Source organism: Patella vulgata, chromosome 5, assembly GCF_932274485.2.
Source record: "Patella vulgata chromosome 5, xgPatVulg1.2, whole genome shotgun sequence".
NCBI classification, from domain to species: Eukaryota; Metazoa; Mollusca; class Gastropoda; family Patellidae; genus Patella; species Patella vulgata.
The window spans coordinates 54,635,172-54,923,529 of record NC_065883.2 but is presented as its reverse complement, the minus strand read 5'-3'; the positions used below and the strand labels follow the sequence as shown (position 1 = coordinate 54,923,529).

Here is a 288,358-nt window from a genome sequence, read left to right as displayed (position 1 = left end):
TAGCACCCTTACGGATTTAATGTTAAAAATGTTTATGAGCTGTTAATTTCATAACTACTCATTACTTAGCTTCTGGTGGGCTTATGTTTCAACGATTTTATATCACAAATCCCAGAGTCGTTCCCCTTTGTTACGAAATATTGTTATGTCATATTTGAGGCTTTATTTTTAAAAATGTTTATTAGTTTTTTTAGCTCATAACTTTTGGTGGGCGTATGTTTCGTTGTGTGGCAACATATGTTATGAAATATTAATGAACAGATGTCATGAACAAAGTCGATCGCCGCTGCATAGATGTGGTGGGTGAGTGGCTTGCGAGAAGACGTGCGTTTACCTAAAAAAGAGAAATTCTTTATTCTTTATCTGTGATTGGGGTAGATATGGGAACATATTCAGACATATGGTTTTTTTGTAGACATTTACTGACATAAGGAGAAGATAAACGTCAAAAATAATCCCGATAGAAGTATAAACATGATAATATAATAGTTGTAAACCCAGTCATGATGAGAGGATTATATAGCTCATCAGTAGTATGTAGTTTAAGAAAAAGCAAGTAGCACTGGCCTAATACCAATACAATTGGTCTGAGACGGAGTTTAACTTCTCGTTGATGCCTCTCTGATGCTTGAGACTAACATGTATGTATACAGAGAGAGAGAGGGGGGGGGGTATCGACACAAACCAGGTCATTTCGGGACTAACATATGGTTAAAGTTTAATTCAATAATTCGAATGCTCGAAGGGTTGTTTAACAGTGGGAGGAATCCGGTGGTCCTGGAGAAAACTAACGAGGTTGGACTAACGACAATACTCTCTCTCTCTCTCTCTAGCCAGGAATCGGAACCATATACCTTATGATTTAAATAATTCGGCTACCCAACCCTAACATGCATACAGCATTTACTCGATTATGCATTCTGTGTATGAGGACGAGGGCTTCTAGACCATTGTTTTCTTAAAGGAGCTAAATCGCTATTCTATGGCACCTAGAAATGGACACAAGAGGGTCACAACGCATATAATAATGTAATATTATATGTATATAAACCGATTTACATTCAATCGTTTCTGTTTTTACAGTAATTTCTAATACGCGAAGTATCCAAATTCAATGACAGTCTTTGGCATCTGGTTATTCCAGTCTACACCAGTAGTATTCTCCTTTGGGATATGTTTAGCCTCGTTCATCCAGTCGCTTCATTACAAATGGCGCTAGAAAGCATTCATTGTGTCCTAAATATTGGGGGTCACGGTGGCTAAGTGGGTAAGAAACTGGCTCGCTAGCGTGGAGGACGGTGTTCGATCCTGGCATTGGCCGAGAAAGTTCATCCAGATTTTCCGGCGTGGTCCCCCCTTGTCTGTGATGCAGGACGGAGGGCCTGACAAGGACAGCTGCCTTATCGTTCGGATGGGACGAAAAACCGAGGTCTCGTGTACACACTGGCGTGCACGTAAAAGATCCCTTGGCAGTTGGAATTCGATATAAGAGTAGGCTGTAGTGCCGCTGTATGGGCAAAATTTCCCTCACAGTACACTGTATCGTACACTGTAACAAAAAAAAAAATCCGTGAAAAATCGTAAAAAATTCCGGAAACAGAAATTACCAGAAAAATTTTATCCGTATTTGTTTTTCCTGTAATTTACAGAAATTCCTTCAAATAACATAAATTCCATTTTCAAATACAGAAAAAAAAATTCCTGGTAATTTTTGTTTCTTGAGCATGAAAGTGACTAGCAGGATACCCGGCTTCGCTCGGGGGTCATTACTCCGAAACCGGAAGTGGTAGACTAACGCCACCTGGCCTATGTTACTCCCCGGTCGGAGCTACCCCTATACCCCAAACTTCAGACTCGGGGCAGACCTAGTGTAGCCGCCAACCCCGCTTCGCTCGGGGGTCATAACTCCAAAACCGGAAGTGGTAGACTAACGCCACCTGGCCTATATTACTCCCCGGTCCGAGCTACCCCTATACCCCAAATTTCAGACTCAGGGCAGACCTAGTGTAGCCGCCAACCCCGAACAGACCGGCTTCGCTCGGGGGGGGGGGGGGTCATAACTCCGAAACCGGAAGTGGTAGACTAACGCCACCTGGCCTATGTTACTCCCGAGCTACCCCTATACCCCAAATTTCAGACTCGGGGTAGACCTAGTGTAGCCGCCAACCCCGAACAGACAGACAAACAGATACCCGGCATCGCTCGGGGGTCATAACTCCGAAACCGGAAGTGGTAGACTAACGCCACCTGGCATATGCTTCTCCCCGGTCCGAGCTATCCCTATACCCCAAATTTCAGACTCGGGGCAGACCTAGTGTAGCCGCCAACCCCGAACAGACCGGCTTCGCTCGGGGGTCATAACTCCGAAACCGGAAGTGGTAGACTAACGCCACCTGGCTTATGTTACTTCCCGGTCCGAGCTACCCCTATACCCTAAATTTCAGACTCGGGGCAGACCTAGTGTAGCCGCCAACCCCGAACAGGCAGACAGACAGACAAACGACAGTCACAAATATATAGATAGATAGATAGATAGATAAACATTTCATTGACTTTATACGCATGGGTGAAATAGCTTTATTTAACGTCCGCTTCCACCGAAGCGATACTGATATCCCAGACAATCTTTATGCGCTTTCCGCTAATATAAGAAAACAGAATATTCTAATCGAGAGACGAGCGCAAGGTATTGCAAACCGCGACTCGTCAGTGATTGGACCGGTTAGAGGCTTTCAGATGTAAGCTTGCGGTACTACTAATCTTGCAGGTATGTAAACTCTGCCATAGTAGCAACCCGGCTTACACTGGCCAATCGGTTAAACTATCCGGATTCAAGCATGCTTGATTACCAGATAATACAACCTAGACATATTGAGTGTTAAAACATACTTTTATACATTTCTGAAAATACTTACAATCTGATTACCGTATGATGAATAACAATAAACTTTATAGATCTTATAAATAATGGAATTAGATACACATGACATGTAATATACCAAAGTTTACGAAATAAGATTCTTCATGATTCTTCATATTATGGTTAATAAATTGAAATGAATACTATAACATGATAATTTTTAGGAATGATTATATATGTATACGGTTACTTATCGTAAATTCCATCGTTTATCCCGTAAAATCCATGTAACCGAATTAAGTCCATTATAGAATGGAATAAAACATTTTATCCCTAAATTTCACGGAAATTCCTGGTCATTCCACCATATATTCCGTAAAATAACAGAGTTATGTCCATTATAGAAGGGAATAAAACATTTAATCACTAAATTTCACGAAAATGTCCTGTTTAATACTGAATATTTCATAGAAATACATAAAACATGTGATTTGAAGAAATAATTCATACTTTTAACCAATTTCTCCAAAAAAAGCCATCGATTAACAGAAAAAGGTGTTAAACCTACGGAATTCGCCCACATAAAAATGGATATTGTTTACAGTGTATGTTCGTCTTCATTAGCCTAGTTCGGAGCAGAACATTAGGACGTTAAACCTCGTTTCATTTCATTTCATTTGTTTAAATATTGGATATCAGAAGCCCATCTATTTACGGTAAGATAACAACATCAATGTTGATTTAAATTGACCAATAAGTGGGATAAAGGGGCAATTTTAAAAATGAATTATGTAAGATTTTAATTAAGAGCTGGCCGTTCTAGCTTTTCATTCAGGGAGCTCATGGAGGTTGGTTTAACATTTTGAGTACAGAAGGTTTAAGAACCCGAATTTGATGGGGGAGACTGGGGGGCACTGAACTATCCACAAATCCATGTTTAATTAACATAATCGAGTACATGAATGAAACCACTTGTAAAATGTTTATTTTGGTGGTCGGAATCAAGATCCATCATTCTTAAGTTTCAAATCCATTACTTAATCCAATTAAGACCGCCCGTAATAATAGTCAATACGCACTTTAATTAGCATAATTGAATACATCAATAAAACCTTTGCAAAATATATATTAGGGTACCCTATAAGGATCAGTTAGTGTGACATCCTGTACCAAGTCCACTAAAAAGGTCAAAGATCACGATCAGCGTCGCATAGGGTTCATTCAGCATAATCGAGTCCATAAGTGAAACCACAGTTAGTGAGTACATCAATAAAACTTTTTTCAAAATATATATAGGTTACCTTGTCTAAGGATCAGTCATTCTTAGGTGTCAAATCATGTACCGAGTTCGCTTAAGAATAGTTCAAAGGTGACCACTCTACACAATTTTCGTACACCGATAGGCAATAATCAAGTCCAATATGTGCCAAAATCGAGGAACATTTTAGCATTAGTTTTATTATATCTGAAAACAAAAGGCACTTATCATCCGAGCACGGGTCACAAGTGCAAATTCAGATTTCTATCTAATTTCTTTATTTGTTCCTCGAAAATGGGACTTCTAATCTTGCAATTTTTATTCTATTTCATGTTATTTCTGCTATTTATAGAATTGTGGCACCATTCTAACGTAAGAAGAATTTTGTCCGCCATAATTGAAACAAATTAGTCTTCTACCGGGATTTCGTGATGTGCAGCATGCAACCCGTTCTGGAGTATTAACCCAGGGGATTATTTGTTCTGAAGTTGTGTTTTATTTACTTTGAGACATACCCCATTAGCTGAAAATGGTATCCAAGTTGTCTATCATAATATTTGAAATAAACCTACGTAATCGGGTCACTAGGGGACCTTCTGAAGCCAGAAGCCAGGTGTTTTTTTGTTCTGAAGGGCACTTTTCAAGTTTGCCATAACTACGTAAACGTATGTCTCGAAGATTAACTTTTACGTCATCAAATCGCCTTATTGCCATCTACTGTTTTAAATGAATTAATGGGGTAAACAATGCCAAAATAGAAGGGAAAAATTTTGTGTGAATGTGTGCACCTAAATTGCAACGGTATAGTATAAAATAACCTAGTCAACTTTTCATGTTTTAAAAGAAAAATCCCTGTTATGAGTATGTTGGTCTAAGAAATTGGGAGAGCTTGTTACGGAGATTTTGTACGAATAACATTAATCGAACAGTTGGTAAGAAGTTATCGGAAGCATAGTTTGTTTCAGAAATAGGTAAAAAAATCTTTAAATTATGAAATGTTAAGGCGATCTATTGAACTTAAGAATTTTTAATTATTGCATATTCGATCCCAGTAGAAATTAAAACGTATTTTACTCACGTTGTAAGTATTTTCTGACCATCAGAATTCTGCAAAACCTTTCCCCAGATCCCAAAGTCCAGTAAATGGCATTTCAGAGAGCAAGTAAGCGCCCCCGTGAGACAAAGTCCCCTCGGGCCCAGTCCCAAAAAATTAAAAGCTCAGTTACATAATCTAATTTTTTTTCGCGCCTACGCCGCTCAATTCTATTGTGTCATTATTCTTCAACTTCTCTGTCTTATACAATCTCATCACTATCATATTCACAGTTACAGTGAATCGTCCAGTTAGTAGTACCACTAGTGAGTGGGGCGACAGACTGTAGAATTGTTATTTCTACTCTCACAAAACAGGCGAAATTGACGGGTGGGCCTCAAGATTCTCGTTCGTGTTGATGGCAACAATTTAATTACAAAATCAATAACAGTCATCATATACTATTCAAAAAAAGTAGGGGATATTTGATTTTGGGGGCATAATACTAAAATATGCAAATGACTACGAAAAAAGTCACTATAGAACCTAACAGAAGAAACATTTCCAGTTACATGTGACGCCCAAACGCACCAATAGCTACCGCATGGAATGCAGGTGATGCTTGGGATCATCATGGGGGTCCAACCCAAGATTTGCACGACTCTGACTTTGAATGTTACAGTCATTGTGGCATTGAATTCCAGGGTGGAAACATCAGTTTAATTGTTTTAGTGACCAGAAAACAAATTTTGATATGCGTCGGCTTACCCAAAATGAAAGGTTACGTGCCCTTGGCATGCTACAGATCGGCACAACACAGGCGGTTGTGGCGCGGACGATGAATGTTTCTCAGTCTGTCATAAGCAGGCTATGGTCCAGATACCGTGATACACAATCTGTACAGGACAGACCACGCTCAGGTCGACCAAGGGCGACAACTCAAGCCCAGGATCGATTTATCCGTAACTTGGCCTTGAGAAATCGTGTCATAACAGCAAATCAGATCAGCGCTCGTCTTCAAACAGACACTGGTGTGAGAGTGAGTGGCCAGACGATTCGGAATCGACTGCATAGGGGTCACCTTCGCGCCCGACGTCCTCGCGTGATCCCTTGTTTGAGAGATCATCACATTCAGGCAAGACGTCGTTGGTGTAGGGATCGTCAACACTGGGATAATGTGATGTTTTCAGATGAGTCAAGGTTCACTGTTGATTTTTTGGACAGACGTAGGAGGGTGTGGCGTCGTCGAAACGAGCGCTTCCAAGACGTTAACGTCATCAGACATGATCGATTTGGGGGTGGTTCTGTTATGGTGTGGGGAGGCATCACTGTTGCTGGAAGAACGGCTTTACATGTTGTTGCAGGGCGTGTTACAGGCCAGTACTATCGGGACAACATCTTGGCAGTCCATGTTGTGCCGTTCGCACGACGTCATGGCCACCGTTTCATCTTCCAGGATGACAACGCAAGATGTCACAGGGCCAGGATCGTTACAGGTTACCTCCAACAACAGAACATCACCACATTACCTTGGCCAGCACTGAGTCCCGACCTCTCCCCCATCGAGCATGTCTGGGACATGCTTGGACAGAGGTTACGTCAACGTCAACAACGTCCTGCTAATGTCCAAGAACTTGCTGCTGCGTTGCAACAGGAATGGGACAATCTGGACCAAAATGACCTTAGACGTCTCATTAGGAGCATGCCACGTCGGATCAATGCTTGTTTGGCAAACAGAGGAGGATTTACCCGTTACTGACTTGGTTGTGATGCTGTGGTAACTTTGCTGTTTGACCCCGGGTATCATTTACCCTTATAATGGTCAGTCTGTGCCTTACTTAGTCTAACGATCATTTGGAATAAATCGATGAATTTGAACTTCATTTCATTTTGTCATTTGTTTCTTCGTCAGTTTCATTAGGTGACTTTAATAACACTTAAAAATCAAATATCCCCTACTTTTTTTGAATAGTATATTATATGACATATACTTTATGTCAACTTGAATAAAACTTCTTTCCGACGAGATAACGATCGGCGAACAACTATAGGCAATACGATCTATGTTCTACCGGGACACCCATTGTTATAGGCAGTATTTTGTTGACATTCATTGTGGGGTGTGGTTGTGGATGGCGCTCTAGATTTGGAACCGCCCCTCTCCACCCACTATTCCCAGCTTCCAGATCAGCTACTGGCCACTAGGAAACTATCATCTGCGTCACTCGTATTAGGGACATGTGCATCAGTCGGTTGCATTTTTTGCTATACCCCCCCCCCCCCCCAACCAAATCTTTATGTACGGGCCTGACCACTCCATTCATTGGCGGTAGATATACTCTTCATCTATGTTAATCACTAAACGAAAACTAAGATATTCAATGATTTTATCGAGACGGTAATTTTTCGACAAATTAAACCTCGGATATTATGCTGTTATTTTAGCACTTGTCCAATCAACATGCAATATCCTTAAAAAATTTAAACAGGCAACTGTTTGTGCAAAAGCCTCAGGTCGTAGATCGACATCGTAATCGTTTCCCGGTATTTTAAGAGGGGGGGGGGGCTAGTTGACCGTTGTCAGAATGGGAATTCTGAAGCTGCACATCCCCTAGGTTTAGGGGCTGCACGCCCCCCAAAGCGCGGAAAAAGTCCGTTTAATCATTAGTCAAAGATTAAAGCTAGGATTTTATCGAGACGGTAATTTTTCGACAAATTAAACCTCGGATATTATGCTGTTATTTTAGCACTTGTCCAATCAACATGCAATATCCTTAAAAAATTTAAACAGGCAACTGTTTGTGCAAAAGCCTCAGGTCGTAGATCGACATCGTAATCGTTTCCACGTATTTTAAGAGGGGGGAGGGGGGGCTAGTTGACCGTTGTCAGAATGGGAATTCTGAAGCTGCACATCCCCTAGGTTTAGGGGCTGCACGCCCCCCAAAGCGCGGAAAAAGTCCGTTTAATCATTAGTCAAAGATTAAAGCTAGGACTCTAAATATAATTATTTACTAATTTTATTACATTAGATGGTGTGGGAGAATTGATTATTTGTTCTATGGGAATATTTAAGGTAGAATTGTGAGATGAACGATCGATACTGTTATTGTTGTATTGCAATAATCGTAGGATGAACGCTCGTAAAAACCGGTTAGCTTCATTCAAACATCACAAATGCTTTTCAATCACACTCGCTGCTTGAGCTGGATAAAGAGAGTTAAGTCTTTTGATAGGTAAGCAAATTAACTTTTTAAACAACGCTGTTTTATTTTTATTTCATAAATTAATTCTCAGTTAAATTTTTATTTCAATTTTCTGAAAACTTTTTTTTTTATATCAATATTTCCTCAAGTCTGACTATTTTAATAAAACGGAAACTATTGAATAGTTTTTAAAATTTGTATTAATATGCATCATTTTCTTTTGACTAATTTATATTTTTTTTAAAACGATAATTTAATATCAACACAACACAAACTAGGTCAGTTCGGGACTAATATATTTTAAAAAATCGCTTGATTCTGGAGGTCAATAGAAGTTGTCATGTACATGACTGGGATGGAAACATTTAATGTAATGATTAATTACAGACCTTATTATCTAAAACGTTGCTTTGTGAATGTTTTAGAGAGTTTGGGGAAGGTTTTCCGGGGACTTTTCACCGAGCCATTTAAAATAACCAAATTTATTTTTTTTACTAATCGCTTTGGCTTTTAAAGTTCATGTCTGCGACGATAAACACTGTCATAATTCACTTTTTATTCGATAATGAAGCACGCAATGCAAATTCTGACTTTGAAATATGTTATCATCCTGTGTACATTTTAAATTTTGAAGTTTGTGAGCAAATCTCTTAATGTTATAATTTTAAAACGTGAGATTCTTTATTAACGTTATGAAATTCTCAATTCCTAAGTTTTATTATTCTTTGCTCGAAAATCTTTACTAATTGAATAGGTATCAATAAGAAGAAACATTTAATTTAAATTTTATTGCTAGAAACATAAGAAATATCATCGCCTTATATTCGTACTTTACCTTGAATATGGAGTGGCCACTCGATAGTGCATGGTAAAACCAATGTAGCACAAAAACAGGTAGCAAACATCGAGCGTTTACACAATATAAAATGTCAAAAGGATATTATTGTTAATGAAAAAAGCAGGGTAATCTGGGTAAAAAAAGAAAGAAGAGACGTCAACCATATTCTGACATGAATTAATTTGCTTGACTTTGAACAAGGTCCTGATTTGTTGTGATTAAATATAGATTGAAGGCATTCTGATATCAGTACAAGACAAATTCAATATCTTTTCTGTAACTGCAGTGTAGTTTGTACACCGCGCTTCATTTAAAGAATATCATTTATTAGATCAAAGACAAAAAAACGTTGCTGTATAGGAATTTCCTTACAGTATGTTCATTCTAGATGGCACAAATTCCTCTATTGAAATAGTGGGTTGATATTTTAATTAAAAAGAAAGATTTTTTTATCAACTAATTTTGTTTACAAAGAAGCGTGAATTCAAGCAATTTAAGGAAAATAATAAAGAATTTTTATTATTGACAAAACCCCCCAAAAAACCCGAGATATCCCAGATTTCCACTGTTGGTATAATTCTGCTAGATTATTATCAGTCATGATGCCGAAGACATCTTGGACCGAAGAGAATCTTTAATAATTTTGAAGACGTGGGTCGCGGTTTAACTCGGTACACGCTTTGGCTTGAAACACTACGTTTATATGGAAATAAAAAAAAAGAAATTTAAGTTTGCATTATCAGACACAAAATATCAGCTTTTTAAAACTTATTGTATGCCTTTATATGCCGTGTATTGTGGGACTTAGAGCACAAGTCTATTAACAACTTTTACTGTACCTGACGTAAATGTATTCGTCGACTACTTAATCTGCCTTATCGCACTCATAATAAACTACTTCCTCATTTATGTCAAGATCGTCCTGTTGAAAATCGGCTGTACTCAAGATTTGTGAGATTCTTTAAAACATCAGTTAACAACAAGAACCTTTGCATCAGGACTTGTAGTAAACATGCTTTTTATGGAAGTGGTACTAATATTTGTAATAATATAAATTATATTTGTTTTAAATACAGTATTTCGAGATTTAACTTTTTAAAGTGCAAAAACACAATTTGTTCTAATATTGACAATGATATTGTGACTCTTCAAAGGTCAGCAACAGTGAGAGATATGAAATATTTTTTAGAATCAAATAACAAAGATATAAACCTAGAACATATACGTGAAATAATTCACCACCTATGTACTGATTGAATCGGTACATTATTGCGATTGTATAATATTGTTTTATATCTTTTGTAATTTATGTATGTATTTATAATTCAACTGTACCTGAGTACGAATAAAATATATTATTATTAAAGTAAACATCAAATAAACTAGTCCGGCGGTCGTTTATTTGAAACCTAAAATATGTTATGGTACACGAGATCTCGGATGAGTATAATTGTGGTCTGTTCCGGGGTTATGTCCCTTTTTTCAAATTTGGTTTGAAACATTGGTGTCATGACGAACCCTATCGATAATCAGCATTCCGCGAGCTTTCGGATCAGAGTTATCTGAATGCGATATAGGCTATAGTTTTAACAGACCATTTTCAAAACCTCCCAGACTGACACTGATCCAGTAGCGAAAAATGGATTTAGTGGATCCCCAGCTTTGGCCGCTAGACTAAACTGACTACTATAATCGGGTGATGTGTGTACAAAGTTATATAAAGCCATCTTGAACAGTTTATACGATAGGCTCCGTGAACAAAACCGGCGGGCTGAGCACATTTCAATATAGCTCCTTTAACTAAATTCAAACTCCCAAACAAGTTTTCAAAAAGGCCCTAACCCGTCATACAAAGTCCTAAAACGGATTGTGGTCACGTCCATCTCCTTTGTACCCTGTCCACTGTCAGTTCATATCAAGTTCAGATCGTGTAAATTTGCAATTTCTAAGCAGTCCAAGCCCGTCCGTAATAAGCTTAAACCCGTTTGTATATAACTAGTTCGACGTCCGTAACTGGTTCTAACTAGTTCTACCCCCCCCCCCCTCCCGGTTCATAGACAGTACAACTCGTCCTCATCTCGTTCTTAGCGCGTTCGAATGCGCCCCTGTTGCGTGCACACAATCCCGTCCTGGCTCGAGCGCTATAAAAACCCAGCGCGTTCTTGTCATGCCCTGTGGTTGTTCTTCGCTTCAAGTTGTGCATATCAAACATTCAATTATACTACTGCAGTTGCCTCGTGTGTTTCATCATACCTCCAAAGAGAAGTGCTGGAAGGATTGCCCGTGGGAAAGCAGCCACTAGTATTGCCCGAAGATTCCCAAGCTACAGTTCCTCTAAAGGCCAGACCAGACCCAAGTTGCCGAGCCTCCTGAGCCAGTCCTTGGACCCTGTAGATTTCCATACTCTGCCTCAGTAGATGGTGGAGAGCAGCAGAAACCCCTGAAGAAAACCACGACACACCACTGAAAAAGAAGAAGGCATGGTGGAATGGCTTAAGGCCAATGAAGTCCTCTATAACTAAAAACTTGAGGCCTGTAATTGATGTTCGACCATGTCACGTTGTAACACTTCAAGTACGGCAATTCCGTTCATAATACGGCAATCCCGTTCGTGGTACGTCCATCTCGTTTTCAGTACGTTGTCACTCTGTCTAATTGCAGGAGGGCACATTTTGAAGAGACTCAAAGTTCTAGGGCACCCTTCCCGTCCATGTTAGTCCGAGCTCGTCTATGAGGTTCTTAAACAGATCGTAAACAGTTGCTACTTCGCTCAGTCCGTTTGGGAATATTTTACAGAACATAATGAGAACTAGTTTGGTGTGATGTGGGCCTAATAAAGTGAAGCAATGCAATCAATCAGTTGTTATAACATAGTTTCCATATCGAAACATCGTACAAAATAAATGCAAACCGGGCACCTAGTCGAACCGCGACAAGGGTTTCGCCGCAGGTCCCCACATTGGTGTTTACGATAAAGGAAGTTGACAGTAGGCCCTTGCATTGAGCACGTATATAGTTAACACACCAAACGTAAGTTGATCTGATAACGAACTTGTCGACGCAGCGTAAAACACCATTACGTTCCTAGTCCTTAAGCCAAGTTAATAATTTCATCAAATCCATGGGTATCATTTTTCTTCAAACTGTATCGGGTTTTTTTTTCAATACTGATCAAAGAATAATAATTTCCCAAGTTTGCATGACAGTAAAATTCAAGTCTAAATATAGCTTATTCTGTCCAATGTAGATATTATTATGTATTTATATATAAACGTTTCTTGTCACGCCATCACGTACACAATTATTTAACATTAAACAGAGCAGTCATATATTATATACTTATATCAAACTAACCGCCAAGGGCTAATTATGAATTGAATTATTACATATACTATGTAATTGCAATACTTGAAGTTGACTAATCAAAGTATAAAATTGTAACCAGTTTGCATGACAATAAAGTCCCGGCCTAAATGGAGCTTATTCTGTCTAATATAGGTATTTATTATGTAATTACATATATATATATATATATCACACTATAGCATTCGATAATATTATACAGCGTCTCCCCATACTGTCACATGGCCATAGTATATATACTTGTTATCAAAGTTGCTGAGAACAATTTCATAACGTTGATAAAGTGGGTGTAAGTAAGGAGATCAAATGCCAAAATGTACGGAATCGGTGATGTGCTGCGGATGGCGTGAAGGACCGATATGTCTGGCTTCTCTGGTTTCCTTCTACCGCGCCTTCGCCGCGAATAAACCAATAATCACATCTCATTTAAAACAGTAGGCCATATTATGTTATCATTTATTAATAAAACAAATCATGTTTGAAAAGTCGAAATACCAGATATGTTTCAGTAAATAAAATTGTTAAATTCTGTATGAAAGGATTTTAAACTCTTCTATTAGTACAAAGCAAATATATGAACCTTTGGGATACATTTTCCAAACAACAAAAAACGTCCTGTAATGTGTCCATGTGTCAGATTGTATAACCTGTCTGACACAGTGTTTCGGGGTTTTAGAGAGTAATAGAGTGAGAGAGAAATGAGGTTTAACGTCCACTCGACACAAACTAGGTCATATCGGGACTAACACATGGTTCAATTTGTATTTCAATTATTCGCTTGCTCGTAGGGGTCTTTAGCAGTGGGAGGAAACCGGAGGCCCCGAAGAAAACCCACGAGGTTGAACAGACGACCCTACCAATGGTTACGTGCCCTTGTTTTGAAATTAATCTCGCTTAACCAGTCTACTGACGGTTTTCCGTCTGATTGACAGGCCGGGATAATCAAGACTACTTTTTTACGTAATTAAGCTGGAACAAGAAATTGAATTTAGAGACACACACGTTAGGCAACTCAACAAGTGTCTTAAGCTCGCTGTAAAAAAATAAATTGAAACTACTGCTAGTGTCATGTTCTTGCCTAAGTGTTTCAGAGATATTATTTGTACTAAAACAAAAGATGCCGCTCCTAACGCTATAGTTAATGATAAAGCAATTTAAAAAATAAAACGAACGTAATTTCTAAAGCTGCTGTAATAACCAAAAAGCTAAATATTACTGCTATTCAGAATCGCATTTTTACGGCTGTAATAGTTGATAGATGTGTAGAGAATTTCACGTGCGATGGCTATTTATAGACTCATGGACTCCTGCGCCGAGTGTTGTCGCACCGCGTGACTAGCGTGCACTGGAGCGTGCACATTCGCCGTGTCGAGTTCAACTTTCAGCAGGGAAAATTTTCTTTGCATGGGGCACCCTTTCAATGGTGATTTGTGGCGCACATTTGGACCCGAATATAACATTCAATATCACCCGTTACAACCTCGTTATACTGTAGTATAGAGTGGTAAATGTGTCGCGCACCTGGACGAGAAAATAACATTAATTTCACCAGCTATAGCCTCACTATACTGTCGTATATTATAGTAAATGTTATCAGTGAAATTTATTCAGCACAATAAAACTTCATGTTATTATTCCGGCATCCTGACGAATTCCAAGTAGATATTGAAATATAATTGTTATAAGTTAAAGGCTCAATAACACTCTTGTTGTAACTGATCAATATCTCCCAATCTTTATTCTGGTCAACAAATTGTACTATTTTACAATATTCCAATTAATTGATGATACAAAATTCATCTTAACACACCCAATTTAAAAAATTGGAAAAATTCAACTAAATGATTTGAAAAGCCTGACGTAAAGCTTTTCAAATGTGACTTGGATTTAAAAATATTTTTGAACCCTCTGGACAAGTAAAATAGGATTTAATGGATAATTTACACAACAGGTAGGACACTAACACATCTAGTACTTAGAATAAGGCTATTTTTTATTTTCTGGAACTGTCAAGCCAGCAAGAGTGTTATTGTCACTTTAAGCTTATATTATGCAAGAGCTAAATCTGCCTATCGCAGGTCTTTCTTTAAGCCTGAAATGGTATCTAAATTATTAATTAGAGTAGACATTAATTAACTTATCCCGACCATAATCAACTCTAGGTATCATCGCTAGCCTGCGATATTTACTGGATTAGGATCCGATCTGCTGCTCAGCGCTCATTCATGATTGAATCAGAAATTGGATAATCAAGACTATGTTTTTTTTTTATCGTACCGACTTTAGTAATGATGATCGAGGCTAGGCCCAAAATTCAATCGCTAAATTCTCGGTTCAGAGTGGATAAATTTGACTGACATCTTCCGCAAATCCCCTTTACAGTGCTTAACCTAAAGGGGATGGTAAATTAAGCCTACTTGTACTCTTTTTTGTTATTGTGTACTGCAGACATTTTAAAGTAATTAAACCATTCTCTGGTGCCACATCACCCATATTAAAATCTAAATATTTATGACTTAATGATGATTATCGAATTAACAATCATTTTCATATCTGAGTGGGCCTTTCTAAAGCTAGTCTTCTTTTATACAATCGATAAAAGAGGATTGAAAAAAAACTATTTAATTGAGTTTAATGGTTAGTGGCATAATGATCAACACAAATTAAGCAAGTATTACCCTTTATAATGGTATTGTAAATATATTATGCTATTTGGGATACAAGAATGTAGCTTAACTGTTATTAAGAGTTATTGTGTTTGTAATCATTTGCATTGAGTACGGAAGTAGAGATTAATATCTGCTATCATTATCTTTAAATGGCATTTAATAACTGGGTAGAGTAAAAACAAACACGCATACTTGTGGAAAACAGCTACTGGTGTATGTAAGGCGACGTTTCATGTTACATACCTTTACAATAATATTACTTGAATTTGTAGACTTTTAAGTTGAAGATAATGACAATGACACACTTACTTTTTTCAAATGATATCAAATTTCGGAAACGCTCTGATGTTTGTATGTCTTCAAATTCTAAGGTTGGAAGTGTACTTGTAAATACGTGTTACAAACCAATGAAATGTTTTTGGTAGTTTCTTTGTTTATCTGTATTTTGCCTTTAAAAAGTGTTATGACACGGTTGCGCGTAAAGGCCTTAAGCAGGGGATGAAAGCCGGGCAGGAGGACAAAACCCGCGAGGTTCGACTTATTCCATATCACATACAAACTATGCATCGAAACCACGTCACTTGTGACAGTCCTGTAGTCTAAAACGCACACAACACGTTAGACCAACCCCACCGAAACTGGTGTTTTTTAGCTGTCAATACCCAAATATATAACATGAAGCTGATTTCCCAAAAGCAGTCGGGTGTTAATCCAGGTAACTATGCGCGTGATATTATCCACAACTGTGCATGGCACGCGTAAAGATAACCCCACAATTATCCTGGCAATATCTATATTCAAACCCAATCTAATTAAAACACAGATCCTACTTCGTTTCGTTTTTTATAGTTCAAAATTTCGTTTTACTTGTCTTTACTGCACTAGGATCTGGAAGAGTTGTTATCATTGACGTGTTCTGGATGGTGTGAGGTATTAGACAATGAAATGGCGTGTCTTGCACGGAAATGTGGATAATCCACTAGTAACATCAATGCTGATTGGTTAATGAAATGTCTGACATCATAGGTCAAAAGCCGGTCGTATTTTCGAAGTGGGGGGGTCTGACAATAATAATTGAGGGACGAAGTCCCGAAAACGAAACGTCGCGTAGCGACGTGAGAGCGTATTGCTGAAGGCGCCGGAAGTTTCCGGCGTGGGGATTGATGCGATTTTTTGCATTTTTAAATAACCCAAAACCCTCCTGCTATCACGAAAGAAAAGCTGACCATGACTCACCACTCATGTTATCCATGACGAGAACAATGCCAGTTATAATTATTATAAATGTAGAATGGGACGAAATAACGAATTTTTTTTTCTCCAAAACATGGCATGGTTGCTTCAGCAATGCTTGGGGGGGTTGGATGGCTGAATGGTTAGCGTGCGCGCTGTATCATAAAGTCTGTCATTGAGTCGACTGGCATGGTTTCGAATCCGCGGTTGTACGTGGCAAGGAGTAGGGTCGCCTGTCCAACCTCGTGGGTTTTCTCCGGGGCCTCCGGTTTCCTCCCACTGCTAAAGACCCCTACGCGCAAGCGAATTATTGAAATAAAATTAAACCATATGTTAGTCCCGAAATGACCTAGTTTGTGTCGAGTGGACGTTAAACCGCATTTCTCTCTCTCTCCAAAATGCTTGCTATATGGCTAAAGAGTAATAGTTGATAACGCGTCCATTGAAGTAGAAACAAACTATTGCCAAGCAGGTTACGATCAAATTTTGCAACAGATGAACACAGAACAAAATAAAAAAGGGTTGTTTTTTTCAGATAATCAGGAACCATAATCCAGGAGGGTTACGGTCCGATACGCGCAAGTATCGAAAGGAACCTAGATGTTTGGGATGTAAACATATTTTTAAGTTTCATCAAAATCGGATAAAATAGTATTACATACGGGGAGCGGCCATTCTGTCGGGCAGTTTTGGTTCAATTTTCACGATATTCGAACTCATCTGTCATAATGGTGTAACAGTTAAACGATTTTTTAAAATCGGATAAAAATTGTGCTCTCTAGATTGTCCACAACCGTGGACTTACATACTTTCACATTTTTTGCGTACGTGGAGCGGCCATTTTGTCGAACAGTTTCGGTCCAATTTTCACGAAATTCAAACTTGTCCTTCATTGTGGTGGAAGGTGATATATTTAAACGTTTATTTTAAATCGGTTAAAAATCGTGAGATCTCGAGTGTCCACAAACTAAATATGTGATTTTTTGTACAATCAGGGACCATAATCCAAAAAGTTACGATCCGATATGCATGAATATCGACAGGAATCGAGATATATAGTTTAAGTTTTATCAAAATCGAATAAAAATTGTGACTTCTAGAGGGTCCACAAACTTGGTATTACATACTTTTACACTATTTGCGTACGGGTAGAGGCCATTTTATCGGTCCAGTTACGGTCCAATTATCACGAACTCAACCGCCATTATGGTGTAACGGTGATATATTAGAAAGGTTTTTTTTAAAAACCTAAAAAAGTTGAGTGTCCACAAACAAATAAAAGTCATGAACATTATCATACTCAACAACGTTATTATTAATATTATAATTTGTTCCCCCACAAATACAAATCTGTGTAGTTGTTGTACGTTTGCGTAGTACGACTGTCTATAATTTTATGTTATAATAATACTAACAACAGTAACAATTACACCCTTATTTATACACATAATTGGCTACGGTTTTCTTTACTTCTTACCAATATTTCGTGCGACTGGCACTTAAAATGTGTATTCGTAGTAATCTTGCGAAATTTTCTTTGATCAAAATAAAATGAAAACATACAAGTCCCACGTTTTATGCCGCTAACTAAAGATGGACTTGATTATGGCATGTTTTGAAACGCCTACACCGAAGAGCGTAGTGTGTTGTATAGTCTATATTAGTCACCAAAGACCATAGCTGAGCTTTGATTTCGAAGACTGATCAGTCTGATCGCCTGACAACAACTTATACAGCGATCAACCCGTCAATCAATCGCCTTACGCATATTTTCGATGCTTTTGCTTATAAATGAATCTTTTTTTTTTGATTTTCAGAACAGTTATTATACAAGTGGAATGGCCAATTGGCAATCTCAGACGTTGATCATTTTGTGTGGACTAACATGTGTTTGCTCTTTCTTCCTGGTGCCAGATAACATCAAATGGTTACAGATTCCAGTCAGACGACATCAGTTTCGTAAACCAACGAGAAAACCGGTGCTAAATTCTAAGCCATTCAACGGAGCAATAAGTTCAAGAAAAATATCAACATTTGTCGAGTCTCACAAATCTTTTTCTCCTTGGCGCGGGAAACGGATGTCCAGCGTAAAAGATAACGAACTACCGGCGCCACAGGGGGAATCAACAATCTCTCCCCAAGACATCGAAAAACTGAAAACCTTGATTATTGCATATAGCTTCCGTTTGCCTAGTAGGACTGAATTAACTCCCCTAGCTAAAACAACCTGATTTGTAAATAATTTCAATAATGTCTACATTTTGTTTAGAAATCAATTTAAAGCCTATTGTATGAACATATACAATTCTCAAGCTCTCTGTCAGGAAACAATCGTACTAGGGCTAATCAATTATGTACGTATTAAGTGCGGTAAATTTTACGATGAAGAAGACTACAATTCTCAATAATAATTGATTCTCTAGCCATATGAAACTCCATTTTTCGTTTTTTTCCCTAGATGATCGCAAAATTTTGGTGCCGACGTGTGTAATACATGGACATGATTATTGCGAAGTAAATGACATTCCGACCTGGAGTGATCGTACGCAGACATTTGCAATAATAATGCCCGATTGTATGGACATTACAAGTGGCCAGAATGGTGATAAATAAAATCTGAACTTATTCAGTGATAAAACCTCCACACTTTCGTAGAATAAACTAAAGGCCCTTTAAGTGTAAACCGGTGCCGATAAAAGCTAATGGATTCACAACCACAGTTTATTTCCAAGCTTTCTCTTTAATAAAAAAAAGGTTGATGGCGACAATTAAAAGGAAATATCGTCGAACAAAGGAGTGTTAGAATATGTTCAGTGTTCGATTATTTTTATTAAACGATAACGTTTTATAATCGTTTCTTTCTTAGAAATATATTTTGCTCTTGTTTTGCTCGAGGTAATTAATCATTCTATTCTGAAATCTTTATTATTGTATAAATCAACAAGATAACAAAGAAAGATATATATATATCTATGTATAAAGTTGTTGTTTCTTAATACACTGTATAATGAGTTTACTTTTTATTTATATCGAAAATAATCATTATTAAATTTACGTGGTATGTCTTATACTTGCCATCAGCAAGGTCATAACTAGACTATCGCATGTTGCATTATTATTCAATGATTCTCTTGCGCGCAGGGGCCTATGTTAAAGGGAGGGAACTGGAGTACCCGGAGAAAACCCACGAAGCCAGACAGACCACATATCTTGTCAGTGGGGGAGTGGGGTGTGGGTGGCCGAATGGTTAGCACGTGCGCGCTGTATCATAAGGTCTGTCGATGAGTCTACTGGCGTGGTTTCGATTCCCCGGTTGTACGTGACAAGGAGTAGGGTTGCCTGTCCAACCTCCGGTTTCCCCCATTGCTAAAAAACACTACGCGCAAGCCAATTATTGAAATAAAATTGAACCATGTGTTAGTCCCGAAATGACCTAGTTTGTGTCGAGTGGACATTTTAGTAAAAGTTGACCATATCTTTGAGATCGTGGCCATCTGTATGTATTGTTAAAACGTATTTTCGTGTAAAAACTACACAGCTAGAAATTTATTAGACAAAACAATTAATCGATCTTAAGTTGCTAGGTCACGTGATTATTCATTTTCAGGCAGGGTTAGATCTATTTGACAAGGCCAAATGCATAATTACCCAAACTGTAACCCAAAATCTAGCTCTACGCCTTACCCAACCCACTATCCTTACGTGCCCTAACCCTGTTTACATCTCGTGACCTTGGGGAAATATGCACATGCATTTGGCCTTGTCAAATAGATCTGACCTTCGGGCATGAAATAAATTGGCCGCGATGAAAAGGTCATTCATCTGGTAGCAGGCGGGGCCATATCTGTTTTACAAACAAGGACACCTAGCGACCTAATAGACAACCAGGGCCCTGTGCCCGGTAGCTCAAAACTAAGTTATTTTAACGATCCGTTAATCTCTAACGGATCGTTATCTTGGTAACTTGTCGTTTGTTAACGGTCCGTTAAATTTCTGTTGCTGGAAAGTCAATTTCATTATCCGTTAGCTAACGGATTCATTAAAGTTAATCCAAGAGAATACTGTTTGTTCATTGGCTGAATTTTAAATTCAATGTACATGTATAATAACTTCATAGAAGTTAGTATTAACAAGAAACTGAAGACAGTGAGACAACTGTGCAGTCTGTTCACAAAACTTGATTAAAGACAAAAACATAACTGTAGAATTTACTACAAAAAAAAGACTATAAAAAAAACTGTAGAATACTTTATTTTTTCCTTTAGAAATTTTAGCATAAATCTGTAGGAAAAATTATGGGATTTGCACTACAGAATTATGGGGCCATTTTTTCCTACAGGCCACCAAAATTCTGTAAAATAGTATAGAATTTCACCCTGTAGAAAATGGAATTGGCCCGCATCGCCCAACCCTCTAGAATATTCTATAGAAAATTACATAGGTAATCTATGACTTTTTGCTACAGCCAACTAATGCCATCATTGGCGCAATATAGCCCAGTTGGAGCTGACGTGCCATTAAACAACATTTCATTTCATTTCATTTCTAATGCCATCATTAAACAGATAACGGAGCCCAACACCTCCGTTAAATATAACGCCAAGTTAACATCACGTTAAAGTTAACGGGGCTTCCAGCAACAACCTTTCTCTCCGTTAAAGTTAACGATCCGTTAACTCCATGTTAACTGATCGTTAAAAGATAACGGAGCTTTGAGCAACCGGCCCCAGATCGTTATACGAATAGCCAAGTGATAACGCTTCAAGTTTGATTTGTAATTAATAACGCGGTAAAATGACCAATTTTTTTTTACATTGGAAGGTGTATAATGATCAAATAAAGTCTCGTTGGCAATAAAAATGACGGAGAGTGTTAGAACTAGTGAGTTTTGTGAGATGATAGTAGACGAAATATCTTAATGATTCAAAACAATATGGGGAGTGATTGACCTTGTATTATTAGTAACTCTAGTCAAACAGTAGTAAGAAGTTTTATTCTAATCCCCCCAAGTGCCTGTGAATTCAATGTATATGTGTACAACAACTTCATAGAAGTTAGTATTAACAAGAAACTCAAGAAAGTGGGACAACTGTGCAGTCTGTTCACAAAACTTGACTACAGACAAAAAGATGACTGTAGGATTTCCTAAGAAAACAATATAACCAGCTGCTGTCAGGCAGGATACGCCCACATTTTGCAACAGATGGATAGAGAACAAGCTAAAAACAAACATGATTTTTTGTACAATCAGGGGCCATAATCTAGAAAGTTATGGTCTGAAATGTGCAAATATCAAAAGGGACTGACATTTTTGGAATATAAAAATGTTTTAAGTTTCATTAAAATTGGATAAAAATTGTGACCCCTAGAGGGTCCATGGCCTTTGTATTATACTTATACACAATTTGCGCACAAAGAGCGGGCAGTTTCATTTCGATTTTCCCGAAATTCGAATTCAACCTTCATTATGGTGGAATGGTGATATATCTAAACGGTTTTTAAGAGAGAGGGAGAAATGGGGTTTAACGTTCACTCGACACAAACTAGGTCATCTTGGGACCAACATATGGTTTAATTTTATTTCAATAATTCGCTTGCGCATAGGGGTCTTTAGCAGTGGGAGGAAACCGGAGAACCCGGAGGAAACCCACGAGGTTGGACAGGCGACCCTACTCCTTGTCACGTACAACCGGGGATTCGAAACCACGCCAGTCGACTTAAAGACAGACTTTATGATACAGCGCGCGCACGCTAATTATTCAGCCACCCCCCCCCCCCCCTAAATGGTTTTTAAAATCGGAAACAAAGAATGTGACCTCTAGAGAATCCACAAGCTAAAAATGCGATTTTTCGACTAATCAGGTGCCATAATCCAGGTAGTTACGTTCGGATATATGTGATTAACAAAAGGAATCAAGATCTTCATGATAAAAACATATATTTAAAGTTTCATTCAAATCGGATAAAAACTGTGGCTTCTAGAGGGTCCACAACCTTGATACACCATATTTTTACCTATTTGCGTACAATTTTTGTCCGATTTTCACCAAATTCGAACTCAAACATCATTAGTGTATATCTGTGATATATTCACACATTTTTTTAATCGGATAACAATTGTGACCTCTATAGGGACCACAAGCTCGTACAATCAAGGGCCATAATTCCGGAAGTTACGATCCGAAATACGCGAATATCGAAAGGAACCGAGACCTTTGGGTTATAAACATGCATTTCAAGTTTCATCAAAATCGAATCAAAATTGTTACCTCTAGGAGGTCCACAACCTTGATAAACCTGATGTTCACACTATGTGCGTACAAGGGGCGGCCATTTTGTCGACAGTTTTGGTCCGATTTTCACGAAATTCAAACTCAATCATCATTATGGTTTAACGGTGATATACTGAAACGATTTTTTTTTAATAGGATAAAAATTGTGACCTCTAGAGGGACCACATGCTATAAGCGTGATTTTTCGTACAATCAGGGACCATAATTCAGGAAGTTACGATCCGATATGCGCGAATATCTAAAGGAATCAAGATCTTTAGAATATAAACATGCATTGCAAGTTTCATCAAAATCGGATGAAATTGTGACTTCTAGAGGGTCCACAACCTTGATATACCATATCACACTATTTGCGTATAAGGGGCGGCCATTTTCGCCGGCAGTTTTGGCCCGATTTTCACGAAATTCGAACTCCGGTGGTATACTATAATGTTTTTTTTTTAATTCGGATAAAAATTGTGACCTCTAGAGGGACCACATGCTAAAAACGCGATTTTTCGTACAACCAAGGGCCATAAGTCAGGAAGTTACGATCCGATATGCGCGAATATCGAAAGCAACCAAGATATTTGGGTTATAAATATGCATTTCAGGTTTCATCAAAATCGGATCAAAATTGTGATCTCTAGAGTGTCCACAAGCTAAATACAGGATTTTTCGTACAATCAGGGGCCATAATCCATGAAGTTATGGTCCGATACATGCCAATATCGAACGAAACCGAGATCTTTGGGAGATAGACCTATATTTCAAGTTTTGTCAAAATCGGATAAAAATTGTGACCTGTACAGTGTCCATAAACAAATTGTAGACGGACGGACGTCCGGACGGACAGGGGCGACGACATATACTTCCACATGAAAATGTGGGCGCATAAAACATCTATAGAATACTTTAATATGTTCCTATAGAAATTTTACCATATATCTGTAGGGAAAACTATAGGATTTGCAGTACAGAAAGTGAAGACTATTTGAGTCCGTTATGTCCTATGGGCCCCCCAAATCCTGTAGAATACTATAGAATTTCATCCTATAGAAAATGAGATAGCCCCCCCCCCCCCAACTCTCTAGAATGTTCTATTGAATTCTATAGAAAACTAGACTGGTATTCTATAGGACTTTTGGCTTAGGGTATACTTCGACTGACATCCGACTAATGCCAAAGTTAAACCGATAAGGAGATCAACACCTTCTTTAAATGTAACGGCAACTTAGCGACATGTTAAAGTTAAGGCCTCCAGCAAAATACTTTTCTCTCCTCTGTTAAAGCTAACGATTTGTTAACTCCATGTTAACGACTCGTTATAAGTTAACGGAGCTTTGAACAACCAACCCCAGTTCTCATTTTAGGAGATCTTGATGTCCCCAAAAAATTACAAACTTGAAAAAAGTCGCGTGCGACCTGTGCGATTATACCACGTTCTCATGGCGCGCTCGTCACGACCTCTCGACGGTTATGGCGTTTCTATTGAGATCTATTGGCTTGGCAACAGCGATCATCGGCGAACCCGCGTCGCTCTAACCACGCTCATTTCTTACCACACGACTTCTACGCGTATCGCGACTGCAAGTACTTCTACCCAGGTAATCACGGCGGCTATATATAAGCTGGTCAGATTTTTGGAAATTTCAAGATGACGACATGCACATTGAAGTATGAACTTTCAATCGCATGTTTTTATAGCAAGTCGCACATAAAAAGTATGGTCGCCATAGGAGCGTAATTCAAGCTTGTTAACCGCGCCATGGTCGTATTAAGAACTCCATAACGCAGTGGGAGCCCCATAAGATCGCACAGGGAGTCCCATTTGGACAAGGTGCAATCGCGTAACAGTGGTTAAATCACCGTAAGCACGCCGTGACAACGCCCTAAGGACCCCGAATGCTTGGTGGGGTTGTGGCAGACACGCGAGGGTCGTGGTGAAGACGCCATGAAGTCGCTGTTGCAAATGTTACAATTTTCGCAGCGTCTTTGCCACGTGTGTACGGCGCGTATACTGCGTTCATGGAGATGTTACCACGCTTTTCTCGCGAGCTTCGCGACCCCACCACGTTCTCACATCTTTCCAGGCCAGATCGCAGAAACCTGGAGTTTCTTTTGAACATGCTCAAAACAAACGCCGTGACTCGGCGATCATTGGCGACCATGGAGACCACAGCACGATATCTGGCGTTTCCATCACGCTTTTACCACGCTTATGACGACCTCAATGTCGTAGCAGCGCAGTAAGGACGCCACCCCGGTCTGACAGGGGTATTATATAACTAACAACTCTTCCAGATCCTAGTGTTGTGAGGACAAGTAAAACGAAATTTTGAACTATAAAAAACGAAACGAAATAGAATCTGTGTTTTAATCAGATTGAACGAAAAAGCTAACGACAAAACAATTTTGCAGGTCTATTTTACAGCAGGTGATTTCTGTCCCCAAAATTACATGGGGAATAAAAAGGTAATGTTTTTGCCAACCTTTAAGAAAATCATCATTTAAATCACTTCCCCACGTGTACTGATTATAAAATGTTCAATGTGTCTTAAATAAGTGATATTGGGATACAAATTATTTTCACGGCAAGATGACGTCACCAATATTGATTGAAATGCACCAATATTGAATTGTTATTCGCGTTTTTAATTTCGAATTATGAAATATATTGAGTTAGAGGTATAGCTCCTTTAATGATCAATTGACAGTATCATTTACGCCCTTAATGTTCTCAAAGATAAGAATGAAACCCAACATAACGGCTATAAATGCAGACATTTTCGATCACTTTCCTAACTGCTCGGCTACCACGGCATCCATATGTTCCTAGAGTAACGACTGCGAGCTTGATAAGATGTACGTAGTTAAAGCGGGATCAAGCCTTCTATTGAAGATACGGCATCCAATGATGAATGGACGATGGAGAATCTGTCGATGATTATAGTTACTGGGAAAATTGTTCAGTGGCATATTATGTGGCATTACTATCTGAACTACAGATTATTAATATGCAAACCAGGGGCGGATTGGGGTCGGAAACCGACCCGGGCTCCCGTGTCGGAGCGGCCCCTTTTACTGACCACAGAGCCCGGACGGCTTTCCGCCGGGAAAATTTTGAAAAATGAACCCCAAATATGCGATTTGGTGGCATATCTGATTATAATCTTTGTCAAATAGTATATCTCATAAATCGATTAATTTAGGCCAAAACTTCGACCTGCGAGTAATTAACAACCATCAACCTGTGAAATTATCATATCGTCTTATTATGCAGGATTCCGAATTCCGGCCCACACCCAGCACACCCGACCCATTCCAGACTCCAGTGATGGCGTGGCGGTCCGTTAAAGCCATCGGCGACATACAACATGATCACCGCTCCATGGCCGGGCCAATACCCCCCCCCCCCCGCCATATAATGTTCAGCAGAAAAGGGTTTTTTAGACGAATTGGACAAAATTATTTTTTTCAGTTTTTTGTCCCACTGGCCATGGCCCAATCCGCCCCTAGTGCAAACCCAAATTAATCTATAAGAATCTTAACCCCAAAAGATTAAGTTGTTGATATTAATCAGTTGCCAGATATATAATCTCTTTCAAATATTCACAACCTGGATAAGATCTTACTTAAATATTTTGACGTGATTCGCGGTTATTCATGAGTAGAATCTCACGATTTGTGAGGGATAGTATCAACATTTACAAATACCACCAACATACACAATAAACTGTTATTGTGTAAGCCGGAGTTAATAGTTTGATCATAACGATAACATTAATAAATAGGTTGTCGTGTTCATATAGCGAACTTTTCTAGTTTTATTGCCTATATACATTGTAGCTTTTACTCCGTGAAATCAATATATTTCTTAAATATGTTTATATAATTCAACAGAGAGAGAGAGAGAAATGGCGTTTAACGACAAACTATAGGCCATTTCGGGATAACCATATGGTGTAATTTTACTTCAATAATTCGCTTGGCGCTCAAAAGAAAAAAGTTGTGATATTAGGGTTATGTTATATACACATCTTTCATTCTTTTGCTTTTTAAACCAAATTGATTCATTAAAAGTATTTCTTAAGAAAAAAAATCTCTCAATATGTCTCATTAAATATTAGAAACAATTTTTTGATACCTGTTGAGCGTATTGATTCATTCTATTTGTTGATTAGCATCAAATATCATAATTTTATACATATAATGAATAACATTCTTTTAAAGAAATTATTTGTTTTGAATGCTAAAAATGCAGTTATAAGGAAAATGGTAAATTGGTTTTAAAAAAACAAAGATGGAAAAAGGCATCAAATGTCAAACATTATATGAAAATTGAATGATAATTGGCACATGTATGGACAAAAAACCTTGAAACGTCACTTGTGGAAAATCGTCTATTTCTCCGCAAATGTACAAGTACTAGTTTGTGATAAACGTCAAAATTGTCAAAAAGGCCAGTTTTGGACAACATGATGTCACTTCTGATAATTTATTTTTAAATTGCAACCAACCAAGAGGTTCGATCATGGTTTGGCTGAGAAAGTTCAGCATTTTCCGGTTAGGTGCCCCCTTATCAGTGGTATAGGGCCGAGAGCCTGTCTAGTCGATCGGATGGGACATTGGTGTGCGCATAAAAGAACCGCTGAAAGCTGGAATTCGATATAAGAGTTTCTGACTGTACAGGTAAGCCTCTGTGGACGATTCTAACGTATGATTATTTTGCCACATTTGTTTTTAGTCTGTGATGCAGGACGGGGGGGGGGGCTGACAAGGACAGCTTCTAGTCATTCGGATGGGACGAAAAACCAAGGTCCCGTGTATACATTGGCAGTTGGAATTCGATATAAGAGTAAGCCGTAGTGCCGCTGTCCGGGCAAATTTTCCATCATAGTACACTGTATGCCATGGCGTATGCCCGTCTTCATTAGCCTATCAAGCAGAACAATACATTTGCTTTTATCATTTCACTTTGTCAATAGTGAGGACCCAACCTCTTGGGTTTTCTCCAGCTTCTCCGCTTTCCACCCAGTGCTAAAGACCCCTACGCACAAGCGAATTATTGAAATAAAACCGAACCATGTGTTAGTCCCGAAATGAACTAGTATAATTATGCCGAATGGACGTTAAAACCATTTCTATGACGTCAGACATTTGACTAACCCATCAGCGTTGCTGTTTTTAGTTGAATACTCACAGTTACGTGCTTCGCACGCCAAGAACTTGCCGCAACAGACCGTTTAATTGGCTAATCCATCACATCAACCAGAACGTAGTATTAGTAAAGACAAGTAAAACGAAATTCTGAACTACCAAAAACGAAACGAAATAAGATCTGTGTTTTAATCAGAATGGGATTGGCGTCTACGTTTTCAGAATCATTTATACTATATTTACATATTCAATATTCATAGAAATGTAAACTCTGAATGGTCATAATTTAAGTTAGAATAATAGTTGGATGTTTTTAAATAAACATAATGTTTGATTGCATGGTTTTAAACTTTGTATTCTTATGGCATATTGGAGCTTTACATGGTAAGAAAACGGCTTTATTTTAGAATCTATCTGTTAGCATTCTTTAATACACGGGCTTTTATTAGGATTACTTTAGTATATCGTTGTCTAAACCATATATCAATGTCACTAAAACATAGCATATCAATTAATAAGATCGACGGAGGATGATGTTGGAAAAGGCCAATGGATTGTGTCTCTCAGATAAATTGTTTCTATCCACCAATATTCACTATAGGTTAAAAATCATTTTCTATACAGATTGGTTGAAAGGTCAATAATGATAAATGATATGTTATTAATGTTATTTTAAACCTATGTGCAGACCCTACAGCACACATCTATAGTATCAACTACCGGTAAATTCCAAGGTCAGATTCGATTTCCCTGGTAAATTCTGTCAGTAATTAGGGGTAAATCAACAAAGATATGAATATGTTAACTCTCATGAATAACTGCGTGGTTGAACACTTTGATATAGACACCCACGTGAAACAAATAGATGTATGTTACATACAATAACATTAGGCATTTATCAAATACAAAGGTGGAACTCCCTCAGCTGAACCAATTGAGCTCTTGCATTCACGCAATTAACCCAATAATTCTTTTTTTTAAAATAGAAAGAGATACGAAAAATCTATGTCATACCTTATCTCTTTAAACAGGCATTACGCCAAAGCTTAATCTGTCAGCATAGTGCAGGTCTTTTAGGGGGCTTAAATGTAATATAAATTATTAAAGAGGCATAAGTTAAGATTAAATAAAGAGCTGGCAGTTCTCGCTATAATAGTTTAAAAATAGACGATGAAAAGAGAATATGCTGAAAATTTCAGTCAAAATACTTCACTCTGAGTCTAGATATAGTCTAGCCTCGATTATTATTACTACCGTTGTTACGATAATAAACAAAGTCTCAATTACCGGTATCCAGTTTTACGGTCACCGCATCGACCACAAAACGTATTTGAATCTACTTATATCACAGCTATCCGATGGCATCGAGAGTTGAGTATGGTTTTTGTAAGTTAATAATGTCTAATTAATAATTTATATAATATTTTAGGTCTAAAGAAAGAAAGACCTTCAATAGGCAGATTTAGTTCCACTATAATGCCTATTTAATTAAACATTAATTCTCGAAGTATTAAGTAGATGGATCGCTGCGTGCAGTATGGCAGTGTCTATGACAATACAATAAGCGTATTGGTTTGAATACGAAACATTTGCTAGCTTCGTTCAGTGAGAAAACGTTATAAAATATTCTACTAACCAAGGGAATGGTTAAAGATGTATTTTGTAACTGCTAAATCTGCCCATTGCAGGTCTTTCTTTTGGCTTCAAATGTTATATAAATTATATTATTTAGACATTTATTAACATGACAAGCCTATAATAAACTCTCTAGACCATCGAATGGTCGAGATTTAAATTGATTTAAACATCTGTTGTTACGATGATCTTTAGTCATTACTTAGCTCAGAATAAAGTAATTTGGATGAAATCGTCAATAAATGTATATTCATTTTTCATTATCTACTTCCGAATTATTATAGCAAGAACATTCAGCGCTTATCTAAATCTTACATAAGGCATTTTTAAGTTAATAAAAAAGATCAACTTTTAAGAATAAAGGCATAATATATGTGCCAGAATATAAGGTTTTTCAAGCAAATTGGACAACCTTTCTAGTTATAGGATTAAAGAGTTTATTTTTCTTTCAACTTTCAACAATAGTTTGGTATTGATTTACGCAACCAAGCAAACCAGAACTGGGAACTGTTTGTTTGTTTCTTTTTACTTAGTCTATAAACAGGAAGATTGGCGCCTTAGCTGTAGCTTCTGTCTTTCACCATGATGGTTTGTCTGCCATTTCGGTTCTTCAACACGACAGTGCATTTTTAAATGTATTTTCTGTGCTGACATACTGTTGACCATATATACACTCCTACCCCCAGTCTACACATTGAACAATGCACAACAACCCACATAATGCTTAAACAATTTTCATAAATGGCGGATATTAATCGTGAAGGTGACTACTTGATTGAGTACTTGTAAAACTGATTTCCGCCCTAAAGCCATGTGTAGTAATGTATCGTTGATAATGGCTTGTATAATTACCGTACTAATGCACTAGTTGATGTGAAAGAGCACTTGGTATTATATTAGATAACTAAAATAAAATCTAGCAAGATAGCTATGTGAGATTGTGTAATGTTCTATTATCCATAGACACCCTCTGTAAGTCATTTGGTGATATCGAATAAATATAAACCCTTTTCAAAGACAGAGGTTAACTCCCTAAAAAGAAAGCCTTATTTTCGGGAGACGTCTGTAGATGCACCCGTCAAAGGCACCGCGAAATAACCTCGTTCAACATACCATCCGAATGAATATACGTTCCTATTACTTCTGTTTTATTTTACAAGAGAAATTCCCGCATAAGATGCAATTTGGGGATCCGTAGATTTCGACAGGGTTCTGTCTTTCTTTCTTATTCCACCGTGAACAACATCACAAAGTTTATTTTAAAACAAGACCTCTAAGAAAGACTACTGTAATGGTTTTATAAATGCGAATGTAAGCAGCGGGAGGGGGCGGTCATCCTTATGACCCAAAGTGGGAGGAAATCATCCTAGAAGCTACATATCTAAACATCAAATATGGGCATTTAAGGTCAGTTAAAATACGCACCTCTTGACGGCACAAAGATTAAGTTTCGAAGGCAGATCACTGTAACCGACTGTGTATAGCAAACGCTCAAAGATTGTTGTTGTTGTCTCAGGTTAGATGTAACTTTGTGTCTATGTTAATGTGGTTGAGAGTCCTTTAAAGCTGATACTCATGGTGCGATAGATAAATTAGTTTTCACAAGGACAATCATTAAGAAGACAATTTATTATATAGTGGGAAATATATCTCAGTTCGTCCTCACAATAATGTATTTTATGAATATGGTGAAATAAGAACTTCAGAAAGAAACTAGTTGAAAGGAAAATGTTTTCATATTCGCTCGCATTGTAATGCCACCTGAATGCCGAAAAGCAGAAGCATGTCATTATATTATACCTATAACAGTCTCTATCGCTCTTCGCTTGTAGTATGGCGGGTTACCGGGTTCAAAATGCGATTAACAAGTAGAAATTCAAAAATAAAAGGTAAAATTCTTATCGTAAAGAGTAGTTTTATGGTGGAAAACTATAACGTTATGCGTTTTATCTGAAAAACCATCAAGCTTTTCAACTTTAAATCGTCAGAATTCTATTTTCATTGACACAATTTCTACTTTCTATTATCCACATTCGACTTTCTGCTTTCTACTGTCAACATTTGACTTTATACTTTCTACTCCAGACTTTCTATTCACGATTTCCCAACGCAGATTTTCTCCCATAGTATGTTGGCTGATAGTGGCCAAGTAATTTTCGCGTTTTTTACAACCCGACAACACGACATCGAAATGAAATGAAAGGAAATGGGGTTTAACGTCCTACTGTTCTGCTCCGACTGGGCTAATGAAGACGAGCATATAAAAACATTTAAATTGTTGCCTCTGGAAGGTTCATAAACTCCAGTCATATTTCACATTTTGCGTGAAAGGCAGTGGCATAACTCTCCAGAACGGACTTGAACTCATCCATGAACTAGTGATAGTTAACGCATGTTTTAAGTTTCATATTGCATACTTTTACACGTAAAGGGTAGCGGCCATTCGACGGGAAGTTTCGATCCGATTTTCATAATTATGTTGTAACGGTTAATTATTTGGACGATTTTTACAATCATTAAAAATTGTGACCTCTAGAAGGCCCACAAGCTAAAAATGTGTTTTTTCGTATACTCAGGGGCCATAATCCAAGAAGTTACGGTCCGATATGCGCCAATATCGAGATCTTTGGGTCATCAACATACATTGTAAGTTTAGTCAAAATCGATAAAAATTGTGACCTCTAGAGCGTCCACAAACTTGGTATTATTATGCATATATTTGTCCAGTGCTTTAATAATAATAATAATAATAATAATAAAAACTTTACTTAATGAGGCAACGTATTTAGTTTGCAAAAAAAAAACAATCTTCCATAAGTCCCTCCAAAGCTACAAAGACATATATACATGTAAGGGATTTAAAAAAAAGAATTAAAACTTCACTTCATTGCTGAATAATTTTACTAACCAGAAATCGCTTAGAAAGCGTCTTCGACGATATAGACCACCGGGAGGTCCCGGGGACTAACCAGCCCCTGGCCTAACGTCCTAGGATGGTAGCCCCCCCCCTCCCCCACCAAGAGTTGCTTATGCCACTTATGGTGGATCATGTGACATCATGCATGAATGAAGGAATGAACGAGTGCAGACGGAATCAAACAGGAAGCATTTTGAACCCGATGCTCCGCCATGTAGAGGCTGTGATAATTTTTTGATATAGAGAAATTCATATCACTTTGCCCGGTGCCAGTACAGTTTGTTCTGCTGTACTTGGCTTGTGTTCTTTTACCTGTCTGGAGAAATATATTATTGTCGTACTATGGACCAGGAACTGTTCGTCACCATGCAGCCATCAAAGGTCCGTCAATCGACAAAGACACAAGAAGGTCAAATTCCATGTCGACCATACATGAATTAGTGGAGTCTTAGGCTTTTTCGAAGAGTAGCGTCGACCCTCTAGAACTACAAGATGAGTACAGTCGGGACCTGGGCCCGAGTTCACAAAGCATTGTAAGATATAGCCGCTTATAAAACTGCTTTAATGTAGCAAATACATCAATAAGAAATTGTGTGCAAAGTGTTGTGTTTCTGGACCAAAGCCGCATTTCTCATAAACAGTGATTGAAACTGAGTAAATTCTTAACTGTTTAGTGAGCTCGGGGCCTGTTCATCGATGTTGACATTATAAGCTCGTTATTTTTCAATAGTTGACTGGCATTCTAAGGTTGACGTCGTGAAATCAATCGAAAGCAGTTGGAAGTTTAAACGATAGGACGCGTCGTTTTTCCAGTTGTCGACGTTTTGAAACGGACATTCATCCCTATAGGGCGTTCCACTATTGTGTTGATTCCAACCTTTAGTTTCTTCTATTTATCTTTTAATTCCCCCAACAAATATTTAACCTATTCCATTTTGCTGACGCAGATTATAACCCTACTACCATAGGCAATGCTACTTTATTGTTTGAACTTAGAGATTTAAAAAAAAAAACACACACACGCTGCAGGGTCCCAGTTACCTCAAGGACATGCCGTTTAATCACTAACAGGCAGACTTTATTATTGTAACTGTTTGCCTCTAATTAGAAATAACTGGTTTAATAACATTAATCAATTTTCTACAAGTAATACCCTTGAGGAACAGATGTAACATCCAATTCTGATTTTAAGATTCAGATGTCCATTACACTTCTTTTCACTTTTAAAGATAAATTAAAAGAGTTGACCATTCTTGATATAACAGTTCAAAAATAGATGATAAAAAAAAGAAAATTTTGAAAATTTCAGTCAAATTACTCTATTCTGAACGAAGTTATCACTGTTGGAAGTTTGCACTAGAAATAGCCATCAACTGTCTCCGCACCGTCGCCGAGAATTTCCGATCGTTTGATTGACAGATGATAACTCCGCCCACATATTCTGGATTATCACGTAACATTCACAATGCCTACGGTACCCTCGATTATCAGTCCTTTCATCGGCAGTTTCCGGGAGTGAGGTCAGTGTTTAATAGTATATGTTAGCTTGGTCAGCCATTTAATGATTTAATTATTAAATGGGCGAATGTTAAAATCCAAACTGTTTCCAAGCCATCCGAGGGTCTACAGAGTTGATTAATAATTAATAATTTCTATAACATTTAAAGCCTATAGAAAGACTTGTAATAGGCATATTTAGCAGTTAAACATGCATTATGCAAGAGCTAAATCAGCCTATTGCAGGTCTTCCTTTAGGTCTGAAATGTTATATAAACTATTAATTAGACATTTATTAACAAAACAAGACCACAATCAGCTCGCGATGGCATCGAATACTCGAGATTTTAACTAGATTAGGTTCGCCATTTAGTAATATACCAGTGCTCTGGTTACCACAATGCACACATCTTGTCAAATCTACATACAGTGATAATTTGGCCGAGAACGAAGTAATTTGAATGAAATTTTCAATATTTTCATTTTACATTATCTATTCTTGAGCTATTATAGCAAGAACGGTCAGCTCTTTATCTAAATCTTACATAATGTATCTTTAACTAATGTATCTTTAATAACATCTGAATTATTTTTAATAAGGCCGGTGTTCAGATCTCACTTGTGGTCAGTTTATTAGTATAGATGCCTGTGGCGTTTTGTGAATTAGGAAAATGAAATGGGGTTTAACGTACTGCTCCGAACTGGGCTAATGAAGACGGGCATACGCCATACAGTGTGCTATGAGGGAAATTTTCCCCGGACAGCGGCACTACGGTCTACTCTTATATCAAATCCAACTGTCAAGGGATCTTTTACGTGCACGCCAATGTGTACACGGGACCTCGGTTTTTCGTACCATCCGAACGACTAGGCAGCTGTCCTTGTCAGGGCCTCCGTCCTGCATAACTGACAAGGGGGAACCACGCCGGAAAATCTGGATGAACTTTCTCGGCCAATGCAGGGATCGAACACCCGACCTCCAGGCTAGCGAGCCAGCGTCTTACCCACTTAGCCACGTGATCCCCTTATGAATTAGGAGAATGGTTCTGGGAGGGTTGAACTCCATATAGACTGAGTTCTAGATATAATTTTTAAAACTTTTGATTTGTGTAGGGGCCTACAAGGATTTAAATTTCTAATGCATAATGCGGAATTGTTTAGTGGGGACATAGGAGGATCGCTGTCGACATTCGTTACTAGTCTACATATTTATGAATGTTGTGAGCTTTAGATTGAATTTATTTAAAACACGACCATATTGTCCACATGTTTCCTCCCACTGCTAAAGACCCCTACACGGAAGCAAATTATTGAAATACAATAGAACCATTTGAGGTACTACGAACGAGTTAGCATTCTCAGTTCAGACATCGCAAGTGATAAATGAAATTATCTTTTATTGTTCGGTCGATTACATACAAATACAAAGCATACCGACTGAAATCGTTAATATCGCAAATTGAGCTACATAAACCAAACTCTTGTACACTTATTTACCAATTCATGGTGACCGGTCTAAACCCAAATCAAACCAACCCTCATCCAATATTAATAACATTCTCATTAATGCTAGTACGGCCTGTGTTAAATTAGTAACCATAAAAGAATCGATGAATGAAAAAGAAAAGGTTTGGCCGTGATGACTGCACAAATTAAACTAAACGATAATCCAACTGACAATCTACTAAGAACGATTTACTATAGTAGGAAAAAACTGTACAAGAGAATTACCAAATACTGGAAGATCGTATTAAACTCATTAATCAAAGCAACTCCCGGGGATGATAAGAATGAGGTCATATCCATTGATAATTGAGAAAAACACTGTAAAACTCTATTTGCAGATAAAACCACGCCCAAAAATAATGTTAAGAAACAGACGATGCTTTCAATTTACTTCTTAAATCAAATAAAACTAACGAAGAACTAAACTCAAAGATAACTGCTATAATTTAAGCTAGAAATAAGTCTTGTGGACCTGATCTAATATTAAATTAGATGTTTCTTGCATCATGCGCAACAAGTTTCAAACTTGTTTCACTTCCTTGCATCATGCGAGTACATGTTTGATGTGTGTTTATAAAACATTTTTAATCTACTGATAGTTTTCCTGATCAATGGCGTGATTCGTTCATACTTCCAATACACAAGAAGGCGAGCATAGAGGACGTTAGTAACTACCGCGGAAGTGTGATAGCAAGCTGTTTGTGCCAATGCTTTTTATCTGTAATAAATAAAAGTATTTCTAAATATATCGAATCAAATAACCTGTTTGACTTTAATTAACAAATACAAGAAATCAAGAAACGTCTGTTTTTGTACTTTGTCGATTTCTCACAATCATTTGATTCAGTTTCGCGTAAAGATCCCCTTCTTAAATTACTGAAACATGTCATTAATGGACATTTGTTAATATTAATATCAATGATCTAAACCAGTACTTAGATAATTCTACAGACAATAATAGTTTTCCTATATTAAATACTACCGGTCTATCCCATTTGGCCACAGATCGCCAATGATTTTCCCCATTGACTTTAATGTTAATTCTCGTCTCTTAGACCGGCTATAACTTTTCCACAAAATTTTCGTTTTAACGCTTTCTACCACAGATGTGACCAAAAGCACGTACGAGGTTCATAATGAAAAACTCGAGATGCACAAGCGGGAATTAGACTAGAGACAAGTAAACATGCAATTTTCCGCCCTACACTTCAACCTATTATACTTCTTGTATCCTTCCGCCTCAAAATCATGAATATTCACCACAACCGGGAAGAATATGTGTAGCGGGTTATAATTTGCTACTTTTCAATTTGTCCGTTTGGTCTTGTTATTTAATAAATGGGATTTCGAGTTTTATTTTACATAGTAAAAAAAAAAGAAAAAAAAGGGTGTTATGAGTTGTGGTGTACATGTATATACGTTTCTATTGTAGTTATACTTTTGAAGTTTTGGTCTTAGTTTTGTGGGAACTAGGATTTGATTCTTATGTTTGGTGGAAATATTGAGGAGTCACTTTTGTTCTAGAAGGTTTTGATGTACATTTCACTTGGAGGTTGTTTATCAGGTGATATGATTTGTTGTATTCTGATTGGTTATTTGGGTGGCTCATTTTAATAAAAGATATGAATCGGTATCTTTTCTCACTCTTTATTTTTCTGGTTGGATGACTGGTTCATTGTTTCCGATTTAAACAGCTCATTTCCACAAATTGGTAAGAAACATTTATATTACAATTAACTTTAAAATACATTAATGTTTGGTTATGTGACTTGGTTGTGTGAAATCAAGGGTGTAGAATGAATGATTCTATATTATGCTTTTATGAAATAATTCCAAAGATGGAAGTCAATCATTGAGTTTACTTCGACATGATCGAAATTATGTAACATTGAATTATAGTTTAATATGGAATGTAATTTTGTTATTTCAGGGCATGTTGTTTTGCTCCTGATGCTTATGTTGTTCATGTGATGTCATTATTACTATGGTGTTTCATCATTAAGCTGTAACCGCGTACGCGGGATGTTCATTATAATTTATATAACAATGTGATGAATTTGTGATCTATATAAACTTTTAAAACCATCTTGAGTTATCATTTCTCCTCACCCTATCTTGAACACTTAAAGCAGCGAGTCTAAATTAAATTTCTTAGGCGCCGCATATAACTGCGATATATGTATATTCAAACCCTTTTCTTCAATTCTACACCAAAAGGTCAACAAAGATCGCCAAGAGGGAAGGGAAGAGAGAAAGGGGGGGATGCTAAAAATATCTTTGGCCCTTGTTTCGTAGAAAGAATTGATGAGTTCTGTTCATCTGCTCTTTGTTGGCGACCTTGTGCTGATGTCGGCTACCGAAATAGGATTACAAAACAATCTTGATAAATTAAACGTTTCTGTGATGACTGGAAACTGGACCTCAAAATATAGATAAAAGCACAGTTATGATCTTTAAAAACAATAAAAAAAAAATAACAAAAAAAAATTGTCTTTGGCCACGTCAATTTAGATATTGTCACGTCATATCTGTACCTAAGCATTTTCATTAATGATAACGGATCTTTTATATCGGCTATAGTGAACTTGGAAAGGCTAGAAGAGGCTGGTTTAGCTTAAGGCATAAAGTATGTAGGCTACATCTAACCGCCTTCTGTCTGATCAAACTCTGAATCTGTTGTGAACCAAATAGCTTTAAGTAAAATCTGTGAGATAGCAAAGGCTGCTTTGCTGAATTAAGAATTTTTCCTGTTTATATTGATATACATGTATTTCAAAGAATGGCTATGTACTATAAAAGACTAAATGGAAATAGCAATACCTTAAATATTTTTTTATTGAATTCTGCATACCAAACCCACAACTCTCCTGATTCGGCTATCCAAAATATCTTTGAAAAATATGACATTTAATTTCTTCAACAATTTCGAGACAGAATATTAGATGTTCAATAGAAAGTAAGTTTAACGATCTCCTTGCTGAACCTCGCGGACCGAACCATAAACTCAGAACCTTCGGATTATTTAAGAAATTTAATCACACTTCAAAATAAAAAAGTATACTTAAGATACCACCCCAGGATCGCCTCTGTAAACAAGCAATACAAACAAAACGGAATCCGAACAACATTTTCTTACCGAATGCCAAAAATATGAAGATATGAGAAAACAACATTATATATCCAATCCTTGACAATACTGGTCTAACCTTTTCTTCTGGAAATCTCTTCAACTTACCGAGTATTATAGCCACAAGGGTCTCAGCCTTTGTTTACTACTCAGTTTTGTGGAGGGACAACTGATATGTTAATAAATATGCATGATATTGAATTTTCATATATCATGTAACCTGTATGTGGGTTTTATATGGTGGCTGATTGGTATCATGTCGTGATGTCGTGTTGTCGCCCTTCGTAAGGCGACAACCCGACTTCACGACATTTTTAACCCGACACTACATTTTTACCCGACACCACATTAAAAATGTCGTAATGTCGCGTAAAAATGTCGTATTGTCTGGTTAAAATGTCGTGTTGTCGGGTTGTGGTGGTGTCGGGTTATCGGCCATATTCCTCTCAATACCATGATTATCTATATAAATCCTGGTGTAGGCCAAGAAAGTTCCCCGGGATCTTGCAGCGTGGTTTCTCCCTGTCGGTAGTGCAGGACAAAGGGTCTGGCAAAGTACAGTGTCTAGTTGTGTAGATGGGACAAAAAACAAGCTCCTGTGTACACATTTGCGAGCACAAAAAAGAATCCTTCACAGTTGAATTTGGATGAAGAAATACCACGGTCCATTGAAAATTTCCGTCATAGCACTCTGCATAGCGTATGCCTATCTTCAATAGCCCGATTGGTGCAGAAAAGTAGGAAAATTGAATGAAATGAAATTGCGTTTAACGTCCTACTGTTTTGCTTTGGGCTAATGAAAACAGTGTACTCACTGCGTCACCGTGACTACCAGAAAAGGAGGACATTAAACCTCATTTCCGGAGTGATTCCTCTTTGGCAGTGGTGAAGGACGGGGGGGGGGGGCTGGCAAGGGATATAGTCGTTTGGATGGAACGAAAAACCGAAGCCCCATTTACATATTGGCGTGCACGTAAAAGACCCCCTGACAGTTGGAATTCAATATAATAGTAGTCCGTAGCGCCGCTATCCGGTTAAAGTATCACCGTTACACCATATATAAGGGTTGAGTTCGAATTTCGTGAAAATCTGACTGAAACTGCCGGACAATATGGCCGCTCCTCAAACGCAAATAATGTAAAAGGTTAAGTTGGAATTTAAAAAAAATCCGACAGAATCTGCCGGACAAAATGGCCACTCCTTGTACGCAAATAGTGTAATAGTATGTAAAACCAAAGTTGTGGACCCTCTAGAAGTCGCGTCGCCGATTTTATCTGATCTTGATGAAACTTAAAATGTATATTCATATTCAAAAAATCTCGGTTACTTTTGATATTCATGCATATCGGACCGTAACTTGATTATGGCCCCTAATTATACCAAAAAAATCGCGTTTTTGTTTACCTTGTTCTCTGTCCACCTCTTGCAAAATGTGGTCGTATCTTGCCTGGAAACTGTTGGTTTGTACTTGTATTTATATTAATACTTTGTATATTGTAGGCTGTCCTCTATTCTATTCTATTCTATTCAAGGGGAACTGAGAATTACAGACTTTGCCTTTGGCATCTTTCCCGTGTCGCGAAGATGATCCAGCTTCTCCAGCCAATGTTCTACTCAACACTGCCCCAACATAGCGTTAATAAATATAATAATAACACGGGTATTGATCCTCGAACACAATGGCATGACAACCGGGGCCAACACGTGTTATCTCCCCTTTATTGAATTCTTCGTCAAAAGACAGTACAAGAAATATAATTGCCTTTTCCGTAAGGTTAAGAAAGAGAAACATAGCGTTGTCAGACAACGAATATTAGAGCGGGAGCGAAGGGGGTCAACCTAGCTAAAACGTGTACCAATTTTCACCTATATGGTATCGCATGTATATCTGGTATCATCAGAATGTAAGTCTGTCGAGTATCTGGTGGTGGGTGTGGCTGTGAGGGTTGTGATTCTGGGCGTGAATTCCTGGGCTAGATTAGCTCAAAAGTGTACCACATGAAATGGTACAGCAGTGTACCTTACATCTTCAGGTATTACGAAAACACTCTGACAGACATTTCTAGTGGTGGTGTACCCCTGACAGAGCTATGTAATTGCCAGACAGTTGTAGTTGTGGAGTATCCCCGACAAGAGTTATCTAATTTCCAGACCACAGCTAGGCTAGATTTGCTGAAATATGTACCACCTGAAACTGCTTTGAAGATGTTCAGCACCACCACAGAAATCATGAATGACTACTGCCAGGTAGTTTGTGCGGTGGATTACCCCTACCAGACACGTCCCAAAATGCCACGCCACCAACTAGACTAGCGAGCACTGTTCCCGTGGTCCAAAAAATTAAATATTGTGCCAGGAAGCGTAGAATACTATTACTTAGCAGGTATGGAAGACGCGATAAACTGCGGTTGCATAAAAAAAAGTTTTATGGGGCTAAAAATGCGTTTTTGAAAAATGTGACTGCAATATCGCACCAATAAAATGCGGGCTTATATAAACCCTTGTTTACCCATACATAAGCCACAGTATGATTCAGAAATGGCCTATAATCTGATAATAGTGATTGTCGTTGGGATGGTCAAAACCTTTGCTATGGGAAATTTTTACTTTTCACCAAAAACACATACAAATAAAATGACTTCTGATAAATGTCAGATACGCCCACATTTTGCAAGAGATGGACAGAGAACAAGATAAAAAAAAAGTATTTTTCGTACAATCAGGGGTCATAATCCAGTTAGTTATGGTCTGAAATGCGCGAATATTTAAATGGGATATTTTTGGGATATAAAGATATATTTTCAGTTTCATCAAAATCAGATAAAAATTGTGACTTCTAGAGAGTCAACAACCTTGGTATTAAATACATTTACTCTTTTTGCGTACAAGGAGCGGTCATTTTGTCGGGCAGTTTCGGTCCGATTTTCACGAAATTTAAGCTCAATCATCATTAGGGTGTAACGGTGATATACTATAACGTATTTTAAAATCGGATAAAAATTGTGACCTCTAGAGGATCCACATGCTAAAAACGTCATTTTTGGTACAATCAGGGTCATAATCCACGAAGTTTCAATCCGATACATGCCAATATCGAAAGGAACCGAGATCTTTTGGAGATAAACCTATATTTTAATATTTTAAGAATTGTGACCTGTAGACAGTGGCGACTAAATCTAGTCTGCTGTCTATTTGCCCCCCCCCCTCCCAATAGTTTTAGAAAATAAAACGAAGTATTTGTGATACGTTTCGGTAATCAATACCTTCTACGGTGATTAAATCCCACATCCCCACTCAGTCATAGACTTGCATGTTGTAAAGTCTGAGTGATGTCTTACCGAGCCCACCTTGCTGTAAACCTAGTATAAAGAATAACACGTGAACCAATTGAGAAATTCGTTTTACGATCCTCGAAGTTTTCGGGTATCGGTTCAACCCGGCGAGAATATGCATTCACTTGATACACTCACTCCGTTCGTTTGACACCTCCCTCTCTGTTTGGATAAGCTGGTGATTTGGCGACGAACAGTGTCTGGTCAGCTCTATTTATCTCGACGACAACCATTGTCTGAAATACTGTGAGGCTGCATTTCTGGCAGTCTATTTCTTTCTCAAAATGTCGTGGCGAAAATATTCATTCACTTTGATTCACTCACTCCGTTCGTTTGACACTTTCCTCTCTGGTCGGATAAACTAGTGATTTGACGACAGGCGGTATCTGGTAAGCTCTATTTATCTCGACGCAGGGGCGTAAATGTGGGGGAGGTGTGAGGGGGGGGGGGTACACCCCCCAGGAAAAAAATAGTCGGTCGCAAAATCAGTGCAGTCGGTCGCAACATCAGTGCAGTCGGTCGCAAAATAAGAGCAGTCGGTATCAAAATAAGTGCTGACTGCACACGTCACGCTACTCACGCAAAACTTTAATATAAAATAACCTTGTCAACTTAATGTGTTTCACTCTTATTATTCTGTTGTGAGTATGTAGGTCTAAGAACAAAATTTCCCCCAGGGAGAAAAATAGTCGGTCTCAAAATAAGTGCAGTCACTGCAGTCGGTCTCAAAATTATGCATCGCCGTCTTAATGAATTAATGAGGTAAACAAATAATGCCAGAATAGATCCCAAATACTAGTCGGTCGCAAAATCAGTGCAGTCGGTCGTAAGATATCAGCAGTCGGTATCAAAAAAGGTGCTCACTGCACACGTCACTCTACTCACACAAAACTTTAGTATAAAATAATCTTGTCGACTTATCATGTTTGAAAAAAATGTTTTTTACCCCATGGCAAAAAAAAAGTCGGTCCCAAAAAAAAGTGCTCACCGCACTCAAAAATTAAAAGCTCAGTTACATATCGGCGCTCAATTCCATTATGCCATCATTCTTCAACTCCTTCTCTGACTTTTACAATCTCATCACTATCATATTCACAGTTACAGTGAATCGCCCAGTAAGTAGTACCACTAGTGAGTGAGTCGTGGGTCAAAAGACTGTAGAATTGTTAGTTCTACTCTCACAAAACAGGCGACATTGACAGATAGGCCTCAAGATTCTGTCCCATTTCTTATCCTCTCGTTAACGAGAATTTGGATCCATTTGCCATGACATTGACTAATTTTGTCAGGCCCATCCCCAAAAATTAAAAGCTCGGTTACACATCTCAAATTTTTTCGCGCCTGCGGCGCTCGATTCCATTATAACATCATTTTCCCACTCTTCTGTTGTCTTATACTGTCTCAGCACTATCATATTCACGGTTATACTGAACTGCCTAGTTATGTTAGTAGTGTGTGGGTCGTGGGGCGTCAGAATATACAAAAGTTCTGTCAACTCTTGCAAAACAGGCGGAATTGACAGGGGGCAGATCTTGTCTAATTGACTCACATTTCTGGCCCCCTCGTCCACAATAATTTCTCCCAGCAATGACCTCAAATGCCAAGATATTGACTCAATTTTTCAAAATTTTCTCAGGTTGCTCAGTGTTATAGGCACAATCATCATATGACATAAACATTATGTTAACTTAAATAAAACTGCTTTCCAGCCAGACAACGATCGGCAAACAACTATATAATTATACAATACCATCTATGTTCTACCGGGACGCTTAATGTTATAGCCAGTATTTTGTTGACATTCATTGTGGGGTGGGATTGTGGCTGAGGCGCCCTAGATTTGGACCCCCCCCCCTATCTAGGTCCGCTACTTCACATGGCCCCTACAAAACTCGCACCTGTGGTGCTCGGTTCCTGACTGCGTCACTCGCACTAGGGGTATGGGCATCAGTTGGTCGCATTTTCGCTAACCCCCCCCCCCCCCAACAAAATCGTTATGTACGCCCCTGTCTCGACGATAAGTGCCTGAAAGACTGTCAGACTGCATTTCCGGCAGACTACTTTTTAAATTTTTGGGGGCTTCGTTAAGGTTCGCAAGTCCGTTCATTTGACACTTTCTAGGGTCGGATAAACTAGTGATCAGGCGACAGACGGTATCTGATCAGCTCTATTTATCTCGACAATCGGTGCCTGAATACTGTCAGACAGCATTTCCGGCAGTCTATTTTTCAAAGTTTTCTTCGGGAGATCCCCAATAAGGACTCGCTACTTTGGCGCTCATGAGGGGACTTCGTTGAGGTTTGCAAGTCCATTCGTTCAACACTCTGTTCTCTGGCCGGATAAACTAGTAATCAGGCGATGGGCGGTATTTGGTCAGCTCTATTTATCTGGAAGATCGGTGCCCGAATGAATACTGTCAGACAGCATATCCGGTAGTCTATTTTTCAAAAATTTCTGGGGGAGGCCCCCTAGCCCTAGTCGAAGCTCGTGTCATTGCCCCCTTAATTTTGGACTTTGCCCCAGCTTTACCCCTCCAACCACCGGCGGCTGGCGCCGCCACTGCCTGTAGAGTGTCCACAAACAAATTGCGGACAGACGGACGTCCGGACGGACAGGGACGACGACAATATACGTCCACATGAAAATGTGGGCGTATAAAAACAAATAATTAAAGTGAAACTACAACTGTTCCAAACATTTAACTATAGTTAGCGCTGACTTCAACCTCAACCCGTGTGTAATACAGAGATAAATCAGGTTAAAAACTAAAATATGACACCAGGTGAATTAGGGCCCTTGGCAGGAAAAACAAATGTGCTGGGGCGGGACCCTTTTTTTGCTACCCCTCCCCCGCCCTCCTTTCCAACACTAGATCCACTCGACACAAACCAGGTTATTTTGGGACTAGTAGGGGTCTTTAGCAGTTTGAGGAAACCGGAAGACCTGGAGAAAACCCACGAGGTTCGACAGGTGACCCTACTCCCTGTCTCATACAACCACGGAATCGAAACCACGCCAGCTGATTCAATGACCGACCTTATGATACAACGCGCACGCGCTAACCATTCGGGCCTCCACCCCACCCCCAACAAAGTAACGACTCTTATTTAAAGTAAAAGGTTTTATTAACGACCATAGTGAACGTTTAGTACGTTAATCGCTAATGCGACATCAAATGTTTAAAAGCAACTCCTATGATTTTTTTGATTATATCCCAGATATCAATGCTAAAGAGACGATTCTACGACGAATGTTACGTTTTAAGTTAAGCTGAAATGTCTCCACATGGGTTCTATCTGAGAACCTAAACTTTAAAAGTTTGCAGATAACAATTTCGCAAAATAAACCAACTTATCAAGTTTAAATTTACTCATACCACAGAAGTTGTATTATTGTATTATTTTTTTAAAAGGAGGGAAGGGGTATATAATTATAAATCAGACATTTACAAAATTATTATATTGAAGGAGGTGTGTTTATTAATGACATATTTGCTCAACAATGATGTCAAGTTCTAATGACTGACAGGAAGTGGAATATCCTAATCGGATGCCATCAATTATATACCCAAGGTTCATTCAAACTGAGAAAACATTTACATAGAAGTACCCTGTATTAATAAGATTTTGTTTGCTGAATATTTTTAATATTTTACTTAAATAATGAGCACGACGACATTAAATCGAACGCAGCACATAAAATGAATCTATACAATTTGGTGGGATTGTTTACTGGGACATTCAAGAACTTGATCAAATTTGAAGTTTGTGTATCCCTTTTAAGGCAATGCTCTAATTGCATTTTTAAAGATATTGGATGGATCATTGGAAGACCCAATGATCAACGGTTCAGAAAATATAACATATTTTGAGGGACATTATTTTGTCTAGGTATGGGAATTGAATGACTTCAATCTGATTAATTTTCGTTCTTGGGGTTCTTGTTTTCGTCTGGAACTAGTTGATTGTAAAGGGCTTTACCCTAAACCTTAAACCCTGCAACCATTCAGGACATTCTCAAACGTTGTGTTGATAACTAATATTAAATTTATGATAATTCGTACAGGGTAAATTTTAGATATAGTTCCCACAAACCTCATATATGGCTTAAATTATTGTCTGATCTGGATAATACCCTCAGAATATAAAAAAGAAATCCAATTGCATTTAAAAGGCATTCTCAATTATTTTTTGCTTTGACTGCAGTTAAATCGTGTTAGGTTGCGTTCAAATTGTGAGACCAACCTGTCAATCCATTACGCTTTCATTTACGATTCATGTGCATTTTGCATTCGTTTTTAAGGGGTCCAGCGAACTGGTGAAATGAAATGGGGTTTAATGTTCTACTCTGACGGACGGACATACGCCATGCAGTGCATACGCCAGGCAGTGCTATGAGGGAAATTTTGCCCAGACAGCGGCGCTGCGGTCTACTCTTATATCGAATTCCAATTGTCAAGGGTTCTTTTACGTGCACGCCAATGTCCCATCCGAACGAATATACGTTGCCCCTTGCCAAGCCCTATGCCCTGCATCACTGACAAGTTGGGGGGATACTGGAACATCGCTATGAACTTTCTTCGCCAACATAATCGCACACGGGACCTACAGGTTAACGAGCCAACTTTTACTCACAACGCCACCACGCGGTGACCCCCCCCCCCCCCCCCAGCGAACTGGATATAATAACATTGCCCCTTTAATGATTTTCCAAACATCATCAAGTATGTTTATAACAGATTTAGATGTTGGCAAAGAAATCATTTCTGTTAATCTGATACATTCCAGAATTTACAAACTTGAAATAGAGATAAAAGTTATCAATGTCATTAATTCCTGTAATTGACGTTAATGGCTTTTGTATAAAACCTGGCCGTATTATGTTACGTCTTGAAAATTGTACAAGTAGATTCAACGTCTTGTGAAGAACTATTGTAGTTTGTCTCAATTTGAAATAGAGGAAATCACAATAGATAAGTAGTTATCATTTAGCATCCTGTTAATCTGGTAGTGCAACAAAGCTTCCCACTGCGCATTAACTCAAACCTAAGAAATGGGCTTAAATAGGAGTTAGGGGCATTTATGATCTGAGGTCTTTTGTATTGATTTTAGAAAATAGCCGCTGTCCGGACAGAATTTCCCTCAAGGCACACTGCATGACGTATAAATTCCCGTTTTTATTCGCCCGGGTGGAGCAGAAAAGTAGGACGTTAAACCCCATTTAGTTTATTCGGCGATATACTGGGCTTTAATGTCCACTTCCACACCAGTCAGAGTAATAGCCTCGAACAAAGTCCACCTACACTATTTTACATGATATATCGACGACTGATGAAAACAGAAATAGATGTGATGGAGTTTAGAATTTGGATTTCGTGCCAAACGATGATCCGTGTTTCTGCGCCTGCCATTCAAACTTTGTAAACGTGCTTTGGTGAGTGTGAGAAAAACTGACGTAATATGTGAACTGTGTGGGCTGTAATTTACAGTAAGTAGTGTGAATTGTTATGGATGAGAGTGGAAACGACAATATAAGTTATTAAGTTACGCAGTTAGTCAAATAAAAATGCCAGGAGGACACATGAAACGGTTTGGGAACTGAGACCAGAGTTAATATAATAACAAAGAATTTGGTTGTTAGTCGGGTAAGTATATAATTTATAGTTTAGCATACTTGCAAGCCATTATTTATTTAAATTTGCTAAAATGATGAATTACTACTGATATTTATTCAAATATATAATAGGCATTAAATGGATTACTTTGATATTTTTGAAATATACAGTGCGTCACCGCATATATATATTCGCGCTTTTTGTGTTGAGATTGGGTGTCGATCAATGTATAGGGGTTATTAAGACATAAAAAAAAATTCTCTCCACTGAATCAACGCTAAATATACCCAAATTGATTTAACTAAGAAAACAAAATGAAAATACCAACCCCAGATAAACCTCACGACATGGATTCAATCGGATTGAAAAGGGTCACCTCGGAAGTTTTAGCGAGGTTATACGTGACACTGGTTTGGTTTGGACATGCTTGTTTATTTGTCTGCAGAGTATACCGAATGTTGACAAATTTTTAATTAATCACATATGTGTAAATACTGACCGAGAATGAACAATTTTTGGATTGATATTCCTTTCAGAGATTCAACATTCACAATATTATAGCTTGCAATGTTATTCACGGGGCATTAATTAATTAAATGTTTATTTTAACGGTTTTTGTCAATAGAAAACATTTTCTATCATTTGAACCTCAATAAACCAATCCAAACAGTTCGCTTTATAAGTGTTATATTTGATGTAGGGGATTTTTACTTTATGTGCTTAAGTTTAAAATTTTCAAAATATAGTCGTTTTCAACAAAACATATATTATAGCGATTGCTAGAAACATATTTTCGAAATTTGAAAAGAAAACCATTCGTATTTAACCGTGTAGTGTTCGGTACAGAAATATAATTTTCAATCATTTTGAATAAATCTAAGTATCTCATCACCACAAGAAAGATTTCTGGCTTAAAGCTCATCGGAGTGTGCTTCAGGTGTGCTTCATTTCACCTAACAGTCGATAAATTTACTTGATATACTTAAACAATTTATCTTTGTAATAAATAGATTCTCTATATATACCACGTTCGTTTCCAGCTTGTTTACATTAAATCACACATTCCTAGCAGATAATAAGTTGATTGTAAGAGTGCCCCGTTCATTCCTTTTATAATATTATTATTACTATAATATGTTCTGCTATAGCCGGGTTAATTAGACAATTGATTTAACTGTACTTTATATTATTATATTAGTTTTATATCATTTGGTAAAAACTAAATATGGAGAATTTCAATAAATATAAATAACAGGCGCGAAATCGAGGGCATTTATTGTACGAGGGACAAATTAGAAAGGGCCGATCAGGGTGATGTGAATTATATTTTAGGGGGCTATGCTCCGCTATAGACCACAAAAATCCTGAAAGGGCCATATATATATCCCTTTTTCGGCAGATTTAAAAAAAAATTATACTTGCCCATATCAATATGTTCGGCATTTGTCGTCACCCTGTCCTTCGGTCCGTCTAGAGGTCCGAGTATTTTTAGATTTTTTTTTCAAACTTGCGGATCAATTAGTTGCAGAGTTATTACCCTTATCATCAAGTTTTTGAGATTGTTTGACTAGCATGAATCATATCAAAATGGATCCTATGCAAATTCAATGTGGAATATTAATTATTTTTGCGGTGCATGCTAGTGTTATTGAAATTTGTTATTTAGGTCATTGTTTTTATATTAATTTTTCCAATTTATTGGATTATTTTTCAAAACACTAAAAACAGCTAGGTTGATTTTTCTGCTGGTGTGAGAGAGGGGGGGGGGTAACGTCCACTCGACACAAACTAGGTCATTTGAGTAGGGGGAAAACCCACGAGGTTGGACAGGTGACCCTACTCCTTCTCACGTACAGCCGAGGAATCGAAACCACGCCAGTTGACTCAATGACAGACCTTATGATACAGCGATAGGATTTTCCACAATGCTTCATTTTGTTTTCTTGAGGTTGGGTGGCCTAATGGTCTAACGAAATGAAATGAAATTGGGTTTAACTTCCTACTGTTCTGCCCCAACTGGGATAATGAAGACGTAATGGTCTAACGCAGTGGTTCTCAACCTTTTTTTGCCAACGACACACCTTGGAGCACATGTAAAAATAGCGGCACACCTGGCTAAATATAATTACATGAAAAATATTTTGAATTCGAAAAATAAAAAACATGGCAAGTCATAGACGGCATACAACCGTAGACACAGACTAGTCATAGAGACATACTATGGCTCAAACTAAATAAAGTAGACACATAGAATGACTCAAGCTACATAAAGTAAAACAGAGCTATGAACTTACCAGTAGACACCAGTGAATCCTCTATTGGGATCACGTGGTTTTTCACATTTTCTTAGTGGGTCGTTCAAAATGTCGCGGCACACTTAAAAATATCTCGCGGCACACTGGTTGAGAATCACCGGTCATCGATTCAATATGTCGTCACCTGCCTAACCCTGTTGGTTTTATCTGGGTTGTCTGACTTCCCCCACGAATAATTAAAATAAAGAAAATAATATTTATGTTAATCCCTATAATTTCCAAGTGTGTGTGGAATCGACGTTATTTCTTTACAATTAGTATTAGGGATACTTTATTCGTGTTTTGATTACCGGTACCTTTCATTTTGCAAGTCTTGGATTCCTTTTCTACTATTTTTTTATATAATGCCTATGAAAATCTATATTGAGTATGCTATACCATTTCGAATAGACTGCAAAAGTCTATTGGGGTCTGTATTTAATGTACTTTCGACTCGATACTACATATATAGGTGGAGTTTACTACTTAAATATTTGACATCTTGTTTTTGCTATTTCAGACAATATGCTTCTTCAAGCGTATCTCTTATTTGGAGCTTTATTGCTTGTAGAAACCAAAGATAGACGCCGAAAACCTCCAACCCGAACCCTTGGTACGTCACCCGAACCTCATATTGATGAAAGGAACGAAACTGAAATTTTCTTTGCTAAAGTCATTTATAACCATTCCAGATATTGTTCTTCGGACAGTGTCTGCGAAAATGCAGTTTTTGCATCTGATAGTTGTCCAAAGTGCAATAAATGCCAATGTGATGAGGCGTGTTCCTATTACGGCGACTGCTGTCCCGACATCGCTTTACGTCAACCCAAAAAAGTAACCAAGAGATTTGATTGTGTGAGTTCATTAGTTCAAAGTGTGTATCCTGTTGAAATCTTTGAATTGCGGGTGAACGAAAACGAAAAATATTATATGACAGCTACATGCCCTAGCAACGACCTTGGCCTGAGAGTGAAGTGCTTTAATTCAACGGCGTCAGAACCGGTGACAACCATGGACAACACCACTACATACAAAAACAAATATTGTGCTTTATGCCATAACGTGACCAACACAAGAAAATGGAAGATGTCAATAGAATGTCACTTAGACACGTACTCAAATGAGGCGTATTCGACCTTGATGGAGCTTGTCAATAATTCAATTCACCACCCGAACTGTACTGTCAAATTTAAAGCTCCGCATGGCGTTACAACAAGAACGTGTTTTAATGGCAAAGGAACAATAGCAAAGTGTAACGCCACTGGTTTATGGTCACAGTATGATGAATTTGTGGAAAAGGCGTGTCATAGTTACAGAACAATACAAGAAGTCGATGGTATTTTCTATAACAACCCTTTTTGTTTCATCTGCAACACAGAAAATCCCGAACGAGTTCTAAAGATAAAATGCAAAAGACATCGTCCCTTGAACACGCCATCATTTACAGCGCTACTTGACTTTAGTGATGTTATTTATGGAAGTGATGAGGTCACAAAGTCTCAGTGTCCTAAAGCAACTGTTTATGACCAAGAAAAGGTAAATATTGAAGTGTGTTTTCTGCTTTTTGTTTAATTGAAGTTGCACCAATATACCCCATCCAACCTTAACCGCTTTGTACAAGTTAGAACGTCCTCATACTACGAGGATTATCTAGCAAGTAGGCGACTACCAACTTCTAAATTACCATAATACTAACCTGATTAAAATCTGCATTTCAGAAATTATGCGGTCGTCGCCATATTTCCAATAGGTATAATATGTCATCATCAAATATTTATTTAGATAATCCTCCAGTCTGATTAAAACACAGATCATATTTCGTTTCGTTTTTTATAGTTCAAAATTTCGTTTTACTTGTCTTCACTACACTAGGATCTGGAAGAGTTGTTATATTACCGGCGTTTTGGTTGAAGTGAGGGATAAGCCAATGAAACGATCTGTTACGGCCGGAACTGTGGGTAAACCACTAGAAACATCCACTCTGATTGATTAATCAATGGCTGGCGTCATAAAGTCAAAAGCCGCTCGTGCGACCCCTGAAACGACCTTATAGTACCACTTGTCAGATCTTCATGTAGTGTAGACCATCGAAAGTATAAAAAAAAACGAAACGAAATATAGATCTGTATTTTTATCAAATTGATAATCCTCGTACTTTTAGTTTTTATACGACTTGTTTTGTTTGAATCTAATAGTAGTGGTAGGGTTCTTGCACGCGGCAGGTTGTGTTGCCAATATGGAAAGCCCACCTATTATTGCACATAGGATTTTGTTAGCAATGGCCAACATCGAATTTTGTCTGCCGACATATGTTAATAGACAACTTACTGTCAGTAATTGCACAAAGATCACACGTGAAGCTGTCACACGTACAGCAAAATGATGGTTAATTTTCACAGCATCTGTGGTTTCTAGATATTTAAGTCACTTATCTAGATGCTACCATAAAGGTCGTCAATTGGTTTGTACTGGTAACCTACTATTTGAGGTATAATTTTGAATAAGGTTGATATAGGGAAACGGGGTCAGACGACATGTATTTTTTATACTTATTATGGGCTTGAAATAACAGTTTGGTGACCTTTAGAATAGTGTGTTCTTTTCCTTAATGTTGGGGCCATGCTAGGTCTTCCGATCAGGAATTATGGTCTTTACAATTTACGACTATACATGTTATCCCAGGATCTATTACGGTATGTGTCGACGACTGACAGGCCCGTAGCTAGCCCGGGGGGGGGGGGGGCGTAATACCATTGGACGTAATAGGAACCCAACGACCATGTGCCCCATTAAGCCGAGTGACATTGGTTGGGGGTCCGTGGCGAGATTGGCGGGGCGCCCAACCAATGTCACTTGGTTTTATGGGCGCCTCGCCAATCATGTCGTTATATATGAGCCCCCCCCCCTCCAAATGGTGAGGCGCCTCATAATGGATCACACGATTAACACCACAACTTGATTGATGGAACGTTCAAAACAGTGTGATCTGTGAGCTGTCTTATCTCTGGCGCCCATAATGACATTATGGGTGGGGCGCCTTAAATTTGACAATATATGATTGTCGGGCCGCACATAATGCATAATGCCGAGTGAGATTGATGGGGCGCCCACGACTTGATCAATGAGGCGCCTTAAAACGGCTTTATCCCGGAGGGGCGCCCATAATTGGTGGGCCACCCACGACGAAATCTACCATAAGAAAGTCATCTGGAGATTGTAGGACATTTTCCAAGTCAAATTCACGACGGGGATGAGATTAATTCAAGCCCGCGCCAGGCTTGATAATCTTCAAAATTCAAACAAGTCGCACCCTAATCCGATTCCGAACTTTTCGTTTTTCTCATAAATTATTATAGATACGCTAAAGTCGTATTCCTTCCTTCAAATTTTTATAATGTTCATATCAAAATATCATAATACGGCAATATCGCAAAATTCAGACTCACAATTGAAATTTTCCCACAATTTAATACTTCCTCTCCTCAGGTGCAAATCCTATTTTCCAATCTGGTGATTAATTTTTTTTTTTTGGGGGGGGGGGGGCGGGGGGGAGAGTACCGTCAATTGTAGGTACATCGGTGCACCCAGACAACATACCCCCCCCCACCCAACATTTTTGGGCTACCTGTGGGCCTGGCCAAGAGGAGTCATTGTCACGTGTGGCGATTACAGTTTAATTTATACATGTGCGAGACAAGGGCAAGTATACACAAGGTTGGCAGTGCTTAAGAGATCTTCTGACAGTTGGAAATTGGATAAGAACTGACGGCCTGGGCAAATTATATTTCAATGCAGAAGTATAAGAAACAAAATATCCGTACGGTATATACTTAGCAAATCAATTTGCTTTCAGTACTAACAGTAAATTGTGTATAGTCGACCCCATGCAAGCTTCCTGTCCATTTTTTGCCATTTTCTATAAAATTGTATTGACATTCGGCTACTACATCTGATTCCGTAAACTAATTTACAGTTTCAACTTCGCGCCGAGTTAATACCAGAATGTTTAATCGGGGACGTCTATTGTCTAAATATTGTCTGGCAATATAAAACTATTTATTTCTAAAAATATATTTTTCAGAAGGAGTGTAGAAAAATAAGCTGTTCCCCGGGGCGTGAACTCAGAAACCAAACCTGTAAATCCATATTAGGAGAATCAAGCGGCAATGCTTACTCAGTATATTTCAGTCTGACCTTAGACAATGAAATTTCACTAAAAGAAAATGATGGCGTCCTCAGCGATCTACCAGTCGTCTTGGAACAATATATCCGTGCAGTCTTATTGGGCAATCAAGTTAATATTCACGAGAGGGTTGTAGCGTTTAATACAACTGGTGCCTATGGAAATTGTTCCCATTATACATCCCAAATGTTCTTTTCGGCTAACTTGGTTACCAGCGAGGCTGTTTTTCAGAATGACTTTGAACAAAAGTTGTTGTCTCTAAGAAATACGACATTTGTAATCCAGACGGAGTCCCAAAACTTTACTTTTACTACCTCCGCCAGTGAAGAAGCTCGTCAGTTGCAAACGTTCAATAAACAGTCGAAGTCTACATCATGTATGACGGTATCTGCGGTGTCATATAATGAAAAAAATATCGAAAGTTTGGAATATACGGCTGTAAATGGGTTGTTGATGTGTCCACAAATAATTTTGAAACAAGATGAATATCACATGGAGAAATATGGTCTCTATGTAAAATGGGCAAATGAAATAGTTTCGTCGGATCAATACGAACAAGAAGAAGATGGTAGTGTTAAAATTTGTTTGGATAACTTTAAAGCCGTTGACCAAGAAATCCTAGATGGAAGCTTGGGAAGGGAGGCATCCACAGCTGAAGCCTGGGTTTCTAGAATTTGTACGATATTGTCTCTGGTATGTCTCCTAGTTGCCTTCATTGTCTACTGCGTCTTTAAATCATTGAGGAGCATGCCCGGTCGAAACAACATGAATCTCATAGTCTCTCTCTTCCTAGCTCAGCTGTTATATTTGGTGGGAGCAGGACGTACAGAAATCAAAGGTGTTTGTGAAGCAATGGCTATGTTTATCCATTATTTCTGGTTGGCAGCTTTTTGCGCAATGAACGTTTGCTCTTTTCATATGTTCAGAGTTTTTACCACCATGAGTCGTGACGATTCTGCCGACCGACGGCGTCGTTTTCTTCAATACAGTATTTACATTTACGGGTTACCTGCGGTTTTAGTAGCAGCAACTCTGGTGGTGCACATTGTTGCAACAGACAGCGGCACTACCGGTTATGGCGGAGCAAATGTGTGTTACTTGTCGTCTGCTCTGGCTATTCTAATTGCATTTGGACTTCCAGTTGCTATAACTGTCGTTTCAAATTCTATTTTTTTTATTATAACTCTTCGTGCAATTAAAAATCGCCCCAAAATTGAGAAAAACAAGCAAGACGAACACCACTCGGCTGTCTACATAAAGTTATCCACATTAACTGGAATGACTTGGACGATTGGGTTTATAGCAATAATAACGAGGATAGCGGCCCTGTCCTACATATTCATCTTAATTAATGCCAGCCAAGGAGTGTTTTTGTTTATCTCCTTTGTGTGCAATGATCGTGTTAAAAAACTTATCATGGAAGGAGGTAAAAGTAGTTCCAGTGCGGGCTACACCCGGAGCACCACAAAAACCAACACCACGGTCTCAGCTGTTGCCGGCAATATGCAAGTTCGACCAGGAAAAGAATGCAAAATATAATTCAAAAATAGGTCCGGTTTTCAGCATGACTTAGCATAAAATAGTCGTATTCTGTAATTGAATATTTATTATTTAAACAAAAGCGACAGTACTTACCAAACTACCGCAAAATATTGTTTTTAATTTCTGTCATTTGTTGTTGTATTAATTTCTGTCATCTGTTGTTGTATTGAGCATTGTGGAATATTATGTTCTTGTGTTCTTTGTCATTTCCGGCAAAAATTGAAAATAGCCTTTTCATTGTCATTTATCATTCGATGCGTCACAATATTGATGTCACAATATTTGTAGTAGGAAATAAAATCATTCAGTGAAACACAGATATTTCGTTATTTTATGGTACTTTCCCACTAATTGTCGTCTCTGTGAATGTATACTTAACTGTTATATGTTTTCCCGTACTTGGGGGGGGGGGGGGGCGGGGGCGAATGGTTAGCACGTGCGCGCTGTATCATAAGTTCTGTCATTAAGTCAACTGGCGTGGTTTCGAATCTCCGGTTATACGTCTCATGGAACTGGGTCGCATGTCCGACCGTGTGGGTTTTCTCAGAGTCCTCCGGTTTCCTCCCACTGCTAACGACCCCTACGCGCAAGCGAACTATTGAAATAAAATTGAACATGTGTTAGTCCCGAAATGACCTAGTTTGTTTCGAGTGGGCCCCCTTCCCCCTCTTTGACACGCGCTTGTTTTTGGTGACATCACCAATTTTGATGAACTTTTATCTGCTATCAAACGGGAACTTGAAGCTAGGGAAAGGTGTTTTTACATGAAATCTAAAGAATCAAGTGCTACTAGTACTAGGCCAAATCGGTCAGAAGACTTTCAGAGATTCAGACCTAAACCAACAACCACATCTACATTACTGACTGGTAATAAGCCTGATTATAATAATGCTAAAACTCCATATTGTAGCTTTTGTGCTAATCCGCATGCATCTATAAACTGTAAAACTGTTATTGATCCATCAACCCGGAAATAAATTTTAAGAAAGAAGGGGAAATGTTTCCGTTGTTTACGATCAGGACATCTAATCAGAAACTGCCCAGCTAAATTCAAATGTTTCATTTGTGTAGGTGATCATAATGCTGCTATCTGTGATAGTAGTTGTAAATCTAATTCAAGGGATGAGACAACTGTAGGGTTTACTGATCCTAAATCATCAAGTACTAATACTATGTGTATTAACAGTGACACTGCTGTGTTATTGCAAACTGCTGTGACAAATGTAGGTTGCCCGGCAAGTCAGACAAAAGTTAAAGCCAGATTAGTTTTTGACAGCTGCAGTCAAAGGACTTACGCGGTTAACAGAGTCTGTAACAAACTTCAAGCGCCATCAATCAGGGAGGACAATTTACTTATAAAAACTTTTGGAGACGATTCTCCAAGACTGAAACCCTGTGAACTTGTTCAGTTGTCAGTGACAACACGTGACGGAATGGAAATCTATATCAACGCCTATAAGGTGCCGACTATACCAAGCCATTAAAATCGCTCTACAGAAATACCCTCATCTGTCTGATCTGGAACTTGCAGATAACCCACAACAATCTGACGTCAATGATTTGGAAGTTGACATTCTAATTGGGGCTGATTATTATTGGTCATTTTTCAATGGTGTTACCCGACGGGGGGAGGGTACAGGGCCAGTAGCTTTGTATTCAAATCTAGGGTGGGTTTTATCCGGGCCTGTCGTCGAAGCCTGTAGAAATCAACAAGAGTGTACTGTCAATATCAGTTCTACGCATGTTCTCAAACTCGATACATCAATTCTAGTTGACGACGATGTATGTGATGTCAAACAGCAGTTATATAAGTTTTGGGATCTTGAAACAATTGAGATCAAGGAAAACGAAACTTCTGTATATGATAAATTTATCGAAGACATTGAATTTAATCAAGAAAGGTACGAAGTAAAATTGCCTTTTAAAGAGGACCACGCTCATTTACCGGACAATTATGATATCTGTCAAACTAGGCTTCAAAGACTTTTAAAAAGGTTACAGTCGCAACCGGAAGTTCTAAGCGAATACAACAGAATTATTTCAGATCAACTCAAAGAAGGAATCATTGAAGCTGTTCCAAGCGAAGGGTTATCTACACCATCAGTGAGAGACTGTCATTATCTTCCGCATCGCGAAGTAGTGCGAACTGACAAGGACACTACAAAGGTTCGCGTTGTGTATGACGCATCAGCCAGGTCGAAAAAATTTAGCCCTAGTCTTAACGACTGTTTATACGCAGGTCCATCACTCATACCCTTGATATTTGACATTCTGCTTAGGTTTCGGTTGAATAAGATAGCAGTTACCGCAGATATCGAAAAAGCATTTTTAAATATTTGAATTGTACCAGAACATCGTGATTATTTACGATTTCTTTGGGTATCTAATCCTACCAATCAAAATTCACCAATTCAAGTTTATCGATTTGCAAGAGTTGTATTCGGCGTAACATCAAGTCCGTTTTTGTTAAACGCAACCTTACGTCATCATTTGAGTTTTTATGAAAGTGAAAATCCAGATTTTATACGCGATGTATCAGAATCACTTTACGTTGACGATTTTGCTTCGGGATCAGACTCTGTGGATTTATCTTTCGAAATGTGTAAGCAAGTACATAGTATCTTTCAAGACGGTGGATTTAATATGAGGAAATGGGTATCAAATTCTACAGAACTTTTGAATCGAATTCAAAGTGACTCTAATTTTCAGAATTCTAACACTCAAATAGACAATCAAACTTCAGTGAAGGAAGAAGATGAAGGTTATTCGAAATATAGTTTTTCGCAACAATCTACAGGAAATCCTAAAATTCTTGGACTTATCTAGGACAATCAATCAGACAATCTAATTTTTGATTTTTCGAAAATATGTAGTGCTATTCAATCTGATTCAGTAACCAAACGGTTGGTATTGAGTGTTGCTTCTAGGTTTTATGATCCTTTGGGTTTGAATTCGCCGATTGTTTTGAGTTTCAAATTGTTGTTTCAGAAACTATGTACTTTCAGTTTAGACTGGGATAACGAGTTGAGTGAAAACTTTGTATCATACTGGAAGAATTTGTTACTAAAATTAGAAAAGACACATATTATTCAAATACCAAGGTGCTATTGTATCAAACTTTATTGTGATCAATCTGAAATCGAACTCCATGTGTTTGGTGACGCATCCGAACAGGCTTATGGTACTTGTATTTACCTATTGTGTAAACATGAGTCATCTACCCATTGTAACCTTTTGGCATCAAAGACACGAGTAGCGCCATTATCTAAACAAACAATGCCGAGATTGGAACTCTTAGCATGCTTAATATCTACACGGCTTGCTGTTAGTGTCGTGAACGCTTTAAATCATTTGACAATCAACCAAGTATATTATTGGTCCGATTCTCAGGTCGCTTTAAGCTGGATCAGAAATACCAATAAGGAATACAAGCAATTCGTACAGAATCGGGTTGCAGAAATCAGGCGAATTTCGCCAATAGAGAATTGGAATTACTGTCCAACGTCAGAAAATCCTGCGGACATCTCGTCACGAGGAAGTACATCAACCGAACTAGCTGATAATCTAAAATGGTGGAATGGTCCTCATTTTTTGTGTCTATCTAAAGAGGAATGGCCTCATCAATCAACTGAATCTTGTGATCCAAACGATATCGAACTTACAAATAATAAATCTAAGAGTGTAGTCTCTTGTGTTACCTCTTCTAAGAACAATCAACCAAACCTGAATTTAGAAGTTATCATATCTGGACCGAAGTTCAGTCGGTTATCAACTCTTTTGAGAGTGTCGGCATATGTATTGAGGTTTGTACATAATGTGAAATGTCGTGTCAATCAATTTAATCCTAATCAAGGAGAACTCAGTTTCGAAGAACTGAAATCGGCTGAAAATCTGTGGATTAAAACTGTTCAATCAAACATCAAACGGGATGATAAATTCAATCAACGATCTGTCTCACTCAATCTAAAGAAAGACAACAACGGTATTCTTCGTGGTTATGGAAGAATTGAACATTCAAATCTAGATTATGACGCGAAATATCCAGCATTCCTACTAGACCATGTGATAGACCTCAGATTTTGGAGTATCATTACCAACTTGATGAATAGATTCAACTATGATTTTCAGTTAGCCTAGTGTCTAAAGTGTCCAAATTTGGTTGATGGACTTCCGGGTCACTTTGCCAAATGTCAATTTGGCGGCCATCTTTAAAAATAACCGCCATTTTTTGTTTGAAATGGTGCAAGTCAGGGAAATCCTCATAACTCCACAACCGATTGGCCTATTGATATGGAATATGGCTCAAAATGTTCATAAAACAATTCTACATCTGCTGGTATATGATACATGTTGTTGAATAAATCATATTGTTTTCCAAATCAACAGATTATTCTAAAAATACAGCGTTTTTGATATTTTTTTTTCAATATTTATTTTATAAGTTAACTACCGAATCATGCTCAGAGCAATTTTAGCCAAATTATGTATTTAGTCTCCTTAAGGTATAAATGTGACATCAATGTATGCTCAGTAGCGCTCTCTGTACAGCGGTGGCCGCAAACTCAACACAAGTCTTGAGTAGACTTTCAATCAATGATGAACGTCCCAATCTGTGAATTTCCACTATATTTACTTTCTCTCATGGAGAATTCAAGTAAAGTTGAGATTTTCATGCAGATGCTGCGTTCCTAGGGTAAGTTTCTATGTAGTCATAGTCACCTGAAGCAAACTATGACATCATAATCTATTATGACATCACACCTAGCAACGCACTAACTAGAAACGAACCAGTTGAATATTCCAATTTGCTGTGACAAGATCCTGCTCTGGATTACAAACTCTCGTCACCATGGCTGATTTTCCTAAACGGCGGAAACTTGACCAGGTCTCATGTTTGATCTGTGGTGAGCAGGCTTCATCAGATGAACTTGTTAAAATAAAAGATGCAGATTCCTGGCATACACTCTGTGACGCTGCAAAGACTAGGTTATTCGACCCGATCCAACTAATAATATACCAAATGTGTTTTACCACCGTGAATGCAGATCAAGGTTCACTCACAAGAAAGAACTGTTAAGATTCAAGAAGCTCGCTGATGACGAGGGGAAAGAATCTGTAACACAAAGGAAATCATCACGTCAAGGCACATCAGAAACCACTCGTATATATGATAGAGTATGTGTCTTCTGTGAATGCAGGAACAAATGTTTAAAAGGTACATCAACTCGAGAATCGTTGATTCAAGCAATAGAACTCCGGGCTGACATGACACTTCGAGCTGTCGCAACCGAAAAAAATGACAAAAAGATGTTAGCAATTACCTCGAGAGATATAGTAGCAGCTGAAGCTTGTTACCATGCATCATGCTACAAAAAATACACCAGTGTGCGAACGCAAAACACCTCAAATGATTCTGCGGTGAATGAGAAAAACAAGGACTATAAAATTGCAGAGGCTAACGCTTTGCAAATGTTGTACAGGTATATCCGCCTCAATCTGTTTTTAAACCCCCGTATTGTCCCACTGGGAGACCTTACTTCAAAGCTAGTTTCCCTGTTACAGGATGAAGGCATAGATGAAATTAAACCATCAACTAAAACGCATATCCGTAGAAACATTGAGTCTGAATTTGGTGACACTTTGCACTTCTTCTCCGCTGGTACTAGTAACCATGTTTACATTATACCAAACAACCTTTCAGCAGATGCCATTGCTTGTGACTATATAAATGTGAAGGACAAACTTGAAACATACAAACACAGTCAAAAATTTGGAAAAACTTATTGTTCAGGTTGCTCAAATAATACGAGATAAAATTTCAGAATGTGTAAAAGATCATGCCTGGCCGCCTTGTCCACAGGAGTTGACTGAAGACTATGTTCAACTTCCTGATTGTCTTGAACTGTTCTTAAACATGCTTATTGGTGGTAATCAGTCTGTTACCTCTGATAAAGTCCACCGGTTGACACTCTCTTTCGGCCAGGACATCGTTAGTGCAGTTACAAATGCTCGTGTGCTAACTCCGAAGCATATCCTCCTTCCATGGGCTATCAAGGCATTGACCGGAAATGTTGAACTCATTAAGATATTGAACCGCCTTGGTCACACATGTTCTTATACACGATTACAGAGGATAGATACAGCCTTATGTGTGGAAAAGATTAACAGTATAGATGAAAACAAACCCGCACTTCCCTCATGGGCACACACATGCATCCCAACTGTCCTCGCCTTTGACAACATTGACAGGCAGGAAGAAACACTAAGTGGTGGAGGCACATCGCATCGAGTTAATGGGGTTCTTATTCAACCACAAACTCTCTCATGTGCACCAGAGAGAAAATCAACTGTCAACAAAAAGAAGAAACGGTATTCTTTGGGACTATCTGAGCAACAACTACCCATTTATATCTCAACCAAAAGGACAGGTCCTCCAGTGCTGAAGTCTGCTAACCTGTCAGTACGCCTGTCTAATGCATCCAAGAGGGCGACGCAGAAAAATTTCCTATGGATAATCACCAGACTGCAAAACACTGTAAACCAAACAATCAGCTCTTGGACTGGATTCAATATCAAAACGAGAGACAATGTAGCAGTAAAGCCTGACAAGGTTGGGTACTTGCCCACAATCAATTCGCCAGCGACAGAACTAAAGACTGTTCAAGAGATCCTTTCGCAGTCTGTTTCCATTCAGGCCTGAACAAGATTGCTGTTGTTATGGACCAGGCTCTGTATGCTAAGGCAATGGAGGTCGCCTTTAAACAACAAATTAAATATGAGAATATACTCCTGATGATGGGTAATTTCCATGTTATTTGTAATATGATGTCAATTATTGGGAAATTATTCAGAGATGCCGGACTTCGGGACCTAGCGGTCGAAGCTGGGGTAATAGCCGAGGGTTCAATAGATAAAGTTTTAGATGGAAAGCAGTATAATAGAGGTGTTCGTCTGCACAAACTAACTTACGAAGCGCTGATGAGACTTGTATGGAAGGGATTTGTTGAATGGTTAGAAAAATACGACCTGCCACATCTAGACGTAACAATGTGTGTTGTGATGGCTATGCATGAAGATACTAGTGCAGCCACTCTGAAATGTACTACAAATGACGACTCTTGCCAGAAGATACTCCATCTACTAGGTTGCTACCTGGATGTTTTGCGGCATGACAGTGGACATTTGGCAGCCTTTTGGATGATGTATCTTGACATGGTTGATATACTGCTGGGGCTCATTCGCGCAGATCGTGAAGGTGACTGGTACCTACATTTATCCAGTATTAGAAACATGATTCCTTGGTGCTTTGCATTAGACAAGACGAACTACGCTCGTTACTTACCAGTATAATATGCACAGATGACAAGATTAGAGGAGACATGCCCAGACCTCCATGCTCACTTTCTAAATGGTGGGTTCTTCGTTCAGCTTGGGAAAGCAAACCCTTTTGCGAAGATTGCCGTTGACCAGACTGTCGAGGAAACGGTTAACAAAGATACCCAAACTGCTGGTGGGACGAAAGGCTTCAGCTTAAAACCTAGTGCTCTGGCACGCTTTTACCTGACAGCTGAACACAGAGCTGAAGCTTTGAGGCAGCTTCGAGGCTTTGTATCATCGACGAACCAGAATCAGCAAGGACTTGGTCATACCGACTTACAGCCATCAAGGGTAAAGAGGGATGAGATTGATGTGATGTCTATTGTCGATATGCTTGAAAACAACTGGACAAACCCCTTTTCCAATCAACAATCAGATCTTATTAGCCTGTCTACTGGTGCAGCAGCTACATCAGCAATGATAAATGATATGTTGAAGGCTAACAGTAAAGGTGAAGAGGCTCTAAACAATCACATGGAAATGCTGGAGACAGGGTCAGGATTTCATGATCCAATCACGAAATTGAAATTAAAAACATTTAGTGCCTTGCAGAAAACGTCTGTCGTCAAAACTGGTGCCAACAGAGAGATCATCCTGAAAGCAGACAATCGTGCCTTTGGACAAATGTTACTGATCGCTCAAAACAGAAAGTTGGATATAAAAGAAGTACTTCAGTATCCACTGGGTCCAAAACCATGGGCATTAGCAAATCCTGATGGAACATTGAAAAAGACAGCAAAAGCAAAATTAGCAATACACCTTGAAAAGTCAGTTGCAAATGTTGAGTTATCACCTGGTTCTCGGGCATCTGTAGTTGATGCCATGACAATAGTGCTGGCGATTCAGGGAGAGAATCTTACGTTTGACGAATTATCCGATACGATCCTGAAGAAGGTACTCAATGAAGGTTGGGGGAGTGCACGAATTGATGTCGTTTTCGACCTCTACAAAGAACATTCCATCAAAAACGCTGAGAGAGTGAACCGTGGTTCACATAGTGGAATTCTGTTCAGTCAAATAAAACCTGGACATAGAATCAAGAACTGGAGAAGGATTTTAGCTAGTACAGAAAGCAAAGCCAAACTGACCCTTTTCCTAGCAGAAAATTGGAAACAGCAGCACAGTAGGGACAAACTTGGCAAGATAATACTGATGGTACCGTCGGGTGAAAAATGTTTCAAAATAACAAAGGATGTTGTGTTGGAGATTGAAAAGCTCAGATCAACACAGGAAGAGGCGGACACAAGGATGATGATCCACGTGCAACATGCAGCAGCAAACTATAACAAAGTTGTAGTGATTTCTGAAGACACCGATGTGTTCATAATTCTCCTTTCTCTCCACGCACAGATGGGTGCCAGAATCCTATTGAGAAGGGGTAAGAAGAATGCAGTGAGACTTATAGACATATCGCGGCTAGGCACAATTCTTGGGAAAAATGTATGCGCTGCGTTAATTGGTGTTCATGCCTATATTGCTTGTGATTCCATTAGTTCCTTTTCTGGGCAAGGCAAGGTAAAAGCTGTAAATTTGATCTGCAGGAACCAAGTGTACAGAGAAATGTTCACAGATTTTGGACAGGAATGGCACATAACGGAGGATATGTTCCAAGTCATACAGGCATTCACTTGTAGTATGTACTGTTTAAATACAAACATCAAAGAGGTCAACACACTCAGGTACGAAATGGTCCGGTCAAGAACAGGTGACATATCATCAGGACTGCTGCCTCCGTGTGAAGATGCACTAAGACAGCATACCAATCGTGCAAATTACCAGGCGGCGATCTGGAGAAGAAGTCTAGATTGTTCACCACAGATACCCAGTCCAACTGATGGACATGGATGGAATCTAATAGACATAGAACTTGGGATAAGCTGGCTGACAGGACCACCAGCACCGGATATTGTTCTTGAGTTGATGGCCTGTAAATGCCCTAGACGTTGCGATGAAAACTGTCCATGTGTAATGAATGGATTTCCCTGCACACCAGTATGCAAATTACAGGACTGTAGGAACATGCAGGATGAGAATGAGGTGCAGTCAGATGACATTGGTGACAGTGACGAAGGCTAAATTTTGTGTAAAGTAGGATAAATACACAAGCCGCAAAATTGAATCAAATAAAATCAATTATTTCAATGTAATGGTTGTTTCTGGTGTCTAGTAAATCACTTTAGTTGACCAAATAGATAATTCGGCTAATATGGGTCAGAACATGATTTTGTAGTTAACCCATACAATAAATATTGATAAAACATACCAAAAACGCTGTATTTTTTAGAATAATCTGTTGATTTGGAAAAAATATGATTTATTCAACAACATGTATCATATACCAGCAGATGTAGAATTGTTTTATGAACATTTTGAGCGATACTCCATATCAATAGGCCAATCGGTTGCGGAGTTATGAGGATTTCCCTGACTTGCACCATTTCAAACAAAAAATGGCGGCCATTTTTAAAGATGGCCGCCAAACTGACATTTGGCAAAGTGACCCGGAAGTCCATCAACCAATTTTAAACACTTTGGACACCAGGCTAACTGAAAATCATGGTTAAATGTATTCATCAAATTGGTAATGAAAATCTGTCTGTAACATGGACTATACCAGAAAATCATCATCTTACGTCATTGATCATTTGGAAATGTCATGAAGATGTCATGCATAATGGTGTACAAGAAACTCTATCTCAATTCAGAACCAAGTATTGGGTAGTTCGTGGTCGGCAAATCATTAAAAGTGTCATATCGAAATGTGTGATCTGTAGGAAATTAGAAGCTTAAGCATATGGAACTCCTATCGAACCTCCTTTACCATCGTTTCGATTAAGTGATGACTTTGCTTTTTCTCACATTGGAGTAGACTATGCAGGTCCTTTATTCGTGAAAGACATCTATTCAAAATCTGAGGACATGCATAAGGTTTATATCTCTCTCTATACGTGTGCTAGTAGTCGTGCTTTGCATCTAGATCTGGTTCCCGACGCTAGCTCAACCACATTTATTCGTAGTTTCCAGAGATTCATAGGGCGTCGAGGTATTCCCACTTCAGTAATATCAGACAATGGGAAAACCTTTAAAGGTGTTGAACTGAAATCATTTCTACAATCAAAAGGAGTCAAGTGGAGATATAACGTGGAACGCTCGCCATGGTGGGGAGGATTCTTTGAACGCATGGTTCGGTCAGTCAAAAGGTGTTTGAAGAAATCATTGGGGACGTCGCGCTTGACGTACGAAGAGCTACTAACTCTGATTATTCAAATTGAAGGTGTTCTAAACTCGAGACCGTTGACATATTTGTGTGATGATGGTGGTGAACCATTAACTCCATCGCAATTAGTGATCGGAAGGAGATTGTTATCAGAACCTACTCATACTGTAAAGTCAGAAGTTATTAATCAAAATTCGTATGCTCGTAGTAAATATTTGAAAACTGTATTAGATCATTTCTGGAATAGATGGAGACGCGAGTATGTAACTGATTTACGTGAACATCATAAATTCAATCAAACAAAAGGACAATCTGTACACGTTGGTGATGTCGTTATCGTATACGAGGATAAAGTACCGAGACATAATTGGAACATTGCGCGTATCGAACGAACTCTAGAAGGTCGCGATGGAAATATTCGTTCAGCTGTTGTTAGAGTGCTTAACAAATCTCGAAAACCTATTCTGATGAATAGACCTCTTCAGAAATTGTATCCTATCGAACAATGAGAATTAACTGGAGTTTGTGTTATCAATCATTCACTTTCGTTATAAATCAACCTGTTAAGTCAATCTTTAATTGCATCAATATGTTATTATGTTTTCAATTATTCAATTTTCATGTTCTATTATTGACTTACGTCAATAAGGGGGGAGTGTGTTATGAAAATCTTGTAATCTTTCATTGATTAGTTAATGGGAGATAACTACATTTAAGCTGTAATCAACTCTTTTGGGTTGGAGGTTTTGTAACCAGGAAAATTTGAGCTGTAAAAAGCATGCCATGTAAGCAATAAATGTGATCTATCTAACAACCTAATGTCTTCATAATCAATCCATCTATCTCTCTGGGAAATCGACGGGGCATCAAATGAAAAACTAAAATAGAACACATTACCATCTCAGAAGTCAGGTTGCGTTTTTGAGAACATTTCCTAGGTTCAATTCTGTGTTTGGGAAGGAGCCTTATTGATCAGGTTAAGTTGGAGATATGGTCACAAATTTTCAATAAAAACATTTGGCAAGTTTTAGGCAATGTGTCTATTTAAAGTAACATACCAACCTGACGTTTCTTTGCTGCTTAATATTAGTTCCATCTCCTTCCATTTATATGACACGACAGCTGCAAACAGCAATATTTTGTGTAAATTATCGTGACTGAGAACTAAACAACTGGAAAGGATTTATACATTTTAGATATTGGTGAAATCGGCTGATGGCCTTAATATTTTGATCTGACCCCTAATTAACAGGTTTTCTGGTGTGGTCTGCTACCTACCGAATATCGGAGTAATGAGAGTTATCCCCCCTTTTTCGTTTTCAGTTTCCTGCAGAGATATAAAACCAGAAGGTAACGATGAAATTGTTAAAAAGAACTTTTCGATTTATTTTAAACAGTTATATTAACGTTTCTGAACGTCATTTGTGGGATTGTTATTCGTTTGCATACTAAAATATCATGACCGTTTATGTAGGGAAACTACATCTAGCCGTCACTGACTAAAGTTCATGATATGGAATGGATTGGTCATTGGATGGAAAAAACTTGTTGTGTTGTTGCTTACAGTTATTATGTAGGGCCTAGTCCATGGTCCTATGCCTTAAGTGTAAAAATTGACCCAATTCAAAACTTTTCCATAAAATCAAACACTCTAAATGGTCTTTCATTGAAGCTAATTAGAAGAATTTTTTAAATATACAGGAGAAATATGGAAGAAGTTGTTGATGGTATGGAAAGAGTTGTTGACGCTGAACCAAATGTGACAGGAAGATTTGAATGTAATATCTGCCATAAAATTATTTTCTCAACTAAAGCTGTCACCTTACACAAACAGAAATACCATTCTACAAAAATAAAGAGAAAGAGGGGTGTTTCTTCTAAACAATGTGAACTTTGTTCAGCCAAGATTAGAGTATTAAATAATGAATTAAGTCAAGACAATTTCAACTTTCCAACAATCTGTTTGAGATGTAAGAAAATGTTACATGGGAAAGACAATGATGAAATGAATGAGATAATTGTCCAGAAAAGGGAAAGCCAAATTCCTGGTTTTGCCTGTGTAGAATGTGGTCGATGTTTCGACAAAAGTGTTGGGTTACAGTGCCATATCAGAAAAGCTCATTTAGACCCACAGTTAGTTTTTTATTGTGAGGCTTGTAAAGTAACTTGTGCAACAATTGATGGACTGGTACACCACTTGCAGGTACAGACACACAAGAAAACCAAAAGGAAAAAAGCTCTTCAATGTGAAGAGTGTGAAGCGTTCTTCTCCCGGGTGAGAAAATACAAGGAACACATTGCGGATGTCCACAAAGATAGAGAAAGTGTGGAAGGAAATAACAAGAATGATAATGGAAAGGATAGTACAGAAAGTAAATCATTGTTAAAGCTAACATGTTCTCTACCAAAATGTGGAGCAATATTTTATGAAGAAGACAAATTTAATAATCATCAACTTGTTCATATATATCAATATTATGTATGTAGGACTTGTCCGCAGCGTTTTAAATATGCTAAATCACTTCATAAACATGAAGAATCTGCACATTCAGATGATAAATAAAAATTATGATCTAGTTTAATTGGGATTTAAATGGCTTGTTCCCTGTATACTTAGGAACAATGTTTCAAACTTGAGTTATAGAAGCCAAAGTTTCACAAATTTTAAAAAATTAGAAAAGGAAAAAAACATAAGTGATTTTTCATTTTTTTTTTTGTGCCTCTTAGAGTAGTGTAGAGGGGCCTTTTCCCTGAAGGCGAATATTTTGCTCAATCCATTGGCAGATGGAGCCAGTCAGGCCCTGTATATACAAAATATCCAGGAAAGGGTAATTCCAGTTTTACTTGAATAGCATCGGTAAGATACAATGGTAAGATTAAATGAAATTTGACATTATGGAAGATCGGGGTGTATCGGCCCGAAAATTTCCTGATCTGAACTCTACGTTCCTACATACATATACATTTTGAGCAAATCAGTTATAATCATGGATTACATCAGAAGTCTACTTTCATTTGGTCACATATGCAATGGATGAAACTATTACAGTTATTGTAAATAATCAAGATAACCTGCAATGGGTTTTATCTTTTGGGATTATCTCTTCATGCTATAAGGTATTATGGCCCTTATAGCATTGGGTCATTCCATGTCAAGTGGACCAAATTTTGGCCAATAGGGTAATGATCACATCAAACGGATGTTTGTGTGAAGGTCGACAATCTGATGTATCATTCAAGACCAAAAACAAAACTATGGGTTTCCCGAGTTTTTGTAAACTAACAGTGAAGTTGGAGCAAAATTATACGCAAATTTGGGCTTTTTGGGAATAAAATGATCATTTTCTGTTTCTCTGCTCGTGGGCGGTCAGGGAAGAAATCACTTAAGCATAAAACTTCTAACCACCAGAGGGTTGCATACCATGATTTTGATTGAAAACTTCCAACTCCCACCTTAACATGTTTTATGATATATTTTGAAGATTGTATTGTTAATGATGACAATGGTCATCTTTTTGACTGCATAGGTTCCACCCACCCCCACCACACATTTTATGCACATATGAGAATTAATATCTTAGTCCCAAAGTGACATAGTTTTGTTGAGTGGAAAAAAAAACCTCTTTGAAATCTTTGACCTGTATAACATTCACAAGATTATACAAATTTGAAAGTAAATGGGACAACTCTGAACCATTAAATTATTATGAATTTCAAAATAAATCATCATTATTCCCCTATGAACAATCACATAAAGTTTTAAATCAATACAAGCTTTATCAGTCGAAATGTATACTGAAAGATAACCCTGCAATTTTATCAGGAATTTATTCCTGTATCTGATTCACTAATTTCACAAGGTCAAACAGGTTGACCATAATTTTGGGCGTAAAAAAATGGTTGTTTTAGTGATTACTCAACACTAACCAGGTCATTTCAGGACTAACATGGTATATTTTCATTTCAATAATTCAGTTTCACCCTGGATCTTTATTAGTGCCTTCACCACCTAACTTTCTCACCATATTATTATAAAGAAAACAAGTACCAAGCATTGATATATTTTGAATGTATATATTCAGGTGAAAAAAAACATTAATATATAAAATATAAATCTGTATATTTTTACAGATATCTGACCAACAAAAATGAAATACCATATAAACTTATGGTTTGATAGATTTGTAAATACTTTCAGTAACAAAACCTATTATATGTACATGAGAAGATGATACTATATGACCCTGCATGGAAATATGATAGCCTACATATTAGTTCAGTTCAGACAAAATACTGTATGCTATTTAGATAACATACAATTAAAAGTAGCATTTTTCATTAATTTCACTACAAAAATGAGTAACTGTAACTGGCCTCTTAACCATCATATGTTCAGGTTTAAATTTACCAAAATATTATGGTTATATCGAGAATGAATGATATAAATTAAATGTACGTCTATGAAATTATATATATATGTCTCTGTATACAGCACTTGCATGTATATAATATATATGAATATAAATGATATAAAGTTGAATAAATGTTTATGAATGACTAGAAAACATGATTCCCTGAAAAGGAATGAGGGACTACTCAGGTGTTTACGAAAAACAACCCAAAACAATTATAACTCAAATATTCCAAAACAACATTTTATGTCTTTAATTATTCTGAAGAAATTATAGCAGATTTGGAACTGTGATCAAAGTAAGTATTCATTAACATTATTACAACAAAGTGAAAACATTTACAAACATAACTATATTTCAATGGAATAACAACTAAATTTTACAAAAAAAAATAAACATGATTTATGATAATCATAAACAAAAGATCATATCTTCCAATGGTGAGTTTGTGAGGTAAATAAAGCAATATCTTATACCAATGTATTATATATGTACTCAACATGTAGTATCACACCAACCAGTAATCTTGTGTAGATACATTAACAAGCCACCACAGTACTCCAAACATAGTCTGTATTTAATTTGAAAACAGAGAACCATAGTTTGAATCTGACAAACACTCTTTGTTTAATATTTGGTTGGTAAACTTTTAGTTTGATAAAGTTATCACAGTTATTGGCGTTAAAGATGATCAATTACTGTACATACTAAATAAAGTATGTTCTTTATCGGTATGATTACGTGTCTGTAAATGTAAAGCTAATAATTGTGGTGTCTGACAGACTACATTACATAATAAACATTTCATACTTTCTCTCCGATGACTGAAATATAGAAAAAAAAATTACCATTATATAATTTATAAATAGCTACCTCTATCAATATCCAATGTGGGTCATTTTTCTTTCAAATATTTGATCAAAACTGGAAATGACCTCTTTATAAAACCATCCTCACCTTTTAGAGAATTCATGTAATTTTTCAACATGTTTTTTCAGTTCATCTGATTTTCTAGATTCTTCTTCAACTAAAGCTATAGCACAATGTGGATTTAACATAGAATAATCTTCATCTAATGGTAGAGCATGATCTAATACATAAAATGGATCCACCTGTGAATAATCGAAGAAAATATTTAAAAAAACACCAAAAATATATATTTTAACTGGCGACATGACAGAATGGCAATAACATATTTTCAGTTTAGCTGTCACGTTTCATTACCTCTCTCAATTAGAATTTACTGAAAATCGACAGGCTTCTTTGTTTCATGAACATTAACACTGTGTATAAATTCCAAATCAATCGGATTTATATCTTTATCACAAGTAGAACATAAACTAGCAATGGTGGATGATAGATGGGGTAACAATGGGAGCAGAACAGTTAATGGCGGACAACTGCCAGCAGGACAAAATAGGATCATGTGGGCAAATAAAAATTGAAAACAAATAGAGTAAATAAAGGTTTTTCAAGATATAACATGTAACACTACTAACCATATTCCAAGAGAATGCCCTGTTATAGTTACAGGGTTCGATTGGTTCTCTTCTTCTCTGTATTAATCTGAAATAAAAATTAAATATATATATACTACAGATTTTATGTTCAGAGCATTGGTTCCATATATGCCAGTGAAGACAGATTGTCTTAAAAATGGACAGTTTGTGTGATCCATCAGTCAGTTTAAATGCCAATTTGGCACAGCATCATCAAAGATACAGATGGAAATTGATACAGATTGTCCTAGAAATAGACAGAAAGTCCCTGTGACCCATTAGTCAGTTTTAATACCAATATGGCACATCATTAAAGGTACAGATGAAAATCCTTCCAAGAATGTGAACAACTTGATCTGCTGTATGACCTTGCAGTTCTTTCAATGTAGTGGGTTATAAGACCTGTGCACATTGATGATTATTTATTGCTGAAAACTTGCTTTCTCGCCAGTGTATTTTATTCGGATTGTATAAAAGTGCTAAATTATTGTATATGGAGGCCTACTCACTGTATGAGATTTTCTCTGGCTCTTTTTTGTAGTTTATAAACAGCATCAGGTCCCCAACCAGCTACAGTATTCTGACTACCAATAGCTATATTTATAGCCATTCTAATACCATTTATCTACAAACAAATATTACACATCTTTATATTATCATTCAATTTACAAATTAAATTTTTCTTAAAACTGCTGCTCTAAAATTGCCTAGGTGACTGTCACTTAAGACTAAAATCAAAATACTTGCAGTAGATAATCTCCTTTCTTATATTCCATCGTATTAAAAATAGGCCCATCACGTTCCGAAACAACCAAACAAATATTTTCTATAGGATGAGAAAACCATAGAAAGCTAATGAAGCAGTCGTTATACTGCCTGACTGACATGTTCAACTGCAATCTCCAAAATAGCTCTGTTAAACATGCATTATGCAAGAGCTAAATCTGCCTATTACATGTCCTTCTTTAGGCCTGAAATGTTATATAAACTATTGATTAGACAAGACCATAATCAACTCTCAATGGCATCGGATACTCGAGATCTTAACTAGATTAGAACGGTTCACCATTTAAAAATTTAATTTATAAATGGGAAAACGAGGCTAAGTCTCAAATATACCAGTGCCCTGGTTACCACAACGCACACATCTTGCCAAAACTACAAACAGTGATAACTTGGCTCAATATGAAGTAATTTGAATGAAAATTTTCATTTTACATAATCTATTTTTGCGCTATTATAGCAAGAATGGTCAGTGCTTTATCTAAATCTTACATAATGTATCTTTAACAAAGAAGTAAAACTAAACAAATAGGTGAACTCTAAATAAATTTTAGAGAATGGAAATTTTTATAATGATCAGCTTATTTCTGCTAAAAAAGGTGGAAACGATAAGATATATTCTCTAACATACACAGGCATGTGACATCTGTGTGGTGTAATCAGTTGTTAGAAGTAACTCCATATTTCACAACAAGTTCATTTCAAAGGAATTTGCTTAGCATCATATAGCCCTTTTAATGATCATATTTACTGAATATTTACAGGTAAGCCCCTGTGGACAATCATATCTAAGTATACCTTGACAATATCTTCATCATCTATTTTAGTGTCAAAGGTCAGTTCAATGTCATGGTCTGGTAATATAGCTTGACCAGTATGAGGGTCAAAACCCAGACCACAGATAGCACCAATATACCTCTCTCTTTTGCGATCTGTCCTGTAAGTAAGAAACGAGAGACATTCTAATTTGTATAAAAACCATTACAGAAAATCATTAAAATAGGAAATATAATCATTAAAATAGGAAATTTAATATCTCAGAAAATATGTGGGTGTAAATTTGGAAATAATAGTACAGTACTAATATGGTAAAATGCTGTAGCCTTTAAAAGGCTAATGGATTCATTTTTCATGTGAAAGTAATACTTCGATGTTATCGTTCCTGATATAAAATAAATATTACCTGAATTCAGCAACAGGAGTAAATAATAATGTTAATAATGACGGTAAGCCATTTATAAGAGGCATGATAGTTGTATCTCTAGCTATCATTGATTGTCCAGTTGGATTTAATCCAACAAATGAAGCCACCATCATTCTACCTTGTTTATTCTGAGGTTCATCATCAATAGCTACAGAGTTCACACTGTCTTGATCTATACGGGCTATTCTATAATTATATAGAAATATAATATATTTTAGTAAAAATAAATTAAGCCACGTAACCCAGTCTTAAGTTGAGACATAGAGCATACCGTGATGTTTTTAACTGAACTCCCTTGGGGTTTCATTTTCTGTAAAGCCCCCATCAGACCGGGGCTGCGTCCTTACTGCGCTGTTGCGACCATATGACAGCCAGATAAGGCACAAGGTCGCCGGCAGCAAACGTGAACACAATGCGGGAAAATGTCCCATAAAATTACAAACTTGAAAAAAGTCGCCTTCTCACAGCTTCCAAGGTCAGATCGCAGAACCTTGGCGTTTGTTTTGAACATGCTCAAAACAAACACAGTGACTTGGCGACCATTGGCAACCACAGCACGACATCTGGCGTTTCCATCACGCTTTTACCACGCTAATGACGATCTTGACGCGCTCTGGAACCATTTTCCGTTGCCGTAGCAGCGCAGTAAGGACGCCACCCCGGTCTGATGGGGGTATAACATACAGTAGTGATTGGTGTTAGCATGAAGCAAGCTGCACCTTCTAGAACACCTAATATCTCATTATCAGAGTTCATATGGCTGACAAACTGTTGTACTTTTGTATCCATATCTTTACTATTATTTTTAAGCCATGTACTTAATTTACAGTGATCACTTGTTTTATTCCAAGACACAAGAATGCAACAAACTGAAATGAATAATTGTTTAAAGAAGAGATATAACAACTTATATATAAACCTTGTTCCCAAGCGTGAAGTTCTTATATATTTTATAAGAGAAATCGTCATATACTAACCTTAATCTACCTAATGCTGTCATACTGTAGAATGAGATTTCTAGAGGACTAGTAGGGCCAACTAACTTCATCTATCAATAGAAATACATGTATTTAGCTTGCATAAGGCCAGGTATACCTACTCCTTCACAAACACTTGATATCACTTATCATTTAGCTTGTACAAGGCAGGGTATACCTACTCCTACAACACATGATACCATTTATCGTATGATTAGGAAGTCCGTTGATGCTATTTCGCCCGTATATTCCGGACATGTCCTATGGTATGTTCCAAATGTCCGACAAGGAATATGCCCAATCAGACATCAGGATATGGTGAATGATATTCAAAATTCCAAAATTAATTGACTGTACTGAGTTTTGTAACTACTACTCATCTTGATTATCGTTGATAATATGCTGGATTGATTAGGTAAATAAGTGATCAACATATTTATCGTGTTATACACCTACCTTGATTAACTACTTAATTCTGAAGTACATATTTTTTGTAATATTTAAATCCTAATAATTATTAGTTCTAAGGAAAGAAACATCAATCTCAAATAAAAAAGAATTAAGTCTAAAAATAATTCAATAGTTACATAGCCTTGACTTACTTTTTTACCACGCTTACGAACAACTTTATCTGGTGCCAGATGAACTGAGAGAAAACCTTGTTTAGCTGCTATATCTTTATCTAATGTAGTATTAGATGCTAAAGTTATACTTTCTAATTCACGTTGGTCATGGCTTTGCTATTAATAATAGACAATATCAGAGGGATAATGTAGGTTTCATCTAAGTCAACTTTTAAAGAGAACAATATTTCACTAATATTGAAATTAAAATATAACATATATGGAAGAACAATCACTTATTTACTTGGGCAACATTTCAAGGAGTATTCTCTCAATGTTTTCAAGCAAGTACAGTTACAAATATGTAGAGCAAATCTGTATAGGCAAGGACTAACAACATAACAGAAACCACAAAAGATCAAAAATAGGGAAATTAGACCTTTGGAGATGATGTGGTCTCTTTGTGCAAGAAAGTTTGTAATCTTTATACCTATCCATATTTTCTTCTACTGAAGTCAGACAAGTGAATATGCATTTGTAAATTTCCTACCTTTGATAAAAACGGTTCTTCTGCATGATCAGCAAATCCTCTTCTAATTAAATCTTGATTAATACTGTATTCCAAGCCATTTTGTTGTTTCTCTAAAAGTTCCACTCTAATCGTATCTCTAACTACTGAATAAATCTATAAATATTTCTTAATACATTATTTGTAAGTAATAATAGCTCTGCACTACATTTACAGTGAATATACATGGTGAAATAAAAACAATTAACTCATTTTCAAGACGATTATTAAAGGGGCATTATGTAAGATTTAGATAAAGAGCTGGCCCTTCTCACTTTAATATTTCAAAAAAAGATAATGCAAAATGAATATATTGAAAATTTCATTCAAATTACTTTGTTTTGAGGAAGTTATCAATGGTTGTAGTTTTTACAAGATGTGTGCATTGATCATAACCACTGTACTGGTCATTCAAATTTTAGCCTCGCTTCTCCATTTTTAAATTAAATCATTAAATGGCATCGAAAGTTGATTATGGTCTTGTCATGTTAATAAATGTCTAATTAATAATTTATATAACATTTCTGGTCTAAACAAAAACCTGCAATAGGCAGATTTAGCTTTTACACATTGCCTGTTTAATGGCACATTTATCAACCTATCAAATTGCTTTCAATTGTAACAAGTATGAATGTTTATTTTTCCGCAATGCTATCTTGATATGTGTGATTCATATCACCAAATTGAATGTCATTGCATTATGATCATTTGCTCATAATTGTTTACCATTTGGGTTGGATAAAAATCATTTAATTTGAAATAATTTCATAAACTGGTGCTTATAAAATGTTCACTTTCAGGATCTGCCAATTGGATTACCCAAATTGATTGATCTTTATCACATTGCTAAACCACTGACCTGAATAAACAGATTTTTGCCAAGAACCTTGTCTCTAAACTTTGAATTTGCTTCTCGACTCCACACTCCATCTGGACATTTAACAGTAGACGGACGGATACCACTCAAAAAACATTCAACAGCCTGAAATCATATATAAAACAGTTATTATTTAGCAGCACAATTTGAGGTAGCCAACGAAATTTGAAGCTTAACCTGTGGGAGACATGTGGGTCATCAACATTATAGAAATATTTTGTGTTGTATATAGCGTTCTGCACTATAAAGCATATAAAGTCATGTAAACAAAAGTTGTCCCTATATAGCTGTCTTTAAAATTTGTCACAAGCCATTGTTTTACCTGGAATGGAATACTAGCAAAATCATCCGGTAGAGCTCTTAATGAAGATCTAGGTGTCCACTCTGAATTACCATAATCCACAAAAAATACCTGAAATGTTTAATAAAAGCTAAAATATCTTTAAAGAAATCATTCCAGTTATATTTGACATACTGTCAATTAAAACAAGATTAGTCATCAACATCCCACGCCCTTGCACTTGTTTGGAAGGCATAAGGAAAAACAACTTATTAAATCAGAGAAATTCCAATAATAATTCTATACCATAAACTAATTCAAAACACAAAAATTATTTAATCTGAGAAATTCCAAATTAGCATAAGGCACAAATACTATCACAGGTTAATGTTTATACAAAGTTTCATGAAGATATCTTGAATGGTTTAAGAGATATGCTCCGAAAATAAAATTGTACACATTATAACATTCTACAGCCCAACTAAATAGGATATATTTGTTCTATACTGTGTTTTCAATTCTTGAATTAAGCTGTCGATATTTCTTTACCACCGAATAATATCTGGGAGATGGTGATTGTTCTTGTTTGATCAAGTTGATGAATATGTAAATATGATGGCATGCTGTCATTTTGTTTAACTTAGAATATTAACCTTAATATGGAGAATTGAATTCATGTTTGAAGGCATAAAGCTGGCATAAACTGTGTTCAGACTGTCATTAATTATATTAAGCTTTATTAAAAAGGATCAAGCTCATTAAAACTGAACAGTCCTCACTATACCTGAGTGATAAGTTTTAAAGAGAGTATAGATTTCTGATTAACTAACGAATTTACAGACTGCCGCCATTCCGGGAACAAATGAACTAGTCCTGTGCAAATGTCTTCCAGCTTCTTTCAACAAAAAAACCCTACTTTTTAACAATATGTTAGATAATCAACTATAAAACACACCATAATACAGTGAGTCTGATTCGAAAAAGGTTTTCGTGTCATTGTGAATTAATTGATTGCTATCAACTTACATGAACTTTTTGAGTCCTTGGATCAGAATCATTTGTGATACCTTCTATTCTTCCTCTATAAAAAGCAACACTATCATTTTCCTTAAAGGCAGCAGCACAATATGTTCCTAGGCGTAGCTGTCCAGAAAGAGGCTGCAAACATACAGAATACAAATTATGATACTATTTAGATGTTCTTTTTAAATTCTATTTACCTAATCATGAATGTCTCAGGATGAATTACACAAACTCCTAAAATATATTTAATCCAAAATTAAGTTTGAAACTTTTGAAGTGAAATGTAAACAAAAGTAGGACAAAACCCCTTCACAGTATTCCAGCCCTGTGCAAAAGACACTCTAGAAAGAGCAATCACAACCCAGTCCTATGCACTATGAATAGCAAACCGAATCAGATCATACTAACATCATGTTATTTGTATCATTTAATAGGCAATTGACTCAAAATCAACATCTGTTAAATGAACACCTATTAGTATTCGGCTACATAAGTATTTATTAGTTACCGATAGTCGAGAGCCTTGATTATAATTTAGATTATCTTGAATGAACTTCAGTTCCTGGAATCTTTCAGCATTTACATATTGAGACCAAAAATGCCCACACTCAACAACCTGGAAATGTTTTAACAATACAGAAATTTAAGCATCAAAGTAAATTCTTTTCGAGTATGACAATACATTCAATCTATTATCTTACTTTGTATTGGGGGTGGGGGGGGGGGGTGGGGGTGGGGGTAACTTCCATTCAACACAAACTAGGTCATTTCTTGTCTAACATATGGTACAATTTTATTTCAATGATTCGCTTGCCCATAGGGTTCTTTTGCGGTGGAAGGAAACATGGGAAAACCCACGAGGTTGGGCAGATAGATATACTCCTTTTCACATATAAACGTGGGATTTAAACCCCTCGTGTTGACTCAATGACAGACCTTATAATACAAAGCACACACATTAAACCATTTAGCAACCAACCCACTCCAGATTAATGAAGACTATATTTTCTAATACTGACCTCAGTAACACAGATTATGGAGAAGGGACTTTCTGGACCAGGTGCAGGTACTACCATTGATTCTGTTACTACTTGTTCTCCCATAGTTGTTTCTGTAGCCATTACTCTACAGGAAAAAACATAATATTTAACACATTTAAAATAACATCATTGTCTACGATATCACCCTTGGTGGAAGTGGACGTAAAACTCCAGGAATAAATCAACAATAATAACATCACAATTATATCATTCTTACTTATTGCAACATATGGTAAGGATTAAATAACTATAATGATAACTGTAAGTACCTGTTAGTTCTTAATCTACCACTTTCTATAGCACTATCTTTAGCTTTCTGTAACTGATTCATCAGTTGGCTGGCATCTTCACGACTATAAACTTCTATCTCCAGGGGAATACGAAGATACCTGTAGAAGATGTGTACAAAACACAGTTTTTTGTCATCTTTGTAAGTCTCATATACACAGTGGGTCTTTTCAAGTTTCAGGTTGGCCACAATTGAATTTGTTTCAGCTAGGTGTTGTAACGAGTAGAAACCAGTTAACAGTGTCTTTTGCAAACTTTTACGAAATTGAAAGTCATTTTCCCTATTAACCAATTGTAATCCAAACTTCTTTATGACTGACAGTGTGTAATAAGCATTCAGAACTATTTTGTCCATACCAACATTTTTTGCAGTCAAAAGAAAAACACTTGAGACCAGGCAAAACTCTAAATGGAATTGGGTTTCTTAATGATAAAAATATCAATTGAAGTATTCTCTGTTTCTTAAGAAAGGCATAATAAAATAATAATCAAAGACTGGATGAAAGACCTTGATATTACTCATCACTATAAGGCTACACAAAATAAATGTCTTGTTTCTTGGGCAACTGACAGCTGAAAATGTAGGAGGAGAGGGTGGCTTCTTTTTTTTTTTACCCCATTGCTGGAGAGGATAGTGCAAAATAAAATTAGGCTATTGCAGAAAATTTTACGGGTGGAGAGAACATTACAGAAAGTCATCCCCCAAAATCAAGTCTAGTCAAGCACTGAACACTGACTGAAGGGGAATAATTTTCCATATTTAATTCACGTATTGGCTTCAAGTTCACGTCAGTAATATTCCTAAATAAAGTACTGATTTAATCTACTATGGCCAGTATTAGAAAATGCCATAGCCAAAATAAGCTGATACGGCACCATGGCATTGCTTCATATTTAACATTGTAACACAAATTGTTGTTTTTGTCTATCATGTAACTTGCAAAAGTTTTTATTCATTTGCAGATGATAGTATTCTAATTTCTATAAACAAACGCTGGTTTATATTGGCCTAATTCCAACCAATTAAATGCAGGTCATGTGTCATCGGTCCATAGATTGTCTGAAATATATTATTATGACTGTTTCTTGGGATATTCAGTGTTCTATCAGGGGATTATTTAATAATTATTTAAATTTAACTAACAACTGGTCAGTATTATTTTAATATCTACCTGGAATTGGTACGGAGCGTCGCAGACAACGCGATTCACAATTCATGCCGGTGTCTTCTTCTGCTCTTCATTTCATTCGCCATGTGGCTTATTGTCACGAAGGCAACTTATCGGACCTGTCATGTAGGCCTGTAATCAGCGAGCTTGTTTTGGTTTTTTTTTACCGGATTATCAAAACTAAGGTTAAAGACTCAGATTATAAATGAACCAAATCGCCAATTCTCACTTAGGTATAACTATTATTGTAGCCGCAAGAAAGTTGATTAACTTCTTAATCAACAAGTAATAATTAACCTGTTCTAATTTAGCCGAAAGTAGATTGATTTATGATACCATAGTGGCCGGTTCATTGTTTTAATCAAAAGGATTCAAATATTGTTGTCAACGAGTTTCTGTTTAAACAATCTGATTAAAATACAGATCAATATTTCTATGGCCTACACTACATGAAGATTCTGACCAGTTGTACAGGAAGGTCATGTCAAGGGTCGTACGAGTGGCTTTTGACCCTATGTCAGACATTGATTAAACATACATTATGCAAGAGTTAAATCTGCCTATTGCAAATCTTTATTTAGGCTTCAGATGTTATAGAAATTATTAATTAGACCTTTATTTACACTACAAGCTTAAGATCAACTCTGTAGACCCACGGATGGCTTGGATACGGTTTGGATTTAAACAGCCTCGTCCATTTAAAATTAAATCAATAAATGGCGGACCGAGCTAACGTTAACGGTTACTCGCTGATGTCACAATCGGAAACTGGTGATGAAAAGCCTGCCAAGCGAGGCTACCATAGCCTTTGAGCATGTTACTTGATAATCGAGAATTTGTGGGTGGAGTTATCGCTTGTCAATCAAATGATCGTCAATTCTCAGAGACGGTGAAGACAGAATTGATGCCAATTTCTAGTCCAAACTTCTAACAGTGACAATTCCGTTCAGAACAAAGTAATTTGACTGAAATTTTCAACATTTTCTTTTTTTATCATCTATTTTTGAATTATTATAGAAAGAATGGCCAACTCTTTATAAAACTCTTAACTAATGTATCTTTAATCAATCAGCATTGACGTTTTTAGTGGTTTATCCAAAGTTCCCAGCATCGCACAAAGAGACATTACGTATTTTTTTTTTTTCATTAAGACCAATAAAAAGATTGCACACGCAACCATTTTTGCGTGCGGCCTGTGCCCGAGAAACAACTTATTTTATTTGTGTTGCCTAATTGTTAAATTGTTTACCTTAACTTGATAGCTGTATAAACACCTTGATGAACTTTATGGTCATATGTGGTGTTATTCTTCCAAGGGAAACTAATAAAAGCTCTGTAGAAAAAAAAAATAGTTAAATTCTTATAGTAAACAAAATGGTAGATAAGGGGGTTTTTTTTGGTGGTTACATGTGCCATATTCTTTGGATTTCAAAAAAATGAATTTAAACAGAATTAATCATGGCCATAATAGAAAACTAAGAGTGACAGCTACAACTAAATATGTCATCACAAATGATTTAATAGAAAGATGGAAAACCCATATGAATGAAGAAGCTGTTTGATTGTTCAATAAACTGTGCGCAGACTAGTTATACACAATCCCTCCTTTGGTACAGAAGAGAATATATTAATTAAAGGAAATACAACAAAGCGTATGCTAAAATACATGAGTCATTCACACAAATTAATGCTAACATTTAGTCATCAAAATTATGATTTGTGTAAAAAAGATCCTTATTTACATGCAAGTTTCCTACTTACTTAGTTTCTTCAAAGCTTATAACGGGTGTTTCAGTAGCATAACATTTACGAAACATGGTCTCTAATGTCTCTCTATATAACATTCCTTGATTAGCTGGAAGACCTTTAACCTAAAAAATATATACATGTTTGTACGATTAATAAGGTAAATAAGTGTCAAGTGGATTTCAACTGCATATTATTGCAATTTAAATGATTTTGAGATTTTAGTTAAATACTGATATAAGTTTTATCAATCAGATCCTCAACTTGATACTAAAAAGTTCAACTATTAAAAATGTAGAAGCTGGACATTCAGTCCTTAATCTCTCACAACTGAAAAAGAACATACAATACGTAGAATTAACTTATTATGTTGTAATAGCATTTAGTGTTAAAGTAAATTTCTGACTACTAACCATGACAGTATTCATAGCATCATTGTTGGATAGTTGTTTAATGGCTTCAGTTTCATCACTTTCTGTTTTCATGAAATAATTAGGATAGAAAGCTCCGGCTATAACAATCTGTAATTAAACAAGTATACAACAATACGATACTATGATTTGACTCGGGAGTCAAACTAGTGTTCAAACAAATTTGGTTGTAGCTACAATGATCACTTCTTTCTGTAAAATGTTTTTTGAGATAAACCGAGTTAGTTTAAGTCAAGTAAATCTTTATGAACCTCCTTTAAACAGACAAAGGGTCTGACAACGAAGAACCCCAAAATAAAATAAAATTGACAACATCTACATTTTCCATATTTAACATGGTACTTGGGAATTACAAGTCTTCAAACCAAACAACAAAAACAATCCACCTTCAATAATAGTCTCTCTTGTGGATCTTTGATATCTTTCTTAAAATTAGGTCGTTGTCTAGATTTTTCAATACTGAATCTCTGAAGTCTCTGTTCTATTTCTTTGACAAGTTCGGACACCTATAAATAAAAAATACAATCTTCTGACGTAAAACTAGTAAGATTAACAATACTATAGAAAAATCAATATTAAACACACAGACCTCTAGTATATTGCAGAACATAAGGATAGGTTGTCAAGCAATGAAACATACATTCTCAAGACTGTCCACAAGCGTTGTCAGATATTTGTTCTTAGTAGGGAATGGGGACATTTACAGGACACTAAAAACGGATCAAGAGTAATAATCCACGAATTAATTATCATAAATTAAAATTTGATTGGGTTTTAGTGTTTCCTAGTGCTTATTACAGTATTATTATTCAAAATATGTACCAGTAATCAGATGGTAACTTTAGCTGTAGAGTTATTTGTCTCATGAATAAAAGTATAAAAGTAAATTCAATTTGATGATAACTTTAGCCTCCTATAGTCCACAAGAAATTTTGAGAACGCGGTCAGTCGGACGAACAGGGTGACAACAATGTGAGCATATCAAAGTCAAAACCACTATAAATAAATAAGACTTAATTATGATAAAATAACAACTTACCTCATTCATCCGTCTAATCTGAATAAAATTCAATTCTCCCCACTTTCTTTCACCTTGACCTGCACGCTTGAATTCATGCATTTTTCTTTTTTCATCCCAAACCTATATTTCCATTTGAGTAAGAAACAAAGCAAAATATGGTTCAACACGTCAATGTTTAATATATCCTGAGTAGTATCTGTATATTTTAAACTAACTAAATCTAAATCTATCATGATAAAAATTATAAGCATTATGTAATATATTTGTGAACCGCGGAATTCTTAACATAAATTGTTATCATGGTACAGACCAGTACATAAAAAATATGCGACATTCAAAGTGATGCTTACCTTGTAGGCATTTAATATTGCAAGACAGTCACTTAATGATGAATCGGACCAACCTTGCTTGTGTCTGAAATTATCAATCATGATAAATAAATAAATATATTTATCAAGTAAACCTCACAAATATCTCAGAAATGAGTGAGAGAAATAAGTTTAATATCAACTCAACACAAACTAGGTTATTGTGGGACTAACATGATTTATTGCAATAATATGCTCATGTGTAGTATAAGTATTAGGAGGACCTGCAGAAAACTCATTAGATTAGTGTTAGCAACCCTACTCCTTGTTACAATCAAGCCTGTGATCGAACCTATGATTGACTCAATAGTAGTCTGTAAGATCTATAAATTTAAACATAGTTTATTGATCATAAATCATCAAAGGGATGAGAGACCAGTGAATTCACTTACAGTTTATATTATTCAATTATATTCATAACTATATTTTATATTCTAACTATACTTCTATAATTATAGCTACAAACTTGATAATTATAGCTACAATTTTATATTTATAACTGCAATTTTATTATTTATAACTACAACTTCAATAATATCAACTATGGTTTACCCCATAGTTGTGTTTATTTTAGGAACGGGATCCCGTTTGGTCATGTGATCGATCACGTGATCATACCGGAGGTAAATTGACTATGTTTGGGCAATAGTACGTTACGTGACATGACCGTATTTGGAAAATAAATGACGTAGTTCACACGTTGACTGGGACGTAATACAGACGACGTCTGCCCAGCCCCACTTTCACTGTTATCGTTTTTAAGAAGACCCAGTCAAATTTTTGCTTGATTTAACTCATCAATTTTTCATTGTAATTTAATCATCGATTGATTAAAATCATCCGACAGAAATCTGTATTTCAAGATGTCGAAGAGACCTACTTTGCGAGATGTTCAGCTAAATAGGCCGATCGGGAAAAACGGAAAAGTTGGAAAAAATTCGGATGTTTTAGGCCTATCGAAGAAAGGGAAAAGACCTGTCGGCAGACCGTCTAGGGCCAAGTCATCAACGACAACTATACCGAGGCCTGAAACTGCTTCAGATAGGCCTATTGAATATGTACAATTATGCCCTCCGCTCCCCGAAGATGCCTTAGAGTCCGGTGATAGGCCTACAGATATGGACGTGTCACAAGAATTGCCATCCTGTTCTGGATATCAAGCCACCGGAGGCAGGCTTACAAACAATGAGACGCATACTCCGGGTGAGTACGGTTTTGTAGATTTTGAGCAGGCATTAAGATCAACAAATTTCTTTCAAAATCAACGCGCTACTGCGAGTACTGTAGCTTCAAACTCAAACGGGCCTAGGCCTAATTACCAGGCCCAGAATCAGTCAAATCTTGCTCCAACTCAAAAACAGGGCCTTACAGTTTTAAACAATGACACTTATCATTATGTTGCTAGGCCTAATAATCCTAGGACTATTGATTTGTCTAATGACTGTCCAATAGTAGCCGAGTCAGCAGAGCAGGCTAACGTAGTTGGCACAGAGTTTAACGCCTATGATTTGGAAGAGCCGCCACGTGTAATATCTGCGGCGGACGATTCGCTCTATTTACACGTACCCGTTGCAATAAGAAATAAAATTTGGTCGTGTCAATACATAAATTTAGCACATTTACTTAAGGTGGGTACTGAGTATCAAGATAACTTGACAACGGTCCTACATTTGGAAAAAGGAGCCATCGTAACTAAGCCGAAGCCTACGGAGAAGATTTTGGACATCGATCGATGGACAAATGCGTTCATAATTTTTGCCAGAATATATTGGGAGAAATTTCCTGAAAGAATAGGGGATTTATTGCAGTATATGTCCGTAATAAGAGAAGCTTCCACGAGGTATCCTGTTGCGGCGTGGCGCTCGTATGATGAGCAATTTCGATTGAGGCAACAGAGGCATACATGTGAGTCTTGGGCAAGAGTAAACCCAGATCTCTGGATGCGCCTCATGGTAACTAGGCCAAAGAATCATTCGGAGTACGGTGCACAAATTAGCTATAAACAGAAAGAAGGCATTAAACCTTTTCTCTGTTTTGATTTCAATAAACAAGGTTATTGTTCATATAATCCATGTAAATATCAGCATTCTTGTGGGAATTGCGGGTCCCATGGTCATGGTAAGAGCAGTTGCTTGAAGCAAACCACAGCTGTTGATAATCGTGGAACTGGATCTGATTTTCAGGATCCCAGGTCAACAAATAAACAATTCAATCAAACAGCAAATAGGGGTTTTCAGCGGGGTTCATTTCGTAGGGGAAAGTCGTCCAGATATTAGTTCTTCTGGTGGTTTCGTTCGTTCAAGTTCTTGCTATAATGTGTTTCAAAGTTCTGTTGATTCGTTAGATAATTCCAGTTGGTTTTCTTTTTCACTTGCTAAGTCTCCAATCAACATTGATCATCTGCGGTTTAAGTTGAATAATTATCCGAATAGGCTAGAGGCGGAGGAAATATTGCAGGGGTTTTCTGATGGTTTTCCGCTCCATTATACTGGGCCACGTGAACCTTCAGATGTTAAGAATTTGAAATCAGCTTTAAAAAATTCTGAAGTGGTTCAGGAGAAAATAAAAGCTGAGTTAGCTGCCGGGAGAATCGAAGGGCCTTTTAGTGAGCGACCTATTCCTACTTTAAGATTATCGCCCATTGGATTAGTCCCAAAAAAGGAAGCTGGTCAATTTCGTCTGATTCACCATCTTTCGTATCCAGCTGGTCAGTCAGTTAATGATTTTATTAGCCCGGAAATGGCTTCTGTACAATATACGCCTTTCGATACAGCACTAGGCATGGTGCAATCATTAGGGAAGGGTTGTCTTTTGGGTAAATCTGACATTAAAAGTGCATTTAGACTACTTCCAGTTCGTAGGCAAGATTTTGATCAGCTAGGTTTTACTTTCAACAATTTGTATTATTTTGACAAATGTATGCCATTTGGTTGTTCTATAAGTTGTTCAACATTTGAAAAATTTGCTAGATTTTTAGAATATTGTGTTCGTTCGGAAGCTGGCAGTGATCAATTGCTACATTATCTTGACGACTTTATGTTTGGGGGTTCTCCACATTCTAATGAATGCTCATTATTGATGAACACTTTCAAGGATTGTCTAACAAGCTTAGGTGTTCCGATTGCCGAGGAAAAAACTGTTGGTCCGGTAACAGCTTTAACTTTTTTGGGCATTCATATTGATACGCTTAATATGACACTAAGCATTCCACATGATAAGATTCAGGATATTTTGGACAAAATCGAATCAATGCTAAGGTGTAATAAGTGCACTCTTAAACAGGTACAGTCGTTGATAGGCTCGCTTAATTTTGTGTGTCGAGTAATTGTCCCTGGCCGTCCATTTTGTCGGAGATTGATCGACTCGACATGCGGATTATCAAAGCCTCATCATCACATTCGACTAAAAACTGGTATAAAAAGCAACCTAAGGATGTGGCAAACGTTCTTGTCGGGATATAATGGTATTTCCTTGTTTCATGATCGTTTCTGGTCGACGGACGCACAATTGCATCTATTTACTGATAGTTCGGCACAGAAAAATTTAGGTTGCGGTGCATACTTTAACAGACAGTGGTTTAACCTTGCATGGCCACGAACGTGGGAAGCGATTGGTCTGTTAGATGACATAACGCTACTTGAATTATTCCCAATTTTTGTATCATTTTTCATTTGGACTCCTAATTTTAGAAATAAAAAGATTCTTTTGCATTCAGATAACAAAGCAGTTGTACAAATTCTCAATTCCATGACATCAAAATCTGAACATGTTATGAAACTTGTGCGCGAAATAACCTTAATTTGTTTTTCAAATAATATAATCATCAGAGCTGAGCACGTTGAGGGCATTCATAACGGTATTGCAGACAGTCTCTCTCGTTTTCAGATGGATCGATTTCGTGTGTTGGCACCAGACGCACAGCTAGAACCCAGTCCAGTACCCAACCATGTCTTGCAGATATTCAGCGAACCACATTAAAGTTACTTGAATCAAGCTTGGCTCCTAACACCAGAATATTATATGTGCAAGCTATCACACATTTTAATAAATTCCGTAAAGGAAACTCATTGTCTGAGGCGTCATTGCAGGATTTAATATGTTATATCTCCTCATGCTTCCATCAGGGTTATGCTCCTGCAACAATCACGTCTTACTTGTCGGCAATCAGTTTTTTCAACAAAATTCAGAACTTTAATGATTATACATCACATTTTTTGGTTAAAAAGATTTTGGTTGGTTATAGAAGACAACGAGTCACTAAGGATATAAGGGCACCGTTAACTCTAAATATTTTAGGAGCTGTTTGTTCGATTTTACCTTCTATTTGTTATACTTCCTTTGAGGCAACTTTGTTTGAATCTGCATTTAAGTTGGCTTATTATGGTTTGATGCGTATTGGTGAGTTGGTGTATTCTGATCCGACATATGCTGATCGCCCTCTTCGTCAAGGCGATGTCACTATCGAGGGAATTGGTAGCGAACGTAGTTTGCTGATCAGAATAACATCATCAAAAACCAATCAGTCAGGGCCACCGACTACTTTACGTATACCAGCGTTGAATCACTCTACGTGCCCCGTTAGAGCTATCATCTCTTTTGATCGAATGAGACCCCAAGACGCTCAATATTACTTTTCTCATGCTGATCAGAAACCATTAACAAGAAGTCAATTTTGTGCAATTCTATTCAAAGCAACTAAATCTTTGGATCTCCCAGCATGTCGATTCAAATCGCATTCATTCAGGATAGGTAGGGCAACGGACCTTGCTAGCCGCGGTTACAAGGAGGAGGATATCATGAGAATGGGCAGGTGGAAATCCAGCGCGTATAAAAATTATATTCGCTTGTAATTGTACTCTATAGTGTAGGTATAACACGCCATATTTCTAATTGTAGATACATGTAACACTGTTTGGTTTGTGGGAAGTTCCATTATTTTCTGGGCTAAACACAGAGCTGAAGCTACTGGTGTGCTGCAGGAAACATGGCAGATGAAGGGAGAAAGAGGTGGGGTCTGGGCTGGGTTATTACCAAACATACAGTTTTTGATGCTACAAGCTAAGCGACCTCCTGATATGCTTATATTACATTTAGGAGGGAACGACTTAACTGATAAGTCTATTTTTGATTTGACCAAGTCAATAGCAAAGGATGTGGCTTACTTGAGGGAGATATTTCCTCAAACTTCTTTAATATGGTCGGATATACTCCCTCGTTTCACGTGGCGGGGAGTTAACGATAAAACTTGTAATTTAAGTGAGGGAGAGGTAAATCATGCTCTTAGAGCTTTGGACATTAAACGAAAGAGGATTAATCGTGAAGGCCGTAGGGCCGTAGTTAATAATCCCCCTGGTCATATTATATCTCACAGTATCACACGTTTCACTCCACATTTTTTTTCGAGGCGATGGTGTTCACTTGACGAATTCTGGCAAGGATCGCTTGATTGCAAGTTTCATACAGGCTATAAATGCTTTTACAGCCCACCCCACCTCTGTAAAATTTGATGCCGCTGTCGATCTCAAAGAAGATTAAACAGCAGGTTGGTAATTTTAAATCGTGTTGACGTTTAGGTTTGCTATGTCCGTGGTACGGTGGGCTGTCTTAAACTTATGTTCATACGCTGCGTGCTCGGGGTACGATGCGCACGCACGGTGTTATGCCCGTGGTTTGGTGGGCTTTATGTATGTATTGTTGAGCACGTGGTATGGTGTGCTCACGTTTTTATGCCCGTGGTTCGGTGGGCTATGTTTTAACTAAGCTGTGTGCACGTGGTACGGTGTGCACTCTGTGTTATGCCCGTGGTTCGGTGGGCTTTATGAACGTTAAGTTCGTATAGTTGAGCACGTGGTATGGTGTGCTCTCGGTTTTCATGCCCGTGGTACGGTGGGCTATGTTTTAACCAAGCGGTGTGCTCGTGGTACGATGTGCACACAGTGTTATGCCCGTGGTACGGTGGGCTTTTTGAACTTTTAGTTCGTATTGTTTAGCACGTGGTATGGCGTGCTCACGGTTTCATGCCCGTGGTACTGTGGGCTTTATGAACTTTTAGTTCGTATATTTGAGCACGTGGTATGGTGTGTTCACGGTTTCATGCCCGTGGTGGGTTGCACGAATTTCGATAGAATTGGGGGACAAATTCACTGTGGTTAATTTGCTTGTGGCGGAATTCTATATTCTCTGAAGAGGTCGTAGAGATTTGGTTCATTTCTTAACTTGGTTTAACCAGTGAGAATTCATGAACATTTTCTACAATTTGGGTACTCTGGTTATACTATGGTTAAACCTAGATAATCTTATACATTTTACCCTCAAACCTCATGAAGATAGACCGCGGCCACAAAATTCCACATTAATTGATACTATCTATATTAATAAACTAAATTTCTGTCATATCATTAAGACTTGTGATTTGAATAGATCTCGTTCTCTTTAAATAATATCAACTATGGTTTACCCCATAGTTGTGTTTATTTTAGGAACGGGATCCCGTTTGGTCATGTGATCGATCACGTGATCATACCGGAGGTAAATTGACTATGTTTGGGCAATAGTACGTTACGTGACATGACCGTATTTGGAAAATAAATGACGTAGTTCACACGTTGACTGGGACGTAATACAGACGACGTCTGCCCAGCCCCACTTTCACTGTTATCGTTTTTAAGAAGACCCAGTCAAATTTTTGCTTGATTTAACTCATCAATTTTCCCGCCCAAATCCCGCCCTCTTTTTGCCTTGCGATACTTTGTCGGGTTTTATTTTTCTCTTTTCAGGCTTGGTATGTTTAATGGTTATGAAAGCTTAATTGGTTATGTTCCTGTTTGATTCCTGATTGGTTATATGTTCATTATCTTTTCATCATTAGTATTGTTGGTCATTAGTATTTATGCTGTTATTTTAATGTTCAATTTGTAGCTGTTATTATTATTTTATTCTTTTCTTCAAATTATTATGTCGGCGGAATTCTATATTCTCTGAAGAGGTCGTAGAGATTTGGTTCATTTCTTAACTTGGTTTAACCAGTGAGAATTCATGAACATTTTCTACAATTTGGGTACTCTGGTTATACTATGGTTAAACCTAGATAATCTTATACATTTTACCCTCAAACCTCATGAAGATAGACCGCGGCCACAAAATTCCACATTAATTGATACTATCTATATTAATAAACTAAATTTCTGTCATATCATTAAGACTTGTGATTTGAATAGATCTCGTTCTCTTTAAATAACCATAATTACAATATTAATAATTATATCTACAATTTAAATAATTCTAATTGCAATTTTAATAATTCTAATTGCAATTTTAATAATTCTAATTGCAATTTTGCAATTTTAATAATTATAATTGCAATTTTAATAATTATAATTGCAATTTTAATAATTATAATTGCAATTTTAATAATTATAATTGCAATTTTAATAATTATAATTGCAATTTTAATAATTATAATTGCAATTTAATCATAATTAAATTCATATTTATAAAATTACAATTTTTTTTTATAATTTACTTGTGCATGGATACTTATATTTATGTTTTATTTTTGATTATTATAATGCCTGTTTATTTTCTACATTTCAAATATACTATTTACAGTAGGGTGGGTTTTCTCTGGGTCCTCTGGTTTCCTCCCACTGCTAAAGACCCCCACGCACAAGCGAATTATTGAAATAAAATTGAACCATGTGTTAGTCCTGAAATGACTTAGTTCGGGTCGAGTGGACGTTAAACCCCATTTCTCCCCATTTCTCTCTCTCTCACAATATAATTGTTACAATATGCTATTTACAATCTAAACTATATACAAATGCTGCTACCTCTTTCTATTTAATATATAGCAATATTAGTATTAGATAAATCTGTTGCTTAATTTTATTTAAATATGGAGACGTTTGCGTTTTCCGAAATATTCGTATCCCCATTTAAAATTGTTTTCAAATCTACTTTTCCTCCATATTTTTTAACATCCTTAAACAGATGTTCACATTCATGGAAATAATAAAAATTATTTTTACATGGGTTACCACATTGACATTCAAAACCGTTTGATAAATAAGCTCTTGCAAGATCCGAATTAAAGTTACTGCTCTCATGATGAAGTCTTGTATGGAGAATACCCAGTTTTCTGTCGTGTACATGATAATAGCCAGATGCATTGCACGTTGTGAGATCTATATTTTGACCATTCTGTCACTCAACACCTTAATTCAAAAACACTATAAATTATTACAAAGAAAATTTCCTTAAAATGTTTCATTTATCTTATTTGATGTATACCAGTCAAATCTTATTACTTACTTGTAGGCTTCTAATTTAGCTTTAAAGGGTTTGGCAAAAATACTCTTCAATGATAAAGCAGCTCCTGAGAATAGACAATTATATTCATTCATCATTAATCTAAATGCACAAGTTTTATATATTGAAACAGGGATTGAAAAATGAAATGGGGTTTAACGTCCTACTGTTCTTCTCCAACTGGGTTTATGAAGACGGACATATGCTATACATTGAGGAAAATTTTATATCGAATTCCAAATGCCAAGGGATCTTTTACGTGCAGGCTAATATGTACACAGGACCTCGGTTTTTGTTCCATCCAAACGGCTAGACAACTGTCCTTGTCAGGCCCTCCGTCCTGCACCACTGACAAGGGGGAACTATGCCAGAAAATCTTGATGAACTTTCTCGGCCAACACCGATACAGGGATTGAATTATCTAAGATACGTAAATAGGAAGTATGTAGCTTGATGGATTTTTACTAGTCATTATTTACTATAACAGTAACTTGGTGAAGACTTAAATGTGTCAAGTTAGCAACAAATGAACAGGATGAATTGTTTGTGTTTTAATATTAAATAAGTATATCAACACAGATTGTTGGTAAAATGTTCCTGATACAGATAGATCAGAACTGGAGATATAACTACACTAACCTATAACAAGAAAATAATAACTGCAATTTATCAATTCAAGATATTTGTATACTTTTTGATAAATTAAAACAACTATATATATTTACCTATAATGATACATTCTTCTAATAAACCAAAAACATGACCCAATACCAGTAATTTACCAATTCTGATATCTAATGGTAAATCAGCTAGTACTCTACCAATATAAGTTAAATCACCATCATGTTTACTTGTTATACCATGTACACCGGTAGCAAGGGCACCAGCCTATACAAATATATAATATTCAATTATACAATATCTTTTAAAAAAATCTGAATTAGCAAGAAACAAACCTACCAAATTTTGTTCAAATCCATTCCGCATTTCAGAAAACATTACAGGTTATATTAGATCTTTGAATTTGGACACATGTTATGATTGCTAAACTCATTTAATCGAAAGCCTACTGCTGGAAATGGGATTTGGGGCTGAAATATTTTACGACTTGACAATCCATATTCTACAATCAGGTGAAATTCTAGTGAAACCATATCCATTTACTCACAGAATTAACGGTTTTAAAAATAGACTCAGAACAATCCCTGAACATTGAAAACAGAAACATCAACAGATAACAGATAGAATGATTAAATGGCACCAACCTCTTTCAGATTCAGTACAGTCCTTTCTATTTCATCTAGTCTAGGTGGAGAAAGTGCCAGACCTAATAGAGCTTTAGGTTCACCCATATCAAATATCTTTGTCTTCAACACAAGAGACTCTAATGGACAGCGCTGAAAAAGTAAAACAAAATCCATCAATTCAATATATAACCTATACTTACTTCAACTACCTGATTCATTTAGAAGAGATTATTTGTAACCACAGTGTTCAGAGTTGGGGTAACTTTTTATTGGGACACACTAGCTATATACCAAACAAGCACAAGATTTACAGCTAGGGTTAGCTCAATAATTGTCATTCTTTACAATGATTCTTCAATGTTTTCAAAGTATTTACGAGATTATTGTAATTCATAAATACAGTATTTATCTACACTGGTTATGAATAACCTCTTCCATTTCTCTAAATAATTATAAATCCCCAACAGGACAAGTTAAATAGAGTTTCTCATCACACACACTCGAATGAGTCAATTCTAACTTACGGCCATTTAAATTTACATTGGTTTCTAATGCTTTCACAATGACATCTTTGTGTGTCTTAAAGTTATAACAATTCTATCTTTTTCGTACAACCTAGTCAATTCTTCATGAAGGATTTTTTATATTATATTTGGTATTTACCTGCATTTCAGGTACACCATGATCTGGCAAAAAGTCCTCAAAAAATTTCTGTGTAACCATAAAATAAGCCCTACCATTTGATACACGACCAGCACGACCTAGAAAAAATAAAACAAATGTCTTAGTGTTCAAAAATAAGTATATATGCTGAAGAGCAGGGATGCTATTTCAGAAGTTATTTGTCAGCTTCAGGAAATCGGGTCAATAAGCTTCCATTCCTTGTAATAGACTTCAATTATAAATATTTTTATGTTACGTAGCATAGGTTATCATGTTCTGAATACTTGAGTACAGCATTGAAATTCATGTCAGTAATATTCCTACATAATTACATAATACGATTGAATGAAAGGCTGAAAAGGTATAGACTTTTACCTGCTCCAAATTCCTGCAGTAATATTCTTCCAAAATTACGTGTTTTTGTTTTATATGGCAGAAAATGAAAGCAAAACGTCTGTGATAAGAATAGTTTGTGATGTCGGAACATCATTTGTCTTCTTTATAAAAAACGTATTTTAAAGTTACAACAACCAGCGACTGCCAGGCAGGATACGCCCACATTTTCGAGAGATGGATAGAGAACAAGCAAAAAAGAAAGTGATTTTTCGTACAATCAAGGGCCATAATTCAGAAAATTACAATGCGCAAATATGGAAAGGAACCAAGATCTTTTGGTTATAAACTTACATTTCAAGTTTCAACAAAATCGGATAAAAAATTGTGACCTCTATAGGGTACATAACCTTGATATACCATATTTTTTACCTTATTTGAGAACGAGGGGCGGCCATTTTGTCTGTCAGTTTTAGGCTGATTTTCACGAAATTCAAACACAGCCGGCCTTAGGGTGTAACGGTGATATAATAATACGTTTTTTTAAATCGGATAAAAATTATGACCTCTATAGGGCCCACAAGCTAAAAACGCGATATTTTGTACAATCAGGGGCCATAATTCAGGAAGTTATGGTCCGATATGCGCCAATATCGAAAGGAACCGAGATCTTTGGGTTATAAACTTACATTTCAAGTTTCAACAAAATCGAATAAAAAATATGACCTCTATAGGGTCCACAACCTTGATATACCATATTTTTACGCTATTTGAGAACGAAGGGCGGCCATTTTGTCTGTCAATTTTAAGCTGATTTTCACAAAATTCAAACTCAGTCATCCTTAGTGTGTAATGATGATATAATAATACGTTTTTTTAAATCGGATAAAAATTAAGACCTCTATAGGGTCCACAAGCTAAAAACGTGATTTTTCGTACAATCAGGGGCCATAATTCAGGAAGTTACGTTCCGATATGTGCGAATATCGAAAGGAACCGAGATCTTTGGGTTATAAACTCACATTTCAAGGATCAACAAAATTGGATAAAAATTATGACCTCTATAGGGTCCACAACCTTGATATACCACATTTTTACGCTATTTGAGAATGAGGGGCGGACATTTTGTCTGTCAGTTTTGGGCCGATTTTCACGAAATTCGATCTCAGCCGTCCTTAGGGTGTAACGGTGATATAAAAATACATTTTTTTAAATCGGATAAAAATTATGACCTCTAGTGTGTAATGGTGATATAATAATACGTTTTTTTAAATCGGATAAAAATTAAGACCTCTATAGGGTCCACAAGCTAAAAACGCGATTTTTCGTACAATCAGGGGCCATAATTCAGGAAGTTACAGTCCGATATGCGCTAATATCGAAAGGAACCAAGATCTTTGGGTTATAAACTTACATTTCAAGTTTCAACAAAATCAGATAAAAATTGTGACCTCTATAGGGTCCACAACCATGATATACTATATTTTAACCCTATTTGAGAACGAAGGGCGGCCATTTTGTCTGTCAGTTTTGGGCAGTTATACACTAAGCAGTCAATATATCTTGGAATTTTGAATATTATTCCCCAAATCTTGATATCCGAAGGGCCATAATCCTGGTCGGATGTTTGGAAAATCGCAGACATTTCCAGAACTGGTATATGTAGGCAAAGTAGCATCCCTGCTGAAGGGTATTGTTCAAATGATTGCAATGTATCTAATATAAAGACGTTACCTTTTCTCTGTGTACAGTTTGATTTAGAAGCCCATTCCATCTGTAAATGTGTATAGTTAGTATCTTGATCACAAACAAGATTCTTAGTTAAACAGAAATCAATTACTGAAAATATTACAATAGTTTATTTGATTAGTACACGTACACAAAAATTCATTACATAATCTTACAACCGTGAAATGGAGTCGTCATACTTTTCTGCAACGACTGGGCTACTGAAAACATGATTTTACAACCAACTAAATCACAAGATACATGCATGACATATATTCCTATCCCCCACCCCCTCGAAATAACAATCTTACCATATTTAATATCAGTAACTGTGATAGAACTTTCTGCTATATTCGTTGACAAGATGATCTATAAGAAAAATTATACATTATTAATAAGGCCTCAAACAATATTGTGGCACCCCCCCCCCCCAAAAAAAAATAGGGTGTCGGAAATGCTGGAAGCAGGGTTTCCTAGCATAATCACTGTTATAATACCAAAATTTCAGTGTCTGTAGAAAGCCACGGCAAGACTGATTTATAGGCCCTCAGAAATGAGAAATAAACTTTAGGTCCATTTTCCATATACACATTTTCACTGGTTACATGAAAACGGTCCCATTACATTTGCATTAGCCCAACTTTTTTGCCGACGAAAACACGTACAATCAGGGGTCATATGCTTGAATATCGAAAGGAAACAAGATCTTTGGGTTATAAACATACATACACAAGCTAAAAACATTTTCCGTACAATCAGGGGCCATAATCTATGAAGTTACGGTCTGATACATGCCAATTTCAAAAGGAAACAAGATCTTTGAGAGATAAACCTATTAATAAAGTTTTGTCAAAATCTGATAAAAATTGTGACCTGTAGATTGTCCACAAACAAATTGTGGATGGAAGGGACTCACGGACGTCCACACGGACAGGGGTGATGACAATATACGTCCACATCAAAATGTGGGTGTATAAAAATTCAGAGATTGATTACAGTAGAGCACAAAATAAGTTTATTGTTGTCCTGTAACATCCAATACCACTTTGATTTTTATAACAAATACCTTTTGTTGTCTATTTTAAGAAATGAATATTGATCTTGTTTTGATAGTGTGACCCCCCCCCCCCCAAAAAAAACCCCAATTAACTGTATGCATAACAAAATATTTTGATTTACCGGGCTAATATAAATTTTAAAGCTATCAATACAAATATATGTATTTAGGATTCACAATTACTAATAGACAATACAAATCAGTAATAATTACAGAGAATATTTTCTTTTTCAGTTGGTGCGTGCTTTGTAGTTATACAATACAAATCAGTAATAATTACAGAGAATATTTTCTTTTTCAGTTGGTGCATGCTTTGTAGTTATTTGATTGTTATAGTCCATGAGATCATGAAAATTCAATTCTAGAATGTTCACTGAATGTTTAAAGCCATTATATTATAAATCTAGGAGTAAATACTACATGTACATACCTTTCTGTAACCTTTATGCGGTGGTTCAAACACTCTATTTTGTTCTTCACTAGTTATTGAAGAATGAAGAGGTATTATCTTTAAACTACAAAACAAGATTTTGATTTATATGTAATAACTTATAATAACTGATAATATACAGTTCATCTATAGACTAAAGGTTCTGTTTACCTTTAGGCTCCCAGTATACATAAGGCAGGGAGTTGACACTGTTTTCTGTATCAATTATTGCTTAATAATCCCATGCATTCAGCAAGATATATTAGCATTAAATGTTCAATATATAACAGTGTATCTGCTTTTCTATTTGAAATCCATGTGAATAATTTGAAAGATAATTGCTAATCGAGATCAGTCAGGCATCAACTTCAGCAGATCATGCACTGAATATAAGGCATGTAGAAGTGATTACCGGTATACTATGCTAGCATTTAGGTATTTGTTGTATATAAGCACCTCGGCGGCCAACCACCTCAGCCTTTTGTTAGCTATTATTATTGTATTGGGAGTCAAGACCAAACTGGACTGGAAGAAATATTGGAGATTGTTATGAAGCTGTTGATACACAGTAATACACTAGTCATAGGCTGATTATTACAAAACGAAGTTAACTATTGACAAGATGTATGTTCTTTAATCATTTTCAAATCAAAACTCTTTCATTCTTTAACAGTATTTTATATTTATCCTCATCAATATTTGTGTTAAAATTAACATCTTACCAATGTTTGGATTCAAATGGACATAATTTATCAAAAACATCTGTTATTTCACCATAACCTGAAACAAAACATCTTTTACATATTTATCTTGAGATGAAAGTGAAAATTCGAATTTTACTTGGCCCATAGCATACATATAGCTCAGACGTATAAAGATAGTGTATTGCATGTTGACTATACAATGCCAGATTTAGATGACAAGAGGCTATTCTACTTATGAGGCCCCTTCCAATCAAACACCATCACAACTAGATGAAGATGAAAGTGATTTTAAAACACAATTGAACAAGGCCTTACGACAGTGTCAACAAACAGTTGTGGTGCAAGAATCAGGGGCCATTAATCGAGGATGTTACGATCCGATATGCGTCAATATTTTAAGCAGTGGGCACACCAGATGAATCCTCCACCAAATTCACCAGGCGATTGCATCTCTTTTCATATCACATGATTAAACATGGCAGCAACCATGTCTTCAAACAATCACTTGACTTCTAGATATCAGTGGCGATTGGCTAATTAATTCTACAATAGGGCGAATGCTTAATCAAAGCAGATACATTAGGCAAATTTCGATGGCAACTGATTCAGCTGAACAATTCAGCAGGTGTATCCAGTGCTGAAAGGAATCAAAATTTTGGGCTATCAATTTATATTTTATGTTTCATCAAAATCTGATAAAAATTGTGACTTCTAGAGGGTCCACAACCTTGGTATTGAGTCATTCTATATCAACTGGAACAATAGTGGGAACATGACCCCCTCCCAAAAAACTATAAAAAATATATACTCTTCAAAAAAAGTAGGGGATATTGAAATGCAAATACCTATGCAGGTTGTGATATGATAAATAGTCATGGACACTTGACTTGCTTTGAACCACTGAGCTGCATGTGCGACACGCAATAGTGCCATACACGTAGGAGGGGTTCAAATTTGCTACTTGCTGGTTTATCCTATCCATATATCCATATGAAAATGTGGGTGTATAAAAACTAAAAACTTTAATATTGTGAACGGCCGCCTGGACGGACAGGGGCGACGACAATATACATCCACATGAAAATGGGGGCGTATAAAAATATCATGCACATTGGTAATTGGTGGAGGCCCCCTGATCTTCGGGCCATAGGTAAATCTGCAATGACTGTATGAAAGCAGTCCAAGATTTATAGCAGAAATATTTATGGGATGTCACGATAGTAGATGATAAATAGGACAGCAGTGAACAATATATAGTAGCAGAGAAGCAGATATTTTACCTGGTAGAAAAACTAAAACTGATCCACGTACAGGAGCAAAACCAGTTAAATTATCTTTCCTGTAGTAAAAATAAATAAATATGACATTCAGTTTATATAAATATAGATATATATAACTTGGATGGCATTTTGATTCCACAAATACATGTATTACATTTGTAAGCAGGGTTGGTTTCTACAGCAATGTAACAAAATAAATAAATTTAAATGAAGTATTAAAATTGACTAGACAGGCTACAATAATGGAATTATGATAACTAATCAATACTAACCCAAGTTCTTTAATCTCCAAAACGTCAAGTTCTTGTATAAGTTTCACAGCCATATCTAAAGCTTCATCTGTTAAACAGGCTTTTCTATCATCTAGGTCTGGTAACTAAATTTAACAAAAAATATATATGCAAAAAGCGGCTGCAATGCAAGATACGCCCACATTTTGCAAGAGATGGTCCAAGAACAAGTTTGGGTCTCTCAATCCGTTTTTTAAAAATACAATGTCTGCGCGTCCGCAAACAGTCCGCTCAAAAAAACATGGCGCCATTAACTGGGGTTCGTTGAAAAATTGACTTAGATCGTTCTTCCCCGGGGCTCTTCATATTTTTACAGTGTTTGTGTACAAAGCGCGGCCATTTTGTCCGGCAGTTTTGGTACGATTTTCACGAAATTCGAACTCAACCTTCATTAAGGTGTAACAGTGATATATTCACACATTTTTTTAAATCTGAATAAAATTGTGACCTCCATAGGGCCCACAAGCTAAAAGAACGTGATTTTTCGTACAATCAGGGGCCATAATTCCGGAAGTTGCGAATATCTAAAGGAACCAAGATCTTTGGGTTATAAACTTACATTTCAAATTTCAACAAAATCAGACAAAAATTGTGATCTCTACAGGGTCCACAAGCTAAAAACGCGATTTTTCGTACAATCAGGGGCCATAATCCATGAAGTTACCGTCCGATACATGCCAATACCGAAAGAAACTGAGATCTTTGTTTCCCCGAGGTAAAATAGTACCAGGCATTTCCTGATTAACAAATGACATGTCACTACATCGATTATCATGACATTCGAGACATTTTAATGTGTAATAGTTTTATATCCACCACTATCGTTAATTGTATCTGTATCGGCTGATATATTTCGCTGTCAATATCTGATATTGTTAAAACTGATAGTAGCCACATCGGACCATCACTATTCTAAATCTTGTATTCTCCTTATTTACTGAATCCCTCACATTGTTCAAATAGGGAGACCTCTTTCAAGAGAGTGATTCCTGACTTTTTTCAGCTCACCAGCCAAATATAGAAAAGAATGATAGATTTCTTTACTCTAGTCCATCTAACTCTATATGGATACCAACTACCAATAGGCCTACTATACAAAAGAAAAATCCCAGATAGATTTCAGAAGCTCTTTGATACTTTTGATATTAATCTAGCCAAAAATAATAGATGCCATAATGAAATGACTTCCCAAAAATACCACGTAAGATCTGCTGGTACATACTTTAAAGCCAGGTTACGATGCTCAGAGAGATTAGGTTTAGCTCCATAATTGAGAATACTATACTGTACTATACTAAATTGTAATCTCATCGAAACTTGAAAACTATTAAATGTCAAAAATACAATAGCTTACTGGTCCAAGAGCTGGAGACAGATCATTGGCATAAAACTCTGATACACGGAACACACGACCCTCCACATTAATCACTGGTGCTGGTTCAAGACGATCACGTATTGGTAAGGCAAAATACTCAGCGAACTGTTTCGAATCTAAGGTAGCAGACATTAGCACAACCTGTTTAAAATAAATATCATAATGATACATAACCAACTTACTAAATTCATCAGCACCTTTTAGAAACACAATCGATAATTGTGTGATTGTTAACTGATATTTCAGAAAAACTATGGTGAATGTACGATAAGTATCCATAGTAAAAAATAAATAATGAAATGGCAATATAGACTTCACCATAATTAATGTACCGTACTTGATCATTTTATGTGTAATGGGGAGAATTTGCATAAAAATTTCAATTTTAGTCCTCTAAAAAAGATTGGACAGACAATAATAGTCTAATTAACAACATTGGAGTAAAACAAAATAAACTATAGGGTTATCTTACCTTGACATTTCTAGAATTCGTTCTCAGAAGTTTACGAACCATCAGAAGTGCAAAATCAGATTCTTGATCTCGTTCATGTATCTACAAATAATATGTAGAATCATGATTTCAATATTACTATTCTAACAGTAGGGATAAAGGGGATTAATTTCAGAATTAATGACAGAACAACAAATTAATCATGTACCTTAATAGATCTCAGTTTATCTTCAGAAGACTGGTCACTTTTGTATATCCACTCCACATATATTACTACAAGCACTATAAACAAGATACCACTACCAGGCAATGATATGTTTTAAACTTTTTAATATAAGTGTATTTATACCTACCTCATCTAGTATAACATGTGTAAACTGAGCCATACTCTTCTCTCCTACTATCTTTTCTCTTAATACACCAGTAGTACAATACAATATACGGGTATCTTCTGATGCTTTACGATCTAATCCCACCTATACACATAAAATTGGTTACATTTCTAACATTTTAAATTTATAAAGCTTTGTCAGATTATTATTAATCCTGATCTGTGTGACACAATAATAATACAAACAACACTGAGATAATATATGTATGACAGAATATTCACAATTTTAACATGTTTTAATCATGTAGTAAAAGATTTATTATTATTTAAATAGTAAGTAAAGTGGGTCCACATTGAGAACATTCCACATTTCCAAATATATATTGATTGAGGTTCTGCCAGTTCCAAATTTATTTGGTAAAAACAAAGGAAAATACCTGATATCCACAAACAGTACCAAGAGCCCAGCTTCTTTCATTACAGACACGCTTAGCAATGCTCATAGCAGCAATTCGTCTTGGTTGTGTTACTACTATATTACAGTACCGGTTCTCTTTAGCATAATGATCTAATAAATATTGTGGTACTTGAGTTGTTTTACCAGAACCTGTGGAACCTTGTATAACTGTTACTTGATTACTTTCTATTGTAGCTATGATCTAAAATAAAGTACAAGAGATGAAACAGATAAAAGGGTGTTCCAGGAAGTAAAAACCAAATCTATCAGGTTGATGACTTTACAACAAATATCTATGTTATTTATTTGTATTTGCTTGTGGCTGCAAAGTGCACATGGCTTGTAAAGCCATGAGAAGAAACTAGAGAATCCTAAGAAAACTGCTTCAATACTAATGTTGCCACCATTTTTAATTTTAGCATTAGTACAGGTAATCATTTTTGGGTATTTCTTTTCCTTAATCAAGTGGCTTAACAATAGAAGCCAAAAGATCAGTATTTTCCTCTATAATTCAATAAAATAGTTCTAAATGGCTGGAAAGACTGGTTAAGAAGAAATGGGATTTCTGATGTAGTTACATGACCTAGTTTTTTAGTCATCAATGTCAATTCAATGCAGCATTCTCAAACATGGTCTATATATAAGTTTGATTATTAGACTTATATACCTCATCTCTATGATTTGATATAGGTAAATCTATCTTAGTTTGTTGTGTAAACTGGTAGTTTCTATATACATCTGTAGCATTTGCTGGAATCAAATCATCTGGCATAGCTACTGAACCAGATACAGATCCTGCTATTGTGCTGTCTAATTCCAGTTGTTCCATTATTCCAGTGACACTTTCAACATTCTCCTGTCTAGTAGGCTAAAATATATAATCAACTAGTTTATCACCTACAAAACATCGGTACTGAAAGAACTGATATAATTCTACCGAAGTTTAAAATTTAATTGACATTGATAAAAGGTTTCGGTTGTGAAAGTTGGGTGTTGATCTGAGATCAAAAGGATTTCACGCAGTATATTCTATATTATGTGTCATACTTACCATTGTATGTCTGAGTAGATTTTGTTCTTCTTCTTCTTGGTAAACTTTGGCATAATCTCTTTGATTAATATACGCAGTTCTAGATAAATATAGAAATGCAAAATATTTTTATAAGTTTATCAATGATCTCATTGTTTTATAAAAATTATATAGTTTTTATTTATTGTTATTAATTGAGAGAATGACATTTTCCCCCATGGTACATTTAAATGCAAGAAGGATTAATACTATTAACAGGGGATATTCGTAAATGTACGCTAATATCATTATGAAGTAAAAGCAAGTTGCTGTTATTTTTAATACAACTGGGATATCTTGACCACTACTAGCTTTAAGAGCTCCAAATTGCGAAGTTTGTCATTTAAGGGAAAAGAATTGACTGGAATTTTTCTTACCCATGCAATAAGCCAAGGTGACTCAAGGAAGGGTAAGACGTTGGCTCACTAACCTGGAGGTCCTGTGTTTGATCCTTGCATTGGCCGAGAAAGGTCATAAGGATTTTCCAGCATGCTTCCCCCTTGTCAGATATGCAGGACAGAGGGCCTGACATGGGACGACATATAGTAGTTTGGATGGGCAGGAAAACCAAGGTTGCGTGTACACATCGGCCTGCATGTAAAAGATCCCTTGGCATTTGGAATTCGACATAAGAGAAGGCCGTAGCGTTGCTGTCCAGGCCAAATTTTCCTTGTAGCACGCTCTTCATTAGCCCAGTAGCGGAGCAGATCGAAAAGTAGGATGTTAAACCCCATACAATTTCATTTCTAATTCATGCTGAGCCATTGTTGGAGAACAAGTTATTTTGTCCAAGGTAGTTCGGAATTTAGAAAGAGAAAGAAATGAATGTTTGACGTTAACTTTACACAAGCTACATGTAGGTCATTTCGAGAGTATCATATGGTTCAATTTCATTTAAATATTTCGCTTTTAATAGTTAGCAGTGGGAGAAAGCACACAGGGTTGGACACGCAACCCTCCTCCTTGTCCAGTACAAGACCTTCTGATTTCACACGCACTAGACCCCACCCCCATAGCCCAAGCTCGGGATTTCCATTGCCGATGGGCTAACTTAGGGTTAGGGTTATGGATGATAGTTTAAAAAGAGTTGTTATATTAATGATAAGAATGTAAAGTTTTATTAGATGATATATACACCTTTTATCAGGATACAGAACGGCGTAACCTGGTGCTTTGGCGACACGCGCTTCACCGGTTTTTCCATCAAAAATCCGGCCACCTGTTTTGCTTTTAGGTACTGATTTTACTGGAGCTGACGGTTTCTTTCCTACGACAAACCAGTCGTCAATCTGATCAAGGGTAACTTCTGCTATGCTACTCATTCTGTATCATTATACAGAAATAACTGTCAAACCTCTTTCATAACTCTCTTTTCTAGTAGAAATGATTTTTTTAGTGGATTACTGAAGACGAAAGTGAAAGATGTGATAACTACAAATAACGGATTGCATAAATATACGAAACGAAGTAGGAAAAAAAAAAAGAACGAAACGAAAATAAATTTCTTTGGCACTACTTTAAGTACATTTTTGATTTATTTTTCTATAGCCGTACGTTACTGTTTGTATTAGCTACAGGCATCCAATCGTAGCTAATACAAACACATCACAGTATCTCAACGTTTTTTAGCTACTTTCTCGTAGCTAAGTAACGTACGGCTATAGAAAAATAAATCAAAAATGTACTCGTAGTGCCAAAGAAATTTATTTTCGTTTCGTTCTTTTATTTTTTCATACTTCGTTTCGTATATTTATATATATGGACACAGATCACTAAAGATTTCCCCATTGACTCCAATGTTAATTCTCGTATCTTAAACCGGCTCTAACTTTTTCCCACATTTTCGTTGGGTAGAACGCTTTCTACCACAGATGGAGCAACATGTGGCAACCACTTGCCCAAAAGCACGTATGAGGTTCTTCATGAAAAACTTGAGATACACAAGCTGGAAGTAGAGACAAGTAAACATGCAATTTCAGGCCCTACATTTCAACGTAACCAACCTCTCAACTCTTGTATCCTTCCGCATCAAAATTATGAATATTCACCAAAACCTGGCAGAAAATGTATTTTCAAACCCTTTTCCTCAATTCTACACCAAAACGTCAACAAAAATCGCCATGCAAAAGGGGGAAAAAGGAAAAGGGAGAGGAAGACTAAATAGCTTTGGCCCTACGGCGTAGGAATATTTGGGGGTGACGGCGTAGGAATATTTGGTGATCCGTGTCTTATATAGTTTCACCTGGCAAACTTATTCATCTAGTATTAAAGGACAATATTGGTGCCAGTCATTATCACATGTGATAGAACTGGTTAAACACATTCCAAATGTTATTTTATCACAGAGATCATTGCTACGACAGAGGCGTAAACAATGCTTCAACAATCGGAAATGACGAACGCAAAAGGAAAACACGAGTTATCCCTCTATATAACTGACTGAAGTGACGAGTGATAACAGACACATGGGCGCATTTCTTCTGCTCTCTAATAATTCCTTCGAAGACCAAAAGTTGTTATATGAGACTGTAAGAGTATATCTGACAATTCAAAAAAGTAATTGAATGTCATTAGATAAGAGAACACGAGAAAAATAGAAACAGTCCGTACATTCGCGGGTGTTTATTCATTCTATACTTATAAAGTGTTTAACCAGTTTTATCACATATGTGATAATGTCTGGCACCAATATTGTCCTTTAAGACTAATTAAACAGGAGTAGATTAATCACCGGAATCACCGAAATTCACTTACAAACATCGGAATTCACTTACACACACCGGAATTCACCAGAATTTATATTGAAGATATCAGAATTCGCCCGCAAGACTTCCTATTTATTTATATTTTGCATAAATGTTAATACTGAATTCCTTAAAAACACCTAAAATCACCGAAATTTACTTTGAAATATAAACACCGAAATTCACTTACATTTAATATCGGAATTCGCACTCAAGACCTTAATAATAATACTAATAATAATCTATTTATAAAGCGCTGAATATCCAATAATTTATAATTCCTGCTCACCAATATTTTGCATTAAAAATAAATTACTTTAAAACTTCTAAAATCACCGGAATTCACACCGAAAACGTATGAACACTGGAATTCACTTTCATAATATCGGAATTCGCACTTCAGACCTCCCTAATTATTAATATTTCACATTAATAATAAATTGCTTTAAAACACCGAAAAGCACCGGGCTTCAATATTAAAACATATAAGCATCGGAATTCACTTTTAAAATATCGGAATTCACACTTAAGACCTTCCTATTTACTAATAGTTTGCATTAATAATAAATTACTTTAAACACCGGAATTCACTTTGAGAAAATCGGAATTCGGCCCCAAGACAATTGTAATTACTTATATTTTGCATTAATATTAATACTATAATACTTGAATGTGTCTATTGTAACAAATAGAACGAAATAAAAAAAATCCCATAAAAACAATTCAAGAACTCGATCATTAATACGTCTAGCGAGGCGGTTAAAAAGATATTTCCTGGTGGTCAACTGGGTAAAACAATATGATTAGAACACAGCGGTATTCTATGTAAAATGTCAAACCAAACATTTCTCGAATGCGGAGCAAAACTTCCCCAGTGTAGATGACCTAAGTTTACTCGAAAATTAACTCGATAAACGATTTTTAAAATCGGATAAAAATTTTGACCACTACAGGGTCCACAAGCTAAATAACGTGATTTTTCGTACAATCAGAGCCACAATCCTGGAAGTTACGGTCCGATATGCGCGAATATCGAATGGAACCAAGATCGTTGGGATATAAACACATGTTTTAAGTTTCGTCAAAATCGAATAACAATTGTGACATGTAGAGCGTCCCTTGATATTACATATTATACTTTAACACTAATTATTTGCGTAAAGAGCGGCAGTTTCACGAAATTCGAACTCAACCCTCATTATAGTGTAACATGGTGATTATATTCGAACATTTTTTTTTTTTTTTAAATCTGATAAAAAAAAAATTGTGATCTCTAGAGGGGCCACAAGCTAATAATCATCTTCAAAAGCTAAACACGTGATTTTTAGTACAATCAGAGGCCATTATCCAGGAAGTTTATACAGTCCGATATGCGCAAATGAAATATCAAAAGGAACCGAGATCTTTCATCAAAACCGGATAAAAATTGTGACCTCTAGAGTGTCCATAAACTACATTAAAAACGTACAATCAGGCGGGTCAATTTCGAAAGGAAGCTAGATATCCTTGGAATATAAACCTATGCACTATATTTCAAGTTTCGTCAAAATCAAATAAAAATTGAGACCCGTAACGTGTGCCAACCTTGATATTACATACATGTACCTTAACACTACATGTATATACTTATTTGAAACAAAGATGTAGATATGAGTCGTCAGTATTTCAGCCGCTTTGAAATAAAGTGTTTATTATTATTATTATACATCAGCCGTAACTTAGATGTTTAATTAGGCGTGTCCCCCGCCGCCGAGATCTTTCTTCACAAATTGAAACTAAATAACAAATTATCTTCGGTCTACACTAAGTCAGGATAGGCTCGTCTTGGTGTAGTTGGTCTCTGAGAGTGATATAAATTTCGAAGAAACCATTGCAAATAGGCTGCAGTAGAAGAACTTCGGATTCACGTGAGCTATGAAAGGTCATTCCGAGTACCACCTCAGGAAAAAAAATCCAACAAAATCGGCTTTGGGCAAAAACGTTACATACCAGGGGCGGATCTAGGATTTTCAGAAAGCCCCCCCCCCCCCTTGGGAGAGCGAAGCACGACCCTCGGTGGGCGAACTGACGGGCAATCAACCAAGTTATCAACCGGCTCGTTTCGGACTAAATGGGGATCACTACCATTTTAAGTATATTTGTTCTCCTTTCCCGCGAGAATATATGGGGCAAAAAATTGTCCGCCACCACAAAAAATGGGGGGGGGGGGGCGTGCGGCGGGTGTGCCCCCCCCCCCTTGGATCCGCGCGCACAGCATACGTTTTGATTTACGTACCCATTCGACACCTAAATTCCATCCTTTTCTCACTTGGCACATTTTTCGGCATGCTGAGAATGTATTTGTGCATTATCGTCAGATTTGAGTAAATTCCCATGTTGGAAAATTCAATTGTCGAGACGCCCCACCACAACCCCAAAAGCTAAGCTATATCAGCGCATTTATAACTGCATGAAATTTATTGCACAATCTTAACATGTATCGACAGTGACAACTGCCAGAAATTTTCAGTGGTGGAGTAAACTTGTCAGGCGTCCCTAATTACCCGCTCGGAGTATTGGGTTAATATTCTGAAATACTAACATAATACTTCAATTATGTTGGGTAGTATTGAGTGATTCTTCCTGCCGTCCCATCCAGATCCCACACCAAGGTGAGCCCATTTTACTGACCGTACGAGACTTGATACCCCAACCAGATACCCCCACCCTCCCTGCTGGCGCAGAGAATATTTTTTCTCTCCAACATCCATTGAAACAACCCCATTTTGGCTCACTAAACTCTAATCCTATACATGTATACACCTAAATGAGCAGAAATATTGTCACAAAGCTTCTGATTTTATCAAATTCGCATGTATTTCCCCCGACCTAACGCCAAACTTGACTTTGTCTCCACCTTGAACCCCGCTGCTCAAATTCCTGGACACGCCGCTGCATTACAAACTAACCACACTTCCAACCGTTCCCTCAATATCTGTGAACATGATTTCCTCCATAATGGAATTTGAAACAAGTCTTTTCAATTAACATTTAACCCCAAACTGCTTATCTTCCCCACAAAGTCAAAATGGCGTTCATCCTACTAAGTCTCACAAGTATGGTGAATCTTAATAGTCAAAGCCCGTCAGCTCAGACCCATGCCTAAGCTGGGCTTTGTTAATAGTTGGGCTAATAATATCATGCATTAAATATATTAATTATGGTGTTCAGTGTGTTTATAGTTACTTGCAAATTGATAATGCATTTTGAGTGCGTAAAGTTGAGGATAACTTAAATAATGCGATTTTACAAGCATCATTCATATTGAGGTCAGATACCAAAACTAATTCGTCCATAAAAGGGTGCCCAAGGAGGAATGCGGTGGATTTTTTTCTTCAAGTACTATGTACACACATCCTTACAAATACAAAGATAGGTTACCAGGCAATGAAACATACGCCCACAGCAGCTAAGTCGTCCGTGCAGTCAACAAGAGTTGTAGCATATTTTTTTCTATTGTCGGTAATGAAACATTTTATAGTACACTAAAATCTGATTAAGAGTAACAACTGGGTTTGTTCCACTCAAAGAACGACGAAATCGACACGAAGTAAAATTGCTATACAAAATTATAAATAACCTTACTCCTCCCTATCTTAAGAATCTCATTAATCTGGAACCAACAAGTACATATTCATTTCGAAATACAGATAAAATAAAAGAAATTCGATGTCGTACTGAATTTTTTTCTAAATCATTTATCCCATCCAGTATAAGAGAGTGGAATAAACTCAGCCCCCATGTAAAAAACAATATTTTTAACCAAGTCAACAAGTTTATTGATATGTCAAACAGATTTTAATCTTGCTTACTAGTTGTTTAAAATACAATATTAATTTTAAATTTACGTAACAATGTAACATATAGTATATATTGTACATTCCCATCCATCTCATATGTATTTACACTTATAATATGTATGTGTTTGTCATTTTAACTGTGTGTATACACCCATTTTGTTCCTTTGTTTTAATACTGTGTAGGCCTATGTATATTATCTTGGGAAAGGGGTTTTACTTAGGCAAAGCCTGTTCCCAGATCCCATTCAGACATCCTGAATGAAAAAATATAGTTTATAAAAAAAAAAAAAAAATCATTAAGTAATTATCCGAAAATCATTAACCCCTAACAGACACGCCCAAAAATGCCACTCCCCCCATCTAGGATAGATTAGCGGGCACTGTTCCCGTGGTCCAAAAAATTAAAAATTGTGCCAGGATGCATAGAATACTAATACCTAGCACGTATGGGAGAGGCGATAAACTGCGGTTGCAGGAACCATTGTCAGGGGTAACCCACCACTAGACATGTCTGTCAGAGTGTTTTTGTAATACCTGAAGATGTACGGCACACAGCTGTACGATTTTCATGTGGTACACTTTTGAGTTAATCTAGCCTAGTTGGGGGGCATTGCATTTTGGGCGTGGAATACCACACCCACCACCAGAAACCTGGCTGACTTACATTCTGATGATACCAGATATACATGCATTAATATGATATAGGAGAAAATTGGTACACTTTTCAGCTAGGTTACCCCCCTGGGCTCCCGCTCTAATACGGCCTTCGCCGATACGACTCTCGGTATCAAGGGAGGGAAGGAAATGGGGTTTAAGGTCATTTCGGGAATAACACACGGTCGATTCTTTATTTCAATAATTCGCTTGCGCGTATGGGTCTTTAGTGGGAGGAAACCCACGAGGTTGGACAGGCGACCCTACTCCTTGCCACGTACAACCGGGGAATTGAGGGAATAACTCGCTTGTGCGTAGGAGTCTTTAGCATGGGAGGAAACCAGAGGACCCGTTATTTATCACTGACCGACTTTAAATTACGTTTGATATAGTTACATTCATATGTATGGATAATACTGCCCAAATCCTGGTCACTTGTGTTAGGTTGGGGGTCCACACATACTCATGGTCCCGCCCCATCATGGTTAATCCGACACTGTGAACCCATGTGGACCTATTGCAGCACCCGAACGGGATGCTGGCAGTGTGCGATCCCTTGGATGTTACCGGCTAATGTGCAGGGCTTGTCATACCTTGCCCACTTCAAGGTGTCAACCGTGGCATATTTCTGAGTCTTCCTAGATTTTTAGAAGCTACATTTTATAACCCATGTTTCCATTCTGTCAAACTCGATTTTTTGTGTTTGAGAGAATAGATCTGGGTGCGTTAACTCGATTGTGAAAACATCATTCTCAGTCTCACGTACGTGCCATCGTCGTGACCTGATGTTTTTACGTTTAGAATTGCAAGATTACCTTTTTATGAACAATATCTTTGTTCGGGATATCTGAATAGGAAAAGGCTTAGCCTATGTAAATTCCATCTCCCTAAGTTTATATAATACAAAGATTGAACAAACATTGCAAGATTCAAGTGTATCTCTTAAGTGAGATTTAAAATCATCATTTTCTAAACATAGCTTGCGTCACCTCGTATCATGTGATGGACGTTTTCATGGTTTCAATTAGATCAGATCGCCGTTTTCATAGTTTTATTTGTGTTGCATCATACAGTGTTTTCTAGGTGTTTGTGTTTCATCGTACAGACATTTTTATTGTTTGTGTTGCATCATACAGACGTTTTAATAGTTTGTGTTAATCATGCAGACGTCTTCATTGTTTGTGTTGCATAGTTATTTTATATCGAACGTATTCATTATTTATATTTTCATTGTTAGTTTTATTCAATACCAATGTACATTATATAAATCGCTCAATGACATAAGATTAATAAATTACATTTTCGCCCTAAGCTTACCAAGAACAAGCATTACAATTTAAAAATTCTAATACTCGTATTTACGGAATTTGTTTCATAGCCATTTTCCGGCAAAAAACGCCCCTAACCCTACACCTTAATTAAAGTAAGTACATTTTATAGTTTTCTATTTTTACAACTGTTACAATTATAATATACTTGTTCATAATTATATACAAGAAAGGAGGTAGGTATATTTTATTTCAATAATTCGGTGGTGGGCTAGGGTTTTTAGCATTGCGATGAAACCAAATAAACCCCACTAGGTTTACCAGCCGAGCCTAGAGAGAGAGAAATAGGGTACAAATACAAATCAAGTCATTTCATAACTAACATAATGGTATAATTTTATTTCAATAATTCGTGGGGGGGGGGGGAAGGGGTCTACAGCAGTAGAGGACAGCAGACGCCCATTCCGTTAAGTTTTAGGATTTATGATTCTAATTTTCAAATATTTAATTTCAGATCAATCCAGCTGGTCAGAGTGTTCTTGACCTATTTGAGAACCAATGGATGACCAAAGAATCTAAACTTGTCACTGAAGCTGGACAACCATTCACTGTTAGGGGTTTCCATGGTGACTATGAGGTCAAGGTTATATATAATGAAAAAGAAAGACCTAAAACAGACGACCTTCACCCTTGATCCCAATGATCAAACCATTAATATGTAGAATAAATGTATTCAGTATTTGACAGTAAATTAAATATATTCCCAAAGACACAATATAAAAATATAAGGCCAAACTTTCATATCCACATTACGACAGATGTCCAATTCTAGCAACAAAATATATCTATTGTACCCGTATCTTTTATCTTCCACTAATTATGTACAAGGGCTTTGTACATGCATTTTGGTTATAAACAAAATTATAGACCATATAAATTCCGGCAAAGGGTTTAAATCCCTATAATATTATCCCAAAAAGGACTTAAGGGAGTATACACAATGCCACTTTCCATTTACGGTAGATCATCTGGAGGAGATGGAGGGTTGGGGTCAGATCAACTTTAACCTGTTACTTTACTGTTTGTTTTACACTTTTTTACAGTATATAAAGATTTCATACCCATTCAAATTTCACACAATGAAGAGGCTCTGTAATCTTAATCAGCCAAAAAAGAAAAAAAAGACATATATTCCTTGAGATATTTTATACAAAGATGATTATGATGTGTAATTTATACAAAGATGATTCTGTGATGTATTTACAATGAATTTATTTTGATTTATATACAATGGCAGTTTGGCAATGATCCCCAAGGTGACAACATGATACAACTTAAATGCATGAAGAAGACATGAGATAGTTTATTGCATGTTTGATTGATTGAAATGAACAGCGACAAAAGACCCTGCAACGTATTCTCGAACTCAATCAACCTAAAGGCTATCATGACATAGATGTTAGTTTCGCCATCACCATATCAACTTTCTGTGAAAATGTTTTTCCATGTAATTTTTCTACATCTACAGCTTGAAATGTACCAATTATTTTCTGCCATTTAGGGTTTGTTACTGCTGGTGATGTGTCAACAACCTCGGAAGGATCTATCTCTTTTAAATACATCTGGATTTTGTTATAGGCTCCACTTCGAAATGCTAGAATTCTGTGAAAATAAGTTATTTTTTCTATCAATGACAGCACAGAATAAAGGAGAGAACCTTACAACATACTATTACCGGTACATCTGACCATAGTAGGATGGTCATTTAAAAACCTATGTGAGAAAATTATTGATTTCTTTTAAAACTGTTTGGAACATGATTAATGTGATGTCAAATTATATATAAATTTACACTACATATACTCAGATTGTATAAATAGCGGAATATTAATATTAATTGGAGGGGGGGGGGGGGTCTATAAAGGTATTATTTCAATTATATCAAAATGTTTCTTTACTGTTCACCATTAATTTTTCATGAGTTTGACAAATTAAGGAAGTCAACTAACAACTGCTTCAAATTTACATTTTTGCCCATTAGGTATAGTGGTAATATCAAATGCTGATTTACTATTCAAATATTCTGAAAAAAGCTGTTTGAATATTCATTACAGTTCAAAAATATTCAAATTAAAGTATTTATAAGAAGACTACTTTGGAAAGAAAGTTTATTTTTACTTACTTATCACCTTTAGGTGAAGCCATCATTAAGGAAGCAGCTGTACCATATAAATCTATATCACCAACACCTACGTTAAAATTAGTTGATACTACTGTCCATGCATGGAACTTGGCTAACTGCTGTACAACTTGTATATGATGCTGAGATATCTGTTAAACATTCAAATATAAACACAATTACATAACTAGATCAGATCATTGACATCATCAATGTGTTAATGTAATGCGAGAGGGTCAAATAAAGTTTTATAGCTCATTTCTGGACTAATAAATGGTAAATGTTTCTTTCAATATTTCATTTGGTGCACAGTGGTCTATAAAAGTGGGAAAACCTACAAAGTTAGACACTCCTTGTCATGTAGAAACTTGGGAGAGAATATGTGACTGGCAGAGATAACATGTATTAAGAATTAGTGTACTCCGACCACCGTTTCGTTCTTTACGGTTTAACATCCGCTTCCACCTTGAATTAGACCACCTGCCACCCACCCACCTGTAACCGTACAACAGAACTTTAAACAAATACTACACTAATCAAGCAAAAACAATCAAAACACTGTGTATTTTAAGGCATCGACTTGTCAGAATAAAGCTTAAATATAGAATTTAAGACAATACACAAGTACCGATTCTCATTCTATACATTGTAACATTCAAACATACAATTATAATTCAGTGAAATATATGACATGTAATTGTGGTTCTATACCTACCTGCCATAATATTAAATCTTGTAAAGCTTTATCTTCAAATGATAGAGTTATAGTACGACTATCTTTTAATATAGCTTGTATCGTATCAACTTCTATAATCAATACTAATGATGATCTGTAATTTGAAATAAAAAGAAATGAGTTCGGTTGCAGCAAACTTTGAATCCACATGCTAGGGGTATTTAATGTATATTTTTACCCCATACCCTGTTTTCTGACTATTTCCAGGGAACACTGGAACACATTCATTTTCAGGTCCACAGGTCTTACTCCTTTTAAGTCTAAACCATGAAATGCACATTTGGAAACACCCCTTTATTTAAAATCCAAGCCAGGACATGTATGTCTACAGCAATAGCTGTACACTCTAGCCAAATAAAGAGTATGTAAATCGTCCAAAGCAAATAAGAATTTTACCTTACAGCCTCATAGCCATATGCAGTTATATTGATACGAACACTGCATTCTAATGAACTATTTAAACAACTCCAATGTGCTGTTATCTGAGGATCTTGAATACATAAAGCCAATTCATCCAATACATGCATTGTCCTGTAATATACATTGTTCTTAAATGAAAAATTCTGATATTTTCAGTAAATTGTAATATCAATAATCCATAGATGAGATTCTAGATAACCTTTAGTTTTAATGAAAGGCTGATACAAAAATAGTCTTTCTATAATAGACAAACAACACACACACCCACAAAATTATTTGTTGATACCCAGGTGTACAACTAAATACTGTCAAAGATTCTCCCCCCTATTAGGTATAAATGATATTTTCTTACCTTAATCTAAGAACAGCATGTTTTGTCTGTTTAATAATCTGTTCTAATAATGTATCCCTGATAAAATAACAAACAACCATATCTCTATTAATTTTATAATTTAATGATAATTGGTTTGGAAGTAGAACCAGCAGTTGCCATGCAAGATACGCCCAAATTTTGCAAGAGATGGATATAGAGTACAAGCTAAAAAAATAAACCATGATTTTTCGTACAATCAGGGGCCATAGTCTAGGAAGTTATGGTCTGATATGCACAAATATCAAAAAGAACCAAGATCTTTGGGATATTTTAAGTTTCATCAAAACTTCACAACCTTGGTATAAAATACTTTTACACTATTTGCGTTCAAGGAGCGGCCATTTTCTCCGGCAGTTTCGATTAGATTCTTCTGACATTCGAACTCAACCATCATCAGTGTGTAACAATGATATATTTATTTAAGTTGGATGAAAATTGTGACCCCTGGAGGGTCCACATACTAAAATCGCGATTTGTTTGTACAATCAGGGGTCATAATCCAGGAAGTACAGGTCCAATATGCACGAAAATCAAAAGGAACAGTGATCTTTGTGATATAAACACGTTTCAAGTTTCATCAAAATTGGATAAAAATTGTGACCTCTGGACATTGAGGGGATTTCGCACGTATATTCCAGATATGTCCGACGCTATTTTCCAAATGTCCTAAGTTGTCCGACCAGGAATATGCCCAATTGGACATCAAGGTATGGTGAATAATATTCAAAATTCCAAAATTAATATAGTGGACTGAGTGTATATCTACCACTCAACCCGATTATCGTTGATAATAGGGTGGATTGATTAGGTAATTAAGTGATCAACATACTTATCGTACACCTACCTTGATAAACTAGTTAATCTGCTTTGGTTGGCTGACTTAATCCTTTATCGGACAATTCATCAATCAGAAGTCATTTCAAGTTTCGTCAAAATTGGATAAAAATTGTGACCTGTTGAGTGTCCATAAACAAATTGTGGGTGGACGGACGGACAGGGGCGACAACAATATACGTGGGCATATAAAAACATATTTCACCTATCAATCACTAAGTATTTACTCTTCTTTACATTTTGGAAAAAAGCATACCAACTAAAAGAATTTATTATGGATGTGATGTAATTTTTACAGCCGTATAAGATATAATAAATACTTTATATTTTATAGGTCTGCTTTGTTGACAAATCATGTGTAAAAGTATGCTAATGTATTCATCTGAATACAATAGTGGCACTTTTTGAGTGGAACAGGAGTTGCGGTAACAATGGCTATGAAATGAGAATAACCAACATATTCAGAAGAATATTTCACAACAAATTTACTAACCTGACATTCATTTCTACTAGTTCCCTCCGTGAGGTTCCTTGGGGTCCTGCAAGTCTGCGTCTTTTACTCATACCTAACATGGCATTGACTGGATGTGGTGCTACATAGTTGATGTTTTTAAAATGAACTTCGCGTAATAATTGGTGTAAGGAATGTTCTAATACATGATTATGTTCTAATTTCTGAGGTGCTTGTGGTATCTAAAAGAGGAAACAAAGTATGAAAAGCAAACTGTTATGAGTTAACCTATAAAAACTACCCTTAAAGATACGTTCCCACAAAAGTATTTATTGGGTGGTTATTTCCAATTAAAGTATGGCAATTTTGGTATATATGGAAAGTAGAAATATCCAATCTTACTAGAAAAATACTGGATTCCCTGGAAAACACTCATGGAGAGCATACAGGTAAAAAATGTAAGGGTTTCCCTAATCGACAGCCCGACGATTAGGAATGTCTGCTCGCATGACGTCAAAGGTTGCACACGGAGATTGAGCACTAGATGTACATGTTGATAAACTTTATGAAGAGTTAGACGTACAACACTTTCTGAGATAAAAATCACGGAAAAAGACGAGGGCAGTGGATAATCTGAGAATTTAATTAGGCTTCGATATTTATGATAAATGGATAGTGATTAAAGACAACCTCGTCTTGTGTATGCAATGAATTCTCCTCTGACTTTGCACTCGTTGCTAAGTAGTTCGTCAACGAAGTCATGTGACACAAACATGACCTCTTTTAATAGATTTTTTAATAGCTGGGTATTCCCTCGCATAATCAGTGATTTGAGAAGGATTTGATGCAAAATTTTGATAGATTAATTAGTTTGAATATCATCAAATCACCCAGTTTGTACACAGGAACAAATTTTTATTCAATTTTTAAATGCTATGAAAATGTATGTTAAAATAAGCTATATGTACCCAATATCCTCAAAACAAATAAACAATTGAGCCATAAGGTAAATACATGTATTTACTAAGCATAAAACCTACTTTTTTTTCTTTTCCTGTATAATGACAAAGAACAATGGACAGTTGAATACCAGGAAAAGCCTGAAAGTAAAGAACACAGATATTAGACTAAAAATGTACATAATGCTCCCTATGCATAACCTTGTATGCTATAAGTTTATTGCAAGTAGAGAGAGAGAGAGAAATGGGGTTTAACATCCACTCGACCCAAACAAGGTCATTTCGGGACTAACATCTGGTTTAATTTTATTTCAATAATTTGCTTGCGCGTAGGGGTCTTTAGCAGTGCGAGGAAACCGGAGGACTTGGAGAAAACCCACAAGGCTGGACAGGCGACCCTACTCCTTGTTACGTACAACCAGGGATTCGAAACCACACCAGTTGACTCAATGACAGGCCTTTTGATACAGAGCGCACATACTAACAACTCGACCATCCAACCCCCCTTATTGCAAGTAAACATTGCTATTATCCTATATCTCAATATATACATGGACATAAATATTATATTACTTACATTTGTTATGATTTGATTACCAACCACAATATGTGGTGTGGAACTTTTGATCTGGACTGCTTCTCTAGCAAGCTAAATAATAAAATCATTATTTCAAATATGGAATGACAACTAGTTAAAAATTTTGTTTAACATTTTCAAGTCTACATTAAAACAAAATTGATTACTGGTAGCAAGATACTATTCTAATTTAAGTTTCAATTATAACAAGATGACTAGTCATCACCATCCCATGCCCTTGCACGTGTTTGGAAGGCATAAGAAAAAACAACTTCTTGAAATATCGATGGGACTAGTCCGAAGACGAAGATTCATACTCTGTTCACAGTAGCTCGGCAAGGGATGGTTGCTACTCCCTGTAAGGTTTGCACAACAACCTCTGCCTACAGCAATCAGCCGCTGTATGTTAAACATTAAGCTTATACATCAGAAAATGAAATACTATAATAGGTTGATGTTTGTACAAAGTTTCAAAAAGATTTCTTGAACAGATAATGAAATATGCTCCGGAAACAAAATCAAGACAGAAGGGCAGTCATCAGAAATTAAAATAATAGGTTGATAAATGTAGAAGGGTTATAAAGGTATCTTGTTTCCATGGAAACACAAAAATTATCAAATCCAAGAAGTTTCTAATTAGCAAAAAGCTCAAATACTAAGTCAATTTTGTTTCCATGGACACACAAAAAATATGAATTCCAGAAATTTCTAAATAGCAAAAGGCACAACTACTGTAATAGGTTGATTTGATACAAAGTTTCAAAAAGATATCTTGAACGGTTTATGAGATATGCTCCGGAAACTAAATCGGGACAGACGGGCGGTCCCCATTTCAATATCCCTCCCCAACTTTGTTCGGCGCAGGATAATAATCAATTATCGATATGGAAATGTTGATTTAAAATATTGAAGGTAGAGGGTATATTTCCATTAGCCTACCTGTGCAAACAATTCTTTACAAAAGAGAACATTTTGAGCTACTTCTAATTTATTCTGCCAATAAGCATCAGATCTGATAACTCCTAACCCTGCTGGCATCTTTAATGTTACACTTGTCAAATCCATCATTTCTATATGAAAAGTTAAAAATAAATAAATTTTATTAGAAAATTCAATATATAAATGAACTTTATTCAGTGCATTCACCTACTTTCTTATGTTCACTTTCATATATTGAAAAGGCTAAGAACTTGGCCAATTAGATGTTTCATATTTGTTAAAGGTGAATTATGTAAGAGTTAAATCTGCACATTGCATGTCTTTAAATTATCATTTAGCCATTTACTCACATGACAAGCCCATAATCAACTCTCTAGACCATAGGATGCCGATGGCTAAGACACTGAGTGGATTAGAGATTGTCTGCGTTATCTTTGTTCAAACATACATTATGTAAGAGCTAAATCTGCCTATTGCAGGTCTTTCTTTAGGCCTGAATTGTTATCTAAATTATCAATTAGACATTAATTAACTTATCCAGCTAAATCTGCCTAATGCAGGTCTTTCTTTAGGCCTGGAATGTTATCTAAATTATTAATTAGACATTAATTAACTTATCCAGACCATAATCAACTCTCAATGTCAATGCTAGCCTGTGATGTTTACTGAATTAGGATACCATTTGCTGCTCCACTTTCATTCTTGATTAAATCATGAAATGGATAATCAAGAGTCAAGACTATGTTATTTATCGTACTGACTTTAGTAATGATGATCGAGGCTAGACAGAAAATTCAATCGCTAAAATCTTGGTTCAGAGTGGTTCAATCTGACTGAAATTTTCAGCACATTCCCTTTACATTATCTAGTTTTTAACTATTATAGTGAGAACTACCAGCTCTTTATCAAATCTAGCATAATGCATCTTTAATGTTTAAGTAATTTGAATTAAATTTTCAAAATATTCATTTTTCTTTATTTCAATATTTTGAAATTATTATTTATTTAAATCTTGCATAATGCATCTTTCTGATTGTCATTTGAGGGATTGTGAAACCATTGCAAACTACAATATTCTATTGTGAATGATGGTCTATCAGAAGAATAGCAGTCTAAAAATAGTTCAATTGTTTTCAGTATTTACAAATGATGAACTGAAACTTACACAACATTGGGCATCCGCTGAAGACGATATAAATGAAATATGGTTAAAACAAGCCAGCACCACCTATAATTGTCACTAAAATCTTTTTAATGTGACTGAATCCAAGCTAAGCGACTATCTATTACTAATATTTTGTTTTCTTAGTTAAATATCAAATAATCAATTTTAGCACATTTTAGCATGGATTAAGCTAGAAAAAAATAGAAATTGTCCAAAATTATGCAAATGATGAACACTGTCAAATGATTTGTAATATACAAGTACAGTAATTGATTTAGGTATTGAAATATTACCTGGTACAGATTTAACTTCAACTTGTATATAAGCTACCCCCTCTAATTCACTAGGTATAATAACTTCTAAAGAACCTCGCGAATGACTAGTACTTGTATCTGTCTTATCATCTACAATCTTAGTCACTTCAAATGTACCTCCTTGAAAAAATCTAGATCCAGCTGAAAAGAAAAGATATGCATTTGGTTACTTGCGTCCAAGTAACAAATTGTTTTATTTAAAGTCTTACACGTTGAAAACACGAATTATTTGTCAATTCAAATCAACATTGATGTTATCTTACTGGGAAAAGGTAGGCTTCTGATATCCAATATTTAAGACAAAATAAACATTTTACCATTGGCACACGAATCGTGTACCATAGTTCGTTTCATCGTCATTTGTAACAAGTGACCAGAAAGAGCGAGGCTTGACATATTCCACAACTCATGTCATACAGCGACGCCATAACTTATCTGGAGAGCATGCTTAATAGACTGGAATAACCAGGTGCAAGAAATTTCTATTCGGTTGAGACTCATGCCATATTTCGCTCGATCTAACTGATTTGAAATTAGAGTCAAATCGGAAACAATTGACTGTAAATCAGTTTATATACAATCAGATTACATTATTATATGTGTTGCGACCCATTTGGGTCAATTTCTAGGTCCCAAATATTAGTGATTTAGCTCCTTTAAATCAACCCTGGAAAGCTTGGCTGATAATTTAAGTCCAATGCATAGATTAGTGTTTAGCCAATAATATTAGTTTCCTTAAAATAATTAAGCTCAAATGAGGTATTAGTAAACAAGATCTGAATACTTACCAGTTTTATATGTAAGATCCCCAAGAATAGAGGCCCCTACTTTCTTTAACCTCCAATTTTGACGTATTTTTAACAGCTCAATAAAATAATCATCTTGTGCTCTATTTGAGTGTTCTGAATGGGATCGTTTTAATCTTTCAGCACCACTGATGAGTACTGACCCTGCCGACACCAAGCCCTAGCAAGATAAGAATAGTTGAAAAAGGTAAATTAAGTATCTATGAGAAAAAAAACCTGTTACAGATTTTCACCTTATTGTCGAACATTTAATAACAGGTACAGAAATGGAGGCCTTAGGAACCACCATAACTTTAAAGCTTATGCCAACTAGACATGACAGTGACAAGTTCAACACAATATAATTCATAGTTATAACCAGGGAACAAAATAACTGGGTTTGCATCACATTTTGCGATCCATTTCCAACGTTACTGCGAGTCAATGGAAAAATTGATTAGCAAAATTTTAGTTGGGAATTTATAAAGTTACGAATCATTTTTATCAGATATAGTACCGTTTATTTCAACATTTAGAACCTCAAAATTAAATTGGCAATAATAAATCCTTTCACGGTTACTCTAAAAGGGGAACCTGTCTTTTTTATTACATTTTACAACACAACGTTCATTTCAGGAGTCTGTCTGTTTTCGATTGCACTTATCCAGACATAATAAATGCATGGAAATATTGGTCATGCATCTGGAAAACGTGACTACAATGCCACATGTCTTCACTCTACTCTCTAATGCTTAGTCTGATTGTAATGTTAAATAACTTTTTTACAATGCTCACAGTTTGAGATATATTGCGTAATTATATTTTCCAAAATGACAATAACCATCAAAATTTAATAATCATAGCTGGTAACCATAATTAATATTGAGTATTCATAATAGATTTTAACTGCACCTCAAATGACCAAAACGGCTAATCAAAAGTTGAATTGATTAGCAAAATCCCTGGTTATAACACAGACTTGAATGGCCGTTGCATTGTCCCATTTCTACAATTAGGGTACAATATAATAAAGAATTAAATAGACTACGATGCAAAGCAAAATATCAAAATTATCATTTGTCAATCTAAACATCTTTTCCAGGCAGATTAATAGGCTTTGCAAGATGATATCCTGCAATTTTGATGTCATATGGGAAGTTGTCTCTCCTGGTGGACATACCTGGATGGGTGTGAATAATGCCACTGTTAAAATTAACTGCATTATGTACAGTATAGCCATAAATTATATATGGTTACCGTATTTTTCGGTGTATAAGGCGCACTTTTTTTACCAGGTATTTTATTTTCTAGAAGGGGTGCGCCTAATACATAGTATTAAGCAAATCTTGGCTTTTCTGTGTGTCAACATCGAGGTCTGAAGTTGATCATATCGACAACAGCAATAAAGATGGCGGCCATTTCCCATACCGATATCCCGTATACCGTTAGTCATAGACGACAGTGGCAACAATATGGGTCAATAGCGGTTTAGTGTTATTAAAATATCTGCAAAGATATCGTAAATAATTAGATGACATATTTTTCTGCTATTCCGACATTCCGATGTCGTCATTTTTCGTCCAATAAATATGGCGGCCATTTAAGATACGGTATCGGCTTTTCCGTATACCGTTAGTCATATTTCTATTATTCCGGCTTTTCCGTATACCGTTAGTCATAAACGACAGTGCTAACAATATCTGCAAAATTATCGTTAATATTTCTATTATTCCTGCGTATTTGATGACATATATTTCTGCTAATCCGTTTACCGGTACAGTTAGCCACTGTCGGCAATCCAAACAGTGTGTCGTCAACGGTGATATCAGTCAAGTTGACGAAAAGGCGGGGCTTACGACAGACAAAGAGTTTTCATTGGCTATTAGAAGGGTAATTTCCATTGAGCACACGCTCATTATACCATAGGCTATGGGTATTGTCTGTTACAATGACAGCGTTAATGGGCGGGATTACAGTTAAACTGACAGAATACCAATTTTCTCTCAATTTGAGGATAACGTGCGGCGCTCCACCTATTAGCTTCTTTACTAGGTTTCATGTCGGTAAGTTTCCCCTTCATCGCCCTCCAACGTCTCACGTTTGACTCCCCCAAACTAAATTCACGACCCGCGGCCCTATTACCGTGTGCTTCAGCGTAACTAATTACCCTCAACTTCTCCTTAGCGGTATAAGCGGTTCGTCTCGTAGCCATTCTGAATAAATAATTTTTAAGAATGATGGAATGTTCACTGGTGTTTTATATACATCGGGGTGTTTTCTTTGAGCAAGACTGTCTTTTAGTAACCGTTTTAAGTTACCGACGGTTTTCATTCAACATGGATTCAGTGATTGGCCCATTGTTATAATTTACCAGTATAGTTAATTATCTACCAGTGAGTTGTTATCGTTTTCTTTATGAAGTCGTTTGTAGTTGACAAAATCATTGTTTCTTTGATTGGTATTAAAAATGCTATTGTATTATTTTACCGGTATAGTTAATTATCTACCAGTGAGTTGTTTCCGTTTTCTTTATGAAGTTGTTTGTAGTTGACAAAATCATTGTTTTTTTGATTGGTATTAAAAATGCTATTGTATTATTTTACTGATAGATCTAAATGGCTACAATCTGGGTATTGTCATGACGCGTGGAGTGGGCGGGGCAACAGACGCTATCGTTTGTCAGTTGTTTGCATAACTTGGAGTAAACTGGAATTGTTGTTTCTCTTTTACCGGTAGTCAGGATTTAATTTGTGAGTAGCTGATCATGATATATTATTTCTACAGGTATTATTTAATTTGTTTATCATCAAAACCGATTCATTTATCACAGACAATTACTCACGAATTTAACACGATGTAATAGACGGCCATGTTTGTTGTGGGCGGGACTTGAATGACAATTTCACTACCGTACGAGCAACAGAATTACAGCTGAAAGTTATGCAATAATGCAATTGCGTGTTATAATTAATATAAACAAATGTAACAAAAGCAATTTATTTCATAAAGAAATATAATTATATAAAGCTTGATACGGCTAAATATCGGTAATTATTATAACTGTAAACAATAGAGTTTGACCTAGTTACTGGAGATCGCAGGTGGATTTGTGTCAAATATGTTATGGCACGAGTTTCACACGCGCTGGGAAAGGGTGCGCCTAAGCCACGCATATTTTTTTTTTCCTGAAACACCTCTGCCAAAGTCGCCCTGCGCCTTATCTACGCATGCGCCTTATACACTGAAAAATACGGTAACTAATTATCAGAAGTACTTTTCACACGACCATAACCACTGACATAACCTTCTTTTCAAAATATTTGCATCTATTTGAATGTTTTAACACATACATAATACTTACCCTTTTCTTAGCTAATAAAAGAACGGATGGTTTATTGTCCGGTTGATCTTGTGAAACTGGGTCAGCTACCATGTAGCGTTTCTCTTTAATAATATTCAACACATCAGTTAATACAGCCATTTCTGTAAAAGCAGCTCTGAAAAATAGAGAACAAAAGCCACAGACAGTTGAATAGAATGTGGTCTGACAGTCCATTAACACTTTACTTTGGTCATTTTGAGACTAACATATGGTAATATGAGGAGAGAATTATGTGCAATCGGTAACTCCCACAAGCCGCAAGAGAGAGAGAGATAGAGAGAGAGAGAGAGAGAGAGAGAGAGGTCCACAAGACACAAACTAGGTCATTTCAGGACTAACATATGGTTCAATTTTATTTCAATAATTCGCTTGAGCATTGGGGTTTTTAGCAGTGGGAGGAAACCGGAGGACCCATGGATAACCCACGAGGTTGGACAGGCGACCCTACTTCTTGTCACCTACAACCGGGGAATTCATCCACAACCAATTGGAACCTTGTTGTTTTCATAACATTCAAACAAGACAGATAAATGGAACTTGATTTGATAAATCAGAACTACTGAATGTTGATCTACATGTATTTAAATTTATGATGTGTGGCCATTCATCAAGACAACATATGGACATGGGGGTAATTCTCAAAATTACATTATTAGTTACTTTTTAATGTTAAGAAGTTATTTCTAAAATATATTTATGTGCAACTAAATTTTATACATACTTTAACTTGTTTCGAACTGAATCCCATACCCATGACGGCTGTTCGAATGATGTCAGCACCTTCTCCTCAGCTTCATCTTTTTCACCTTCTGAAGTAGGTTTACCCTTTTCATCACTTTCATCTTTGTAAAAATCTATTTTATGAGCAAGTTTGGTCAGGTTTTCTGACATAGACAAGGGGCTGAAGATAGAAAGCATGTTGATAGTATAGCATTAAACTTGGGCTTTTTAATGTTTCAGAACAGTTCAGTTAGGTTTGTCATTCACTAAGTGGAAAACATCTGTGGCAAAGTCACAGTGTACACTATCTTAATGAATTTTAGTCATTTAAATGAAAGAGAGTAATGTAACTTAATGTCCAGTTGTATACTCAACACAAAATTTGTCATTTTTGGACTAAAATATTTCACAATCCAAAAGATTAGGTAGGCAATCCTTCTCTTTGTCAGGTAATAGCCTGGGATGGAAACCATGTCACTTGACTAAATGACAGATCTTATGATCTAATATGCATGCATTTGACCACCAGGCCACCCAAACCTCTCTGTGAAATTTGTTGTAAGTTGTATGTAGTAATGATTTGAACACCACGTAAAATCAACTGCAATGCTCTTGTTGTGGCAAAAGGAAACACGTAGCAAAACTATTTTATGCCTATTTTGCAAGGGAACTTGGAAGGAATGAAAAGTGTAGGTAGTAGTAGTAGGCTAGTTCCTTTTAAAAAAAGAATAATATGCTGTAGAATTTATTTCAAAATGACCTACACAAAAAACAAAAGTAAATATTTGCTTAACATGCACTGCTTTTACAAGCCCCTAGAATGTTTTAACGATAATCTGGAAGCTACACGTTGACATGCGTTCCTCAAAAGCTTGCCATAGGTAGCAGTACCAATCGATAAATTAGTGCATACAAAGAAAACTATTTTTGGAAAATATTAGAAATGGCAACTATCATCCCTATGTTATTGTAGTATGCGCAAAGAAACCTTACAGTTCTTTAGTGAACGAGGAAAATTGTGAGTTGTCATTGTCAATCAGCGATAATGGCGGCTGTGTGTTGATTCGATTATTCCGACTCACGTAAAAGACATTTAGGCTTTCACAATTACAAAAAAATTTGCAGTATTATATACACAAATTTTCAACAATATTGTATTGTCAAGTTCAATACTCGCCGATGAAACAAAACAAAATAGAACAAGCAGTGTAAAATCAGTGTTATCTTTTTATTAGCAGTCTCAACAATCGCTGATCAATTAATAAAACAAAACAACTATCAGACTCACATAAAACGAAAAAGAAAAACCAGCTGTTACAAATATATCACACAAATGTTCAACAGTCGCCAGACCAAGTCCGAAAAGTCGTCAAGTAAAGTCCGAACCGTCGTCAAACTGAGTCCAAAAGGTTGTCTGTGTTGATTACGAAATGACGCGGAACTGAAATGACGTGCTACACTCAAGTAGACTCTAGAGAATATTTTGAGAGGATCGAGGATCTTTAAACAATATAACTCTTGATTATAGAGCAAAGTGTGGTGCTTGAGCAAAGCTCTTTTCCTGTAACACAGGAGTGTAACTGAAACTGTCACAGACTGTTGGTTTTAAAAAAATTCATACTGAGCACAATGGGCAAAACAGGCAATGTGCATGTCAACAGTTGGAGTTATCTCCCCTCTGTCAAATCTCACCCATCCGAGATTTACGCGTCTTACCAAATTAATCAATGACGTCACATATATGACATCAATGAAAATAATTCTCACATTTCAGTAATTTCAGTAATTTATCCAATAAAATCAATTTGGAAAAACAAAATTATTTAACATTTTTGCATCACTATTTTACTTTTAGAAGTTGATAAAAATTGTGCACTAAAGGTCTTATACATGTTTTAGACAACAATCAGCTTTGCTCTACTCAGGGGCAATGCCTTTAACACATTATATCTTATCTGGTCCTTTATGTAGTAGAGCAATGAATATAAATGTACACTTAAGAAGTTTTGTATTTTAATTGTTGAGCTTTTTTGTTACTTTTCACATAAAATTTCGGTTCAAAATAGGCGTACTTGCGGGTATAAGAGCTAACCCTGCATGACCAGAGCAACCAAATGAGATAAATTAAGAAAATGTATATTTACGGGACATATATTTCCTGTCCATCAAGCTTTACTTCTTGAATTTTACTTTCTAACACTGGCTCGACGCTAACAGTGACTGAAGAAACGGCCATTTTGAGGACGTTTGCGTCTTGATAATCAAATGTAAACTAGATGTTTTGTTTTCGAATTTCTTGAAACTCGTGTTTACGTTTTGATCTACTGTTCGAAATTATTCCAGATTTATACATTATGTTTCAGTTAATAATACACTTCCGTATCACTATAGAATTCCATAGCGGAAAGCTACGAAAAATAATTCGAAACCAAAACCACTAGCTCTGAAAATGCCATTAATGGTACCAAAATTGTAATCATTGTTTAGACACAAACAATGAAAACCAAAATATTTTTTTATTGGGTATGATTTTATCGGTGTAATTATGTTTCTAGATTGAATTATTATTTGCTAGGTATGATTTCATAATCTACAACGTGTTAAAGACCGATCAATATGTTAAAATACGAAGTAAACATATGCGACAATTTGGATTATATTGTTGTGAAGATGAAAATTGGAATGGTTCATCATGCATAGTCCTTAGTTATTATACCCACTAGCTACCACTCAGTGGACTGTCAGAATGATGATAAAGTTACATTTTTCTTTTAACCTTTGGCTTTAGCTTACTCCTTAATTATACCCTACATTTTTGACTGTCAAAAATTCATCATTTGCCTTTTTTAGAGAAAAATCCCACATTTTTATGACAATAATTGCTGTTGGAAGTTATGCTGAAAATAGTACTGGCCTATCAATATGTACATGATGGAATTTTATAACCTTAAGCCTTACAATTACATGTAAATGTCACATCTTAAGTGTACGGCCATTACTCTCTAATGTAAATCTACACAACAACACTAACTACATGCAGTACTAGTACTACATCTGACATCTATTTAACTGACATCTATTCCTTTTCAGATATCAGTACCATCTATGGAGTAAATCCACTAGTTAAGACTTATGATTAACTTCTGTTTTTTCTGGATTTGAGATTTACAACAATAGAATCAAAATATGGGGAGTGGAGTGCCACTCCTAAATGAATACAAGCAGGAATTTTTATGGAAAAGATTTCCCCAAACGGTGTTGGGAGGTCCCAAGCTGCGTTTAGGCTATGATGCTCCTGCCTATGTGTACTTGAATCAAATTTTCTTATGGATTATGCCATGGCTGATAGGTGGTATTTTTACATTAACAATAGAACTATCCTATAGTGATGACATGGTGAAGAATAATCTTGTCTTGTTCTGTAGTGTTTATGGAGCTTGCATGTCAATATTTGTTCTTTTGATACAGATCTTCAGCTCAATTCAGCATGCAAAACAGAAAACTGATGTCAAATTTATGAAGAAACATAATCTATTATCAGAAGAAGATGAAGTAGAATTTGATTCATGCTGTGGTTCAGAAACAGTTCATTTTGTAATTCCACCCAAAAGTTTTAAGATAAATATTTTGGTACATGCTCTGATATCAGGGACATTATGTGGACTATCATTGTGGTATTTGCTGCCATGGAGTTTAAACATACTCTTCTTTTATAACTATGGCGCGACTGCTGTTTTACACATGTTGGGTTGGTTAACTGTTTGTGTAGCTCAGTACCCATTGACAACTGGTTCACCACCAGAACCAGCTATGTATAGAACTATGGATGTATGGGAGTTATCTCCAATAACAAGACCCTTTTATGCACTTCTATGTATTGCATTTCATATTGTACATCTATATGGGTATGTATATATACTGGAATACAACAATCTAATTAAAATCTAATGCAGAATCATACTACTATGAAAAAAACATTACAGACTTATAAGATAAGGTACTGTACCAGTACTTTAGAAGTAAAAGCTTTAAGCTTATACATTATGGTTTGGTTTTATGCTTATACCAAATAGGTCTAGTATTTTAAACTACAAACTGTATATTATTTATTCATATTAACGATTGTGACTTACTGTTATTTCAAGACATTTTCAAGTGTTATTTCAAGACATATTCAAGTATGTTTAAATTGATAATTTTTATTTCAGGAATTACTCTGAGTTTTTGCTGACTAATCAGATATTACATGTTGTGTTTGTGTGTTTACCAGTATTGTGGATATGTGGAGTTTTACCACCAGTAGACTGTTTATTTCTATGGTTATTAGAACAAGTTCATATATTTCTATTAGGAGGATCTCCCATGGCTTCAGATGCAAGGTAGGACTACATGTACACGCAATCACAATTATGAAGTAGGCAGTTTTATTTCTGACCAAATGCACAAAATATGTTGAGGCCATTGACTTTTTTATTTTTAAAAAAATTTGAAAGCAATACTGGTCCTATAAAATTGTATATCTAAACAATAATGATAATATATTTTACTATTTATTTATTACAGACTACTATGTATGCTGGTATTATCTACTGGTGTGTATTTGGCAGCCTATTTTATTCCTGTCACTGTAGGAAACGTAGTTGTGTGTGCAAGCATGGGATACATTTTAAGTACTGATCTAGGTGGACTTGGTAGTCAGCTGTGGATATTCTATCAAACTCATACCAAGAACAAAGTTTCTATCAGCTCACAGAATAAAGCCATTAATTCTACTCCAAGTATTAAGGGTTTCTTATGGTCATGGAATTTATCTACAGTGTTCTATCACTTTATCATGATAGTAATCGTAGGTGTGGAAGCTGGTCTTTTAACCTATGATACTACTATTTTAAACAGTGATTTAAAAGGTGTTCTGGGTTATATTATCGTAGGACTTTGTATAGTAGAGAAGATATTTCGTGAATCTCAATCAGTCTATATATTTTTTGGTTTAGTTCGTAATTTTATATTTCCACCAACAGTTCAAAGAGGTAGAATTTTTGCTTATAGAAAGAAACAGTTAATTCCCCTTGGTTTGATAAGACGGCTTGTTGTGAATTGGGGTAAGTACATGTAGATCGCTTAATTTTGCTTTTGAAACTAAATTACTGACTGCACAAAACCTTGCTTAGACAATTGACAAAAAACATCCCTTTTATTGTGGGTTTTTTTTTCAGTTTAATTATCAAACGCCTTTCCAAGAAAGCAGTGGACTATTAAAATGGGTTTGTCTGTCTGCCGTCCGTCACACTTTTTGGGACACAATAACTCTCCTTCTAATTGAGCTAGAATGTTCAAACTTGGTGTAGAAGTTTATTAGGTCAATACCTTGATGGAGTTCGAAGATGAACATTTTCTGCTTAGGGTAAGCAGAGATAAGCAATTTGATTGGTTGATGCTTTGGGACATGATAACTTATTTGATTGGTCGAGACTTTGGAACACAATAACTCTCCTTCTAGTTGAGGTAGAATGTTCAAACTTGGTGTAGGTGTTCATTAGGTGAATGCCTTGATGGAGTTTGATGATGAACATTGTCTGCTTACGGTAAGCAGAGATAAGCAATCTGATTGGTTGATGCTTTGGGGAACGATAACTTTGGTTATAATGAAGTGACAGCGATGAAACTCTGAATATAGATTCATTATATCATTACTTTGACTAAGTTACATGGTGCGAATTTTCTGCTTAGGCTAAGGAGCGATAACCAATTTGATTGGTCAGCGGAGACTTTGATTCTATCTGATAGAGAGTGATGAAACTTGGTGTATAGTTTGATTACTTGATACTTTTGAAAAAGATAAATGTGCGATTAATTAATATGTGTTATCTATTTATTTGCGATTAATTAATATGTGTTATCTATTTATTTTGGGATTTCGGCGGGGGAAATCAGCCTCACTGTTGGCTTGTTTTACTTGAAACCAAATTGATTTACGTCTTCGAAAAAGATTACTGAATATTTGCTCTGTTGAAATAAATAAAACTTTAAATATGTTTATTTTTCAAGTTGGTCCATTTGTGATGGTGGCTTATTTGTCATTGACAGTAATACAAACTGATGTAAAAGGGTTACAGCTTTCTACTTCAATATGGTATATATTTGGAGTAGTTCGAGCATTTAGAGCGGTAAGTTTTCTAATTTGAGAATACTATATGCTTACTATAATATTGAAATAATAAAATTGTTATTATAAAATGTGTGTAAGAAATTTAACATTTATGAGTGAGATTTATTAATGAAATTATCTGTATCCGTAGAATCAATTAATAATACACTAAAACTTCACTATGGCTCTGTTTGCTGTAAAACAGGTTGTGTATAAGATGCAGTTGACTATAAGGCAGGTTTCTTATTGTGGAATCCACATGCCCTAAAAAGCATTACATTGAGTGTCTGTATTGGGTTTATTTTTCAGGTATGGCAGAGTACAGTTAATGCTTTATTAGAGATGTCTGCAGTTCATCTTATTGTGATAATGTTGCCAAATGACAGTACTATTATGTCACTTCACCCACCAATACTGTTACTAATAATAGGCATGAGCAGAGATCGCTGTTTTCAACTTCTCAATAAACTTTATTTCTTTTTCACACTCCTGCTTTCCTCTTGGCTTGATAAAAAGCAACGCCGTAAATCAACTGCTGTTGTTATTTTTCTCTCTTTTCTTTTCTTTCCCGTTGTCATGGTGATCCTATCTGCAGCAGCCATATTGTCTTCTCCTCTACTGCCTTTATTTACTTTGCCTCTGTTTTTCATTGCTTTTCCTCGGCCATCCAGATTTTGGCCTGAGTCAGTTGGTGCCTCAGCTAATGCCTGCTCTGATTCTGTCTATTATAAACAGTTTGCTCCTGTCTTCGCCAAAGCTCTAAGGAAAATGTTTGCAGATGGTAGTCTAGGTGAGAAATAAATTAATTTTTATACCCCCACATTTCTCAGCTTGCACTAAGCAGGAAGAATTGAGTGCTCCATAGGTGTTACATGTACTGCTATCTCTGAACACTTGTAAATACTCTACAAGTTAGAGTAATTGAGATTTGTTTTTCAAACTTACTAGGATTTTTTGGCTAAGGAGAAACCCTCTTCTGAATTATGCAATGTTAAGAGTAGGGTTTGGCGATATACCGGTTTTTTTTGGTATATGGTGATAAAATCATCAGCGATTTTATCATATCAGACTTATTTCAAAATATTGAAAAATCAGTATATCGTGATAACCAAAATTATCGCGTCCCAATATTGATGTTAATATATATGCTATATCACCATCTTATCGCGACAAGTGATGTACGAAGTTGAAATGGCAATGCGAGAGATCACGATTGATGCAAGGACTCGTAATCGAGGAACATTTGTTTGGTAAGGTCAAGGTTGGACAGTATTTACCCCAGTCGCAATTGTCACTGTCTTGTAAATATCAAAAAGTAGATTTTAGAACCCTACCAGTTCTGGTTACATACATGTATTATCGTTATATTAAAACTTAATATTTTACTTCAACTAACTTGTATGACATTCTATTGATAGAATTAAATTAATCAGTAATAATAGCATTATTAAGTACCAGCAGGTCTAGGGTAAATCTCCATCATGCATGGCATCTACCAACGTTAGCAACAATAAATTAACATGAAGCGACGATTTAGACACACATATAAATTATCACGGTAATATAATTTATTGTGATATTTGATAAATTATTATCACGATATTTTTGGGGATTATTGCCCAACCCTAGTTATTGCCTTACCAAAACATTGTGCATATAAATGTTCTACTGGTTGGGGGTTTTCAGATTTTTGTTTCCCATCATTATTCAGTGTTTCACATCATATTTTTGTAGAGTTACATCTACATGTACTGTCACTTATCCAAGGGTCTTTAAGGTTTTTAAAAGCTTGTCTGGTTATTTTAAAATTTTGAGCTTGATTCACCATGTCACCATTACCATAAGCAGAATAAAGTATTGTGTTAATGAGACATTTCATTCCTAAAAAATTGCAGAGATGAGAAAAATTATGAGTTTAATATAGGGTAATAATGACCAAATTAATTTAATAATGTATAATTTGATACTTTCAGGAGAGGCTAAACCTGGGAATCATTATATGGTACGATTTCAAGATCGCCTGGCATGGTTTACAGTATTAGAAAGAGGTGCCACGTATTGTACTGTAAACGTGAAAGGTCTAGAACTTCAAGAGACGTCATGTCATACAGCAGAGGCAGCGCGAATGGACGATATCTTTGAACTGGCCTTCGAGAGAGATAACATAGGATCATGTGGTCTTAATGCATATCCATTGCATTCTTTGACACCTGTTGATGCTATAGGTGTACAGACATATTCTGATGCCAGGAATGTACTTACAGGAATCATAGACTCCCCTGACAGTCTCGCAATAACAATGTCGTATTTTGTTAAAAGTTTAACTTGGATAATACTCCATCATGTTAATAAGCAAAAGATTAAAGAGAACAAAGAAACTGAAAGACAAAAGGAAAAGGCGGTGGCCAGGAAAGAGAAAGAATATTTAGGTATTGAAAAAAGAAGTTCTGCCAGGAAATCAAAGGGAGAAATAAATCATAATAATCAAAAATCTGATTTAAACAACCACAAGAGTCGACATACTTCTATCACTCAGATGCAAGAAGTAAAATCCACTATTAAAAATGATTTGACAATGGTTGACACAGATTCTAGACCCGTCTCTGCAGTTTCTGCTAAAAAGAAGCGTAAACCATCTCAAACCTCCTCTATTCACAGCTTTACAGACAGTATTTGGTCAGATGATTTTGAGGTAGAGAAAATAGAAAAAAAGAAAATAAATGTTATCAATTCGTCCAGAAATCTGAACACCCCAAACACAAGGAGCAAGATGTCTGCTACTTCTGTAACAGAAACACCCCGTCAAAAATCTAAGACAGTTTTTGATGATGAAATTGATGATTTGTTAGACGATAGGACTTTTGGAATGCCTGTCGTGGATGCACACAGATCAAGCAAAATGGCTGAACCCTTGTTTTCTAAGCCTGTCTCAAATAAGAGAACTCAATCTAACAACCATATCTATAAGCCAGTTACAAACTTAGCTGGATCACCTGATTTTAAATGTCAGTATTCTGCTCATATCAGTTTACCTATTAAATGGAGGGAATTACCTATAGAATACTCACAGTTATCTCGTCATATCAGTCAATTTCCTACAGATTGGTATAAACATGTTCTATCACAACTTGATTGGTCTGTTATAAGTTGTCCAGCAGAAAAAGTAGCACTAGAGGTGGCTGCCGATGATGCTTTAACTAATTGTTATTCTCAGTTAATTATGGCATGTTTTTCTGGATTTGATTTTCAAAGTAAGTAATGGATTGTGTTCTTGTCTGTTTGTTAAAATACCCATTCACCAAGATTATTAGATTGTGTTAAAGGAGGGGGTCCTTCAGTTTCTATATTCTAAAAATTCTATGAGCTGCCGTTCCAAGTGCTACCCTTGATTAAAGAATTCTTTAGTGCTGTCACCAATACTACAATTGCTTTCAGTATAGCTTAAAGCTATGTTCCCAGAAAATTATTTATCGTGTGGTTATTTCCAATAAAAGTATAGCAATTTTGGTATATATGGAAAGTAGAAATATCCAATCTTACTAGAAAAATACTGGATTCCCTAAAAAACACTCATGGAGCGCATACAGGACAAAAATGTACGGGTTTCCCTAATCGACAGCCCGACGATTAGGAGTGTCTGCATGCGTGACGTCAAAGGTTGCACGCGGAGATTGAGCGCGTGATGTACATGTTGATAAACTTTATGAAGAGTTAGACGTACAACACTTTCTGAGATAAAAATCACAGAAAAAAAATGCAGGCATTGGATAATCCGAGAATTTAATTACTCTTCGATATTTGTAATAAATAGTCAGCGATACTGACTTTACATGTACTTTACATGTATTTTGTTTATTTTATTAGTGTCTGCAGAAGACATAATTATTGGTTATGTTGGCATACTGTTTGTGGTTAATTAAACTCACTGTATCAATGACTAATGTTGTTCTTGAAAACACCCAAACAATTAGCTATTTACTGAGGCAGAACTACACGAATAAGACTAATATTATAGTTATAATTTTTGTCCAGAATGAAAATCTCTATTAATCATCCAACTAATATCATAAATGTCTTGTTTACTATCAGGTAAATATGGAGGAGCTAATAGTCTGTATAAAACATATATTGGTGATGTGCCGTGGAATGCTATGGTAGATTGGCTAGCCGAGGAAAAGGAACTTTATGGCTTAGTTATCAAGGCATTTAGGTACTAATTTTGTATATTTAAATTCCCGGTAAAAATGCAATGATGTAAAATGTAAACGAACTGTTCACAGAGAATTTACTGAAAAAGCACCTTTAGTCTTAAACCTTTCGCTGCGGCAATCAAAATGGGTTAATTATTGAACAGTGCAAAATGGCTGTTTTAATTAGAAATGCATTAATATGTTCAGGGCAAAAAAAAAAACCCAAAAAGAAATGGTTTTAGACCTTTTATGTAATAGGAAAAGTTGATAAACTCCGCTTCAGAATCATTGTCAGCAAATATGTCTTGCAGAACATACTCCAAAGTTCTTTCCACACAATTGTACATAGGAGGGAATATACTTAACTCAGTCAGCCAGCTTTCGTTGATAGTATAAAGTCGTATAAATGTGATGTTTCGCATGGAATGAAATATGAAGTCTGTCAAATTTTTGCGACTTGTCGCAGCGAAAACATAAACACCTCAGAAGAACTAATAGTAATAATTATAATGTAACAATAAATGAAAGAGAAATACATCACCAAATCAAGGATTTTAGATTAACAAAAAAAGTCAAACCCAGTCACACAAGTGAGTTGCAATTCGATTTTTCTGGTAAAATTTATTAATACATGTACCACTAGTATTAGAAATACCTTGATTTGATACATTTATTACATGTTGTAATTGTATTTTAAGATATGGGTTTAAGTTGATGATTGATCATATGATAATGGGCGACATTAGTAGTCATGAGGAATTAACTGAATATTTACAAGATTATGATGATAATTGGTACATTGGTTTAGAGACAGAAGATGATTGGAGAAATGGCATTGTTGATAACAAACATAATTTATTCTCACTTGGACATAACTCCATCCAGGTTAGAACTTATTTACATTCTCAATATTTTGTTATATATATTCTGATGGTATGCCGAACATCTATGAGGAACCATTAATCATTTGCTCTGTTTTACTTACATGTATGGGTGATACTCAACTTTATGTTCCATAATTGAGTTTCTCAATCCTGCAAATTGAGACAATTGCTTTAAAAATGTGATATTGGGCTATCAAGCCTGTTCTGACTGAATAAAATAATGTCAATCACCCACAACAGCTAAAACATTGTCGCCGTGTTTGATTACATCACAATTCTATTCAAACCAGGTCTTGGAACTAACAGAAATGAATAACATGTCAATTGATCGAATGCCATTCTGTCAGTGCAAAATGTCCCTGACTCACAGTCAAGTTCCCCCTGTCTGATATTTAAAACAGTATTATACATATGATGTAGTGGCTAACACATGTTACAAAGTTGAGCTTAGTGACTAACTACATGTATGTACAGGTCATTATATAAAGAATTTTGACTTGATGATCTACAGCTTACGTAACGAGAATCAGGCATGTAGTCTGAAATTAGACAAGGGGATCTCAGACATTATTGAATTTGAAAGACAATACATTGGTATTCTAAACTAAAATAAAACATACTGCATATTGACGGAACAACAAATTGACAGTTGACAAATCCAAGCAATGTTTTTTAGGCATCTTTAAGATTGCTGTACATTTTCCAGTTATTATGGGAGATTAGATAAAGAGCTGGTAGTTCTCACTATAATAGTTAAAAACTGGATAATGTAAAGGGAATTTGCTGAAAATTTCAATCAAATTGTCCCTGAACTGAGTATTGAGCGGTTGAATTTTGGGCCTAGCTTCGATCATCAGTACTAAAGTCGGTACGATAAAAAAACATAGTCTTGATTATCCAGTTTTTTATTTAATCAGAAGCGGCAGACTGGGTTCTAATCCAGTAAATATCGGAGGCTAGCGATGGCATCGAGAGATGATTATGGTCTAGATAAGTTAATTAATGTCTAATTAATAATTTAGATAACATTTCAGGCGTAAAGAAAGACCTGCAATTGGCAGATTTAGCTCTTGCATAATGTATGTTTAACTATTTAATGATAACATCTATTTTTGTAGGGAACATACAACAGTAGAGTGCTGTCACTTCAAGAAGTAATGGTTCACATTGGTCGTTTAAATGAAGAAGTAGTAAAAGGACAGTGGGCTAATCTCAGTATGGAACTATTATATCTTACCAATGATGATGAAGAACGTTACAGTATTCAAGCTCATCCAACCATATTAAGAAATCTGACAGTTCAAGCGGCTGATCCACCATTAGGTTATCCGATATTCTCTTCACGCCCAATCTCAGTTCCAACATTGTAACCATATTAAAGGTGAAAACAACAATATATTGGCCAGTTTAAGAAAAAATTAGTAGTATACCATACTGAATTCCACTAATATTGTATCTAAATTACATATATATGCTCAGAATTGGTACAGTGGTAAAAAAAGATTTTTACTGAACAACCGATTTAAATATTCATTAAATTTATCATAGAAAAAGAGCAAGAAAACAAAAATTCTGGCAAAAAACAATTGAAAATACAATGAATCAGCCTCTGTTGTATCATTAATCCATCTAGTTTTGCATTTATGCCTTTAACCATGATAATCTCGTAAATATACAAACTTGTTGATTATTCATATATCTAGTAAATAGATGAATAGTTTTCCCCCTAAATCACGTTGGTGACCTCTGTCATTCAATATATTAAACATATGCTATACATATGAAAATATGCAATCTATAAGCCATTATTAGCAATAGTAATCACTATTTAATTCAATACATAGCAATGAACACTCAGAACATTCTTGCAATACCCTGGATGTGTCAGTGGATGAGGGGTAAAGTTATCAATGTCGTACTTTTTAGAAAGACGATAAACAGTTTAGGCTTTGTGTATGGTCTGTATTCAGCACCGACATTAAAGCTTTTAATTTTTTATTGAACAAACAAAACAGATAATAATAGAATTATTACTGACTCAAGATGATATTGAAGCGGTGCATGTGGATATTATTGAGCGCATTATTCCCGATTGTATTGCCACTATCACAAAAATTATTTTAAAAATTTAAAATGACAATGTAGGATTATTTATTCTTTAAATAACTGTATTTGAATTCCCTGTTTGAATTTTCTCTTCATTAACAATGCAAAGATGTCTTACTGTAAAATCAATTTATGTAATTGCCTTAGTTTACAGTATAGTTATGAAATTGCTATTCATCCGCAAATTATTTCACTTTTCTATTTATTTATTTATGCTCAATTTATTTTTTACCGTCCATGTCAATTGTATGACAACAACTGCTGCTATTTATTCCCACCTGAAAACAATCAAAGAACAAATATTTATAAGCTAGAAAATGTTAAAGGAGAAGTCCCACATTTCACAGGGTCCTCTGGGATGAAAAGGGTTAGGGGGAAGAGGAAGTATGCAAATCAAAGGCCAAAAGGTAAAGAAATAGCCTTTTTACCTTTTCTTAGAGTTTGATCTTAAAATATGGTTGGAAATGATCTCCAAAACAGTTTATAGGAATTATGTAACCCTTTTTAGAGCACTATCTTCCAATTTTTATTTTGATACTATTAGTAGGCTTTGCCAAGGGTGAATGGTTAGCGTGCGCGCTGTATCATAAAGTCTATCATTGAGTCGACTGGCGTTTCGAATCCCCGGTTGTATGTGACAAGGAGTAGGGTTGCCTGTCCAACCTCGTGGGTTTTCTCCGGGTCCTCCGGTTTCCTCCCACTGCTAAAGACCCCTATGCGCAAGCGAATTATTGAAATAAAAATGAAAAACCATGTTAGTCCCAAAATGACCTAGTTTGTGTCGAGTGGACGTTAAACCCCATTTCTCTCTCTCTCTCTTTGCCAAGGGGTATTTAAGACACAATAATAACTTTAAAATTTAAAAAGTTTGTAACAACAGGAAGTTTGTGTTTATTTAAAAACTTATCATAAAACTTGAGGTTATAGCTTAGGACTGGGTTTTTAAGAACATTTCACACATAATTCGCCAGTTTCATTTATATATCTGGGATTTCTCCTTTAAACTTGAGCATCAACAACACCTTCTATGTAACATATAGAAGTCAACAATGAACAATGATCACATACATCATATCATCACATCTCATATTATTTAAATGAAAGTGCTTTGTTACATTTTTTTTTGTCATCCATCAGAAAGTTTCAGCCTGTGTACTTATTTTGTATTTATTTAAGTGTGAACTGTATATTTATATTGTTATATTACACAGAAGTTTTGAAGTGAATATGAATGTCTTAACACTTCTTTATTTGCTATTGGTAAATAGGTGATTTTATTTAAAATTTGGTATTTCACGTACTAAAAATAGACTGAAAAATTACTGTATGCATAAATTTTTGTGATGTTAAATCCAGTAATAAATTGATTATTATGTCATTTGTCTGCATGTTTGTAAATTGATTGTATACATTTCTATTAAGACCATAGATTAATTAAATAGTTATTGATTGAATACTTATAAATTGTACATATTGTGTACTTTAATTAATGCTGTCAGATAAAATACAATATATTATCTACAGTTAGAGAATAGAAATGGTTTATTTATGAAATGAAAGCTGTGAGGTTGTATTAGTAATTTTATGATCGTGCATAATTCTGAACAAGCATTATTTATTCAATTGAACAGCCTTTTTATAAAATGCATAGGCTACATGTTAGATTTCCAATAAAATTAGGTAGTTTATTTTAATAAGTAATTTCTAGCTGGATAAGACAATTTTAGACTGGAAAAGCCTCAATTCGCATTTTGGAAAAGATCTCTTCAGTTATTCTCTAGAAGTATTCAGAAGTTTTTTTGTGTAATTACTACTGTAAAAGAATTCATGTTGAACTACAAATCAACAAAGTTTTATATTATGCATATAACATATAATTTGATTAGGATGACTGGATTTAGGTTCAACATGTTTCAATAAAAATTGTACATTATATTGTGCATGTATCTGCATAGGACAAACAGCCTTCTTTCAAATTGTGCTTTTTAAATTTTGAGGTCAATTAAAGATAAGGGCATTCAGTAGTTAGTCTGTAATGTAGACATACCTTCAAGAAGATTATTCATTTGATATGTTCTATTGTGCACTTCATTATAAACTGTTTGTTTGAATTTAATAATCGAATGGAGGATTCCATTTAATGATCTGAAATAATATACTGAATATTGTCATTAAAGTACAATGTAATTGCAAATATTTTTGAAATATTGGTTTGGTTTGGCTTAATTTTAAAATGTGCCAAATTGTTAGATTTATAAGAAGCTGATTTCCAATTATTCTTGTCCTTGAACATTGTATTTGAATGTTAATATTCACTATAATAACTTGACTGTGATATAAATGTTTGTGTGTCTTCTATTTATTGTATTATAATATTGTAAAGACCGATTCCAACTGGCATTAATTGAAAGGAATATCACAACATTAGGTGACGCCTGTTAGATCCCTCAAACTATAGCATTTCTGCTTGTTTCGTCATATTTGAATGCTCATTCTTGATTGCAATTGTTAATTCAACTGAATGATTTATATGGGAACACTGAAAATGTTGATTGAAAGTTCTTTCGATTGAAAATTAATTTGATACGATTGATACCAGTAGGAATCGTGCTTAAATTTTTGTTCCTTTAAAACATAAGCTTACTTGTACATATATTTGTAATGTAAAACAATATTTAAGTCTATGTTGCTAATGGATTAAGATGGAGAAAAGTTTAACTATTCCATTGATCAATAATTAAAGAGATTTTGTTTAGTTTGTAAACTAATTAGTCCATTCAATCAATGGTTCAACGAAGAAATGGATGCAAATATTTGAGCCCTGAGTATATCACACCCGAAGAAAAAAAGTAGCCATTCTTTGACAGTGGTTGGGTTTTTGGAATTCTATGTATCCACTGTTAATTTATGCGGAAGTTGCATTGACCAGTGGGTCAATAATATTTCATATAAGTTAAGTAAGAACTGAGACAGTGTTGAAGAATGACAAATTTATATATTTGTTTTCCAGTTTGCTCCTTTTAAAGAAAAGGGATAATATCCATTTATTCGTTGATATACATGTACATGTATACAAACGCAAATAAATAGAGAAAATGTACCTTAGTCCCCCAAAAAAATAATAATAATTATGGTAATAAAATGTGTTGAATTCAGTTGATATTTTCGTTTTATAATTTTGTGTTTACTTGTAATTGATCTCTTAAGCCATGGACCTTATAATATTATAAGGTCCATGCTTAAGCTTGCATTGGGCCCCCCCCCCTCCCCGGCTAAAAATTCCATGGGGGCCCTTGCATCATCAACAGTGAAACGGTAAAACGGGATATATTCCGGCACAGACCCTAGGGCCTAGACTGGATAACCTGCTCTAATTAGTCTGATACGTCAGACTCGCTCCTACGTCACTCCTTTTCTGACTTGCACAGACCCCTGGCTGCCTTACTGTCCCCCTTGGCGGAGTGGGGGGGGGGGCTTTAGCCCCCCCCCCCCCAATCAAGAATTGCTTCCGTCGGCCCTGTTTTACCGTAACGTAACATGAAATATTTATTTATGTTCGAAAAGAAATAAATAGATATGGTAACACATTTATCGTTTTATAAAGCATCAATCAATCAGACTTATCCTAAGCAGTAAAATGCACGCGATTAAAACTAGACAAAGTAGTAAACAAATTAAAAGATGAAAAGGGGAAATCACTCTGATTATTTTCGTAGCAGACAAATACTTCCGGGTGAAGCAATTTTGCTGAAAGTGACAACATGGTCGGTCCGTTTCCCATCGTTAAACTTGGCTATTTAGCATTAAAACAAATTAGTAAGCCACTTGCCAATGCTTTAAAAAGTAGGGCCAAATCAAGCCCTTTCTTTAGAAACTATGTGTGTATGCCACCTGCCCAGAGTAAGTATTATACTGGCCATTAATGTTATAGTATTTTATATCATGTCGGTTGGTTTAGATTGAAAATGAAAGTCATCAACAAATGAAGAGGGACTCTTTACCCTTATGACAGTGTAGATGATCTAACGTACAGATAGATCTATCTAAAGTCTGGGTTTTATTTTTAAAATAATTTTTTATTTAGCTAATAATAAGTGGTGGGTGTTTTGCACCAGATTAGGCCTGGTTACTTATGGACGTTATTATAAGGTCCATGCTTAAGTTGAAGTAGCTAAATCTCTGACTCATTATCATCCAAAGTTTAAGACATTGAAAACACAAATTATTTGTCAATTTAAATCAACATTTGTGATGTGATCTTACCGCGGTAAAAGATGGGGCTTGATATCCAATTTTTAAGACAAAATAAACATATTACCATTGGTACACGAATCGTGTACCATACTGCGTTTCAGCGCCATTTGTAACGAGGGACTTGAAAAACGAGGCTAGACATAATCCATGAGTTATGTCATTCGGTGACGCCATTTTCTTATCTGGAGAGCATACCCAATAAATACTATCGGTGTAGACTGGAATGACCGGACGTTAGAGATTGCCACTCAATTGAGACTTCTTGCGAATTTCATCGAACATAATTGATTTGACAATAGAGTAAAAATGGAAACGATTGAATGTAAATCAGTTCATATACATTCATATTACATTATTATATGTGTTGCGACCCATTTGTGTTAATTTCTAGGAACCAAATATTAGCAATTTAGCTCCTTTAAGCCTTAACTCTTAAGCCCACTGAAGGGCGTACTATGCAACTTCAAACCAGTAACCATAAAGCCAAGTTCATACCCAAGCTTAAAGGAGGGAATCAGAACAGTGACAGAATCTACAACTAGACAATCCCAGTCAAATTATATCCTGAATAAATTGAATAAATGAAATGGGGTTTAACTTTAACATCCTACAGTTTGGCTTTTCTGCTCCAACTTGGCTAATGAAGACGGGCGTATGCCATACAGTGTGCTATGAAGGAAATTTTGCCCAGACATTGGAAAAACTGTGACACATGAAACACGGTTTTCGACAGAACAAAGGTGATGACAATGTAGGCCCATATCAGGTTTTAAGTCTCTGAACGTCATTTTAGAGATTGATGAATCCCTTGCAAGTTGCAAACTACAATATTGTGAAAGGTAAATCTCTAAAATGAATATCAGTCAAAAAAGCTCCAATTCTGTTCAATATTACAAAGATATGATGAACTGAAAATTTGCCAACATTTGACATTCTCTGCAAACAATATAAAAGGATATAGTCAAAACAAGCTGGCATGACATATAATCTTTGCTAGAATTTGTTGCTGAGCCATTCTGATTTTGTTTTTTGTTTTTATTAGATGTTAAATAATCAATTTTCAGTACATTTAGCATGGATTATAACCTTTGGAAAATGTGATATTTTGGGAAAAATGGAAATGACACACAGAGACTTTAGGTATTAAGGCATTAAAATGATAATATTAGTATAACGACTTGCTAATCAGAATTATGTGTCTATATATCAAACAATAGTTCTGTATTGCATATTTTATTTTTCATTTTCAGTATACCATTGGATGGATGTCAATGTAAGACTTAAATTAATGGGAATGGGTAAAGCAACACATGTTGATAAACTCAGTGACTCCATGGCAATAGAACTAGGAGCAGAGATGTTAGGAGAATTCATCTTATTTACTTCAGCATCAATAATACTTTATATGGAATATTCACGTTCTGCGGCAAAAGAAGAACTAAAAGAACAGGCAATGTTACAAAAAGACTTAGAATTAGAAAGACGTTTACAGGAATTAGGTTTAATAAGTGAAATGCAGGATGCTAAAATAAGGGAATTAGAAAGAACTGTTGGAGATTTAGATAGTAGAAATCTTAGTTTAGCCAGCAAATTATTTGGTAAATGAAAATATCGATAGTTTACAAGTGTGTATGTGTTGTAAGTATATAGATGATACTGCATTTATAAGTATTTTGAAATGGTTATGTGATTATTTTTTTTAAATAAAATACCCAAACAATCTCTTTTTTAATAAAATACCCAAACAATCTCTTTTTTAATAAAATACCCAAACAATCTCTTTTTTAAATCAAATAAAATGTGTTGTATAGACCATTGATAATTTATTAGTGAAACTGTCAATATAACATGGGCTGAAAATAACTTGCTACTAACTCTAGAAGCCATTTAGTCCTTTTACTAAACTCAAATTTTATCTTAACTCTTGTTTGGACAGGATTGATTGACATTGTATATATTTTAGATGGTTGGATGAGGAATTGAAATTTGAGCAAAAATGCAACTGAGTAAAAATTAATATGGCCCCAAATAAGTCATTGTAAAGTCTCAAAGGGCCCATTTCAAGAAGTACACATAAATCAAGTATTTTACTCTACAACTCCTTTATTGAACTTACATGTATGTAACTATGAAATAACAGATCAATGGCAAATAGATATTACAAGATCATGCATAATAAAAAAAAAAACTATATTGTTATGCTTAACCATGCAATAACTAGACATGTTCAATGTTATTGCACACTAGTTTTAGTAGAAATCATATAGAGAAGTGGGGTGGGTTTTCTGTGCAATAACAATAAGCATGTTGAGCAGTTGTCAATGTTACAAGTCATTTATAGCACGCTATAAATATAACTTGTAGGCATTTTATGTTTCTATTGAGTTTGTTTATAGAAATGTAAAACTTTATGCCATGTATAATACATTATATGGAATAACCTCTAGTTCCTAGATAAAAATTACTTCATACCAGTCTGTACAACTTGAAATTACTGCACCTGAGACTGCCTCAAACTACTGAATCAGACGATCTGGGGCAGTATATGGAACACTAGTAAATGATGGATTTTTTAATGGCTGTCATGTTTGGATTGATGATCATAGCCCTTCATTGACCACAGTCATGACTCTCAAGTATTATGCCATTTCCATTAATGCCTTTATCTAGTTCACTGCAAATGCTACTTGGGTTGGAAAATACTATATTTTCGAAAAGCTTCATAAATGCCTATTTGTAGCACATTTATGAGTTTATTATATACAGTAGTTAGTTTTTATATGCCCACATTTTCATGTGGAGGTATATTGTTGTCGCCCTTGTCCGTCTGTCCCTCCACAATTTGTTTGTGGACACTCTACAGGTAACAATTTTTATCCGATTTGACGAAACTTGAAACATAGGTCTATCTCCCAAAGATCTCGCTTCCTTTCGATATTGCCATGTATCAGACCTTAACTTCATGGATTATGACCCCTGATTGTACGAAAAATCACATTTTTAGCTTCTGGACACTCTAGAGGTCACAATTTGAACTAATTTTGATGAAACTTGAAATGCATGTTTATAACCCAAATATTGTGTTTCCTTTTGAAATTCGCGCACATCGGATCGTAACTTCTTGAATTATGGCCCCTGATTGTACGAAAAATTGTGTTTTTAGATTGTGGTCCCTTTAGAGGTCACAGTTTTTATCTGATTTAAAAAAACCTTTTAGTATATCACTGTTACACCCTAATGATGGTTGAGTTTGAATTTCGTGAAAATCAGACCAAAACTGCCGGACAAAATGGCCACCCCTCGTATGCAAACGGTGTAAATATATGGTATATTAAGGTTGTGGGGTATTGTTGACCCTCTAGAGGACACAATTTTGATCCGATTTTGAGAAAACTTGAAATATATCTTTATATTATAAAGTTTATAACCCAAAGATCTTGGTCCCTTTCTATATTCTCGCACATATCGGATCTTAACTTCTTGAATTATGGCCCTTGATTGTACAAAAAATCACTATCCATCTCTTGCTAAATGTGGTCGTATCCTGCCTGGCAGCCGCTGGTTATGAACTGGAATAAAAACACCAAAACATTTACCTGATATATTATACATGAAAGTAAACCATGTCACTAGACATGATGGTTATATTTTTTGAAAATTGTACGCCTCCATTAGCTTTCGTCTTAATTTTTACTTACCTATAAATAGATTTATTAACTGATGGAATATGTGCAAATGACAAAATATTTCTGCAGAATTTTCGTAACTCTTGGTTTTGATTACTGGTCAGCAAGTGTACTTAGTAGAAGAATAGACAAATCACCCAATCTATTAAATTAGAGTCCATAATGGCCACTTTATATGAATGAGTATTTTGGGAAATAATAACCCTAAGGGGTAAAAGGTAAATTGGATCCAAGGGTTAGGGTTATTATTCCCCAAAATACTCATTTATATAAAGCAGATATTTTGGGCTCCAGAAATTCCCGAACCTCCCTGGTACTGACCTACAATTTCCATCTTCCAATGGTCGGAAGGAATGCAAAATTGGATTTGTATTCACTTTTGTTAACAGTCCACCCAGAAAAGCTGCTTCACAATGTAACATATATATGCCCACCAGCAGCAGCTGACAAAACTACTGACCAATAGAGACAGTAACCCTTTGAAAAATCTTAGCGCAAGTCTGCATTTCCAAAAAACTCCTGAGCAGGTAATCTGACCTGTAGGGTGTATGCAAGATTTATAGACATATGGATGGACAACACTATATACTCCCACATAGAATGTGGGTGTATGTGGGGACAAAATAAAATGGGCCAACTGCATCTTTGTAGGCTACTAACGGTATTTGAGTTAAACATATATTATGCAAGAGCTAAATCTGCCTATTGCAGTCTTTCTTTAGGCCTGAAGTGTTATATAAATTATTAATTAGACATTAATTAACTTACCAAGACCATAATAAGCTCTTGATGTCATCGGATGGCTCCTATATTTAGTAGATTTGAAAATGTTTTGTGGTTGATGAAATAACTGTAAAATGGATAGTCGAGACTTTATTATCGTAACAGCGGTAGTAATCACAATCGATGCTAGACAATAATTTATATCCCCGATAGCTTGGCTCAGAGTGAAGTAATTTGACTGAAATTTTCAGCATATTCTCATTTCATTATCTTTTTTTTAACTATTATAGCGAGAACTGTCAGCTCTTTATCTAATCTTACAGCTTTAATAAAGCAAAAGCATAATAACTCAATCATTTATGACAGATAACGGATAAAACCTAGTGATGGAGAATTTCCAGAATCATAGTACCATACTAAACTACAACATATTTATCTATTTAAATTTATTTTGGCAGCTTATAGAATTTTATTTTGTAAGTACCTTGAAACAAATTTTGACATTCATAATATATAATTAAATATGTTTATGGATGATGTGACTGTGATTTATTATGTAGTTATATAAAATTATGTAATGTAGTATGGACTTTGTAAATAAATGAGACAGTTTAAAATTATTGTTGACTTACTTGTCATTGTTAAACAGGGATTAATCAGTGATCTATTGTATTCTGCCCCCCCATCACCATGGCAGGATGAAGCCTAGGGCCTCGAGATCTAGGTGTATACATGTACCAGGTAAAAGTTTTGACATTGTCATAAGCTTTTCTTACATGCACTGTAGTCTTAAACATCCATCATCATCCTCGGCTTTGTTCAAATGTGTTTAAACTTTCTCTAGTCATGGGGGTGGGGGATTGATATCAGTTGGGAAGGGGTCTGTTTTATTATGATTTAATGTCCATCAGAAAAGACAAATCACCCAATCTATTAAATTAGACAGTCATTACCTTCTGGTAATGTATATTATAATAGTATTTGATTTACATGTGTGTGCCAACTGACATTTATGGACCATATTAAAACATGTAGCAATCTCAACCATTAAATTTACAGACAGTATCTAGTGTTTCCAATATATATATCATGGGTTCCATGTCGGCAATATATACTGGTCATGACTGAGGGCTATGGCAAATGACCAAAATTAGATCTGATTGTTGTAAATTTTAATTTCACCCCTTCCAAGTACCCATGCCCTTTTTCACTGATTAGTGACTACATTTCTGCACTAACCGGGCTAATAAAGATCACCATGCAGTGTGCTTTAAGGGGGATTTTTTCCTAGCAGTGGCTTTTGCACCTAAAAATTTGAACTGTCAAGGGTTTTATGTGTATGCAAGACAATGTAAATGGTTGGATTTTTTTTTTCCGTACCATCCCAACGACTAGATCCTTTTTTCATGCCAGCCCTCTGCCTTTCAACACAGACAAGGGGAAACTAGGATGGAAAATTCTGAGTCATGTGCTTGGTCAATACAGAGCCACTGTTGCTCCCCAATGGTTCCCAATAGATTGTGTCAAGGTTCAGATAACATTTTGAAGTTTCTAAGGATATGGAAAAGTAAGTTATGTCTTAAATTGTATAACATTAGTGTCACAATGGGTTGTCTTGAAGAAAATAGATCAACTAGTCTGGTATCTGAGATAGCAACCATGGAATTCAGAGGAAAATTTCACAGGGTAAATCCATTTGTTAAAACCCACTACACTCAGTGACACCACCAGGTTAGAAACTTCAACCAGATCCTTTACGAGATTGTGAAATGGAGTTTGATGAGTTGTTTATGATTAATCAGGTGATTTCAGGACAAACATTTGTTATAGTTCCTTTTCAATTATCCATTTACACAAGGTGTCTTTAAAAGTTTGCCAGGCAACCCTTCTTCTTTTCACATACAAAGCCCTTATCGAACCCATGATTTGCATAGATAACTGGTGATCATTTTAAATCACTTGGTGATCCACAACCCACAAGTTACTAATGTAAAACGATATACATAAATTTCATCTTTAAATGCAATAATTACCTCATACATTCCTGCTGAAGAGAAAAACAAACATTGTTCATGTTGGAAAAAAATGTTTATTTTAATGCTCAAATAATTAAATATTGGATTTTAATAATATAAAAGCTGAACATTACCATATAATAATGACTAGTCCTTTAACACAAATAACAACCTTACAATAAAAGCAATATAACAGATTAAATAAAACCATTCCTAAATATTACATAATGTACTTCAATAGCTGTTTTAATCACATACAATCTGGGTTCTACTATTCTAATTCAGTTACCCTTTAACCTCAAATAAGATTTCTGATTTAATAATAGAATAACAGCATAGGATTCTACTTTTGATTACCTTCATGTGTCTTTTATAAAGCCTACATAATTACCTCTATCTATGCATGCTTTATTAAACCAACTATACTCTATAACTATAATATTGTATCAACACACATAAAACCAGTGGCATATTCAGGAGTGGGAGCATGAGGGCATGCCAAGCCACACCCCTCTTTGGAACATCACATGAAAATAATGCTTCTTTGGGGGTACACGGACCACCTGTTTATGGCAATATAAGTACTCAAAAAGATGTTGTGCCTCTTGTCTCCTTCCTTTTAAACACTCTGAATATACATCACTATATGGAACTGAAATAAAGCTTCAATACTCTATCCAGTTTTCTAATGTGAGATTTTGCTAATTTAGCAAGTATGCACATGTAAATATGTATATGAAATATTGTATGCTTTCTACTGACTTTGTTAGAGTGTAGTATCGTCATCACACTATTATTAATGTATTCAGCTATACAATATATAACCTTGGTATTAAATTACTTCATCTACATATCACATAAGATTAAATAGTTGGAGTATTTGGTTTATATAGTTTAATTCTTGTACAATAAAATAAATCTAATTTACATTAATTAAAACACTGTTACAATACAATTACAATAATTCACACTGATACTTGACAACAGTTACGCTAACTCTGTAAATTTTATGGTATAATGACAGATTTAAATATTTACAACAACATAACTATGGAAGACACATTAATACTGAATATATTATACAACTTATTACAATCACATAAAATTAAAATCTAGCAATATAATGCTATTTTGGCAAGAGGGATAGAATAATAAAGAAATATTTCAATTTTAAATATATTAAATAGACTATAAATGTAAGTACATGCACTCACTATATTATTTGGTTTATTCTGTTGATTATTTTGCCATAATTAATTTGGATTACAGGGGTTTAAAGATTATCACCATGAAGGCCCACATGCCTGAATTGGGATGAGAAAATAAATAATCTAAAATAAGAAATTTAGATTTGTTTAAAAAGTTGTTGTTTTGAGCTTTGATTACCGTATATAGTATATTTTTGAGTAACTTAAAACATTATTACCTGTATCGCCGGTATATATTCACAAATAAAATATTCTGAGCTTCAGTGGGTCTTTAGTTAGGCATACATTTTCATTAGAATGACAATATAAATACAACGATGAAATAAATATTCAATGAAAATCAATATACAGAGAATGTAATTGACCGAGGAAATTATATTTTTGATTTGATATTACGGAACAACATTGGAATATGGAATATAATTCACCATCATGGGTTTGGCTTTGACAATCATTACAAACTATATACAAATAAAATCAGACAGCATATATTTATAGATTTAAGCATGTAAAATGATTTATAAAATATCAATATCAATGGAAGCACATTGTGTATTTTCATTTATAATCTGGAAGTCCTATTCATTAAAATAATATTGAATAATTAAAAAAAATTCTTTAAAAATATTTATATAAACATAAATAACTGAAAGGTTGAGAAATAACAATGGGTCAAATGCTATTTCATTTTTTGTTTCTTATTGCACATAATCTAAATTCATTGCTGGATATGGATTTGGGAACAAGCAAAACCTGTTAGTCAATCTAAAACCACTTCCCATAGAAACTATGTGTATCTAATGGAATAAACACTGTAAAATGGCACAGACACTTTCTTAATCTCATCCTTTCAATTTGAATATTTATAATTGGAAAATATTTATAACATTAAAAAAAATTTTGATCAAGACATAAAAATTATTTTATAAAAATCATGATAAAAATAATGCTAAAGCTGATGAACATGATCCATTATTGTAAAAAAGATTTTGTTTTGATGTTATTTTAAATTTACTTTATGTTTTTTCTAAAGTAAATGAAAATTTCTGTGACTGCAAAGTAGTATCACAATCTTTTGCTATAATTCCACTTGAATCAACTTTTGAACTGTCTATACAGAAAGAAAATTCAGCATGTTTTATCATTGTGTTGTCATTATATCTTTCCCATTTCTGAAAGAGAACAGAAAAAAAGTGGTCATTATGGAAATGAAAATGATCAGTAGTATGATGAAAGAGGTCTGAAGAAACAGAAGCCTTACGATAAACCAATCATTTAGCCAAGCACCTTTAACCCTTGTCGGTTCACGTGGGGTCTCCGTGGACCCCATGCACATGTTTTATAGTGTTTTTTAACAACTACTGGGTACAACTTTCTGAAATTTAATGACTTTGTATCCAATACATTTTTACACATAGCAAGTACCCCTAACTTATAACTCACAGTAGTGATTTTGCTTATGTGTTTGCTGCCTGAAACCATATTGCGTATGCCAGAGTATTCCCTCTTTTAGCATCTGCATGTTACAAATACCAAAAATTAAATGATGAATTCCAAATATTGAATTGTTTTTGTATAAAGCGTGAATTGCCATTTAACCTCTTTATCACATAGTACACAAAGTAGCAATTTGGTGAGAATTATTAAATCTTTTCCATATGTCACTAAAATGTTTTTGGATAATAATTTACTTGTTTTTCAGATGTCAAATATGAATGCAAATAAAAACCAAAACGCTGCCTTTTAATTCAAATATATCTGTACGTAAAAACTTGAATTATAACTGGCGTTCATATGGACCCCATGATACCTGCTACGTGATTCTCACAACGTGAACCCACAAGGGTTAATAAACCAAATAACCATGTTTGTTCTGGTTTTTTAATTACTCATATATACTCTTCAAAAAAAAGTAGGGGATATTGAAATGCAAATACCTATGCAGGTTGGAATATGATAAATAGTCATGGACATTTGACAAGCTTTGAGAGTATGTTCACAGATGAAGAATTTATCGCCCCAACAGAACCACTGAGCTGCACATGCGAAACGCAATAGCGCCATACACGTGGGAGGGGTTCATTGTCAAATTTAACACTTCAAGGAAGAGTTGATGAAAACTGCCACGTGCTGGTTTATCTATTCATGTTTGCTTTCCTATCGGTTCTTGCATAAGATTTACAGTTTAGCGTATCTTTGCTTTAGTGTGTTACGTTTAATTTGATCGGGAGATGTGTTTGTCAACGTCAACTGACAACACTGCAAGAATTGGCCGTGGCACTGCAAGAGGAGTGGGTCAGATTGCCCCAAATCGTGATTGGACGGTTGATTAGGAGCATCACGACGAATTGCTGATTGTCTGAGGATTGGTGGAGCAATTACTCATTATTAAGACAAAAATCAAAAACGTCCATTTTTACTTTTGACGGTGTCTCTCTTTACGAGTGAAATGGGGCCGTCAGATAAGCCGCCCATATGAACTGTTTATGTTCATGTGTAGGCAATTGGCCTGTTATTAACATACACTGGTTACCTCTAATAAAAACAGCAGTGCATTTTCGAAGTTTTGTTTTGTTTCTGAATATCCCCTACTTTTTTTGAAGAGTATATATTGGCATTCATGGAATTAAAAATTGTATTTTAAAATATTTCTTCCTAACTTTCATAAACTTGTAGCATCAATCCATACAAAGACAATCTTTTTCAAAATCAGTTTGTAATATAAGCAGTTGCTGAAAAATAGGCAATTTTGCATGAGTCACTTTCCACGTTATTTTGTGTGCAAAAGAGTCAATTATAATATGATTTTCAATTTGTCTTCATCATTTGATGCCTAGTGCAATATCTGACTAGGCCAAACCAATTTCACAGTCACCAGAAATGGCGTAATTTTAACAAAAAGTATATTTTTAGCCTGCAATACAAATATTTTATTCAAAGTAGTCGTATTTGTTATGTGTTTAAAATCATGACATTTGATTCCGTTCAACAAATAAAATGAAATAATGCAGTCATATAGATATCACAAAATGATTCCTTACTTGTTCAGTTGTTGAGAAATAGCGGATTTGAATAGAAGTGAATAGAAATAGTCACTTTTCAAGGTTTTTGGTCAATAAGTGTAAATAATTATTTGATTTTCATAAATTTTTCATGATGTGATGCTTTATGCCATTTACAATTTCATAAAACTAATTTAAAACATTTTCATTATCACTGGAAGTAATGTCAATTTGGCAAAAACTGTATTTTAAGCTTCCAATACAAATATTTGTTTGAAGTAAAAGATGTTCATTATTCGTATAAAATTATGATATTTGATTTCAATGGACAAATAGTATGAATCAATACAATCATATAGATATCAAAAAAGTGTTTCTAGTGTCTTCCTTTGCCGAGATATAACCAATTTTGTCAGTATATAGTGACGTCAGTTCAAGAGTAACATCATCACTGCATCACAGTTCTAGTTAGAAATTGGAACTGTCCTACACTGTATGTCTTGTAACACAGTCTATTACATATAATGCAATTAAAGAGGGGCATAAAAAGTAAACATGTGTTTAAAATGTATGATATAAGGGTAATTGTATACATGTAAATGTCAGATATGTGATTACCTGTAGTGAATTGTTGGACTGACATTGAAACAGTTTTATAATATTACCAGATGTTATCCCTGTCATAGTTAAACAAAGGTCAAGGTGTTTTATACTTCCATCTTTAGTTAAAGAGAATTCCTAAAGAAAAAAATAATAAATATGTTACACATGTACATATAAATAATATGGTACTATCTTTACAAATACATGTATTTTACATGTAAAATATAATGATCTGGTTCTTTAAATGATGAAAATATGTCAAGTTGGGTCATATTATCATTAGTAAGGGAATATAAATTCTTTATAATAAAAAAAATTTCTATGAAAATCTTCTTGACACACTGATACATGAATATTCAATTTGTAAAAGAGTAAGATAAATGGGGCTTCAAGTTCACTTGACACAAACTAGACTAAGCTATTTCAATTTTATTTCAATTATTCACTTGCATTCTAAGGGGTTTTAGCAGTGGGCTGAAACCGGGGCAGTGGGATGAAACAGTGGGGGGGGGGGGGGCCTTGAAGAAAATTCTTGTGGCTGGGCAAGTGACCCTACTCCTTGTCACGTACAAGGATCGAAATCACACCACTTGTCTCAATGACCTTAAGCGCACACAATAGACCACTCCCCCCCAAAATATTTTCGATTTGAAATTATTCTTTAAAAGTATTACAGATTAATCTTTACCAGTATGTGTATAGGTGCATCACACTAGTCAACATGCAGTGCGTCAAGTGCGTGTATACACAAACTGGTGCTGGTCATGTAGAGTAAATAAAACATCAGGCCTAAATATTGATTGATTTTGACAAGAATCAACTTGGATTCTCCGTGACATAAAGGATCTTCTACTCGTCTTTTTTGATAAAAAAAATATGAACACTCGATAAAATAAAAAAATAATACGTCCACATGAAAATGTGGGCGTATAAAAACAACGCGGCTCTGTCGAGTTTTTTTTATACTTTATCGACGAGTGTTGATATATAGAGAATCTCCTACTCATCTTTTTTGATATCAAAAAAGATGAGCAGTAGATTTTATTTATCACCCAACCCTCTTTTACGTGCACAAATAAATAAATACAACTCTTTGGTATAGATTTATTTTACTGAACCTGATTATTTCCTTAATTAAATAAACAAACTAATCAGTTTCACTGTCTATAATTCTTGTACGTTTATAGGGAGTATTGTAATTGTTTATGGTAATTGAGAATTTTTCTCCAACAACATTACTGGATCCAAAAAGTAGTTCCTATTTAATAAAAAAGTAGTTCCTTTTTAATTGACCAATCAAATTCATGTAAAGCGGTATCTCCTTAGCGCTCAGTAGATTATGAAAGTTATCACACAAGTGATATCTACTGTAGAATGTGTTAGTTAATGTAATTGGATGATTTTGTTCCAGTTGTAGGGAACTGGGATTTTTTATTACCATAACTTATTGTGGAAAAAACTTCTGTTTATTTACTAAATATTGGTACAAATTCTTTCCAACTGTTAACAAATTTATACAGAATTATTGAATGAAAATTCTACATAAGTATTTAAAGATACATTATGGGAGATAAGATAATGAGATGGCAGTTCTCGCTATAATAGTTAAAAACTAGATAGTGTAAAGGTAATTTGCTGAAAATTTCAGTCCAATTGATCCACTATGAGCCGAGAAAGAAGCATGTGAAATTTTGGCATAGTCTTGGTCATCATTACTAAAATCATTAATATAAACAGCAAGTCTCGATTATCCACTTTTTTTGATTTAATTATCAACGGCCGTTAGCCGCATATAGGAATCTAATCCAGCCAAAATCGAAGGCTAGCCTTGACATCGAGAGTTTATTATGGTCTGGATAAGTTAATAAATGTCTAATTGATAATTAAGATAACATTTCAGGCCTAAAGAAAGACTTGTAATAAGCAGATTTTGCTCTTGCATAATGCATGTTTAAGCACGATGAGGTTGAAGTCTATGATAATCTGGCAGAATTCTAGGCCTGAACATAGCTGTTTTAAATACCTGATTTCCTCCTGAATGATGACATGGATAAAGACCTAGAACACCATCAGCAAAATGTCCCATAGTATCAATACATTTAGATTGTTGTTGTATACTACCAAATGATACATCTTGTCTATCTGGTACTCTGTATTAACAAACACATACCTTTTAGCAATCTTCCACAACAGTTTAAACCAGGCTATAGTATTCGAGACTTACCACTATATCTAAAGCATTTTGATCTTTAACACATCTAGATAAATGTTAAGCTAATTACCGTTCATATACAGTTAATATTCCTTTAAACAATATACAATGACCTACCTATACATGATCTACAAAAAATCATGATCAGATGACATAGATCAACTTTATTTAGATACATTGTTCTCAGTTTCAATTTTGAGTTAGAAACACTATTCTCATTGGCAAATTTTATTCATAATACACTATTCTCAGTGGCAAATTTTATTTAGAAGCACTATTCTCAGTGGCAAATTTTATAATAAACTGTTCTGAATGGCAAAATTTATTTAACTATAATTTCATTTAAGATACACTAGAAGCAATCTTTATAATTTCATTTAAGATACACTAGAAGCAAATTTCATTTAAGATACACTGTTCTCGGTGACAAATTTCATTTAGATACACAAGAGGCAAATTTTATTTAGATACCCTAGGGGCGAGGGGTATTGGGTATGTTATTTGTTTACAATCCCCTTTCAGAACCCCAGTGAATAATCTTTAGTTCATACAAACTACATTGGCCCAAACTAATGTTTGTTTCCATAAAAATTTGTTCCTTTTTTCAAATATTATGTCTTCTACATTGTGTCACTAAGCATTACTTCACATTTAACGTTTTTATGCATAACTATACAGGATCAATATTGTTCTAAACTCTGTTTTTACAAGTTTGAAAGGTATAAATGCAAGAAAATGTTTTGTCTCATACATGTACTTCAAATAAGGATTAAGTATGGTATTTTGCAGGGCCTTACATAGTATTTTTTGTACTTGAAAAGAACCTAGTTACACAGAGTATTTATGAATCATGGCATGTGCAGAAGAGAGTGCAACTCAGCTGTGAAAATAGGCCTATTACACAACACGTACATAGCAAAACAAATTGTGAATGTAAACTTACTTTAATTCTGGATAGACATTTTCAAGAAGCCATTTAAACGGTCTACAATTCAGTTGTTTTCTTAATTCTAATCTTTTGGTAATACTGAAAACAAAACAAAAATTGAATAGTCTAAAGCACACATAATGGTGACTATTATCTGTTCTAAGCTTATCTTCTGATACAAATACAAATTTGCTAATCTCACAATTTTTGTTTGTACTTTGTATACAGTAAATGAAATGCAAGTATACTCCAGTTTTGTTTGCACTTTTCATACGTAGTAAACAAAATGCAGATATGCTCAAGCTTTGTTTGTAGTTTTGTATACACAGTAAATAAAAAAATGTATATATATATACTCAAGAAAAATACCATAAAGTGATACAACTAAAATGATAACTCACTCTCCAAAATCGACATGTCTGGCCGACGGAACTGCTGCATAGTAAAACTGTTTATAATCATCCATCCATACTTCTGCTGCTCTACGCGTATTTCTAAAATACCAAAATAAAAACATGTTAAAGAGGCTTGTTTTCATAGTTATTTCTCTAAAGCAACATTAAGGGAAAACTAAGTCCAGTAGCTAATCCTTCAGGGACAATGTAACCAAACTTCTTAACAGAACACACACACAAGACAGCAGTACAAGGTGCCATATTGAATGAAGCAGGTAGTTACCAGTTACGGACACACCACATTACAACACTACACTCACAGATCAGCCACGTGGAAAATGTGACACAACTATGCATCCATTTAAATACTGTATTCAAAGGCCTTTAAATTTGTATATGATATAAGCATTCATCTTTTAAAACTGGTTGAGATATTTAGAGTGGAAGCTAGTATATCCCATAACATTACTTTAAATTTATATTAGTTTACAAAGGCAATATAACAATACAAGTTTACTTACCGTGTAAATATATTACCACTACCCCCAGGGAAAGTATATGGGTGTTGTTTACGGAAAACATGACCTACTCTACTACAAGGAATTATTTCTAAAGATCCATGACACTGCCACACACGGAATGATATCTCTACAAAAATGAAAATCACCAATCAAAGATTTACTGATATTTGTTTGCAGCAAAATTGCCTTTATATACTGTATACTACTAGGCTAAAACTATAGTGTTTGTGGCAGGTTTGGTATATTGCAGTAATGGCATTGCTGTATACTGTGGGTATAGTTAATGGACAAGTGTAATTTTCTCATTTTTAAGATAATAAATAGCATTTAAAATAAGAAAGGTCAATTCATTCATTCCTAAATGACTCTTCCCACAAAACACCTGAAAACTTACCAAGATTTTCTCCTCCCCAAACATCCATGGCAGGATCATATTGTCCTAATTTATTAAACCAGGATTTATCTATTACAAACAAACCTCCAGCTATCATAGGAGTTCTGTGGAATTAAAACATAATAAAACCTAAAGTTTTAAACATCAAACCATCAAAGCTTATCATTCTTAAAAGTGAGAGGCTTGGCTACAATGTTACTAGTAAGGCATTAAGTTCCAATATGTGCACTATACTAATGTCAAGACATAGATCCTTAAAAGGCCATTAAGGGTTTATCATGGCATAAATACAGATATTTAAATTTAAAGAAAACCTCACAGACATTTGATGAAAGTTTTACAATACCTTATTGGTGATACTGGATTAGATGATCTTTTATTTCTTTCTTCAGATGTCATATAATCCCATTTAAATACTAGATTCCAATCAAATCCTGTTAAATATAGTTGCATTAATTTAACATGTACCTTATGATTCTATATATTAACAACATAGCACAACAATTCATTGTTTTAAATGAAGTCAAATAATTTTAACTATACACTAAGAAGTAATTTAAATCACAAAAGTTCAGTCTGATAGTACATATTTATGGCACACTCCTGCAGTTGTGATATCGTCCTACATATTCATATATTTAAATCTACAGTGTTTTAATTTTTCATAGATGTGACCAACAAAATATTGGTTCACAATTGTTATTCACAGGACTTACCCCCCTTTAAATCCGCTGACGCTCCAATGTAGTCAAAGTTATCCATACTAATAACATCTATAATGGGACTAACAACACGAGTCTTATCCTATAATAATAATAATATACCTTTTTATAATAATTTATACATAATATCAACACTATAAACTGGGTGTTTTGTAGTTATGAGTATATGTACTAATGTAGGCTCTTTTAAATGTGCACGTATTATGTAAACCGGTTAAAGCATATTACAATATAAATCAGCCAAATTAAAGACTAAATTTCGCCACGCAATAATTCAAATTCTATTGGAGAAAGAATGTTTAAACTTGGCGTATGTGTTAATTAGGTGAATGTCTTGACTGCCTTCTATGATGAATATTTTCTGCTTTGCCTAAGTAGCAATAATCAATTTCAAGACTTTCAGAAGCAATAAGTTGAGTCTATTGGCCTAATTTAAATGTTATAAATTATTAATTATATTTTTTAAAAGATCAGGAGCATGCACATATCTCTAAACAATATGTACCACATTGTCAAGTTACGTGTAGTTAAATGTGATTACAAATTTGTATTGCTATGTTAAAGATATCACAGTTCGACATTTTACTCATCTAGAATTAACACTTTTTAAACAATAAATTTCCAATGAAATACTTGGCATGCAAAGGGTTAATGACAGTTGATTGGTTACATTCATCAAATGGCATATATGTCACCTTCCCAGTAAGGAGGTGACATCAATATTTTACATCAGGTAAGATGATTTATAGATTTAAATATGACCATAGCTTGGGATATATTGTAGCTATATAATGTTAAACCCACCTCGGCTACTCTTTCTAATAATGGTTCTAACCAATGTTTATTACATTCACAATGACTATCTAAAAATGTAAGAACATCTGCTTCTGCAGCATTGGCACCTTTAACTCGAGATCGTATAAGCCCTGAAATACATTATATGTTTTACGTTTACTTAAGTATTTATAGGGTAGTTATTTTTAATATAAGTATGGCATATTTTGTATATGTATATGGAAAGTAGAGAGATACCCCATTTTACTAGAAAAATACTGGGTTCCCTGAAATACAACCATGGGACACCTACAGGATAAAAGTGTAAAGCTGTCACTAACTGGCAGCTTGTCTGGTGGAATGACAGAAGTGTGCTTCTTATGTGTTGATGTTAAGGCTAATAGTTGTGAAAATATTACAACTCTGCAATTAAAGGGCAAAAAAAATAAGATAGTAGAGAATGATCTAAGAATTTACTTAGGCTTTGATATTTATTGTAAATGGTCAGCGATTAACAAATACAACCTAAAAATGAATTCTCTATCAAGTCAGGTGACAAACGTTTACAAGGCTCCTTAAAATAGATTCTTGTGGCATTGGGGTAGTTTCTTTTACGATTAAAGCAAACTTTGGATAAATTAGATTGAATATGTTTTTAGTCTAAATATATCATCACATCACACAGTGCTATCATCTTGATAATTAAAGTCAATCAGTAAAACAATTTCTAATTTTATGTGAATTTCATATCAGATTGGGCTGACCTTAAAAATATCTTTGTTTCGCCTAACGCGACCGACTAACTAAAACCACCCCCGACTTAAATTATTTTATTGCACTTTTCCGCGATCTTTTTATTTTATTTTGTGTGTCAACTTGAAATATATCACGAGAGTTATTTCCCTTTACTATGGCTATGGTTTGATTCATTATTGAAACTGGTTGATCAAGACGAAAGCGTCATAGGTGTCGCTTCTCAACAAAATGGTTGCAGACGAAAGCACAGCCATTCCCACGAAATGATTCTGCCTCTATGTCTGTGGGGCGTCGTTTTAAACATGACGATGATATTTTCAATATCTGTTTTCGAGAAAAATGAAGGCACAACCCGCACGATCGTTAAAAACGTGTTGAGGGAGTTTCAAACGTGAGTTTGTGGCAATTCGTGTGCGAGTCGTGCATCACGAAAAATCCCGACATCATTGATTTGTTTGCCAATAAAAGAAGACGAATGTTTGCACCCGGAAAATTATCAAGCTATCAAATTAGCTCTTAAAAAAAAAAATCTGAAAAAAACCCGACCTACCGACCCTTCTCCTCGATTGTGGGTCGGGTTTGGTGAAACAAAGATATTTTTAAGGTCAGCCTTGTGTGCAAAATTTAATTCACACATCCATTACTAAAGCTTTTCGAATAGGCTAGTGCATGGATTTTGGATAATTTTAGATCAGTCTACATAAGTATACTATAAAATTAATGCAACTGATCTTCTCGTTTGTTTTAGCTTCCTAAAATATGTCTGACAGAACTGACTGACATTAATGTCAAGTATTGGTCCATGCCCCCTATAATATTGTTGATTCAAATACATGTACCATGAAAAGTCAAGTACAGCAAATAGGTTAAATGCATGGTGTAGAATATAATTATAAATGTTTATAGAAACCTTCAATCATAATTTTACTGAAATTGTAAGTGTTTTTGTGTCATGTGCAACACAATGTGAGCCATTAACAATCAACCCAGGTAATATATGGCATAAGAAATACATGGAAAGTGGAAAGATTATATCCAACTATACTCTTTCCCTTTTGATTTTGCTGTTTCAACTTTCTAAATTAGGTAACATATTTTGTTTCATTTTATGACAGTGATGTTTAACTACAATTGTTGATGATTTGGATCATGTCTGACTACTGAAATCTGTTTTTAACATTTCTATTTATTATCTATACAACAATCAACATTCTTCTGGTTTCAAATAGCAGACTTTCAAATTACTTTTAATACTCTTTCTGATTGAAAATAAAAGACAAATATGCATATAAGGTTACTAATATGTACTCATGTGTGAAACTGATGATGGATAAGTCTACTGATAACACACGTGTTTACTCGCCTAATAATATGTGAAGATGGTAATTAGAGTTTGAGCTGTCTTATCAAAGTTATCTTTATTGTTGGTAAAGTCTGTGGGTACACATTTTCTAACAAACACTCTAGAGATTATAGAGTTTTAGAGATTTAAACTGGCTGTCATCCTTTAGTCAGGCATATGGAGAAATGGAAAGCCTAATGAAGTCTGGGTTTGTAGGGTGGACTGTGGACACCTGTGTTTTCCATACTCAACGTATATATATATTTTTATGTGATTTAATTGTCACTGTTCCTCTCTAAGAATGAGGAAATATCGGAATAACCTATCAATATTACTGGTAACTAGACAATTCACACAATGTTATTGTCCCTGCCTTCGAAAGTTTATGAACACTTTACAGGCTGTATCCCTTACTTGCAGGGATTGTTCAGCTACAATGTATGTAATGACATAATGTTAGCATTTACAGGACATTTAATACTTAGTTTCTGGCAGCTGAAAATTTGATGACAAAATGGTAGTTGGACATGTCTCTCTGCTGGGCAACCTACATGTTTACTAGTCAATATACTATCTAAGCAATAAATTAAGTGATGAAACTTTGAAATGTTCCAATGAAAATATGAAAAGTTAAACAGGTTTACATTGGTTATGTTTACTCAATCTAGAACACCTGATACCACTTCTCTTTTACTTGGGAAATTTGTGTTATTTTGGTTCTACATGTACTTAATGCAAAACAATTAATCAAATAAGATTCTGATCTTTTCAACAAATCTTTGTATGTCTTCATTAGCCCGGTTGGAGCAGGACAGTAGGATGTTAAACCCCATTCAATTTTTACATCTCTCTTTGCATGATTAAATAATGCCATTTAAATGTTTTACATTAAAGGAGCTAAATCACTATTTTTTGGCACCTAGAAATGGACACAAATCGGTCACAACGCATATAATATGAATGTATATAAACTGATTTACATTTAATCGTTTCTGTTTTTACTGTAATTTCTAATCAGTTATGTTCGGCGAAATACGCAAAGAGTTTGAATTGAATGGCAGTCTTTGGTGTCTGGTTATTCCAGTCTACACCAGTAGTATTCTCCTACATAGGTTATGTTTAGCCTCGTTCTTCGAGTCGCTTCATATAAATGGCGCTCGAAAGCATTCTGGCATGCGCTTCGTGTGCCAATTTAAAATTTTCATTTTGTCTTAAATATTGGATATCAGAAGCCCAACTTTTCACGGTAAGATAACAACATCAATGTTGATTTAAATTGACCAATAAGTTGTGTTTACAATGTAGAAGACAACTTGGCTCCTTTAAACCATACTGTTATTGTACATAAATGTTTAACATCGCAACGTTATTTTACATTTCTCTTCTTGTAAAATCTGCAGAGAATGTCATTTGGAAATAACTATTTTATCTATGTTTAAAGAACATCCACTTCAATCTTTATGAAAACAGGTTAAACTTGAAAAGCTTTCATTCCATATGTAATTTATTACATGTATAGACCTAGATTGTTTCTGTCTGTCTATCTCACTTTCATCATTCATAATTTTAGTTGTTTATGTAAACAGACTTCCGACACACCAGAAATACATTTTGTAAGGAAGACTTTAAATATAGTCACTATTCATGAGGTGAAAACTGTTCTCAATAACTGATGACTTCCTAGGCACATTTCCAAGTTTTTTAACAAGCAGACTCGAGTAAACATAACAAAACCTAAAATTAAAGTCAGGTGTGTTCTTAAAACAATTTTAAATTTTGGCACAGAACTTGTCAACAAAAAGTGCTAAACAGCATATTCTTAAATTTGATGGTTAAAGTCATGATATTAAATAGATGTTGTGGTTAATGAAGGTGTCTATTTAATTTATTCAGTATTTATTATAATTCTATTAATAACATATACCAGTACATTTCTTACTACTACTATAAATGACAATCTCTTTCTTAACTATATAACAATGATATATTTTTTACTAAAGATAAAAAGAAAAGTGTCTGATAATAAGTATTGACTTTTATTATAGACCTACCTGTAGAACCAGTTTTTAAATAAATATTATTTTCTATGAGAAATACCATATTCTCTCTTGGAAGAAATCTTCTTCATACTCTGAGTATGTCACTTTAATTCTGAGGACAAATAAATTTGCCCCTAATTCAAATTGGCAGCTTTAATCTAATGGGATTTTTGATGAATCAGTTATTTCAGTTATTTGAACTACAGGCAGTTGAATAAACTCATTAAATAATCATGCCATTTCCATCTATTAAAGTTTTCAAATTCCATACTGAACATTTCATTTCAATGCGTGTACAAAATAACTTCTATCAGAACATGATCACACGTTTTATAATTTACATTAAGCTTAATCATATTGACTACAAAGATTTAAAAACAAAATTCTAAATTGTTTTTGTTAGTGTTCTCTGATTGATATTGGCTTTGTGTAATGAACTCTAGGCAGCAAGCTACAATAAACAAACTGGTATATTTAGCCAACAGGCTAATATTGGTTCGTAAATTTCACTGCTTAGTTTTTTCATTAGTATTAGTGTGGAAAGACATTCATTCAGCTTAAGTTTTGTTGAAGTTATTTACTCTAGTCAGATAAAGATGTGCCTAAAGTGAGCCTCAAACCAAAGAACAAGTTGCTTTTCCTGTGGTTCTAACCAACATTAAAGAAAAAACATTTGTAGAATCCAATTGCAACAAATTACACATAATGGTGATAAAAACAACGCTCCTCAATTAAAGAATACGGAAATTTTTCAAATAGATCACTATTTGGATTAAATGGAATATCATTTATTACAATCAGTTATGATAAGCCATATCCTTATCTTCAATAAATAAATAAGATATCTTAGTAACCAAATCTGCAAGAGGCACTGACAATGTTGGGCACAAATTCAGGCTTTGACAGGGACAATCCCTCTAGAGCCTGTCTTTATGTCTTTTTTCTGGGGGATTTTTTAGGTTTTTTTTAGGAATTTTATACATTTTTAGGACAAAGTTTGTCAGATATCTAGGGCCTGTTATTTTGTCAGGTATAACTAAAATCATTATTTTCATGCAAAATACTGTGATATATACGAACAGGAATAACTTCTCCAAATATATATGTACGTAGTAGTACCGGGAACAACAACAAACATATCAACGTTATTCCTTGATCAATAGATTGTAATTTGTAACAACCCAAGGACAGCATCACACACCATAAAGAAGATAATATAATTAACAGAAAACAAAGAAATAACCACAATTTTTTTGTTTTTTTTGTTGGAATAATCCTAGTGATAAAGTATGAAGTGAAATGATTTTTGTCAATGGTATAAAAATGTTGTGTAACTTGTAGTGGATGTGATGTTAAATCAATAGACTAATATTTAACTTGTTAGAGGACGATATTGACTCTTTTACCAACATCAAACAACAAATATACCACATCAATATACTATGTATATATATTGGTCTAGTAGCTTTACCTCCTACCTTTTTATTTAACTTGAACATTTTCCCCCAAAATACTTTCAACATGTATGTGCTGACATCCCATATAAGGCACAAACATTTTATGATCTCCAAATACTTACAAAGAAATGATAAAGTGTCATGTTAGCAATGTTGAAACAAAACAGAATGGAAGTTATTTTGGCAATAACCCTTGTTGTTAAGCCATCAACCAATACATTTTTTTTGTTGAATTGTATTTTGATTTTGAGCTTTAGAACAAGACACTATATAGATTTTTCCTGGTGTCAATTCAATTAATGCAAACTTGTAAATTCTTAACAATATGCACACTGCCATTGACCAATAAAATATTTCTTATCTGGGTCTGAGCCAGTATCCAGAATCTTGAACAATGTTTTATCAAGAAATTGTACTCTGTGACCTATATGGAATACCTTTTTCACTTCAGTAAATCTCATAAAATCGTCACTTACCCACATTGCGGCTTGACTATGTGGCATTTGCATGGGACCTGGGTGAAATTGTATAGGTTACGTATTCGTTTCATACGAAACTAACAGCAGAGAAATGATTTATCATGTTGTTTCTCTTTTATTTTCGTTATCTTTCTGAAACACTCTGCTAGATAGCTTTTCAATAACCCAACAGTTTACTATTGGCCCAAACCTTTGATTTGATGTTGACATACATTTCTTTTTTACTTATTTACTTGAGTATGGTATTGTATATCATGTATGCAATTTCTTAACTTGTAAAAATGTCATGACCAAGGTTTAATTTATTTTTGGAACTATAAAAACTAATAAATTACCTCATCAAACTGTGTACCAACTCAAACTGCAACACCAAGTTAGGTGAGTGTCAATAAAGATTCTCTTTTTATTATTAAAACTGAGGACAACTACATGGCACTCAATAGTTCAAACATTATTTGTAATAGTTCTACCTACCTTCTCTTTTATCATTACGTATAAGTCTAACTCTTTCTATTTTAGTTAATTCTATTCCATCCAATTCTGAAATGTAAACAAAGAAAAATAGCTTAAAATCAAAAGTGCTGTAATTATTGTTGGGTCCAAAATGAAACTACATTCTTGACAACATGTGAATGCCTAGAATGAAAGTATATTACAGAAACAACCCAATACAATCACTAATGGGTGTTGTAATGTTATGTTTTTGTCAGTTATGCCGATGCTCTAGCTGAATACAACCATGAATGAGCAGTAGGTCCTGTAAGATATATTCTTGTTGTTATCAATTAATCCACTTATATATTATATTATTTATTTGATGTAAAAAGCAAACAACCAAATTCAGAAATAGGCCTACACTATGAATGATGATGTATCAAGATTATTACATGCAGTGTCCTCAATGCATTAGACTACACTAAAATATATAGTTAGTTTAATAATTGATATCATTCTTATTTCATTTCATTTTTAACTTTTTTTATGTTCTGAAAGCCAGAGAAAGCAATATTATGAGATTGCCCTTATAGTACAAGTACAATCTCATGCAGTATCATGTCAGAACACAATCAGCTTGGAATGTCGCATTGGTACCGCATAGAAAACATCTGTGTCTATAAAAACATTTTCAATATAATTATTTATGAATTTTGATTAATATATCGACAACTGGCGTGGATAAGATAAAATTTACAATCCTGTTATCTCATGGTATGGTAATGAATAATTATTACAAAGTTTTAGAACTGTTGACAACAATTTCCCACTATTTGTTTCAATTATAAACAAGTATAAATGTTTTACTTACGGTCATCACTAAAATCATCTACTAATATAATTTCTTCTATTAAATGATCAGGACTTCGTTGAAATACACTGCAAAATGAACAGTAAAATATGTGGTGAATGTTGATTAACCTTATTATTTAAAGAAAATAAGACTATAACAAAGACATGGTTGCCATGTAAGATAAGCCTACATTTTTCAAGAGATGGACAGAGAACAAGGTAAACAAGTCATCAGTGAGGCTGATGTCCACCGCTGAAATTCCAAAATAAATAGATGACACATATCAATTAATTGCACATTTATTTTTCACAAAAGTATTGAGCAATCAAACGGATTATCTATACTTAGTCTAGGCATAAAATGTTCACGATGAAACTCAGTCAATGTTTGGAAGTACCTGGTAAAACAAAGTTATCGACCAATGAAATTGCTTGGATCTGCTTGGCTTTAGAGGGAATTTTTTTTACACTCTACCGGGGTTGATCATCAAATTACACAGAATATTCTTTTTTCTTTTTTTTTTAAAAATGACCTAATTATATTCTTCTTTATGTATAAAATGCAGATCAGAGTATACATGTGCTGTACTTTGTTTGGAGAGGGGGGGGGGGGGGGTTGCTTTGTGTTGTGCCTTTATAATTAAATTTTATATTTCCATTTGTCTACGATTGTCTTGTTGCCAATAAACAAATCCAACTCTGTCTTTTACACAGTTCTCAGAAAGTTGAGGTACTGATCTTTATTTGGGAATTTATTTTTAATTTTACATTCATAGATGTAATATTTTGTAAGGAGGATGAGGTGATTTGCAAATAACTATTCATGTTTGTTGTTAAACATTTCTATATTATATACAGTACTCCTATATGTATTGATTCTTGACAGATTATGGTGTTAATATTGTTTATTTAATAAGATTTCAGACAAATTGGTTAATATTGTTTGTGTTACAGGACACAAGTAGAATAAGTGTTCCTGGGTTTCAAGGCATGAGTTACAGAGAGCACAAAGAGAACTCTCAGTAAATTTGAGTTTACATAGCTTTGTATTGGTGTATATTATTCTATGTATATACTTATAATGAAAGCACGCATTTTTGTGTTAAAGCATACAGTTTATGCTAACTTAAATATTTTTTAGGTTTCTATATTATTAATAGTGGTATTTAGAATGGTTTTCCACTGGTTTATGCATTTTGGTGTAACAAATGATTTTCCTACTCTTACATTATAGATATCCTTCGATTTTATGTCAAATAATGTTTTGCCATATATATATCCTTTAGATTATTGCTAATATCATCTGTTATTGTATTCCTTGTGAATCGTGTTATATTTTCATAGTTCACATTAGATTGCCTCTTTAATCATTTAACTCAGTCAAAACATTCACCTAATGAACATCTACATCAAGTTTAATTACTCTACCTCAATTAAAAGCAGAGTTATGTTCCAAAATCTTGACTAACAAATTAGTTTAGTTTAAACAATATTTTATTCAATAAACTGAAATGGATTGAACAACAGGCAAATGCCTATATAAGTTCTCTCCAAGTTGACTAACAAATTGCTTATCATTACTTAGCCAAAGCGGAAAATTTTCATTGTTGAACTTAGTCAAGATATTGATATAATGAATCTATCAAATTGCTTATCTCCTATCAGCTTTAGTGGAAAATGTACAAGATCAAACTCTGTCAAGGCATTCACGTAATAGACATCTACACCAAGTTTGAACATTCTACCTCAATTAGGAGAGTTAGTGTGTTTTAAAGTCTCGACCAATCAGACTGAAGTCTCTACATTACCTAAGCAGAAAATGCTCAGCATCGAACTTTGTTATGGTATTGAAGTAATGAAACTATACACAAAGTTTCACCACTATCACACAATTAGAATTAAAGTTGTCAAGCTCCAAAGTCTCGACCAATCAAATTGCTCCTTATCGAACTTAGTCAAGGTATTGATATTGATGTGATGAAACTATACTCAAAGTTTCATCACCTTAATTAGAACTAAAGTTATTATGTCCCAAAGCATCAACCAATCAAATTGCTTATCTCTGCTTACCCTAAGCAGAAAATGCTCATCTTCAAACTCCATCAAGACATTCCCCTAATAAATACCTACACCAAGTTTGAACATTCTAGCTCAATTAGAAGCAGAGTTATTGTATTCCAAAAAATGTGACAGACAGACGGGCCCATTATAATAGTCCACTGCTTTCTTCGAAAGGTGGAGGACAAAAAGCAATTTTTCGTACAATCAGGAGCTATAATCCAGGATGCTACAATTCGACATGCGTCAATATTGAAAGAAACCGATGTCGTAGGGATGTACATATATCTTAAGTTTCATCAAAATCAAATCAAAATATTTTTTCTATTGTCGGTAATGAAACATTTATAATACACTAAAATCTGATTAAGAGTAACAACTCATTAAGTAATTATATGAAACATTTAATATCATGGATTTAGCAGCACAAGTTATCAAAATTTTATTGGAAATCAATATTCTTGTTCGTCTCAAGACCTTAAACTATGTTTATCAATCTAAAGTCAATCGGATGATAACTTTGGTCTCTAGAGCATCCAGAAGGTTTTTTTTAAAGTGATCAAGGGCCATTACTCTGGTAGTAATTATTGGTAATCATTGAAAATCACTGGGCTTCTTCGTCTCACGACCTTAAACACTGTGTATAAATTTAAAGAGCGTCCACAAGATTTTTCAAAATGATCAAGGGCCATAACTCTGGCAGTAATTATCAGAAATCGTTGAAAATCAATAGGCTTCTTCGTCTAATGACCTTAAACACCGTGTATAAATTTAAAGTCAATCGGATATTAACTTTAGCCTCTAGAGCGCCCACAAGATTTTTCAAGGTGATCAAGGGCCATAACTCTGGTAGTAGTTATTAGGAATCATTAAAAATCACTGGGCTTTTTCGTCTCACAACCTTAAACACCGTGTAGAAATTTAAAGTCAATCGGATACTAACTTTAGCCTCTAGAGCGTCCACAAGATTTTTCAAAGTGATCAAGGGCCATAACTCTGGCAGTAATTATCGGAAATTGTTGAAAATCAATAGGCTTCTTCGTCTAATGACGTTAAATACTGTGTATAAATCTAAAGTCAATCGGATAATAACTTTAGCCTCTAGAGCATCCACAAGATATTTCAAAGTGATCAAGTACCATAACTCTGGCAGTAATTATCGCATATCGTTGAAAATCAATAGGATTCTTTGTCTCATGACCTTAAATTCTGTGTATAAATTTAAAGTCAATTGGATATTAACTTTAGCCTCTAGAGCGTCCACAAGATTTTTCAAATTGATCAAGGGCCATAACTCTGGCAGTAAATATCGGAATTCATTGACAATCAATAGGCTTCTTCGTCTCATGACCTTAAACACTGTGTATAAACTTAAAGTTAATCGGATATTACCTTTAGCCTCTAGAGTGCCCACAAGCAATTGTGGACGGCTGACCGACGGACGGACGGACGAACGGACGAACAGAGGCGATGATAAATACAGCCACATTTCAATGTGGTTGTATAAAAATCGTATAACAATTGTGACCTCTAGCTAGACTGTCCACAAGCTAAAAACGTTATTTTTCGTACAATCAGTGGCCATAATCCATGCAGTTACAGTCCGATACATACTAATATCTTAAGGAACTGAGATCTTTGGGATATAAACCTATATTTCAATTTCGTCAAAACTGGATAATTTGTTCATGCTCTAGTTCATACACTAATGTTTTCTATTAATATTTATAAAGATCAGAACATGGAAGGCAAGTAGACATACAATAATATTTTGAGACTGAATCTAAAGGTATCAACAACATTAAAAGGCTGTTCTCTGAATCATGGCAGTGGTAGTGGATCTCGAATTTATCTTTGCTAGCCTTATACATGTACATCTAATTGTGTTTAATATATATAGTAGATCTACACCTAGCCTATTATTATGTACTGGTACCAATAACCTAATACCATAAATGGTACATGTACTGATCCAGGTTATAAACTAATATAATACCGATAACTTAGTAATGTTTCTTGATGAAGTACATTGCTTACTACAACTTGATAACTGTTCTATATGAACTTCATCGCTTACACAACCTAGTAATTGTTTATGACAAGTAGATTTTGCTTACATGTACATGTATACTAACCTAATAACTGTTCTTAATAAAGTAGATCTAGCTTCATTGTGAAATGTTATAATAACACTTGTTGATGGTAAATTGGTTTGCCATGCTTTTTGACGACATCTGAAAATTAAAAGACAAAAGATTATGATACATGTAGTATTAGTAGTTGAGGTGGAACTGATCGATCCTGCAAATATGTACACAGACTTCCCTGTGTTTTCAAGCACAGAATGCATGTTGTTTAGTCATACATGTATTTGTAGATTACATGACAGGTAACATTAAATACTCATTTAGCCGTTAACTGTGTTAAACTAAACTTATTTTATCTTAAAATGAAACATAGCTATATTTAATTTGGAAAAAGTTATCAAGAATCTATTAACAATGTTTAAATTGGTTTTATTTTAACATCATTTCCAAGATAATTTAAGTTTCTGTAATTGAGTGAAATATTTTGTCAAGATTCTGTATAGCTACATGTACATGTATGAAGCATAAATTATACTTACAAATGATGCCTTGTATCTGGCACTGAGCGGTCCGATTTAATATTATCACTAGCAAGTTGATTAAATTTATTTTTTATATAACTATCCTCTCCTTTTTTCACACGCTTTTTATCAACATATCTTTTTTCATCAAATTCTGTCCATGAAACTTGATTAGCATTTTTCAGTTTATTAAAAGCAATTTTTGGTTTGCTAATAATCACTTTGTCTATAAGTTTTGGCACTTTTGGTTTTAATACTATGTCATTTGGTGGAATGGCTATGTCTTGAAATTCGTTGTTTTTATGTAAATATTCAACCCCCCCAGGCTTTTCGTTTTCTTGGCTGTTTCCATGGTCGATGACAATTCCATCATTTGGAAAAACATGCAAGTTCTTAACAACTGGTTCTTTGTTTTTCTGAAGAATATTAAAAAAAAAAAATGAGGAACATTAGTTTACAGTTCAGACAGGGGCATACATATCGATTTTGTTTGGGGTGATTTCAAATTGATCAAGGGACATACATGTAACTCTGACAGCAATTATCGGAAATCATAGAAAACCAATCCTAAAAGTAAATTTAATGTATTATTGCAAGTCAATTTGATCATAAATTTAGCCTATAGAGCGTCCACAAGCAATTATGGGCTTTGACAGGCATACTGCAACAGCTAAATATTTAACCTAGCTACCATTGTATTTAGTTCAATGAGATTAACTTTATCTCAAACTGTTGTTTATATAGATTTATTTATCTTTAATATGAAATTAATAACACAAGAAACAAACAAACTAAACAGACTTTATCCAACATATTAAATAGGTTTTGGTAAAATTTGACGGACATTTCTTATCAGACACATCTTGGTCGCACAACCAGAATTTGTAATCCAATTTATTAAATTATTTGAGATTTAAAATTGCTTTTTCTGTTTATAAATCATTGAATCTGAATTATTTGGATTGATATATGATAGTATGAATGAACAATATGGTCTAATGGCTGTTTCTCTATTATTGTCTATTGAGTATCATGAAATTCAATCAGATGATAATAGAGACAAGAAAATTATTGCCACCTGTTTAAGATAATTTAGCTAATATCTATAACACTGTTGGACATTTCGGGAATGTTGTTCATGGATGGATGTTCTTCTTACAGATTCTTGTAATGGATCTTCAACACTTTTATTCAGGAGAAAATAACCTCAACAATAATTAGACAATTTTTAATTTCCTAACAATCGGATCTTCAACTAAGTAATATACTTGATCTCTCAGTTTGTCTCTCCAACTAATAATTCATCATACATATTACATCTGTCTGTTTATCTCCCAATTACTTAATGTACTAAAGAAAGTGTGGCCATAAACATAAAATTATTGGGAGATTAAGTCTTAAGATATTTAAAAGAATAGTAAAAAAAAAAAACATTTAAAAGATGATCAGTTACTGGACAATTTGTCTTTAAGTTAATTACCTTCTGTCACTAATGGTTAATTAAGAATCAACATAGAATCTTTTAATGCAATGGAAAGGACATATTTTACTAATAGATGAATATTAAAAGGTATATTGAAAATAAAAACAGAATTTAAAGTAAGAAAATAAAATATGACCTAAACATCGGCCATATTTACTATTGTATTTAATACAGATAGTAGATCAAAGTATCAAGTAGATACATGTACATGCTTGAATTACAATACCACTAGCTACAAAGTGTTGATTACAATAGCATTCAGTCAAAGTTTAGTTTATATTGTTATAATAATGCAAACTCTATCTTGGATATACATGTATCTAAAAACATTGATGGGAAGTTACTACCTGTCTGTAATAGTTTGACACTTTTGAAAGGATCATGATTTCATTATAACAATGACAAAGCTTTAAGCAGTGTATTAAATTGATTGCCCTTTATTAGTCTGTCATTCTATGAACATATTAATACAATGGACTTTTTATTATAATTTCAATTCAACCTTAATATTAGATGAAATTAAGTGGTAACAAACAGCTACCATTGGTTGATAGACATTAAGTGGTAACAAACAGCTACCATTGGTTAATAAACTTGCAATAATACCAAGTTTAATCAAATTTGATGAAAGAATATTGCTGCAGGGTACAACACAAATTCATTATCTAAGATAGATAGATTTTCGGGCAGCATGTCAATTATACATTACAGTCAGCATGCTAAATACATTATAAAGTGGATGAAAAATATATAAAAAAGCAGATGAGAGATACATAAAAGTGGATGAAATGTACATTTATATACATTGAGGCAGTATGTGCAAAATATAAACCAAAGTTTTGAATATATGTCATAGTCGCTTAAACTAAACTGAAGAGGTCTTTGAATTGTTGATTGGTGTTTTTTTTGTTTTTTTTTATATAGAAGTGGGTGCCACATCCCTTATTTTGAAAGCCTGATGCACAAAGTTGCACACTGCTTTTGCCAGAGCATAAATAATTGACAATAAACACTACATGTATAACATATAATATAGATAACATAGCACTGCCAGGCAACAAATACATGTATATGCCCACCCGCAGTATTTTGAAAGGTACCTATCAAACTTCCCGGATTACAGTCAATAAATCTACAAAAATTTGTAGTGCAATTCTGAACTCTGGTAGGGTTCCATCTTGATAAATTAATCTAGGACTTTGCCCTGTATTGCTTTATAAATAAATATATGACAAAAATGTACAGTCCATTGCAACTTCAACTAGTAGTAGATTAGTAGTAGTATTCCGGCCAATAATTAATGAAACTTTGAAAGTCATCAGATGTCAAGTTTAGTAAATACATGATCATAAACATACATATTTCCATTCAAATTGGATGAAACTTGTAAATGAGTTTGTACATATAACAGAGTACAAACCTTTATATTACATATTATACATTTAGAAGCTTACTGGAACCAACCAATTATTCAAATGTCAATAATGATATAATTACATGACTTTAACAATTGATATAACAATTAACATATAATAATGCTTATAATATGTAATACAATGGTGGTTGAACATAAATATAAGTGTAGTTAAATATAACATTCATATTCCATTTCGTTTTCTGTTGTTTAATCCATTTCATATGGGTTTGAAGACAGATTGTGAAGGGTCGACTTAAGGATTAAACTGGTAGTTGAACAAAAATATAAGTGTAGTTAAATAAAACATTCATATTCCATTTCTTTTTCAGTTGTTTAATCCATTTCATATGGGTTTGAAGACAGAATGTGAATGGCTGACTTAAGATTAAACTACTTTGAAAGGCTCTGATTATCAAGACATTTCATTGGCTGTTTAATAAAGGTCACTGGACCAAAATGCTCTTTTAAAAACTGAAACAAGTCCTTTGAAATTAATGGAGATAGAAATAAAATGAAATGAAATGGGTTTAACGTCCTACTGTTCTGCTCCTAAAATGGGCTAATGAAGACGGTAATGGAGAGAGAGAGAAATGGGGTTTAACATTCACTCGACATAAACAATGTCATTTCCGGACTATTATAGCATTGAATTTTATTTCTAATTCACTTGTACTTTGGTTTTTAGCTGTGGGAGGCAACCTGAGGACCTGGAGAAACTTCACGATGTTGGACATGACCCCCCCCCCCTCCTTGTCATGTACCAGAGGGGAATCGAAACCATGCCAGATCTTATGATCTAACGCACATATATGTTAAACTACTCGGCCCCGATATTAATGGATTGATTAACTTACCCAAAACAAAAATAACAATTACTGGTTATCTTAATTAGACTGCAAATATACATTATCTTCATTGATGTAAATATTTAGAATTCCTTTCAGTACTAAAGAATACTGTAAATGCGTATTCACCAAGAAGGAATAACTTACAGGTCACTTTGGGATTAAAAATGTTTTAAAACTTCAGTAGAAACTAAATGTCCTAAGATCAAGTGCTTTCGAGATCTTTGCAGATCAGCAAAAGAAAACATTTTTCACTTCCCAATTACTTAAGGAGTATACAAAATTGAAACAAATCTGCCCATCTACTGCTGAAAAATGACAGTTTTATGGTTCATCAGGAGTTGTAAGACACTATACCTACATGTATAGTGGCTTTCAAACTGTTTAGCAGATGCCTGAGCAAAATGATTTGTTTTAAATAGGTCAGTGGTTGAATTTTCTTTACCTTATTGAGTCTCTAGTATTAGTTGGAACACATCATTTAAACTTTACCACCGGTACATTTATTTCCTTGCTGAAAGTAATACAACCTCTTTAAACTGAAGGAAACCAGTATATCTCTTACAGAAGCAGGCCTTCCACTTCGAAAATTTTGACTGTCGGCCATTTTTGATAACTCATACAAATTAAATTCCTATTACATGTAACCTTTACATGAAGCCTTTGTGGTTAATATGGATCATTACTTACCATATAAGGCATTGCTTACGGCACTAGTTAAATGGTTGATTTTGGCACAAATCAAGAAGGCCAATAACAGACGAAATGAAATGAAATGAAATGGGGTTTAACGTCCTACTGTTCTGCTTCGAACTTGGCTAATGAAGACGGGCAAACGCCATACAGTGTACTATGAGGGCACTACGGCCTACTCTTACATCGAATTCCAACTATCAAGGGATCTTTAAGGTGCACGGCAATTTGTACATGGGACCTGGTTTTTTCGTACCATCCAAACGACTAGACAGCAGTCCTTGTCAGGCTCTCAGTGCTGCATCACTGACAAGTGAGAACCACACTGGAAAATCTGGATGAACTTTCTCAGCCAATGCAGGGATCGAACACCAGACCTCCATGCCAGCGAGCCAGCGCCTTACCCACTTAGCCACCCCAATAACAGACATGATAATACGCGGAAGCTGGCTATGTCTTTTTATGAGTGATTAAACTACCAATGTAATTTCAAAATACCATTTTATATAGAAGAAAATGATGAATAGTTATCATGAACTATTCTTATCACAAACGTTTTGATTTCGTTTTCTATTGCAGTAGGAATGTTAATTATTGAGGAATATTACTGACATAATAAAGTTGAAGCCAGTACGGGAATTAAATATGAAAAATAGTGAGGATCACCTGTTTTTTTGTAATAAGCATAAACACCATTTAGAACAAATTAGAACAGATATGCTACATAACATAAGAAATATCTCTAGTTGAAATCCATAAGAGGGAATGGAAGCTTTACTGACCTTATTTCCTGAAGCGGATAATGACTTCTGGTGACCTACGAATTGTCTGTCCTGCAAAATTTTGAAATAGCAACCCTGATGCAAGGGTATACTATTGAACCCTGTATGACGGTCATGGTGACCTGGCTCTTGTCAATACTAATATTTAGTGAGTTACCATATTTAGCACTCAAATAATGTATCCAATATCTATTAGCTGATACATGTACCTAAAGACAGATATCATTATGAGTTTACAATATTGCAATACCAAATTTGTTTTCAGATTTTAGATATTGCCAGATCATAAGCTTATATATGATGTTTTATTTCTTCTGAAACCCATCATATATAAAGAAATGCTATGTTTATAATAAACCAGATGCTATATTTGTATCAGACAGTTAAACGGATGTTAAATACACATTTTCTTTTTATATCATCAATTAACAGTAAAACCTGGCACAAAGTACAGTGTATAAAAGAAATCCCATTAAAACAAACAGGATCCGCTAATGCCAAAAACAAAATTCTTTTTATATAAACTCCCAATAACATCCTTCACTCGGATTAAAAACTTGAAATGCTGTACCTATAAATATGTGCAATCACTCCATATATCATTTTGAAGTTAAATATGTAGAAGTTCTAATAAATGCATTTAGTTACAATATATCTTTAAAATTAGAACACAGATGACACTAATTACTGTAGTGTACATTTGAAAATAAAAATCCATTAATAATTCAAATACTGTCTCTACAGTTTGTGTAAGCTTATATCCACTGTATATAAATGTATGGTAAAATCATTAACAAAAAGAACCCCAACCTTTTCTAGGATTAAATTTCAACATATTTCAACACAAATAGACTAAATACCCTTCAACTGCACTATTGGTTATACATTTACTTGTCCTATAATGCATCTATACTTGTCAATCTATGCCATGATTCAACATTAAACAGGATACAAACATAGACTACTTTTAGAACAAATGATATACAATTTCTGTTCATTTCATAAGTTGTCATTACATATAGTATATTAAAGCACCAACATGACAGGAAAGCAAAATTAAATACAGATATAGAACATATTTTATTAAAAGACATGATTCAAATCGATCAATTCTAACTGAAATTTTGGCGATTTAAGGTTTACATACTTGGTCTCTTTCGATTTCATACAGCAATCTTGGGCAAATATAGTTACATAATACCAACAACCTTCACATTAAAATAGTAGATACATGTACATGTATATAGATTTGACTTCTGAGATGTTAATGATCTGGCCTGTTGATTATTTGTAACATGTGCATTTCAAAGTCTGGTTCATGATGGACAGCTTCCTTTCTCAGTTAGTCTAATCAGAAAGTATGGGTTTTTTCTTCTGTATTAGCAATCATACAAAAATTACTGACAAATAAAAAGAAGTTTTTTGATATTCTAGTCTATTAATTATTGTACATGTATCTCGACTTGTCTGGATATCAAATGCATCATTTTGACTTGGTCAACAGTGATCTCACAAGACGTCTGTCATTAATTAGTTTGTGTTGCTTGTTTCTATGGATTGGAATGGAAGTCTTTCATATTTTAATGTGGACGTACAAAAATCAGATTTTTGATACTGTTGCCAAATTGTGCTGTGCTGTATATATTGACATTCAGACAAGCGTTTTGGGGTTTGTTTTATTTTAGATGTTCCACTGTTCTGGCACTGAGCCTCTCCCATGGCGTTTATTAGTAATAATGCACACTCTTAGATCCGTATAATGTACATTTAGCAATCTATACAACAGTATTATCAGAAACTGAGGGTTATGACTTATCTAATCTCAAAAACAATAAAAATAGCTTCCAAACAAAGTATGCAGATTACAATATTATCAAAATTCAGCCCTTCAAAGACTTGGTCTTTATTTTTGCAAATCGCGTTTTAACATTTACATTTGTATGCCACCTTTGTATGCTTAAACGAGTTAGCATTAATGTAAACTACTTATTATGGTTTATCCAGAAGAAATCTTTTTTACAAAATACATGTAGACAATTATAATTGCTAAAAATAATTAAATGTGGTACTGCAGGTTATATGGTTGTGTTTGTATTTGAGGGTTTATTCATGTTAAGATTAATAAGAGGTTTATTTGGTACCCGGTTTGGCACAGGTGAAACAGCATCAGTCATCTAAATGTTTCCTATTTCAATACTGTGCTTATTTTCAACAGCCGAAAATTGATTTATCCTGTTACCGGTACTTTATTTTTGTTCATTGTGTTTATGTTACTCTCTGCTTGAGAGACGCCAACTATATTTTTAATAGTATGAATCTTTGGTGTAGTATTTTTCAGTTATTTCTTTGGGGTTTATTTTTATACTAATAATTATTACCGTAGTGGGCCCACTGCAGAAATGTCAAGGGTTTAACCCTCATATTTTGTAAGCATAAAAAGAGAAAACACACAGCCAAACCATGACACTAGTATTTCAAGAAGATAGCTATTTGATTTCCATAACACTAACAGGAATCAATATCAGAGTTAATTTGTGTACATGGAATTTACATATAATACATGATGTCAAATTCGATTTGTCTGAGTCTTTAAGATGGTCTTTGAATTAAAGCAATAAGCAAAGTTAATAGGCAAATATTATTTATGCATGTTGGCCAATTTTGATAAGTTTCCCAGTGGAATTGGATTATTAAGCTTTACTAATGGACCATATATATTGCTCTATGCAGTGGTTCCCAACCTTTTGTGGGTTGGGACCCCTTTCCAGAAACCATCGTCTGATTGCGACCCCTGGAAGAACAAAGTCACCTTTTACTATGAAACATCATCATTATTTACAGATCAAAATGTTGCAATGAGAGGCTGAGGAAACAAATTGTGAGTGTGAGAGAGGAAAGACAATTGGCAATGTGGTAAGAGGTGTGTGGATCAGAGATTTATGAGGGCTGGTTGAAAAATTCAAAGCCTATCTGTGACAGACCTGTACAAAGGCAATGGTTTCCATTTTTTTCTAAATAGTCTCCTTCCAGGTTTACACACTTAGGCTCACAATGTTGCAAGGCTTGGACGCCTGTCAGGAACAAATTTTTTTCAGCCACCCTAAAAAAGTCGTTCACTGCTGACATGGCGTCATTATTACTAGGAAAATGACGAACTGCTAGTTTCTTTTTCATTTTTGGAAACAGGTCTCATCCATGGTTACAAATCTGGCCAAAAATACTATCAGGATCTGCATCAAAATGGTGCAGATGGTGATGGGGTGTCAGGAGCTGGACACGTTTCTGATCCGCAGTCAAGAGCTTTGGCACCCATCTCGCAGAAACTTTTGTCATTCCTATCTCGTTGGCGATAATGTGCTCAACTCTCCAATTAGAGATGCCCACAACATTGGCAATATTATGTCAAATCGAGGGGTCAATCATCCATCAATATGTCATGCACCCAGGTAATGTTTTGTTGAATGGTTGCCGTTGATTGTCTTCCAGAACTCTGCTCATTGTCAAGGCTCTCTTTGCCATACTTAAATTCCACAGCCCACTTCTTTACTGTGGAAAGGGAAGGGATATCATTCCCTCGCTGGCGATAATGTACTCAATCCTCTTATGAGAGACGCCCACAACACTGGCAATATGTCATGCACCCGGGTAATGTTTCTTGAATGACTGCTGTTGATGGTCTTTTCCCTGACGCGGGTCTTCATCAAGGCTCACGCTTAAATTCTACAGCCAACTTCTTTACGGTGGAAAAGGAAGGGGCACCATCCCCTTGAATGGAGACCATGTCGGCATGTATTTGTGTTGGGGTTAGTCAGTTCAGTTGCAGGTACTTGATGGATGCCCTATAGCCAGTTTGTCTGGCAATAATAACACTACAGTTGCAGTTCTTATGTCTATGAAACATCCAATGATTGTACTTGTTGGTGGCAAAAGTTTGTCTCAACCCAATCGATCTATCCATTTCAGGCTTAGAACTTTTTAGCCAGCTCTTGTATATATGATTTTCATGAAAACATAGCATTTATTCAAACGTTTCAGAGAGAGAGGGGGGAAATGGGGTTTAACGTCCACTCGACACAAACTAGGTCATTTCGGGACTAACACATGGTTCAATTTTATTTCAATAATTCGCTTTCGCATAGGAGTCATTAGCAGTGGGAGGGAACTGGAGGACCCAGAGAAAACCCACAAGGTTAGACAGGCGACCCTACTCCTTGTCACAAACGTTTCAGAGTAGTCTACTGCATCTGCAACCCCACAAAAAGTGCTCTACAACCCCAGGTGGGGTCATGACCCAGACATTGGGAACCCAGGCTGTATAATGTGATATAATTCAGAAACAGTCTGATGGCTAGTTCCATATTTACCATTCACAATATTTTAAAAATATAAGTAACTAAACTAAAAAATAATGAAATATTTCAAACAGCCTTCTTATTCTGGAATTCATAAGGGTGTTGAGGGTGTGTGTGTGTGTGTATGGTGGTGTTTGAGGGAAAGGTGATTCTGCACTTTCCATGATGTGTGTATAAAGATATTAAACCCCTGTTCATTTGAATTTTATAGTGAGCTATATTTTTTTTTTATAAAAGCTTATACATGTATTAACTAGCAAACACCAGACTGGTTGATGACAATGATTGAGTCGCTTTCAAAAAAGCTGATTAGAATTAACCTTGTATAACAAAGGTAGATATTTGATCGAGGTTTAAATCAAAGAAATACTTTGTTAAAAGTGTTACACCCAACTTGAAGAGCAGGATTAGGTAATTCCACCGAAAGATAAACATTTGACTAGTTGCAAGATTTGTATCTTTTCGGTGCTTGTAAGCCGCATGTCAGTAAAATAACACAAAACAAATAAATACTATCAAACACAATGATTTGAATGAAGGTGTTATGTAAATTTCAACAGTTGGATATAATTTCTACATGTATGTAAAGTCAGACTTTATTGGTATAACTTTTGTCTATTTCAGTGCACTGTAGTGACTGTACATCTAAACTTTAGCCCAAAAATAAATCACCATTTTCTGATGTGGAGTAATGTCTTGGCATTTCTACAATTAACTATCGGTTTAATATAATAAGTGGCAAAACTGCTGAATTAAAGAAAATTTTAAGTCACACAAAAAGAAAAAAAATTTGGAAATAAAATCTGAAATTAATTTAATCTGAACCATCAGGCCTCAGATAGGTGTGACATTATTCGACTTACATGTACATGTATATTTGTCATGTGAAATTAGATAGATTAGAGGTGTAAATTCTCTTTTCTGATTTAACAGACTTCGAATGATTCTTCAATTCTTTAATATACCGGAACATAAATATACATATATCGTCATACAGTACTGACAGGCCAGTTACTGCTCTTAGTAAGGGATCATAACTGGTGACTCCTTCAATGTACAAATTTTTGTTACATTTAATTTAAGGATAATCAGATAATAGGATAAAAACAAATCTTGTAATTAAAACTGACATGTCGATAGATGAACAATGCATAAACTGTTAAACAATATGATAAATCAACAAAAACAATAGATGGGATTAAGGTCGTTACCCAATGACGGCTTGAAAAGTGGTGACAGGTTAACGACTTGCTAGCCAGTTGATCTTAAACTACTTAAAGTGGTTAATTTAAAAAACATTAATTATCTTAGCGATTGGCAGATTATCACACCATTATAATAGTATGCAAAATCTGTCAATTGATCCAAATGTACATGTTTTAGTCCAGCTGACATGTAAAATCATTTATGCTAATATTCTTTACAATGGTTCATGCTTATACAGTTAGGGCTATATATCTGAAGATCATCAATAACCAGTTAAAATTCAAACAAAGGAGGAGTTCCTGATTTCATAGGCTATCTGATTATAAATGTTAGTTTGTGTACAGACCAGACAATCAGCCAGACACTTGGCAATAGCCTGGACTTACTGCCAACCATGTATAGAAACTGAAAGTTTGTATTTCTTTGAAATTCTTTCAAAAAGAATGACTGATGGTCAGATAGTTGTACAGGACAAGGATAAAAGCTGTTTTATTCACCATCAAAATGGGACTTCATATAACTGTTCCTTTAAGTTTGTGTATTTTATCCTGGAATTTCCATTTTTCTGGAACAGATCAAACAGCATGACTCTTCAAACTATTAGTAAATTGCAAACATGCGGGAAATTACTGAAATTGAATGAGGAATACCAAGTGATTTTGCACAAGTCAAAAAAATAAAATGTGCATACTATCATTTTAATACATGTGCCAAGAAGCCCAAGATGTTTGTAATATTCTTACGATTTGCATAATTTTCTTCACAACGAAAACTGATTTTCTTTTTTCATTGTCAGGTGTAGCAGCAAGTAATATAATAATACACATTAGTTCATTCATGCTGGTTCTTATTGTAACAGAGAAACTCACTAAAGAGTTACAGTGTGCTTATGTTTTTGAATTACCCTCCAAAAGACTCAAAACCATATGCCAAAACAGCATTCTCATTTTGTACACAATCAAGTAAACCAGAGCATATAACACCAGCAAAGACATTATCCAGTTTCCTATACAAGTACATATAACAATCCAATGATTTCCTTCATGCTTAGTAACAAGAAAAATTTAAAGAGAATTTTAGGGGGTAGTGGAACTAATTTTTGATTTTAATACAAATCAACCAGCATTGAGTATAGAGTGTTTGATGTTTTAACAATAAAAAGTGAAAGGGTTCTGAGAGGAATTACTCCAGCCCCTAATTTTAAGGGCACTAATGATTTAGGTCAAATAAAGCATTGAATTGGGTTGATCCGGCATGCTTTTCAGGTTGGGACAAAATTTATAGTATTAAAGTTTTGTTTCAAAGTACTATGTGCCAATCAGTTTGTATACATTTTGTTAATCCCCCCTCTTCCTCAGACCACACCCCACCCTCAAGCCAAAGCCACAACCACACTTTCTAGAAATTCATGATACACCACTGGTGAAACATCTGAGAGCATATTTACTACATTGTATATTGTACAGTAACTGTTATAAACATGGGTGCAAGAAAAGTTCAATAAACACAGATAATTAATACACTATCAGTATCAGACATGTACCCATCTCAAACAACACAGGCATGTAATAAACAAAATAATTATATGTGTACATAGTTTGCTGTACATAGAAGTCATTTTGTGATCAATTTATAGCCAGCCTATAATAATACTATCCACTATGTGTATTACCAAGGACAACAGGTACAAATCTGTTAATTAGAAGTATATCTTTGAAAGATGTTCTTAATCAAATCTTGGATACTTGTGGGCACTCAAAAACAAAGAATATTTTTTATCATCATATCAAATCAACATATATATATTACACTGTATGTATAATGTTTGGTTTTGTCTTATAATATTTATATTTATTCAAACCCTTCCTACACTGTACTTGAAGCCTGGGTGCACCTGAAAGTTATGTACATGTATACATTTGTAGTCATTTTCTGTATTTAAATTTAACATACATAAGGGCTGAAACATGTTCTTATATAGAAGTCTAGACAATTAACTCAAAAGGGTTACATATGTACATGCCATTTAGAAACAAGATATTCTTCAGTAGCTGACTGACATTCTAAATAAGATTTCAATAATTTTTTGACAAATAATATGCTTTTTGATAATACCACTTTTTTAAAGTCTATACCGTCTTTTAGTCTGGAGTATTGTGCCATGAAACTCCAAGAATGCAATAATTCCAAAGATCAGCACAGTTAAAAACGGTGTCAAAATATCTACCCAAAGAAATAAGCTGGTTGTTTTTCTTAAATGTTTGATGATTCATCTATTGTCAATATGTACCAGATGATAAATGTCAAACTGAAAACTCTTTAAGTTTAATTTTCCAATTTTCTGTATGTTTTCATATCCCCCCAGAGTGTAATTATCTACTATAGAAAACAGCACGCCCCTCATGTAAAAGTTTATGGTTGAAATACATTAACAATTTAAAGCTGCCATACACTTGTCAAACAGACAAGCTGATTGACAGCTTCAATACAGGCTATCCCCCTCCAGCTGTTTTACTTGCCTGCAGTTTTACTGTTGGTTAAAAGGGTCAGTATCTCCACCCAAGTTCTGTAGTCATTCTTTCCTATGGAGATTCGATCCACTCTTTTAGTGACTTTGCTTTTAATAAAGTTCACCAAAGAAAGGACGCATAACTTTTTGTAACCTATTTAAATAGGTAAAGAGTACATATTTAAAGTTCCTGAGCTATAATGAACATGTTTGATTTAGAAATAGGGTATTGGATTGGATAAATCTAATATTTCCATTAGTGATGGAGCAAGCTCTATGTCAATGTGATTGAATTTTTATTTTGAAAGATTATACAGGAGTAATACTAATAGCAGTGTTTATTAATTTAGTTTTCTCTTTAGCTTACAGTGTCAAAAGTGTAACACACAATCCCGAATCTGTGGTATCTCAATGCTGACTTTATATAATAAATGCAATTTCATGAATACCTGGTCAGTTTGGAAATAACTCATAATATGGTAACTTTGACTATACAACCAGTGATGTACAGAGAGAGGCACCATATGGTGGGGACCGGGGCAAACGCCTTGGTTGTATGCCTCTGAAGACTCAAGTACAAAGACTAACACAGAAATGTGACATGTTAAAAGAGATTTAAATATAAATCAGCGAAATTAATTTTAAGTTACGAAAAAGCTACAACACTCATAGATTTATCACTACTTTATATTTAATCTTAATCAGCATTACCCACAGCATTTACATGTAACAGGTTCTCTACTCTGGTTTTGATTATAAAATAAAAACATGGATCCACATTCAGGTTCTGGGGCTGCAGGACAGCTTCTACAACAAAATTAACAGCAGTAACTTCAAATTTAAGAAAACTTAATTTCAATTTTACTCTTTGATTGTGGAGAAAAGTTTAATTATTTAAGAGATATATCAAACAGCTCTATACAAATACATCATTTATTGAAAAACAATTTACTCTGAAGAAATTATGGCAATCTCAATTTCACAAATTTGAAAGTGAATTGTACTTGGAAAATAGCCCATTTCAACAAGATAATGTAAGTTAGTTGACTGTAATATGATAGTTTTAAAATCTTTTTGAAAAGAAAAGGAACTCATAAAAATAAAATCATGCCAAGATCCAAATGCCAAGTCCACTTCTTACAGTCAAATAAAATCAACAGTTTTCTTTTTTGGACTCAAATAAAAAAAAGTCTAGTTTTGAGAAAAAAAAATTCATGGCACTGTTGCTGAATACTGTATACATGTCTATGCTCAAAATAAACTCACTGACCACCTAGAAGTCTAAAGCCAACACACTGTCAAAAAAACCACAATTAGTGAATGGATGCACAGTCTACTGATTTAATCAATGTTTAAAATATCAAGATTTTTTTTTTTTATATCAATTTCAGAGCCAGAACAAAACTGGTCACCTTGGGACTACAACCATGCTTAAATGTTTGAAGTATGGTATTATATATCTTTATACATAAAAATAAAAGTCCTTTGTTTATGAAGGGTTTGTTAAATTACATGAATCAACACACTTCTTAGATACGGTACAACTTGATTTTATGTCAAGAAAGTGATACTGTACCATGCCATATGGCATGACTTTAGAAATGTATAACATTGTTTATTCTGTTTAAATCCACCTTTAGTACTAGGGCTGGCTGAAAAGTTCTAAGCCTACATGTATATGTGAAAGAACTGTACAAAGTCAATGGTTTCCATTTCTACATAGTCCCCATTGAGGTGTACACACTTTTGCCAATGATATTGCAAAGCCTGGAACTGGAAGCCGGCCAGGAACAAATTTTCTTCAGCAAGCCTAAAAAAGTCATTCATAGCCGACAGCACGTCATTATTACTACTAATATAGACCAGCTACTTCCTTTTTCATTTTAGGAAACAGGTCTCATCCATGGTTACCAATTTGGTCAAAATTTATCAGGATCTGCCTCAAAACTATGCAAATTGTGACGGGATGTCAAGAATCTTGACACGTTTCTGATCCTCAGTCAAGAGCTTTGGCATCCATCTTTCAGAAACTTTTGTTATTCCCAACTGGTTGGCTCAACCCTCTCATGAGAGATGCCTGCAACACTCGCAATATGTCGAGTGGTCGATAGTTGATCAACCATCTATATGTCATGCACCTGGGTAATGTTTTGTTGAATGGTTGCCATTGATGGCCTTCCAGGACGCGGATCATTGTCCAGACTCTCCCTGCCATGCTTAAATTCAGCAGCCCATTTCTTTACTGTGAAAAAGGAAGGGGCATCATCCCCTAAAGTGGAGACCATGTTGGCATGTATCGGTGTTGGGATTAATCCTTTCAGTTGCAGTTACCTGATGACTGCCCTATAGCCAGTTTTGTCCATTTCTGGTGATTTCAATGGGTAGGTTCACAAGATGGTCTGGTGCGAAGACAATAACGCTAGTTACAGTTCTTATATGTATTCCAACCTTGTGGGTTTTCTCCGGGTCCTCCGGTTTCCTCCCACTGCTAAAGACCCCTTACGCGCAAGTGAATTATTGAAATAAAATTAAACCATATGTTAGTCCCAAAATGACCTAGTTTGTGTCGAGTGGATGTTAAACCCCATTTCTCTCTCTCTCTCTTATATGTATGTCTATGGTTCATTCAATGATTGTACTTGTTGGTGGCAAAAGTTTCTTTCTATCCATCTGATCTATCCTTTTCTGGTTTAGAACTTTTCAGCACAAGCCCACATATAATATTTAATAATCACCCTGGTTGCACACATGTATATTACATACATGTACAGTATGTCATACATGTGTCAATTTATTCAGCTAAAATGATACCCTGGCTAGATATGCATTTAGTGTAATGTCAGTGTTATAATTATAATACTTATATACTTTCAAATTTTAAAGGCTTACAGTTTAAATTGAACAAATGCTTTTTTTTTTTTAATACCACACAGTATATAAAATTTAAACATTCACTGATCAATACAGTTTATTTATTTGTGTATAATAAATCATAGTAATTGTTATCCATAATTAGTGTTTTAATTCTATAGTTTTCCTGTATTTTTATTTAAATTAGACAAATTTATGTACTGGCACTGCATGTATGTACACTCAAAAAGTAAACCCAAAAACAAGAGACCATGGGCAGTTGGGCATTGACCATCCCAGTGACGGATTACCTATTATTGGTCTTTTAATAGTATGACATTGTTCATTTAGGACTATGGAGCAATATGACTACAGGGTACATTTGTAATGATTTGATGTAACAGGTTGTTCAACCAAAAAACCTTTTAAGACTGAACTGCTTATAGCTCAAAGATATTCAAACCACATTTATTTAACAACATACTTGAAATTGGAGACAGCATGATGAAACATAAATAAATTATCTTCCATTGGGTTGAGAAGTGAAAGCAATAAACCAAATGTAGGGTTCCAATGTATTCATGTCTACTTGTACAAGCCAGCCCAAGTAAAGTATAAAATAAACTTTATGAAGAATTGACTGGCTTGTACAAAAAGTATAGCAATTTATAAAAAGGAATGGGCCAGAATATCATATCAGAATTGATCTGATTTGACTAATTAAGGATATTAGGAAAATATCATTCTTTTATTTTGTTTGCAAACTATTTGCAAACCAGATCACTGTCATTTCCAAACAAATGGCATGGACAAAGAAATATTTTTGCTGCATGTATAAGTGTAGTTGTCTTTGAGAACAGTAATAAATAATAATGTATATAATCAATAAATCCCCTTTCCACAAAAAAAAAACCAAATTACTTCATTACAACATAAAAAAAAAAATCTCCTGAATAATTCTGTAAGAAATATTCTTTATCGGATTACTTGAACATCAAGTTTAAGGAATTAACTATTTAGTAGAGCAAAGTATTTTGCACCAGCCTATCTACATATATAACTACAGATTATGCCATGCATGACTTGTAACAAATCTTAACATTAACAGGCAAGTATGTCTCAAATTGAAAATGATTTTGAATCTTTAAATATAACAACTTCATGATTATTTACAATTACTTGGCCTGTGTGCTTTGTAAAATAATAACCTTATGACCCAATGTCATGTTCATAACTTAAACAAACCCATATCTTCAAAATCTACCAGCGGTTACCTTTGTTATCTTTAATTTATTAATGTGAATATCTATAGCATTTGTAGGTAATACATGATAAGCAAGTTGGTCAGTTCACAACCGAATAAAACTGCTCAAAACAATTAAATCTATATATTTCATTGAAAACAATATATTTGATTATGGATGATATACTGACATATAATATGTCACCATTGGCATATCATTCAATGGGCTGTTGTTACAGTACTCAGTAGACAGAGGTAAATTTATACTGATATTAGAGATATTTGATCCTAAAAAAAGGTTTGAAAAGACGTGGCTCCTAAAATATTATGCCACTGCATGATTTATGAGAAATATATTCTTCTTAGTATAAGTTCTTAAGTTTTCGCTGAAATACATCAGTATACCCATATCTAAAAAAAAAGTTTGAAAAGACATGGGCTATGGCTCCTAAAATATTATGCCATTGCATTATTTATGAGAAAGATTCTAAATTAAATATAAGTTCTTTAGTGACTTTACTCTAATAGTGTTCGCTGAAACCCATTAGTATACCCATATTTCACGGCTTGAAGTGGTCATAATGATAACGTTAGATTAGAACGTAAATGATTTGTATATAACTCGTACTAAACTGGACCTTTCGTTTACTTTCACAAGCGGATAATGGATGAATCATATTAGTCTACTTCTGGTTAATGGCTTTGCCAAAAGCAGTGCTAGTTTTTTTCGGTTACCCTGGCTCGCCATAATTCCATGCCATTTAGTTTTCTATCGCGCGCCGTGACGGTTAGCTTGATCTATAAACATGCCTAATTCGCACTGTGTCGCCGACGTTATCATTATCATTCATTGTTACTGGGAAGTGCTTAACGAAATGAGATTTTTCTAAATGGATGCGTTGCAATTATGTGATTACTGAAAATATTTAAATACTAATGCCACTTACTTGGTCTTCACTAGCTTTGTAGACATAATAAACTATCCCTAATAACCAAAGGCTAGCTAGCCCTAGCAGCAGACGAAATTTCCGTCGTACCATGAGACTGTCGCGCGCTCATCTGCCATCTACATCTTACACCATTATTAACCAATGAAAGCCGAGAAGAATGTTTACTCCGCACAATGAAAATAACGTCAGATTGTATCACCGTTATCCAGTATTTTTTTCTTAACGCATGATTATCAAGCGTGACATACAAGTCTATTCTATGCCGGCTGGGGTTTGATCACTGATCTATAGATCAGTGATTTGACAGACTTGGTCGCCAGCAATGACGATATGCATTACATACGAAAGTCTGGCTAATGTTATCTACACTTGAACCGGCCAGCTTGATAATGATTATTAACTTTTTTCTGGAAATAAAAAAAAGTGGCGGGCCATTCGACGAGCTGGGAAATAAGGGTCGCCCCTATTGACAATTAATGATTATGCTAACTTTCTAAAAATAAAATGATTTTGACATTGATCCAGCAGGCCCTGTGAAAAAAAATTCAACAATAAAAAAAATAGATATACATTACCAGTTAATATTAAAGCCCCCCCCCCCCCCCCCGAGGACACTTCCCGCCCCCCTCTTTGCTCCGAGCTAGCAGGCCCGTAGCCAGAGGGGGGGGCAATGCCCCCCCCCCCCCCGAAAAAATGTTTTACCCCCCTCCCCGAAAATAATTTGCCGACTATAGCTCTAAAATACCTACTGTAGACTGTGCCGGGTGTGCCCCCCCCCTAAAAACTTCACTGCTCCTCCGAAGCTAGCAAGCTGGCTACGGGCCTGGTTACGGCCCTGTGATCCGGTCAGTTCATGGCTTATTAATGATAAATGCTGCCAAGTGTTCACGAAAGAGTAACATCAGTATATCTTGCCCCGCGAATATGACGGCTCCCGTATTAATCTATTCCTTTAGGAACGGTCTCTGCATAGGCGTACGAGTCAGGGGGGGGGGGCAGCTGGCCCCCTAACTTTCGGGCAAGCCGACTTTTCGGGCAGAAGGGTAAAGTGAAAAAAAAAATAAAGAGCCCGAATAGCAGTAAAACGCGTTTGCGGCCGTCAAATATTCCAAAATTTTCTTCGGGGGTCCATACAAGGTCAGTTCTGCTTCTTCACCTCTCGAAGAAAACCGGCACCGCTGTCTGTAAACCTGACATTTTTTCGGGCATTTCTAGTTTTTCTTCCCTAATGTCATTGAGCCCTAATAAAACACTAATTTTACTTTTCTTTTAATTGAATACCACAAGTTGACTATGGATTAAAACATTTTATCTGGAGCCACTCTACTTTGTGCGACATTTTTCGAGCATCGATTATTATTTGTGAATGCAGCTGCATCGGTCTGATTGGATGGTTGGAATTCAGAATGGGATTTCGGTTCGGGCCCGTATCTAGACACCATTAAGCGGGGGGGGGGGGGCATTACCTTTCGGTAGGGGGGGCGAACATTTTGAGGAAATTTTCGGAAAGGTCATTCTAACAGACTGTTGTAATCATCATGCTATGTAGTTACCTAGGCGTCTAATAAGCATTTTAAAATAAGTATTCAAACAAAAAAAAAATCGTGATTTTTTAAATTTATTTAAAACTATTTTAGATTAGTACAAAAAAAATGGTTTATAAGTAATGAGATACCGTGGGATTAATATGCGCATAGTCGCCTGAATTATACCTCCTCCTGCTTAGGGAAGCGTTGTAATCATCATGCTATGTAGTTACCTAGGCGTCTAATAAGCATTTTAAAATAAGTATTCAAACAAAAAAAAAATCGTGATTTTTTAAATTTATTTAAAACTATTTTAGATTAGTACAAAAAAAATGGTTTATAAGTAATGAGATACTGTGGGATTAATATGCGCATAGTCGCCTGAATTATACCTCCTCCTGCTCAGGGAAGCGTAGTTTTTTTAGGTTAATATAAGGAACTGTGTATTCTTTAATGATTGTTAGCAATTTCTGAGCGGGGGGGTGGGGGGCTGTAGATACGGGCCCGTTTCGGTTACAAAACCATTGGATCCTTTTGGAGCTGCTTACACGGGCTAAAATAGCAGAAAACGCATTTGCGGTGGTTAGATTTTCAAAATTTTCTCCGGGAGGGTGAGGCCCCACATACCCCGCGATGTTTGGAATTCGGGTCAGCCAGGTAGGCTATATTGGACCAAATTGAAGTTGCTGTATTCACAGACTGGAATAGCATGAAAACGCGTATGCGGCTGTTAAATTTTCTCCAAACGGCCCCGTCTCCGTGGACTGTAAACGATTGATCTTTTGATTGGAATTCGAGTCAGCCATCTTACACTGTTAAAAATATTTTGGTTATTTTACCCTAAAATTACGGGCAGCAAAAGTTGCCCCTAAATCATAGGTAAAATTACACCATTGGTTATTTAACATTTTACTGTAAAAGGACATATATGTTAATTTACATTTCTTTTAAAAATACATCACAATGTTAATTTACATTTCTTGTAAAAATACATCACTATGTTAATTTACATTTCTTGTAAAAATACATCACACTGTTAATTTACACTTTTGTCAAAAATACTAAATATTGGTAATTTTACAGGCAGGATTCTTGCAACGTTTGCTGAGAGTTAGCAAGCAGTAGCCCCGGTGTAAAATTTTGTATTAACATTACTCTATTATATATTGAATATCAATAATCCTGTTTGGTAGACGAGAGCATGGTTCCAGGCTTCCAGATGTAAGCTTGCGGTACTATCTATTTGCAGGCATTTTAACACTGGCCAATCGGTTTAATTAACCGTCTTCAAGCTAACTTGATAACGAGTTGAAAGTCAAAACATTGTTGTTATACATTTAAGAAAAAACTTACAAACTGATTAACGTACAATAAATAACAATACAATTTATAGATCGTATAAATTACGGAAATTAGATATACATGAGATGCAATATACCAAAATTTACAAAATGTGATTGTCCATATTATGGTTAACAGATTTAAATGAATACTATAAGAAGATAATTATTAGGAATGTTTCGTTGCTATGGAATAATACAATAAAATAAGAGATAGTAAATTTACCGATTACGATAACTACCAATAAGTAAATTTACAAAATAACGTGAATAAACGTAAATCTGTAAAATTACATGCTGGCTATGTTATTTTACGTTCAATATTGAAATATTACATAATAAACATTATTTTTACCGAATTTTGAATGTGCCCTTTGAATATTGGTAAATATTCTTAACATTTTAAGGTAAAAACAAATACTTTAACTGCTGTACTTTTACTCATATTTCTTACCTAAAAGTAAATTACATAATAATGTGAATAAACGTAAATCTGTAAAGTTAACGCTTGCTTCGTTACTTTCAGTTCAATTTTATTACATAATATGTAAGAATGTATTTTTTACCCGACTTTGATTATGTCTTTGATTTCATCGCCGTTTTTTGTCAAAACGACATGAAACTCGATAAACATACACGAAATTCGGTAAAAATACACCAGACTTGGTAAAAGTAGTATATGTTGTAAAATATACCGACTATTGAGGTACAAAAACCACTTGTACTACTGTAATTTTACATAAATGTCTGACAGTGTACATGATAGTTATCGTAACATCATTTGCTATTTGGTTGTGGACTTCAATGATTACTGTTAATTGGTTGTGTGCTGAGAAATGCTAACAAAAATATTTCAATTTTTGATTTCATTACTATTGAATAAAATATTTCTGTGATATCAACTTTTTACGACAACACATTTGGGCTACGGTACATCTTACTATAATAGGAATACAATGTAAATTACTGTATTTTGACGTTACGTTTGTAAAATGAATTATTTCAGGGTAAAATCACCTGTATAATATTTGGTTTTTACGACTATTTGTACTATCACTCCTAATTTGGTTTAATAAAACATACATGTGTAAAATAACATACAACTACGTAAATATTTTACCATATTCTTACGGTAAATTAACATTTATTTCTAACAGTGTAATTAGGCTATATTAGACCACTTTGAAGTTGCTTTGTTCACGGGCTGAAATAGCAGGAAATTATGTTTCCAGCCGTCAAATATTTAAAATTTTTGTTGGGGGGGGGACGGGGGGTACAATACAAGGGGAGCTCTGCTTCTTCGCCTCTCGAGGAAGATCGACGCCGCTGTCTGTACACCCGAAATTTTTTCGGGCATTTCGGGTTCTGCCCCCTAACTGTCATCGAGCCCGTACGTACGCCTATGGGTCTCTGATCGGACGCCTGTCCACTGACTGCAATTTGAAAATACCGCCCTTCCCCACCTATGTTCTAATATAAGACTATTTTGGAATCCTTACCTTCTATATTTCTTGTGATTCTTTATTTTTCGCCAAAAGGAACCATTTCTCGTCATATCTGACACAAATTCATAATAATTCAACTCTATTTTCATGTAGAATTATGCGATTAAAAACTACTAGATTGAAAATAGTGGTGAATTATTGTAAATTTGTGTCAGATGTGGCGACAAGTGATTCCTTTTGGCGAACAAAGAAGAATCACGGGGAAAAACAGTTGATAAGGATTCCAAAATAGCCTTAGAACACAGACGGGGAAGAATGGTATATATTGCTAGGGACGGGTAGGAACGGTCAGCAGACAGGCGTCCGATCAGACGTATGTGACGTCATAGCAGGTGCGCGTTGCGATTAATTTATTAAGTAATTATCAAGAGAATTTTGGGGAATACAGACCAAATTTTAATGGAAAGACGACCAAAGTGCCATTCAGCATTCACTGTTAATGTTTTTTCTGAGAAAAACGGGCGTGTCAGTTAAACAGGCTGGAATGGGTACTTGCCACCCCCCCCCCCCCCTAATTGGCCTGCAATTGACAGCGACACTTGGGGCAAACTCCATTAAGGCTTTATTCCCTCGTAACTTAGGATAGATCAGCGATCCCCAACCGGTTACGTTTACAGATTTTAAAAATTCTAGATGATACATCCCTGTCTGAAATAATATTACTTAACGTCCGCTTCCACAATGAAGTGATATGGAGAAGAACGGTATTTTCATATTGCAGCTATAGAGGGGTGGATACTCAATTATATATTTCATTTACACCTGATTGTCCATCTTCTTTCAATTTATCAAAATTGCAACTTCAGAACTGTATTAGTGAAATTAGAAAATGGATGTCAAAGAACTTTCTCAAATTGAATGATAATAAAACCGAATATTTGTTATTAGGCTCAAGGCATCAATTAAGTAAATCTGCACATGATAACCCCCCTGTTGTAATTGGTAATTGTGATATATTTTCATCTTATTCTGCTCGTAATATTGGCGCAATCTTTAATAGTTTTATGCTTATGGGAGCTCAAGTAAATAATATTTGTAAATTGTGCTATTTTAATATCAGAAATATAGGTAAAATACGTAAATGTGTAACTGTAGCGGCCACTAAGTCACTTGTTAATTCTCTGGTCACTTCTCGATTAGATAACTTTAATTCACTTTTAGTTGGTTTACCTTTAAAGCTTATAGATAAATTACAAAAAGTACAGAATACTGCGGCTAGACTTGTTACTTTAACTAAGAAATGTGACCACATAACTCCTGTTTTATATAATTTACACTGGTTACCTGTTAAATATCGAATTGATTTTAAGATTGTATTACTTACTTTTAAATGTTTAAATAATTTAGCTCCTGTTTACCTCTCAGATCTTTTAGAACTTTATACACCTGGTCGAACATTACGTACATCAGATAAACTACTTTTAAAGCCCAAAACTGTTCAACTAGTCTCTTATGGTCAGCGCTTTTTTAGTTATCAAGCACCTGTTTTATGGAATAATCTACCATTTAGTTTAAGATGTTGTACATCTCTATATTCTTTTAAAAAACAACTTAAAACACATTTATTTAATCAACCTTTTAACTGACTCTGTATACAATCGTTAACATGTCCATAATCTTGTTGTTTATGTATGATTTACATTGTCACTTTGTAAAGTGCTCCTGAACATGTTATATGAAAGGGTGCACTATAAATATGCTGTAATAATAATAATAATAATTACATTTTTGTTACGTCATAACTGTGCCTATGTGACGTCATAGCAGGTGCGCGTTGCGATAAATTTAGGTTATTGTTGTCATCACGGATGTACAAGCTGGCGATTGTATTTTGTTTATGGTCGAGGGAGTTGAATGACCCGCACCCCCCTCTTAAACATTGGAGCAATCATGTTTTTTTTTTCGGCAGACGAGTAAAGTGAAAAAATAAAATGATTACAATGTATAATAATTAATTGGGATAACATAAAGTGCCAGAAGTCCAACGACTTTTTGGTCTGGAGCCGCTCTGCATTGCGACAGTTTTCGGGGAACGATCTTTATTTATTTCAACAATTTTTTGGGAATCGAAATTTCTTTAAATTGTCTAAATGTATAAAAATTAATTAAATAATTTAAAATCAATTTAATAAAAGTGTCTAGTGCTAGTCTAGGGTAGGCACTATGCTTTAAACGTGACATTACTTTTGGGCATTATTTTTTCATCAATTTTCCGGGAAGTGAAATTTCTGATGTCTGGTGAATGCAATAGTCTGATTGATCGATTGATTGGAATTCAGGTGGACACTTGAGTCGAATTTCGGTTTCAAAACCATATACACAAGACAATATTGGACCACTTTCAAGCTGGTCTACTCGCGGGCTGAAATAGCAATAAAACGCATTTGCGACCGTCTAAGTTACATAAATCTTCTGGAGGTGGCATCAACTCACTGGTACTTGGCGAGTTAAAATAATATATGCGATGACAATATAGCACCACGACGACGATTTACTCAATTTTAAAAAAAAAATTCAAGCTACAACTTCGGGAATAGATCTTTGTATGGCCACCATATTAAAAATAGTATACTATTTTATAATGCGGTACTAATCTGTTTTATTAAATGCAAGCAGATTAAATACTCTTCAAAATTCTTGAAGTATAATTAGTGTTTTCGACTAAAATGCGAAATTTTAAACGGCACACCAAGAAAATGTGAAAAACCCCACGTGATCCCAATTGAGTCTTCACTGGTGTCTACTGATAAGCTGTGGTTTTCTTTATTTAGTTTGAGTCATTCTATGTGACTGTGACTATACTACGATTGTATTCCGTCTGACTTACCATGTTTTTATTTTGCAAAATTCAAATATTTTTCATATATATTTAGTCAGGTGTGCCGCTATTTTTTCATGTGTTTCATGGTGTGCCGTTGGCAAAAAAAGGTTGAGAACGACTGTCCTAACTTCACGACCCGTACCCGGTTACACGCCTATACATATAAAGAAGATTAATACAAGTACGTCTAACGTTTAGACAGAACATAATCAATAAATTGTAAAAAGCATATTTCTTTTATATAACTTTCAGACAAAACATAATCAATAAAATATACGTAAAAAAATATTTCTTTAATATAACTTTCAGACAAAAAAAAATCAATAAAAAAGATATATGTAAAAAGCATAATTCTGTTATGGGAAATGTCGCCTTGGATCCCCTTCGGAGTAATATGGACCTCATAATACATTATAATACGTTATAATCTGTCATTATTGTTTTTAGATACCCTGAGATCATTAATCTCTGAATGTCCGTACCAATAAATATCATCGCTTCTTTTATTATGGAATAGAAATCGGGCGGCACCTATTGGATACTCCAGAATATTATATATGTAAAAACTGTTGCGCTTGTTTTTTCACTTTGGTAGTTGAATATGAATCGCGTACATTTAAATTATGCCTTGTCCGTGCATTACCATCAAGGGAATGTATGGACTATTTCTATTTTTCTCGTTTTCCCTTATCTAGTCACATTCAATTATCAGATATCCTCTCACAGCCCCGCATAACAACTTTTGGTCTTCGAAGGAATTATTAGTGAGCAGAAATTTGCCCGTGTATCTGTTATCAATCGTCACTTTGGTCAGTTATATAGAAGGATAACTCGTATTTTCCTTTTGCGTTCGTCACTTCCCGTTCTTGAAATCTTCCTAACGCATCTATCGTAGCAATGATCTCTGTGTTAGAATTATATTTGGAACGTAGGGCGAAAGTTATTTTTATCTTTCTCTCCTTTCCCCTTTTCCCCCTTTTGCATGGTGATTTGTGTTGACTTTTTGGTGTAGAATCGAAGAAAAGTGTTTGAAAATACATTTTCTGCCAGGTTTTGGTGAATATTCATGATTCTAAGACGGAAGGATGCAAGAGTTGAGAGGTTGGTTAGGTTGAAATGTAGGGCCGAAAATTGCATGTTTACTTGTCTCTAGTAAACTTCCAGCTTGTGTACCTCAAGTTTTTCATGGTGAACCTCATACATGCTTTTGGGCAAGAGTTTGCCACATGTTGCTCCATCTGTGGTAGAAAGCGTTCTACCCAACGAAAATTTGGCAAAAACTTAGAGCCGGTCTAAGAGACGAGAATTAACATTAAAGTCAATGGGGAAATCATTAGTGATCTGTGGCCGTATGTCTCTCTCATAATAGTTTCGCTCGAGTTATTTCCCTTTAACTACCACAGTGCCATTCCTCATTGATCATCTGTGAATATTCGCTATTGGAAAGGTGGATCAACGAAGAGTGGCACCAATCTGTTTCACCGAGGTATAGCTTTATAAGATAACTGACCTATATGTAAGTTCAAATTCCGTCTAGATTTGACGTCACATCACGCGGCTTTAATTTAATTTGCAGAAGAGAAAAAGTTAATATTGCGAACTCATTAACCCACACTGGTGTCATTCCTCACAGTGATATTAGCGGCCTAGCCATTGGCACCTGGAACCACACTTTCAGAAAAGCCTGGCGCAATCCATCGGTTGTGTTTGGTCTCGGTACGACGTTATTAAGTCTCCCCTTAATATCGATAGGGTTCTTCCTCTCATCGTCACATTTGAAAAAAATACGGACAAAGAGGGTAACTCTCAAACAGAAGTTTGCGAAGTACTGAAAATCGAAAGGTCCTAGTGCTTCACACCACATTTGAAAAACAAAATCAGTTAAAAACTTTAGTCTCTAATGGGTTAACAATTTTTTCGGAAAAGGTGGACAACTCCAGAACGACAAGGTGCGCTAGAAGCGACAGGGACCAATACTTTACACTAAATTAAGGTTTTGGGAAAGGTGTTGTGGGGGGGGGGGGGTAAACTACGAAACGACTGGTTGTGGGGCGCTGAGAATACGTTAAATCTACGCACACGCATAAAAACACGCGAGATCTCGAGAAAATTTACATAGGATGGCAAGATTCCGAGAAAGTTAACTCGAATTCTCGAGATCGTTAACACAGGATGGGAGATTCTCGAGAACATTATTAGGGGATTTCGAGAACATTAAGTTGAGATCTCGAGAAAGTATCACAGGATCGCAGGATCTCGAGGTCTTCTACAAAATTTTGCGTGACCCGTATACGCTTCCGTAAAATACATGTACAGCAAAAAGAATCCTGGAAATATGGCAACAGATTTACTAGATTTTTTTTCTGTAATTATTCAGATAAATATCCTTACAATGACTGGTGCTGATATTCCTCAAAGATGAAATGAATGTACTTGATTGCCTATGGACTGGACTTTAAACATTTCCACGGACGATTTATACACACCTCATAATCCAGCATCTGACTATGGATATATGGGGAAGTTTGAGTAGGGAGAATTTTTTTGAAGAAATGTTTAGTGGGTGCCGGAGTAAGTATTTTGAACTTGGGTGGACACTCACCACGTGGTAGGTTATTCCACAATGACGTCATCAAATATGGCCGCCGACATTATAGGCTGTCAATTTTATCCTACCCGCTCTAGTTTTTCTATGAAATAAAGGCCAGAATGAAGCTGTTTATTTGAATTTATTTGAAGAATATATTTTTGGTAATTTTTTAAATTAATTTTCAAGAAAACACATACCACAGTTTTGAGCGAAAACGTTTAAAATGTTCAATAATATAAGAAAATTAACACAGTGCTACAACAATAAGAATACTTTAATAACACTCAAAAAAGAAGTTTTGTCTTTTTATATAAACAACTATTTGTGCATACTAATTAATGATGTCAAGGATAGTTACCGCAAGATGTGATATCAAAATACATAGTTACCACAAGATGTAGTTAAAATATCGCAAACTGGGCACGCAGAATTCAAACAGTATTCAAACCAGCTGTGGTGGCAAAATGTTTTTTATTTCACAGAATCAAGGGATGAACAAACTACTAGACTGCAAAATTTCATAAGCCGCCTGTGTTGTATTGTATTCAGGACGCCTATTTCACACAAAATATTATGATTGTTATATTCAAGTGGACCTTCCATATAAACATCTATCTGCATAATACGTTTATGAAAATATGCATTTAAACAACATTTAGATATTATCTACCACCTGTAGCACTTTCCCCTCAAACTAACAATAAATTGTTTATTGGAATTTTCTATTAAACGGAAACGTTCTTGTCGCTGTAAAATACTCGATCAATATACCAATTGTTAATTTATAAGATAATTTAAGGCATACATCATTTAACACCATATCTTTCTGCATGAACTGACAATAAATTGCTTTTTGGATAGAACGGAAACATACTTTTCTTTCGTTATTGTAGCTGTAAAATAATATACGAATTATTATTTCATATAGCGTATTTCTACTGATGATTAAAGTAATCAAGTACTGCAGAAATTTGCAACACGTTTTAATTTCCCTTCTTTCCCCTCCCTTTTTCAGGGCTCCCAAAACTAGTTAATGTTCTTGCGTAATTTGGTGTCCCCTTTTAATTATGAATTTATGTCGTTTTTGATGAATGGCTAAGGTTGTCGCAAGTTAGATGTGCAAAGGCTAGAAAGACCAAGATATACTCTATAAAGCACAATTTACAGTCAATTTCTCAAAAGAAATTTTGTGCCTATTCGAAGAGAACACCACCGGAACCCCACCCCTAGGGGGTAACATTAGGACCGACATTAACCACAGGTTCATCATTTCTGCCTGTTTTTTGTCTACCTGTGGTTACTATCGGTCTAGATGATACCACGGACGGACCGGGGGCCCAAGTTCCATGGGTTCCGATGGGAATCTCTTCTCACAGGCGCAAAATTTCTTTTGAAAAACTGACTGAAAATGATGCTTTCTATGATATGTCGTGATGTTTTCAGCCTATGCACAAATTCTATGTCTGACAATCTTATCGGAAATTATAATTTGAAACCCGTATTGAACTCAGTAACTCTGACATCTTTATTTTTCAAGGGAGATCCAAATGAACAAAAATCGCCATATTCGATTCGATTTTCATAGTTTTAAATTTACTTCATCTGGGCTATTAATAATTAGTTTTGTGGATAGAAATTGAACTCTGCACCCTTAAAACCCTTAACCTATAGGCTATAAGAATTGTACATGTCATATCTAACGGAAGTAAAAAATTTAATGACGATTAATTAAAATTCCGACGTTTGTGATTTCATTTCTGTCATCATGGATTCTTAAATTTTATTTTTGAGATCGGAATTGAACACACCGAAAACCATATAAATGACATATCCAATAGGAAAAAAACTATCTTTAAATTCAGAGACGTCGAAAACCTTATAGCTAAAAGTCATCTTACGAAATAGCTGTCATGAAAATACATTTTTTGTGGGGGGTTTCTTTTGGTCTAAATCGTTATTTCAGCACATTTCGCCTCTTATCGCCTGTTTGAAGAATTTAAAAAAAAAAGAGTTATTCTCCCACCACTAAAACACACCGAACCTTGTTGAAGATCACCATATTGAATTTTGTTAATTACGTCATTTCGCCATGGCCGAATTTGAGTATGATGTTGTCTGATATATGTATCATTGAACCAAACTTTATTGGTTTCTTTTGAAATTCGTTTTGGGGTAAAGTCTATCCCTCCCATCCTACGCATAGGCGACGTCATAGGTTGCACGCGATGGTGCCGCGAACAGAGTAATAAGTCACGTGACACAAACTGACAAACATGACTTCTTTTAATACATTTTTTATTACGTGGGGTATTTCCTCGCGAATACAATGTTTTGAAAAGGATTTGAAGAAAAATTTAGTTTGATTATGCTTTTAGTCCAAATATATCATCAGATCGCCTAGTTTGTACCGTGGAAGGTATATTTAATGTGTCTTAAAATGTTATTTTCTAATATCAAGGTAACAATTACTGTCGTGATAAATATAACACATGTAGATAGGTTTTTATTGGTCCTAGGAATATGTTTGCTAACTTCATTTCGAATCCGGGTGCTGCAATACGGGTGAGAGATACCGCTCGGTTGTAAAGATCATATTTTTATACTATCTACCTACATGTACATCATTGTCTTGATTATGTAATCATTCATTTAGAACCATGTCAATTTGGCTTTGAAATATCCAACCAGCGGCTGTCAGGCAGGATACGCCCACATTTTGCAAGATATGGATAGAGAACAAGTTAAAAACAAACGGGTTTTTTTGTACAAATAGAGGCAATAATCCAGAAAGTTATGGTTTGAAATGCGCAAATATCAAAAGGGACTGAGCTCTTTGGGATATAGGCCCTAAATTGGGATATCAAAATCGGATAAAAATTGTGACCTCTAGATAGTCCACAACGTTCGTATTGCATACTTTACACAATTTGCGCACAGAGAGCGGCCATTTTGTCGGGCAGTTTCATTTCGATTTTTCCCGAAATTCGAATTCAACCTTCATTATGGTGGAATAGTGATATATTTAAACGGTTTTTAAAATCCGAACTCAATCAAAAATACTGTGTAACGGTGATATATTCGAAGGTTTTTTTTAAATTGGATAATAATCACAAGTTAAAAACGCGATTTTTCGTACAATCAGGGACCATAATTCAGAAAGTTATGATCCACAGGAACCAATATCTTTGGGTTATAAACATGCATTTCAAGTTTAATCGAAATCCGATCAAAATTTTGACCACTAGAGGGTTCACAACTTTGATATACCAGATGTTATACACTATTTGCGTAGGAGAGGCGGCCATTTTGTCCTCCAGTTTTAGTCCGATTTTCACGAAATTCTAACTCAGCCAAAATTACGGTGTAACGGTGATTTAATTGAACATTTTTTTTTAAATCGGATAATAATTGTGACCTCTAGAGGGACCTTTAGCTAAAACGCGATTTTTACTACAATCAGGGGCCATAATTCAGGAAGTTACGATCTGATATGCGCGAATATCAACAGGAACCGAGATCTTTGGGTTATAAACGTACATTTCAAATTTCATCAAAATCAGAAGAAAATTGTGCATTGATATACCATATTTTTTACGTTATTTGAGTACGAGGGGCGGCCATTTTGTCGGCCAGTTTTGGTCCGATTTTTACGAAATTCGAACTCAACCACTCTTAGGGTGTAAAGGTGATATATTCAAACGTTTTTTTTTTTAAATCGGATAAAATTATGACCTCTATAGGGACAAAATGCTAAAAACAACGCGATTTTTCGTACAATCAGGAGCCATAATTCAGGAAGTTACCGCCCGATATGCGCGAATATCGAAAGGAACCGAGATCTTTGGGGTTATAAACTTACATTTCAAGTTTCATCAAAATCAGAAGAAAATTGTGACCTCTAGAGAGTCCACAACCTTGATATACCATATTTTTTACACTATTTGAGTACGAGGGGTGGCCATTCGGTCAGTTTTGGTCCGATTTTTACGAAATTCGAACTCAACTACCCTTAGGGTGTAACGGTGATATATTCAAATGTTTTTTTTTAAATCGGATAAAAAATTATGACCTCTATAGGGTCTACAAGCTAAAAACGCGTAATTCAGCAAATTAAAGTCCGATGCATGCCAATATCGAAAGGAACCGAGATCTTAGGGATATAAACCTATATTTCAAGTTTCGTTTAAATCAGATAAAAATTGTGACCTGTAGGGTGTCCACAAACAATTGTGCACGGACGGACCGACGGACCGTCGTCCGGACGAACAGGGGCGACGACAATATACGTCCACATGAACATGTTGGCGTAAAAAAATGGTCTGGCTCCGCAATTCAATGTTCAAAAGTATCTCAGTGACTTTATTGGTGCTTGTGTCTGTGTAGGCATTATATGCAAAGTCTTTCTGTATTTGCAGAGCCAATGGGTTATCCTGCTGTTCATTTTGTAATTGTATGATTGTCAAAGACTCTGATGGAACTTGTAAAAATCCCTTTTGAATGCTGTCAACGAATTTTTTATTGTTATACCATTGTAATTAATTTTGAAGTGGTATTTGTTTTACATTTTAGAGCTTTTTTTCGTGTTGTCGCTTATACATTGGGTATTGAGTTTTCGTGAAAAATTAATAAAAGTTTAATAAATATGTTTTCCACTTTAAATCACACAGCCAGCTTCATTCTGACTTTTATTTCATAGATATTGAAAGAAAACTATAGCAGGTAGGGTAAAATTGAAATAACGTCGGTGGCCATCTTTGATGACGTCATAGGGAATAACCTACCACATGGTGAGTGTCCACCCAAGTCCAAAATAATGACTAAACTACCTACTAAACATTTCTTCAAAGAAATTCTCCCTACTCAAACTTTCCTACAGAACCAAGGTCAGATCCAGGACTAATATGGATCAGTTGAATTGACGTTTTACACTTGTGATCCGGAATCTAGGAAAGTAAAATGCCAAGTACATCGGTGAAACACGCGGTGTTACAGACACGAAATATATGAACCCCCCAAATAAGGCAAATAAAGATAGTCGAGTTTGAAGCTGTAATAAATGTGGATGGGGTCATGGTGATAAGAAGGGGTACGTGCCCAAGATAAGCAGAGGACGGGATCATGGTTCAAGTCTGTAAATTGTGGGTCATGAAATACTTGGCGATGGGAACCAATTTAGTTGCAGTGGCTGCTTATAAATCGGTTTTCCGATATCGGTATCGAACTATTTTGATTTTAGATTAACTTTTATCACAACTAAAAATAAACTTTTCACTCGACTTTATCAAAATGAAGCGTAATTGTTAAAATCTATTTATCGAAAATAAACGTTTGTTAAACTGTTAATTTGCGTTGATTTTTATCTCGGTGGGGCCTGTTTCACGAAATTTTAACTAAAATAAAATCCAAATTTTAGTAATTGGATTGGATAATATTAGATTGATTTTAGTGCTTAGCCAATCAAAATTGAAGTATCTACTAAAATTTGAATTTTATCTTTAGTTAAGATTTCGAGAAACAGGGCCCTGGTGATCAGTTATATTCAGCGTGACGGAATTTCTGTACTGTAATTCCTTCACAATGTGAAAGGTAATTCCGTCACGCATGTTTTGCGCAACGAAGTTCAAATCTTTGGGATGATTTGTTTATTAAAAATTGTTTTTTCTATTAAAAATCTGTGATTCGCAGATTTAATGAAACATGTATAATTTTTTTGGGGGGTAATGCCAAATTGGGTAATTCCGTCACATGTTGTAGACCTTATTTCATAAAATCCAACTGGATTTTTAATCATTCCTCAGATATCCCCCATCTTATACCCCCCCCCCCCCCATTGGAATATACTATTACTGTATTATTTCGCCACTGTACATTTAAGACTGCACAATAAGGGGTACATGTAATTCCGTCACGGTGGAATCCATGATATGCGTCACACATAAAACATTAATATCAGGCGGTGGGAATGCCACGTCAATACTGGGCTACAGAGCCCCAAACTTCACCCAGATGTGTCCCGGGAATTAACATTTCTGGCATTAATCAGAGTATTTTCTGTCAATATTTATCGATGTATTCGGGTAAAAATGCTGCAGCAATCCTTGTCATATGGGAACCCGCACACCCCTTGAGCAATGGGAAGGTATGCAGAAATTATTCACCATGTAAACTGTAAGAAAGGATAAGAGGCTTCTGTCCCTACATAGCTTAATCGATTGATAGTTTGAACTTGGATTTCCGGGGACAAAGTTATTTAATAGCCGATAACCTGTAGAAGTCACCAGCATTAAATACGAAAGTACAACAATCATTAGGGATTGGCAAGGAAAATCTAACCGTGTACGTAAAAAACACTTTACAGTTCGAATTCTACTGAGCTACAACACTTAAATAATGTCTCCCCCCCCCTCCCACCTCCCCAACTACGTTATGAAAATCCTGGATCCGCCCCTGAACAATGCCACCAAGGACTATGAAACGAAATGACTCCCTGCCCCGAAAACGCGATTCTATGTCGTCTAACGGTCTAACGTGAAAATATTAGATCGATAGATCCAAGAGGCAGTCGATCAATAATCTAATTATTGTACACACATTTGATATACAAAGTTTGATTCTAGGCGTCTGTATTTTTACCGTCATTGAACTCATGTGATATACATTTATTGTTTGATATCATGTAGTATCATTTTGGGAGCAGTGGTGGCTAACCAGGTGGTCCCGGGTTCGCTCCCAGCGGTAGATGAGAAGTTCCTTTGGCAGTTGGAATTTGATATAAGAGTAGGCCCTATCGCCGGTGTCCGGGCAAAAATTTCACCTGGTTTTACAGGTTATATCGTCAGTTGGCCTGCTAAAGTTCAAATCTCAACAAATTAAAACCAATTAAAACAATAGTAAAATTTAATGAAATAATAGGTAAATATGAATGAAACAATAATACACTTTTTGTATTTCATGGTAATCTAATAATCATATCTTCCGCCTTCGTATCCGCCAAATTCTCCTCTATAATTATTGGTTAACATTGGTCGAAAAGATCTGAATAAGCCCATATAAGGGAACCTATTCAAATATCTATTATATTGGTTCCGGAAACCGTAATTCTGGAAACCGTATTCATAATTATCTGCGTAATCTTCTACATATGTATTAAACCCACCTGTAACACAGTAAATATATTTATTAATAAGTTCTGAATAAAAGAAAACCCATACAGGTAACCACCATGATTCATTTTTTGCTTGTTTAAAAAAGCCCGCCGTCTTGCCAAAGCGCAGTGGACATTAGTGTGGTATTTAAGATCAAATGCTTACCGTGAAGATTGGAAAATGGGCAATATTTTCAGAATGTACATTGTACATTTACTTCACTTTGGAATGTGGTTTAACGTCTCGTCAACACAGTATTTCGGTCATTTTGAGAGTAAAATGCGATTCATATTCATGCAATGCTTGAAATGGGAATTGTGGTGTACAGCTGCATTTCCGCTTACTCTTCATTGAAGTCCAACTGCCTAGGGTTCCTTTACACGTAAAGGTCAATGTGTACGCGGGTGAACTTTCATTTTTCGTCCCATATAGAAACAAATAGGCAGCACTTGACCTGTCAGCTTCAACGGATGCGCTACCCATGACAAATGGGATTACCGGGTTCGAAAAATCCCAAGATTCTAGTCTTGTCTTCAAACTCATTTTATAATAATAATTATAATATCTATAAATATATATAAATACTGACCATTGTTGCCAAAGTAATACTGAGACCAAGTTGATGATATTGCAGATACAATGATCAGCATAAACAACAAATGGTAAGCGTTCATCTTGTTTGCTATACCCTCTGAAAAAATAAATTCAAACATCTATTAATAATGCATAAACATTTCATAAAATAGTTACACAAGACATATTTTAAAAAAAAAGTTTTTTACATTTAATATATTCAGTTTTTAAATGAATTTTTTTTTGTTATCCGAGTCGAGAGAGAGAGAGAGAGAGAGAGAGAGATAGACAGAGAGATAGGTCATTTCGGGACTAACATGGTTCAAATTTATTTCAATAATTCGCTTGCGCGGAGAGGTCTTTAGAAGTGGGAGGAAACCGGAAAACCCACGAGGTTGGACAGGCGACCCTACTCCCTGTCACGTACAATCGGGGAATCGAAACCACGCCAGTTGACAGACCGTATGATACAACGCGCACGCGCTAAGCACTCGGCCATCCACCACCCCTCCCCCCGGTGTGAATGAAGGTGTGACTGATATACTAGAGCCTAATATTACCATTTCAGTTAAACTTCTTGTAAAACTTCATCGCGTAATTTAAATCGGTATTATCAAATACCGTCGAAATAGTGCCATGTGGTGTCCGACTGTTGGGTAAAGGACGAAAATAAGTGAGACATAACATCGTTTCGCGATAGAAATCTTATTTTGATCTAAGTGGTCTTATTAGGGTATGCAACTACATAACACTACGTTTGTAAAGAATTTAAATGTTTTCTTCATATTCGATAAAGATCGCCGATTCATTGTAGAACGAAACTTTACCTATTTGCTTTAACACCTTCAACAAAGAACTGTCCCGTCTATCGGAATTTTCCTTCCGTCAATACGTTGGATACTTTTATGCTCAGGAGATCAGCTCAGCTCGCCGTTACCAGTTGATGTCTACACTAATAAGCCATCCGCTCTTTTATATATATATATTTTATAAAATAAATCAGTCTGTTTGGACACTTTAACTTTTGCCTTTATCTAAAATTTGTCAAATAATGAGTGAGTATGAATGATGATAGATAATGAGAATTGTTATAATAATCCGGATTTTATTTTATCATAACGTGACATATAGAGCTAGACTGTTCTCTGATTGTGGATGAGCTACTTGTATGTTTCAGGCCAATATAGTAATTAATTGACACAATGAACTAGTGACCCGATCTTAGTTTTCGTTTAATGGTCGACGTGAACTACAACTCGTCAAAAAAATGAGGAACATTTTGATGTATCCTGGTAGGTCAGCCCGGTCCACTATCGTCGTTGGGTCACCAAAAATATATATATTTACAGGGGAAACAAACAATTATTTTAAAAAGTTAAATAAGGGAATGCAATGCTTCTAATCACGTTTATATTAAAGATTTATTATGTAAGATTTAGATAAAGAGCTTGTGGTTCTTGCTATAAAAGTTGCTGTCATTATATATTAACTATCATGGGTTCTTTTACGAGCAATTTCAAATTAATCCTACCTCTTTTTACAGCCCATTCATTCGAGGTGAGGTGGAGTGTACTACGAATGTTCATAGGACTTTTGCGTAAGATTTTGCCAATAAAATATAATATATATATTTGTAATTAACTATTCACCAGAAAATGAATAACAACACACGGATGCTTGTTAGACCCTTCTCCACACTCGTTGCTGCTAGTGGCTCTTGCACCCGTTCGTTCTTGAATTAACGTTATAGCGTTCTGCTGTCAACCATGGTATATCGTCGAGGCTTCCTAAGTTTTTTAAAAGCCACATTTTATACCCAATGCCTGCACCATAAAATCGTGATTTTCAACATTCACTTTCAATTCTGTGGGATTAATTTTTTGTGTTTGAAATTTAGAATTATTCATTTATAAAAGTGGTATACTTTCACTCCGTCTTAGTTAAGTTAGTTTTACCCCTACCTGAGTTTATCATATCAAATATTAGTTTCATTCCAGAAACTCAAATTGTAATTATACCTCTTTATTTTATTAGTCGATTGTTCCAAGAAACTCGTGTATGTAAATATAAAACATATCTATAATAAAAGTCATTTGTCAAAAGCCATGTGGCATGGTTTAAAGCTGGGTGCCAGCCAAATTATGTCTGGTTTAAAGTTAATTAAGGACGATTTTGACACACTGCTTTGTCGCTCTAGCAAACACATAAGTTAAGCGATTATATTTAATTTGAGTCGCCTATCGCTATGTGTTTAAAAAACATAATTATGACAAAAATCAGTATAGGGGATGGTAAAAGTTACGAATTTTGTTTCCGTTTTCCTGCAATTTTCGTTAACATAAGGAGACCTTTGGGTACTTGAACTCTTATTCAAGAAGTCAAGATTTGTCACTCCGTGACGTAATATTACCTTGACAACCATCTGCCAATGACTAGAGTTTGTTTGAAAACGTGGAATTTGTGTTACATGATTCTAACAAATTACAACTCACACCAATGACTCTATTGACTTCTTAGACATTAAAATGACAATGGCGTGATGCCTGGCGTGTGTCCACTTCTAATGGACACTGGGCAAACATAATAGAAGATCAACGATTTTTTTGTTGATCGGGGTAAAGGTTGTGACAGCCGTGTCCATACACCCACAGGCAATATGCTTAAACACCGGGTTCAACGTCTACACGTTTCTGTCAAGTTCTCTGACGTAACAATTATTCAAATAGGAGGAGAAGGAAATGGCTCAAGTCGACTATAAAACTACACCAATGCTTGTAATATTTAAAAATTGAAATAGAAAAAAAACCCAAAGCCACGGGGTGTTTTACATTGTTGCGAACTCAGAAATGTACGAATGCCGAAATACTCTCGTCAAATCGACTGTTTGCAACCTTTTTCAGGTCTGTAAACGTTGAATTATGTTAGACCCTATTTTGAATTTCGAAATTTCGGCAACCAACTAATTCAAAAACGATGTACACCTAAAAACTTTCGTGGGATTTAGTGTTCGCGTTCAGAAGAATATTTAGGATTTCGTTAATAATATTAAATCAGTATAGAAACAGTGGTTGGTGCAATATCGAACCTTGTGAAATCCCAATAGGCAGATATATATATATTTGTCCATATTCAATGCTTACTAAAGTCAGTAATTTGCCATATTGATGTAATCAGTTAAGCCAATTCTGAGCACTGCAATATGAAAAATGGTTAAGAAAATCCCCTTGCGAAATCATAATAATTAAAAGTACATGAACAAATGTTTCTGAAATGTCATGACAGCTAGCTAGCTATAAAAACATTCTTTTAGATGTCTAAATGATAATATATAGCCTAAAGCCATCAACTAATTGACATATTAGGCCACCATAATCTGTCAAAACGGAAGATAAGGTGTCTTTTTTTTCTTTAAAACGATTTAATGTGGTGCTTGACATGATGTTCTTTCAGTGACTATCATTAAGAGACAGGTGTGATGGAGAAATTCGCGTACAGTCATCCCTTTCTCTTTCTTCAAACCAGGTATAATTCAGCCAGTCTGACTCTATAGGTGGTAGTTATAGTGAGACGGTGGACAGGGGTGGAGTAAGCGGGGGGTCAATTGGAGAATAATACCAGCTATTCTAATTGTATCAGATGATACAAAATCTTTAACTAAGATCACATAAGTTGCATTTTAACATTACGCCAAGTATTTAATAAAATGACAACCTTTGTACTTTGGCTATTGGAACAGCAGGGTTTTTGTTTTGCTTTGCATTTATCAATATTAAGAAATATAGAAAATGGAACTGGACTTTTCTTCTTAAACTGGGGGAAATGAAACGGGCGTATGCCATGGAGTGTGCTATAAAGGAAATTTTGTCCAGACAGCGATTAAAATCCAACTTTCAAGGTTTTTTTTTACGTGCACGAGTCATGGGGACCGGGCATACGTCACGCAGTGTGCTTTGGGGAAAATTTAGCCCTCACAGCAATAGATTTATGACATGCTACCAGTGAACAAATCCATGCGAAACTGACATGCGTTTTCATGCCAACGTAGTAGGTAATAGACCTTCTATTATTCTTCTGGTAGTTGAGTGGTAAGGGCCGGGATATCTCGATTAGAATGTTCTGGGTTCGAATCCCAGCGCAGGCCGACAACGTAACCTGGTTTCCACTAGTCATGGTAGAACATACGGGACGAAAAACAGAACTCCACACGTGTATATACAGGTCGGATGCACGTATATAACCCCTTTACATTTGGAATTATATTAAGAGAAGGCGACGGAAACCCATCTCCCCAGCAAAATTATGTCATGGTGGAATGGAAAATTGTTATTATTTTTGGTAATTTTAATATATTTTAATATATTTTAATATATTTTCCCGATATGTTAAAAAAATATGAAGATAATAACTTGGGTGTCCATAAATAGCTGCGAAAATTAGTTGCTGTGAGATATTAGTTTTCTTCCTAAAATAAAAGTCATTGAACCTTACTTGTTACGTTATGTAATACAGAATGGACAGTAGTATCACGCAACCATTTTACGAAGTGTCTTAGTACTAATTACACAAGACAATCGTGTTTCATAAACCCTCCCATCTCAGACCATCTGAGTCCGGTGTGAACAAGGAAATGCCAAATGATAATTTGTTAGAAAATAAAACAAAAGTATTATCTTATATTATTTTTGAAGTATGTACGTATAATTAATTCAAATTAGTTCTTAGAAATGACTTTTTAATTTTAGACTATAATATTTTCAAATTTTCCAGTTCCACAACTTTTATTAATACGATCTGTACTTTGTTAGTCTATGATAATAATTTAAATATTCTACTTCATCAACTTTTATTAATTAGAAAATAATTCCACGTTAGTACATGTTATCAATATACAGGTTTATTGAAAGCGACACGGTCCCAATTTCTGTTCGGCCAACACACAGTTTAGAAAATAACCCACTTTATTATTATTTTGTGTATCAGTTATGATCTATATATTTCATTTAATTTTCAGTAAATTCTTGAATTATTCTAAACTGTTATATATATGCCTCTTAAAGATTACTGTTATATATAGTTAAAAACAAAAACCCTGTAAGCTCGACATTGGTCATTATTTGAAACGAAAAAATATCAAATTTCGATACGCAACTTTGATAAGGGTTTTATGCAATAAACCAAAAGTTATGTCCATTTTCACGTCTTCGGCGATATCACTGGTTCGATGTATGACCATCTTTATTTTCGGCGGTTCAAGGCGGCGCGCGTGTGCCTGATTTGATTATGCAAGGTTTTCTAATGAGCTTTTGGTGTTAACGAGAGTGTTAAATTTACGGCAGAGTCCCCGTGGATTTGTTTATCGAGCACTGTCTTTGTTCTCGTTCCATCTGCACACTGATTTCTCCAACTTGTGGTGTTAGATAACATGTACAAAGACAATCTTCATCAATAACGTATACATTTTCTTTACTACCGATGCTTAAGATAAATGTTTAGAGATAGCATTAAGATAGGGGAATTATCCTCTAGATATCTTACAAGTATTTAGTGAGTACCGTTCCCAAGAGTGCCGAGCCTTACGGTTGAGTTTACTTTATTTTGTCATTGAGTAATGTTTTTACGTTTCTAGCATTACGGACTATTTGTCGGAGGAGAAATATTATATGGGTACTTTCACTATATCATTTTACACCATCCTGTCCTTTCTATTGCCCGGTAATACGTCATATGACGCAATCACTGGGAAACGCCCTTCCGAACGTTGGTCATGTTACTAAACCTTTTAAAACTCCGACACTCTTATTTGACTTCGTTTTGAATAATAATCTTTAAAACTTTCGGTAATGCATATACATGAATTTATGTGTGAAAATGCTCACCATAAACTGATATAATACATTACTTCATTCACTGAAACTTACATGAAATATTTAATAACACAACAATGAGAGAAAGAGAGAGAGAGAAATGGATTTAACGTCCAATGTTATTTCAATAATTCGCTTGCGCGTAGGGGTCTTTAGCAGTGGGAGGAAACCGGGGGACCCGGAGAAAACCCACGAGGTTGGACAGGCGACCCTACTCCTTATCACGTACAACCGGGAATCGAAACCCTGCTAGTTGACTCAATGACAGACCGTATGATACAGCGCGCGCGTGCTAACCATTCGCCCCCCCCCCCTCACACACACCACAACAATAAGATTTATGAAATACAGTTCTGATTTCACAGACGTAATAGTACACCTTGCCCTATACCGCATTCGATTGATAAAACTATAAATTGATGATAAAGCGATTAGAGAGAGCTACAGATAGCGTAATATAATACTCATAGTCATTATTATAGTCATTTGGTAAGTGGAGAAATATGTTGATATAAGATTAATTACCCAGTGCATGTCCTATACAGATTGAGTCGACCCTCCTACTGAGAACACAAAATCTGCAAAATCTTTATTTATGCTTCTGTGGTCTAGGTTTAGATATTATGTAAATAATTTAATCAAAGACTACGTATCCTACTGTGTTACCAAATCCTTTAATTAAAAAGCGATAGCATCCCAAGGATCGATCTTAGAACCCGTTCTATTCTCGGAATATATAAACGAATTTGTGTTTGTTAAGAAAAATGAAGTAAACTCTCAACACTCTTTGAAACTAGTCCTAAGATTGTATAATAGATACAGATCAAAATAATTTAGACAAATTTGAAACATCAATTGATTTTGATAATAAATTGGACTTTGCGATTGAACCATTGAGGGATTTTACACTTTTAATTATTTTCTCTGTAATTTTAAAGTCTGTTTCAAGATGTTTTAAAATGATAATGTAGATGTGCAGTAAGGTGTTAAACAGGAAATTATATACTTACATTTCTTGAGGGGCGGGTATTGTTTCGTTTACCTTTGATCTACAATCCATTCTTAACAACAGAATTACAGGACGAAAATCTTGATAGACGCATGGAAATTACAACATTTATCTCTCTCTGTTTAATTCAAACGAAGCTTCTATATATATTTATATTATACAATAAGCTCTGCGTTACAAGAAAATCGGATCAAGATAATATCACATCCCGTGGTATTATTGCGGTGTCGGTTGCCCACAGGTTAAAGCAAATCCTTTGATCATCTGTAACCGAATCATCTATTGTCAAAATGCAGCCATTCAGATGGCACTAATATAGCATGAAATTCACCACCATCAACAAATAAACATTTTAAACATAGAAGTGCGACATTTAGTGGAGTGATAAATTGTTAAATAAAACCCCGTAAACAATCCATAAACGTTTATGCTAGGGACGGCACTGAACATATTTGGTATTCTATAGTAATTTCTTGTTTTAATTAAACAGTAGATTATTAATTAACGACAAACATTCTCGGTCGAAGATATGTGCCAAAACTTGGAAATAGTAAGATTTTATTTTAGTCTTTAGTAACCATAATATCGTTATAGTGGATTTTGGATCTATGAACTTTCATTAAAATGAAATCCAAAAAGATATTTCGGAATTTTATTGGATTTAAGATGCAGAACTTTTGCTAGACTGACAATAATACTGATACATGCACAGGGTAGGGTATGCGTAATCCGTTCATAATCAGTAACAATTTTCGTTATGTTAATTAATTTCTATGATATTAAATATAACAACATTCCAAATTAAACTTGGAGGATTTATATCATGACGGGACTAATAATAAATAATATAATTATCTGCCATTTTCGACACAATTTCGGATGTGGTTTACAATAGTTCATTTCACTTCACTTCTGGAAATATACAAATGTTTTCTAATTATCAATTTAAATAATTGAATAAGTAAGTATTTATCTATGAGCATATAAGTATCTTTCTACAAGTGGTATTAAATGCTTTTTATTGACATAGACTTAACGAATGATTAGCACCACTTTACGTATTGTTCAGGGTTTAAACGGATTTTGCTTGATATCGTGTTTCCTTTGGCCATATTTGTTGTTATATCATTAAGTTGTATCGCCATATACAGTATGGTGTTATGAACGACGTACAGGGCAAATTCTTTATGCCAGTAATTAATGGATATTATTATGTATGTAAATCGGATCTGATACTTGAAAGATAACGAAAATTATTGATACATCCCATAACCAACAATTAGGGATTTAATTTCCGTTCATCATGCAAAAAATTAGGACCCGGGGTACGAATAAGCATCAGTATTTAACATCAAATTTCCATGTAATAACCGAGTCCCCTAGTATAATGTTGCTACTTAAATTTGATTTCAATAAATGAAATGAAATGAAATGTGGTTTAACGTCCTACTGTTCTGCTCCGAACTGGGCTAATGAAGACGGGCATACCCCATACAGTGTGCTATGAGGGGAAATTTTGCCTGGACAGCGGCACTACGGCCTACTCTTATATCGAATTCCAACTGTCAAGGGATCTTTTACGTGCACGCCAATGTGTACACGGGACCTCGGTTTTTCGTATCATCCGAATGACTAGACAGCTGTCCTTGTCAGGCCCTCCATCCTGCATCACTGACAAGGGGGAACCACGCCGGGAAACCCGAATGAACTTTCTCGGCCAATGCAGGGATCGAACACCCGACCTCCAAGCTAGCGAGCCAGCGTCTTACCCACGTATGATTTCAATAAAGTTTGACTTTAGCCTTCATAAAACATAAATGACAACCGTTTAAATTATTCTACTCTGTGCTTTACCATACCTTGAATAGGTGGTATTTGACGATCGAATTTCAACTCGTTTAGGTGTATATATTTACAGCTACAATTTTATTTTATCTATCACAAATTTACAATTTCTACATTTAAACTGTTTGCATAGGCAACAATTTGACCAAATAACTTAACATTGTCAAAAACACAATTTTTAAACTTCGAATAGAGGTACAAACATTATTATTTACATGTTCATATTGTTTTTACATTGGTCAATTTGGTGATCGTTTAAAAATGTATAAGAATTATATAAGAAATTTGTCCGCAACAATTACGACACATATAACATGTATGATTGACCAATGGAATACGAGATGAAGATGCTGGCTACATAGGGGGCAGTGGCTAGGAGTTCAGTCCACCAATAGCCTTTCTCGGATCATGGACACGGCCCATTTCTTTACAATGACCGCAAATCTCTTAAAACCAAAATGACAAAAGTTGTCTAAGATTTCAATTGAAAACTAATCTTATCAGGACTGTATGGTTTAACAAACTTCCAATAACTCTCTGTGTACTTATGTGATTTGCCAATTCTTGTTACGTATTGCCAATATCAGAGTTTCTTCCTTGTGATTCCCTAAAAACGGGCAATATGGATGCCTGTATTTTAGTGCCAAAACAATTTAGTCTTGTATTAACTCTTCATCCAAATCCCAAAAATATATTAGAAATGTGTGTAGCCGTTTGGAGTAACTGTTTTTTGAATGCTGGAACATCTTTATGTCCTGACGAAGGTGAAATAAGATATGAACGTCTTGAAGTTTTTACCACGTTGAAAGAAAGTAACGTAAGTATTTACTTGTGACTGCAATATTAACTGTAAGTTCCATAAACTTCTCGAGTAAGTTATATTATGTTATGATCCAGAGTATTAATTGTACCTTGGTCGTTTTCGGCTGCTTCTACAATAGTGATATCGCAGACAAATGTTCCAGAGAAAGTCAACATATTGATAGAAGGAAATACAATGACAAACTTCTGCAATAAAGTTTGAATCTACGGCCATTTTCACGTAAAAATTGGTAGCGGATGCTCCAGAGCATATATTATTATGCAATTAATGAAAGTTTCAGAAGTTTTGTTTTCTTCAAACAGAAAATTCTGCCAAGAGATGATTATATGCATTCACTGCTCAAGCATAACTACAAGTGTCAAAACTTAATGATAAGTTTAAGAACTAGATTAACTGATATAGAAAAGCTTTTTTTCTAGAGATTTTAGCTGTGATTTATCGTAATGAAAGCCCACAAAATATGATCGTTGAATACTTTGTTGATTATTCTTAGACAGCAGATAGAGATTATTAGATGTGCAAATTAAAAGCGTCATTGTCGCTTCTGTCATTATTAAAACATTTTTTGTTAAAAAATATGAAATATGATAAAAATGAATATTCTTTGGTTCTGAAATATAACCAGTCCTTTGGGGATTATATGGTTACTGGATGATTTTTAATAAGCAAAAGAAAATTAATATTTCGAAAACAGTTTTTAAGTGTATGTTTAATACAAATGTAATTCTCAAATTTGTTAGTAGCTTTGTAGACTGTGGTAAAGAAACATTTTTTTTTTATGATGTGTCATTGAGAACATAACTAATTGATGGCTAACGACCTTCCTAAATCTCTAGTAATACATTAACGGGGTACAAAACTATTCACTGCAACATTACGAAATATTGACGTCCAATCCAGAAGGACAAGATTTTGACACATTCATTACCAAGGTTTTTACTGAACTATCAAGATGTTCAGGATATCGGTTTCAAGTACGTTCTTTAACGGCGCTAATATATATGTTTAGATGTAATGTTACGTCACATTTCATTGATTTAAGCTGAAACCCAACAGGGAACAGTTTGTAAAGCGTCTGACATGTGGCTAATGTGAAAAGTGTTTGTTCTAAATCGTACTATTGTAATGTTATTTATTGGTTTGTTATTTACACATTTTTAACAATAGTACACGAGGGATTATAAAGGGAAATGATGCTAGGTCGATGTAAACTAGTAAGATCCCACTAATTTATAGTAAAAATAAGTTGATTGCTGTATTTTTATATTAAAACCTGGAAGGTAGAATCTTTTCAAAGTCCAAAGAATAAAGTTTTATGTCGAAAGTCACACTTCGTAAACCATACAGTGTACTATGGGGGGAATTTTTGCACGCACAGCAATTGAATTCCAAATATCAAGGGTTCTTTTGCGTGCACGGAACCTGTTTTTGTTCGTCCAATTTCAATGACTAGCCGCTGTTCCTTGTCATGACCTCCGTCCTGCACCACTGAAAAGGGGAAGCTGTGTCGAGGAATCCCAAGGTATTTTCTGCGTCAATACCGGGACCGAACCTGGTACCCCCAGATCATCCTTTCTCACTGAGCCCCCGTGACTCCGTTTTAAACAGAGGTATACACAAAGAAAAACGTCTTTTTATATTAAAATCCTACTTATTTTTCCGAAGTTTCACAAATTCAAACCCAATACCGGAGTGTATAAAAGAATAAGGATAAAGTTACCTACCCTCGCATCCCAACCATAGCTAAAATTTGAATTATTAGAATTTATTCCATATCTAAGTTGCTAAGCACTTGAAAGTGGTAACCATTCGGGATGTTTGTTTTACTTTGATAAAAACCGACGAATTATCTAATTTCAAGAATATTTTCGCTAGTCAATGATTACAATTAATTTCTTAAGTGCAAATCCTTTATCATATAAATGAATATTGCTGACCACTATTAATATAGAAATATTACGTAACACATCTCATAGACAGGACATCAAAGCGATAAAACCACCCCCTTTTCCTATAATTATTGGACATTATGTCAATCTAACAAGCGGCGCGTGCTGTCATCAGAACAATACAGGGGATAATGATATATTTAAACCTAATCAAATTGTTACGAGTCCTTATAAGGTATGATTACACACCCCTGAATTGCTTCTAAAAGTAGTTATCCTAACTGTGGCAACCAGTCAAAAGTTCAGTTTAATAAGAGTTATTACTTCACATTTAACACTGTTGTGTTGTTAATTTGGACAGGTTCTGCGAGCTGCATTGTAGCAGTAAATGTGTTAATTATTAACTTGAACGCCTTTACCAGAAATACTAGAACAATTACATTACCCCTTCATATTGAGATAAATTATTTCCCCCCAAAAGTTTCATATGTTATTATTATGACATCATTATTACTTATTAACCATAAACGATTATATATCTCACTTCTAACACCAATAATATTAATTAACATTTTAAAATAATGACATGGATTTCCAAAATTAAGCGTTTTATGTCAAAAATATGTAACATGATCTTCATGAATTTATAAACACCCAATGATTTTCAACAATTACACACCACAGCTCTTTGAGAACACTATATTCCAAGCAAAAATGAAAATGCAGACTTTCAGGAATGGAATGGGGTTAAGTGTCCTAACGAAGTCGAGCAGAAAATTATTAAATTTGATCAATTCAAACATGATTTATTACCACTACTTCTTTTTGATTAAAAGAATGGCTCGTCTATATCGACCAAGAGTCATTTTGAAATTAACAATTTCGTTTTAACTTTAATACGAGTTTATAAAACCGAGAGAGTTTGTGGAGTACTGGACACATATATAACATCGATTAAAAAATATATATTTTTTGAAAGTTCGTGTACACGTATATACTTATAAGGTATTGATAAGGATGGTGGCTGCAGGGGCGGATCCAGGAATTTTTGCAGGAGGGGGTTTGCCAGGTTCCTGAGAAAATGTATCCCACCCCCCTCCCTCGGCTTGAAATTTTTTGAGATATACATGGTCTCTATCGTCATTTTGACGGTATATACATACACATTGAGCTTTATAAACAGAGAAATCCAACATCCTGTTTGACGTAAATTTTTATTATGAATTAATACGATGACATTGTGATTCAATTTTATTCATGCAAAGCATTAATTGTGATATCACATACTGTCTATATTATTATCGCGTGCTTTGAGTGCCCATCTGACGATAAAGGATAAAGCACAATTATGACATTTTTCTTTAAAAAAAAGGTTGTTTTACAATTTTTTTATGTAGCTGAGCAGGGGGGGGGGGGGAACCCCCCCTCTGGATCCGCCCCTGGGCTGGAGAAAGAACAATAAACTATTTTATATTCATTTTTTGTTTCACAGATTCGATATAAATTTGGTTGCTACGATGAAATCACAGAAGTGGACGATAGGGAAGTGCGACATTGTAATTGGGTTCGATTTGTGAAATCGTCCAACAATCCAGAAGAAGTAAATATGGTTGGGCTGGTTTCAGACGGGCAGACAGTGTTCCGACTCGTCAAAGATCTCAAACCAAACGACGAGATAGTTGTCTACTTCCAAAGTTCTTTTATTCCCAATTCACCTGTAAAGGAGAAGGTCGTTGATAAAAGAGTTTATGACGAATTGGAAGATAAAATTCTAACAGGTAATTTATGATGGTGGATCATATAGAGTCCGGATCAACCACCAAAAATCAAGACATGAAATATTCTTTGAATTTTTGAAACATTTAGCAATTACTCTACGGCTCAATCGGTTCCACGTGCCCAAATACGGATTCGATATTTCTCAGTTGCCTATATACGCCAAGGCGGCCAAGTAAGACGCAGTTTATTGTCACCCAAAGTCTAAGGTGGATATTAAGCTCCCAAAATCCCCACCCAAAAAAGGACAAAAGGTGCAGTCTATATTGTATCGTATCGGTTACAGATTTGACTATTTTTTTTTCTTTTTTGTTACCACTGTTTTCATTATTTTACAGAATGTACAACCAACAATTTGTTAATACCCTCACCAACTTTACGTTTAGATGAGTGTCTGTCTGGCGGTAATAGTGTAACATCTAGTTCTGACGATTCACTTCCACCCACTGTAAGTAGTCCCAGGAGTACTTCACCTAAAAGACATGAAGTTAAAGTAGTATTCTTACATTTATGTGATTGTTATGTTTTCTAAGTCAGTTTTATTCATGAATTTTCTCCAAAACGCCCTTTAATACAATGGAGCTTTTTGCCGATATATAAAAATTACTTCACAGAAGGGTTAAATGCCTTCTTTATTAAACATGCATTATGCAAGAGCAAAATCTGCTTATTACAAGTTCTTCATTAGCCCAGGTTAGGAGCAGAACAGTAGGACGTTAAACTCCATTTCATTTCATTTCATTTCGCTTATTACAAGTCTTTCTTTAGGCCTGAAATGTTATCTAAATTATCAATTAGACATTAATTAACTTATCCAGTCCATAATAAACTCTCGATGTCAAGGCTAGCCTTTGATGTTGGCTGGATTAGATTCCTATATGCCGCTAACGGCTATTGATAATTAAATCAGAAAAAGTGGATAATCGAGACTATGCTGTTTATGTAAATGATTTTAGTAATGATGACCGAGACTATGCAAAAATTTCACCCGCTTCTTTCTCGGCTCATAGTGGATCAATTTGACTGAAATTTTCAGCAAATTACCTTTACACTATCTAGTTTTTAACTATTATAGCGAGAACTGCCATCTCTTTATCTTATCTCCCATAATGTATCTTTAAATAGTGCCGAGATTTACATTTAATATTATACTAAATTGCAATCGAAAGTGCCAGGATCAGATATTAATAGGATCCTGGAATACTGTTGTATATTGTTTTACACGTTCTTTTTTTCAGAATATTGAAGTAAACAAGACGTCATCACCATCATCGTGCAACCCACACCCGCCAAAAAGAGCCCGCGAAAGAACATGGCTGCCATGTGAATTTTGTCAGAAGAAGTTTGATCGCCCATCTTTACTAAAGCGCCACATGCGAACTCACACAGGTAAACATATAAAGATGAACATATAAATATAAACATATTATAACACCGTATATATAATTGTGGAAATAAGGCCCGCAAGTATCAATAGTGTGTGCTACGAAAGGGTATCATAGAGTATCTCTAGTGTTTGGGTTCCGAATGATATAGTTAATTCTCGAAACCTCCAGAACAAGGTCAGGTGTTTCCGACTTCGGAGCGGTATATGCAAATTCTACGTCTGTTTCTTGTCTAAGGTCACTATTAACACTGATGTTCTGTTTCTTATTTTTTACAGGGGAAAAACCCCACGTGTGTGACATTTGCAAGAAGGCATTCTCGACTTCCAGTTCGCTCAACACTCACCGTCGTATTCATTCTGGAGAAAAACCACACGAATGTCACATTTGCGGTAAAAAGTTTACCGCTAGTTCTAATCTATATTATCATCGCATGACGCATAATAAGGTAAATATTGTATTATATACTCTTAATTATTCTAAACATTCACCAATAGTAATATCATTTTTTTAATAAATAATCAATATATAGTACCATCGTTGTTTTGGGAGCAAACCACCTTATCCTATGCGAGGTAGTAATCATCTCGCAATGTGCGAAGCAAACGTATGTAAACCCCAAAGAGATTGCTTATTGGATACACAAATTGATTAATTATGTCTCAACTAAGTAATTTCGTTCATGGATCGTTTGTGTGACCTTGTTGGCAGTGTCTCACCATACTAATATTAGGTTTACACTGTCGACATTTTGCTAGACGGGGAACTGGTCTCTATGATGGCTGATTGGTATCATGTCGTGATGTCGTGGTGTCGCCCTTCATAAGGCGACAACCTGACATCACGACATTTTATCGGCCATATTCCTCTCAATACTATGATTATGTACACTGATCCTGGTGATGGTCAAGAAAGTTTCCCGGGATTTTGCAGCTTGGTTTCTCCATGTCGGTAGTGCAGGAGATGCCTCCCCCCCCCAAAAAAAAAAGACAAGCACTAGTGCACACATTGATTTGCACACAAAGAATCCTTCACAGTTGAAATTCGATGAAAATTTCCATCATACCACTCTGCATAGCGTATGCCTCATCTTCAATAGTCCGATTGGTGCAGAACAGTAGGAAAATGTAATGAAATGTATGGAAGCCTATAACTACCATTCATAATTTCTACTTTTCGCCTCTTCAGAACACGAAAGTCGAAAAGTCGAAAAGTAGAAGTTACGACAAAATGTGAGGCGACAAGACGGTATACAAGCCAAAATCAACTCGAAAATAGGAAATTAAGAAATAACACACCGCGATAATAGCGCCCCCCGTTTTTTCTTAATTTCTACTTTTCGACTTGCATTTTGGCTTGTATACCGTCTTGTCGACTTTCGACTTAGTCATATTTTTGTATTTATTGATGTCAGTAAGAAGGCGCCAACACGCTATACAAGCCAAAATGTAACTCGAAAAGTAGAAATTAGGAAATTAACACACTGCGCTATTAGCGACTTATGATCTGTCGTACTGTCGACTTTTCTACTTTTCGCCTAGGAAGTTGTTGTAGTCTCTGCCTTCCAGGTCACATTTGAATACGCGCAATTCCCGTTAACAAAAATGTCTGTATGCGCGTATTCAAATGTGAGTAAGTGGCTGGCTTGCTAGCCTGAAATCCGCGGATTCGGTCGAGATTTTCCGGCGTGGTTTCCCCATGTCAGGGATGCAGGAAGGAGAGGGCCTGACAAGGACAGCTGTCTAGTCGTCGGGATGGGACGAAGAACTGAGGTCCTGTGTATACATTGGCGTTCACGTAAAACATCCCTTGGCAGTTGGAATTCGATATAAGAGTAGGCCGGGAAAATGTCCCTCATAACATACAGTGTGGCGTAAGGCCGTCTTCATTATCCCAGTTGGAGCAGAACAGTAGGACGTTAAACTCCATTTCATTTCATTTCGTTCTGCTCCGACTGGGCTAATGAAGACGGACATAGGCTATACAGTGTACTATGAGGGAAATCTTGCCTGGATAACGGCGCTACGGCCTATTCTTATATTGAATTTCAACTGTCGGTTTTTTTTACGTGCACGCCAATACGTAAATGGGGCCTAGGTTTTTCGTCCCATTTGAACGACTATACGTTATCCCTTGCCAGCCCCCCCCCCCTCTCGCCCTCTCAAAGAGGAATCACTCCAGAAATGGGTTTTAATTCCTACCTTTCTCTTAGTCACGGTGACTAAGTGAGTAAGACGCTGGCTCGCTAACGTTGAGGTCTCGTGTTCTAACACTGCGTTGGCCGAGAAAGCTCATTGGGAATTTTCCGGTGTGATTCCTCTTTACAGTGGTACAGGACAGAGGGCCTGGCGGGGGATAACATATAGTCTTTTAGATGGGACGAAAAATCGAGGTTCCGTGTACATATTAGCGAGCACGTAAAAGACCCCTCCGACAGTTGGAATTCAATATAAGAGTAGGCCGTAGCGCCACTATCCGGCAAAGTTTGCCTCACAGTACACTGTATAGCGGATGCCCATCTTCATTAGCCCAGTTAGAGCAGAACAGTAGGACGTTAAACACAATTTCATTTCATTCAATTTTCCTACTTTTCTGTACCAATCGGGCTATGGAAGATACAAGGCATATGCTATGCAGAGTGCTATGACGGACATTTTCAATGGACCGTGGCATTTCTTCATCGGAATTCAACTGTTAAGGATTATTTTATGTGCAGGCCAATGTGTACACAGGAGCTTGTCTTTTTGTCCCATCTACACAACCAGACACTGTACTTTGCCAGGTCCTTTGTTCTGCACTACTGACAGGGAGAAACCACGCTGCAAAATCCCGGGGAACTTTCTTGAACCACACCAGGATCATTGTACATAATCATAGTATTGAGAAGAATATGGCCGATAACCCGACACCACGACAACCCGACATCACGGCAACACGACATTTTAACCCGACAATACGACATTTTTAATGGCGTGGTGTCGGGTGAAAATGTCGTGACGTCGGGTTAAAATGTCGTGATGCCGGGTTGTCGGGTTGTCGTTTGTGTCGGATTAAAATGACGTGATGTCGGGTTGTCGCCTTATGAAGGGCGACACCACGACATCATCACGACATGATACCAATAGGTCCCCAAGCGCTATCCAAATTGTTGTTGGTAGCGACGCTTTTCGAAACACGGCTAAGATTCCGCCAATTCATGTACGGCCGACATTAAATTTGCTATGCTTGTTCCTTGGACAAGTCATTGCTCATCGATAGACGCAACCATTCAAAAATGTCAGTGATCATATCATACCCGGGTTCTGGTTCATATAGTAGACTCGTGCTTGTTATCGTTGGAATTCTGCCCAGTTTCTCAATTTGATATGTTTGCAGTGTGTAATGTTGTTGGCGACTCCCAGTGGGACAAGTTTAATATCGTTAAATTTTTACTGACGAAACCTCGCCAGTGTAAACACAGCGCACTATTAGGATTAAAGAATTATATTTCAGGACAAACCACACAAGTGTACGATGTGTTCTAAATCCTTTCCTACACCTGGCGATTTAAGAAGTCATATGTATGTACATAATGGTTCCTGGCCTTTCAAGTGTGATTTATGTGATCGCGGATTTAGTAAACAAACTAACTTAAAGAATCACATGCTGCTTCATTCAGGTAGGATTTTTTGCTTTCATGAATGTTGGGAACACTCGCTAGTTTGCATGCTAGTCCCAGTAGAATGGAAACCCGAGGCCTAGTTTAATATTGGTAGTGCATGTGATAATCTATTGGCGAGGGCGGTAGTATTATATGTTCGGTTTACAATAATTTGGATGTTCAAAGGGAGATAAATCAGCATGAATCTGGAGACACGCCACCATTAAATAAGTTCTCCATTGACTTCAATGATAATTATCTTCTTTTAGCCCGGCTCCAAACATTTTTCAAATTGTCGTTGGACTGAACGCTTTTCACTACAGAGCCACAAAGTCATGACTTCGCTTCAAATTTCACTGAAAATTTCAGATACACACGTTTGAAGTAGCATACTAAAACAAGTCACTACCCCACTTACATATCACCGTAACCAACAATGTTATCCTTCCGCCTCTAAACCATGAATATTTACCCAAACCTGTCTGAAAATGTTAATTCAAATCATCTTCTTTGATTCTAGACCAAAAAATCAACAAAAATGAACATGAAAAAAGGGGGAGAAACGGGAGAGGGAGAGAATTGCTATACATTCATTTTTGGGCGGAAGAATCAGGAAGTAAATAGACATGAATTAGGGTGATCAGTTACTAAAATGACGTCACTGCCTTTAAATTACGTTGACTATGCCAAGCAAAACATCGAACTGGTCTACCCCTTTCAATATATTTATCAGATGATTGTGACATGTTGAACTCTGTGTGGTTATAACGCTTAAGATCATGAAAATGATGAAAAATGTAACATGCCAAGAAATGCATGGATTTAACATTAAAGTCAATGGGGATAGAGTTACTGGTCTGAGACCATCTATGTGATGTCAAGTCATGAATAGCATAATATTAATTACCATGTAAAATATATTATATCTATCAAGGCAGTATATCGATAATCAATCTTATTTATCGTCAACAGTGACGTCTGGTAGGTCAACAACATGTACGGGCAAGTCTAAACTTGGATGGATGGTACTTGCATCAGTCTGTAATCAGTATTGCAATTGAAAATACAATAAAGTTTATCATTGTTTTATAGGCGATAAACCACACGTGTGTCAAGTCTGTGAAAAAAGATTTGCTCTACAGTGCAATTTGAAGACTCACATGAAAACGCATGAAGGTATGTAGTGTAGATCGATTGATTGATATCTTCAAGATATAGCCATTCATTCTCATATCAAGTCGGGAATTATTTATGCACCTAACAGTACAATCATAAATAAGGTTCTACATATTGCTGTTACTGAAACTTCTCATCGATTTCATCTAGAGTTTTACGTTTTTGTGGAAAGGCCAAAGTTGTAGCATTAACGTTTATAAGCAGAATTTTTTCCAACTTGACCTTAAATATTCCAATACTTAAAAATTAAGATCGGAACATTTATTCTTAATCTACGTTATTTCGCACCACCCGCTATCTATTTGGAGTGTTTATACAGTTATTATGTCGTACTTTTATCCACAAAATTACTTTTGGCCAATGACCCGTGACCATCTTCTAAAATATAGCCCCAAGCTTGAAATCCCAGTGAAAAATACTCAAACTTATCACTCATATTACCTATACGACACAATCTAGATACTATTTCTCAGTTTTTTGTTTTACTTTTGCATTTGAAACTATTGACATTCAATAATTGTTTTCTTTTTTATTAGATAATCGGAACTCTTTACCAGCTGATGACAAGCCTACACCCAATCAAAATGATATAAAATTGAAGGCCGATGGAAGTGATAATCACGACAGTATCCATATACCAATGGAATACAAAACTAAATTAACAGACACCAACGTAAAGAGACATATACCGGAGTCGAATCTTTACTATCATGATAAAAGTTCATCTTTTCTGTCCTCCCCGTACTCACAATATCCTTATTATTGTAGTACACCCAAAGAAAAGGAACATTTTTCATATTCGTTTTCCTGTTTTCCTGTAATGCCACCCATTCAGTCCCCTTCTGCCAACCCTAACCATTTTCTGACGGCTAACATGATGTTTCCACGACACCCTTCTCAACACTTACCTTCATCGTTTCCAGGCATGGTCTTATAACGGCGGCCATCGTGAAATACTTCTGAAGAACATAACAATTGTAATAACATTATAAAATATTGTCAGGTGATATTGAAAATCTATTTTACAAAACAACTTCTTACAAAGATAACAGTTCGTTAAATACGACAATTTAGAGCCTGAGTGCATAGAAATTGGTGGGCTAATTGTCAATACTTTTATTTTTCTTGGTCATCAAATATAAATGGTCCAATATAGCATTAATTTTGTACATATACATCTATTTATATTAAGGAAAGAATAATATATTAATGTATAACATAATATATGTAAATAGAATTTGTTAGTGTTTTTGGTCTTTGGTTTAATAATTGAAATGATACTGAATTCAACCTTAAATAAGGATGTATATTGAAAACACATCTAAATGTATGTGTTTAATTTGATTATCCGATTAAAGTAAAAAAATAATAAAAACATAACATCAACAATTTTGTGTTTCACAATAAGTATTTTGAAAACTAATATGGGTATTCACTGTTCAGTTATCTTGGATTGGATGAAACATATACCATTTAAGACTGAAAATGGAGATGAAATGGTCTTCTAGGGAGAACGAGACAATCAAAAGTTTTCAGACTGTCTAGGACTAGCAGCAGTTTTCATATTCATTTTCTGATTTATGATGTTCTGAAATTGAGTCAATCTAATGTTAGAAGGAAGAACTAGCAATAATGCCAGAGGGGCGTAAATGGGGTGTGGCATACGACAGGCGTCCATCTTTTAAGTTATTTCAAATACAGTTTGAGCACGTGTTGTAAACTGGCACAGCTTGCATCGCCACATTTCGTTAAAAAGGACAGTAATTAAGTACAATTATGAAATCTTGTCAATATTCCCTTCATATACGCTCCAAGGAATAAATGAATAGTTTTATCAGAAAATATAGAACAGACTGTGGAATTCATTTAAAGAATGCATAAATAAGAATCGGAATAACATGTAACCTGTTGTGCATATAAAATTGTATGCGAGAGACGGGTCCTAGTACTTAAGTGCAGTGACTTTTAAATACAAAATTATTTGTTGAAATGAACCAACTTGGCTAACGATGACGGGCATACGTGCATACAATGTACGATGAGGAAAACTTTGCCAACACAGCAGCTTTTCCAGCTAATCTCGATCGAATACTAAATAGAGATGCTAGCTATATATGATATCCTCAAACCGGATTTCTCATCGATTGATCTAGAGTAAAATTCCCAGAGTCGTGATCGATTCCCGACACTACTTATCACTAATTCGAGAAACTGGTCCCAGCGAGAGACATGCGGGTTCCAACAATACCAACCAACCACAAGCCTTCGCTCAGAGAACCAGAACCTATTAGTTGTACCAAAAGTAAAAAGTAATCTTAGTCTCCGAAGCTTCGAAGTGGTTGCTCCCACACTATGGAATGGGCTTCCACTTGAACTGAAATGTGTAGACAGCATAAACATTTTCAAACAGAAACTCATTTTTTAACGAAGCTTTCGTGATACCCCGGTGCGATTTTTAAACTTTTTCCCCCACCGTTATGAGAATTGTAACAGCGCCCCAGAGCAGGTAATCTTGCTGGATGTTAGCGCTCTATAAATGTCCATTATTAATGTCTGCAGTATGGGCCCCAAACCACTTGGTCAAAATAGGCTTCAAATGGTATTCAACATATTTAAAAGATAATACACGTCTTATGGATGTTTATTACTTTAAAGGATAGGGCAACACACGTCATAAGGATGTTTATTACTTTGAAGGATAGGGCAATCGACAGCCTGCTCGATAATTCTTTTTTTTTACAAAAAGGGAATTAAGAATAAGCATTGGCCAGTGTTAATTCTATTTAAAACAGTTTTAGTTTAAAATCCAAATTATGATTCATCCCATGCCTTATGTCTTCAAGCATTGTAATGTTCAAGGTTTAATACACTCTCATGTTCAGATGCGCACTGTCGACATAAGTATTCAAATCGACTTTATTACACGTCTTATGGATGTTTATTACTTTAAAGGATAGGGCAACACACGTCATAAGGATGTTTATTACTTTGAAGGATAGGGCAATCGACAGCCTGCTCGATAATTCTTTTTTTTTACAAAAAGGGAATTAAGAATAAGCATTGGCCAGTGTTTATTCTATTTAAAACAGTTTTAGTTTAAAATCCAAATTATGCTTCATCCCATGCCTTATGTCTTCAAGCATTGTAATGTTCAAGGTTTAATACACTCTCATGTTCAGATGCGCACTGTCGACATAAGTATTCAAATCGACTTTATTACGCAATAAAATTTCACCAAGCGTCAACGCGCACAACAAACGTACAAAATAAAATTTTAGTTTCTCAGAGAGCTATCCGCGCATTGTAATATCAATATTAATGTGTGTGCTAATTAGCTTTATTTAACGTCCGCTTCCACCGACGTGATATCGCAGACAACTACATCTTATATGTACATTGTGAAATTATTTACAAAGTGATTAGCAAAAAAGGATTAAAGGGATAATTAAATATTTATATATATGTACAGAAAACAATAAGTGATGGGACAAGTTCAAATAAAGAAATGCGAATAGTGACAATCAAAGAATATTTGACAAGACAGACATGAATGTGGAAGAACATTTAGACAAAGAGACATAGTATGTACATATAAAGTTAAGCCATATAGAGTGGATACCTAGAACAAATTGTAACAAAATTTTTCTCGATGGAATCTAGTAGATGGACCCCTGAAGGTCTCCCACGCAAAGATTCCCCAAAATAAAAAAGAGAGGTTTTCGAGTAATTAGCATAAATCCAATATGGCCGCCATTGGCACCTTAAAACTCCAATATCTCGGGAATGGTTGAGTTTGGAGGGTGTAAATGTATTACTTGTATCATCTTGTCAAACAATTCATATATTTCATCAGTTTGTAAAGGTTTTAACAGGAATATTTTACTTGGTTTCTGATAGACCCGGATTTCAATTATGGACTGTACAATTCTTCTGCTAACAACTCTTCTTTATTGACGATTTCAGGGACTGTAGTGTCAAGTATGCAATTGGTTCAGGTTCAAGCGAATCGTTGACTATGAATTTTAATCTTTAAGTTGGCGTCGGGTGAATTAGTTAACAAACTTGGCGGGTCTAGTTCTGGAGCTTCTGTCCATGTGTCTCTATCTGTTTATGACATGTGGTTGATAGACCAAATAAGGTTTGATTGTGCCTATAACACTGAGCAACCTGAGAAAATTTTGAAAACTTGAGTCAATATCTTGGCATTTGAGGTCATTGCTGGGAGAAATTCTTGTGGACGAGAGGACCAGAAATGTGAGTCAATTAGACAAAATCTCGAGATCCGCCCCTGTCAATTCCGCCTGTTTTGCAAGAGTTGACAGAACTTTTGTATAGTCTGACGCCCCAAGACCCACACACCAGTGCCAGTGGTACTACTAACATAACTAGGCAGTTCAGTATAACCGTGACTATGATAGTGCTGAGACAGTGTAAGACAACAGAGGAGTGGAAGAATGATGTTATAATGGAATCGAGCGCCGGAGGCGCGAAAAAATTTCAGATGTGTAACCGAGCTTTTAATTTTTGGGACTGGGCCTGACAATTTTAGTCAATGTCATGGCAAATGGATCCAAATTCTCGTTAACGAGAGGATAAGAAATGGGACAGAATCTTCAGGCCTATCTGTCAATGTCGCCTGTTTTGTGAGAGTAGAACTAACAATTCTACCGTCTTTTGACCCACGACTCACTCACTAGTGGTACTACTTACTGGGCGATTCACTGTAACTATGAATATGATAGTGATGAGATAGTATAAGACAGAGAAGGAGTTGAAGAATGATGGCATAATGGAATTGAGCGCCGATATGTAACTGAGCTTTTAATTTTTGAGGACTGGGCCTGAGAGCACTTTACCTCAATGGGGCGCTTACTTGGTCTCTGAAATGCCCTGGACTTTGGGGAGAGATTTTGCAGAGTTCTGATGGTCAGAAAACACCCCATTAATTCATTTAGTCTGAGACCGACTGCGGTGAGCACTTTTTTTTTTGAGACCGACTATTTTTTTGCCCTGGGGTGAATAACATTTTTTTCAAACATGATAAGTCGACAAGGTTATTTTATACTAAAGTTTTGCGTGAGTAGAGTGACGTGTGCAGTGAGCACTTATTTTGATACCGACTGCTCATATCCTAAGACCGACTGCTCATATCCTAAGACCGACTGCACTGATTTTGCGACCGACTATTTTTTTCCCCCACACCCAGATTTACGCCCCTGGTCGTTCTGGACAAAATACCTCGTTCCAAAAACATGGCAATTTAAAAATAATACGTGGCAATTTGTTTTTACCACGTTACAACTTGGCAAAATTATGGCAAAAATTTTAATAGTTTTTGCCACGTTTATACAAAAATGCCGAACGAGGCATTCTGAGGTTTATAGTGCAATGGTTTATTGAGAACGTGGAACATAGAAGCCTTGCAAGCAGTTTAATAGGAAAGCTGTAGAAACGAACTAACCTGTAGTTTTTTTTACGATCACAAAGGAAACACAACAAGGAAGTCCGGTATTACTACATCGTTGCTGCTTTAATTTCAAATAAGAGGTACAGAAGCCGTATGCATTCAAAGAGCCGATTAGAAATCCTGGCCCATAAATATGATGTAGCTGTATCGCGAACGCTGAATGAAATAGGTCTAAAATTGCTTGGGGTCTCCCGCTTTTACCAAACATAATAATAATAATAATAATAATAATCGTTTTCTATAGCGCTGAACATTCAGTCAGTCTGACTGCTCTGTGTTGCTTTACAACGTAGATATGATTATAAAATAACTTACATGTATATACAAATAAACAAAAGAATACAAAGGAATAGTCAAGTTACAATATACAAATGGAAAGTGAAGCATTTAAATTATAGGTCAAAAGTTTGGGTAAAAAACGGGCTTTTAGACTTCGTTTAAATATAGTCAAGTTTGGACTATTTTGGACTTCCAGAGGCAATTTGTTCCATTCGTTTGGTGCTGCATACGCAAAAGCTCTCTCACCAAACTTTGACTTCTGTACTGGACATAAGGAACGTAAGGAAGGAGAAGGCACATATTGTTTAATCAAATCGGATAAATAGGGTGATGCCAAAGGATCGTTTAAACAGTTCAAAGTGATTGTGTATTCTTTAGCAAAATTGATGCAAATTTTGTCAATGCACTCAAAAACTTTATTGTTTCTGGTCCAGGGAATACTTTTCTGGATGTGTGATGGATTTTGTTTAATAATCTTGCTGCAGATTAGTGTGGTTGCTGTTTTGATAAATCTCTTCTGGTCGAATTCCAAATCCCCTTTTCGTGAATTATCATAACATTGTCGATGAATTGTTCCACTTCTTCGTTTAATCATTACGTCTTTTCACATTGTCTGCCCATAATACATAAGATATTAGAGTTTTAAGATTTCCAAAGGCGGCCATATTGGATTTATACTAATGATTGGACTATGGCGTTATGACGTCACATGGACGTAATTTAGCAACGTTTTTTCTGATTCTTTGGTAGCACTTTCCTATCTACCCGCAACACATTTATACCCCCTGAACTCAACCATTCCCGATATATTGCAGTTTCAAGGTTCCGACGGCAGCCATATTGGATTTATGCCGATTGTTGGACGTGTTATGACGTCACAGGGACGTCATGGATTATGCTTTTTTTTAATTCTTTGGTACCACTTTTATATCTACCTCTAATACATTTACACCCTAAAAAAACCAATCACTCCCGAGATATTGGAGTTTTAAGGTACCAATGGTGACCATATTGGATTTATGATAATTACTCGAAAACCTATCTTTTTATTTTGGAATCATGCTAATTGTTGGCCGTATGACTTATGACGTCACGAGGACGCCACATGGCATTGTTTTTCTAGTTCTTCGGCAGCTCTTTCCTATCTACTCGTAATACATTTACATCCTCCAAACTCAACCATTCCCGAGATGTTGGAGTTTTAAGTTTCAATGGCGGCCATATTGGATTTATGCTAATTTTTGACCGTATGACGTCACAGGAACGTCTTTTAGCTACTAGTATGTTCTTTGGTAGCACTTTCCTATCTACTCGTAATACATTTACATCCTCCAAACTCAACCATTCCCGAGATGTTGGAGTTTTAAGTTTCAATGGCGGCCATATTGGATTTATGCTAATTTTTGGCCGTATGACGGTATGACGTCACAGGAACGTCTTTTAGCTATGTTTTTTCTGAGTCATCATTCTGTACCACTTTCCTATCTACCCGTAATCCATTTACACCCTCCAAACTCAACCATTCCCGAGATATTGAAGTTTTAAGGTGCCAGTGGCGGCCATATTGGATTTATGCTAATTATTCGAAAACCTATATTTTTATTTTGGGCGATTTTTTTGTTTGGGAGAACTTCAGGGACCCCTCTACCAGATTCCGTCGAGAAAAATTCTGTTGTAATTTGTTCTAGGTCATTTATTATTTTAACCGGGCTAATATTTAAATGAGTCGTTTCTGTCGGTCTGGTCGATTTGTCCGGTTGAATGGCAGGGCTGCAATTCTTCCTCGGGGCTTGTTGGTGAATGCTGGGCCTGGTCCACTTTTCCTTCCATTTCTTCTTCTAGTCTGGTGTGAAGTTCACCTCTCCGCCAAGAACGAAAGCTAAGCGAGAAACATTTATAAATCAGGTATAAAATATGTGAAAATTAATATCAAGAAAATCTTTGGAGTTAGTTATAGTCTTTCAACTGAAAGTCTTGTCGACAATCTGTATGCAAACCCATTCAAAAACAGTAACCCTGTTGGTTTGTTACCTATGTTTAATAGTGTGCAACAGGTTGTTGTATTTCGGTTGGTCTGTCAGTCGAATAGATTCGATAATACTTCGTTGTTATTGGGAGTTACATAAATAGCATCAAACTTCGCGCAATGAAAAATTCGACGACCTTTTTTTCTATTAACGTTTAGGGAAAAAATATAACTAACTTATTTTTATGAGATCCACACTGCCCGAAAAGTATTTTCTCGTCATTTTCTTGTCCACTGCATGCCCGAAAATATGCCCGAAGCTCTCTTATGATATGTATGCCCGAAAAAACGGTATTGATTTCGGGCAATTTTCTCTTATGCCCCCCTGAATTACTTTGAGCTCCTACGCCTATGTCTTAATCGTGTTTTTTTTTATTTTTAAACAATATTTTTATTCATTAAATCTGAATTTGGATTGGGGAACAGGCTATGCCTATGTGTAACCCCTCTCTCTGATTTCGGTACATGTACACATTATAAATATTTACATGCATACATACATACATAATTACATAATTATAGAGCATATATGATACATCATGGATAATATAGAGACTTAGATGATTATACAGAGTGCAGGGCTTGGAATGACTTAAGAGTTGATTATGGAGATTTAAATCTTTTTGATAAGGAAATAAATTGTTTGACTTCTTGGAAAATAAGTGTGTTTATCTCTGGACTAAGTTTTGTTGACCCATACAACAGACAACTGATTGTTTTATGATTATGTTGAAGGTTATGGATTGTCCGTTTTCTTGCATCTGAATATAAGTGGCATACGAGTAAATAGTGTTCGGTATCTTCGAATTTGTGACCACAGAGGCAAGCAGGGCTATCATCGACGTGTCTGAGGAATTTATGGCCTTGTAGGTTCGAGCAGCATAATCTTAGTTTACAGTGGATTATTTGTAATTTTCGTATCCCAGTATAGTAATATGATGGCACGATGGTGTCTAATTTATTTAGTGAATTTCCAAAGATAGCAAGGGATCGAGAGTTTCTAATTTCAACGTTAAGTTTGTTCCATTCTCGTATACTGGAAGGGATGAAGGACTCTGAGAAAATTTCGGTTCTGCATCTGGTTTCCTTTAGTTTATCTTTGTTTCTAAGGGTATAATTGATAGGGGTAGAGGACAGTTCTAATAGGTCAGAGAGATATGATGGAACGAGGTTGTTAGTTATTTTGTACATTAATTTTAATTTATGACGTCGACGTCTTTCCGAGAGTGGAACAAACCCAGTCTCTTTATAGAGTAAGGCATGGCTAGTACCTCTTACCGCCCCACAGATAGTGCGCAGTGCATCTAATTGTAGGGATTCTAGTTTGTTAGCTAAATAATCACTGCACCCATCCCAGATAATGTCGGCATAATCAAAGTGTGGAAGGATAAAAGAATTACTTTGAGCTCCTACGCCTATGTCTTAATCGTGTTGATATGGTATAACATAGAATTAATGGTGGAGTGCTATAAAATAAAATTCGAGGTGAAGTGTTATAATATAGAATTAGGGGTGGGTGGTATAATATAGAATTTTAGTTGTCAGGGTAATGTAGTATATAATATATAATGATATAGGGTTATCAGGGTAATAAAGAAATTAGTATTATCGGGGTAATGTAATATAGAATTAGGCGTATCGCATAGTCACATACATATTCCTGAAGCAATGGCCCGGAACACTGCGAGGAGTATGAGTCACATATAATATAGAATTAGAGTTTTCGGGGTAATGTGGTATAATATAGAATTAGAGTTTTCGGGGTAATGTGGTATAATATAGAAGAAGGATTATCGTAGTCACATATAATATATAGAATTAGGGTTATCGGGGTAATTTGGTATAATATCGAATTAGGGTTTTTGTGGTCACTTGGTCATGTGGCATAATATCGAATTAGGGTTATCGTGGTTATCGTGGTGAAGTGGTATAAGATAGAATTAGCGTTATCGTGGTCATGCGGTATACTATAGGTTTTGGGTTATCAGTGGAGCCGCCCTCCCCCTGTTTTGTAATAGCGACGTGGCGGGTCACAATTTTTCATACCTAAATGTTATAAGATAGCTAAAATAAACCCCAAGAACATACATTAATGTTCTCAACTTAGACTGGATGACTAAATCTTGTAGACTTATACATTGTACTAAATATATATTACTACATAGGTGAAATGTATAACACTATTATTTTCGAACAGAATAAAAATGAAAAGAATCATAACAAACACCGTAAACTATTGTTTCTCTATATTTCCAGGTCACCGAGAAATAAAGGCTAACTGCATTCAAGTATAGCCTTATGATACTATTCAGCCTTTGGAAGGTAGTTCACATGTCTAGTATATTGATAAACTGTGTATACGTACATATAAATATACATTCAAAGTGTACACACAGTCAGCCACGAACTGTGGCTCTAATTAGCATATACTGACGGAGAATGCATTTATAGGCCTTTCATTCTAATTCATAGGACATATTTCTTGATTGTGATTTTATATAGATTGTGTACCTGAATTCATATCGATTTGATCCCCGGAGGGAGACCTTATTAATTCATATAGTGGAAAACTATCCACTATGTGGTGCTGTATGCATTTTGGTAATGTGTTGTGTATGTGCAAAGTATTGACTTTACGAAGGTGCAATAAAAAAGATCATGGATGCGCAAGTGTGTAAAAATGGACTTGAGTTAGGTTCAATTCGCAGTGGCGAGAATTTCCAGGATTCCAAGCTTATTTCAGTAATAGAAGAAAATGAAAGTAGAAACGACAATGATTTACAAGATTCCGAGCGTGAAAATGAAAATAGACACGATGGTGATTTACAGGACTCCGAGCTCATTTCGGTAATAGAAGAACGTGAAAATGCAAGTAGACACGATGATGATTTACAGGATTCCGAGCTTATTTCGGTAATAGAAGAACGTGAAAATGAAATTAGAAACGATGATGAATTACTGGGTAAAGAGATGGCTGAAGAAGAGACAACGAAACATGAGAAACCATTTTGGTTTTGTCGTTTCGTGACAACTTATCCCATCATGTCTTTTAGTAAGTGTTACTGCAGAATTTTTAGCTTATAAACATTAGATAAATAATTTCAAATATGAAGCCCACAGTCCGGGTCGTTTGACATTATAGAGAAAAAGGGTAATTAGATTGTTATGAGCCATCATATAAATAATTTCAAATACGAACCACACAGTCACGGCCGTGTGACATTATAGAGAAAGGGGTAATTATTTTTGATAAAGGACTCTGAATGTCATGATGCAAAGTTGAAGGAAATTCAAGTACGATCAGCATGCGACTTGTCATGTTTGTTCCTTGAACAATTGCGCATCGATTGTCCAGGATGCGGCCAATCCCGGGTGCTGGTCCATAACTATTGTACTTGTTTTCGGTTTTTTTTATTATGACAGTTTTTGTGTGTGTCTAGTAAAGAAGAAGTATGTCCAATTAAGGTTATCTGTTCATCTTTTTGTATTATTTATATTTATTTACAGTTCTGGGTGTTTCTGGTCACCTATTTATTGGAGCAGTAACTATCATTCTACTTCTAGTTGGTTTTGACGTTTTCCCAACGAATTTTGAAACCTTACCAATGGAATTACGTGATAGCCCATGGCTTGCTCGGTATCGAGCTTACCAAAATCGATTTAATTTCAAACACCCTGTGCACAGATACGTAAAAGGCGATTATATACCCACGTGGATACGGGGTAATGAAGGAATGAGAATTGAATTAATATATGACACACATGGTAAAAACATTTTTACAAAGGAGCACTTACAAACAATTGCATCAATAGAAAAGAAAGTCGACTCAATTCCCGAGTATTCTGATATTTGTCAATTAACAAAGAAAGGCGAACAAGTTTTACCGAACTCTGTCATTCTTTTTTTCGATGGATCAAGGGCTCATATTAATCCAATATTTAATGACTCTAAGTTTGATAATATTATAAATGTACTATACACAGCTTATAATACAAATGAGACAAAAGTTGAGTTGAATTATTTACTCGCAAAGGATTTTAAAATATCACCTTCTTTCGTAAGCTCATCTTTGACTAGAAGTGAATTTCCATTGGGGTGGCCAATTTCAAACGATTTCAACGAAGACATTGCCGCAAAAATAGTACGAAGCAAACAAGTTAAATATTTAAAACCCGTTTTTGAAGAAATTATAAAAACTAAAGATTTTGATGTGACGTATTTCAGTCTTTCTTTGTTTGAACATGACGTGGCTGAACAAGCCATAAAAGATTTATATTTAGCAGGGGGGAGTGTGATATTTATATTTTGTTATATGTGGTTTCATACATCTTCATTATGGATTACAGTATGGTCGGTTATCAGCATTCTCTCAAGTTTCCTGGCAACTAATTTGTTCTACAGAGTCATCCTTGACTTTCGTTATTTTGGATTTTTTCACGTGTTGTCGCTTTTTATTATTCTAGGAATAGGTGCAGACGATTTATTTGTTTTCTATGATTTTTGGAGAGCAACTGGCCTGACGTCATACCCGTCTCTTGCACATCGTCTATCTTCTGCCTACCGGAAATCAACTCTCAGTATGTTTGTGACATCAGTAACAACGATGGCAGCTTTTGCATCTACCGCCCTTACGCCACTTCTAGCCACTAAATCGTTCGGGATTTTTTCAGCCGTCTTAATTATTATTGACTATATTTCCGTGATAATTTTCTTTCCTACTATTGTGATTTTTTATCACGTTAAAATAAAGAAATGTTGTACAAACTTCTGCTCGTGTTGCTTAAAGAATACAAAGGAATCAACCCAGATTACAGACAACTTAATAGATAATGATTTTTGTCAAAATGAAGTCACAGAGACTGTTGTTAAAAAACAGCCTGGTATGTTGGTTCGATTTTTCAGAGATAAATATTTTAAATTTGTCACCCATGGTAAAATAAGATGGATATTAATAAGTGGATTTGCTGTATTGGTCTTATTTATGTTAATAAGCTGTTCAAGATTAAAACCAGACAATGAACAGGTAATTGTTACTGTAAATTATATACATGTATTTGTATTAAAGAACAACTTGTTGACTTTGAAATTTTTGAATGGTTTTGCGGGATCAGAATCACCTATAGTGCAACGGCTAACTGCACTCTTCAAGGAAATCTGTCAAATGTGGATACAAGTATCCAAATTGGCAAAAATACTTCTTTGGGGCTACATTTTTGGAAAAACAAATTACCCATTCGGAAATCCAAGATGACGCCCAATTTTAAGATGGTCACCTTTTCCGGCAACAAATATCATTTTGTGCAAAAAAATTACATAAAATTTAAAAGTTAAACGAGCCTTACCTGTAAGGTGAAGTTTGACTGTAATTCTATAGAGTTGAAGGTTTAGGTAGAGATCAAATGAGATATGCTTCACGCATGCGCAATCAGAATTTAAAGGTCTGTTTGGTTGCCTTCTAAAGGGCAGGGTTATTGTTTCACAATGTTCGAATTTTAATAAATTATCCCCAAAACTCAGCTCTACCTAAACCTTCAACTCTATAGAATTACAGTCAAACTTCACCTTACAGGTAAGGCTCGTTTAACTTTTAAATTCTATTTCGTTTCGGTTTATCTGTAGAGATCCAATGAGACTTTAAAGTGGCAACTAAATAGAACAACAACAAAAATGTGTTAACATTTTAATTTTTTTCCATAATACAGTTATGACAATAGTACAGTAGAAAATTCACTTTTTCCTGCATTATAAATTAAAGGCTTATCATAGAACCGGGCAAATGTAGACACTCTTGCCCAACCAGCAGTACTTTTCAATTGGTATATCACTCCGTTTCGCTTTTGACACAGCAGCGGACCTAACACTATGTGCCTTAAACTTTGTTGTATCAATTCCTGACAAAGCTAATCCAGTTTTAATCCATCGACTTAAAGTATTCCTAGTCACCACTTTATACGGTTTTACAAAACTTATAAATAATTTAGTCTCACTGCCCCTCAGTTTCTCGGTTTTATTTAAGTATTCCTTTAAAGTGATATAAGGACAAATATTTGAATTCTCATGAAAAGCAGAAATGACAGCATTTGGTGGTTTATAACCAGGTCTAGATTGTTTCAAGGAATTCGGCGAAAATTCAAACACAATAGAATCTTCATTTTGGGTCATAAGATCTAAATCTAATAAACTTAAAGACTGGCATCTTGCCGCTAAAATTAATCCCAACAAAACAACAGTTTTTAAAGTTAAATCCTTTAAACTTATTGATTCAACTGGTGAAAGCTTTTCTATCCAGCCTAAAACAACTTTGACATTCCAAACATAATCATATTTCGGCGTTGGAGGTCTCATATTGTATACCCCTTTCATGAATCGAACAATCAAAGGATGTTTCCCTGTGACTTCAGTGTCATTTGAACTAAAAATTAACTGTGAAACTGCCGATCTCGCAGTATTTATGGCACTGTAACTCAGTCCGTCATTAAACAACATAGTTAAAAATCTTATTACAAACTGTACAGTTGTTTGAAATGGATTAATTTTCCATTTATCAAAAAACATGTTCCATCTTTTAATATGTGTCATATTGTTTATGTGTACTTTGTTTCCATGAATTCCAGAGGATGGTTGTAGCTTGCTCTGAAACATTGTGTTTTCTGATTGAATTCCTGAAACTTTGCATGCTAACAGAGTCAGTTTCCTTCTGAGTGGATGTAACTTTTCGGTCTGTGGCATGATGAGTAGTCTCTCCGTCTTTGGAAGAATTAGTGGAAAATCGGTTAACAGTTTTAACAACAGGGTAAACCAAGGCTGTGTTACCCAGAGTGGCACCATTATTATTCCAGTAGACTGGTCTTCTCTTATCTTTTTTAAACATCTGGTTAATAGGCTGAAAGGAGGAAATAAATATATTTTATTAGACCAAGTCAGAGAAAAAGCATCTACATACTTAGCATATGGGTCTTCCATGACACATACACTGGGAGCTGTGAATTAAGTCTTGAGACAAAACGACCAATACAAGGTCTACCAAAAATGTCCACAATGTCATCAAAGACATCTTTACGGAGCATCCATTCTGTATCATCCTTGAAATGTCTACTTTCAAAATCTGCATCAACATTTAGTGCCCCAGGTATATAAGAAGCCGTAACCCAGATATCCCTTGCTATGCACCACTCCCATAATTGTTTAGCCAACTGATTACAGTGTAACGATTTTGTTCCACTGTAGTAACATTTTAGGGCAAAAAATGCAGCTAATAATTCTAATTCATTTATTGATTTATTTTCAGTCAAATCAACTGAGCTCCATCCCCCCCCCCCCTGCTCGTTTTCCTTCAAATTCAGACCCATAATAACCTTCCAAAGAGGCATCACTATAAATTATCATGGAAAAATCCTTATGAATAATATTTTTATATAAATGTTTAGCATTTTCTATCCACCAAAGAAGACCATTCTTACTTCCCTCATCTATTACATTTATTTCATCAAAATTACCATTTCTTACTTTTAAACCTTCAATTTTATTTTTCTCTAAGCTTCTATAATGAAGTTGTCCATATTCAGATGCAGGTAGTGCAGATACAATTAGTCCTATTACATGAGACATTTCTCTTATTGTACAGTACTGTTTTTCATGTAAAAGTTTACACTGATCAAACAAATAATTACTTTTACTTTCAGGTAATTCTTTTATCATCTTTACAGAATCTATTATAAAGCCTAAAATTGTACTCTTTGTGTTGGTATAAGAGAAGATTTATCATAATTTATTAAGAAACCTAATTGTTTAAGTAGATTAACAGAACTATTAACTGCCTGTAAAGATTCTTCCTTCGAATCAGAGACAATCAGAGACAATCAGAGAATCATCAATATATCCCATTATTGTAATGCCCATTTTTCTTAAAGTAGAATAATAAACCGGTTTAGAAAGTTTAGTGTATTTCCTTGGAGCAGAGGCAAGTCTATTAGGGTGACATGTAAATTGATATAGTTCATTGTCAAAATAAAACCTAAGGTATTTTCGGTCCGAAGTAGAAATATTAACTCCATAATATTCATCTCTAATATCTATTGATGTCATAAAACCATTCTTCGTTATTAAATTAACTGCAGTATTAAAGGTATCCATTTTAAAATGGTGATAAACAATACTTTCATTTAATTTTTTCAAATTCAAAATTACCCTGTAAGAATTCAATTCCCTTTTTGGTCTGATAAATATATTTGAAATAAATTCTCCATAAGAGTGCTTAGTTTTTTCAATAATGCCTTTTTTAATGAATTTGTCTAGTTCTTGTGGAACTATATCCTTGTCCTTATCTGAAAATTGTATGGGAGATGGAACAAAGTATTGGTGTGGAGCTTTACCCTCAATAAATTCTAATTTCAGTCCCGGAATATCATTTAATATGGTTTTATCTGAAGTTAATTCTTTCCAATTATCAATAAACTTAGACAAATTACCAGCTGTTTTCAAAATTTCAGATTCATAAACGCTCACCTGTGTATCTAGTCTCTTCTTGACTTCATTTTTGATGCAGGCTTTTGCTTGTTGTAGGTACTTGCGTCTCCATAAGGTTGACGGCCTCTTCCGTAACCTAAAAAACTGAATCCACTCCTATTGCTTGCAAAACTTCCACGTCCCCTTCCACTTTTCCATGAAGGAGTAAAACCAAATCTGCCTCTAGAATTGAGTTAAAGTTTCTGAGACGACTTCCAACTCTGTTTACATCTCTAATATCTTTAACTTTCTTTTCAGTATCATCCCCAAATAACTTATCAGTGTATTTAATTGAGGGGGAACATAAATGGAGGTATTCAGAACGAAATTCATGTTTAATAAGCTCTCTCCTTCTCATACATAAGTGGTGGAAGCCATGTCCCAATAAACCAATGGCACTAGTAATATCTTCAATGTGGGATTCATCTGAGTTGGGGTCCTTGTTAAATTTATCTGCTAACTGAGTTAAAATTACACCTGCTTTAACGAGACATGTCTGTGTCATTTGAAATTTTATATCCATATTCTGGGTTTTTGGTGTAGTTATGTCCCATATCAATTGATTTACTTTGATATTTGTCAATGTTTCACAATTTTCTGGCTTATTATATTTCTTTAGCAAATCTTTATAAAATTCATCAGTTAGACCATCTGTAAATAGTCCATTTACAATTTTTGCAAGTTCATCATCAACGGGAGAGTATGTGATTTCTTGATTTTGCATGCCAAGTTTTTTGCCAATTGAAATGAATTTGGCACTCTGCTGACTATCATCTAATTTTAGTTTCTTTGAGTTTGAGGCTTCCATGCCATCTTCATTAACATTATTTTCTCCTGGCATTTCATTATCAGAGACCACGCTACAGGCATAGTTGCCCTCCTCACTCTCTACTTGAAAAGGGCTATTCCACATGATTTGAACTTTTTCATTCATTTCATTCTGATTAGTCAAAATTTGCTCCAGAAGATTCTTCATTTCTAAATCACAACCGGCAGAATTGCTGCCTGCTTTTGACGTCTGTTTACGTTTTGAGCCATCAGAAATTCTTTTCAAATTCTTCTCAGGCGATAAACCTTTCGGTGGTGGTTGGGTCAATTCACCGGTCGCCATATTTAAATTATCATTAACAGCCTTCGACAGCTCGGTCAAAGTGCTCATTTTATCAGTCTTAACTGACATGTCAGTCGTAGTCTCGCTACGAGTCGGTTCTCTTGTTGAAGATTTCTTCATATTTGTTAAAACTGCGACCAAGTTCGTCGAACTTGTCATAAATAAACAGGATTTTATTAGAAAAATCCTCAAGTATGTCTTTTCGTCTGCAAAACGTGAATGCAACTGATTGCGCATGCATGAAGCATATCTCATTGGATCTCTACAGATAAACCGAAACGAAAAAGAATTGTCCTATATGATACATTTTGGAGTCAATACAATTATATTGTGGCACCTTTAAATCACCTTGAATACATCTTTTTCGTTATTTAAGCCGTTTACATTGCCCGCTTACGCAAATAGCGGCAAAGAATATGGAGGCAACAATTTTGATGAAACTTTGGATTTTGTTAATAAATGACCCTAAACGGACACCCATGCAAATTTTAGTGCTTGTATCCAGATTTAGTTCTAATTAAGTGAGAGTGATGGAACTTGGTGTATAGTTTCATCACATCAATACCTTGAATAACTTCGACAATGAACATTTTCTGCTGACAGTAAGCAGAGCGATAAGCACTTTGATTGGTCGAGACTTTGAAATACAATAACGCTCCTTCTAATTGGATTTGTGAGTGCTTTTGGGCACGATAACTTTGGTTATAATTGAGTGAGAGCTATGAAACTCAGTCGAGTATAGATCCATTATATTATTACCTTGACTACGTTTGATGAGAATTTTCTGCGTAGGCTGAGGAGCCATAAGCAATTTGACTGGCCAAGACTTTGGAACATAACAACTCTGCTTTTAATTGAGGTATAATTTTTAAACTTGATGTGGATCTTCATTAGGTGAATGTCTTGACTGAGTTTAATGATTAACATTTCCCGCTAAAGCTAAGCAGAGCAAAGCAATTTCTTGGACTTTGATTATATCTGATAGAGAGAATAAACTTAATGTATAGTTGATAATCAGTTTGATTGCTCGATTCTTTTGAAAAAGATAAACGTGCAATTAATTAATATGTGTCATCTATTTATTTCGGGATTTCGGCGGGGGGCATCAGCCCCACTGTTGGATTGTTTTTTATTTTGTGTAAAGAAATCTTCCCAATCTAGACTAAAATATAAGAAAGTTTTGACCTAAATGCCCTTCGGTAACTGTATGGTTATCCCTTGAAATCGACATATAATTCACACTGAAATGCCTACTGGTTTCTAGAGGTAATTTGAATTTGAATAAGATATCTACGGTTTCGGTCGTTTCGCTTAGGAAAAGAATACATGGCCTGGGTTAATTCACTACAGAGAAATTTTAAAAAAAACCTACCCCCCCCCCCCGCAAAAAAAAAAACGGTGCACCTCCAGTCAAAACAGTTTTGTTATTAATTTAGGACTATTAGAATCTGACGTTACTTGGTAACTAATGCCCAATTGCATAATGAAGCTATGCACAGTGACTCAGTGAGTAATAGGGCTGTGTACAGTGGCACATTGAGTAATTGAATAATGGGCAAGAAATTTTCCCAAGATAAACCGAGTTCCCGTGTACACGTTGACGTGCGCGTAAGAGAACCCGATAGGAAGTTAAACCTCATCCCATTTCATTCCATTTCCAATATATAACCCTCTTGGCATCACCGTTTCGTCTACTCCGTGTGGTATTTATTTAAGTTTAAAATGCAATTTTTTAATTTTTTGTAATATATATTATATTGACGGGTAAAACTTTTAATTGATGAATAATTTTGTATATTGACAGCTACAGTTTTTTTTAAAAAAAAGAATCATAACTATGGTAAAGCGGTGAATTATCGTGCGAACAGTTTTTTTACCAGATGCGATAGACTATCCCGTAAGCCTGACTTTATTGTGGGGACTTAAGGAACAAGATCTATCAAGTTGCCATTTCTTGACGTGTAAAACTTTTAATTGATGAATATTTTTGTATATTGACAGATACAGTTTTTTAAAAAGAATCATAACTATGGTAAAGCGGCGAATTATCGTGCGAACAGTTTTTTACCAGATGCGATAGACTATCCCTTAAGCCTGACTTTATTGTGGGGACTTAAGGAACAAGATCTATCAAGTTGCCATTTCAGCGATGTTAAATGTAAGGGCACGGTTCATTTTGATGACAACTTTGACCCAAACTCAGTTGAAGCACAGAAATCTTATCAGGTACAGTAAAGTATGTTCACAACGTTTGTCAAGGTTATCGACATAATTTGTTGATATATTTTTAGAGCGATGTTACTATGAATCATTTCTGTACGGGAGACCATAATATATATAATTATTTCATTTTATTGACCCTAATGGTCTTCCGTACTTCTGCCCTTTCCTGAATTGTGGCTCGACTTCCTAGTTATTTGCACCGACTAGGTTTAAATAGCCGTATTATTTTACGACCCACATCATGTCCCACAGTGTAATGGACAATCACGAATAATAATTATGATTTATATATATATATATGTGTGTGTGTGGGGGGGGGGGCGGCTTCCCGGTGATGAAGACATACTATAGCCCCGTCCGTATATATAGAGAATCTCCTACGAGTCTTTTTTGATATAAAAAAAATATCAACACAAGTCGATAAAGTAAAAAAAAACCCAAAAAAACCGAGGCTCTGAGTGTTGATATTTTTTGATATTAAAAAATATGAGTAGGAGATTTTATTTATCACGCAATCCTTTTTACATGCACAAATAAATAAATATAATTCTTTGCTATAGATTTCACTGTTACTGAATCCGATTACATAATACGGCGTAGTGATACATATTTTTTTTGACAGCGATTCAACCATTGCAAAGTACTTTGTATTAACCCAATGTTTCCATGAAGGTCAATTAAATAAAAAATAGTTAATTTTTAATAAATAAGAAGTTACTTTTAATAAAAAAGAATGAACTGTTCTTTGAAAATAAAAAAAGTAGTTCCTTTTTAACTGACCAGTAGATTATGAAATTTATCACACAAGCGATTGGTGATAATACTGTAAACTGTTTATTCATTCGCGACGGAGCACAATTTTATAGGTGTATGGGTATCATATGGGTTGCCTCGCCATGGTCCTTTGATAACGTTAGTGAGTTTCTAAATGATGATATTGATTATTTGTTTGTTGTAGAAGTTATGTGACAAACTCTATAATATGTCAGAAGAAGAATCAAGAAGATTGAAAGTTAAACGCCATCTTCTAACCAATAAGCCCGTGATGCACTGTTTTGCTAAAAATTTGAACGAATTTTTAAAGGTAATGTCCCACACACCAATTTTAGTTTAATCTAGATCCACAACGGGTTGCTGGCTATTTACATGATTATGGTATTGAAGGGGATGTTATACCTAAAGCGAGTTTAAATACGTTTTTTTATAAATAAAACCTGCTTGGTTTAGACGACAATTAGGTGGGTGACCAAATTATTGGAATTTAAAAAATGTTCTATGCATGTATATCGTGACGATTATAGCGTTAAAAGCCGGGGGGGGGGGGGGGTACTCAGTTAATAACGGTTACCGAAAATTAGCAATAGTCCCTCAATTTTAATGGTTTGAAGAAAATATTAAATTTTTGGAAAGTTTTGTGGGAAAAGTTAGGACCCCTAAAGTATTAACAAGGTTTCATAAATCGACGTTCACAGCTTTCTCTCAATAAAGTAAAAATCATGTTAAACAACATACCATGATTATTGAGGGATTTACCGTGTAGCTGAGGTAAGGAATGTTGAGAAGGAATGTCTTTTTATCAGTGAAACAAGTACAACCCCTCTCTGTCGGTTAGCTATCGACTATTATTTCTAATATACGACCGGGAACAAAACGAAATTCTATACAGGGAAGGCCCACGGGGATATTATTCATTTACGCCTTGTATCCTTGTATTACAGTTGGATACACAGGTAACAGGCCTCGATACATCGTTACCTTGGGATTACAATAAAACTCGAGACTTTGTAAAGATGAGGTCACCATTGATATACAATATAACGGGCATGGATTTAACTTCTGTTCCTGTCTTAGATGTAAGTTTCGAACATTTTATTTTATACATTTCTCCATGTTAGGGTATAATACGTGTTCATGTATGTGCCGTGTACCAAACTCGTGTTCCAATTACGATATGTTATGGACTCGGTTATGTTTGCTCTTTCTATATATACTGAGCGCCATGGAAAACGCATCACTTAGTTTTTCGTATAACAAAATGATCCTGTAAACATATTTTATTTATTTTGCTTCTTATTGTGAACAATATTCAAATGGGAACACATCAATAACAACACATTTGTACACTTATGGATGTTTAATCTGTAATCAACTGTACAAAGTCAGAGGGGTCAAAACCAAAAGTACGACACAGATGTCAGTAGCGCGTGTGTCCTCCACGGGCTCTTACGCACGCTGTGGAGCGACGTCGCATGGAATTTACCAATGTTTGAAAGAAGGCCTGGGGCAAATTGTTCCATTCTTGGACAAAAGCAGCTTCTAAAGCAGCAATGGTGTGCATCTGTGGTCTCCGATACAGACGGCGTCCAATCTCATCCCAGACATGTTCTATCGGTGCCATGTCCGGAGACATGGCTGGCCAGTCCAAGACATTGATGTTGGTAGCAGCCAGGTAGTCCATACTAAAACGGGCGGTATGCGGACGTGCATTATCCTGTTGGAAGTGCTGAAGTTGTGGGTGCGCTCGAAACATCGGAACAACAATTGGTTGCAAGACATCATCACGGTAGGCTACAGCATTAACGCGACCCCTGCAAATGTGTTTCGAAGACGCAGCAGTCTGCAAGACGTCTCCAAACACGTTGCCAGTCTACTCTTCTCCATGTCTGGTGTCCTTGAACCCATATCGAACGCCGCTGACGGTGATGATCCCTGAGGATAGCTCCAACATAAGGTCGTCGTGCACGGAGTCCTACTTCTCTTAGACGACGTCTTACGGTGTAGGCACTTACTGGTCCTTGTCTTCCGATGACTGCTGCACCTGTTCGAGTCGCTGGGCGGAATTTGTCACGCAGATGAGTGACCCGGATGTAGCGGTCTTGAGCCTGGGTTGTAACGCGTTGTGGACCAGGACGTTGACGGTCACGTGTTGATCCAGTAACTCGAACACGTTCCACCAACCTTACAATAGTGAACTGGTGACAATTGAAGTGTTTGTCAATAGCACGTGTAGACATGCCAGCCCTGGACATTCCCATAGCTTCATTCCGTTGATTTTCAGTAAGTCTCGGCATCTCTAGCTCGATTCCTTCACACGTCCAACAACAAATTACGACAGATTGACGTTTCACAGTTCATGTACTGCACATTAAGTTGAAAACATGCTTTTAAAGGGCTCACACACAATGCTGCACGTGAATATTGGGGTTTTCATGTGCATCTCGTGCATTTTTTTTTTGTGCCCACGGGCCGATATTTTTTGCGTTTGGAAGCATTGTGTGAAACAATAGTTCATAGTATTGCATAATATTATACATACAAAACCACCTAGTAATAAAATATTTGGGGAAAATAGTGATGCGTTTTCCATGGCGCTCAGTATATATAAAATTGCATAAAACAAATCTGTATACATACCGAAAAGTTTATTAAGGAACCAATTAGTCTAGCTGACCTCTATTTACTTTCATACTTGATCAGATACAATCTTTCACAGCAGATATTTACTCACGAATTCTCATTAATTTTATTGTACCTTCACATTATGTGGTAGTATATTACTGTTCTTGCTTGTTGATATCAAATATATAAATCAATTAAATTGTCATCACAGGTGGGCCTATATTTCGTTTTCATAGTCTACATGTTACAACGAAACATCTGTGTTTTTTTAATTTCAGATAGCGATAAGTTTTTGGTTATATAATAGATTTCTGATGAACCAAACAAAAGATTATAAATTTTTCAATGGTTTAATAGGAGAACAAGAAGGGCCATATTCTACCAGTATTATACCAGTTCCTAGTAAGTAAATCAATATATATAAGGATTGTACAAATCAGCAGGAGGGCGACTGTCTAACTAACACTTTAAGGCATGACTGCTTCTTGGTAAATCCGTAGTTTGTCAGTATGGACAACTGTCGTTGGGTTATTGTATACAAATTAATTACAAGGAATACTTACAGATGAGGAGATGGATAGTTAAACAAAACTTATACATTTAAATCCATTTAGCATCTCCAATACAATATCCCTAAATCCAAGGATTGGGGTATCCCAAAATCTGCATATCCTTAAAACTGAAAAATATATTAAACATATTAAAATAGACATTATAATCTTTGTTTAACATGTTACTTTAGGAATACTGAATTTCATAGCAAATGGACAGGAATATCCAATCTACACCGTCTATGAAACTACTGAACAGGCGGACTAAATTCGATAGACCGCATAAAATAAAATACACGAAAAAAATAAAAGTCACCGTTGCTTGAAAATTACATGGACAGTATGCTTTATTGACTTTAAATAGTAAGATCCGTGAATAATAAAGTTAATGCACCACAACTCATGGCGGTCCACGTTTCATGGCCGAAAATTGTACACTCTAATCCAAAACTAGAACTTGGAATTAACGAGGGTATTATTAAATAAAGACTTGGACTGACATTAAGGACCACTAGAAATAATAATGGCACAAGTAAAACGTCCCTACAGCAGCAGACGTCATGTTTCATATTTCTGTTTATCTTATATTGTTTAGATGTTAAAGTCGGCAATAAGATCAAAAGTCTAAGTATTGAATTGATATTAACTATTAACCCTTTAACAACGGGATTTAAAGATGGAATAACACTGGTAGAAGCTTGGGAGGATTTTATGATTGAACAGGTATTAGTCTTTATACATTTCTATCTCTCAATACTACAGGATTCACGTACAGTTCGTAACACCATTTTTTTTTTTACCGTAGAACCATATCAAAGTTTTATTGAAATCTACATTATAGCACATTAAACGGTGTAGGTTCGTTCGGGAAAGTTTATAGAAAAAAGAAACGATTTAGTCTTGCACTATTAAAATAAATCCAGATAATACAAGTGACTAATTAGATTATGACTAAAACCAACGTTATCCAGGAATTGTCACAACAACTAACTTTATTGCATTAGAAAATGTATAAAACAGATGCACACCGATCATTGAATAAAGTGGGCCCTAAAATAACAGTCGTCAATGAAGCCAGCTGCTCTGTTGCCGAAACGCCTTGCTCTCAGTCGTATGGTTGCCAGAAGCTCTGCTTGAAACAACAGTACTCAATATTTTTTACATATCATTCAAGGAATATTTACTGGTATTACTAATAATATTTTGTTTTAGAAATCAACCATGCCTGCATCCTTACAAGGTGGTTTCCAGGTGGGGTGGAAGGTTTGGCATTGGTTTTATGTTCAAAGGGTATGGAGTTTTAATTAGTTGTAACACTATCTTAGTGATAACAGAGATCAGTTTAGTAAATATAGGAACTAGACTACGACAGGAACACATATAACTGTATTAAATCCACCATTCTGCCTCTCTGCCAAGGCAGCGGCTGAACTCGGGTGAGTCCATACGCCGGTCTCCCCGTCTCCGCTCGTCTTTAGTCGTCTTCAGTCGTCTACCTAACTATCAGTAAACTCCGGATTATATAGCGCGGAGAATAGATAAGACACATTATCATACATGCAATTGTCTCTTTATCACGTCATGGTATGCTTACTGACCAGTGCATATTCCTTTGATGTCATGTGGAGCTTGTACACAGAGTATATTATTATGTAGTTTGGAAATGACTAGGGATTAATTACATGTTTAATTAGATCATACCCAGTTCGTGCCTTAACAGAAGTTTATACAGAGTTGAAAAGTCAATATCATATATTATCAAAAACCAGCTGAGGTCATACAGTTCTAAGCACCTAAATGACGGTTTAATTTGATGAAAGTTATAGAGTACTTTGTTACATAATATCTATTTTGTTTATTTGTGCCGAATTCATACTTTCATATCAAAATAAAAACTGATATATTATTTAGTGTTGCCCCTGTCTATCTGTTGGTCCGGCCATTCAACAATGCTGGCGTCACACTGTCCCGAAATTGACACCAGGTGGCCATACGAATATGGAATCTTGAATTTCGCACGAAGATAGCCCCGAAGCTGGTCAAAAACCAAAGCAAGCAAGTGCAAGTGCGATGCTTACAGAAAATCACACGATGGCACGCACAAAGATAATACGAAGATGTAAATTTTGTATAGTAGTTTATACCCACAGGACACACGAAGGCCACACGATGGCTCTGTAGAGTTTCTCGGGACTGACTCAGGAAGATGCTTTATCTGCCGTCCTGATCTCTCGAAATTGACACCAGATAGTCACACGATAAAGTGAATTCGTCTCTCGTTAAAACATCGTGCCATTTGCGAGGGCATCTTAAGCCATCGTATGACCGAATGTGAAGATTTCCAAGCTTCAGCAGCAACTTTGTGGGCCCTGGCAAAATCCTTGGCATGCCAAAAAATTCCAGAAGGAACTTGCGAAAGTTCATTTTCGTGTTGAATTCGTGTGTTCATTTTGCCCGTCATAAGGCCATCGTATTTGGGCATTAGAGACTTTTGGCAAGCGTAAATTCCTGGTCCGCATTGCGTCTCCGTATCGACTTTGCGTGTGATGTCATCAATGTGTGTGTATTTCTCATACGTGATACGGCAGACGGATACGGCAGCACGTATCCAACAGCTTTCATACGGAAAAGGTCCGTATAACATCGCTGTCGTCTTTTAACCGTCTGCTTTGCTACTTTTAGATCTTGAAATGTGCCACAGTGTTTTTGATGAGTATTTCTCGGAATTTTCATATTTTTCCTGTCTGTCAGCCCGCATGCTAGTTAATCTACGCCCTAAATTTAGGGAGGCGGGACAAATTCAAAACAAAAATGAATTTTTGCCAGCGCTCAAGACGTTGCTGCCGGAGCCATACGATGGCTTAAGATGCCCTTACGAATTGCCCGATGTTTTTACGATCAGAGCCGAATTTGAACATTTACTCTATCGTGTCAATTTCGGGACAATGTGACGCCCGCTCCAAGGGCTTGTCAATGTGATATTATTGTCAGCTTCGGTATCCCTGTCCGTCTGTTGGTCAAAGTGTTTGATATTTTTTAAAGTGTTATACGTAAATGCTATAACGGGTATTTTACTCATTATTTTAACTAGTAAATGTATAAGATTTTGATGGTATTATATAAAACATGTGTCCTACTAGGATTATTTCAAATAGTAAATGTATTGTATTCTATAAAATACGATGCTATAACGTGTATTTTACTTGAGTTATTTTATTAAGTAAATGTATAATATTATTATGGTATAGAATTATATATATCGTATGTAATATTTTTCAGGTATTATATGAAAATGCAATAATGGGTATTTTACTGGGGTTAGGTTTAACCACTATAATATTACTGATATCTATACAGAATATCATAACAAGTCTTTTGGCGTCAGTTACTATCGTCATGGTAACGATTTGTGTTATTGGAGTTATCCCTCTTCTAGGATGGAAACTAGGGGTAAGTAAGAGACGAAAACAACCTCCACGAAGTATACACCTGCTCTGATTTATATTAAGCACTATGCTATACACTGATATGCACTGTACATGTATTAGGAATACTACGAAATCCCAGAAGGCTCATTCCAAATTGCAAATGCGAAATTCCAAATTCATGTCTTACCAATGAAATAGCAAATTGGCATCACCCACCCCCCTCAATTAAACAAATTAGAATTTAAATAAATTGTAATTTTACACAACTAATTAGTGCTAGTTTACCTATCTGATTCCTGGGCCGGATAAACACCCGTTCCAAATTACAAGATTCGAAATTCGAAATTTCAAATTCGAAGTTCCAAATTCGACATAATCACGTGACATTACAATCATCATGGCAACTACAGAGAAGATAAGTGTCGCATAAGTTGTTTAATTGAGGGGGTGGGGGGGGGGGCTATTGTATTGGTAAGACATGAATTTGGAATTCGGAATTTCGCATTTGGAATTTGGAATTTGGAATGAGTCTTCTGGGCTTTCGTAGAATACTATACAATTTTTGACGTTGAATGAGTTTGCTTCCACGATGTCTTTTATTATATTCTGAAAAATATAATCGCAATTAATTGCTTGAACGTGCATTATGCCGCCCAATTATATAAAACCTCTACTTAAATGTTCAAAGTTTTGTGTCATGTACGTAAATTGTTTTAAATACACGTCACACCAATTTATACTGTAATGTACCAATATTAATTGTTTGGGATATTTGTTCTTTTTGTGATTTTGTTACTAATTGTACATTACGTGTAAATGAAGTATCCCCTTATGATACCGTTAATGTTGCTAGGAAGCTATTTTCAATCAGGTACTTATATTTTTAGACAAAAGAGGTCCTCATTATATTTATCTCTAAATATATAGGTCTATTCATGAACTTGCTATCACCGTTCTTTTCTTTTTTAGGTTCTCGTTTCCCTTAATATGTGTCTTGTAGTGGGTTTATCAGTGGATTATGTTGTTCATCTGGCGGAAGGATACACGATGTCAAAACATAAGGACCGGAAGTCACGAGTTCAAGATTCTTTGGAAACCATGGCAACGTCTGTGTATTCTGGTGCATGTACAACGCTCGGAGCTTCAGTTTTTATGTTATTTTCGCAAATAATTTTCTTTTTTCAATTTGGAATATTTAGGTTTTTTACCATTGGTTTTTCTATTTTGTTTTCATTAGGACTATTTATTACTTTAATGGGTACAATAGGACCGGAGAATGATACTGGTGATATCAAAGCTATATTCAGGAAAGTACGCAATTTTGTCTTAAACCGTGGCACCCACTGTGTTGAAACATGACACTATAAAGTATCCCAGCAGTTTGTATAAAATGAAGCCATTTTTTTTATTTCCGGGTGATTATTTAGTATTTAAACATAGATTTGAAAATGTGGTAGATCTGCTTATCAATAGTATGTATTTGACTAGCTGTTCATTTTATATATTTCGTTGAATTTATATCTTATGCAAGGTACACGATATAAAACTAGAGCTTCGCTAACGCTGCAATATACGTCAACATTTCTGATTTCATTGATATGGTACTTTTTATACGCCCACATTGGAAATGTGATCGTATATTGCCGTCGTATATTATGGCCCTGGAGCACTTTGAAATATCTTGTGGACGCTCTAGAGGCTAAAGTTAATATCCGATTGACTGCAGATTTATACACAGTGTTTAAGGTCGTGAGACGCAGAGACCTAGTGATTGTCAGTGATTTCAGATGATTACTTCCAGAGTTATGGCCCTTGATCCCTTTGAAAAATCTTGTGGATTGACTTTAGATTGATAAACAGAGTTTAAGGGTCTTGAGACGAACAGGTATATTGATTTTCAATGAATGTTGATAACTGGAACAGGTAAATCCATGGGTTGAATTTGGAACAATATAAATTATTGTTATTGAAATGATTAATATGCTGAATTTGAACAAAATCTGTTAATTATAGCAACATGTAGACTATTTACAGACAAAAACCCCTAGGGGTCAGGATATGCACCAAAATCAATAGTTGCCGTCCTCATGGTATACGGTATAAGTATACCAAGTTCCAAGATAATTCATTCAGAATTGTGGCCTTCGGACGCTAAACACATAAATTGGGCGTGGCTCTGACCAAAATCAATAGTTACCACCCTTAGGCTATAAGGAATACATATGATCCATTCAGAATTGCGGCCTGTATACGATAAACATAAAAACGAATTGGGCTTGGCTTTGCCCCCCCCCCCCTGGGGTCGGGACATGCACCAAAATCAATAGTTGCCGCCCTTAGGCTATACGGAATATTTATGTCAAGTTCCAAGACGATCCATTAAGAATTGTGGCCTGTACACAGACACACAAAGAAACATGGGTGTGGCCTTGTCCCCGGGGTCCAGGCATTCACCAAAAACATTAGGGATCATCTTTAGGGTATACGGAATAGGTATGCAAAGTTTCAAAAGGATCTGTTAAGAATTTCGGCATGTAGCCCAAACATAGACACACACAAAAATTGGGCGTGGCTCTGTTCCAGGGGGTCGAGCATGAACCAAAAATAATAGAGGCCAGTCATCCTTAGGGCATAAGGAATAAGTATGACAAGTTTTCAAGACAATCGACCTAGAATTGCGGCCTGTAGGCGACACGCAGACACACAAAGAAAATGGTTCGTGGCTCTGACCCTGGGGGTTGGGCATGCACTACAAACAATAGGGATGTTCCTTGGGGCATAAGTATGGAAGCCTATAACTACCATTCATAATTTCTACTTTTCGCCTCTTCAGAACACGAAAGTCGAAAAGTCGAAAAGTAGAAGTTACGACAAAATGTGAGGCGACAAGACGGTATACAAGCCAAAATCAACTCGAAAATAGGGAATTTAGAAATAACACACATTGTCCGCTGCCAGCCTTCACCTTCGAAATATCAAGGGGAATAATTTGAACAATTGGGGGCAGACCACATTGACTACTACATAAATGTTAAAACCCGTTTACCTGCTATTCCAGGCCAGGAGTTTAAAGTAGAAAAATAAACTAATATAGCCTTATTTATATCGCTAACTTTGACAATCTGTCACCCATAACGCCATTAATCCCGCCCCCAATATACACAAAAAAGTGACGAAAGAAATAAATATTCTATACACCCCCCCACCCACCACCCACAAACACCGTATTTATATCGGAGATTGGCTCTCACAGCAGCAGGATTTTTCTGTACTCATTTATGTTAGTTCAGATTGGCCTTCACAGCAGGATGTTCTATAGGTTGGTCCCAACAGTAATATTTTCTATAGATTACTATCACAGCATATTTATTACTATTACAGCATATTTATTAATATAACAGCATATTTATTACTATTATTTATTACTTCTACAGCATATTTATTACTATTACAGCATATTTATTACTATTACAGCATATTTATAGTGGACCCTTTCATATTGTAATAGCCACATGGCTATTTTATCACTATTTATAATATATTTACACCGTAGTAAACAACGTCTACTCCCAATGAAGCCTGTCTTGTGTTATCATTCTATTTTTAGATTAGTGACCTCTTTCTACAAGTGTCAGACCTGGTACGTTCCTGTGACAGAATCACAAACCCTTTTTTTGTGATTACTTTGAATGAAACGAGGTGCCCTATGTTATCATGTCCATACAACTAGTCATCTCACGATCGTGCCGTGGGTGTAGAGTGTGGCGACGACGCTAATGTGTCGGACGAGAGATAGGCCTAGTACAAAGTTTCATTGACTGGTAGGGACCAACGCGAGTGGCATCTTTCCTTCTTACATTACCGTTAGAACAAGTATGATAATCGGATCTGCGTATAACTATAACAGATTATAAAACCTTACCTGAATTTAGCCCCGTCTAGTTATCGCCATCCATTTATAATAGTTCAAAAATTACTTATGTAATGCACTTGTTTTATACCCGCTAACGAGCGGCCATGTTCGTTAGTTTAGTTATAAACTACAGTAGACCAGAAACCTGTTGTTTGATTGTAATAGTCACTTGCTTCGGTCCTGCCACTCGCACTTTGTCCTAGTCCTATTTATGACACACATGGAAATAAACACTGCAACTACTAATTGGGGTCGTACTTGATTGTCCCGCACATATAAACAAGATTGAAGATGCAGCATTGATACACAACTATAGCCTAGTACTACGAAGCACGGCAACGAAACACGGAGCATGGTGTGGCGAGATGACGTCTAGATTACTACGCCGTGTTGACGGCGGTTTCGCTCATAAATAAACGCTTAGTGTGGACTATTAAGCATGTTTCCAAGTCCATACTGAGTAATTTTGTGTACATTATTTCTGGGGGACTGAACTCCTAATGATTTGTTGTGCCCCAATGTTATCCCTCCTCTTTATAATTATAATCGAATTTTTCAAGCGGGGCAAGCACCTTGATAGGTTGCACCTTCGATGGCAACAGGTTAGCAACGGGTTGCAAGCGGTTGCATTGGCTTAACGTATCATCTTGAAACTTTGCATACTTATTCCGTATGCCCCAAGGAACACCCCTATTGTTTGTAGTACATGCCCAACCCCTAGGGTCAGAGCCACGTCCATTCTCTTTTTGTGTGTCTGTGTGTCGCCTACAGGCCGGAATTCTTAGTCAATTGTTTTGAAAACTTTTCATACTTATTCCTTATTCCCTAAGGATGACAAATCTCTATTATTTATTGTGCATGTCTGACCCCCTGCAACAGAGCCACGCTCAATTTTTGTGTGTGTCCGTGTATGGACTACAGGCCGAAATTCTTTTGAAACTTTGCATACCTATTCCTTATACCATACAATCTGATTAAACCACAGATCCAATTTCGTTTCGTTTTTATAGTTCAAAATTTCGATTTTACTTGTCTTTACTACACTTGGATCTGGAAGCGTTGTTTTTTAACTCGTGTTCTGCTTGAAGTAAGGGGTCAGCCAATCAAATGGTCTGTTGAATCGAGCGTTTGACCTTTTTTGCGCGGAACTGTGGGTAGACATTAGCGGCAATAGAAATCAAAACAAAGCAAAAGTAGATAAAAAAAATACATGGCGGTCGCTAATTTGTTAATCGAAAGTCGCTTGCTTGGTACCTGACGTCATAGAACGTGAACTCCCACTATAACTTGCTAGATCTACATGTAGTGTAGGCCATCGAAAGTATAAAAAACAAAACGAAATATATAGATCTATATTTTAATTAGATTGTATACCATAATGATGATCCCTATTTGGTGAATGCCTGTCTGTGTATTGCCTACAGGCCACAATTCTTAATGGATCGTCTTGGAACTTGACATAAATATTCCTTATAGCCTAAGGGCGGCAACTATTGATTTTGGTGCATGTCCCGACCCCCAGGGGCAGAGCCAAGACCAAGTTTTTTTATGTTTATCTTATACAGACCGCAATTCTGAATGGATCATACGTATTCCTTATAGCCTAAGTATGGTAACTATTGATTTTGGTGAATGTCACGACCCTCAGGGTTAGAGCCACGCCCAATTTATGTGTTTAGCGTCCAAAGGTCACAATTCTGAATGAATTATCTTGAAACTTTGTATACTTATTCCTTATACCCTAAGGACGGCAACTATTGATGTTGATGCATGTTCTGACCCCTAGGGGTTTTTGTCTATAAATAGTCTACATGTTGCTATAATTAACAGATTTTGTTCAAATTTAGCATATTAATCATTTCAATAACAATAATTTATATTGTTCCAAACCCAACCCCCATGGGCAGAGCCACGCCCAAGTTTTGTGTTTATCATCTACAGGCTGCAATTCTGAAGGGATCAACTTGGAACTTTGCATATCTATTCCTTATACCATAAAGACAACAACTATTCATTTTGGTGCACACTCGCCTTTTTGTTAATATTTTGTCTCCAAATTTGGCAAAACAAACTCAACGCCTATCCTCCTCTGCCTCTTGTCATATTTCATTCTCTTCATTTTAAAAGATAGGTTGCCAGGCAACGAAACATACGCCCACAGCAGCTAAGTCGTCCGGAAAGTCAACAAGAGTTGTCGCATATTTGTTCTATTGTCGGTAATGAAACATTTATAATACACTAAAATCTGATTAAGAGTAATAACTCATTAAGTAATTATCATTACTTAATCATTAGAATCTGTTTGGCTTTTAGTTCTGCCCCATGCTAACGTTTAATATACGAAACATTTAATATCATGGATTTAGCTGTTCTAGTTATATCAAAATTCGTTGAAAATCAATATACTTGTTCGTCTCAAGACCCTTAAACTCTGTCTATCAATCTAAAGTCAATCGGATGATAGCTTTGGTCTCTAGAGCATCCACAAGATAATCAAAGTGGTCAAGGGCCATAACTCTGGAAGTAATTAACTGAAATCACTGAAAATCACTAGGCTTCTGCGTCTCACGACCTTAAACACTCGGATATTAACTTTAGCCTCTAGAGCGTCCACAAGATATTTCAAAGTGACCAAGGACCATAACTCTGGCAGTAATTATCGGATATAGTTGAAATCAATAGGTTTCTTCATCTCATGATCTTAAACACTGTGCATAAATTTAAAGTGAATCGGATATTAACTTTAGCCTCTAGATCGTCCACACGATTTTTCAAAGTGATCAAGGGCCATAACTTTGGAAGTAATTATCGGAAATCGCTGAAAATGAATAGGTGTCTTCATCTCACTAATGTAAACAACATATACTATTCAAAAAAAGTAGGGGATATTTGATTTTTAAGTGTTATTAAAGTCACCTAATGAAACTGACGAAGAAACAAATGACAAAATGAAATGAAGTTCACATTCATCGATTTATTCCAAATGATCGTTAGACTAAGTAAGGCACAGACTGACCATTATAAGGGTAAAATGATACCCGGGGTCAAACAGCAAAGTTACCACAGCATCACAACCAAGTCAGTAACGGGTAAATCCTCCTCTGTTTGCCAAACAAGCATTGATCCGACGTGGCATACTCCTAATGAGACGTCTAAGGTCATTTTGGTCCAGATTGTCCCATTCCTGTTGCAACGCAGCAGCAAGTTCTTGGACATTGGCAGGACGTTGTTGACGTTGACGTAACCTCTGTCCAAGCATGTCCCAGACATGCTCGATAGGGGAGAGGTCGGGACTCAGTGCTGGCCAAGGTAATGTGGTGATGTTCTGTTGTTGGAGGTAACCTGTAACGATCCTGGCCCTGTGATATCTTGCGTTGTCATCCTGGAAGATGAAACGGCGGCCATGACGTCGTGCGAACGGCACAACATGGACTGCCAAGATGTTGTCCCGGTAGTACTGGCCTGTAACACGCCCTGCAACAACATGTAAAGCCGTTCTTCCAGCAACAGTGATGCCTTCCCACACCATAACAGAACCACCCCCAAATCGATCATGTCTGATGACGTTAACGTCTTGGAAGCGCTCGTTTCGACGACGCCACACCCTCCTACGTCTGTCCAAAAAATCAACAGTGAACCTTGACTCATCTGAAAACATCACATTAATCCAGCGTCGATTATCCCAGTGTTGACGATCCCTACACCAACGACGTCTTGCCTGAATGTGATGATCTCTCAAACAAGGGATCACGCGAGGACGTCGGGCGCGAAGGTGACCCCTATGCAGTCGATTCCGAATCGTCTGGCCACTCACTCTCACACCAGTGTCTGTTTGAAGACGAGCGCTGATCTGATTTGCTGTGATGACACGATTTCTCAAGGCCAAGGTACGGATAAATCGATCCTGGGCTTGAGTTGTCGCCCTTGGTCGACCTGAGCGTGGTCTGTCCTGTACAGATTGTGTATCACGGTATCTGGACCATAGCCTGCTTATGACAGACTGAGAAACATTCATCGTCCGCGCCACAACCGCCTGTGTTGTGCCGATCTGTAGCATGCCAAGGGCACGTAACCTTTCATTTTGGGTAAGCCGACGCATATCAAAATTTGTTTTCTGGTCACTAAAACAATTAAACTGATGTTTCCACCCTGGAATTCAATGCCACAATGACTGTAACATTCAAAGTCAGAGTCGTGCAAATCTTGGGTTGGACCCCCATGATGATCCCAAGCATCACCTGCATTCCATGCGGTAGCTATTGGTGCGTTTGGGCGTCACATGTAACTGGAAATGTTTCTTCTGTTAGGTTCTATAGTGACTTTTTTCGTAGTCATTTGCATAATTTAGTATTATGCCCCCAAAATCAAATATCCCCTACTTTTTTTGAATAGTATATATCAATTTCAAAACAATCAGGTGATAAATGTAGTCTGTAGAGTGTTCACATCAAATTGTGGACGACGTACGGCAATATACGACCACATTTCCAATGTGGGCGTATAAAAAGTACCATATCAATGAAAGCAGAAATGTGGACGTATATTGCAGCGTTAGCGATGCTCTAGTTTTATATGGTGTACCTTGCATAAGATATAAATTAAACGAAATATATAAAATGAACAGCTAGTCAAATACATACTATTGATAAGCAGATCTACCACATTTTCATATCTATGTTTAAATACTAAATAATCACCCGGAAATAAAAAAAATGGCTTCATTTTATACAAACTGCTGGGATACTTTATAGTGTCATGTTTCAACACAGTGGGTGCTACGGTTTAAGACAAAATGACGTAATTTCCTGAATATAGCTTTGATATCACCAGTATCATTCTCCGGTCCTATTGTACCCATTAAAGTAATAAATAGTCCTAATGAAAACAAAATAGAAAAACCAATGGTAAAAAACATAAATATTCCAAATTGAAAAAAGAAAATTATTTGCGAAAATAACATAAAAACTGAAGCTCCGAGCGTTGTACATGCACCAGAATACACAGACGTTGCCATGGTTTCCAAAGAATCTTGAACTCGTGACTTCCGGTCTTTATGTTTTGACATCGTGTATCCTTCCGCCAGATGAACAACATAATCCACTGATAAACCCACTACAAGACACATATTAAGGGAAACGAGAACCTGAAAAAGAAAAGAACGGGTGATAGGAAGTTCATGAATAGACCTACATATTTAGAGATAAATATAATGAGGAACTGTTTTGTCTAAAAATATAAGTACCTGATTGAAAATAGCTTCCTAGCAACATTAACGGTATCATAAGGGGATACTTCATTTAAACGTAATGTACAATTAGTAACAAAATCACAAAAAAGAACAAATATGCCCAACAATTAATATTGGTACATTACAGTATATTATGATAAAACTGGTGTGACGTGTATTTAAAACAATTTACGTACATGACACAAAACTTTAAACATTTTAGTAGAGGTTTTATATAATTGGGCGACATAATGCACGTTCAAGCAATTAATTGCGGTTATATTTCTCACAATATAATAAAAGACATCTTGGAAGCAAACTCATTCAACGTCAACAATTATTGTATAGTATTCTAGAAAGTCCAGAGGGCTCATTCCAAATTCCAAAATTCCAAATTCCAAATGCGGAATTCCAAATTCATGTCTTACCAACAAAATAGCAAATTGGCAGCTCCCCCCCCCCATCCCAGCTTAATTAAACAAATTAGAATTGAAATAAATTGTAATTTTATAAATCAGAGCAGGTGTATACTTCGTGGAGGTTGTTTTCGTCTCTTACTTACCCCTAGTTTCCATCCTAGAAGAGGGATAACTCCAATAACACAAATCGTTACCATGGCGATAGTAACTGACGCTAAAAGACTTGTTATGATATTCTGTATAGATATCAGTAATATTATAGTGGTTAAAGATAATCCTAGTAAAATACCCATTATTGCATTTTCATATAATACCTGAAAAATATTATATACGATATATACTCTTCAAAAAAAGTAGGAGATATTCAGAAACAATACAAAACTGCGGAAATGCACTGCTGTTTGTATTAGAGGTAACCAATGTATGTTAATAACAGGCCAATTGCCTACACATGAACATAAACAGTTCATATAGGCGGCCAATCTGACGGCTCTATTTCACTCGCAAAGAGATACACCGTTAAAAGTGATTTTTGTCTTAACAATGAGTAATTGCTCCACCAATCCTCAGACATTCAGCAATTCGTCGTGGCATGCTCCTAATCAACCGTCCAATCACGATTTGGGGCAATCTGACTCATTATTCTTGCAGTGCAACGGCCAATTCTTGCAGTGTTGTCGGTTGACGTTGACGTCGACGAACACGTCTCCCGATCATGTCCCAGACATGCTCTATAGGGGAAAGGTCAGGACTCATGGATGTGGTCACGGTAGTGTACACACTAGTGACACTTCCTTGAACAATATGCAAGTCCGTCCTACCAGTCATGGTGATTCCTCCCCACACCATAACATACCTACGCCCGAATCTGTCATGCTGTCTGACGTTAACGTTAGCATGACGCCCATTTACACACCTCCAAACGCGAGCACGCCTATCGGTGAAATCCAGAGAAATCGACGATTACCCCAATTCTACGCTGCCTAGACCATTGACGCCTGTTTGCCATGTGCTGGCGAGTTAATGGAGGCACATCACGCGGTCGTCGCGCACACAAATGGGCTGCATGTAGCCGAGTTCTAATCGTTTGGGGTGTAACTCGAATTCCTGTAACTTGGTACAAGTTTACAGAGAGCTGATTGGCCGTTTGTCCTCGATTTCGCAGGACCTGTGTACGAATGTATCGATCCAGGGCTTGTGTAGTGGCTCTAGGACGACCTGAACGAGGTCTATCATCAACAATGTGTGCTTGTTGGTACCGGTTCCACAGTCTGCTGATCACAGACTGTGACACATTAAGCATGTTGGCTACTGCTCGCTGTGTAGAGTCCATTTGAAGCATGGGAATAGCACGTAGACGTTCATCATGTTGAAGACGTGTCATTGCAAATTAAACGTAACACACTAAAGCAATGATACGCTAAACAGTATACATTTTCTATACACGTTATAGCATTTTTGTATAATACCATCAAAATACTATACATTTACTAGTTGAAATAATCCTAGTAATATGCACTTATAGCAGTTTTATAGAATACAATACATTTACTAGTTGAAATAATTCTAGTAGAACAATTGTTTTATATAATACCATCAAAATCTTATACATTTACTAGTTAAAATAATGAATAAAATACCCGTTATAGCATTTACTTTAAAAATATTGGTAAAAAATACCAAACACTTTGACCAACAGACGGAACGGGATACCGAAGGTGACAATAATATCGCATTGACAAGCCCTTCGAGCGGGCGTCACACTGTCCCGAAATTGACACCAGGTGGACACACGATAGAGTAAATGTTCAAATTCGGCTCTGGTCGTAAAAACATCGGGCCATTCGTAAGGGCATCTTAAGCCCGGCAGTAACTTCTTGAGCGCTGGCAAAATTCATTTTTGTTTTGAATTTGTTCCGCCTCCCCGAATTTAGCGCGTAGATTAACTCGCATGCGGGCAGACAGACAGGAAAAATATGAAAATTCCGAGAAAAAAACATCAAAAATAATGATTAAAATAGATATTATGTAATATAGTACTCTATAACTTTCATCAAATTAAACGGTCATTTAGGTGCTTAGAACTGTATGACCTCAGCTGGTTTTTGATAATATTGACTTTTCAACTCTGTATAAACTTCTTTTAAGGCACGAATTGGCTATGATCTAATTAGATAAGTAATTAATCCCATATGTCATTTACAAACTACATACACTCTGTGTGCAAACTCCACATGACTTCAAAGGAATATGCACTGGTCAGTAAGCATACCATGGCGTGATAAAGAGACAATTGCATGTATGATGATGTGTCTTATCTATTCTCCGGTGCTATATAATCAGGAGTTTACTGACAGTTAGGCAGACGACCAAAAGACGACTAAAAACGACCAAAGACGACTAGAAACGAGCGGAGACGGGGAGACTGGCGTATGGACTCACCTGAGTTCAGCCGCTGCCTTGGCAGAGGGGCAGAATGGTGGATTTAATATAGTTATATGTGTTCCTATCGTAGTCTAGTTCCTTTATAGTTTAAGTTCCCGTATTGTTGTTGTATGTATGTAACTGTAGCTGTTTTATATACCCGATGTAAATAAATCCTATATTTACTAAACGAGCGGAGACGGGGAGACTGGCGTATGGACTCACCCGAGTTTAGCCGCTGCCTTGGCAGAGGGGCAGAATGGTGGATTTAATATAGTTATATGTGTTCCTATCGTAGTCTAGTTCCTGTATAGTTTAAGTTCCCGTATTTTTGTATGTATGTAACTGTAGCTGTTTTATATACCCGATGTAAATAAATCCTATATTTACTAAACTGATCTCTGTTATCACTAAGATAGTGTTACAATTAATTTAAACTCCATACCCTTTGAACGTAAAACCAATGCCAAATCTTCCACCCCACCTGGAAACCACCTTGTAAGGATGCAGGCATGGTTGATTTCTAAAACAAAATATTATTAGTAATACCAGTAAATATTCCTTGCATGATATGTAAAAAATATTGAGTACTTTTGTTTCAAGCAGAGCGTCTGGTAACCATACGACTGAGAGCAAGACGTTTCGGTAACAGAGCAGCTGGCTTCATTGACGACTGTTATTTTAGGGCCCACTTTATTCAATGATCGGTGTGCATCTATTTTATACATTTTTTAATGCAATAAAGTTAGTTGTGACAATTCCTGGATAACGTTGGTTTTAGTTATAATATAATTAGTCGCTTGTATTATCTGGATTTATTTTAATATTTCTATAAACTTTCCTGAATGAACCTCGGGGGCGCAGATGGCCTAAAATTAGTGGCGGGGACACTCCTTGCGCGGGCGACTATTGGTACAGAGGGGGGTTCGGGGGTTCTGCCCCGAAATTTTTTTGAAAACTAGACGCTCTAAAACGCCCTGTGGGCATTTTCAGCATCATTTTCTGGCAAACAATTCTAATTTATATAAACTAAAACAAGCCACACACACAGCTAAACATATCAATATTCAATCCCAATTGAAATAAATGTAACATTTTACATCAAGTATACCAGATAAAAACAAAATCTCAGTTATTCCTTAACCCTTTAATACCCAGCGTATCAGATATGCACACCTACATGATATACATATTATATTTATTATAATCCCTATGGAATATTTTAATTATTTACTGTTATGATATGAATTATCACTTATTCCTTTTTAAATAAAAATCGGTCACCGGGTGCCGCTGTACAACTTCAAGGACCCTGGCCTCAAGTGCCTGGGACCAACTCTACGCCTTCTTAAATGGCAATTAAAGCTCAGGAATGATTTCAATTTCAAAAAATAAACAAAAGCAAAACATCGGAAATAAGTGGTGGGGACACAGTATAGCATGTCCCCACCAATAAAAATATTGGTGGGGACGCGTCCCGGTGTCACCATCGGGATCTGCGCCCATGATGAACCTATACAGTTTAATGTGCTATTATGTAGATTTCAATAAAACTTTGTTATGGTTCTACGATAAAAAAAATGGTGTTACGAACTGTACGTGAATCCTGTAGTATTGAGAGAGAAAAATGTATAAAGACTAATACCTGTTCAATCATAAAATCCTCCCAAGCTTCTACCAGTGTTATTCCATCTTTAAATCCCGTTGTTAAAGGGTTAATAGTTAATATCAATTTAATACCCAGACTTTTGATCTTATTGCCGACTTTTACATCTAGACGATATAAGAAAAACCGAATTATAAAACATGCCGTCTGCTGCTGTAGGAACGTTTTAATTGTGCCATTATTATTTCTAGTGGTCCTTAATGTCAGTCCAATCTTTATTTAATAATGCCCTCGTTAATTCCAAGTTCTAGTTTTGGATTGAAGTGTCGAATATTCAGCCATGAAACGTGGACCGATTGGAAGCGAAACTGTTATGGATATTTTGAGTCCATAACGGGGAAAGAGATTATCAGTTGTATTGCATTAACTTTATTATTCATGGATCTTACTATTTAAAGTCAATAAATATACTGTCAATGTCATTTTCAAGCAAGGGTGATTCTTTTTTTTCGTGTATTTTCATTTTATGCTGTTTAAATCCAATTTAGTCCGCCTGTTCAGTACATCATAGACGGTGTAGATTACATGTTCCTGTCCATTGGCTATGAAATTCGGTATCCCTAAAGTAAAATGTTACACAGAGAGTATAATGTCCACTTTAATATGTTTAATATATTTTTCAGTTTTACGGGCATGCAGATTTTGGGATATCCTAATCCTTGGATTTAGGGATATTGTATTGAAGATGCTAAATGGATTTAAATGTATAAGAAGTTTTGATTAACTATCCATCTCCTCATATGTAAGTATTCCTTGTAATTAATTTGTATACACTAATTCAACGACAGTTGTCCATACTGACAAACTACGGATTTACCAGGAAGCAGTCATGCCTTAAAGTTTTAGTTAGACAACTACCCCCTGCTGATTTGTAAAGTCCTTATATATACTGATTTACTTACTAGGAACTGGTATAATACTGGTAGAATATGGCCCTTCTTGTTCTCCTATTAAATCATTGAAGAATTTATAATCTTTTGTTTGGTTCATCAGAAATCTATTATTTAACCAATAACTTATCGCTATCTGAAATTAAATAAACACAGATGTTTCGTTGTAACATGTAGACTAAATTATATGAAAACGAAATATAGGCCCACCTGTGATGACAATTTAATTGATTTATATTTTGATATCAACAAGCAAGAACAGTAATATACTACCACATAATGTGAAGGTACAATAAAATTAATGAGAATTCGTGAGTAAATATCTGCTGTAAAAGACTGTATCTGATCAATTATGAAAGTATATAGAGGTCAGCTAGACTAAACATTTCCGGTGTGTATACAGATTTGTTTTATGCAATTTTATATATATAGAAAGAGCAAACATAACCGAGTCCATAACATATAGTAATTGGAACACGAGTTTGGTACACGGCACATACATGAACACGTATTATACCCTAAAGGCATAGATAAACCGAAACAATCTTGCGAATAACATTGAGAAATGTATAAAATAAAATTTTTGAAACTTACATCTAAGACAGGAACAGAAGTTAAATTCATGCCCGTTATATTGTATATCAATGGTGACCTCATCTTTACAAAGTCTCGAGTTTTATTGTAATCCCAAGGTAACGATGTATCGAGGCCTGTTACCTGTGTATCCAACTGTAATACAAGGATATAAGGCGTAAATGAATAATATCCTCGTGGGCCTTCCCTGTATAGAATTTCGTTTTGTTCCCGGTCGTATATTGGAAATAATAGTCGATAGCTAACCGACAGAGAGGGGTCGTACTCGTTTCACTGATAAAAAGACATTCCTTCTCAACATTCCTTACCTCAGCTACACGGTAAATTCCTCAATAATCATGGTATGTTGTTTAACATGATTTTTACTTTATTGAGAGAAAGCTGTGAACCTCGATTTATGAAACCTTATTAATACTTTAGAGGTCCTAACTTTTCACACAAAACTTTCCAAAAATTTAATATTTTGTTGAACCCATTAAAAATGATGGACTATTTCTAATTTTAGTTAACCGTTATTAACTGAGTATCCTCCCCCCCCCCCCCCTGGCTTTTAACGCTATAGTCGTCACGATATACATGCATAGAACATTTTTTAAATTCTAATAATTTGGCCATTCTCCTAATTGTCGTCTAAACCATGCAGGTTTTATTTAGTTATAACATCCCCTTCAGTACCAAAATCATGTAGCCACAACCGTTGTAGATCTAGACTAAACTAAAATGGGTGTGTGGGACATTACCTTTAAAAATTCGTTTAAATTTTTAGCAAAACAGTGCATCACGGGCTTATTGGTTAGAGGATGGCGTTTAACTTTCAGTCTGCTTGATTCTTCTTCTGACATAGTATAGAGTTTGTCACATAACTTCTACAACAAACAAATAATCAACACCATCATTTAGAAACTCCCTAACGTTATCAAAGGACCATGGCGAGGCAACCCATATGATACATATACACCTCAAATTGCACAAACTCTCACTAAGGCCATGCTCTCATTAAACTATGTCTATCCATAAAACTGTGGTCAGTCGCGAATGAATTAACAGTTATATACGGACGGGGCTGATCAAAAATCATAATTATTATTCTTGATTGTGCAGAAAGGAGCTCAGGCCACAATTCAGGAAAGGGCAGAGGTACGGAAGACCATTATGGTCAATGAAATGAAATAATTTCCTATCTCCCATTAATATCATTCTTTAATTTAATCTTGGTGGCGATCTTTAAAACATTCTGATTATCTCATAATTACGAGATAATCATGGGGTTTTTTTTTCATTTGATTGACTCTCATGGTCTCCCGTACAGAAATGTTTCATCGTAACGTGGCTCTAAAAATAATCAACAAATTATGTCGATAACCTTGACAAACGTTGTGAACATGCTTTGTTGTACCTGATAAGATTTCTGTGCTTCAACTGAGTTTGGGTCAAAGTTGTCATCAAAATGTACCGTACCCTTACATTTAACATCACTGAAATGGCAACTTGATAGATCTTGTTCCTTAAGTCCCCACAATAAAGTCAGGCCTACGGGATAGTCTATCTCATCTGGTAAAAAACTGTTCGCACGATAATTCGCCGCTTTACCATAGTTATGATTCTTTTTAAAAAACTGTATCTGTCAATATACAAAAAAATTCATCAATTAAAAGTTTTACCCGTCAATATAATATATTTATCAATTTAAAAATTGCATTTTAAACTTAAAGGAGCTAAATCGTTAATATTTGGGACCTAGAAATTGATTGAAATGGGTCGCAACGTATACAATAATATAATCTGATTATATATAAACTGATTTACATTCAATTGTTTCCGTTTGGACTCTTAATTTCAAATCAGATATGCCCAGCGAAATACGGCATGAGTCTAAACCGAATAGCAATTTCAAGCGTCTGGTTATTCCAATCTATTGCGCATGCTCTGCAGATATGATATGGCGTCACCGTTTGACATGAGTTGTGGAATGTGCCTAGCCTCGTTCATTCTGTTTACTTGTTACAAATGACGATACAGCGCACTATGGTACACGATTCGTGTACCAATGGTAAAATATTTATTTTGTATTAAATATTGGATATCAGAAGCCTACCTTTTCCTGGTAAGATCACAACATCAATGTTGATTTGAATTGGCAAATAATTCGTATTTTCAACGTGTAAGACTTTGGATGATATTGAGTTAAAGACTTAGCTACTTTAAATAAATATCACACGGAGTAGACGAAACGGTGATGTCAAGAGGATTGTATATTGGAAATGGAGATAAATGAGGTGGTGGGGTTTAACTTCCTATCGGGTTCTTTTACGCGCACATCAACGTGTACATGGGAACTCTGTTTCTCTTCGGAAAAATTCTTGCCCATTACTCACTGGGCCACTGTGCATAGCTCCATTGTGCAATTAAGTATTAGTTTGCAAGCAACGTAAGATTCTAATAGTCGGAAATTAATAACAAAACTGTTTTGACTGGAGGTACACCGTTTATTTTTAAAATGTCTCTGTAGTGAATTAACCCAGGCCATGTATTCCTTTCCTAAGCGAAACGATTGAAACTGTAGATATCTTAATCAAATTCAAATTACCTCTAGAAGCCAGTAGGCATTTCAGTGTGCAGTATGCGTCGATTTCAAGGGATAACCACACGGTTACAGAAGGACATTTAGGTCAAAACTTTCCTTATATTTTAGTCTAGATTGGGAAGATTTCTTTACACAAAATAAAAAAAACCCTGTGAGGCTGATGTCTCCCGCTGAAATCCCGAAATAAATAGATGACACATATTAATTATCTTTTTTAACAGTATTGAGCAATCAAACTGATTATCAACGATACACTAAGTTTCATCACTCTCTATCAGATAGAATCAAAGTCAAAGAAATTGCTTTGCTCTGCTTAGCGTTAGCGGGAAATGTTAATCATTAAACTCAGTCAAGACATTCACCTAATGAAGATCAACATCAAGTTTAAACAGTATACCTCAATTAAAAGCAGAGTTGTTATGTTCCAAAGTCTTGACCAATCAAATTGCTTATCGCTCCTTAGCCTAAGCAGAATATTCTCATCAAACTTAGTCAAGGTAACGATATAACGAATCTATACTCTGAGTTTCATAGCTCTCACTTAATTATAACCAAAGTTATCGTGCCCAAAAACACTAACCAATCAAATTGCTATCTCTGCTTACCGTAAGCAGACAATGTTCATCACCGAACTCCACCAAGGCATTCACCTAATGAACGCCTACACCAAGTTTGAAGATTCTACCTCAATTAGAAGTAGAGTTATTGTGGTTCAAAGTCTCGACCAAGCAAAGTGCTTATCGCTCTGCTTACTCTCAGCAGAAAATGTTCATTATCGAAGTTAGTCAAGGTATTGATGTGACGAAACTATACACCAAGTTTCATCACTCTCACTTAATTAGAACTAAATCTGGATACAAGCACTAAAATTTGCATGGGTGTCCGTTTAGGGTCATTTATTAACAAAATCCAAAGTTTCATCAAAATTGTTGCCTCCATATTCCTTGCCGCTATTTGCATAAAAGGGCAATGTTAACGGCTTAAAAAACAAAAAAGGTGTATTCAAGGTGCCAAAAGATAACTGTATTGACTCCAAAATGTATCATATTGGACAATTTTATATACTTTTATTGCACAAAATATTTGTTGCCGGAAAAGGTGACCATCTTAAAATTGGGCGACATCTTGGATTTCCGAATGGGTAATTTGTTTTTCCAAAAATGTAGCCTCAAAGAAGAATTTTTGCCAATTTGGATACTTGTATCCACATTTGAAAGATTTCCTCAAGAATGCAGTTAGCTGCTGCACTATAGGTGATTCTGATCCCGCAAAACCCGTCAACAAGTTGTTCTTTAATACAAATACATGTATATAATTTACAGTAACAATTACCTGTTCATTGTCTGGTTTTAATCTTGAACAGCTTATTAACATAAATAATACCAATACAGCAAATCCACTTATTAATATCCATCTTATTTTACCATGGGTGACAAATTTAAAATATTTATCTCTGAAAAATCGAACCAACATACCAGGCTGTTTTTTAACAACAGTCTCTGTGACTTCATTTTGACAAAAATCATTATCTATTAAGTTGTCTGTAATCTGGGTTGATTCCTTTGTATTCTTTAAGCAGCACGAGCAGCAGTTTGTACAGCATTTCTTTATTTTAACGTGATAAAAAATCACAATAGTAGGAAAGAAAAGTATCATGGAAATATAGTCAATAATAATTAAGAGGGCTGAAAAAATCCCGAACGATTTAGTGGCTAGAAGTGGCGTAAGGGCGGTAGATGCAAAAGCTGCCATCGTTGTTACTGATGTCACAAACATACTGAGAGTTGATTTCCGGTAGGCAGAAGATAGACGATGCGCAAGAGACGGGTATGACGTCAGGCCAGTTGCTCTCCAAGAATCATAGAAAACAAATAAATCGTCTGCACCTATTCCTAGAATAATAAAAAGCGACAACACGTGAAAAAATCCAAAATAACGAAAGTCAAGGATGACTCTGTAGAACAAATTAGTTGCCAGGAAACTTGAGAGAATGCTGATAACCGACCATACTGTAATCCATAATGAAGATGTATGAAACCACATATAACAAAATATAAATATCACACTCCCCCCTGCTAAATATAAATCTTTTATGGCTTGTTCAGCCACGTCATGTTCAAACAAAGTCATACTGAAATACGTCACATCAAAATCTTTAGTCTTTATAATTTCTTCAAAAACGGGTTTTAAGTATTTAACTTGTTTGCTTCGTACTATTTTTGCGGCAATTTCTTCGTTGGAATCGTTTGAAATTGGCCACCCCAATGGAAAGTCACTTCTAGTCAAAGATGAGCTTACGAAAGAAGGTGATATTCTAAAATCCTTTGCGAGTAAATAATTCAACTCAACTTTTGTCTCATTTGTATTATAAGCTGTGTATAGTACATTTATAATATTATCAAACTTAGAGTCATTAAATATTGGATTAATATGAGCCCTTGATCCATCGAAAAAACGAATGACAGAGTTCGGTAAAACTTGTTCGCCTTTCTTTGTTAATTGACAAATATCAGAATACTCGGAAATTGAGTCGACCTTCTTTTCTATTGATGCAATTGTTTGTAAGTGCTCCTTTGTAAAAATGTTTTTACCATGTGTGTCATATATTAATTCAATTCTCATTCCTTCCCTACCCCGTATCCACGTGGGTATATAATCGCCTTTTACGTATCTGTACACAGGGTGTTTGAAATTAAATCGATTTTGGTAAGCTCGATACCGAGCAAGCCATGGGCTATCACGTAATTCCATTGGTAAGGTTTCAAAATTCGTTGGGAAAACGTCAAAACCAACTAGAAGTAGAGTGATAGTTACTGCTGCAATAAATAGATGACCAGAAACACCCAGAACTGAAAATAAATATAAATAATACAAAAAGATGAACAGATAACCTTAACTTAAAATAAATATAAATAATACAAAAAGATGAACAGATAACCTTAATTGGACATACTTCTTTACTAGACACACACAAAATCTGTCATAATAAAAAAACCGAAAACAAGTACAATAGTTATGGACCAGCACCCGGGATTGGCCGCATCCTGGACAATCGATGCGCAATTGTTCAAGGAACAAACATGACAAGTCTCATGCTGATCGTACTTTGCATCATGACAATCAGAGTCTTCCAACAAAAATAATTACCCCTTCTCTATAATGTCACACGGCCGTGACTGTGTGGTTCGTATTTGAAATTATTTATATAATGGCTCATAACAATCTAATTACCCTTATTCTCTATAATGTCAAACGACCCGGACTGTGCGCTTCATATTTGAAATTATTTATAATATAATGTTTATTTACTAAAAATTCTGCAGTAACACTTACTAAAAGACATGATGGGATAAGTTGTCACGAAACGACAAAACCAAAATGGTTTCTCATGTTTCGTTCTCTCTTCTTCAGCCATCTCTTTACCCAGTAATTCGTCATCGTTTCTAATTTCATTTTCACGTTCTTCTATTACCGAAATGAGCTCGGAATCCTGTATATGATCATCGTGTCTACTTGCATTTTCACGTTCTTCTATTACCGAAATGAGCTCGGAATCCTGTAAATCACCATCGTGTCTATTTTCATTTTCACGCTCGGCATCTTGTAAATCATTGTCGTTTCTACCTCCATTTTCTTCTATTACTGAAATGAGCTCGGAATCCTGGAATTTCTCGCCACTGCGAATTGAACCTAACTCAAGTCCATTTTCACACACTTGCGCATCCATGATCTTATTTATTACACCTACGTGAATGTTTATTTTGTTACTTTATAAAGTCAATACTTTGCACATACACAACACAACACAACACCAAAATGCATACAGCACCGCACAGTGGGTAGTTTTCCACTACATGAATTAATAGGATCTCCGGGTATCAAATCGATATGAATTCAGGTACACAATCTATATAATATGACGGTCAAGAAATATGTCCTATGAATTAGAATGGAAGATCTATAAATACATACTTCGACTGGGGATGCTAATTAGAGCATGTAAATCCACAGTCCATGACTGACCGTGTGTACACTTTGAATGGATATTTATATTTACGTATACACAGTTTATCAATAAATAACTAATACTGGACATGTGAACTACTCTCCAAAGGCTGAATAGTATCAAAAGGCTATACTTGAATGCAGTTAGCCTTTGTTTCTCGGTGACCTGGAAATATAGAGAAACAATAGTTTACGGTGTTTGTTATGATTCTTTTCATTTTTATTCTTTTCGAATATAATAGTTTTATACATTTCACCTATGTATTAATATATATTTAGTTCAATGTATAAATCTACAAGATTTAGTCCACCAGTTTAAGTTGAGAACATTAATATCTTGGTCATCCAGTCTAAGTTGAGAACATTAATGTATGTTCTTGGGGTTTATTTTAGCTATTTTATAACATTTACAACGTACCTGGATTTAATAACGGTATTAAAAACAGCAAACATTTAAGCTATTATTTAGATATGAAAAATTGTGACCCGCCCCGTCGCTTTTACAAAATAGGGGTGGTGGGGGGGGGGGGTTGCTGGGCTCCACTGATAACCAAAAATCTAGAGTATACCGCATGACCACGATAACGCTAATTCTATCTTATACCACTTCACCACGATAACCCTAATTCGATATTATGCCACATGACAACGTAAAGTACAATATGCATACATAAAGTACAGCACATTGAAACGTAGACAATATAAACATTTTACATACAGTTATATGTAAAAATAATATTTTTGATGTCATTAGAAGATTCCAACCTTATTTCTGGGTAGCAATATCGGCCCTTTGAATGGTACTCCTCCTTATTTATTATGACCATGACAACGTTAGACTCATTTGAAAAATCAATTCGACATGTAGTTTGATGCTATTTCTTTAACTCCCAATAACAACGAAGTATTATGGATTCTATTCGACTGACAGACCCACCGAAATACAACAACCTGTTGCACACTATTAAACATAGGTAACAAACCAACAGGGTTACTGTTTTTGAATGGGTTTGCATATAGATTGTCAACAAGACTTTCAGTTGAAAGACTATAACTAACTCCAAAGATTTTCTTGATATTAATTTTCACATATTTTAGACCCGATTTATAAATGTTTCTCGCTTAGCTTTCGTTCTTGGGGGAGAGGTGAACTTCAAAATGATAACATTTTATCAAATTTCATTTTCTTTCAACGTTTGTCATTATTAAAACCTACTAATCATTTTATATACTCCACAACAACTTATCCATTAATCAATTAGTCAATTTTTAGGTTAATTGGTATTATTGAATGTTCTTATTAGCATTTAACTTTATAATCTTTAATTAAATTAGATTGCTTAAGGGAGATATCTGGTTGGTCAGCATTAACTAAGTATTGTTGTGTATATGTATATATTGTCCTGTCATATTTTCATTTTTTATCATGGCTTGATAATGACTAGAGACGCCTAGTCGAAACGTCGCTCAGTAATAAGCAGTAATTGTATTCCATAGAATTGTGACCTGTATAGTTATAAGTAGTGTCGGGAATCGATCACGACTCTGGGAATTTTACTCTAGATCAATCGATGAGACTTCTGGTTTGAGGATATCATATATAGCTAGCAACTCTATTTAGTATTCGATCGAGATTAGCTGGAAAAGCTGCCGTGTGGGCAAAATTGTCCCCATCGTACATTGTATGCCCGCCATTGTCAGCACAGTTGGTTAAGAAGCGTAGGGCGCTAAACCACTGTTCATTTCAACAAATAATTTTGTATTTAAGTTACTGCACTTAAGTACTATGACCCCGTCTCTCGCATACAATTTTATATGCAACAACAAGGTTACATGTTATTCCGATTCTTATTTATGCATTCATTAAATGAATTCCACAGTCTGTTCTATATTTTCTGATAAAACTATCCATTCATTCCTTGGAGCGTATAGGAAGGGAATATTGAGAAGATTTCATAATTGTACTTAATTACTGTCCTATTTAACGAAATGTGGGATGCAAGCTGTGCCAGTTTACAACACGTGCTCAAACTGTATTTGAAATAACTAAAAGGATGGACGCCTGTCGTATGCAATTTGCGTAATCCCACATACTATGATAGCCACACTCCTTTTACGCCCCTTTGGCATCATTGTTAGTTCTTCCTTCTAACATTAGATTGACTCAATTTCAGAACATCATAAATCAGAAAATGAATATTATTAATTAGGAAACCTCTGCTAGTCTATGACAGTCTGGAAACATCTGATTGTCTCGTTCTCCCTAGAAGACCATTTCATCTCCATGTTCAGTCTTAAATGGTATATGTTTCATCCAATCCAAGATAACTAAACAGTGAATACCCATATTAGTTTTCAAAATACTGGATGTGAAACACAAAACTGTTGATGTTATGTTTTTATTATTATTTTACTTTAGTCAGATAATCAAATTAAACACATACATTTAGATGTGTTTTCAATATACATCCTTATTTAAGGTTGAATTCAGTATCATTTCAATTATTAAACCAAAGACCAAAAACACTAACAAATTCTATTTACATATATTATGTTATACATTAATATATTATTCTTTCCTTGATATAAATGTATATGTACAAAATTAATGCTATATTGGACCATTTATATCTGATGACCAAGAAAAATAAAAGTATTGACAATTAGCCCACCAATTTCTATGCACTCAGACTCTAAATTGTCGTATTTAACGAACTGTTATCTTTGTAACAAGTTGTTTTGTAAAATAGATTTTCAATATCACCTGACAATATTTGATAATGTTATTACAATTGTTATGTTCTTCAGAAGTATTTCACGATGGCCGCCATTATAAGACCATGCCTGGAAACGATGAAGGTAAGTGTTGAGGGTGTCGTGGTAACATCATGTTAGCCGTCAGAAAATGGTTAGGGTTGGCAGAAGGGGACTGAATGGGTGGCATTACAGGAAAACAGGAAAACGAATATGAAAAATGTTCCTTTTCTTTGGGTGTACTACAATAATAAGTATATTGTGAGTACGGGGAGGATAGAAAAGATGAACTTTTATCATGATAGTAAAGATGTCTGTCTACGTTGGTGTCTGTTAATTTAGTTCTTTTGTATTCCATTGGTATATAGATACTGTCGCGATTATCACTTCCACCGGCCTTCAATTTTACATCATTTTCATTGGGTGTAGGCTTGTCATCAGCTGGTAAATAGTTCCGATTATCTAATAAAAAAGAAAACAATTATTGAATGTCAATAGTTTCAAATGCAAAAGTAAAACAAAAAAACTGAGAAATAGTATCTAGATTGTTTCGTATAGCTAATATGAGTGATAGTTTTGAGTATTTTGCTCTATTGGATTTCAAGCTTGGGGCTATATTTTAGAAGATGGTCTCGGGTCATTGGTCAAAAGTAATTTTGTGCATAAAAGTACGACATAATAGCTGTATAAACACTCCCAATAGATAGCGGGTGGCGCGAATTAACGTAGATTAAGAATAAATGTTCCGGTCTTAATGCTGAAATGCTGAAAAAAGCGGCCAAAACTACGCCCAAAATTACGATGTTTTTCGGCGGCCAAGGACAGGGTCACTGCTCAGTCGATAAAAACACGAATGATATCATCGAGAATAATGAGTCGCCGACCGACCAGGTGGGAGTGATTGCTGAAAGTGATGATGACAGCTTGGACATCAGGTTTGTTTTCATTTTATCCAGCAATTGGTTGTTGCTGTGCTCCTCTGAGCATCAATTGATCTTCACTGGCCGACTGACAGGATAATGTTTGACTAAGTTGTAGTGCTTGACATTATTCCATCAGTATATCCCCGGAAATTTCGTTTTTCTCACAGCTGTCTTAGTTTTACTACGGCAAACCAGTTCCACAAAGGGCCCAGCTGGACGAGCTGCCTAGGGCCCACCAGAGCCTTGATCCGCCTCTGTTCCGTACACAAGCTCTGTGTTGCAGTTTAGCTTGAGTAATAGTTAATATATCACGTCAATTTGAAATCTTTCAATTACTGTGTCAAGAAACAGTTCTGTAAAAGTCTACTTAGGTGCTTAATTCTAATCGAAAATGCCACTTTACTGAGTATACCAATGCTTAAAGAATAATACATGTATGCTGTTTATCTAGATATGTTTTTTTTTATTTTCTGTAACAATTTTGACCATCCCTCTTTCGTTTCAACAAAACGCTTGTCCAAAATTACCGATTTATTAATCTTTGCTGATGAATTTTCAAATTGTGTGGGACACGGGTTGAACCAACATGACGACAACGTGCCCGTGCTTTTCTACAAGGGAAGGCAATCCGTGTCGTCTGAACCGAAGAAAGGGTCTTCCGTTTTTGCTGGCTACCTGATGTGTGGTTTTACAGATATCCAAGAGAGTTTAGAGGTAGCCTAATATGTTTTTCCATTCTGTTTTTTTATTGACAGTTTTTCATACTTGTTTAATTGGAAATCAAATGCCAATATTCTATGAATATTAGTCTGGATACGTTGTCAACATTTGAGAATAATAGGTCATAGGCCAGATTATCCGGTCTTTTATATTATCATAAACTGCGCCTAAGGGAGGTAACACGTCCTAAAACAAGATGATGACGCCCGTGTAATTAATTTAAGAATGTCATTTCAAATAATCCATTTAATTGAATGCCAGTTCAATATCTAACACTCTTTTATTATTGTAGTATTTATCTCTTCATGGGTCATATCTATGTTTTTAAAATTAATTCTAATTCGTCGTCAGTGGACTTTACGTCAAATAATGATAACGGTCCGAGACCCTCCGTATGTTAAAGGAGGTTTTGGGTGACCGAGACTAAAGTTTGCCCGGACAGCGGCGCTACGGCCAGCTCATATCGAATTCCAACTATCAAGGGATCTTTTACGCCCACGTCAATGTGTACGCATGCCCTGCGTCCTGCACCACTGACAAGGGGAAACCACGCCGGAAATAGCAATGCACGTAAAAGATTCCTTGGCAGTTGGAATTCGAGTATTCCGTTGCACCGCTGTCGGGGCAAAATTTCCATCATAGCACATGGTATAGCGTACGCCCGTCTTCATTAGCTTAGTCGGGACAGAAATTGATACCTACGTTAGCGTCTATTTTGTCTATTTAAAGTCACATGATATTTGTCTCTTATGGTGTGATCTTGTTTCCACGAAAACTAGTTGAAGTCATTTGCAAAAGCGCTCACCAACGGCAACAAGTCGGGAATAGTTTAAACGAGTTACAGAAAGTTGAATTGGCTTCAAATAACAGGAACTTATAGATAATTTTGGTTATTAGAGGCGCTCAGTTCGGCCCATTTTTATTGAAGCCACTTTCTCTTACTCGCCAAAAAAGTCAATTCCTCTCAATTATAAAGTCCGCAGAAACCCGGCTTATAACAACAGTACTCCATATTATGTAAATATCATTCAAGGAATATTTACTGGTATTGCTATTATAAGAAAAATAACATAGTTGCTTATTGCTTAATATTATGTGTATATTTAATTTTAGAATTCAACCATGCCTACATCTTTGCAAGGTGGTTTCTAGGTGGCATGGAAGATTTGGCATTGGTTTTACGTTCAAAGGGTATGAAATTTGAATAATTAATATTTTGTTTAATTGTACCGATTTCTTGTCAAATAAACTAATTTAACAAACTGTTTATAACTTTTTAGTGTGAAGCAGCGTGGTCATGCGGTGGGCGGTGGGGGGCGGGGGGGTGAACCCTGTCGGTATTTAGTATTCCACGACTTTTCATTCCGGAGACCACTGTTTTTCTTTATATGATTACTCTCTGCTATTTTTATAGGTCCCCAATTTAATGGGACTATATTATCCCCACCCTCTTTCGTCTCCTTTCCCGTTTAGAATTATTGTACACCCTCTGCTGATCAGAGCTATAATGGGTATTTTTCAGGTATTATATGGAAATGCAATAATGGGTATTTTCCTAAGATTGTTTTTAACCACTATAATATTACTGATATCTATACAGAATATTATAACAAGTTTTCTAACATCATGTTAAAACTATCTCCATGGTAACTATTTGTGTTATTGGAATTATCCCGTTTCTAGGATGACAACCTGGGGTAAGTAATTGATGAAATCAAACTCCACAAAATGTACACCTGCTCTGATTTATATTGAGCTGTATCATATACAGTGTAGGTATTGGCTATAATATCCAATATGATGAGGTTGCTATAGTGATTTGTCAACCGGGAAATAGGATATCTTCATCCGCGACTTCTGGTCACAGATAGGTTATTATTGGGGTTATTATTATAATGGGTATTTGATGGTAAATCTATGTAATATGCATTTAAAATTTCTGGGTATGTAAGGCCTCGTGACAATTATTCGGAATTAGTAGGAATCAAGCAGAACCAACCTAGGTGAAGGATTCTCAAAATTTGCGCCACATTCGGGAGGCAATTTTAAATTGACCAAAATACTTACAACTTTGTAAGACCATGCAGGTCAGGCTCATTCCGAATCAGACGGAATCAAGCAGAATTCGCACCACATTCAGGAGGGAAATTTAAATTGACCAAATTTCTCACAGCTTTGTAAGACTGTCGTTCGAATACTTAGAATGTACTACGAATATACTTAAAAGGTAACACGAAAAGATTCCGACAGCATTCGAGATTCCGTTTCGATTCTCATTCGAGTGCAATCAAAATGTTTTGAATGCTGTTGGAATGGCGTATAAGACTATTTCTAGTGCAATCAGAACACATTTAGAATACACTTCGAATGTCGTTCAATATTTCTCCCCTTCGAATATGTCACCACTTTGAATGCACCTCAAAAGTTTTGAGCATGATCAAAACATTCGGGCCGGCCACAAGATTGGGCCCAGTATTTTGAAATGCACTCAGAATTTTTATAGAATACACCTCGTGTATGCAGGAATATACAAGAAATTATTTTCATTCCGACGGCATTTCGCTTCAAGCTTGACTAGTGTTTAAAGGATCTATATTTTACAAGCTACACATTAACTTGTTTACGTGGCATTTTAGTTGGGGTGGGGGTGGGGAGCGGTGGATCCAGAGAAAATTCACGGGGTTGGAAAAGGCGAGGCCTACTCCTTGTCACGTACACGAGGGGAGTCAAAACCACGCCACTTTATTCAATGACAGATCTTGTGACCACGGGTTGAACCATTCGGCCACCCAACCCCCATTTTTATTAATTGGTCACATTCAATAAAATACAAATACTCAATGAACGCGCTGGCTCGGTAACCAGGAGATCTCGGCTTCGCTCCCGGTGTTTACCAAGAAAGTTCCTGGGGATTTTCCGGTGTGGTTGTCAGTGTCTAGGCGTTTGGATAGGACAGTAACCGAGGTTCGGTAGGCTAGTCATTGGTGTGCAAGTAAAAGAGCCCTTGACATTGGAATTTGAAATAAAATTTCGATTCTAGAATACTGTATAGCGTATGCACGTCTTCAGTCGGCCAGCCGGTTCAGAAAAGTAAGAAGCTAAGTCCATGTCATATCATAATATCAAGCTCGCGAACATCATTTACCATCTCCATGGCAACGGCTTGTATTATTGGAGTTATCCCCCTTCTATTCTGGATATGTGAATACTAATTCAAATTACAGTGTATGTGGTACGGGAGATAGACTCAACAAACTGCAATAATACGTCACCCCTTTCTGACCTATTTATATATTTCTATGTGTGTCAATATAGCGCCGTGACGCAGGAACCAGTCTGGCGTCATTTAGACTATTTAGAGCTGGTTATTCAGTCTAAAGTACAAGAGACCGTGGCTCAGTAAGACGCTGATTAAATATAAGATACATAGTCATACCTTACATATCGATCTTTTAAATATTTTTCTAAATCTGATTATATAAAAGATTTACAACTCACCCCTTTTGATAATCCCAATAAAGCCCTGGAGTTATGGTATAATACGATAATTCCAGTTATAAATAAACATGCTCCACAGAAAACCAAACGTGTTAAGAATGCTACGAAGCAGCGCTGGCTTAACACAGAAATTTTTAATATGAGGCGTCAACGCGATTACCATAAAAAGAAGGGAAATATTACTCAGTCTAAAATGTGTAGAAATTTGTTAAAGAGTATGATTCGGAAAGCAAAAGCTATTTATTTTCAAAGTCTTGTCTCTAATAATAAAAATTCTAAAACTATATGGAATGCCATAAACACAACTTTAAATAGAAACAATAACAATTCACAAACAATCCCCATTGTTTCGGAGGATTTTAATACTTATTTTACATAAATTGCCAGTAATTTACTCGGTAGTAGTACAACAATTGATAATATCGATATGACAAAAATTTCTGACTTTGTTAATAATCATATGCCTTCTCAAGCTCAATTTCATATCCCAGGTATAAAAGTAACAGAAGTTAATAAGTCCCTAAATGCTCTAGATATCACAAAAGCCGTTGGACTAGACTCTGTTAATGCCCTGTTTCTTCAAAAAGGTGCACACATAATCTCTGAAAGCCTAACCTATATTTATAATATTTGTATTGATCAGAATGTTTTCCCTACTGTTTTAAAACCTGCTAAAGTTTTACCTTTATATAAAAATGGACCCAAAAATGATCCAAACAACTACCGATCAATTTCCATATTACCAAGTTTATCAAAAGTATTAGAAAAACATGTCTATTCACATCTTAATGAATATCTTAATAAATATAATTTATTGTATTCTAACCAGTCCGCGTTCAGATCTAATAGCTCCTGTTTGACTACTTTAACTAATATTACTAAATAATAATCTTCTATGTGGGGCCATTTTCTTTGATTTTAGGAAAGCATTTGACCTGATAAATCATAAGCTGTTACTACAAAAATTGCAATTGTATCAATTGTCTAAGAAATCTATAATGTTTCTCAATTCATACCTGCTTGATAGACAACAAAGGACCTTTGTAAATGGTAATTTGTCTTCTTGTAAACCAATAGTTCATGGCGTACCACAAGGTTCAGTCTTGGGTCCTTTATTATTTAATATTTTTATAAATGATTTACCTCTGTATTTAAATTCTAAATGTGATCTTTTTCCTGATGATACAACCATTTATACTAGGGCAAAAACTGTTCCTGACCTTCAAAACAATCTTCAAATTGATACTGATACGGTGATGAATTGGTGTAGACATAATAGCATGATAGTTAATGAGGTCAAAACAAAATCCATGTTAATTACAACTAGACAGAAGCATAAATATTTATCGTCTGAACTTAGTATTAAAATCAATGACTCCGTCATCGAAATTGTTCCTAGGTTCAAACTTTTGGGAATTATTTTAGACCACCATTTACAGTGGACCGACCATGTACATTATGTAATTAAAATTGTGAATCAAAAGATTTTCCAATCGGTCTCTATTCTACAAAGCATATATACAAACCTATCTAGATTATTGTTCACCAGTTTGGGATCAGGGTGACTCCACTGCTTTGAGTACACTCATTCGTCAACAAAACAAAGCCTTTAAATTGATTCTAGGTATAGAACATACAAAAGATTTGGCTCCAGGCCTTGCCCTAATCAAACTCTTAAATATTAAACAGCGTCACTTAGTGAACAAATATGCATTTATTTACAAAATTATTTATCAACAATGCCCTTCGTGTTTAACCAACATCCCCTGCTACTACGATACTCCATACTCTAATATCAATAACAAAATTGTTATTCTTCGGCCAAATCTATCTGTTGTTAAAAACAGTATTAGATTTACTGGTGCCCATTTATGGAATTCATTACCTGACTGTTTAAAATATAGTAAATCATATTATTTATTTCGAAGGCGATTATTTAAATTTGTAACTACGTAGAGACCTAGTATAGTCTTCTTTGTAGTAGTACTTATATACATTGGGAGCGGTCGGAAGAAATATATTATGGTCATTTCCATTAATTAATTTGTTCTATTTACATGTACCATAAGCATAGTATTAGATGATAAATATATGATTCGTGTGTGACAACTTTATTATATTGTGATTGTAATTAATATTTTCAATTGTGATTTTGTTAATATTCTTTTGTAAATATTGCTCTTCTGTTTTCAAATTTGCATTGTAACTTCTTTAACTTCTGTTATAAAGGGCAAAATGTAAGACGGCTCCTGGCCTAATTTTCAACCCTTTGAAAATAAAGTTATTATTATTATTATTATAATTATTATTATTATTATACCTTGGACTGTATCTAAACATCGAAACGTGACATATTTACTATAACACTACTATAATTTAACTTATGTTTTTTTTTAGTTTCTAATTTCTGGAACATTACTTGTCAGCAGACCTTGTGATAATCCAGACTGCAGATCTATTAAGAGTGTAATAGCCTACATCTTAAACAGAACGGTTGACGATAACTTGTCCATTTAAAAGAGCTAAATCGCAAATATTTGGGACCTACAAATTGACACAAATGGGTCGCAACGTATAATATAATAATATAATATGAATGTAAATAAACTGATTTCCATTCAATCGTTTCCGTTTTTACCCTATTTTCAAAGCAGTTAAGTTCGGCTAAATACGCCAGAAGTCTCAATCGAATGGCAATCTCTAGCGTCTGGTTAATCCAGTCTACACCGATAGTATTTATTGCGCATGCTCTCCAGATAAGAATATGAGGTCACCGTTTGACATGACTTGTGGAACGTGTCTAACCTCGTTCTTCGACTCGCTTATTACAAATTGCGCTGAAACGCATTATGGTACACGATTCGTGTACCAATCGTAAAATGTTTATTTTGTCTTAAATATTGGATATTAGAAGTCCATCATTGTCGAAGGTTTTGGATGATATTGAGTTAGAGACTTAGCTACTTTAAATTAGCATTGAGTAAAAGGTGCTAGACCTGTATGATTTCAGTCAAAATAAATTACTGAATTGGGTTGATATATTGGGTTATTTCCATTATTTTTGGCAAAAACCTATGCGATTACATTGTTGTTTCGAAAGATTAAAGTTTTTTGTCTTTGTGTGTCGGTTATATCTCAACCCCGGTTTAAACTATCGACATGAAAACATAATATTGCCATCCTACAAAACAATCTGATTACAGTACAGATTTTTTATTTCGTTTCGTTCTTTTATACTATCGATGGCCTCCACAACTGAAAGCTCTGACCGATTGTACTGGGA

General features: G+C 35.6%; 8 protein-coding genes and 3 long non-coding RNA genes across 12 annotated transcripts; 6 read left to right on the top strand and 5 right to left on the bottom strand.

Annotated features, from left to right (window-relative positions):
• Positions 1-37,071: 37,071 nt before the first annotated feature.
• On the top strand, positions 37,072-37,529 carry LOC126821128 (uncharacterized). Its single transcript, XR_007680257.2, has 2 exons — positions 37,072-37,155; positions 37,375-37,529. It is a non-coding gene; the product is annotated as an uncharacterized LOC126821128 (long non-coding RNA).
• Positions 37,530-47,059: 9,530 nt separating this feature from the next.
• Positions 47,060-55,853, top strand: LOC126821113 (uncharacterized). Its single transcript, XM_050549438.2, has 3 exons — positions 47,060-47,547; positions 50,332-51,347; positions 53,893-55,853. The coding sequence occupies exons 2-3, from the start codon at positions 50,337-50,339 to the stop codon at positions 55,531-55,533; spliced, it is 2,652 nt and encodes an 883-aa protein (XP_050405395.2). The 5' UTR covers positions 47,060-47,547; positions 50,332-50,336; the 3' UTR covers positions 55,534-55,853.
• Positions 55,854-67,274: 11,421 nt separating this feature from the next.
• LOC126821127 (uncharacterized) lies at positions 67,275-70,407 on the top strand. The gene is made up of 2 exons (XR_007680256.2): positions 67,275-67,480; positions 67,832-70,407. It is a non-coding gene; the product is annotated as an uncharacterized LOC126821127 (long non-coding RNA).
• On the bottom strand, positions 70,191-105,520 carry LOC126821109 (ATP-dependent RNA helicase TDRD9). Its single transcript, XM_050549434.2, has 38 exons — positions 105,239-105,520; positions 104,084-104,162; positions 103,700-103,900; positions 103,013-103,234; positions 102,598-102,720; positions 102,266-102,346; positions 101,773-101,934; positions 100,401-100,504; positions 100,129-100,187; positions 98,867-98,924; positions 98,145-98,229; positions 96,969-97,026; positions 96,664-96,768; positions 94,597-94,694; positions 93,952-94,083; positions 93,412-93,574; positions 92,690-92,753; positions 84,362-84,425; positions 84,030-84,131; positions 83,377-83,496; positions 82,973-83,080; positions 82,575-82,684; positions 82,063-82,146; positions 79,626-79,745; positions 79,336-79,441; positions 78,825-78,932; positions 78,320-78,451; positions 77,336-77,425; positions 76,996-77,118; positions 76,119-76,253; positions 75,608-75,745; positions 75,006-75,076; positions 74,008-74,214; positions 73,623-73,761; positions 72,551-72,666; positions 72,042-72,108; positions 71,500-71,654; positions 70,191-71,366 (listed from the first exon to the last, which is right to left on the bottom strand). Exons 1-38 carry the CDS (start codon positions 105,421-105,423, stop codon positions 71,234-71,236), a joined length of 4,407 nt encoding a protein of 1,468 aa, XP_050405391.2. The 5' UTR covers positions 105,424-105,520; the 3' UTR covers positions 70,191-71,233.
• An 8,277-nt stretch (positions 105,521-113,797) lies between these two features.
• Positions 113,798-128,684, bottom strand: LOC126821115 (mediator of RNA polymerase II transcription subunit 17). The gene is made up of 14 exons (XM_050549440.2): positions 128,585-128,684; positions 126,442-126,621; positions 125,700-125,835; positions 122,342-122,519; positions 121,533-121,694; positions 120,075-120,205; positions 119,136-119,207; positions 118,640-118,699; positions 117,642-117,841; positions 116,294-116,350; positions 115,918-116,052; positions 115,501-115,615; positions 114,789-114,937; positions 113,798-114,268 (listed from the first exon to the last, which is right to left on the bottom strand). The coding sequence occupies exons 1-14, from the start codon at positions 128,674-128,676 to the stop codon at positions 114,052-114,054; spliced, it is 1,884 nt and encodes a 627-aa protein (XP_050405397.2). The 5' UTR covers positions 128,677-128,684; the 3' UTR covers positions 113,798-114,051.
• A 210-nt stretch (positions 128,685-128,894) lies between these two features.
• Positions 128,895-142,923, top strand: LOC126821110 (pecanex-like protein 4). The gene is made up of 10 exons (XM_050549435.2): positions 128,895-128,963; positions 129,531-130,345; positions 130,649-130,819; positions 131,004-131,542; positions 132,489-132,607; positions 132,898-133,378; positions 134,562-135,839; positions 136,678-136,798; positions 137,477-137,663; positions 138,781-142,923. Exons 2-10 carry the CDS (start codon positions 129,627-129,629, stop codon positions 139,030-139,032), a joined length of 3,867 nt encoding a protein of 1,288 aa, XP_050405392.1. The 5' UTR covers positions 128,895-128,963; positions 129,531-129,626; the 3' UTR covers positions 139,033-142,923.
• A 561-nt stretch (positions 142,924-143,484) lies between these two features.
• LOC126821126 (putative OPA3-like protein CG13603) lies at positions 143,485-149,068 on the top strand. The gene is made up of 2 exons (XM_050549460.2): positions 143,485-143,668; positions 145,273-149,068. Exons 1-2 carry the CDS (start codon positions 143,530-143,532, stop codon positions 145,626-145,628), a joined length of 495 nt encoding a protein of 164 aa, XP_050405417.1. The 5' UTR covers positions 143,485-143,529; the 3' UTR covers positions 145,629-149,068.
• Positions 149,069-150,503: 1,435 nt separating this feature from the next.
• On the bottom strand, positions 150,504-191,703 carry LOC126821116 (polypeptide N-acetylgalactosaminyltransferase 2). 2 transcript variants are annotated; one of them, XM_050549442.2, is made up of 15 exons: positions 191,559-191,703; positions 173,250-173,647; positions 172,759-172,857; positions 168,585-168,652; positions 167,753-167,818; positions 161,236-161,357; positions 160,426-160,513; positions 160,056-160,143; positions 159,710-159,813; positions 159,316-159,442; positions 158,801-158,893; positions 158,415-158,498; positions 157,283-157,409; positions 155,275-155,394; positions 150,504-152,826 (listed from the first exon to the last, which is right to left on the bottom strand). In XM_050549442.2, exons 1-15 carry the CDS (start codon positions 191,649-191,651, stop codon positions 152,671-152,673), a joined length of 1,833 nt encoding a protein of 610 aa, XP_050405399.2. In that variant the 5' UTR covers positions 191,652-191,703; the 3' UTR covers positions 150,504-152,670. The 2 variants fall into 2 exon arrangements, with proteins under 2 accessions (XP_050405399.2, XP_050405400.2); XM_050549443.2 differs by lacking the exons at positions 150,504-152,826; positions 155,275-155,394; positions 157,283-157,409; positions 158,415-158,498 and having other exon boundaries at positions 158,797-158,893.
• A 16,621-nt stretch (positions 191,704-208,324) lies between these two features.
• LOC126821129 (uncharacterized) lies at positions 208,325-210,023 on the bottom strand. The gene is made up of 3 exons (XR_007680258.1): positions 209,889-210,023; positions 209,078-209,179; positions 208,325-208,499 (listed from the first exon to the last, which is right to left on the bottom strand). It is a non-coding gene; the product is annotated as an uncharacterized LOC126821129 (long non-coding RNA).
• A 28,726-nt stretch (positions 210,024-238,749) lies between these two features.
• On the top strand, positions 238,750-259,005 carry LOC126821429 (protein dispatched homolog 3). Its single transcript, XM_050549851.2, has 11 exons — positions 238,750-239,292; positions 239,748-240,092; positions 240,225-241,264; positions 247,859-248,083; positions 249,039-249,164; positions 249,799-249,933; positions 251,758-251,881; positions 252,626-252,753; positions 253,243-253,320; positions 255,310-255,480; positions 256,428-259,005. The coding sequence occupies exons 1-11, from the start codon at positions 238,899-238,901 to the stop codon at positions 256,815-256,817; spliced, it is 3,156 nt and encodes a 1,051-aa protein (XP_050405808.2). The 5' UTR covers positions 238,750-238,898; the 3' UTR covers positions 256,818-259,005.
• A 5,119-nt stretch (positions 259,006-264,124) lies between these two features.
• LOC126821430 (protein dispatched homolog 1-like) lies at positions 264,125-275,393 on the bottom strand. Its single transcript, XM_056101009.1, has 5 exons — positions 274,651-275,393; positions 269,087-269,214; positions 267,887-267,964; positions 265,161-265,331; positions 264,125-264,514 (listed from the first exon to the last, which is right to left on the bottom strand). Exons 1-5 carry the CDS (start codon positions 275,303-275,305, stop codon positions 264,125-264,127), a joined length of 1,422 nt encoding a protein of 473 aa, XP_055956984.1. The 5' UTR covers positions 275,306-275,393.
• Positions 275,394-288,358: the final 12,965 nt, after the last annotated feature.

Coding starts and splice junctions, on each gene's coding strand:
- LOC126821113 (XM_050549438.2), top strand. CDS start 50,337: ATGCTTCTTCAAGCGTATCTCTTATTTGGAGCTTTATTGCTTGTAGAA. Junction 51,348..53,892: donor CTGTTTATGACCAAGAAAAG/GTAAATATTGAA, acceptor TATATTTTTCAG/AAGGAGTGTAGAAAAATAAG.
- LOC126821109 (XM_050549434.2), bottom strand. CDS start 105,423: ATGAGTAGCATAGCAGAAGTTACCCTTGATCAGATTGACGACTGGTTT. Junction 82,147..82,574: donor ATAAGCTTTGAAGAAACTAA/GTAAGTAGGAAA, acceptor TTTTTTCTACAG/AGCTTTTATTAGTTTCCCTT. Junction 72,667..73,622: donor ATGATGAAGATATTGTCAAG/GTATACTTAGAT, acceptor ATTTGTTTGTAG/ATAAATGGTATTAGAATGGC.
- LOC126821115 (XM_050549440.2), bottom strand. CDS start 128,676: ATGGCCGTTTCTTCAGTCACTGTTAGCGTCGAGCCAGTGTTAGAAAGT. Junction 117,842..118,639: donor ATACAGGAAAAGAAAAAAAA/GTAGGTTTTATG, acceptor TTCCTCTTTTAG/ATACCACAAGCACCTCAGAA. Junction 114,938..115,500: donor AAGATTTAATATTATGGCAG/GTAGGTATAGAA, acceptor AATGTTTAACAG/ATATCTCAGCATCATATACA.
- LOC126821110 (XM_050549435.2), top strand. CDS start 129,627: ATGGGGAGTGGAGTGCCACTCCTAAATGAATACAAGCAGGAATTTTTA. Junction 130,820..131,003: donor CCCATGGCTTCAGATGCAAG/GTAGGACTACAT, acceptor TATTTATTACAG/ACTACTATGTATGCTGGTAT. Junction 136,799..137,476: donor TTAGTTATCAAGGCATTTAG/GTACTAATTTTG, acceptor TTGTATTTTAAG/ATATGGGTTTAAGTTGATGA.
- LOC126821126 (XM_050549460.2), top strand. CDS start 143,530: ATGGTCGGTCCGTTTCCCATCGTTAAACTTGGCTATTTAGCATTAAAA. Junction 143,669..145,272: donor GTGTATGCCACCTGCCCAGA/GTAAGTATTATA, acceptor TTTCATTTTCAG/TATACCATTGGATGGATGTC.
- LOC126821116 (XM_050549442.2), bottom strand. CDS start 191,651: ATGGTACGACGGAAATTTCGTCTGCTGCTAGGGCTAGCTAGCCTTTGG. Junction 173,648..191,558: donor ACAAAGCTAGTGAAGACCAA/GTAAGTGGCATT, acceptor AATATTCTTCAG/AAAAACAAAGAACCAGTTGT. Junction 158,499..158,800: donor AGACATGTCGATTTTGGAGA/GTGAGTTATCAT, acceptor TTTTGTTTTCAG/TATTACCAAAAGATTAGAAT.
- LOC126821429 (XM_050549851.2), top strand. CDS start 238,899: ATGGATGCGCAAGTGTGTAAAAATGGACTTGAGTTAGGTTCAATTCGC. Junction 241,265..247,858: donor TAAAACCAGACAATGAACAG/GTAATTGTTACT, acceptor GTATATTGACAG/ATACAGTTTTTTAAAAAGAA. Junction 251,882..252,625: donor CAGTATTATACCAGTTCCTA/GTAAGTAAATCA, acceptor TATATTGTTTAG/ATGTTAAAGTCGGCAATAAG.
- LOC126821430 (XM_056101009.1), bottom strand. CDS start 275,305: ATGACTTTGTTTGAACATGACGTGGCTGAACAAGCCATAAAAGATTTA. Junction 269,215..274,650: donor TGTTGTTAAAAAACAGCCTG/GTATGTTGGTTC, acceptor TATATCGTCTAG/ATGTAAAAGTCGGCAATAAG. Junction 264,515..265,160: donor TTCTAGGATGGAAACTAGGG/GTAAGTAAGAGA, acceptor TTTCTTTTTCAG/GTTCTCGTTTCCCTTAATAT.